The sequence below is a fragment of the Saimiri boliviensis genome, chromosome 9 (assembly GCF_048565385.1).
Source record: "Saimiri boliviensis isolate mSaiBol1 chromosome 9, mSaiBol1.pri, whole genome shotgun sequence".
Taxonomy (NCBI): Eukaryota; Metazoa; Chordata; class Mammalia; order Primates; family Cebidae; genus Saimiri; species Saimiri boliviensis.
Window position 1 is genome coordinate 109,782,755 of NC_133457.1, and position 241,961 is coordinate 110,024,715.

At 51.7% G+C, this 241,961-nt stretch overlaps 2 protein-coding genes across 5 annotated transcripts; one reads left to right on the top strand and one right to left on the bottom strand.

Moving 5' to 3' along the window:
* Positions 1-11,084: 11,084 nt before the first annotated feature.
* CD40 (CD40 molecule) lies at positions 11,085-21,859 on the top strand. Of its 2 annotated transcripts, XM_003936475.4 has the most exons (9): positions 11,085-11,222; positions 14,644-14,722; positions 15,063-15,188; positions 15,450-15,596; positions 15,941-16,031; positions 18,798-18,859; positions 20,173-20,259; positions 20,354-20,382; positions 20,901-21,859. In XM_003936475.4, exons 1-9 carry the CDS (start codon positions 11,172-11,174, stop codon positions 21,048-21,050), a joined length of 822 nt encoding a protein of 273 aa, XP_003936524.2. In that variant the 5' UTR covers positions 11,085-11,171; the 3' UTR covers positions 21,051-21,859. The 2 variants fall into 2 exon arrangements, with proteins under 2 accessions (XP_003936524.2, XP_010345228.2); XM_010346926.3 differs by lacking the exon at positions 18,798-18,859.
* A 43,337-nt stretch (positions 21,860-65,196) lies between these two features.
* Positions 65,197-200,933, bottom strand: CDH22 (cadherin 22). Of its 3 annotated transcripts, XM_074406595.1 has the most exons (13): positions 200,490-200,933; positions 167,304-167,850; positions 142,476-143,129; positions 132,453-132,747; positions 118,286-118,405; positions 107,747-107,914; positions 103,626-103,819; positions 100,944-101,197; positions 90,830-90,966; positions 78,165-78,286; positions 77,926-78,043; positions 69,467-69,718; positions 65,197-66,590 (listed from the first exon to the last, which is right to left on the bottom strand). In XM_074406595.1, the coding sequence occupies exons 3-13, from the start codon at positions 142,728-142,730 to the stop codon at positions 65,935-65,937; spliced, it is 2,571 nt and encodes an 856-aa protein (XP_074262696.1). In that variant the 5' UTR covers positions 142,731-143,129; positions 167,304-167,850; positions 200,490-200,933; the 3' UTR covers positions 65,197-65,934. The 3 variants fall into 3 exon arrangements, with proteins under 3 accessions (XP_074262696.1, XP_074262695.1, XP_074262697.1); XM_074406594.1 differs by lacking the exon at positions 167,304-167,850; XM_074406596.1 differs by lacking the exons at positions 167,304-167,850; positions 200,490-200,933 and adding an exon at positions 143,810-143,968.
* Positions 200,934-241,961: the final 41,028 nt, after the last annotated feature.

The following is a 241,961-nucleotide window of genomic DNA, read 5'->3' on the forward strand; positions in this document are numbered from 1 at the left end:
CCAGCTAACTTTTTTTTTTTGTACTTTTAGTAGAGACAGGGTTTCCCCATGTTGGTCAGGTTGGTCTCAAACTCCCAACCTCAGGTGGTCAGCCTGCCTTGGTCACCCAAAGTGCTGGGTTTATAGGTATGAGTCACTGCGCCTGGCCCTCAATTTTCTAATATTAAAGAGTATGCAATTTTTGTTAGACATTATGTAGAAAATCACATAGTTAATTCAGTCCTTATAATAACCATGTGAGCTGTAAGGCCCATTTTACAGAGAACAAACTCGAAGTGAAGAATACGCTCAAGGACACACAGTCAGTAGCAGAATTAGATTTTGGGCCAGGCCTATGACTTCAGATGTTACACTTTTACTCATCAAACGATGCTGCCTACTGCGGCTAGTTCCTCATTTGTTAATCAAAGTGTCTTTGCTGTATTCTCCCAGAAACAGAAACTGAGACAAAGATTTCGAGTGCAAGTAGCAAGTAGTCTATTTCAGAGGTGACTCCGGGAAGCACTGATGGGGTAGTGGTGAAGTGAGACTGAGAGGAGAAGGAAGCCATTACAGGGTGGGCGAAGGAGCAGGTTACACTGGGGGCAACTGTGGCTTCGCCTTGACTGGACAGATGGCGTAGAACACAAACCTTTTAGTTATCTCAGCTAGGGGGCAAGGGAGCTGGGGCATTGATCCACCAACTCCTCATCTGTCATTGGTAGAAGGCTGCATTATCTCCAGCCCGTCTGGCCTGCCCTCTGAAGGACTAACCATGCTCTTGTGGCCAAAAAAGGCTCTGGGGCAGAAGGTCACAGGTGCTTGAGATAGGGAACAGGAAGAGTGGGAACAGTGAATGCGGAAGGGCTGAGGATGGAGAGTCAAAAAGGTGCTACATGGGGATTGAACTAAACAATAGTTCTGCTCTAAACAATTAGTGGCTAGTAGTGCTGCTATTAGGTATTTTTACATCACAAAACCTGAAAGCATAATGACTACAGTCTACCAGAGCAGGCCTCCCCAAGACCCGGGCTTAGGACCAGTACCAGTCCGTGGTCTGTTAGGAATCAGGCTGTGACCTGTTAAGAACTGGGCACCCAGCAGGAGGTGAGCGGCCGGCTAGTGAGCGTTACAGCCTGAGCTCCACCTCCTGTTAGATCAGCAGTGGCATTAGATTCTCATGGGACCGTGAACTCTATTGCCAACCGCACAGGCGAGGGATCTAGGTTGCATGCTTTTTATGAGAATTTAATGCCTGATGATCTGAGGTGGAACAGTTTTATCTAAACTAGGAACTATCCTTCCTAGCCCCTCTGTCCATGGAAAAAAAATTGTCTCCTACAAAACTGGTCCCTAGTACCAAAAAGGCTGGGGACTGCCATGCTAGGGCATATCTGTAGGGGAGAGCCTAGAGATACAATTAGACATCTGAGCTAATTTTCAACACAGATGATGGAGTAAAGTATTAATATTCAGGGCTGGGATTTTATCTAATTCAATACGGTAACTCCAACATGTGACACGTAGTAAGTGCTCAAGGCATATTAGTTGAATGATCACATGAATGAAGTTGATATGAAATAGACAATAGAAAATAGACAAGGATATATACAATTAGTTCACAGAGGAGGAAATCTAAATGGTTGATAAACATTTGATAGGATCCCCAACTTCCCTAATACTTGAGGAAATGTAAATAAATGCAGCAATGAGATATCTCTCTTTACCATCAAATGGTCAAATATTAAAATGAATAACATTTAGTATTGGGGAGAATGCAAAGTAAATCTCCCCTCAAAAATATGAATTTCTCAAGTGTTGGAAATAGATGCTTGATGCTGAAAAGAAAAATGAGCACTGAGACAAAGTATCTTTTGGCAACGCAATTTTTAGCAGGAAGGGTAACCTTGCTAGCCATCGTGCCACAGGAATATAATGAACAAAGGAAAACACACAAATTTATCCCTTATGCATTTGGGGTTGTCCTCACTGCTGTGTCTGATCTCTGCTGACTGGAGCCAGACCTCACAATTTAAACTAAAACCCAACAACTTAAAACTTTTCTAAACAGGTAAAAGCAATGGAGAGCTGGGACATGCCTGCGAGCACGTCCAGCACAGATATTTTGGTTAAAGTACAAGGACATAGGATGTATTATGTGTCTGTAAGCACGGCATGTTTAACAGCTACATAGGATAGGGCTTAACAAAGTTATTAGCATACTTATTCTTTAACAAGGAAGGATCTTTAATAAGAAACTTTTCTACTTCCCACACCAAGGTTTTTGGAAAAGTATCTTTAAATTACCTGTTAGCATTTACAATATCAATACCCACAAATTCCTTCTAGAAATCTGTTGTATAGAAATAAAAGCACACATGCCCAAGCCTGTGTAAAAACGTCACTGCAGTCTGATGCAACCTGAATGTACATCAACAGGAAAATGGTTAAATTGGTTGTGACGAGTCTACACCATGGAATCTTACACAGTTATTATTTTTTTTTAAAAAAGGATTATGTTCGACCTGTATCTACTACCCTGGAATTATTTTCACGATATAGTATTAAGTGACAAAAATGATTGCAAAAGTAGATAAAGATTCCTTTTCTTATTAAATGAGCAGATATGCTCTTAAATGTGTAGACAGGTACCTAGCAGGCTGTTATGAGGAGAGAGGTGTGAAGATAGATAGAGAACAAAAATAGAGGCCAAGGTGGGAGGATTACTTGAGTCCAGGGGTTTGAGGCTGCAGTGAGCTATGATCATGCTACTGTACTGCAGCCTGGGTGACAGAATGAGACCTTGTCTCCAGTAAAAAAAAAAAAAAAAAAAAAAAAAAAGAAAGAAAAGAAAAGAAAAGAAAAAAATAGGTGTTTACAAATGTAGAAATAATATACATGGTCTAATGTTATAGGAAAATGTAAAATAGGTAATCGATTTATGATATCCCTTGGAAAGAAAAATCTGAAGGTTCCTATAGGCCAGGATTAAAAGGTGGCACATACAAATATACAAATGTAAATGCTGATTTGATTATGAGATGGGACCATGGATTTTTTTGGTCTGTAATGAAGTGTCTGTTTCATGTTTATCTTGAGTGGGAAAGGCTTGATTACTCACCGGGCTATGGCTGCATGAAAAGACGCAGAATTGTATCTCTTGATCCTGATTCCCAAGTGCTTTATTCTTCCCCCTGCTAATTACTGAGAAGAACTTGCCTTCTAATGGGTCTTTCTTCAGGGCTTGGCACTTTTGAGGCAATCAGAATTTTGAGGATATTTTCCCTGCATTGTTGGGCCAAGAGAGTATCTGCCATCTCTGGTTCTTACATCTGGTATGCGCCCAAATTTAGGAAGAGCAAGGGGAGAGGAGAAAAATGTCATCCCGCATGGAGAACAAGTTGTGCTGAGTGTTCTGAAGGAACATTGTGGGGCAAATGGATTGTTCTGGATGCTCAGGATGTGTGTACCCTTCTTACTTGAGGGAGGCAGGAACCTGGCAAGGAAGCCAAGGAGGCACAGAATGTGCGGTGTAAGCCAAGTGTGGCCACTCTGATTCCCTTCCCAAGACTTTGAACCTTGAGGGAGTGGTGCTCCAGTTCAGGGGCAGTTAGATTGTGTTCACTATCTATTGCCGGGTAAGATATTCACCTAAAACTTGGTGGCTTGAAGCAAGAAAGCATCTATTATCTCACAGTTTCTGCGGGTCAGGAATCCAGAAGCAGCTTGGCTGGGTGGTTCTGATTAGATCACCACTGTGATCAAGGTGTCAGCTGGGGCTGAATTCATATGAGGAGTGACTGCTACTGGAGGGCCCACTTCCACTTCCACTTCTTATGTGGCCGATGGCCGGAAGCTTTGAATCCTTGCCACCTGGACTTCTCCACAGGCTGCCTGGGTGCTGAGTGTCCTCATGACATGGCAGACAGCTGCTTCCCCAGAGGGTCTGGAGAGAGAGAAGGGAGAGGAGGAGGAAGAGGAGGAGGAGGAGGAAGAGAGAGAGACACACACACACATACACACACACACACACAGAGAGAGAGAGAGAGAGAGAGAGAAATGAGAGAAAGAGAGAAAGGAGAAGTAGAGAGAGAAAAAAGAGAGAAGAGAGAGAAGGGAGGAGAGAGAGAAGAGGGAGAAAGGAAAGAAAAAAGAGAGAGAGGAGAAAGGATTGAGGAGAAGGAGGGAGAGAAGAGAAAGAAGAGAGAAGAGAGAGCACAGAGAGAGAGAGAGAGAAAGAAGAGAAGAGAGAAAAAGAAGAGCAAGAGAGCAAGAGAGTACACACATAAGATGGAAGCCTCAGTCCTTTTATTTTTATTTAATGTTTTTTTTTTTGTAGAGATGAGTTCTTGCTATGTTGCCCAGCTGGTCTCTAAGTCTCTGCTTTAAGTGATCCTTCTTTCCTTGGCCTCCCAAAGTGTTGGAATTACAGGCATGAGCCACTGCACCTGACCTCAGTGGGTTTATCACCTAATCTCAATGTGACCTACACTCACTTCTGCTGGTTTCTGTCGGTCACACGGACCAACCCTGGTACAACAAGGAAGGGGACTACATAAGGGCGTGAAGACCAGGAAGTGGGGATGGTTGAGGGCTGCCTTGGAGGTGGGCTGGCACGGAGATAGTTTATAGAACTTTTCTGTGGCAGAGTCTCATCTATTTTCCTGCCTCCTGTGATTTTGCCTGGGTCTCTCTCTTGAGCCTTCCTGTCAGCTCTCTGGGCAGCCCAACACCCTTTTAATAGTGTCCTCTTTGATTAAGGTTCATCACTCTGTCTTCTCTTGTTTGCAAGGACAACTCTGATTAGAGCAGGTGCTACAAGAGAGGACAGCAGTGGCGGAGGTGGGACAGTAGTGAAGGAAACTCACTTTAGATAAGGCGGTCAGGGAAGGCCTCTGAGGAGGCACCCCTTGCCCTGAGACATGAATGGTGAGGAAGAGTCAGCAGATGCAGGGTGGAAGGAGGGGCATTTTTGGCAGAGCAGGCAGCAGAGACAAAGCTCTGGGGTGGGAACACACATTGCCAATGGCCAGGTCACACAGGGTCTTGAGGTCATGGTAGGAACTTGTATCCCTTCCCCTGTAACCAAAGCATCTCTTATTCCAGGCACCAGAGATGGGGAGGGCTGGGGACCAGACTTCCTTGTGTGGGGATCAGAATCAGCCGAATAAGTGGCTTTAACCAGATCAGGATCAAGACATTCTCTACTTTGTTCTCCCATCTGTTTTGCTGGCTCTCGGGTTTTCCAAATTTCTGATTTGGGTTATTTTCTGAGTTTCTTAGTTCCCTTTGATAAATTCCCATCCCATACTGGTGAGCTAAAGAGAAAGCTTTTTGGCTTGGGAATCCCAGCTAGAGAGGCTGGTCATCTTATGGAGATGGGCTGCTACCCAGGACAGTGTGGGAATGAGCAGGTGGGTCTGAGGGATTCTTTCAGCCTCATTACTCTATAGTTCTGTGTTCACTCAACAGATACCTGTTCAGCATCTAGCAGGTGTTCAGGCTCTGTGTGGGTGTTAGGTTACAAAGATGAAGGAGACACTGTTCTTCCTCTCCACAAACCAAGTTAGACATGAGGGACAGGCTAATCCAAAGGCGACTGAGTACAAATTCCTTGTTCCTTAGGAATCAGCAACATGGCTGGCCCACAGCCAAAGCCAACAGGCCTTCCGTACCCTGTATTCCAAGAGCCAGATATTTTCCCTCCTGGTTTGCTAAAGGATGCAGAACTGGCCCTACACCCATTGGCCAAAATTTCAATTTCCTCTCCCTTGACCATACAGTAATCTTGGGGAGTAAGGAGTTCCTCTGCCTCCCAGTGATTCAAGTGAGTCTCTTGACTAATTTTTTGTATTTTAGTAGAGATGGGGTTTCACTGTGTTAGTCAGGATGGTCTCAAGCTCCTGACCTCTTGATCCACCTGCGTTGGCCTCCGAGAGTGCTGGGATTACAGGCGTGAGGCACTGGGTCTGGCCAGTCCTTGGTTTTATTGAACAGTCTAGTGTTTATAGCAGGAGGCAGTTTCCTCCCTTCCTATTGAAGGTGGGGTGCCTCGTGGAGATTGAGAGGTGACTGCGAGCATGGGCTGCTGGGATGCTGTTCCCTGATTGAGGGAGGACTGTGGGCAGTGGACTGTGCCTATCCGAGCAGGGGAGAGGAGAGGTGAGAAGAGGGGCATTGTGGTGCAGCTGGGTGGATGCGTGAGCTTCTCTGGGTCAAGTGGACATTGCGGTAATTAGCCTGGCTGGCACACTTTTCTGGTAGCCTACTCAAGCAGGTTGAGCTGGGCAAGAGAGTCAGGAGTGTCAGGTCCCAGGTGGTGGGGACGAGGTAGCAGAGGTCAAGCCTGGGCTGGATGACCCTGTCAAAAATCTGCAGTGGAGAATCCTCTAAGGAACTCATTTGTCCATGAAAAACCGTATATGGACACGGGGTTGGGGTGGGCGTGGCGGGTGTGTCTCCCAGTCAGACCATCTCCCCACCTCCACCAAGTCCTTTTCCTCCTAGCAGGCAGGGTCCTGGCTCAAGTCAACTCTTGAATGAGTAAGAGAGAAGATAAAATGAGATTGAAATCGAGTTTGAGAATAAAGCTCTAAAGGATGGAGGTTTAACAACAGAAAGTGATCTGAAAGTAATGCGATCTGCCCAAAATGTCCTTAAGGGATGGAAAAGGGAGATTCAACACAGCATGGCTGAAGGCAGAGATTAGGGGAGAAAATCTTCATTATTATGCCCCACGGAGTTGAATTGCCTCAATACACTGGCTCTACAAGTAAACAGAATAATTGAAATACAGCGTGGTTGGGCTAGAGTCTTGCTGGGGTAAGCTGCTTCAGGTTCTGAGAGAGCATAGGGAGAGAGCTTGGTTGTTAGAGAGAGATTTTCAGAGGAGGGTCACCTGAGATGAACCTTGAAGCGTGAGAAAGAGTTGGCCAGGTGAAAGGAGAGTAGCAGTGGGAGGGGAGCTCTCCAGGCAGAGGTGACAGCATGGGATATCTGGGGAGTGGGGCTGGAGCGTGAAGGGAAAGGCAGGAAGGAGGCTTAGAGATACGGACCAGGAGGCCCATGGCCTTGTAACTCTGCAAACTTAAGAAGTAAGGGCCCTGGGGAGTTTAAATCTTGGAGCAACACGATTGGATTTGCATATTAGACGGGACACTCTGGATGCCAGATTCTGGCAGCGCTGTGGACACTGGACCTCTAGGCATGCTCCTCACCTCTTCACCTGGCACTGTGAACCCACCTCCCTACAATGGCCATTTCGTCTCTGTGTTTTCAAAATCCTGGGTCCCTACTCTTTTAAATTGTCCTTTGCTCTATTCCTATTGCAGAATCCTTCATTGTTCCCTTTTTGATTGGCCTGGAATGTTGCCACTTTCCCTTAAATCCTCTTCTCGCTTTCCTCCTCCAGCGCACTCTTCTCAGCTCGACAAGACTCTAGGCCTTCTCTGGGCCTGTGCCCGCCAGCGCATGTCTCCTCAGGATATGTATGTACTAAAATATCTTCCCTTTATCTTATCTGGTCTTCGCCCCATGGGGTAACCCGAAGGCTAACATTTATTCCTTCACACATTAATTTAAGCTGCTTTAATTGCTGCTATGATATGTTTTATATAATATAATTAATGTTTTAATTCTGTGTACTTGCTTCCCCAGGCAGTTTTGTGAAAGGCCCAATTTTGGAATCAAGCAAATAAAGAATAAGTAATGGCTGAAATTATTATAGTAACGCCCCTCTCCCAAAGGAATTAAAACCGTGCTTGTTTTTTCAAAGTGGGTTAAAAAGGGAAAAGATATTTTAATCTTCTCTTCATCCTGGGCATGTTTGGGTGGCTTTAATGAAGTTCCCTAGAACCTGATTTCAAGAGTTTCTGGCCTTTTGGTATCTGACTACCATCCTCAAGAGGCCACTGCAGCTGGAGGTCTATGTTGACATTACCAGCTTCGCACCCCCTGCCCCCAACTGTTTTTCATGGTGGAGGCTGTACTTAGGATGAACGGTTGCTGAACCCACTCATTCATTTATTTATTCATTCAGCACCCATATATTGGTGACCTATTATGTACGCGTCTTGCTGGGTAGGGGAGGAGGCATGGTCCCAGAGAGCGCCCTTCTTCTTTGTCCCCAGGACCTACAAAGGCCAAGCTGAGGCGGGCTAGGAGCTAGCCTGCTTCCAGGGAATGGAGAGAGATCCCGTGGGTCCTGGGGACTGCCACAGGGACCCTCATGGTTCTCCCCTCCCCGCCCACCAAACCCCCTACCAGTCTCTGTGTAGCCAGCCTTTGAGGCTCCCTAAACCCATCCATGCCATCTAGGTACGCTTGTGCAACCAGTGCCTTCTCTGAGCGGCCCCTTTGGACCACCCCGGACCCCAGCTCTGGAGAAGAGAGAGGCAGCCCACCCCATTCAGCCAGGAGCGTGGGCACCTTGCCCAGCTCCCACCCACCCTCCTGCCCCCACAAAAATCAGCCAAGAAGGTCTCTTCCCCGAAGATCCAGTCCTGCCCTCAGGGAGCTTACAACCAAATGGGACCAGGTAGAAGGAGTTATGGTCTGGCATGCTAAATGCTGTGGCAACACAGGGGAGGAGGCAGGGTGGGATAGAGTGCCTACCTCTGTCTCAGGGAGTTGGGGAAGGGTTAAGAGGTGGCAACATCTAAACTGTTTAAGAAAGGAGAAGTAAAGGAAGAGAACAGCAAGACACAATGAGATAAACTGTCAGGAAAGAAGATTGTGTGTCTGGGAAGTGGGAAGAGGCTGAAGCCAGTGTGCATGGGAGGACATGGCTGGAAGTGGGCATAGAGAGAGGTTGAGGCTGTGTGGGGAAGGATGTGCTCTGCCAGGATAAGGAGTTTGGATCATCCTGAGGGTGTAGGGAAACCCAAAGAGGTTTTTATGGAGGGAGGTGTCCCAATCAATCAGATCTGCAGTTTATCAAGAGAATTGCAGCAGTGTAAAGAGTTGCCTGGCACATAATAGGTGCTCGATGTGTTCTATGGAACAAAGGAGGCTGTTGGGACAGTCGAGATGAAAGATGGAAGCCTCTGAATTAGGACAGTGGCAGAGGAGAGAAAAAAATAGGGGATGGATCCTAGGGGCAGAATCCTTAAGACTTGCAAAATGTACCCTTAACAGCAGAAGCCATGAGAATGGGGTTAGAAGCATCCTCCCCTTCCATCCTTCCTGATCTGTGAGGTCTGGCCTCTTGGCTTGTTCCAGAAATTGAGAACTTGGAGGGTCATCTTCCCAACCATTGCCTTGTTCAAGCTCCTAAGTTTTCCTTGGAGAAAAATTTAGTCCTAAGGGAACACAGTCCTTCAGAGGCAGAGCCTGCACCAGAACCCAGGTGTTCCATGCTGCAACGCAGAGTGTTAACACGGGTTCAAGAACGTCTTGAGGACCAGGTATAGTGGCTCACACCTGTAATCTCAGCACTTTGGGAGGCCGAAGTGGGAGGATCACTTAGGTCAGGAGTTTGAGACCAGCCTGGCCAATGTGGTAAAACCCCGTCTCTACTAAAAATACAAAAATTAGCCAGGCGTGGTAGCACCTGCCTGTAATCTCAGCTACTCAGGAGGCTGAGGCAGGAGAATTGCTTGAAGCCAGGAGGCAGAGGTTGTAGTGAGCCAAGATCATGCCACTGCACTCCAGCCTGGGTGACAGAACAAGACTCGATCTCAAAAAAAAAAAAAAAAAAAAAAAAAAGGCTTCAGAAGTCATGAACCTGGGAAATGTAGGCACAAGTGTGTGTGTGTTTCTGCAAAACAAGAGGGCCCCACATTTCCTAACATTCTTAAAGTGTTTTATGATGCCGCAAAAGGCTGGTGCTTTTTTTTTTTTTTTTGAGATGGGGTTTTGCTTTGTTGCCCAGGCTGGAGTGTAGTGGCTCAATCATGGCTCACTGCAACCTCAACCTCCTGGGGTCAAGCCATCCTCCTGCCTCAGCCTCCTGAGTAGCTGGGACTACAGGTGTTTGCCACCCTGCCTGGCTAATTTTAAAAACTTTTTTGGGGGAGGGAGGGAAGATGGAAAAACAAAAAAACAAAAAACAACAAAAAAAACTTTTTTTTTTTTTTTTTTTTTTTTGGTAGAGATGGGGTTTCGTCATGTTGCCCAGGCTGGTCTTGAACTCCTGACCTCAAGCAATCCTCCTTTCTTGGTCTCCCAATATGCTGGATTACAGGTGTGAGCCACCGTGTCCGCTCCCTCCCCACCTTTTTTTTGAGACAGAGTCTTGCTCTGCCTCTCAGACTGAAGTGCAGTGGCACAATCTTGGCTCACTGCAACCTCCGCCTCCCCAGTTCAAGCAATTCTGCCTCAGCCTCCCGAGTAGCTGGGATTACAGGTGAGTGCTACTACATCCAGCTGATTTTTGTATTTTTAGTAGAGACGGGGTTTCACCTTTGGCCAGGCTGGTCTCGAACTCCTGACCTCAAGTGATCTGCCCGCTTCGGCCTCCTGAAGTGCTGGATTACAGGCGTGGGCCACCGCTCCCGGCTCCCACTCTTAATAAATGCCTGTATCCAGGTGCTGGGTGGGAGCTGGGATGGAAGGGAATGAGGTGAGGACGCATGGATGCATGGATGGATGGATGGGAAGTTGAGACATCGACCTCCACGAGGGAATTTCCTTTGAAGGAGAGTGAAACTCTATTGGGAAACTGTTTTCCTTGAAACGCCTCCCCACACGCCAGCTGTGGCCTTCCCGTTTTCTGCGTGGTGGTGTGGGGGGAACTTCCTCAGGCCTCTCCACAGTGGAGACTCTTTCGGTTTTGCCAGGATACCTAGAGGCAGCGGAGAGGGGGGCGGGGAGGGGAGAACCATGAGGGTCCCTGTGGCAGTCCCCAGCACCCATGGGATCTCTCTCCGTTCCCTGGAAGCAGGCTAGCTCCTAGCCCGCCTCAGCTTGGCCTTTGTCTGGGGACAAAGAAGAAGGGCGCTCTCTGGGACCATGCCTCCTCCCCTACCCAGCAAGACGCGCGTCCCTAAACTCCCGGGGGAATTAGACTCTTGGGAAGGTCCTGGGGTAAATCCCACCTCCGAGAATTGCTGGGGGCCGCCCCCTATAGGTGGACCGCGATTGGTCTTTGAAGGCCACGCCCCCTTTCTGGGCGGGGCCAAGGCTGGGGCAGGGGAGTTAGCCAAGGCCCCGCTCCGGCCCCCAGTGGTCCTGCCGCCGGGTCTCACCTCACCATGTTTCGTCTGCCGGTGCAGTGTCTCCTCTGGGGCTGCTTGCTGACCTCTGTGAGTTGTTTTTGCCCCGACCCGACGGGATCTGGGAGTGGGGAATGAGAAGAAAAGGGAAGCAAGACTTCGGAGAAGAGACCTTCTTGGCTGATTTTTGTTGGGGCAGGGGGCTGGGTGGGAGCTGGGCAAGGTGCCCGCACTCCTGGCTGAATGGGGTGGGCTGCCTCTCTCTTCTCCAGGGCCGGGGTCCGGGGTGGTCCAAAGGGGCCGCTCAGAGAAGGCACTGGTTGCACAAGCGTGCCTAGACGGCGTGGATGGGTTTAGGGAGCCTCAGAGGCTGGCCACGCGGAGACTGGTAGGGGGTTTAGAGGGCGGGAAGTGAGGCGGACCAAGGGAAGGGGCGGATCTGGCCAGTTTCCTGTCTCTTTCTTACTATGGACAGATGCCAGCCTCTGCGAGCAGTTATCATCTCCTTGCCAGCTGGGGCTGCCTTCTTCCAGGGCATCTTGTGGGAACAAGAGAGGTGGGCAGTAGCCCAGGTGCTTTTGAGAAGGCAAGGAGCTTTTAATATCGCCCCCCACCCTCCCGAACCCCTATCTTGGGTGTTCCAACTTAGGAGGAATCCCCAGGGCTGTGCCTTTTTCTCCTGAATTTAAGATGACATAGGGAACCCCTGAGGGAGATGAACAGTTTATGGGACCCAATAAAGGGTTAGGACACCAGGGCTCTGGTTAGCTCTGGCCAGGGCTGGTGGTCAGAAGGCTGGAGAAACCAAGGGTTTCTCCAGACACCAGAAGGGCTCAGAGCCAACCAAGCATATCTACGGGATTTTCAGAAGCCTACACTTGACTCACTTTTTGTTTAAATATATTTTTGTAGTTCCTCATTCTGAGGCTGGGAATCCCCTAAGTACCTGGCCCCCTCGTCCCAGCCCCTCTGGCCTCCCCCTACTTTCGAGGGCTATAGATTCCCGCTTGAAGCCTGGGCGAGAATGACCCATGGCGTGGGGGGTCGGCAGCCAGGGAAGAGAGGGAATAGGGAGGCTGCTTTGGTCCCAGAGCTTTCACTTTCACCTGAAGCAATGGCTCTCAGGGAGCAGGGAGGCAGGAGGGGGAGGGCGGAGCTGGAAAGAGGTAAAGGAGGGCCCTTGTGGGAGGAGTGGAGGAAGAGTCAGAGAAGGTGGGGTGAAGGATGTGATCCAGGTTTCTTAAGAGCAGAGTCTGCCCTCATAACTCCCAACTTCGGCTCCAGGTAGAGGCTGGGCTGTGACAACAAGGGGAGGGGCTATCTACCGAGGGCTTCTTGTGTGTCAGGCTCTGAGCCAAACACTGCATGTTTTCTTGGTCTGATGTCTCACAACTCCCCCGTTATACAAATGGGCAAATTGAGGCTCAGAAACGGGGCTTGTCTTGCCAAAGTTCTCATAGCTAGGTAATGGGAGAACCTGGGTGCGAATCTACGCCTGCCTGATTCCTGAGCCTGCCTCTCAGATAGTGAGACTCTCCAAGCTCTGGTCCTGAGCTCTTTTGTGGCAGAAGAACCAGAACTATGGGGAATGAGGACTGGGGATTGACAGATTTTTTAGAGGAGGGTTTATTTCTCATGTGTTTGAAGATGGCGTCAAGGACTTTCCTATCTTTGGGAGTGTGGTGGGGAGCTCCACATTCATAGAATGGTGTCTTGTGATGAGCTGGCGGGGGGCAGTAGCCTTTTGTACTTCCTTCCCCATTTTGGGTAAGTCACGTTTCTGTGAGTAATTTGCTGCGATACCCAGATTGAATGAGAGCCACCAATTAGGTAGGATCCTAGGCAGCCAGCCCAGTAGCCAGGGTGCTGGCCATGTAAGCAGATACAAATGAATAATGATTAAAATTGCCATTTAATGAGCACCTACTATGTTCCAGACACTGTGCCAGGCCATATACATCTATTATTTCCTATCTTCACAATCCAACCTGCAGGGCAGGCATTATTACTCCCATTTTAGAGATGGAGAAACTGAGGCTAAGAGAAGCAAAATAGCTAGTGTTACAAAATCAAGACTGAAGTCTAAAGCTGCTTGACTCTCGAACTTGTGTTCTTTTCCCTGGCTGTTCGTAAAGGGTGGGATGATTTGAAGGAACACATGGACATAGAATTAAACACAGACTCACTTTACAGTTCTTTAAAAAATCCTTCTCATTTTTTTTCAAAGAGGAAGTCTCTGGAGCTAGAATAGAGTTAATGACTCTCAAAGCCTTGCTAATCCTCCTTTTAAAACAAAAATAAAGGGCAGGCCTCGGGTGGAGGGCCTGCAGCAAGCAAAGCAACCAGCTGGGGTTTAATAACCTTGTTTTGTTTCTTCCAAATTTATTTTTAGGGTTACTTTTTATTTATGAGAAGTGATACTGGTTCTTGTCTCTTGGCAATAATGTAAGATTTACATTTAAAGTAAATGTATTGGCCAGGCATGGTGGCTCATGCGTGTAATCCTAGCACTTTGGGAGGCCAAGGCAGTTAGATCACTTGAGGTCAGGAGTTCGAGACCAGCCTGACAACATAATGAAACCCTGTTTCTACTAAAAGTACAAAAATTAGCCAGGCATTGTGGTGCACACCTGTAATCCCAGCTACTCAGGAGGCTGAGGCTGGAGAATTGCTTGAACCTGGGAGGCGGAGATTGCAGTGGGCTGAGATCATGCCACTGCACTCCAGCCTGGGTCATGGAGAGAGACCCTGTCTCAAAAAATAAAACAAAACAAAATAAAATAAAAATATTGACATTAAAAAGAAGTAATTAATAGCATGGATGGTACCTGGATGTAGTAAAATGGTGCAGATGAAACAAGTTGATGGAGAGAGGGAGCATTGAGACCTGAGTTCTCATTCAATCACTGTCCCTGTGAGACTCTGGGCAAGTGGCCCTCTTCTTTGGTGCTCAGTCTCAATTCTCTATAAAATGAAAGAGTTGGAGTTTATTCTTCCAGCTTTACAGTCTAGCATTTTATGAGGGAAGGGCTGGATGAGCAGATGAGGAGTTGGAGGAAGAAAACATGATGGGTCTTGGAAAGAAGCAGGAAGAGAAGCAGAAGAATAGGAGGAAGAGGCCAAGTGCCAAACATGGCCCACCACTGGGCCAGCTGAAGTCAGCCAGCTTCAGGACTCTAGGGGAGCTGCTGGGGTCCCCATGAACTATGGGATCTTTGAGAAGAGGACTGACTCAGGCATCAAGCCCAAAGGAAGTCTGTTCACTTCAGAGAATATTGTGAGTTTCCAGTGCCATCACTTTGTAAAACATCAGAATGATTCTCTGGGTGAGATTATAATCAGCTCAGCTGGCAATTTACTTGAAAACAAACAGCCAATCATTCAGTTTCCACTTTCTGTTTGGACTTGCGCTTCAGTTTGCAGCCTCTTTCCTGGGTGACTTTCACCTTTCTGCCGAGGAGGCTGCAGTGGAGTTTCAAGATCCCTTCAAATGCCATAATTCTGTTTTTAGGTCCATCCAGAACCACCCACTGCATGCAGAGAAAAACAGTACCTAATAAACAGTCAGTGCTGTTCTTTGTGCAAGCCAGGTGAGATGCCAACCTTCTAGCCCCATGACGGAGCCCCCCCTCCGCTTGCTTTTGTGGCAGACACAGACCCCATGTGTTAACTGTAAACTTAAATCTGAAGCGACCCACTTCCCAGCCCTGCTTCACTGTCAGAATGTTCTGGGTTCCCTCTCTACCAGGTAAACCTCTGTTTACCCTGGACTAGAGATCCCAGCTCCTCCATCTTCCTCGCCTGACTATAAAGAGTCCAAGACCTTCATCTTTGAATCCCCTACCATAAAGCCTGGCCTGATCATTGTGTGGTTAATGTCTGACTCATGGAGTTGGCCAAAGCTCTCCCTCATTTCCTGATGTTTTCCAGGAGAGAAACTGGTGAATGACTGCACAGAGACCACTGGCACGCTATGCCTTTCTTGTGGCAAAGGCGAATTCCTAGACACTTGGAACAGAGAGACACACTGCCACCAGCACAAATACTGCGACCCAAGTGCGTGGGCTTTTGGGAAAGGGACGTTTGGGAGCCGGGCTGATATTCCAGCTAATATTCCCGACAATGCAGCCATTCCAATTTATGTAGCCAGGCTCTGTTCTGATTGGTTGGAGTTGGGGTTGTACTGGTCATTAAATGATTTGATTGCCATCTCTACTTGGAAGAGGGTCTGAGGAAGAAAGGGCAGGCAACATGGGGAGTGGGGCTCAGAGCATGGCCCAGCACGGGTTTCCATCCTTCCTGTCCTTCTCTGCTCAGACCTAGGGCTTCGGGTCCAGCAGGAGGGCACTTCAGTAACAGACAACATCTGCATCTGTAAACAAGGCCGACACTGTACAAGCAATGCCTGCGAGAGCTGTGTCCCGAACAGTTCATGCCCACCTGGCTTTGGGGTCAAGCAGATTGGTAAGTGGATCAACTGGAAATGTTTTGGAGGCGGGACAGAGGAACTTAGGGCCCAAGGTGAGGGGCTGGGCACTGGGCACTTAGCTCCAGAGGCAGAGGAGGTGGAGGCTCCCACCTACGTCTGCATCCCCACTGGAGTGAGCTGGAGATGGGACCTTGTTCATTCTGCCCCTGCCATGGGCATCTGTCTTTGAAGAGCAATGGGAGGAGTCCTGGGGACTGCAGCTATTGGGGGCAGCACCACACCAGGGGAAGAGTGCTCAAGGTAGGAGCTCTGCCTGTCCTGTGAGCTGGACAGGTGGTCCACTGTGGTGGTTAATGTCCCCCTCCCCACCCACTCCCAGCTACAGGAGTTTCTGACACCATCTGCGAGCCCTGCCTGGTTGGCTTCTCCAATGTGTCATCTGCTTTCGAAAAATGTCGCCCTTGGACAAGGTATAAGCTCTCATCCCTTGTGTTTCCTGCTCTAAGGATGGCATGGAGCTGCCTCCGTTCTCTCCAGCCACCTGTCCTGTACCCACTCCCAGAGGTCCACACATACTCATGCACTTGTGAAGCATCTGCAGAGTGGCCTCATGGCCAACCAGATGGGCACATGTCTGCATTTTTCTTGCCTGCTCTCTTTTAGAGGTAATAGACACAGGTGATCTCTTGCTTCATGAGAGCCTCCCATCTTGGGGGCATTAGGACACTTCTCTTAGCTTTCCTTCTACCCCTCCTGCTTCTCCTCAGTTTTCCTCCTCTTGCTTTCAGCTTACCTGACTTTCTAGGGCTTTCTGGGTTCTGGGTGCTCACCCTGAGGGCCTCCCTGTCTTACTTCTAGCACCAAACCTGCACCAGATCCTGCCCTCTGGCTGTCTACATGTTTTGGGAACTCACCGTCTCCACTGTCACTTTAGTTTGGACCTCATCACTGTGGTCTGGGTGATGCCTTTGCTGCTTCCTGGCCTCCCTGCCTCTGGTCTCTCCCCTCAGCTGGTTCTCTCTCCATCCTCTTGCCAACGTGAGCATTCTATAGTTTCTTTCAGATCACGACACTCTCCTATTTGAGGTGGTTCCTGTGTCTCTGTTGGAATCCAGACTTCTTAGCATGGCACCTGCCCTTTCTGTTGCATTTCCTGGTCTCTTCCCTGCATGCTACTTTCAATCCTCTGATCACACTGTTAATTCTCTTCCATCAAACTCATCTGCCTGACATACTGTAAACACCTGCCCCAGGCCAGCCGCAATGGTTCACATCTGTAATACCAGCACTTTGGGAGGCTGAGGTGGACGGATCACTTGAGGTCAGGAGTTCAAGAACAGCCAGGTCAACATGGTGAAATCCCATCTCTACCAAATGCAAAAAAAATTAGCTGGGTGTGGTGGTGGGCACCTGTAATCCCAGCTACTCAGGAGGCTGAGGCAGCAGAATTGTTTGAACCTGGGAGGTGGAGATTGTAGTGAGCCAAGATTGTGCTACTGCACTTCAGCCCAGGCAACAGAGCGACACTCTGTCTCAAAAAACAAACACCTGCCCCATTGACTTTTTGCTTTTCATTTTTAAAAATGGGCAAGATAGACACATGGGACAGAAAGCATAGAAGATCCAAAGTCATGTCTCGATGTCTTTCTCCCATCCCTGCCCCTTAGCCTCCCAGTTCTCTCTGGAGGGAGCCATTGTTCCTTGCATATCCTTCCAGAGAGTCTAATATAAATAAACCAACACACACACACACACACACACACACACACACACACGCATACACACAATCTCTCTCCTTTTACTTTTGCACAAATAGGAGTACACCATCTACACTATTTGTTAACTGTCAGCCTTTCCCTAGAAGATTGCAAATTCCTTAAATGTAGAGACTTGGCCATTATTTTTTCTTTCACTGATACATTCCCTATACCTAGAACAGTACCTCATGCGTAATAGGTGCTGTATAAATTTTTACTGATAAATGTTGACCGACTACTGGAGGCACTAGTGGTACAGTATTAATAGAATCAGTGCACTGGCTTACAAATCTGATTACAGCTCAGTAAGTGTGTGAGCCTCACTGAGCCTCAGTGTCCTTATCTGGAAAATGGGAATGACCATCATTTCACAAGGCTTGAGCTAAAGACATGTAAAGTGTGTTGTAAACTGAATGCTCTACTCATGTAAGACTTGCTTTCTTCAAAGCGTCTCTCTTTTTCTCCTACCTTAGATGATTTTTCCTTTGCAATGTCCTGTGTCCATCCTGCTCCACTCCTCCTGGGGCCACCCTGGACCAGGTCTTCATCATCTCATATCTAGATGCTTGCTGTGCCTCCTAGCTGGCCACTCTTCTGTAATTTCTCCGCCTCTGAGCTCTCTGAGCAGCTGAATCCTCTCACTAGTGAAGTCCTCTGGTTGGATGCTGATGAGACTGACCAGGTGAATCCAGTTGAAAACGTCACACCTGCCAGTGATCTGGTCCTAAAGATCCAATTTTCCATAGTTCCCTAACACCATCCTGCATACCACCTGCCTGATTTCCCCAAATCACATCGTCCCACGTAGCTGGCCCGCGTAGCTGGCTTTTGTCTGCAGGGAAGTCTTTCCGGAAGACGCTTAAATGGGAGGTTCTCAACAGGGGGCTCCCTGTGGAACGTTTGCCAATGTCTGGACACATTTCATTTGTCACAAATGGAGAGGGGGATGCGACAGGGATCTGACAGATAGAGGCCAGGGACGCTGCTGAACATCTGCAATACGTAGGGCAGCCCCCGCCCCGCCAAAGAATGATCCAGCCCAAATGTCACTGGTGCTGATTGAGTAACCCTGTCTTAAACTGAACTCATCATCTCTCCATTCCAGCCATGGTGGATTCTGCCTCCTCTGAACCATTCCCATCTCACTTTAGCCTACCTGTATCACAAAGCTTGGCACTCATTATAGACTCCCCTATTTATTACTCCTTCAAGATGTGCAACAATCTTTTCTCTGCACTTTTAAGTTCTGTGAGGACAGAGTATGTGTCATTCCTGTAATAACCAGCATAGGATGTGGCACATACTGTGTGCTCAGTGAACCTGGATTTGCTGATTGTTGACTGACTTGCTCTAGAGTTGGAAATCTTATACTTGGGGAAACTTAGTATCTCTTTCTCTCTCTGTGTGTGCTTTGTGTGTGTGTGTGTGTGTGTGTGTGTGTGTGTGTGTGTGTGCATTTGTGCACATGTCTGTGTGTAGGTGTGAGACCAAAGGCCTGGCTGAGCAACAGGCAGGAACAGACAAGACTGATGCTGTCTGTGGTGAGTCCTGGAAAATGGGCCCCGGAGACAGCCTAGGAAGGTGGGAGCTGAAGGGGGAGACTGAGGCACACAGGGACACTGGATGGGAAAAGTGGGAGGGGAGGCAGTTTGGGGGTGTGGTATCACAGCTCTGCTACTTGTCTTGGGAGCCTGCGCAAGTCACTTCTCCTCTCTTAGCTTCAGTTTCTTCATCTGTAAAATGGGATGATAACAGCACTTCCCTTAGTAGATTTTGATTTTAGAGGGAGAAGGTTGGCCTACAGCACAGATCAGATAACGTTAATCAGTGAAAAAGGTCAGGGGTAAGAAAAATACATTCTCTTTGCTTTCTCTTAAAATTTACCTTCCTCTTCCTAGGGCTGGGACTAGAATGAGGTAAGCAAGGCACTTGCCCTTGGGCACAATATTTAAGAAGGTGCCTTAAAAGTGTAATAATCAAGGTAGATTCATTTTTAAAATTATTTATTGTAGATTCATTTTGATGCAATATTTTTAAAAATAAAAATTAATGCAAAGAAATCCATGATGAGCAAGATAGCAACATTTTAAATAAAGAACAGGATTCGACCCTGTGTTTGCACGACTCTGCCTCACCTGCTTCACCCTAATCCTGGCTCTGGTTCCAATAAAACAAATAGGCAGCCAGCCTGCAGGCTGTAGTTTGCTGACTTGGTGTCTGCCTGATGATTTCCAAAATAGGGCATGAAAAGAGTACTTATCTCGATGCCTGAGTTTTTTGATCATCCTTTTCAATTTTGTCCTGAAACAATTTCATCCCTCGCCTCACCCTAGTCGCTGCCCTGCCTTTTGGTCTTTCTTTTCTTTTCTTACTTAGAAAAAAAACTCGGCACGAGAAACATTTTACCTTTCCCCTCCGCTCTTCTGTACCAAAAGCAACATGCAGACATGAATCATGCTAGACTTCAGCACTGGGCAGAGAGCAGGGAGTGGTGGGGAGCTTGGTAAGCAGGCGGTGACAGCCACCGCCCCCACTTGCTTCTTGCTGATGGTTCCCAGGTGGGGAGGCTGCCCACTGAAACCTGATCTTCCCGGTTTGTAAGAGAAGTCAGATGTCTAGTTTTAATAGGTGATCTCCCAGTTTAAAAATGTTGGCAAATATTTCCAAACATTAAAAAACGTCTGGTTCCTTTAAAGACATCTGCCAGCCACATTTCCCCAAGGGCTGTGGTTTGAACCCTCTGATGCAGATGAGCTCTGACACTGGAGGATTCTGGAGTCTGACATGTCACAGCAGGTTTGGGGTGGGGAGAAACTGCAGGTCGGGGTGCATGCTGAAGTTCTGGTTTCTCCAGGTCCCCAGAATCGGTGGAGACTCCTGCTGCTGATCCCCATCATCTTGGGGATCCTGTTTGCCATCCTCCTGGTGCTGGTCTTTATCAGTGAGTCCCCAGGTCGGGAGGTGACGGGGAAGGGGGGGGCACCTGTTTCCCGATCCGGCCTCTCCAACTCCCCTTTCATTTTCTTTTTCTCTAGAAAAGGTGGACAGGAAGCCACAGGATAAGGTAGGTCTCCCTGAGAACCAGGATAGAGTTTTGGCAAACTGGAAAGATGGCCTCATGGTTACCTATAGGGCAGTAAAACTGATTCAGAGTCTGTCCCTGCAGCCAGGGGGGTGGCAGCAGAATTGGGGACTCTCACCTCCACCCACCATGCTCCTTCTGTCCAGAGCTCAATCCCTGCAGAACTGCCCCTGGCACCCCTGGCAGAGCCTAACACTGACTGTTCTCCATGCCTTTCCTGGCATTCGACACGTGGGGAGCTGTGTCTCTGGGTCTTGGGGCTAGGTCAGATGGGTGGGAGCAAATATGGCAACCCCGTAAGCTCACTGACTCCCACTCTGGAAGCTCCTCTTCACCCTTGGTGTGGCCAGCAGGGGGCAGGAGGTACCCGAGGAATTGGCACTGACCTGCCATCTGGGAAAGAGGGAAGAGCTGGGGAGGGGATCCACTTCCCAGGGAGGGGCTCCTCAGAGGCACAGCTGCCTCTGTTGCTGGGGTGACCTCACACCTTGTCTCCCCAGGTACCCTGCACCAAGCAGATTCCCCAGGAGATAGACGATCTTCCTGGCCCCAACCCTACCCCTCCAGTGCAGGAGACTTTACATGGATGTCAACCAGTTGCCCAGGAGGATGGTAAAGAGAGTCGCATCTCAGTGCAGGAGGGACAGTGAAGCTGGACGCACCCAGGAGTGTGGCCACGTGGGCAAACAGGCACCTGGCCAGAGAGCCTGGTGCTACTGCTGCTGTGGCATGAGGGTGAGGGACTGGCACTGACTGGGCACAGCTCCTCCCTCCTGCTTGCACCCCTGCGGGTTGAGACAGGAGACTTAAGAGTGGATGGAGAAACAGTCCGCCTTGAAGAACCTCTCACTTCATCCCTCGAGCCCATCCAGTCTCCCAACTGTATTAAAGACAGAGGCAGAACTTTGGTGGTGGTGGCGGGGGCTGTGATATAGTAATATCCACCAGCCCTTCCGATCCAGCAGTTTGGTGCCCCAAGAGGCATCGTGGTGGCTTCCCTGCACCCAGGAAGCCATATATATACATGGGTGCCCACTGCAGCATTGTTTGTGATAGCAAACATAACTGTCCATCATCGGGAAACTGGCCAAATAAAATTGGAATATATTTATACAACAGAATCTCAAAAACACTGTTGAGTAAGGAAAAAAGCGTGTTGCTGAATGATGGGTAGGAAACCTTTAAAAAAAAGGTACATGCTTTTATGTATGTACGTTGCCTATGGATCTATGTATAAATATAATATACATCATATATTGGTATAACAAGGGTTCTGGAAGGATACACAGAAAACCCACAGCTCGAAGAGTGGTGACGTCTGAGGTGGGGAAGAAGGGGCTGGGGGAGGGTTGGTTGAAGGGAGATTTGGCTTTCCCATAATGCTTCATTTTTTTCCCAAAAGGAGAGTGAATTCACGTAATGCTTATGTAATTTAAAAAATCATCAAACATGTAAAAAGAAAAACGGGGGCGAACATGCCGGGTGACATGAGCTGTTTAACCTGCTGTCAGGCGCACAGAATGAGGACATTTTCTGTAGATACATGAGAATGTCCCAGGTTGCCGCCTCTCCAGGGTGGTTTCCGTGTGTGCTCACATGTGGCATCAAGGTTACAAAGGGCTCTTCCCATTTGATTCATGTTCACAAAAATAGCCTTCCCAGGCCGGGCGGGCCTGCACGACTCCCTCCTTTACAGAGGGGGAAATGGAGGTCCAGAGAGGCAAAGTGACTTTCCTACAGTCACACAGCAGTGTCTGGTAGTGCCACGCTCAGAGCTCCCCACTCTGGGTCCTGAGTTTCTCCCAGATCTGCCTGCTCTCTGGAACCGACATCTGTAGCTCCTTCCCAGGGAGATCCTGGGTCTCCCACTGCCTTTTGACCTCCCTGTGGCTGCAGGAGCTGCTGCTTCTTGGTCAGATGGCATCCCCTTCCCCCCAGCAGTATCTCAGGATAAAAATAAACCATCCTGTTCTCTTTTCCTGCTGAGCCAACTGAGGGGGAGCCTAGCCAGGAGGAACGGCAGATGGAGTGGGAGCAGAGGGGAGGGGAAGGGAGGGGAGGGGAGCGGAGGGGAGGGGAGGAAGGTTGGAGGACAAGGAGGAGAAGGAAGAGCAATGCAAAGTACGGTGCAGAACTCCGGCACCAAAGTTCGAGGTGAGGTTTAACCCAGGGGTCTCAACCTTTCCCAGGGAAGAAACTGCTTTGGATTTCCCCAACACGTCCTGCTGGCTGGTGGGTGAGGGGTGATGGGGGGCAAGGGGAGATGTGGAGAGGGATCATCCCGATGGAGGCTGTGAGGGCAGCTGGGAGCCAAGAGAGGGGCACCTGGCCTGGCAGTCTTCCCAGAAGTGCTTTAAGAACCATTTGGATGCACCAGGTGGAGGCCTTTGGTTTAGAAAGTGGAGCAAAGTGGTGATGGCGGGAAGGGGAACTTTGGGACCTAATTCTCGTCTCCTACCTAGAGCCTAAGCATGAGTGTTGTTCACTTCTGTGGTGGTGTGGTGGAAAGAGACCAAAGACCCATGTGCCACCTAACAGTGGGACCTTGGATGAGTCACTTTCACCGATTCACTTCTCAGTTTCCTTATCTGACAAATGGGACAAAAGCTGCAGCAGACGCTATTGACGCTTCCTGTATTATCTCCTAGGTCAGAGCGTTTCAAATTTGAGTGTGGGTCAGGTATGGCGGCTCACGGCTGTAATCCCAGCCCTCTGGGAAGCCAAGACGGGCAGATCACCTAAGATCAGGAGTTCAAGACCGGCCTGGCCAACATGGCAAAACCCCATCTCTACTCAAAATACAAAAATTAGCTGGGCATGGTGGCAGGTGCCTGTAATCCCAGCTGCTTGGGAGGCTGAGGCAGGAGAATCATTTGAACCCAGGAGCTGGAGGTTGCAGTGAGCCGAGATCATACCACTGCACTCCAGCCTGAGTGACAGAGAGAGACCCTGTCTCAACAACAACAATAACAACAACAACAAAACTTGAATGTGTATCTGAACTACTTGCAGGGTGGTTCTTGTTAAAGATTGCGGGGCCCACTTCCTGTGTTTCTGATTCCGTAGGTCTGGGGTGGAGATCAAGCATCTACATTCTAACAAGTGTCCCAAGTGGTATTAATGTTGCCGCTCTGGGGCTCACACTTGGGGGAACCACTGCCTTCAAATTTCTTTCTTTCTCTCTTTTTTGAGGCATCGTCTCGCTCTGTTGCCCAGGCTGAAGTGCAGTAGTACCGCCCCAGCGCACTGCAACCTCCACCTTCTTGGTTCAAGCGACTCTCCTGCCTCAGCCTCCTGAGTAGCTGGGACTACATGCGTGGGCCACCACGACTGGCTAATTTTTTGAAGTTTTAGTAGAGACGGGGATTTTACCATGTTGTCCAGGTTGGTCTTGAACTCCTCAAGTGATCCTCCCGCCTTGGCCTTCCAAAGTGTTGGAATTACAGGCGTGAGCACTGCGACAGGCCTGCGTTTATATTTCTATACTGTGTAAGCAGCCAGTTTCTGACTGCAAGCTGGGAATCACTTGCCTCAGGGCTTTTCCAGGCCTTGAAAACATGCTTGGTGCCGAGGAAGGCCAGGTAAGCTGTAGATGGGCGCGTTGATTCCCCGAAGTACGCTCAGCCAGCCGGGGTTGAAAATGGGTGGATAAATACTCAATCAAGCTCCCTCGCCCTTGGGAGGGACAAACGTGAGCTGTGTTCTACAGCGTCTCCGAGGCTCCCTGGAGGGGCTGAGCCACGGATTCCCATCGTTTCCCTGTCTCTTGCCCTCTCGACCACTGGTGCTTCCCGGGTTCAACCCCAAATAAACAACCTGCATTCATCCCTAGGCTCAGGATCTGCTCCTGGGAGATGTTCCCCCTGAGAATCAGCAGAAGCATGCACAACAACGTGCAATTTTGTTTTTCTTAGCGTCCCTAACGAAGGGAAGAGGTGGTTATTCTTGGCAACGTTAGCAAGCTCTGGTTCTAAATGGAGATTGGCCAGGAGCTTTCTGTGTGGCCTCAGGAAAGTTACTCTCAGTTCTGGGCTTTTGTCCCTGGATGCTTGATGAAGGACTGGGTCCCTAGGAGTTCTAAGGATCCTGCCAGTTCTGAAAATAGTGGAGAGGACCAACCTCTTCAGGGTGTAGGGTCTTCCCCGGGACGTGAACGGAGGGGGTGACTGTGAGGCGCGCATCAGCCAGAAGGTGGCGCCAAGGTAACGCCCAAAGACCTTGGCGGAGGCTTGGGCGCCCTGTGTGAAGTTGCGTTTGCTGAGTCGCCCCACACCTGCCCACACTTGGGAGAGGAGGCCTTTCTGCCCTCGGCCCCATCAGCCTGAGCCTCCTGGAGCCTCTACTCTGCCACGTCATCCATCCCCAGGTCTTGAGTACGTCCTTCCTTAATAAACATCGGCTGCGGTCCTACTGTGTGCCCCATTCCAAGCTAGGGCTGTGCACAGTGACACGGCTAGGAGCCCACACTGATTGAGTGCCCGCTGTGTGCTAGGCACAACGCTCAGGGCTTTGCATGCATTGCCTTAATCTGTATGACAGCCCTGCATAAGACGTGGTCTCTTAACAATCCCCATTTTACAGATGAGGTGCAGGAGTCAAATGCCTTGCTAAGGTCTGGAGAGTGAGAGCTGGGATTTGGACATAACTAGGTTGATTCAAGAGCCTGTGGTTTTTGTTCATTCAGTGAGTAGGAAAATGGGCCCATGCGTGTGGGGGGTGATGCAAACTCATGTCCGCAGGGGCTGGAGAAGGGGCTGGGAGGCAGGTCAGGTGGCCGAGGCTACAGCAAAACGCAGAAGCTCTGCCCGTCTTTGGGGGCAGCCTCCATTGGCTTCTTCCAGTGGTTGCCCAGCAGGAATGAGGGTTGCGGACTGTTTGGAATCTGGATTTTTATGTGAACTCTATTTTTAAATTCCAAAAATTGGTCAAGAACCTCACAAAAGTGGCCAGGTGCGGTGGCTCACACCTGTAATTCCAGCACTTTGGGAGGCCAAGGCAGGCAGATCACCTGAGGTCAGGAATTCGAGACCAGCCTGGCCAACATGGTGAAGCCCTGTCTCTACTAAAAATACAAAAAAATTCACTGATCATGGTGGTGCGTGCTGGTAATCCCAGCTACTCGGGAGCTGAGGCATTATTGCTTGAACCCTGGAGGTGGAGGTTGTAGTGAGCTGAGATTGCACCACTGTACTCCAGCCTGGGTGACAAAAGCGAGACTCTGTCTCCAAAAAAAAGAAAAAGACCAAAAACAATAAAAAAAAAAAACAAAAACAAACACAAAAACTCGGTGAGAGCCTGGGAAAGCAGGTCACAGACAGCTGGGATTACGAGACTGGAAATTTCATTGCATCCTACCCTTTTGTTTTTATATGTGGGGAAACAGAGGCACCGAGAAACTCCAGAGCTGGCTCAGGCAATATGTCCTAGGCAACGCGTCTCTCTCTGCACCCTGCCAGGAGGTTGAAGAGCCCTTGGGGGCTTAGGCTCCACCCTGTGCACCCCAGGTGACCAGGGCCTAAGGCACTGATGCTCTGGGACTGAGGGACTTCCCTTGGGAGGGGCCTAGTTGCATGTAGATGTCCTCCTCATTCTATGAACAGCACCCCCACCCCCGCAGCCCCGGCCACAGGCAGGAACACACACCAGCTCCCCCACTTAAGCCTTCAGGCCCTGCAGTCAATTCCCTGGGCAGCAGAAGTTATTAAAGACCCTGCCCCCAAGGACTCTTCTCTTCCCTAGTGTGATTCTGGCACAGCAAATTATAAACCCACCCGCAGGGGTGGGGAAGATGCAGTTTTAATTTGTGAAAAAAAAAAAAGACAAAAAAATGAAATCCATGTAGTGGTCCTGGAGTCGGGGAGATGGGGAAGCTCCTGAGGGGCTCCTTCTGGGATAAGCAGTATTGTTAGGGTGGGCGCCCTAGAAGAAACCCAGCAAGGCTGGTCCCAGCCAACCGGAGCCAGTGGGCAGGGGATGAGGACGCTGGGCTCTTCCTATACGCGCCTTCCCTCCCTGTCCCTGGGGCTCGCTGCCGACTGGCGCGTCCTGTCCGGCCTTGGCGCCCAGCTAGTTCCCTGCCTCCCTCCCACCCTCTGTAGCATCTGCCCGCACCCCCTCCTGCTGCTTGCTCCCAGGCTTTCCAGCCACCTCCTTTCCCATCGCCAGCTCTCCGACTCACCTTGTTTTCTTTTGAACAAGTGTTATTGTTCTGCCTAATTATAAAAGTCATGCTCATGCACCATACCCCCCATCCAAGCAATAAACAGGACCAGGGAAGTAAGACCACTCGTAAGCCTCCCACCCCCTGCCAACCACAAGGCATGGGTCCTTCCAGAATTGTTTTTTCTGCCAAAACCATTTTTTTAAAACTTGGGCTATTATTATATGCACTGTTTGGTAAGCAGCCTCTTTGCTTAGCAGTGTGTACGGCAGACGTCTCTCCATGCCAATTATGTAGAAATGGACAGCCTGCTTTTTTTTTTTTTTTTTTTTTTTTTTGTCTCACTCTGTCACCCAGTCTGGAGTGGTGTGATCACGGCTCACTGCAGCCTCAACCTCGAGGGCTCAGGTGATCCTCCCAGCTCAGGCTCCTGAGTAACTGGGACTACAGGCTTGCACTGCCACACTTGACTAATTTTTGTATTTCTTTGTAGAGCTCGGGTCTTGCCATGTTGCCTAGGCTGGTCTCGAACTTCTGGGCTCAAGTGATCTGCCTGCCTTGGCCTCCCAAAGTGCTAGGGTTACAGACCTGAGCCACTAAGCCCAGCAACAGCATGCTTTTTTGTTTGTTTGTTTGTTTGTTTTTGAGACCAAGTCTCACTCTTATTGCCCAGGCTGGAGTGCAATGGCGTGATCTCGGCTCACTGCAACCTCCCCCTCCTGGCTTCAAGCGATTCTCCTGCATCAGCCTCCCGAGTAGCTGGGATTACAGGCATGTATCACCATGCCCAGCTAATTTTATGTTTTTAGTAGAGATGAGGTTTCTGTTGGTCAAGCTGGTCTCGAACTCCTGACCTCAGGTGATCCGCCTGCCTCAGCCTCCCAAAGTGCTGGGATGACAGGCATGAGCCACCGCGCCCGGCCAACAGCATGCTTTTTAATTGCTACATAGTATCCCGTTGTGGGGCTGGATGCTGGTTCATGAAGAAACTCCCATGAAGTCCCTCATGAACTTTTAGGCAGGATCTCTCTTTTCTTTTCCTCTTGAATCTTCCCCGGGCCTCCTCTGATTTTCCTTTCTCTCCAGCGTTTCTCCCACATACCATTTTCTCTCTCCTCCTTCTGCTCTCTCCTCCTCTCTGACTTCATCCCTGAGACGCCACCCTCAGTCTCTCCCATCTTCTCCCCTCCACACACCCCTCTTCCCAGCCTTCCCCAACCCTTCCCATGCCCTCTGACTCCGCTCCCTGTGGCAGGGTGGGGGTCCGCGGTGTTTAACGCCGCTTCCTCCTCAGACACGTGCCATCTCATTAGCCTGCCTGTCCCCCCAAGTGAGGCAGGCAGGAGCCACAGTCGCCGAGAGAGGCCTAATTGAATGTAACTAATTATTCACTCCCTTAAATGGGCCTGGGAGGGACAGAATTACTCACTCTGAACTGGGGAGACAGGGAACTGGCCGCTGGCAAACAAATCCTAGGGCCTGTGGAAAGGGCTCTCCTTGGAATACTAATTAGGGCGGAGTGATGGAATAAAATCAGGGACAGAGACGCCTCTCCCTGCCCTCCCACCTCATCTGGGAAGCTGGGGGTTGGGAGGAGGAAGGGACCCTTGTGTGAATCTAATTGAAGGACCCCAGGGAAGTGTGAATATGGGGTGGGGTGGGAGGAATGAAATGCTGAGCCTGGGGCTGGAAGAAGGCAGGGGGCTAATGTTTAATATGGAGAGAGGCGGGAGGGCACAGCAGTGCGGGAGGGAAGGAGCTGGCTCAGGGTGGGCTGGCAGCAACCCCAGAGCTACCCAGAGCTGAGGGAACCTCACTGGCTCCTGGGAGGAAGCCCCTCTCCTCTCAAGCACTACCAAGTGCCAGGCCCTGTGCTAAAGACTGGTGTTCCAAATCTTCCCGAAGCCCTTCGTGGGTTGGCTGGGTCCGTATCTCAGATGAGAAAAACTGAGGCTCAGAGAGGGGAAGCGGCTCCTTCATCCAGGATCAAGAAGCTAAAGCGTGCAGAGCTGGGGCTCGGTCCTGCCCGGCTGCAAAGTTTCTGTTTCTAACCTTTAGGATTACCCAGGCGACATCCCAGACCAATTAGAGGAAATTTCCATGGGGGTGGCATGTGATGGTCATCGTCCAGGCGTCAGTATTTATTATTTGTTCTTTTATTTTTATTGTTTTTAAGACGGAGCCTTGCTCTGTTGCCCAGGCTAGAGCACAGTGATGCGATCTTGGCTCACTGCAACCTCTGCCTCCTGGGTTCAAGTGATTTTGCTGCCTCAGCCTCCCAAGTAGCTGGGATTATAGGTGCCTGCCACTGCACCCAGCTAATTTTTGTATTTTTTAGTAGAGACGGGGCTTCACCATATTGGCCAGGCTGTTCTTGAAATCCTGACTTCGTGATCCACCCACCTCGGTCTCCTAAAGTTCTGGGATTACAGGTGTGAGCCACCATTCCTGGCCTTTTATTTTATTTTATTTTATTTTTATTTTTTGAGACAATCTCACTCTGTCACCCAGGCTGGAGAGCAGTGGCGCAATCTCGGTTCCCTGCAACCTCTGCCTCCAGGGTTCAAGCGATCCTCGTGCCTTGGCCTCCCGAGTAGCTGGGATTACAGATGCCTGCTACCAGGCCGGGCTAATTATTCTATTTCTAGTAGAGATGGAGTTTCACTATGTTGCCCGGTCTCAAACTCCTGACCGCAAGTGATCCATCTGCCTTGGCCTCCCAATGTGCTGGGATTGTGGGCATGAGCCACCACTCAGTATTCATGAACCCAGCCAATCATCAGTATTTTTTAAAGAGCTTCCCTGGTGATTCTGAGATTCAGCCAAAACTGAGGACCCCCCAGTCTGGACTTTATTTCCCTATTTGAGTCACTGCTTCTTTTTCACAAGTGGCATCCATCTTCTGCTGAGCCAACCTGTCCCAAAAGACCTGTCGGCTCTGTCTAGGCTTACCTCTGGGGCAGGTTTTCGGACAGCTGGGAGCATGCAAGCACGGGTGGAAGGGACTGTGTGGAATAGGATGGGGGAGGGTTCTAATGTCCAGGCAGGTGGGGGTGGACCCAGGGTAGAAGACCTGAATGCAGCCCCAGGAGACTCTGGGATGTACCATTCTGGGCAGATCCTGAAGGTCAAGGTGAGAGGTCAATTAGGAATTGTGCAGTCATGGAAAGAACACAAATCACATGATAGACGTGGAGAGTGGAGAGGTGCGTGCGTGTGTGCGTGCGTGTGTAGTCAGGGAGTGGTAGGCGTGGGTGGGAATAGTAATCATGCTTCTTGATGTCATTCATGTGCCAGGTACTTTTCCCATATTATCTCATTTGTCCTGACAACAGTCCTTTGAGGGTGTGTGGTCATCCTTGCAGCTGAGCAAGGTGCAGCTCAGAGAGGTTGAGTAAGTGTCCCAAGGCCACACAGCAGAACCAGTATTCAATTTCTGGTTCTCAATTCCAAACCCCAGGCTCCTTTCTTTTACGCTGATTTAATTCTGCTATTGCACTTGTGGTGTCTTCTCTAGCAGGTGTTGGTGTGTGTGCGCGCATGCTGGTTAGATACGCGTGATGTGCGTGTGCTTGTGTGTGTATTTCTTCCTCCTTTCAGGAGGGTCAAGACTTCCATTCTGCACAGCACAATGCCTCCTGCTGACTAGTGAGAGGGAGGAGGACAGGCACCCATCCCTGCTTCTTGCCCCTATTCCCCATTGCCACTCAGCTGATGACTGCCTCTCCTGTGGCTGGCGCTGGGAGGGGCGGGGCAAGGGGTTTATCCTGGCAACCAAGTAACAGATAGCCTTATCTGTAACAAGGGTGGAGAGAGAATATATTTCTAGGGCAGGGAATTTCTCTCTTTTTCAGGCTTTCAAGTTGCCCTTGTGCCATCCCCTTTCCTCCACCCCCACCTCCGGTGAAGGTGACAGGGAGAGATGGGCATGTCACATTCATCCCCCTTCCGCTCCCCCACCTCAAATACAGGGGACTTCATGGGAGCTTCAAAGAGGGGCAGCAAATTTATGAGCCCGACACGGATTCCCTGATCACCTTCCTGGCTGATCCATCTTTCTGGAGCCAGAGGTGAAATGAAATTATTGTGAAATCAATCCATACAGATGATTGAGGGACTGGCAGTGGGGGGACAGCAAGGGGTGTAAGACAGGAGCTGAGGGGCTCTGGGGGGAGGGCTGTTGCCATTCCCCTTGGCTAAGACCCAGAGAAGGAACTTGACTGGCCTTCCTCCCTTTGATGGGGTGTGGCAGGGTTCTGCTTGTGGCCCCAACTCTCTATGGAGACCCTTGCTTGCCCAATAGGATCCGTATCTAAGGGGCTGAATGCAGGACCCTCCAGCTTGTGATGGGGTCCTGTGTCACCCATGCTTCCAAACTCCTAGGGTCAGAGAGCGAGGCAGGGCCACTGGAGAGGGTGTGAGGGGTTGCCTCCGGGGTGAGGTGGGAGGGAAGACAGTCAGAATCAGGACCAAGGGCCCGGACCGGATGATGCTTCCTATGTTTCATTACCTGCGTGGAGGCCCCCTGCTGTGCCAGGTGTTCACACCTAAATTTTGGGAATGAAGGGAGACTCAAGGGAAGGCGCCAGTGTTGGGGTTACTCAGACAGCTTGGGGGCCGCGCCTGTTTACCAGGAGATTTGGAAGTAGTTCAATATTTTAACAACCTCTGTAGTGGGACTTCATGTTCCAGCTGAGCACGGATCTTGGAGCAGGGCGAGGGTTGGGGCCGCTTGGTGTCCCCTCTCCCTCCGCTTTGCCCAGCAGCGTCTGAGGTCTCCTTCCCAAAGACCTCGCGGGATGGCTGTGTCTCAGGCTGGTGCCTCAGGGGCTGGCCTCAGAGCTGAAGGGTCCACAGTGGACTTGCCAAGCCCAGATTGCCAGAGCTTTCCTGCCTCCCCTCCCACCTCAGCTGGCTCTCAGGGGACCCCCTGCCACCCTGAGCACTGAGCTGGAAGTGGAGGCAGCCAGCCGGCTGGGATGTGATCATTCGGCCTCCTGAGCAAGGCCAGCCTTGGCCACAGGGAATCGATGAGGTCCCTTGAGTAGTCAAGGGTCTGCTGGGGCCACTGGGCAGGACAGGCCCTCCCTAGCCTGCCCTGGGCTTGCCCCAGGACCTCTACCCTTCGCTTCTGAGAATGGGACACAGTGGCTTTGGGGGATGACGAGGGCCAGACAGTCAGACCCTCAGTACCTGATGTTGTAGACTAGGTGGGCACATGTCTGAGTATAGCCCTGGGCTCACATTAGGTGGGGTGGGGGTGGAAGCCAGACATAGACTGCTCTGGAAATGAGATTTGCCTCGTTATCTGTGCTTGCTCAGACTGAGGGCCTTGGGCATGAACCAGCCCATCCAAGGAGTTGAGAAGCAGGGGTGCGGGAGGAGGGGCAGGGAGCTGAAATCCAGACTGGAGTGGATCGAGCCCCTGCTGGAATGCGTGCGTGTGTGTGTGTGTGTGTGTGTGTGTGCGCGTCCCTTGGTGGTTTGGATTTGTGGGGCTTTGTCTGCAAAAGTGTGTGTGTTTTCCTGGTTGGTGTGGATGTCCTTTAAAAGAATGTGTGTATAGCGCCTTGTCTCCTGCTCATGGTGGCTGCTCTTTCTCTTTAGTGCGTGTGTGTGTTGCTGGAATTAACACAAGCATGTCTGTTTCTTGACTGCACCTGTGTGTACACACCCACAGGTTGCTGTTGGTTTTGTTTGTACATGCCCGGTTCACGCCCCAGCCCACTCAGAAGGCTGCAGGCCCAGGCACAGCCTAATGGACAGAGCCAGGTGGGCAGGGCAGGCCGGCTGGCCAGCACCCAGGGGGCGGTGGGTGGGTCTGGGCATCTTCCAGAGGCACCGGCCTGGCAGGGAACAAAGGGGCAATCAGTAGAGAGGCCACTAGAGCACAGCTGATTGAGGAAGAGGAATTAACGAGGAGCCCTATGGGGCTCCGCAGCGGGTGGGGGCGGTGGGGGGCTCTGGCATCCTGATTAGGAGGGGGAGCAGGTGCAGCTGGGCTTACCTGAGCCACAGGAGGGAGTCGGAGGGGGCAGAGGGGAAAGCCTAGGATGGGATGAAGAGCAGGGCCTGGGGCTGAGGACCTGGGCCAATGACTTTGAGGGAGAGGAGTGAAGGGTCCTGGCAAGGAGGTGACAGAGTGTACAGAGCAGACCTTGTCATCCTGAATGGGATCCTCGTCACTCGTCATCCTAAGTGGATGACACTCCCACTTATACAGAGCTTGCTGTGGGCCTGGCAATGGCTGAACGTCTGTCCCGTAATCCTCACAGCACAGAAGTCAGTTCCACCGTCGGTCAGGCTCACAAATGAGGAAATGGATGCCCAGAGAGGTAAAGCGACTTTGCTGGAGGACACACAGCTACGAACTCAGGTCTGCTCGGCTTTTGAGTTCTCACTTTACCCTCGATGCCACCTTGGCATTCCCCAGGCTTTTGCTGCATTGCCAACGGGGAGAAGTTACAGGAAGACGGGCTGTGGCACAGAAAAAGAGGGCTGTACAAAGCCACCTGACCAACAAAGCAGCCTGATCCTGGAGGGGGTGGGGTGGCCGACACCGGAGGTATGCAAGGAATAGCTCGCTAACAAAAGGGTTCCTTGCTGGATAGGGGGTTGAATGCCATTCTCTCTCCATCATGGTAATATGGATTGAGTCAGAGCCCCTGGGGTTGAATCCAAGCTCTACTGTTTACTCACTGTGCGATGTTAGGCAACTTGCTAGACCTCTCTGTGCTTCAGTGTTTTCATCTGAAAAATGGAGGAGGGTGAGGATGGAGGGTCAGAGAGAGCTGGTGGAAGAGGTGGAAATTGGGATGAGCAGAAAGCAAGGTGGCAAAGTAGGTGTTAGGCTCTGGGGCTTGAGGGGTTGGGTGGGGTTCAGGTGACCTCCTGAAGACATCTCGGTTCAGCTTCCTCTGCTCGAGCCCAGACCTCACATCTCTCACTGGGGCCATTGCTTCAGCCCCCATCCTGCTTTTCCTGCCCAGCCTCTCCTCCTCCAGCTCATTCTCTGTCCCCTTTAATTTGACCATGTCCCTCCCCTCGCCTGTAGCCTTCAATGACTTTCCTTTGCCTATGAAAGTGGTTTTCAAAGTGTGTCAGGAGAACCCCCTGGGGTTGGGGGACAACCCCAGGTGACACATGACCTGGGTCTCCTGGGGGACTTTGAACGGTTCTCTTTTGATGCCAAGGAGGACAGTCCAGTTTGGTGCTGGTTTGTCATTCACATCTTTTGCTGAAGGAAAGTCAGATCAGACTTAGTCACTGGCAAACATCTGAGTCTGGTTAGAACTCAATAATGTTGATTTGTTTGGAGCTTTGATTTCTCCAACTGTTTCCTTCTCAAACCCCTTCTCCTCGGGGCCCCCCAGTGCCACATCTTCTCATTTGCCATCCTGCTTCCTGGCTCGTTCCCTGCAGGTCTCCTGTTTGGCTTTTTCTGCTGCTCCGGGTCCTCTCAACGCAAGTGCACTCTCACGTCCTGCCTCACGCCCCTTCCTGTCTGGAGCTCCATCTAGTCCCAGGGCCTTCGCCACCACCAGTGACCCTCAAATGCACCGCTCTACCCAGCTCAATTTCCAGCTGCCTTCTTCATCTTTCTATTTGGATGCCCAATAGATATTTTTAATCTACGAGTCTGAAACGGGGCCTCGTGCTACTCACACCTCTGCCTCTCCCCTTGCCTGCCTTGCTTCGGTAGATGGTCACACATCTAGGAGTTATCCTCGGCTCCTCTCCTTTGCCTTCCCCATCCAATCCATTAGCCATGCCTGTCAACTTGACCTGCAAAACATACTCTGGAATAGCCACTTCCCTTCATTTCCTCATGCCCTGGTCCGAGCGGCATCACCTCTCACCTGCAGGCTGCAGCAACCTCTGGGCTGCTCATGCTCCTGTCAGCTTACATCCCTCCAGACCCACCACAGGGCAGCTGGAGGATCCGTTATAAGCATTCATCAGATTACATCACTCCACTGCTTAAAACCCTGAAAGGGCATCCCTTTGTGCTTACAACAAATCCAAGCCCTTTGCTCTGGTTTATGAGGTGCAATGTGACTGGGTTCTTTTTCCTGTCAGTTTCTCCCACTCCATCCATATCTCTCTCCCTTGCCCACTCTTCTCTCATCACGTTACCCTGCCTTTGCCCTTGAACTTACTGAGCTTGGTTCTACCTTGTTCCCTCCACCGAGAACGTCTCCTGCTTGATTTGTGCACACTCAGAACCTTCTCTTCCTTTAGCTCTCTGCTGGGAGGGTCACCTCCTCTGAGAGGCCTTCCTGAGTACTCCACAATAGTCACACCAGACACCACTGCTTCCCTCTCTTCTTGCTTTTTGCTGAGCATGACAGTTTCTTTTTGCTTTCCTCCACATCATTACAAACTCCACATAAGAAGGAATGTTACCTGTCTTGTTCATTGCTGTAGTTTCAGCGCCAAGAATGGTACCTGAATCATAGAAGAGGATTATTAAGTATTTGTTGATAGAATTAATGAGTTGTATTTTTTACAGTTACCTTTGATGTATGACAGGAGTCACTGTGTGTTTCCATTTTAGATGGTGACATAGCCTTCCTTTCAAGAATAAAGCAAAAAAATCCGATGAGACTTGAATGTATAAGGAATGCTTCTAACTCAACAATAAAAAGATAAATACAATGAAAACATCAGCAAAGGATTTGAATAGACATTTCTCCAAAGAAGACATACAAATGGCCAATAAGCACATGAAAAGATGCTCAACATCATTAGTCATTAGGGAAACACAAATCAAAACCACAATGAGACAGCATTGCACTTCAAACTACAATGTGATCTCACTTTACTAGAACGGCTAATCATGGTGAAACTGGAATGCCTGTATATTGCTGCTGGGGTTGTAAAATGGTACAGCCACTTTGGAAACAGTTTGCAGTCATCACATGACCCAGCAATTCCTTTCCTTGGTATGTACCCAAGAAAAATGAACACCTATGCCCATACAAAAACTTGGACATAAATATTGATAGTAGCATTATTTAAAAATAGTCAAAAGTAGAAACAACTCAAATGTCTGTCGGTGGAGGAATGGCTGAACTAACTGTGGCAGGCACATACAATGGAATATTATTTGCTGGTGTTAAGAAGAGATGGAGTATGGACACACGCTGGAACATGGGTGAATCTTGAAGCCAGTATGCTAATTGAGAGAAGACATTCACGAAAGGTCACCTGCTGTATGGTTCCATTTATACAAAATGTCCAGAATGGACAAACCCAGAGGGGGAAAAAAAAAAGGTCAGTGGTTGCCAGAGGCAGGGGTAGGGAAGAATGGGAAGAGACTGATGGAAGGTATAGGATTTCTTCTTGGAGGGTAACGAGAAATGTTCTGAAATTCGATAGCAGTGATGGCTGCACAATTCTGTGAATATACTAAAAACCACTAAATTGTACATTTTAAAAGGGTGAATTTGGCTGGGCTTGGTGGCTCATGCCTGTGATCCCAGCACTTTGGGAGGCTAAGGAGGGAGGATCATTTGAGGCTAGGAGTCTGAGACCAGCCTGGGCAACATAGCAACACTCCATCTCTACAGACAAACAAGAAAACAAAAAAATACAAAAATTAGCTGGGCATGCTGGTGCACACCTGTAGTTTCAGCTACTTGGGAGACACACAGGAGGATTACTTGAACCCAGGAGGTCAAGGCTGCAGTAAGCCATGACTATGCCACTGCATTCCAGCCCGGGTGACAGAGTGAGGCCCTGTCTCAATAAAAAAGGGTGAATTTTATATTCTGTGAATTATATCTCAATAAAGCTGTTATAAAAGTGAAGCAAAACGATAATTTAAAGAAAAAGGCCAACAGCAGTACAGGGACACATGGCTCTTTGGCAAAGTCATAGAAGACTCAGGTGAATGATCGAAGTTGGTTTATAGGCTTATAAGGATAAATCGCAGACATCTTAGTTTAACGTTCAAGACCTGTGCTTAGCTCTAGCTTGTTCCCTGCTCTTCTTAAAATGACTATGTTGGCCTTATCCCTATTTCTGGAACACTTAGGAATCTTTCAAGCTGCTTTTTCTTTGCAGATTTTGGACCCTGCCTGGGATGTCCCTTCTCCTGTTCTTCATCTGGCTGAACCCAACCCGGTCAATATAGGTGGGCTTGGTAGGGGATGGGGCCTGTGCCAGGCACTGAGCCTGGCGCTGGTGAGACAGCACAGAGAACTAAGACAGACATGGTCTGGGCCCTCGGCTGGCTTCAAGACAGGGTGGGCAGACAGATGAGGAGCCCGCCACCCCCACGCTGGGCTGCAGGAATGGAGTAGAAGAACCTAACACAGCCTGATAGATCAGAGGGGGCTTCCCCAGAAAGGGACGCTTCAGCTGAGTAGTCGGTCAGACAAAGAAGAGGGGAGGAGTGCCCAGATGGAGGGAAAGTTCTGGGCAAAAGCCTCGAGACAGCGCGCAAGGCAGGTTGGAGGAATCCTCAGAAGGTGGATGTGGCTGGAACACAGCCCAGAAGGTGGGGAGTGCTGAGAAACAGTCCTAGAGAGAAAGCCGGAGCCCGGGGACTGGGGCCCTCGTAGGTGAAGCCAAGGAATCTGGGTATTTGCAGAGCTCAATTAGATGCCCTACGACGCTAGCCAGCTATGGTGAGGCACGCCTGTAGTCCCAGCTACTCGGGAGGCTGAGGCAGGAGAATTGCTTGAACTCCAGAGACGGAGGTTGCAGTGAGCCGAGATTGCGTCACTGCACTTCAGCCTGGGCGACAGAGTAAGACTCCATCTCAAAAAAAAAAAAAAAAAAAAAAAAAAAAAAAGAGATTCCATACGACTCCACAGGATGGCTATTTTTTGTTCACATCACGGATCATCCCTGCCGTTACACATCCATCTGCTGATCGTCTTTCCCCCTACTAGAAAGGACAGGGACTTTGTGCTGTTCACTGCTGTGTCCCCAACAGCCAGAAGAGTGCCTGGCTCACACACTCAATGCATACGTATTGAATGCATGACTTTACTCGCCTGTGTCCTCTGCTTACCGAGCTACTGAAAGGCAGGGACCTGTTAGAGTCATCACTGCATCCCCAGGGCCTAGCACACAGCTTGGCCTGCACATGCTGCTTAATAAATATTTAAAGAATAAATGAAGGAATAAACATGTCCCCCAATGTGTCACACATTCCTGAAGGGCCGGGAATCTTCGATTTATGTCTCTAGTGCCCAACACATTGCCTGGCAGAAAGCAGACACTCGATAAAGGTTTGTTGAAATAAACAAGAGTCTCTTCTTGCGTGCAGGCCCTTGTCGGGCCTGTCATGGGAGCTCAAACAGGCAACCAGACCTGTGCTACTGGATCTTAGGCAGGTGGGAAGAGACACCTTGCTGGCAAAGGGTCTTAGGATCCTGGGGTCAAAAGCTGTGCAGACAGGATCAGCCTGCATATGTAGGGTGGCCAGAGAGACCAAAGAGGGCTTCCTGGGGGTCAGGAATCCAGCCTTTGTTTATGTCCCTTAGCACTGCCCTTCTCTGGAAACTGGCAGGCAGCCCCACCAATGAGGTGTGGGCACAGCTGGGGGTGGAATGGGATGGGACAGATGGTGGGAGACAAGGAAACCCCCATGTTTTCCTCCATCTGTTACATTTAATTGACTTCCCGCAGAAAGAAAAAAAAAATAAACCAGTTGCAAGGATGAAATTGCTAATTAAAAGGCCCTCTGATTAGATAGACAAATATTTACCAATTATGCCTGACCCTGCCTGTCCGTTTTACGTCTGCGATCTCCCCCATCGGCACCATGGCCACATCACACCCAGCCGGTGGCTCTTCCACCAATCACTCTCTTGGGGCTCAGACTGGCTGCGGGTGAAACAGGGTAGAAGAAAGGCGAGTACTGGCAAACAGTCGTTCAACAAACGCAATGCCTGCTGATGCTCAGCCTCAGCCCTGGCCCCTGGAAGCCATGGCAGAATTTCCATGGACAGTTTTTCAAGTTGTGTGCTGCACAGAGGTGCGCCTGCAGGAGTGGGGACTCCCCTTGTCAACCTGGGACCCCTGGCACCAGACGAGGGGGCTTTTTATTTTCTTTGCACAATGGGGCATTAGCTTGCCAAACCAAATCCACAGGATTGTGCCTGCCTAGAGGGGTTACCTTTTTCTAATTCAGGAAGAATGGGCTAGTGGCAACTCTACAGAGATGAAAATCGTTCAGTTCCTGATCCTCAAGGGCTCTAGGGATAGTCGGGGAGAAAAATATGACTATGAAAAAATATGATGTGTAAACATTCATGTTTGATTTTCTTTCTTTCTTTCTTTTTTTGTTTTTTTTTTTTTTGAGACAGGGTCTCACTCTGTCACACACGCTGAGTGCAGTGGCAGGATCATGACTCGCTGGGGCCCTGACACTCCCTCTCTCCCCAACACTCCCTCTCTCCCCACCAGCCTCCCAGGGAGCTGAGATTACAGGTGTGCGTCACCACGACTGGCTAATTTTTGACTTTTTGTAGAGACAGGGTCTATTTTACCCAGGATGGTCTCGAACTCCTGGATGCCAGCGATCCTCCTGCCTCCACCTCCCAAAGTCCTGGGGTTACAGGTGTGAGCTACCATGCCTGGCTTAAACATTCATTTAATAAACATTTCCTGTTTACTGGCCACTAATGTTTGCCAAGCCCTGCGCTAGACTCTGGGAGAGAAATACATGTTTCCTGCCCTCCAGAAGCCCAGGCTACTTGGGAGAGACAGAGATACCTACCTGGGTCTGCCCTTCCTTGTTTCCCTTCCCTTTTTTCATTCCAAATAGTTTTCACCTGGGAGGTATGAGTAACAGCTCTGGACTCCCACCATTCAAATCCTGGCTCTACTGTGTCTTGGCTGTGTGACCTTGGGCAAGTTATCTCACCTCTCTGTGCCTCAGGTTCCCTCTCTGTAAAGTGGAGATAATAATGGTAATAGCATCCCAGGGTTATTATAATGATTGAATAAATTAATCCATGGAATTCATGCTTGACATGGAGTGCTCAGTAAAGGTTAGCTATTGTGTGACTGTTTTTTTTTTTTTTTTTTTTTTTTTTTTGAGTGCCTATTGTGTTGCAGGCCCTGAGTCCTGGGTATACAGAACTGTTAGCAGTTCATTTTTTCTTTCTTCAGACGTCAGTGTGGAACACACAGAGAAACCCACCAACACACACACAGGTTCACACATACTCAGGCCATGCTGAGAGAAAGTTGTAGTGACAGGGTGTGGTTCTAGAATGAATGAGTCTTAGTTTGGAAGTCAGAACATTTGGGTTTGTCTTAAGTCCAGGATGGGGAAATGGAATGACTGCCTGGTAAGGTAATGATCTCTGCATCCCTGGAGGTATGTAAACCGAAGTGCGAAGTTGCCAGAGAGAGGCATCCTGGCTGTGGGAGAAAAGTAGGTCAACTCTGGTATGATAGTCCCCTCCTGGGACAATGAGACAAGTTTCCCTGAACCAGCTGGGGAGGCCTAGAGATGCCTGGCACTGGGCAATGTCCTGAGAATCCATTTCTGGAGCCAAGGGACAGCCAGGCTTCTTACCATGGACGTCCATTTCCCAGGCAAGGTACTGAATGGCAAGACCACGGCAAAGGCAGGAAAGGGCAACTTCCAGCCTCTCTCAGAAGGCTTGACTGGGGTGGTGGTCAGCTGGGATTGCTCAGCCCTGAGCAGTGACTGAGAACCCGGTCTGCCTGTGTGACCACTGTCCATGTCCACTCCCTCTCTGAGCTTCTGTTTCTCCACCTGTAAAATGGGAAGAGAATGGACCAGAAAGTATTTTTCTCCCATTCTCAAATTACAGACTTTTTTTTTTTTTTAAGAGACAGGGTCTTGCTGTGTCAGCTAGGCTGGAGTGCAGTGGTGTGATTGCAGTTCACTGTAGCTTTGACCTCCTGGACTCAGGTGATCCTCCTGTCTTAGCCTCCCTAGTAACTGGGACTGTAGGCACTGGACACCATGCCAGGCTAATTTTTTATTTTTATTTTGGTAGTAACAGAGTTTCCCTATGTTGCCCAGGCTGGTCTCAAACTCCTGGCCTCAAGTGATCCTCCTGTCTTGGCCTCCCAAAATGTTGGGATTACAGGTGTGAGCTGCCATGCCCAGTCCACAGACAACGTGTATCCAGTGCTCACTACATGCCAAGCACTAGGCTAAGCCTGTTGCTTGCAGCATCTCATTTAAATTTCACAATAACCCAGGAGGCACGCATCTGCCTGCTTTACAGATGAGGCAACTGAGGCCCTTAGCAGTGAATTTTCCAAGTTCGCTCAGCATGGGAATGATAGAGCCAGGTTTCTAACCCAGGTCGGGTTGACATTGAAACCTGGGATGCTGGTGACCCTGCCCTGCTGCCTGTCAGTCCTGCCAGGTTCTCCAGGACGGCTCCCACCCCGAGCCACATCCCCAGGAACACTCCGCCACTCCCTGTTCCCCTCCTGGGCTCATACCGTGAAAGCCCCATGCAGAGCCTGCTACTCTAGAGGGATATATATTATCTAAATTTGATAAGACAACTTAATTTCACTCCGTGTCTGTTACTGGCGATAAAACCAGGAGACTTTTATGACCCAGCGTCCTCAGCAAGATTGTCAGGAACTTATTATACAAGGTCTAACTGGATTTCTCTCTGCAGATGGCTGGGAGCCATGGGCTGGAACGCAATTCGGCAACACATTTGGGGAAATAAATGCAAAATGCTTGTTCCGGAGACTTAGATAAGGCAGCAGGCCTCCAAGCTCCCCAAGAATCGGATCGGCTTTTCCTGGGCCCTGAAGGGTGATTTGGGGAGAATTTGCCCCGTTGGAGGAGGAGGGAATGGGGGGTTCTTTCTCCCCCCATCCCTTGACTCTTCTTGCCCCAGTGAAGGAAAGTGGGGGCACCTGAGACTTGGGTTCAGCAACTGTAATTCCAAGAGAGACAGCAATTCAGAGTAGACCAGGGGGTGGGAGGGCAGGATGCTGGGGAGTGGCGAGACCAAGGTCAGGATTGCGTGCATTGAAAGAGGGGTGCGAGATGAACAAAAGGATACAGAACTGGGTGGGTGGGTGTTCACTAGCTGCTCAGAATCTGCCCTAGAGTCACTCCTTCCTGCCCTGAGAGGCCCGTGTCCTTTCCAGATACACCTCTAGGGCTGGTATGGCCCCCATAAGCTGGGCTCCCAAACAGACCCCGTTCCTCGGATGTGAGTTCACATCCAGATTCAGATGGCCCCCATACAGAGGCTCACAGATAATCCAAGATTTTGAGGTTCACTGTGCGGGTACTCTGAATTCATAGCTTACCTCAAATTCTGATCTCCCCCAGGCATGAGCTCACAGCCAGCCTGGCAGTTCACCTCGGCTTCGACAGCATCAAATGTACTAGATGGGTGCAAGAGTGGTTGAAATCTTTGCTGTTGAAAGGAATGGTGAAAACCACACTCACGTTTGCAATGAACTGAACAGAGCCGCTGCATCTCGAGGCTGGAGCTTTGCAAGAGTCAGCCTCAAAGTCAGGGTTCACTCTGTAGTACAGACATCCCCCAAACCTCTGCTCACACATAGATCTGGCACAAACCCAGATTCGGTTAGCCCCATAAGCTAGACTCCAGCCCACCAGCTACTGGCAGCATCTGAGGGTTACCCCCCTCAACAGGCTCATATGGAGACTTGAAGTTCTGGCTCCTCCAGTCCCAGGCTCCAGGCCACGTGCAGGGAAGCTGCTGCAATGCCACTGATCTGGGAAATTTGAGGTCTGCCCTCGAGCACCGGTCCTGTGACTCTGTGACTCTAAGCTCTTTCCACTGGGCCAGGAAGGCAGTGGAGACATTTTCATCCATCTCCTGTTCCCTGATGCTTCAGTGGACTCCAGTACCAGGGTTTTTTTTTTTTTTTTTTTTTTTTTTTTTTTTTTTTTTTTGAGACAGGGTCTCGCTCTGCCGCCAGGCTGGAGTGCAGTGATGCAACCTTGGCTCACTGCAACCTCTGCCTCCCAGGTTCAAGCGATTCTCTTTCCTCAGCCTCCTGAGTACCTGGGATTACAGGCATGTGCCACCATACCCAGCTAATTTTTGTATTTTTAGTAGAGATGGGATTTCACCATGTTGGCCAGGATGATCTCGATCTCTTGACCTGGTGATCCACCTGCCTTGGCCTCCCAAAGTGCTGGGATTACAGGTGTGAGCCACCGTACCTAGTCTTTTTTTTTTTTTGAGACAGAGTCTTGCTCTGTCACCCTGGTTAGAGTGCAGTGGTGTGACCTCGGCTCACTGCAACCTTCGCCTCTTGGGTTCAAGTGATGATCCTGCCTCAGCCTCCCAAGTAGCTGGGATCACAGGTGTTCACCACCATGGCCAGCTAAGTTTTGTATTTTTAGTAGAAATGGGGTTTCACCATGTTGGCCAGGCTGATCTTGAACTCCTGACCTCAGGTGATCCACCGGCCTTAGCCTCCCAAAGTGCTGGGATTACAGGTGTGAGACACCACACCTGACATGGAAGCTTTGTCTCATTCTTTCAGTCCCTCTCTTACCTCCTCCCATGTAGATTCCCATCCCAGCTGGGTCCTTTGCCTCCTGTTTTTGGAGGGAAGGGGTAACATTTACCAAGCATCCTCTGTGTACCAGGGCCTGGCAAGTCTGTGCTTTCATTGAACACTTATCACAACATTTCAGGCTAGATTTTTATGATACCCATTTTGCAGATGAGGAAATGGAGGCACAAGGAGGTTAAGTCACTTGTTTAAGAACACATAGCCCAGGAGAGTGGAAGCTTTGTCTCTGCCAGTGATCCTGCCGCAGGTCTTGGAGCAGAGTGTGGGAAAGCCCTTGGGATTTGAAGCCTGGGGGACTGCTGCCTATGTGGCAGGCTGGGAGGATATGCTGTTGCTGAATCTAAGCTTGTATTGTTTTCATACAGGAAATATGAATTATTTCCACTAGACAGGAAGATGGGGTGGGGGCATGGGGGTGGAGGACATTGCGGTGAGATCAAGGGCACTGGCTGCCAGGGCCAGTCACTTGGGGGAAAGGGCAGGAGCTGGCCTTTGCCAGAAGACAATGATGAATGGCCTGGGTCCCAGACTTAGGTTGCCTAAGGGCAAACCAAGACTCAACTCCTGCACTGGGGGGTGGGGGGTGGTGTCGGAAATCACCGCCACCCTGGAGGAGGCAGGAGGGGGGCTACCCCACCTTGGGTGAAGGCCAGGAAGTCCATGGGGCCTCGAATACTAATGGCCTCTGGCGGGTCCTGCAGGTTGCGGCAGGCAGGCTGGAATCTATCTGTCTCTTAACTCTGCAGGTTCCTGAAGCAGGATGATGGAGACCGGGGAGTGAGGACGAGGCTTGGACCAGGATCTTCAGCTGAACAAAGGCCTGGCTGCAGTGGGAAATGCATTCATGCTGGAACTGGGCTTTGCCACCTCCTAGCTGTGTGACCTCAGACGAATCACTTCATCTCTCTGGGCCTCAGGTATGTGTGAACAGGTGCAGTGATGGGTGGTGTGGAAGGCGCATAGTGAGTGCTGACTCAGGAAATGGTGCTTTCTATGATAAAGCGGTTACCATCCTGCACCATAACAGGCAGGTCCTGAAAACCACCCAAGGCGGGTGGAGCCTGAAAATCCCCCAAATCCCCTGGCTGAGGGTGATTTTATTTTATTTGTGAAAGAGAAACAAGGAATATAATCCTCAAAGGATCTTCCCTTTTGGCTCTTAAAAAATCTAATATCTTCATTTCCATTCCCCTCTTTAAGCTAATTTGTGAAAAATTAAAATGGGGAACTCACCAAGGCTGGCATTTTAATTGGACCTTGTCTGGCGTCCCGTCCTCCATTCAATCCTCCCTGCTCTGTTTAGCCCGGTTCCCAGCCTTGGCAGGACCTTGGTGGGACCCTGGTGGGGTCTGGGACTGGCAGGACCACCCAGGGCCCAAGCGACTTTCCAATAAGAAGAAGGAGCTTCAGCCTGGCCCCCCCACTTGCCCCCAGAGTCATGGAGTCAGAGGGTCCCAGGACACAATTTCTGATCTGTGCAAGGCCCCCCGCTGGCTGCACTGTATCTCTCGCCTGGAGATGGGATTCACCTGAATGACGTCACCCAGGACCCAGCACTCCTGGCACACCCAGCCAATCAATTCCCAGTGTTTCGTCCTCACCCACCTCCAAGATCTGGAGGGCTCCCAAAGCGGGGGAAGCAGGGCTGCCTCAAGCTGCTCCTAGGCCCCCATGGGAGAGCTTCTCCTGCCTCCATCCATGGGTCATTCAGCCACTGGTTAGAAAGCCAGTTAGCGGCTTCTCCCAATTTCAGGGATTTGGTTAATAATAATGATGCTTTTTTTTTTTTTTTTTTTTTTTTTTTTGAGAGTCTCACTCTGTCACCCAGGCTGGAGTGCAATTGCATGATCTAATCTCACTGAAACCTCTGCCTCCTGAGTTCAAGTGATTCTCGTGCCTCAGCCTCCCGAGTAGCTGGGATTACAGGCACCTGCCACCATGCCTGGCTAATTTCTGTATTTTTAGTAGAGATGGTGTTTCACCACGTTGGCCAGGCTGGTCTTGAGCTCCTGACCTCAAGCGATCTGCCTGCCTCAGCCTCCCGAAGTGCTGGGATTATAGGCATGAGCCACTGCACCTGGTCAAACAATGCTTCTTGAGTGCTTAAGTCCTGTCAGACAAGCTACCTGCAGAGTCTTATTTTGTGCTCATAACAACCCAGAGGGGAAGGAACTATTGTTATTATTATATTACTGAGATATGGTCTCACTGCCAACCAGGCTGGAGTGCAGTGGTGTGACTGTAGCTCACTGCAGCCTCAAACTCCTGGGCTCAAACAATCCTCCTGCTTCAGAATCCTGAGCAGCTAGGACTACAGGCCCAGGCCACCAAGCCTGCCTAATTTTTATTTTTAGAGACAGGGGTCTCACTATGTTGCCCAGGCTGGTCTCAAACTCCTGGCCTCAAGGCAGCCTCCTGCCTAGTCCTCCCAAAGCCCTAGGATTACAGGTGAGAGCCAGAGTGCTCTGTGTGGAAGAAACTGTTATTATCTTCCCATTTTACGGATGAAGAAACTGAGGCTCAGAGAGGCTAAGTAACCCCCAAGGTCACACAGCCAGACTTAATGGCAGAGCCAGGATTAGAATTCAGATCATCTGCCCCCAGAAGCCTCCTCAACTCAGCCTCGTTTTCCTGATTTTGGATTAAAGCGCGTTTGCCCTGGGTTCCTGGTGCTGCCTGGGCCCTCGCCCCACTGCCCTCCGCAGCCTGCCTTGTCCAGAAGCAGCGGCTGAGCCAGGGTCTGAGCAGAAGAGAGGGGCTCTCCTTGCCCCGTCGCCCTGTCCCCCACCCCGAGGCCCGGCCCAGAGGCGGGCTCTCTCTTCCGCCCCGCGGGGGGCTGCAATCATTGCTAATCAGACACAGCTAATTATCCAGCCCATGGAGAGGTGAGCCCTTCGGCGCCGCGAGGGAGCGCGGAGACGACTCAGGACCTGGGTTCCAACCCAGGCTCGCGCAGCGGGACGCTGGCATAACGCTCTACGTTTCCGGGCCTTGGTTTCCCTGGCTACACATAGGGGTGGGAGAAGGCAGTAAGTAGGGCTCTAACTCTGAAATGCAGGGGAAAGAGCCTCACCACCTACGCCAAAGAAAGCTAAGTTTTGATTGGAGGCTGAGCCCAGCCTGGCTGCCTGCTTTAAAACCCGGCTGCTGAGGTAAGGAGGTGGTCAACTCTCACTTTTCTCATCCATTAAAGTACTGATATCCACTTAGAATGGTTATGAGGATTCAATATGATATTTGGAATAGTTCCTGGCATATAGTAAGTGCTCAATAAATGAAGCTTATGGCTAGGGAGCATTTTGCTTACATTATCTCATTTAATTCTCAGAACAGCTTGGGGAGGGAGGCATTATGACAGTTGGGGAAAGTGAGGCTGAGAGAGCAGAAACCTCTTGTTTTGTGAACCAAGCATCTATTCATCCCTGCACCCACGCCGAGCATTTGCTGAGCACTTACCATGCTCCAAGCTTGTTGTTGAAACAGACAGACTACCTCCCACCCCCCCCCACCCCCCCCCCACCTTGGGACTCATGTTCCAGCAATTTGGATTTCCACCCTTCTGGCTCCCCTTGGGAGGGACACCTCCCCACTCCCTTGTAGTAGCTGGGAAACCAATGGAAATCTTCAGGGTTTGGGTGCCTAATGGTCCCCCTTCCCATCAACATCTTATGTAAATTTCTTTCATAATTACATTGAAAGCTATCAAACTATCTAATTTAATTTCTTTGCAAAAATACATAGCTAAAGCAGCCCTAGGTACTGGCATAAATACTTCAGGCAGAGCAGTCCTAGATTGCTGCCTGTGCAGGCCTGACTGGCCACAATATGCACTTAATACGTACATATTTATTGGGCCTGTGCCCCCCTATGGAAGAGGCAGGGATTCTGCTGAGTTAGCCCGAAGGAGAGGAAAGCGATTGGGGCCAATGTGAGGAGGAGGGGAGGGAGCAGAGGGAAAATACGCTGGGTAATTAATTATCCGTCTTTGTACATCCATAACTTTTTATTAAACAAATATGCAAATGCTGCCTAACCGGTTGCCTTCGCCTGGGTCTACCTCTGGTGTGAGTGTGAATGTGCGATTGGGCCTGTGGGGAGGAGGCCTGCCTGCAAAGTGGGCCAGGGCTGGGTCAGTGTCTCCTCTCTCCCTCACTTGCTATGGCTCCCCTGGTCCACTGGGCCCAGCCTCATTACTCCAATGTGCTTACCCAAGGCCAGTGGGCTGTGCCTTCTTAATATCACTCCTCAGCAGTCCCGTCTCTCTTCCTGGCTGCTACGGCTCGGCATCGGATGGCATCCTTTTTTTCTGGCTTCTTTCTTCTTCTCCAACCTCATTTCCTGCCCTTTTCCCTCTTGCGTGGCATGCCTGGGCTGAACTGGCCTCACTCAGGCTGGCTGCACCTCAGGCCCTTTGCACTCGCTTTGTCTCTGGCCTGCTGTGCTCCCAGGGTCAGCTCTTTCTTTGCCTTCAAGTTTAAGGTCAGTGCTGCCTTCCCCAACCACCCAGTGGAAAGTGCCCCTTTTGGGTTTTCCCTACCTTGTTTTGCTATTTTTTTGTAGCACCTATTACTCTGATAATTTTCTTTTTTATGTATTAGTTTTTCAAATTCTTTTTCTGTCCTACTAGAATGTAACTTCCGAGAGAACAGCCTTGTGTTATTTATTGCTGTATCTCCAGTGACTCGGACAGCATGCATAGTTGGTCCTTGCAAAATGTGCATTACCTGAGTGAGTGAATAAAGGGAGGAGGAGCTGTCCCCCAGTCACTCTCTTCTGTTTATGCCATTCAGGATACTCGTTTCTTTTTTTCCTTGTTTTTTTGAGACAGAGTGTCACTTTGTCACCCAGGCTGGAGTGCAGTGGCATGATCTCGGCTCACTGCAACCTCCGCCCCCCAGGTTCAAGCAATTCTCATCTCTCTCAGCCTCCCAAGTAGCTGGGATTACAGGTGCCTACCACCGTGCCCAGCTAGTTTTGTATTTTTAGTAGAGATGGGGTTTCATCATGTTGGCCAGGCTGGTCTTGAACTCCTGACCTTGTGATCCACCCGCATTGGCCTCCCAGAGTGCTGGGATTACTGGTGTGAGCCACTGCACCCAGCCCAGGATAATCTTAAAAACACAAATCCTACTGTGGACAACCTTCCATGACCCCTTAGTTCTTTGGAATAATATCCAAGTTCCTTTTCCTGCTCCTTTATGACCTGGCCTCTGTTTACCTCTCCAGCTCTTTCTCTATCGATCTCAGTTCCCTTCAACCTGCACACGCATTGGCCTTCACACAAAGCACCAGGCTTCCAGCCCTGCACAAACTGTTCCAGTTGCCAAATTTTCTTCCATACCCTTCATGACGCGGTCAACTCCACCTTCTTTTGTGCCTCAATCAGGCATCATCTCCTCCAGGAAGCCCTCCTGTGTAACCTCCTTTGCCTTTCTCTGTTGTGACACTTTCCACTTTGCCCTTTTGCCTTTCTGCTTCCCTTTTTAGATGGAAAGCTTGCTGAGGGCAGGAATGGTATCTGATTTCTCAACATTTAGGCAACAATTGTGGAATCGGGATATGAACCAGATTCTGAATTCAGAAGATGGGTTCTGGAGCCAGGCTGCCTGGATTCATATTCCAACTCTGCTATTTACTGGCCAAAGTAGCTGCCCTCTAAGACGGCCCCCAACGGGGTTGTGGCATCCGGTATTCTTGCCTTTGTGCAGACCCCCTCCCCTAGACTTTGAGCTGGACCTAGTGACCTGCCCCTAATAATGGGATGTCACTTCTGAGATTAGGTCATAAAAAGACTGTGGCTTCCATGGTGCAGACCCTCTCTAGTGCCCTGTGTTGAGGGCAGCCAGTTGCTATCTTGTGAACTGTCCATGGAGAGGCCCACATGGCAAGGAACTGACATCTCCAGCTCTACAGGCATGGGCTAAACTGCACGTGGCTCCCTGGCCTACAGAAACTGTGAGATAACAAATGTTTTACTGTTTTAAGCTGCTAAGTTTCGGGCGAATTTGTTCCACAGCGGTGGATAACTAAATACCGACTGAGTGATCATGGGGAAGTTACTAGACCTTCTGTGTGTCAGTTTGTGTCTATAAAATGGGGATAGGCTGGGCGTGGTGGCTCATGCCTGTAATCCCAGCACTTTGGGAGGCTAAGGCAGGCCAATCTCTTGTGGTCAGGAGTTTGATACCGGCCTGGCCAACATAGTGAAACCCTGTCTCTACTAAAAGTACAAAAAATTAGCCGGGTGTGGTAGCACACACCTGTAGTCCCAGTGACTCAGGAGGCTGAGGCAGGAGAATCGCTTGAACCTGGCAGGTGGAGGTGAGATCGCGTCACTACACTCCAGCCTGGGCAACGGAGTGAGACTCTGTCTCAAAAATAAAATAAAAATGGGAATAATGATTGTATCCACCTTGTGGGGTTGTTTTGAGGGTTGAATCAGTGCGTGTGAAGCCCTTAGAGCCATGCCTGGTATACAGTAAGCGCTGCGTAGGCATAGGTCTTCTAACGTTCTCAGCACCTAGGAGGTGCTTAATAAGTGTTGAGCAGAAGTCAACATGATCAGATAGTAGTTACTGTTTACTACCCCCTCGACCCCGCTTCTCAAGACGGCATTCAAGGCCCGTTATGACCCACTGACTTCTGCCAGTTTCATGGCTGTGGTGCTGGACACTGTTCAACCTGCAGTATCTCATTTCATTCTTATCTTAGAGCTTCCGTATGAGGTAGGAACTGTTTCACAAATGCAGAGACCTGGGTTCAGAGAGGTGAAGTAACTTGTTCAAGGTCACACAGTGAGAACAAGGTTAAGCTAAGATTTGAATCCAGGAATGTCGGCTTCTGATTCATCTTATTTGCATGTCCTCAGTGCCTCCCAAGGGCCTGGCATAAGTAGGAAGTGGGTACATGGCCACTGAATGACCGACTGCCTACCCTGAGTGGATAGTAGCGCCCCCACCTCCCGCATTTGTCAGGGGAAAACAACAAAAAAAGCTTCCCCTGCCGGGAGATTTTGGAGAGGAATGCTTAACCCAGAGGACTGACCGGCCAGTGGGGGCCTGGGGAATGTGTCCAGCGGCCCTGCTCAGTGGCCTGCTTTAAAATGCAGGGGGAGGAAGAGGCAGTGGGAGCCAGCAGGGAGAGCTGCCCATTAGCCCTAATTAGCAGCCCGTCTGGAAAAGAGCTTGGGCAGAAATTAAGATGCTGTCAGTGGGTCCCAGCTGGGTCGTAGCGGAGTGGCAGCTGCAACATTTCCAGAGCTTGAGCTTGAAACACCCAGCTGGGAAGACTTCTCTGCCTGCTTCCACCTGGACCCAGCGGCCCCTGGGAGGCAGCCAGACCCTCTTCCAGCCAGACAATGATCCCCAAGACACCCCCACCCCCTACCATGCATGTAGAGCACTCACAGAGCCCCCGCTCCTTGGCTGTCTCTATGGGGCCTCCCACGCTCCTGCAAGATGGTGCCTCTATACCTACTTTGCAGAAGAAGAAACAGAGGTCATGAGAGCTTTAATGGTGTGCCCAAGACACACAATTAGGAAATGGCAGAGTTGCAGCGGGGAGGGGGTGGCTTGAGCCAGTGCCCTAAGCCCAAGGCTGCGAGGGTGGAAAGAGGAGGCCCAGAGGGATCCTGACTAGGGCTGGGATAGGGGGTTAGCAAGAGGACAGGGGACAGGGTCCAGGCCTCAAGTCACCATCATTGACTCCATCCCCTTACCCCAACCAGGGGAGGGAAGAGCGTAACCAGTGCCACCTCTTATGGGGGAAGAAACAAGTTGTGCAGTAGAGGTGGGCTGGGAGGAGGGGGAAATTGAAGTGGAAGAACAGGAAAACCAAATGTCAGGAAGGACCCAGCCTGCCTCCCAAATCTTCACTTCCTGTCTTAAAGCGCTAAGAATAAACTAGGATTTAAAAATCAAACTAAAAATAAAAAAAATCACAAAACCCTAAAGCTGCCTTCCAAGAACTCAGTGGCAGTGATTCGGGCAGCAGATGTGCCGTGGGAAAGGCCCGCTGGACGGCAGGCAGGGCTGTGTGGTGGGAGGTGGGCCAAGGGGGCCGGGGTCCAAGGGGCCCGCTTCGGGCTGTCAGTGTTGTTTTTCATAATAATAACAGGTCAGGGGTCAAGGGCTTATGACACACCAGATACTTGCTGGGTGCTTTGTAGAGATTAACTCTTTAATCCGTGCAATTAACTTCCTGGGGGTGGGTCCGTATCAGTCCTTGTTTCGTAGTTGAAGAAATAGGGGCAGGGGGTGAGAGGGCTGTGCAGGTGGAGGAGATTTCCAGTACAAATCTGTCCATCTCTGGAAGGTTGTGTGTGTCTCAGATACACCAGACTGAGGTGGGGGGGATGCTGCCGGTAATGAGGGAGTCTATGATTTTCACCGCAAAGAATGACTTAGATCTTTTACTTTGAATTTGGAAAGCAGAGGAGAGAGACAACAGTCAACTAATGGCTGCCTGGGAGGCAGCGAGGAAGAATCATGTGCTGGAGGGGAGGCTGGGGTCCCACAGGAGACCAATGCCTGACTCATCACAGATTTGGATCTGGTGGAAATTTTCCCCAACCGTGAGCCATCATTCATCCTCCTAGACCTTGACCAGGGACATTGGCAAAGCCCCACCCATGGGCTGGACTGTGCCTATTTTGCCAATAAAGTTTCATTGGAACACAGCATATCCAATTTTACATCTTGTCTATGGCTGCTTTCACGCTGTGATGACACAGATGTGTAATTACCAGAGACTGTGTGGCTCTCAAAGCTGGAAAATACTTGCTCTCTGGCCCTTTGCGGAAAAAGTTTGCTGATCTAGATCCTAGATAACAATCATCTCTTTCAGAATTCTAGAATATCAGAGCCGAAGCATTCACACAGAATGTGTTGTCCAGCTGAGGCACAGGGAGGCGGAGGAACTTGCCCAAGGACATACAGCAAATAGTGAAAGAACCGAGCAGAGAGTCCTCGGCTTTTGCATTGGACGGATGCAGTGGCCAGGTGGCTACCTCTAGGAAGCACTGAGAGCATCAGTGCTAGTGCCAACACGTGTATGGTTTGCACGTCCCTGACAAACCCTACATGGCATTAAATAACACTGAACTGTCACCTAGTGAGAAATATGGTTCCTCCTCAGTCCTCTTTCAGTCTTTTGATCATTGCAAAGGGAAAGTTGAGCTTGGGGATCGAGTGTCTTTATCACTTCTCTAAAACTCGGTAATCTTCCTTTGTAATAAAGAGAGCGCAAGAGCCAGGCTGAAGCCTTCTGCAGGCAATGTTATCAGACCCGGCATCGGTGGCCTCGTTTAGTGAGCTTACTTTCACATCACCGTCTATGTCCTGTGTTGCTGTTTTTCCACTTAATGTACTGTTAGTAGTTTTGCTTTCAAAATAAAATTAAGCTTAAAAAGGAGGTTGTTGGGGGAAGAAAAACTTAGTAAATAATAGTTCGGGTGGTACTTGGATAGAGCAGAAATCATGAATATGGTATTTGAATGGCTGAGACGGGGAAAACACCGATCGATTCCATAATGTTTCTGGAGCTGCAGTGTCAAGGTTCTGTGATGTAAGAGCAGAACATGGTCTCAGAGCAAGGGCAGAGCTGCCGTCACGGTGGTGCAGGCTGGCCACTGCACAAGGCTTCCAGGCCCTAGTCTGGATGACGAGTGATTTCTAATCCACATGAAGATGTGCTGTGGGCCAGCAGGCTCCCCAGCCGGGTGTCCTCATCTCTGCCTTGACTCAAGGTACAGATCCCATGGGATGTGGACATCTTGGAGGCAGCCCGGCGATTGGCAGAGGTCAGAGAATAGAGGTCACTGAGATGGGGGTGCTCCCTGTTGTCATCAGGTCACCCCGCCTGCAGTGAGGCTGCTCCTGTCCCAAGCTGCTGCAAGACAATGCTGACCTTGGTGGCATGGGCTAACCTGGGTTCAGAGGCTGTGAACAATCTTTCATAGGAGCCAAGCCTTGGGGTGAGATGAACCTGGGTTCGAGGGCTGCCTCTGCCGCATGCTCACTGTGTGACTTTAGGCAACTGCTCTCCCAGGTCTCTGAGCCTCAGTTTCCATAGCTGTGCCATGGAGCTCCTTAGTGCTTGGACCCAACTCCCAGCGTTGTCCTGAGGATGTTCATTCAGTGGTGCGGGAATGAGTGACACACAGTGAGGGCTGAACGATCAGTAGGCAGGCTGAGCTTTCCCCATCCTGAGAGGCACCCTCTGGAAATGTCACAGGGTGGTCAGCTCTCCGAGAGGTCACAGCTGGGTCTACATGAAGCTGGTGGCTGTGGAGAGGCCAGGCTGACTCCTGTGGCCACTGCCAGGCTGAGTTGATGGCAGCTGGCTCCCCAGCTGCCAGGCAGCTACTGACGTTTTTACGGGCAGATCACAGGTAATGAGCTTTCCCTTCAGAACCTAGGGACATTCTAGGAAATTGTATTCGGATTGGAGGGTGGGAGTGGGGAGAGCAGGGCCAGGAGACGAGAGACTCTTCCTGCCATTGCTCGCCTCCATTCCAACCCTCATCCCCACTGCAAAGGAGAGAATCAACCAAAACCATCTAGCCACGTGGGGACCCAGACCCCTAGGGACAGTGCAGGAGGCAGGTTTCTCTTCCCTCTTGGCATTCCTTTGTGCTGAGCTCTGGGGTCCCAAGGCAGATTCCCTGGCATGACAGAGGCCAGTGACTGCTCCAAAGGCTTCCTTTCCGCCTTTCACGTGTGCATCCTGCATCTGTGTGCATCCACCATTCCCCCGCCCCCTTCCACGCATTAATAGATGTTTATGGAGCCCTCTCCTTGGCTATGCACTGTGCAAGGGCCGGAGGACAGGGTGGCAGACAGGACCAAGAAGAGATGTCTATCCTTCCCAAGAACATTCACTCACTCATTCATTTACTCAACAGATGTTCACTGTTATGTGCCAGCCACCATGGCTAGTGGAGATACAATGATGATCAAGAAAGATACTGTTCCCCTACTCAGGGGCATCAGGAGGGGCACTGATGGGTGCTTCTGAGAATAAAGGTGATGGAGCCCTCAGGCTACTGGTGATGAGCACTTATGGTGCCCCCAAAGTCATCATTGATGACTTTCATCAGTGATGGTGTCCTTTCATCAATGATGGTATCCTTGAGGTACTGGTGTAAGCATTGGCATGCCTCCAGCACATGCATAATGGACACTGGTGGCACACCTATGGCATCAAGGATGGGTGCTGGTGAGGTAAAAACCTTTTGCTTCTGCCGGAGATCTTGGCTCACCCTCCCTGTTTGGCCTTTCTTCTTCCACTCAATTAAAGCTCTTTCAGGCAGATGGACCTAGGGCGGACTCTGTGGCCGGAGACGGGATGCGATGGTGCCGTCCCTCAGCCTCCCCCACTGAAAGGGCTGGCTTCCCACTGGAGGCCAATTGATCCCCTTGCCTGGGCTTCTCTCTGCAGCTAGAATGTCATTTTCCACAGAACCCTCTTTCTTGTAATTACTGAGAATTACTTACGAAGAGAGAGAGAGAGTGTGGGTATTGATTGCCACCCGGAGAAGCTCAGGAATCACTTAGAGTAGATTAACCTAACTTTCTTTTGCCTTTTGGGAAGTAGGACTCTGAGTTATTTAAGGAGATTAATCAGCTCATAAGAGATCCAGACGGTCTTTTACCTCTTCTATCTCTTTTTGGATTAGATGGGGCTATGTCATTTTCACCCTGCATTTGAAATATCCTTTTCCTCACTCCCTAGCCCCCTGTCTACATTTCCACCATTATTGCTCAATCAAATTCAGTTCGGCAGGATTCTCTGCAGCTCCTCTTTTGGGGAATGGGTGGAGACACCCCTGGCTGCCATTGGTTTACTTGGATAGCCTTGTTGCCTCGATCTTGGGCTGGGCACAACCTCAGGCAAGTCTCCTGCATCCAAGCCCTGGGTCTCTGCAGCTGTCACAGAGGAAGAGTCCAACCATTCCATTCACTAAAATGCAGTGTTTTCCAGAGGCTTTTCTGCGAGGTTTGCACACTGAGTCTGCAGATGCCGATCCTATCCATCCAGTCTTCCGGGCTTCCAGGCGCGACTCATCCCCTCCGCTTCCCTTCCAGGAAGCTGTTCTAGACTGTGCCGTCATTCTGCGAGCACTAGTCCTGCTTACGGAGGCGCAGAGGATGGGAGACGAGAGGGGAGAAAGGAAACCCGAGCGAGGAACGGGAGAAGGGAAAAGGTGGTGAGCAGCCCTGGGGAAGGACTCAGCATCTGCCTGACTCTGTGACACATTTTGTGGAGTGGAAAAAGGGCAGGTTCTGGAGCCAGACAGACTTGGGGACAAATCTCAGCTCCCCTTCCTCCTAGCTTTGTGACCTTGGGCAAGTCACTTTACCTCTCTGAGACTTCATCATTCAAATGGGATGGTAACAGTTCCTAGGTCATATTACCATTGCCAAATGAGGCCATGTATGTGACATGCTTAAAGCAAGGCCTGGCACTGAGTAGGTGTGCCACTGACAGCTGGTGGGTCCCTCCAGGCCCCGAATATGGGGGACTCCCAATGGATCCTCTGTAAAGACTTGAGGTATGACATGGAGCTTCATCCTCGGGAGGCCCTACTCCTCTTCCTCATCCTCCTGTCCCTAGGTCGCTGCAGAAGGAGCAGCTAGGATACCTAGGACTCTGGCAGGTGGGGCCTGAATTCTCAGCTCCTGGGAGGCTGAGAATATTTCAAGTCCTCGCTGCTGCCTCTCTCCCCTTCTAGGAAAAAAGTTTGAAGTCAAATGGGTCCCGAGGTGGAACATTTTCCAAATGTCAGTGCAATCTGTGGTACATTACAGCTAAATGTGATCATCTCAATGCTGGGCTCTGAATGTCAGCGCACAGGCCATGATGGAGTGACAAACAGCAGGTTGACAGGTGGGGCTGTGGCCCCCCCGCTTCCCCTGGGAAATCAGCCTGGGGAACTGGGCCATCTCTGGGTTCAGCAGGCAAGGACCACGGGCCTCTGTGGAGACACGCAGCAGGCTTTGAGGGGTCCTGCGTGCGTGGTGTGTGTGAGCATGCGTGCACACGCACCATGTCTCTGTGTCTGTACACCTCCTCGGCGTGCACACATGCTCAGACCCCTGGGAGGGAGTTCAGTAAGCACAGCTGGAGATCTGGGTGTGGCTGTTGCATGTGTTCTCCATCTCCATCTCCATCTCCATCGTGTTCTCAATGAGTTTACACGTCTTAGTAGGACCGCTCCTGTGGTGTACACCCATTGGCACTAACTGACCCTGAGACTGTGTATCTTTGTAGATACAGACACCATCTAGCTCATGGAGCCTTTTCTATTTGTTGTGTACATGATCTTTCTGTGCCCATATGTGTAGTTGTGTGTGTGGACAATTGTGCATGGTTCTGTGAATAGTATTTGATGGTGTGTATGTGTGTGTGTGTGTGTGTGTGTGTGTGTGTGTGCGCGCGTGCCTGCCTGTCTAGGTTTATATAAATTCCATCTCAACTGCAAAGGTGGAAGGGGAAGCTAGAGTGGGGAGGAGGCTTTCTGCCTCGCCGCCCTCGTGGTGGGGGCATTTTGATGGTCGCCTGCTCTATGGGGCCTGTGATTGGCTAGGTGGATGGGGATTAAATTGCCTCCAATGACCAGAGAGTGAACAGTGAGCTGTGAGGCCAGGGGGACGGTGCGTGGATGCCAGGATCTGCCAACCACAACGGGATTAAAAAGCACTGTGTACGCAAGCGACCTCACGTGCCTGTGTGAGGCTGTGTGCTCCTGAATGCCTGTGACCGTGTGTTTTGCATCTTTGTGTGTGAGTGTATTTGCCTTTAAGAATGCACACAAGCATGTCTGTGTTGTGTGTGTGATTGTGAGAACACAGATGTGTCCTTGTGCATCCTTCTACGTGGCTGTCATTGTGCCTGCGTGGGTGTGCTGGCATGCGCCTGGGTGTCTGGGCATGTGTGTGAGTTCTGGTCTGTGTCCATGCAGATCTCCATGCCTGGGAGCATGTGTCTGTGCATACGATTCTGCACGTGTCTTTGTGTGCGAGGGTTCTGCATGGGTGGCTTTGAGTGTGTGTGTCTGTGTGAGACTTCACATATATGGGTGGGCCTCTGGTTTTCTCTGTGGGGTGTGTGTGTGTGTGTGTGTGTGTTTGCATGTGTGTGTGTGTGGTTAAATTCGAGGGTCTCAGTGAATCGGTGGCTAGGAGGGAGAAAACTGTTCCCACCCAATCCCCATCCCAGCTAGTGATCAGAATTCCAAGTCCTCCTCCCTCTGACCGCAACTGAGTACAAACGTCCACAAAAAGTGGGAATTCTCCATTAGGGAGCCTGATGAGGGTTTCGTGAGCTGGTGCCGAGCCTGGGATGGGGAATGCTGTGGGTCGACTTGTGTCTCCCTAAAATTCATGTGCTGAATTTCCAAATTAGTTGTCCATGAGAATGTGACCTTGTTTGGAAATAGGATGGTGGCAGATGTACTTAGCTAAGATGAGGCCATCCTGGGCTCAGTGGGCACTGATCCAATACGACCTGTGTCCTTACAAAAAGGGGCAGTTTGGATCCAGACACAGACATGTCACGGGAAGATGATGTGGAGACACACAGAGAGAGACGGCCATCTGTAAGCCTGGGAGGGAGGCCTGGGACAGGCGCTTTCTCACGGCCCTGCTGACCCCTGGATGTCGGACTTCTGGATTCAGTGCTATTGTTGAAGCCACTCCTTTGGTGGTGCTTTATTACAGCAGCCCTAGCACACCAATCCAGGGGATGTGAAGTGCCCACGGGCTTCCCCTCCCAGTGCCCTTCTGCTCCCTATGGACCCATTTCACAGATGTGTGTGTTGTGATCAGCGGCGGCCTCCTCTTTGCTCTGTCAGCTCTGAAGCACTCCACCCTGGAAGCCTTGGTTCAGCAGCCTCCTTTGGGAGACCTTCTATATAATCCCACCCCTGTTCCTCTCCCAACCCCTTCCCTGTCCCCGGATCTCATCTTCCTTCAGGCTCTCCTGGCAAGGCTGGGCTTTATCACCTTCTCAAAAGTAAGTACATTTTCTCCCCATTTTTTCCTTCTCTCTGCCTAGCTCTGTGCCCTTGCATACAGGAGGTGCCTACTAAAGGTCTCAGTGAGGATTCCCAGGTTTCCAGCTTCTTCCTGGGCTTCAGATGGGAAAGAGGATTTGTCCTCACCCCTCCTTCCCCCTACACCATGCCACCGCCTCCGTGTGCTAACGGCTGCTGTTTATTTTGTGCTTACTGTATGCCAGGGCTGAGCTAAGTGCTTTAGTGGGGGGCCACTTCCTCCTCTGAACAACCCTATGGGGTAGCTGCTATTTTAGCCTCGTTTTCCAAAGGGGAAACTGAATCACAGGGAGGACAAATAAATGGTCGAAGATCACACCTTAAAATTCACAAATGCCAGATCAGGAAGGCGCGTTCGGAATCTGTTAGGTTCGCCCTCTCAGCCACCCGTATCTCACGGCTGGAGAAACTGAGGTCCAAGTGGCTCTTCTGCCCCCGCCTGGCTCTGGTGCTCCTCTGGGATCCTCTCCGTTCTATGCTCTCCCTGTGCCTCCTACCCTTGCAGCTTCAGCTCTCCTGAAGACACTGGCAAGCAGAAAGATCTCTTTAGTGCCGCTCCTCCTCCTGAGCTCCAGCTCCGCATTTCCATATCTTGTGCGTGTGGCCTGCAGGCCCCTTAAACTCAGCATGTCTAAAATCAAACTGAACTTTCCTGGCCCCAGATCCAAAGCTCCTCCTGGGTTCCCTGGCTCATTACTAGCTTTGCCGCCCTTGTCACTCAAGCCTGAAGCCTCTGACCTTCTCTGCACGTCATCCCCACACCGGTCAATTGCCAACTCCTGCCGGGTCTTTCTTCTAAAATATTTCTCAAATCCACTGTTGCTGACCCAGTTGAAGCCTCAGCGTCTCTTTCTGAGAGTCCTGTGTCAGGCTTTCATATCAGCTAGAGTTAGGTTTGGCTGCCTGAGACAAAAGACCAAAGTGACAGTGACTTTTACATGTTGGAAGTTTATTTGTCTCTTCTGTGGCCAAGTCTGGAGATAGGAGGTTCAGGGTGGTATGGTAGCTCCATGAGGCTGATGAGAACCAAGTCTATCCATAGGGTATGACCTTTGTCCTCATGGCTCAAGGTGGCTGCTTGAGCTCCAGCCATCTCAGCTGTGTTCAGCCATCAGAAAGAAGAAAGGGACAGTAAAAAGAGGCAAAAGACATGGGTCAGCAGTCTTTTAAAGAGGTGTCCCAGAAGCTGCCACCTGACAATTCTGCTTAAGTTGTATTGGCTGGGACTCAGTTCATGCCTAGTTCATACACAGCGTGAAGGAAGCTGGGAAATGTGGTCCTTGTAATAGAAGGCCATGTGCCCAGCTAAAATTTGGGGCTTCTCTGATTAAGGAAGAAAGTGAGACTGTCACCTCCTCCCTTCCTCACTGGTCTCCCTCTCATTTCTTTTATCCTCTAATCCAACTTGGGCAAGTCGCCAGGATAATCCTTCTAAAATGCAAATCTCTATGTAGGGTTGCCAGATTCAGCAAATAAAATACAAAATTCCCAGTTCAATGTGAATTCCAAGATACGTAATATACAAGTGATTTAGCATAAGTATGTTCTGTGCAATAGTTAGAAAACTAATACTAGAAAAATGACTTTTTATTTATCCGAAATTCACATTTAACTGGGTGCCCCGCAAGTTATCTGTCCAGCCTGTCCATCTAGTTTTCGTAGTTCCTCATTGTTTTCAGAAAAAGACCCAAGCTCTCCGGAAGGCTTTGCTGGACCCCGTGCAGTCTGTCCTCCGGGTCCTTGTTCTCTGAAAAAGCCCCGTGCTGCTTCTGCTCTCTCCAACCCCACAAGCCTTTGCTTAAGCCCTTTTCTTGGGAGACTCTCCTTCTCCATCTGAGAAGGCCTATGGTCCTAGAGGGAACATGGCTTCTGTAGCTCTAGATTCCTGGGGACATGGTAGGGATGAGTGATTATTTGCTGAATGATATGATGGGCCCAGGGACACATGCCAATGCGACCCACATTATGACTCCCCAGTTGCTCTCTGCACCCAGGTTGGCTCACGTGGACCCAGCACTGAGATATCTGTCTCCGGGGCCTCCGTGTTCCACAATGCCACGTCTAGGCATGGCACCCCCCAGCACGCAGGGGGTTAAGCCAGCCTTGGAGTTGCGAGCTGGAGTCCATGGAATCCTTCCTGACAATAAAGCTAATGAATCCCTCCTTGCTGTTTTCTCTTGCACAATAACATTTAATCATCATTTGCACAGCAGATGAGAAGTTTGCGGCAGATGCAATTCTGCGTGAGTAGCGATTTCTGCGTGTGGGCACCATTCCTTCTGTCCCCAGCACACCTGATGATCTGGGGATGGGCATGCGGTGCCCCAGAGAGGGTGTGTGTGCAGCCACGTGCCAGGGATTTGACTCCGCACACGTGTGGGAGATGGGCTCTGGAGGCACGTGTGTGCGTGCTTGTCTGTGGGGTTGACTTGCACATGGGGCATGGCTGTGGGTGAACTGTGCTGGGCCTGCCTAAAGGTGCACCTGGACAGAGGTGATAAAGCGCCTGAGGACACGTTGTCTGGAAGTTGAGGTACCTGCATGGAGACAGGCAGATGCACGTATACCACTGCATGTGTGAGTGCTTGGTGCAGATCTGAGCATTTGTTGGAGGTTGGCTGTTTGTTTAGGTGCTTGTAGGTGATCATGTAGATTACGTTCATACACAGAGACCTGTGCTCACATATACAAACACACCTATGGGATCATGCACGTGAGTTTGGAGTTTGTAAGGGACGGCTCCTGAGGTTTCGTGTGCTTTCCTGTGCATGCATACAAATGTGCAGATGACTGAGAATGAGTGCATGGTGCTGTATGCTCATGCACAGAAGAACACCTGAGGGTATACACGTGTATGTGCTGCGTATTTGCGTGGGAGTTTCTGGGGACACACCTATGTTGGTGAATGTGTGTGAGTATATGCCTGAATGGGAAGATATGTTGCTTATTGAAGAGTACCAGTGGACACACATGTACATGCATGTAAGAGAGGTTATCTACGCAGGCATGCGTATGCTCTGAGGACAAACACGGGTGCACACGAGAGCTTGCCTCCCGTGCATGCATGGCATGCTGGCATGTGTCCACATCTGCAGACCTGCAGGGATACGCTCTGTGTGTATAGCTGTGAACACGTCTGTGTTATGCCCACACGTGCAAACGTATCTGTGGGTGCAACGTGGGTATCATGTGCTGGCATGCTCACGCACACACCAGAACATGAGCCATCTTGCCTCAGAGTGAGGGCTGACAGGGTTGCATTTTCCAAAGGCTCAGCGACCGGTGACAGAGCTGGCCTGGGAGCACTTGCTGGCAGGAGGTGAGTGGAGCTGCTGATTCGTGACCTGGGGGTGGGCTGTGATGACGGCTGGCTGACGGATGCAGGCGCTTAGACGCCCTCTGTGACAGCCGCCGGCTCTCTGAGCTGCTTGAATCAGGAGGTGGGAGGTTAGTTCTTGACCTGTGCTGCTCAATGCTGGCTTCCCACCTCGCTGGTCTTGTCCACAGCCACGTGTGGACACACACACACTGGTACACACCAGAGACACAGACCCAGGTTTGGACAGTGGCCAGCCAGCTAGGCCCCGCTGTCCATCTTGCTCCCGGCTCTGCCATCCCCCTGGAGTGCCTCCCTTTCTCACCAACCTGCTTCTCTGTCCTCTAGGAAACTCCACTCAGAACCCGAGCCATCTAGGTCCTACGCAGAGCCATGGTGGGTGGGGGTGTAAAGTGATTTCAAGCCTTTCAAGGCTTTGTGCCCTTGGGCAAAGCGCAGTTCCTCTGTGAGCCCTGGGTTTCTCATCTCATCCTCATGAAATAGGCCTAATGAAAGCACCTCTGTAAAATTAAACAAGGCAAATTACGTAAAAGCACTCAACACAATAAACACAGCATCCATTCTCCGTGAGATTTACCTGTCTTAGTATTAATTATGTACGGTGCTGAGAACAGGGCCTGGCATGCCACAATGCTCTGTAAGTGCGCTGTCACCGTCATCACTACCATCGTCATTGTCATTAATATCCCTGCTCCTGAAATCCTTGGCCAATTACACATCAATTCTTGCTCAAGACCCGGAATACTCTTTTATCCCTTGATAATGACGGGGATGGGGATGATGACAATAAAAGGGGAACATTTTTCTTTTCATCTTCCTAGATGCCTTGTAAGGAGGGCAGGCATAGTAAATGGAAGGCTCTTTATTTTCTAAGCTCCTCAATAGAGCTGGGTTTGCTCATTTGGAGCCTGGAGCTGGCATGGCTATATTTTCTGCCTAACACAGGGAGAGGATTTGGAACTCTTGGGGAACCTGTGGGAATCCATGAGACAGATGACCAAAGCCCGTGTGTCCCATAAGGTCCTCCTCCATGACCCCAAGTCATCAGAAAAGCTCACACATGCTTGGCAGGAGTAGACACCTTGGGCAACCCAGTGAAAGGGCAGGACTCACTGGATTTCACTCTGGGCTGGCTCAGCACCCAGTGGAGGTAGCACGTGTGGTTGCGGGAGCTAGAAGCAAAGAGGGTCGAGAGAACGTTACCTTTTCCTCCACACCCCACTCTGGAACCAGCAGAAATCAGGGGGAGGCTTTAGGACTCCTGCAGGCTGTGGAATGCGGTGGCGACTAGAGGAACGAGCTGTCCCAGAGCACAGACGGGGACTTTTGGATAAACCCAAGACATATGTTTGGGGCTTCTTGTGTGTCGGACAGTGTGTGTGCTGCTGACGGGGTAGGTCCTGGGGGCCAAAGTGGGAGGATCACTTGAGCCTAGGAGTTTGAGACCAGCCTGGGCAACATAGCAAGACTCCATCTCTACAAAAAATTAGCTAGGTGTGGGTGCATGTTCGTACTCCCAGCTACTTGGGGGACTGGGGTGGGAGGATCGGTTGGGCCTGATACATTGAGGCTGCAGTGAGCCATGATCATGCCACTGTGTGCAGCTGGGCAACAGAGTAAGACCCTGAAGAAAGAAAAGAAAAGAAAGAGAGAGAGACAGAGAAAGAAAGAAAGGAAGGAAGGAAGGAAGGAGGAAGGGAAGGAAGGAAGAAAGAAAGGAAGGAAAGAAAGAAAGAGAAAGGAAGGGAGGGAGGGAGGAAAAAGTCATACAATGGGTAAACAGCAGAGCCAGCGGCTCGGAAGGCAAATCGGGATAAATAATGTTCTTTATTTCTGGCAAGATCTTTGACTCTGGGTGACCTCAGGTAAGTCATTCTCCATGTGTGAGGTTTAGACGGATGTTCAGAGGACCTGTTACTTCATGTCCATGTGTCCCTGTGGACATGTGACCTTCCTGTAACCTCCTTCTTGTCAGGGTCGGTATCTGCTGAGGCAACCCGTGCATGTGGAAGGGACAGACCTGGAGCCGGGGGACCTGTGCCGTCCCTGCTCTGTCCATACTAGCTGGGACACCTGGAACCACTCACTGTATTCCTCTGGGTTTCAGGTTCCCCCTTCTGCAATGGAGCTGGCAACCAACCTCAGAAGTGCTGTTGGGTTCTGGATGAGAGAGCTGGGCACGCAGGGGTGAGAGGGCATCTCCCCAGTGGTCCCCAAGGTACCATGCCCATTTGTAGCATGAGCTATAGGAACCATGGGTAAGGGTCCCACACGGGATGATCTGGGGGTTCCCAAATATCCCTCCACTTGGGTTTACCATACTAATACCACATCCCTGCCACTGGCCACTATCAATGGACTTTAGAAGGGAGGTTCAAGTCGAGCAAGCTATCATGTTCCTTAACCTGGCCTTCAAGTTCTTTTCAAACTACCTCTAACCAGCCTTCCCTGCCTCACCTCCCACCAGCCTCCGCCCTGTGATCCAGCCCCCAGGCCACACATCCTTCCTGAAGCTGCCACATGCTTCTTGCCTCCTCCCCACCCCCAGCTTTTGCAGACCTGCTTGGAATACTCTTGCTCGCTTGGCCACCTCACATCCTATACTCATTCTTCAAGACCTAGTTGAAGTTACTTCCTCTGGGAAGCCCTCCAGGATTACTCCGTCTTTCTTCAGTGCTTCCAGCATCTTTTTCTGGTAACTCTGCTACAACTCTTAGCAAACACATTATTTTTGGCTGCTTCCACTCCCTGATCCACTTCCTTCCTCCAACTTAGGTCTTGAGCTATTGGAAGGGAGGAACTACCTATCATCTGTGTAACTCTGGGCGGTTTACTACTCACTCAGCCTCAGTTTCCTCATCTGTGAACTGGGGCTGACAGTACCTCAATGAGAAAAAATAATGTAGGTAAGGCACTAGAACTTACTGGCTGTCTCTAGATCTATCACAGTGGGTCTTGGCAAATGCGGAGGGAATGAATGGCCGCTCCCTGGGAGGGTAAGGAAAATAAGGCTAATAAGCCTTTGTTGGGCACTTTCCACATGTCAGGAAGGCACTGTGTTCAGAGCTTAACACCCACTATCTCCTTTAAGACTTTTAACAATCCTTTAAGGAAGAGAGTATTATTACCTCCATTTTACAGATACGGAAACTGAGGCTTCAGCAGTGGAGGACCCTGCTGAAGGATGCCCAGCTAGCAGGAGCTGGAATTCACGTTGGGTCAATGTGGAATGAATGAATCACTTGGGCGTGGGGGGAGGTGGGAGGACAAATAACCTGTATTTTATAATCATATAGTTTTAGAGCTGGAAACTCTCAGGTGACTTAGTCCAGGGGTTCTTAATTTGGGATCCGTGAGTGGGGAGACTGATGGGTTCCAAGTCAAACAGATAAGGCCCCCACCCCCGGCCCTTGCCCAGTGGTTTCTGACCCCTCTGCCTCCTGCCAGTCCTTGCATCCACGCAAGTCCTGGAGTCACCCAGCTTGTTCTTGCTTGGTACTGCTGGTATGTCAGTGTGATGGAGACTCCCAAAGGCTCCACAGTTGCTGGGGGTGTCCTTATCCCCATGCAGGGCAGGATCGGGAGCAGACGGGTGCAACCTTTTCCTCTCCCCTTGGACATGTCGGGAAAAGGGGAAGGCAAATGGAACAGGGGAGAGAGGTCAGACCGTGGAGGCAGACACACTGGGCTTCTAAGAACCACAAAGATAAGAACAGTAACAAAGGCTAGCATTTATTGAACACCTATTATGTGCCAGGCACTGTCCTAACCACTTGACGCATACGAACCCTTTTTAGCCTCACAACTCTTCGAGGTAGGTTCTGTTATTAACCCCATTTGACAGATGAGGAAACTGAGGCCCAGAGAAGTGAAGTGACTTGCCCCAGGCCAGGCAGCTGGTCAGTGCCAGAGGCTCCGCCATTCACTGGCCAGGGGCCCTGGGACCGGTCACAGCCACTTCTCTGGGGTCCTTTCCCCTTCTGTTCCGTGCAGGACCCCACCTCACGGTTTCTCTGACGACTGAGCTGGTCTCTGTACAGCGTCCCAGCACACAGTAGGTGCTTAGTAAATGAACAGCCTTCCTTCCTCTTAACTCCGATGGGGGAAACCTGAGGCGGGGGCATCTCAGCGGCGTGCTCGCTCCAGCAGTCTCCCCCAGGCCAGGATGGAGTAACCCGCCCCTTCCCGACTCGGCCGCGCCACCCCCATCTGCCCCTCTGACCCCCAGAGTCACGCCGTGCCCGGCTCGCCTCAGTTGGAATGACGTCGGTCCGAATCCCGCAGCTCCGGGCTGCACAGCTGCGCCCCCGGCGGAGGGGGAGTCGGGGGTCCGCCCCTCGCGAGCTCCCCCTCCGTCCGGCCGCCGAGGGAGGGGGACGGGAGGGCGGGGCAGGGGGCCCGCGGGGGAGACGCGCGGTCCCGGGGCCCCGGCGGGCGCAGGGCGCGGGGCTAGGAGGCCTGGGCCTCGTCGTCCCCGCGGTGGCCGGCGTAGAGCGCGGCCAGGGGCCGGAAGCGCGGCCCCCAGCCGCTGAGATAGGCGAAGTCCTGCTCGGAGCCCGACGAGCCGCTGTGCAGCGAGCTGAGCGAGGCGGCCGGCGAGTCCGCGCCCTCGAAGGCGTAGGTCTGGAAGGCGTCGTAGGGCGGCACCGACAGGTCCGCGTCCGCCAGCGCCACCTTGCGGCTGATGAAGTCCCTGAACACCGAGAAGTCCGGCTCGGGGCTCGGCGGCCCCTGCGGCAGCGAGTGGCGCTCGGAGGGCAGGTGGGCCTGCGGGGGGCTGCCCGCGCCGCCTCCCGCGCCGCCTCCCGCGCCCCCGCCCGCGCCGCCGCCCGCGCCCCCGCCCGCGCCGCCGCCCGCGCCCCCGCCCGCGCCCCCGCCCGCGCCGCCTCCCGCGCCCCCGCCCGCGCCGCCGCCCCCGTCGCCGCCCTTGAGCTCGCCGAAGTCGTAGAGGCTCCGCAGCGCCGACATGTCGTAGGCTTCCGTGTCCTGCTCGCCGCCGCCTTCGTCGTTGTATTTGATGACGTTGTCCCGCATGTCCTCATCCTCGTCCGAGCTCAGGTGGCTCTTGTGGTGGCGCCTGAGGGTGAGGATCAGCAGCACCAGCACTGCGAGGGGGACAGAGGGGGCGACTGAGGGCCGAGCCCCTCCCAGGGCGTTAGGAGGAGCCTCTACCCCGTCTCCTCCCGCCTTCTGCCAGCAGAGTGGGCCCAGCCTCAGCACTCCTACAGATTTCTTAGAATTCTGTTTTTTTTTTTTTTTTAAAAAAAGCCGTTCTTACAGTCAGAACTGAGCTCAGTGTCTGGAGAGGTAGTGAGCTACCCATCTCGGGAGGTATGCAAATCAAGGCTAGATTACCTCTGGGGTGGAGGTAGCCAACGGGAGAGCAGTGTTAAAGGTTTTCCTGGGTGTGGAGGCCCGAGGTCTCCCTTCTCAGCTCTATGAAGAGATACATTCTCTGAGGACTCTAGATGTTGGGGGTGTGAAGCAGGCAGCTGAGAAACAGATGGAGCTGGGGAGGGGATGTGAAAGATGTCCTTCACTCTGACCTCCCTTTCACCGTCACCCTCCTCTGTCCACACCAGAGGTCCTGAGCTCCTCCTACTCAGCCCTTTGGTTCTCAGGTCAAGGTCTGCAGGAACCCTGAGAGCCGCCGGCCAGGTACCCTCCAAGATCCCCCAGGAAGGGGCTCCTTCCTCTTATCATACTGGTTTTCAAAGTGCGGCCCCTGGGCAAAAGCAGCATCCCCTGGGAGCTTGTTAGAAATGCAGATCCTTGGATCCTGCCACTAATCTTGTGGCAGTGGACGGGGATGTGTGTTTTAACAAGACCCCCAGACAGGAAGAGGCAGCTCAAGTTTGAAAGTCACAGCTCTGCCACAGACCAGACCTTGCTGTTTTACCACGTCTGTCTCCACCCCAAAACGCAAACCCTAAGCTACCCTTGAGGACCTGGGAAATGTTCCCCTGGCTTGGTGCCTGGCATGCAGTGAGCACTTGAAGCATGCTTGTTGAATGAATGAATGACTGAAGGAAGAGTTGGACGGAGACATGGATAAGTGAATGAATGATTGTCCCCTCCTGGCTTTCCTCACTTGATTTCTAGGACTCCACACTCTCCTCCTCCTCCTCCTCCCACTTCACTGAACACCCATTCTCCATCTTCTAAGCATCTTCTCCTTGCCTTTCTTAATTCAGATGTCCTAGGACTCAGACCCTGGTTCTGTATCCATGCTCCCTCTCTTGGAGCTCTCCTTCAGTCTTATTACAGCTTTAAAAGTTCCGTTTAGAAACTGACAATTCCCATATCTCAGCCTCCAGCCTGGACCTCTTCCCTGAAATCTAGATCGTACATTCCATTTCCTACTCAACGTGTCCTCTTGTTGACCAAGAAAGTCTCAAATTTAACATGTTCAAAGTGAAATACTAATTTTTTCCCCTTTCCCACCCTTAGTCTCCCCTTTCTCAGTGTTAGCATCCCCAACTTTTCAATTACTTGGAGCTTTTAGGTCTCTTCTGTTGACTGCTAAATCTCAGGGTCTAGCACATAGGAGGGACTCGATGGATGTATAGGTAAATGATGATGGATGGCTAGACAGACAGATGGACAGACATGTACCAGGTACTGTGCGGGGCACTGGATTCTTTTTGCTCCTTCAAACAGCTCCAGTGGCCAGAGCTGGCTGCAAGGGCCATGGGGCAGGGCATCTGCTCACCACCTAACAAGGTAGCTTGTGATAGGGAAGAGCACAGGAGCTGGGGACAGGCCCGGAGGGAGGCCACAGGGAAGGAAGGTGTCAGGAGAGAATGGAAAGATGGATGGATGGCTTTCGGAGCAGAGGCTGGGAGCTATGGAGGGGGATGCCCACGGGAGCAGATGGTGAGGTTTGTGGGCGGCGGGCGACAGATGTGCCAGGCCTGATCAGCGATTCCGCCTGTCACCTTTAGAGCACTGATGTGCACTTTCTTCGTTTGTGGGCAATTAGGCAGAAATTTGTTTGCATTGCCTCGGAAAATGAAACCGCTGTAAAGTGCACCCTCTGGAAAAAGGGTTTCTGAGCCATGAGCTGGGATGGGGAGAGAAAGCAGGGGCTCCCAACTAGGAGGAGCCTGCCCAGGGCCCTTCAGGGGCCTGAGGAGGTACAGCCTGGCCATGGGCAGGTCCTCAGAGGGTGGACAGAGGCCATGCGCGTTCTAGGCAGCGAGGGCGGGGGAGGCAGCTGACATCTCCCAGGGAGCACAGCAAAGCTGGAATCTACACTTGGACCTCCCTTGAGCTCCTCGAGCTTTGGCCTCAGCGCCCTTCTGTACTTGGGTGGCCATAGCTGTGACAGGTGGCATATGGCCACTCAAATCCAGGTTAGCTTTTGAAACTTGACCTCTTCACTGGGGACACTTTGGGGTTCAGATGGCTGCTAGTGGGGTGGTACCAGTGTGGATTTTGCCCCCCATCCCCCCACCACCAATGACTTGAGATTTTGCTTTCAGTTTAGATTCATAGCAGGTGGTAGTTAGAGGAGCAGAGCACACAGACTGAGAAGACCTAATATCAAATCCGAAGGCTATCTAGTACCCTTATACCAGCCACCTAACCTCTCAGAGCCTCAGTGTTTTCATCTGAAAAATGGGATAATATGCCTGGCCATACAGTTGTGAGGTTCACAATAGCCCTTTTACTAAAAGTCCTACGTAGAGAATAAAAAAGAATTTTTAAAAATATGATTGGTTTTTAAAAATAAGGGCGGGGTTTGGGCTGTGCAGGGGGTGGCCCACGGTGAACTCGGTCCTGGAATTTGTGGCGGGGCCGCTCTGCTCTTAGAAGACTCCTCATGGGGACTGCGTGTTAGAGCTTGGAGATGGTTCCACCAGCCCATCCTCACGTGGAGAGGGAAGCTGAGGCCCCATGCGGGCTGGTTAGGAAGGAAACCCAGGAGCCCAGGATGGGGGTCAATCAGGCAGGGGTGGGTGGCTCTCGAGGGACTCACCGACCAGGATGAGAACGCAGACCAAGAGGGCGATGAGGGCGCCGGGGCTGAGGGAGGCAGCCATAACAAAGGCCGTGGTGTTGCACGACTGGATGGCACCAGAGCTGTCGCAGCCACAGATGCGGATGGTGAGCGTGCCCGTGCTGCTCAGCGTGGGCGGCCCGCTGTCCACTACCAGGATGGGCAGGAAGAACACATCCTGCTCCTGCCGGTTGAAACCCACGTGCTGCGTGTGCACTGCAGCGGTGTTGTCTGTTCCAGAAGAAGGGGGTGCAGTGTGACTTGGGGCCCGGGGTCAGCATCCTTGTCCTAGCCACCTCCTGATTGCACCCCAAGATTTGCCTCCCTATGCTCCAAACTACAGCCTCCCAGTGGACTCATGGGTCTCTTGTCTGATCTCCCAAAATTCTGCACCAGCTGCCTCCAAATTGTGCCCTCAGCTGTCCGAAGATCCTGTCTCCACGTAGCCCACAACTCTGTCCTCAGCCATCCCAAGATTCTGTTCTCAGCTATTCTAAGACTGTCCTCAGCTGTGCCAAGCTCCCCAGCTATTCCAAGATTCTGTCCCCAGCTAGGCCAGGGTCCTGTCCCTGGCTATGTCAGGTTTTTTTTTTTTTTTTTTTTCTTTTTTTTGCCATTTGTCTCAACAGCCTGTTTTTGTTCGAGATTCCACCCCAGCTTCCCAGCGTATTCTGACCTTACAAGTCCTAGGGTCCTTGGGTTATGGTTTGTTGGGCCCTGACAAGTCCTGGATTATCAGAAGGGACTGGAAATGCTGGCTGGCATCTGCCTTTGGCTGTGGAATCTTTCTGTCCTTCATATCCCAAGGCCAGTTGAGAGTCCTGGAGCCTGACAAGGAGTCTCTGCCTAAGAGGCTGAGCCTAGAGGGCTAGGGGTGTGGTGAGGGGCCTGATGAGGGGCTCTGGAGCATCGAGGTCTCCTTACCCACATCTTTCTTTTTCACACAGGCGGCCAGAGAGGACAGTGAACAAACACAATGGAACTCATGGCACTGATTCAGCCTGTCACTGGGGAAGCCAGGCAGGACGCAGGGGGATGGTGGCTGCGTTGGAGCACAGGCTGAGGTGACAGGTGGCACCCCCTTCTCCGCCCTTCCTACCTCCTTCACACCTGTTCTGTAGGAGTCAGGCCACCTGACCCTCTGTCATTCTGATGGCCCCTCTCAGTTCTGCACACAGGGGTACGAAGTGCCCAGAGCTCCGAAGGCTGCCGTCCGCCCTTCACAGCCAACTCTGCCAAGGGGGGCCCTGCCTTCCTGCTGGGGACCTCCAGTCCTCCTCCTCCCCTCGGTCTTCAGTCTGGTCTCTCTAATCTGAGAGCCAGACCTGAGCGATCTGTTGGCAGCCTGGATTCCTTGCCCTGCTTCATGGCCCCAGTTAACCCAGCCCCTTCCCTAGCTGCCCCCAATTCAGTGCCCCAGATCTGGCCTTTCTCATCATGGACGCCATGTAAGAGAAGGGGCCCTGGGAGCGTCTGACTCGTGGGCTTTGGCAATCTTGGAAGTGGACTGCAGGTCCAGAGGCAGCATGACTGGCCACGAGCTGGAGACTGCCCATGAGGTGTTGGGCACATGAGGATTCATTCCATCAGCCTGTCTCCTTTTATACACATTTGAGAATTGCCACTAAAATGTTGAAAAATAATGCAAGTCTGTCATTTACTAGCGTGGGAAACCCACTGACCTGCTGCTTCTTCTTCTCCTTCTTTTTTTTTTTTTTTTTTTTTGAGGCAGAGTCTCACTGTGTCACCCAGGCTGGAGTGCAGTGGCATGATCTCGGACAACCTCTGCCTCCTAAGTTCAAGGGATTCTCCTGCCTCAGCCTCCTGAGTAGCTGGGACTAAAGGTGCCTGCCACCACACCCAGCTAATTTTTGTATTTTTAGTAGAGACAGGGTTTCACCATGTCGGCCAAGCTGGTCTCAAACTCCTGACCTTGTGATCTGCCCACCTTGGCCTCCCAAAATGCGGGGATTACAGGCATGAGCCACCGTGCCCGGCCCCACTGAGCTTCGCTAAGCTTCAGTTTACCCATCTGTAAACTCAGAAAGGGTATCACGCAGGTGTGAGAATTAAATGGTATAATTCACACATAACCCTTAGAAAAGTTCCCAGCCCAAAGAAATGCTTAATAAATGCTGGTTAAAATTTTTTCGGACTCCGCCCCCATCTTCCCCATCCTGCACCCGCTGCTGGCTCCCTGTCTAGGCCGCCCTGCCTTTGCTCGTAAAGTTCCCGATATCTGGAACACCCTCTTCACCTTCCTGCCTGGGCAAATTCCTCATCCGTCATGCTCTAGCTAAATGTCACCTCCTTTCTTGTGGCCTCCTTTCTCCGCTTCCCTGGGAAGGAAGGATTTATGGCTCCCCCCTCCCTGCTCTGACTACGCAGGTGCCTGCACAGCTCTGTTCCAGCACTTGTCACGTTGTGTTAAGTTAGTGTGCGCCTGTTTCTCCAGTGCATGGCTGGCCAGGGCTGGCACGGAGCCAGTCTTCAAGAGCAATCCTTGAATGAACCACAGCTTTTGGGAGAACTGATGGTCTTGGGTCACCTCCTCAGGTCACTGCTGCCACCCTGTCCCCAGAGCTTACACGGGGTGGTCACACTGAATGACAGCTCTGGTGGCCATCCCAGTGAAACAGAAGCAATTGAGGCAGAATCTTGGGCTCGCTGGGTTGGAAAGCTTTGTGAACTTGGCAAGGTTGAGCCAAGTTCGACAGTTCAAACTAGCGACATTCAGGCTTGAACTCTAGCTCTCCTGCTAAGGGCGCATCAACCCCGCTGGATTGAAAAATCTGCCTTCCACTGGGGAAGAAAGAAGGCTGGAGGGCAAGATGGGGAAAGAGGGAATGGCATGGGACCCATTTGCATGTATATTTTTTATGCATCAAGGACTCTCTGCATATTTTAAATGCATAGTAATGCTTAATCCTCACAACCCATTAGGAGTTGTGGCATCATTCCCATTTTGTATATATGGAAATTGTGGCTCAGAGACGAGTGACTTGTCTGAATTTTTCCAGTGAAAGCACTCTTCCTTTCTTCCATCCATCCATCCAACAAATCTTTTTTTTTTTTTTCTTGAGACACGGTCTTGCTCTGTCACCCAGGCTGGAGTGCAGTGGTGTGGCCTCAGCTCACTGTGACCTCCACCTCCCAGGCTCAATCAATCCTCCCACCTTAGGTTCCTGAGCAGCCAGGACTACAGGTGCATACCACCATGTGCACCTAATTAAAAAAAAAAAATCTAAAAGTTTTTTCTGATGTACTGACGAGGTCTCATTATATTGTCTAGGCTGGTCTCAAACTCCTGGGCTCCTCTTGCCTTGGCCTCCCAAAGTGCTGGGATTACAGGTGTGAGCCACCATGCCTGGCCTCCATCCAACAAATCTTTATTAACTACTATGTGCTAGGTACCATGCTATTCACTGTGAGAAAACAATAGAGAGCTAAGCCAGCTCACAGCTGGTCCTGGATCAGAGCTCATATTTCAATGTGAGAAACAATGCTAATCAGATAAGCCCCCAATTTAGTCTACAATTACAAACCATGGTGAGTGCTGTGAAGGAAGAATATAGGAAGAGCACATAGCAGAGGACCTGAGCCAGCTGAGGAGGTTGGGGAGAGCTTCTTGGAAGAAGTGATATGATTCCTGAGCCTGAACGATGATTGTAGGGAGAGGGAACAGTACATGCAAAGGCCCTGGGGCTGGAAGAAGCATAACACATTCAGGGACACTCAGGCCTTTGTGGCTGGAGGGATGAGGGTAATAGCTATGATGAGTCAAGATGAGGCTGGGGGAGGAGGCCGGTGCTCACTGTGGGAAGCCTGGGAGGCTGTGGTAAGGAATTTGGGTCATTTTCTTTTTCTTTCTTTCTTTCCTTTCTTCTTTCCTTTCTTTCCTTTCTTTCCTTTCCTTCCTTTCCTTCCTTTCCTTCCTTTCCTTCCTTTCCTTCCTTTCCTTCCTTTCCTTCTTTCCTTCTTTCCTTCTTTCCTTCTTTCTTTCTTTCTTTCTTTCTTTCTTTCTTTCTTTCTTTCTTTCTTTCTTTCTTTCTTTCTTTCTTTCTTTCTTTCTTGAGACAGAATCTAGCTCTGTTGCCCAGGGTGGAGTGCAGTGGCGCAATCTCGGCTCACTGCAACCTCTACCGTGGGTTCAAGCAATTCTCCTGCCTCAGTCTCTGGAATTGCTGGGATTATAGGCGTCTGACACCACGCCCAGCTAATTTTTGTACTTTTTAGCAGAGACTAGGTTTTAGCATGTTGCCCAGGCTGGTCTCAAACTCCTGGCCCCAAGTGATCTGCCCGCCTTGGCCTCCTAAAGTGCTGGGATTATAGGTGTGAGCCACCACTCCTGGCCAGAATTTGGGTAATTTTCTTAAAAGCAACAGGAGGTCATTGATTGATGGGTTTTAAGCAAAGAAGTGATCTAGTGACAAACCCGTTCATTCAAGAGCAAGTAGGAATTGAGCACCATCTCTCTATCAGGACTATTCGAGCCGCTGGGAATACTGCAATGGATGAGACGGATGTAGTCCCTGTCCTTGCTGGGCGTGTGTTCTAGTTGAGGGAGCTTATCATCTAAAATGCAGGAGCTGATGTGGAAGAACAGCCAGGAAGCTCTCGTGTGTTTTAGGTGTGCGATAACAGTAGTAGTGGAGGCACAGAGAAGTAGGAAGATTTGAGAAATGAGCGGCTGGCTCCGGCTCAGCCTCGGATTGCCAAGCAAGAACAGGGATGTTTGTCTCTCAGGGTTGCTGTCTCGGGCCGTGGGACCATATGTTCTGGGAACTCTGGTCCCCACCACTCCTCCACCCCATGAAGGGGAATCCCCAGGCATCATCACTGAATGTATCAAGCTGCCCTCCTAGGCAGCAGCTGGCTTCTGCTGGGGAAGCCGCTGGCCACCCCAGCCCCCTACCCCACCCTTCTAGGTGGGATCTGTGCCCAGTGCTGCATCCATCCATCTGGCCTGACATACATCAGTGTCAATCCCTGGCTGCAAAGGCAATATTTATAAATCACGTTTCCAAACTGGCTACACATTTGTACAAAGAAACAGATGGGTTGGGGTAGCCGTTTGTCACCTAGGATATTTATACAGTGAGGAGGAGGGGGCTTGGCAAGTGGTGGGAAGGGGCTGAGGGACTGGAGGAGGAGGAATTCCACGGCTGCTGTGACCTCAGCCTGCTGCTGCCACCTTGTCCCCGGAGCTTACACCAGGTGGCACTCTGGATGGCAGGTCTGGTGGCCCCCCCCCCAGCTAAACAAAAGCAATTGAGGCAGAATCTTGGGCCCCTTGGGTTGGAAAGCCTTGTGAACTCGGCAGAGTTGAGCCAAGGCTAGCTGTGTTTCCTGTGACCAGCTCAGGATACTACTGGAATAACGAGTAGGCAGGAATGTACCGGTTGTTAAAATATTGAAATACTTCCAAAAAAGGTTTAAATCGCTGTTGACTCTGAGCCTCCCAAGTCCCTCCCTGCTGCCTCAGCCTTTCCCCCTGGCATCCTCCCAACTTTGACACAATCAAGCCACGAAGGAGTTAGTGCCTGGCAAGGCAGGGTTTCCGGGGTCCTGTTCCGGGTTTTGGCCAGCGTCCTTTCTGATTGGCTAGCTGAACTGTACTGGTTGTTAAATATGTTATTATTTTTCATTATTTATTTTTATTGATTGATTGACTGAGACAAGGTCACACTCTGTCTCCCAGGCTGGAGTGCAGTGGTGCAATCGTGCTCAATGGAGCCTCAAACTCCTAGCCTCAAGCGATCCTCCTGCCTCAGCCTCCTGAGTAGCTGGGACTACAGGTGTGCACCACCACACCCAGCTAATTAATTTTTTTTTTTAAGAGATGGGTTTTCACTGTGTTGCTCAGGCTATTCTCAAACTCCTGGTCTCAAGGGATCCTCCTGCCTTGGCCTCCCAGAGTGCTGGGGTTATAAGCATGAGCCTTAGATATTTTTAACAGGACTCCCAGGGATACAGATAGGTCTGGCTTCAGAGGCCACTAAGGCCTCTTGTATTGGGGTGTGGGTGTGTAAAGGCCCTGAGAAGGATCCCAGACCTGTTCCAAGGCCAGAAGGACACCACGTGATCTGGCCTCCTCGCTGATCACATCTCTCAGTCCTGTCTCTTACTCACGCTAACCCTGCATGTGTCCTCCATTCCTAGACTGTCCCAGTCCTGCCCATCGCAGGGCCTTTGCACTTTCTGTTTCTTCACTGGGATGGTCATTTTCTCTCATATCCTTTAGATCCCTCGGAGAGGCTTTCCCAGCCTACCGTATTTAAGAAGCCACCATGCCCAGCCCCTGCTTTACTTTTCACTGTTTCATCAAACACATTTTATCAAACACCTACTATGCGCCAAGCCCTGCTCTAGGTACCCAGGGTTGAACAAAGTCAAGTCCAGACCCTTGTGTAGATTGCTCACCTTAGCCACCTATCATCCCAACATACTTTTTCATTTGCGTAATTTCTGTGTCACCTCACTAGAATATGGACCAGGTTTTGTTGTATTTGCTGTTGGATTGCCAGGACCCAGAGCAGACCCTGACACAGAGGCTTTGTATCTCAATAATTGCTCAGTAAATAATTGCTGAATGTAGAAATTGACATTTCTAGGTATTAACACTATATCTTGGTGGCCCTTATCTTGTTGGGGCTACCTAGCTGCTCAAGGCAGAAGGTGTTATCATCCCATTCTAGATGATGAAACTGAGGCTTAGAGAGGAACAGGTGCCCCAGCACTTTGGGAGGCCAAGGCGGGTGGATCACCTGAAGTCAGGAGTTCGAGACCAGCCTGGCCAACATGGTGAAGCCCTGTCTCTACTAAAAATACAAAAATTAGCCGGGGATGGTGGTGTGTGCCTGTAACCCCAGCTACTCCGGAGAATGAGGCAGGAGAATCTTTTGACCAAGGGAGGTGGAGGTTGCAGTGAGCTGAGATCGAGCCACTGCACTCCAGCCTGGGCGACAGAATGAGAGGCTGTCTCAAAAAAAAAAAAACCTCCAAAAAAACAAAAACAACAACAACATAAAAAAACCCCGAGAGGACCAGGTGCTTGCTAGGGTTGTATAGAGCACCCTTCGCTGAGCCTGGTCTCTTATTTCCAGTCTGGTGACTGCCCCTTCCCTCAGTCTGTTCCTTAAAGGTTCAAATGTGAACATCATGAGGAACTCATGAGAGCCAGAAGAGGGGAATCTCACAGTGGACTCAGGCGGGGTGGGGCAGTTTGCTTTCCAGGTAGTGTGCTTAGGCAGGAGGCACGCTGGACCTGAGATGGGAGTGCATTGAATCCTACCCACACCACCGAGGCCCTCTGTGACCCTGGGCAGGGCCCTTTCCCTCTTAGAGTTTCAGTTTCATCACCTGCAAAATGGGGACAGGGGTCAGAAAACTACCTCACTGGCTGTGAGGATGCAGAGAGAAATGTGAGTGGGTCTGGTGTGGTGTCTCATGCCTGTAATCCCAGCTCTTTGGGAGGCCAAGGTAGGAGGATTGTTTGAGCCCAGGAGCTCGAAACCAGCCTGGACAACACAGCAAGACCCCATTTCTACAAAAAATAAAAAAATCAGCCAGGTATGATGGTGTGCACCTGTAGTGCCAGCTACTCTGGAGGCTGACGCAGGAGGACTGTTTGACCCTAGGAGTTCAAGGCTGCAGTGAGCTACGATTGCAGCGCTGCACTGCTGCCTGGTGACAAAGCGAGACCTTGTTTTAAGAACAATTCCACAAACCAGAAAAGGAATGTGAGTGGAATAAAGCAGTTTTTAAACTGCATCGTGGGCTGGGCACAGTGGCTCACATCTGTAATCTCAGCACTTTGGGAGGCGAAGGCAGGCCAATAGCTTGAGCCTGGGAGTTCAAGACTAGTCTGGGCAATACAGCAAAAATCCAGTCTCTACAAAAAATACAAAAATTAGCTGGGCATGGTGGCACATGCTTGTAGTCCCAGCTACTTGGAAGGCTGAGGTAGGAGGATTGCTTGTGCCCGGGAGGTGGATGTGGCAGCGGGCCGCTGCACTCCAGCCTGGGTGACAGAGGGAGACCCTGTCTCAAAAAAAAAAAAAAAAAAAAAAAAAAAATCAAATAAAAAATCATAACCCTTCAGGGTGGGGGTGCACGTGGCTTAGCTCAGTCTTCACTCAGAACGGGGGCTCTTTCCACCCTGGACTCTGGCAAAATCACTCCTCATTTATTCCTGTCTATGTCTTCCCATCTGCCATTTCTCATCTTTGGGACGCCCTCCTCCACTCCACCAGCCCACACCCTGCTTGTGTTTGGCCAGTGGGCTGGGTAGCAGCTCCAGCTTGGCCCAGACTTTCCATGTGATCTTAGATCCAACACAGGCCCTGTGGATGCGTCCATCCCTCTGTCTATAATACAGGAACAGGGCAGGGAGACTGTGCCCCTCCCTCCTTGCATCCTAGGATTTGGAGGCTCACCTTGGATGTCAAGCAGAGAGAAATGAGGGTTGCTGGGAGCTTCAGGCACCAGGCGGAAATAGAAGCGGTGCCCGCCTTGGGGCTCATCTCTGTCCACCACGCTGATGGTCTGGATGAGCTGAGGGGTGAGAAGGGGGATAGGGGGCTAGTGGTGAGGCTGACACCAGTCTGGGCCCAGGTAAGAGGGTGCTGCTGGCCAGTCCTGGAGGCAATCCCCAGCCCCAGCCACATAGGGGTACCTGGCCTGGCTTGGCATCCTCGCATACAGCTGCCTCGTAGGGTGTGGCCAGTTCTGGGGGATTGTCGTTCACATCCAGGATTCGGATCCTCAGGGATGCCCGGGATAGCTGGGCATGATTGTCTGCAATGAGAGCACAGGAGCAGGGGAGAGGCATCAAGAGTGAGAACTAGATAACCTCCTGTCTACTGCGAGGACAGCAGTGGGCAGTGGGCTCACACTGAGAGATTTGTGGGTTAACCAAGTTGGTACAAGCACCGGAACTGGGAACATTCGGGGATAAGTTGGTAATCATCCTTGTGACCATCACCACCATTACCATCAGCCTTGGCACCATGGGTATTACCACTACAAGCCTCACCAGCACAGTCGCCAGTAGCACCCATTGCTGTCACCAACAGCATCACCACTGTCAGCATCAACACCACCATCACTGTCTCCACGATGGCTGCCTTTGCCGTCACCACCACTGTTACTATTACCATTGCCATCATTAAGCCATTACCAATACCACCGTTAGCATTATCATCAGTGCGTCTACCAGCATAACTATCAGTACCACCATCACCATCCTGACAGTGCTGCCATCACCATTGCCATCGCTACCACCACCATCAGGTCATCAGGTCATCACCATCACTGGCATCACCATTAGAATTAGCACCACCACCACCAGAACCACATCCTCTAGTACTACACTCATCATCTGTACCGCAAAGAATACTAACGCCATCACCATCACCACCCTCACCACTGCCACCAACCCCATCACCATCACCAATATCACCATCACCATCATCATCACCAATACCACCACCATCTCTTCCATAGTCACCACAACCATTACCAGCTCACCTGTTACCACTATCATCCCGTCGTAATCACCAATATCACCATCACATCCCTGGCCCCCAACAACACTGTCATTACCACTGCCACCCCCCTCCGCCCCACCACCACAGAGCACACAGCATGCACGTGGAGCAGATACAACCATTATTTGGAGTATCCAGGCAGAAATCCTGTGGTTTGGTACAATTTCTATCACCATATTGCAAAGGAGAAACTAAAACATGGGATGCTTTCGAGACATGGGTCAGCTGGCAACTAAACTCCAAAACCTCTCTTTTCTCAAGACCTGATCCTAAAAGCGCCAGACAAGTCCAAGGAGGTAGATCTTGGCCAGCAAAACTATGATGTTCTCACCCCTCCAAGTTGGGATGTCTTCAAGGTCATGGTCCCTGTCATATTTATCTCTGGGTTACCAGCAGTATGGGATATGCTACAGGTCAATTCGAAGACATTAATATTTGCTGAATGAATAAATGAATGAATGAATGAATGAAGCCTGGAAGGACTGAGACTGCAGGAGGCTTGAATTCCAGGCATGGCTGTGTCCCTGACCCAGTGTTTGGTTTTGGGTAAGACCCTGCCTTCTCTGACATCAGTTTCCACACCTGGAAAATGAACAGAGGGCATAGTGATTATGAGCAATGCTGGGTAGTTCTGATTCCAGCTCTGCCGCTTTATGTCTGTATAATCTGAGCCATGTAATTTGACCTCTATGTGCCTCAATTTTCTCACTTGCAAAGTGGGTCTAATATTGACCCATTTATGCCTAGTGTTCCATTATTGGAACACTGAGCATGTGGAAGTTATTTATATCCTACTGCTCAAAGTCATCGCTCAAGGTCTGATTGCAAAAATTCAAAAAATTGCAACCTCAGGCATAAATGGGTTAATAGCTGGGTGAAGAGACAGATTGAGTTAATATCTGCAGGGCATTTAAAACTGTGTGTACAACACACAGCAAGTGCTGCATGAGCGTTTGTAAATAAACAGACATCCTCAAAGGGTCTTATCAGCCATGACATTAAATAACTCTAGGATGTAGAATACTTTATCCCAGCCTGTCCTGTCTGAACAGTGCCCTGAATGTTGGTACTTTCTAACCCCCGACCAGCCCAGACCTCTCAGTGCTCTCTGATGCCCCATCCTCTGCTATCTTGGCCCAAAGTACATTACTGACACGTTCCACCTGCCAGCGACCTCAGTGACATCTCCTGGGGGAGGAAACGACACCTCACTTCCAAGCAGGGACTTGGAAGATGGGTATCTCTGGCTGGGCTGGCAGGGAGCTCTCTTAGGGACAGCCTGAAAGCTTCCAAGCATCCAGGCTCCCCATGAGTTTCCTGGGGAGTGGGACTAGTCGATTGCCTCCTGCTGTGAACCTGGGGTCCGCTGTGTGCTGACGGCAGCTGCTCACATGTTGATAAAGAGAGAAACAGAGATAGGAGGGCGGGTGCAGCCGCCTCCTGGGGGGCAGGTCAGGAAAAGGAAGGGGCTGAGTTCTTAATTAACTGAGACCCCAGCTTCTCTCTGGAGTTCCTCTTAGCCAGGGGCACATTATCTTCTCAGCTCACCCAGATCTGCCACTCCAGTGATTAGAGGGGGCTTTTCCAGGGCGAGAGATGGGAGTCGTGACTGGGAATGCCGGGTGAACCGTTATTTTTAAGAGTGCGTTGCCGGAGAATTTCAACAGACAGACGGCGGGTGGTTTTGGGAGGAGGGAGGTGAGGCCCACAGCCAGGAACAGGCGCCTCTCTCCTGGAAGAGGCAGAAGGAGAGTAGAGGGGGCGGCCAGGGCCTAGTGTCCCTGCAGGGCACTTTCCCCTGCAGTGGAGGGTGGTGGGGCTGTAGCGGCTGGAGGGAGAGACAGGGTCCTACGGGCCATGTCGAAGGTAGAGCAGGAGGGACTGCTGAGTGGGTGATCCCTCCCGGAGTGCTGGTCTCACTGCGGATGAGATCCCTATTATAGCACCCTTTGCTTTGGGCTATGCTGGGCCTCTCCTACCTCTTCTTGTAAAATGTCACAGGTCACCTTGTGGGAAAGCCCTAATGTGCTTGGCATGAGTGAAAGTCTCAGACCTAAGAGGTGGGGCAGTTGAGTGACCTCTAAATTGCCGAAGTTGCTGTCTGCAGATCTTATTCTAGGAACTCCTGAATTTGGGGCTAGCCTGGAAGCTCAGAGCTCATGGGCTGGCCCCAGAGCAGCACCCATTGCCACTGCCATTGCCATTGTGGCAGTGTGTCTCCAGCATGACTACATTACAATCACCTGGGAAGCCTTTAAACAACACCGACACCCACAGCTTGCTCATGGATTTTTTTTTTTTTAACAGTTCCAGGGGATCCACCTGTAGCAAGGTTTGTAAACCACCACCCTAGGGTGACTGGGAGGTGGGGGACCCAGCCTGGCTGGCTTCCTCCAAACCCCTCCTATCGCAGTTAGTATCACTTATAAGAATAAAAATAATCCTATTTTTGCCACCTTAAATGTTTCTAAGATGAAACAAGGAATCCATCAGTTGATTAAGCTTGACCTCCTGTGCAGGATTTTCCATTTCACAACACCCTCTCTTTTTATGACCTCATGTCATCTTTGAAATAACCCTTGAAGAAGGCCTTCTTAATCCCACTTTCTGGATGAGGAAACTGAGGCCCACGGAGGGGCAAGGGTTTTCCTCACAGCCCTAGGTGAGTCAGCAGCAGAGCTGGGGCTGGGTCCGAAGCCTCCCGACTCCACATTCACCGCTTGGTCCTGATACGACATCAGGGGCCCTCCTGCTGCCTGAGCATCTGTCCATTCAGTGACAGCTGTGGCTTAGACCTGGGCCCAAGCGGCTCTTACACAATGGCCAGTGGCAGGTGCCCCCTCCAAGGACTGGGTCCCCCACAGCCCTCCCCTCTTGGCTTTTCAGTTCAGCTGACTGACATGCAAATTAGTTTAATTATTTCTTCTTCTAAAATAAATTATATTTTGCAGTAGCTGCAATATGTTGTGTCAGGCAAAATTACATTCAATATTTTTAAACTAATTGATGCAGCCTTGAGGAAGGCTGATTGACAGCCCGGGGCTGAGCAGGCCTGCAGCCTTAACCGATTCCTAAATTAAAATTACACGTGCTTTGGCCCGGTGCTTCCTCCTTGAGCTGCCTCACCATTAATCCGGGGAGGTGGCAGGTGAAGCCCCGGGGGGGGTCTGAGAGGCCTGAGGAGGCTGGGCGGCTCAGGGTGCCTCAGGGAGAGCCCACGCTCGGGACAGGAGAACTGCTGTGGAGTGGGGCAGGTCTCTGGCCTCCGCTGGGCCTCAGAGTTTCTTCTGTGTAATGGACGGGGGATTGGACCAGACAATCTGGACCTGAGACCTGTGCTTTTTGCTGACAGTTGTGGATCAAGCATCTCCTTTGTACCAAGGACACAGCAGTCAATGACAGCATGGTCTCGGTCTGGTGGCAGGGACGGAGATTACTCCAGACTGTGAAGAGCTGAGGGAAAAAAAAGTTCAGGAGCTGTGAGAGCTTGGAGCAGGGGGTCTTGGCTGGTGGGAGGCAGGATGTTTTTCCTGGACTAAGTGACATTTCTGCTGAGTCCTGCCGAGTCCTGACTGGGAAGTAATTGTGCAAGGGGGGCGGGAAAGGAAAGATTGTCTCAGGTAGTGGGATTGGCACATGTGAAGGCCCTGGGGCGGGAGGGGAGGCTGTGGATAACGACACTCTGAATCTCTTCCAAGGAGGATCCCAGCCGCTAGTACAGTGACTCATCTGACATCCGACCCATCTGAGTGAGCGAGGGGACAGGGCTAGGGGCCGGTGGGAAGGGAAGAGGAGACGGGGCCTGGCCTGGTGCCCCTGCTAGGGCACTCCTAGGAATGTGCTCCTCCCTGGAAGAACGGCAACAAACGCATATTAAGCACCTGCCAAAGACCAGGGTCTGGGCGGCACTGTTTCATCCTGCCAACCATGCTGGGAGGCAGAGACTGGTATTGTTGCTGTTTCACTGATGAGGAAACAAAGTCAGAGCGGCGGCCCAAGGTCTCATAGGAGCTGGGACTCAAACCTGGCCTGGTTTAAAGGGGGATTTTTAAACCACCTTTCATGTCTTTAGGTGTCAGAATCCATTTTGCCTTCAAGGCCCCAAACAAATGTCCCTGCTTCCTCCAGGAAGCTTTCCTTGATTGCTCTTGGTTCTGGGTGATCCAAGGATAAGCCCAAGTCCCCCATGCCCACAAGGCCCCCTGTGATCATCCTGCTGCAGCCTCCCTGGCCTTGTCACTACCCCTCTCTCCCTCTTTTGCTCTGCTCCAAGTTCGCTCCTTTACCTCCTTCAGGTCTTTGCCCAGATTTCTTCTCGGAGAGGCCTCCCCTTAAGACCTTATTTCCATTCGCCCTTTGCCATCCTACCAGACCCTGCTTCTCTGCCTTGCTCCTCTTTGTAGCGTTTACCCCGCACTCTCTGTTTTTATTTAACTTGCTCATCCTCTGTCCATCTCCTCCTCTAGAAGGTAAGCAGAAGTTTTGTATACTTTCTTTACTGCTGCATCCACAGTAGCTACTTGCATGGTACATAGTAGGTGCTTAATAAAGACGTCCAGTGAACGGCTTCCAGGGTCTGTGGCATCCCTGACCATGCGCACGCTCCACGAGGGATGCTGGGGAGGTGCAGGGGAGAGACAGAGACCTCACTGGATGAGCTGACTCTGTTGTGTCAGGGATTGGGTCGCCTCCATTTCAGAAGCAGTCTAGTGCTGGGACCCTCTTCCTGCCTCTCTCTCTCTCTCTCGACCAAGGTTTTCTCATCAGTAAAACAAATGGAGTGGGATTCTGTGGTTTTCCTTGGCTGTCACAGAGAAAGAGAAGTGAAGCTGCAGAGTGGGAGTGGGAAGGAGAGTGGGGGGATTGGGAGGGGGAGAGAGGAGAGAGATCAGCTCGAAGAAAGCGCCTTCCCTCTCACTTGCAGTGGTGGGGACCCGGCAGAGCTTGGACCCTTTTCTCACTGTCGCCCCAGCCCCTCCTTCCTCCCCAAGGGAATTAAATTGCATCCAAACACCGGGCTCTGATTAGAGCTGGCCAGCTGGGCAGGAAGATTTATCATCCCAATTACAAGCCCGCCAAGACAAGCAGGCAGGACAGTGAGGCGTATGGGGCGAGCAGATGGGGGTGCTCCAGGGAAGGGGGTGTCAGGGCAGCCAGCAGTGAACTCCTTGCGCTCCCTGCCCTGTCCCCACACCTCTCTAGTGGGAACAGGAGGCTCAGGTGCCCTTCTCTGTCCCTCGAAGGAACTTCAATGATCTATTTGGCTTCCACATGGAGACTGGAAGCTTTGACCTTATTGGGGGGAAGTTTATTTCTCCCAGGGGTTAGGGAGGACTCTCGGTGAAGTAGGGACCCTGAAATTATAACATACCTGAAATTCAAGGGGGAGATGGGGGAAAGTTTCCTTTCCCAGGGGATCAGCTGGTTCCTAACGTTCTGGGCTGTCCTGCTGAGACCCCACAGATAGCACAAAATCTTTGTTCCTGTTGGGCTCCATTAGGTACTCAAGGTGGCGTAGGATCCCAGGAGTCATCCTGTCCAAGAGGAGCCCAGGCCTGATTCACACACCTCTGGTGACAGGGAGCGCACTGCCTCTCAAAGCGGCTGCGTCCATGCCGAGCCGTGACATGTCTGTCTCCTGGACAGCCTCCCTGGAGCTCCCAACCACCTGCCCTGGCCCCCGAGCCCAAAGCTGAGCCTGACATCGTCCCATCTGTTCCCCCGACGCCACGTCTGCCCCTTCCAAGCCACTCTTTCCACAAACCCAAGGAAACATTGGGGACCAAACATCTGATCATGTCACTCTTCTACTCAAAGACCTGTCACCTCCAGGAGATGTCTGGTTCCTCATGGGACATCAAGGCTCTTTCTGTACAGGCCCAGTGAGCTTCTTCACCCTCCCCTTGCCTCACATGCTCCCAACGCCCTCCCGCCCCAGAGCCTGGCCAAACCCAGCCTCTCTGTTCTCAGAATGGGCCTCGGACTTCCAAGTTCCCAGGTCTTTGCACACAGGGGGCTTTCTGCCTGGAGAACCCGAATCCCCTTTCTGCCCAGGGAGAAACTTCCTTGGCCTTTGAAATCCAGCTCAGATGTCCTCTTGGCCAGGTGCTGGTGCTCCCACTTGTAATCCCAGTGCTTTGGTTTGGCAGGCCAAGGTGGGAGGATTGCTTGAGCCCAGGAGTTGGACACCAGCCTGGGTAACATAGTGAGAGCCCCCTTTCTACCAAAACCAAACAAAACACACACACATACAAAACCAAAAATGGATGTCCCCTCCTCTGGGAAGAGTCTTCTGGCCCTTGCTGGTTGGGCTGTCCTACTGAGACCCCACGGATATCACAACATCTTTGTTCTTGTCCGGGTCCGTTAGGTACTTAGGTGGCACAGGCTCCCAGGAGTCATCCAGTCCAAGAGGAGCCCAGGCCTGATTCACACGCCTCTGGTGTACACGGCTGTACAGGCTCACTGGGCCTGTACAGAAAGGGCAAGTCTCTCCCTGGTCCTTAGGAATCACCATGAACTCATGACTTTCACTCTGTGTTGCTTTGGTTTGGGAGGCCAAGGTTGGGGGACCGCTTGAGCCCAGAAGTCTCTCCCACCCCCCTGTGAACTCTCAGGTCAGTGGTCAAGCCTCGTTCATCACCAAGTCCCAGAGCCTGGCCCATGCTGGGGTGGGTGACAAGAGGCCCCAGAAAACACTGGCTGGGGGTACATGGCTGGTGGGTGTGTGCAGGAGAAACTGAGCACTCTCCGCTGCTCAGACTCCCCTGCCACCTTCACTTTCCATCCCTGCACCTCCTCCAGCCTCCTCGGGCCCCCTCTATGGGCCTTCTGAGAGACACAGACTGGGAGTCAGAAAGCCTCACGGGGGACTCCCTTCCTTGGCCTCTGTCTCCCCAGGTACAGTACAGGATGGGTATGCGGCTGAAGTCCATGATCTCTGACATTCCCTCTCCTCTCAGATTCTTTTTCTGACCATTAAGAGCACCTACTGTGTGTCAGGCACACAATAGGCACCTGTGCTAGGCACTTGAGGCACATTATTTCTAATCTTTGGGGGATTTATGTTTTATAGAAAGCATTCAGCACAATGCCTGGCATACTGTAACCTTTAAGTCAACAGAAGCTGCCATTATTATTATTATTTGTTTTTTGAGATGGAGTCTTGGTCTGTCGTCCAGACTAGAGTGCAGTGGCACAATCTGAGCTCCCTGCAACCTCCACCTCCTGGGTTCGAGCCATTCTCTTGCCTCAGCCTCCCAAGTAGCTGGGATTACAGACGCCCACCACCACGCCCGGCTAATTTTTGTATTTTTAATAGAGATGGGATTTTGCCATGTTGGCCAGGCTGGTCTCAAACTTCTGACCTCAGGTGATCCACCCACCTCAGCCTCCCAAAGTGCTGGGATTACAAGTGTGAGTCACCGTGCCCGGCTGGAAGCTGCTATTATTAATAGTTATCATTGTCACAGCCATCCAGTAAAGTAGGTATGATTGTTACCATTTTATAGATGAGAAAACCAAGGTGACAAGATGGAGAGTGACCTGTCCAGGCCCACCCAACTGGGAATCACGTGACTAGAAGCAGTTCTTCCCCATCATGCATTCCTGTTTTTCCATCTGGGCAGGCAAGCCTGTTCATTTGTCCATTCAGTAGATGCACGTGCCTGCTGTGTGCCTAGCCTGTGTGAGTGCTGCAGGAATAGACTAGACCCTGCCCTCATGGAAGACACATTTTCCCAGGGAAGAGCGATCTTCGCTGAATACTCACACCGATGCATCTATAAATCATAACATGTGCTCTGTGGCATGCAGGGAAAAGCAGGGTGCTGTGAGACGTGACTTGGCCTGGGGTGACCCAGATGGGGAAGCTTCTGGCGAGTCTGGTTAACCCTTTGCTGTCCCGGACATCTAGCTATGACCCCTCCGGATCAGCTTAGGGCTGGGTGACTCCTGAGAGTATGGCTGGATGACCCCCTGGCACTCCCCCCTCCCAGTGTTGGCTTTCCAAGTCTCCCCTAGACCCCCCCCCCAGTCTCTTTGAAGACTGTCCCTTTACAACTGCCCTTTCCACCGAAGGATTCAGACACAAATTGTACTTTAAATTCAATATCAGTCATTAATATTTCATGATTACAAAACGTTAAAGATAATGTCAGTGGAAGGAGCGTCTGCATGGGCAGAATGGATGACTCAGAAGTTCGGGGAGAGGGGAGCCGGCATACTAAGTGGCTCGGGAGTCTTTGAGGTAATCCAGTGTGACAGGCGGCGGCTCCCGGCTGAGTGCAACATTCTCCGAGGTGCTCACCAAGCACCGCCGCTGTGTATAAATATTTCCCCTCTGATTCATGTCATCTCATGTTTGTTACGCCCGGGAGCAGGTGGGGCCGCTGTGACCCTCTGAGCTTCCCTTCTGTTTTTGAGGAAGCCACATGGACGCCCTGGCGGGAGGGCACGGGGCTGGACGGGCAGAGCCGGTGGCCATGCACCCGGGGCTCCTGCTGGCTCCTGGGAGGCGGGAGGTCTGGGGTCGAGCCTGCCCCTGCCTGTACTTGCTCTGTGATCTTGGTGCCATCCCTGTTCTTCCCTGAGCCTCTGTTTCCTCATCTGTAAATGGGGATAATAAGTTTGTCCTCATCTCATGGAGATGGTGAAAAGGAAGAGTGGGTCCATTATTTGTGACAGCTCTTTTTATTTTTTATTTTTGTGACAGAGTCTTGCTCTGTTGCCCAGGCTGGAGCTCGGGGGCATGATCTTGACTCACTGCAACCTCTGCCTTTAGGTTCAAGCGCTTCTCATGCCTCAGCCTCCCCAGTAACTGGGACTGCAGGCGTGTGCCACCATGCCCAGCTAATTTTTGTATTTTTTAGTAGACATGGGGTTTTGCCATGTTGGCCAGGCTGGTCTCAAACTCCTGAACTCAAGTGATCGGACCATCTTGGCCTCCCAAAGTACTGAGATTCCAGGTGTGAGCCACCATGCCTGGCCTGTGAGAGCTCTTGATCTTGTGCCAGCACCAGGGAAACTGGACTGGAGGGGCAGCTGAGGAGAGCCGGCCTCTGGAGTCAGGCAGGCTGGGGATGGGACTCGACAAATGACTTCGCCGTGCTGAGTCAGTTTCCTCACCCACACAGTGAAGATGACAGTAGAATGGACACCCCTTAGGGATGAAGATTTCATGAGCTCATCACAAGAAAGGGCCCGGAACAGAGTTAAGACCGACAGATACCATCAACTGCGCACTTACTGAGCACCAACCACTAGGCTAAGTTCTTCCCATGAGCTATGCTGTTTAATCCTCCCACCACCTCTGTGAAGCCAAACCATTCCTTTTCCCATTAATTAATATCCTGGGTGAGGAGTGGGCAGGGGTTGGGGATCGCAGCGCAGAGAAGGGGGGTCTCAAGCTCAGTGGCTAGTCTTTTCCTTTCAGGGATACATCTCCTTCCCCATGGTCAGTTACTGGAGTTGATGGATGGGACAGGGGTGGGGCTCAGAGAGCAGAGAGAACCCGGAAAAGGGAGGCCACAGCATGTCACGAGGACCAAGCATGCCTGGTCGGAATCCCAGCTTTGCCAGTGCATATCTTTGGCAAGGAAGTTTCCTAACTCTCCGAGCCTCGATTTTCCCATCAGGAAAATGGGTGCTGATCATGCTACTGATCATAATTCAATAAAGTATGTGCTAGAAAGCATCTATCCCAGAATATATATTAAGTAAAAATTGTAAAATGTTTGTGGAGTACCCCTCCCCCGATTCTCTCTCCTGTGAAATGGCAGTCTTACAGGCTTCATATGCTATTCTAGCTGCTTTCTGAAAGAGACCCACTGGGTAGAAGCACAATGCTTAACCCGAGAGGATATTGCCGCTGGCAGTGGGACATTGGTCCAGTGACAGGTTGGTGGTGTGCGTCGGGGTGGGGGGGTCGTGTATTTGTGGGTAGGGAGAGGAGGCATTCCTGCCCAGCAGCCAGGCCAGTCCTCCCTGGCTTCCTCTGCAGACCAAAGCCTCAGTTGCTACCTAGGGAGCAGGTTTGAGGAGGCAAGAAGCGGGGGCTCTCTTCCCCCAAGTCCAGCCGCCACTTCCTCTCCAGCCACCTTTGTTATCTTCCTTTCATGCAGTGGAGGAGTGGATTCAAAGCCTCCAGAGCAGCAGGCACTGAGGTTTGAGCCAGCTTTAGATTTCCTTTTAAACTGCAGTTGAAAGAGACGAAGGGAACTTCAGCCTAGGGACTTCCTCGGCCCCAGAATGGGCCAGTGGGGCCTGGGAAATGGGGGTCGGCAGCTAGGGGAGGAGGAAGAGGGCTGGCAGGAGGAGCTTGGGGCAGGAGGGGCCCGGGGGAGAGAGGCCTGGGTTCCCGATGGGCAGAGGCGTGTTTCAATGTTGCCTGCCCGCATGCAGCTCAGAGAATCAACCATATTCCTGTTGTCATGATTGCTTACTGATGGCTCTGTTGATGCCTGAGACCTTGAGGGCTGACGGGGGCAGAGAAGCTGGGAGAGCAGGTGGAGGCCATGGCAGTGGCAGTGTTGCTCTGGGCATGCAGGAAGCTCGAGGGCACTCCCCTTGCCCCTCTCCCCGTGCTCTCACCCGTGCTCTCAGTTCCTCACCTCCACAGCCTTACTGAGCTGGATGCCATGTCTCAGGGCTCTCCCTCTTTCTCTCTTATCTCACATTTCTCCCTACCTGCAGCAAAGTGACAGTGACACACACACACACACACATTCTTCCAGAAATTCAAGCCGAGCACCTTGGAGTCATCCTTGACCCCACTCCATCCCTCCCCAGCACATCAGCCCATGAGCGGGTCCTACTGGCTCTTTCTTCAGCCTGTGTTCCAAAGCCAGCCACTTCTCACCTCTTCCTTCCCTTCTCTGAAGCTACTGCCCTGGGCCAGGCCATGGTCCTGTCTCTCCAGAACTACTGCTTTCAGCTTCTAGCTAAGCCCCGGCTTCCCCCTCAGGCTCCAGGCTCCTCTCAATGCAGCTGCCAGAGGTACCCTGTCTGAGAACATCCCTCCTGTCCCCAAACCCCTCCAATGACTCCAACTTCATTTGGAGTAAAGTCCAGAAACCCTCCAGTGGCTCTGGCTGACCACGCGGCCCCTCATCGTCCACGCTGGCCTGTTCGCTATTCCTCCAACATGCTTGGCAAATTACACTGCAGGGCCTTTGCACTGGCTGCTCCCCCTGCTTGGGATGCTCTTCGTTTAGATATCAGCATGACTCCCTCCCCTTCTGAGGTCTTTGTTGAAATGTCTTTTCCTCATCTCTTAGATATTCCCCTAAGAGAAGCAATGCCCCCCTCCTCCCGGTTCCTTTTCCCAGCTTCCTTCTCTCCTTGTTTCTTCTTAGCACTGAACATCACCTGACATGCTACGTCCCTGCTTTCTCTGTTGATCGTTTTGTTCTCCCTACGAGGACAGGAGTTTTTTTTTTTTTGTCTTGTTCAAGGCTGGATCTCCAGCCCCTACAACAGGGCTTGGCATATAGCAGGTGCTCAACAAATGATAAGAAAGCCTAGCTTGAGAACAGCCCTACCCCTTGACTTGAAACCCCGCGGGATCTTTGCTCACACCCGCACCCGTCAGCTTTTGCCCCCACCTTCACCCCTGTGGGATCTTTCTCTAGTTTCTTTCTCTTTGCCCAGCCCCCAACCTTTGGCCCCTCCCTCATGGGCTTTGACTGACAGTGAAGCCTAGGCTCTGCCCCCCCAGCCCTTGGCCTCTCCGCTCAGCTTTTGCTCCTTCGCCCCATATTTGCCTTTGGAGGAGGCGCGGCCCCCAGCTCACCCGCTTCCATGGCCAGCACCGTGATGTTGTGCCAGCCGGCCGTCTCGCGGTCCAGCCCCTTGCCAGTCACGATGGCGCCAGTGTCCGCATCGATATCGAAGATCTGGTCCAAATCTGATGCGCGGTCGATGGCGTACCTGCAGGGGACAGGGCGGGGCTGATTGAAGGTGCCCCCGTGTCAAATGGAGCCCTTGTCCCTGTCCCCCCACCTCACTCCAAGAGAGGGACCGCCTGCCTGGGACACACACAAGGGGCAGAGAAACCCCTTGCGACCGAGGAGGAGCGGGAAGCGATTGGGTTTGCATCCCAGTTGCACGGGTAGCTGCTGTGACCATGGGCAGCCCTCAACCTTGCTGAAACTCAGTTTCCTCAGTTGGAAGGGAGCGAATAATTTGTACCCACAGTTGTTGTGAGGGCTGGAAGCTGGCAAAGTGCCTGGCACAGTGTTAGACTCACTGATCTTTTCTTTTCCCTCCCTCCCTCCCTTCCTTTCCTCTCTCTCTTCCTGTCTTCCTTTCTCCCTCCCTTTCTCTTTTCTTTCTTTCTTCCTTTTCTCTCTCTCTCTCTCTCTCTCTCTCTCTCTCTCTCTCTCTCTCTCTCTCCTTCTCTCTCTCCTTTCTTTAGCCAGGGTCTCACTCTGTTCCTCAGGCTGGAGTGCAATGGTGCCATCCTGGCTCAAGCGATCCTCCTGACTCGCTGAGCTTCCCGAGTAGCTGGGACTGCAGGTGCGTGCCACCGTGCCTGGTGTGTGTGTGTGTGTGTGTGTGTGTGTGTGTGTGTGTGTGTTTGCAGAAATAGGGTTTCGCTATATTGCCCAGATTGGTCTCGAACTCCTGAGCTCAAGTGATCCACACGTCTCGGCTTCCCAAAGTATTGGGGTTGCAGGCGTGAATCACTGTGCTAGGCCGATTCTCATCCTTCCCTAAGAGCTGCCCCTGGAATTGAGCTTGAAGGCAGAGGCCGGGAGTGGGGGTGGCATTGTGGGCACGGGAAACGGAAGGGGCAAAGGCGCACCGGCTCAGAATTATCCCAGGAATGGCAAACACTGCAAAATGGCTCGAACCGGGAAGTGGGGAAGAATTCGCCACTAGAGCGCACGGGCACAGCACACAGTTGGTGTGTCCTGGGGAGCCAATGGGGAATCTTGAGCAGGGGAGAGGGGATCAGTTGTGGCGTTAGGTGGCTTCTCTGGAGGCCGCGGCGTGGAGGCCCCAGCCCAGGGACAGGCGCTGGGTGAGTGCGGTGGGAGGGGGCCTGAGGGCACAGCCGCCCGCTCCTCTCAACATGCAGCGAGCTAATCTGCAGCTTTTCAGTTGCCGCGTGAAAAAGCCCTTTGTTCCGCCTTCTTCCCGGGCCTTTGTGTGGCGGCTCCAGGCCTTAAAGGCCCGTGTCCAACACATGTCTCCGACGGCGGGGGCCCAGAGAGGCCCCGCCAGCTTCGGCCGCCCGCTTCCCCAAGCTGATAAGGCTGGTGGGGGCGCCGCGGGGCTGCGCACGGACAAAGGCCTCGAATGCCAAGAAGCGCTCATTGTGCGCCTCGACAAAGCAGCCTGGTAAGGAGGGGCCCCTGCGTGACCACCCGGCCCCTCCCACAGGCAGGAGGAAAGGGGCCCTTTTGCAGTCTCCCCGAGCGGGGAGGTGAGGACCCCAGAAGCATTGCCTACTGGGGACCCAGAGCCCTGAGATGACCCTCCGTGAGGCCTTGGCTGCATTGCCAAACCTCTCTGGGCCTCAACTCCCCATCTCTGAAATGGGGATACTGACACCCAGTGGGACTGTGTGGGTCTGAAAGCAGTCAGAGCTGGGTTTGAGTCCTCTGCCGCTGATTCTTCCTGTGTGACCTTGGCCAAGTCTCCTTCTGTTTGCTCACCTGAAAAGGTGACTGCTACTCACTCCACATTGCGGTGTTAGAGGAGGGGCGGGGCATACAGGACAGCTCTTAGGCTTTTCGTGTTTAGTGGCCCGGAGGTGAATGCCTATGGCAGACTGTAAAGCCGATGGCTGTAGTGGGAATTATAAGCCAATCCCCAAACCCCCAGTTTAATGCTCCATCCTGTTCCTCAGCTGCTAAACCCATATTCTTGCCCCTGACCACCTTGAGTCCCGCTGACCTGTGTGGAAGTATGTGGAGAGGTTCAGAGCCATGATTATAACTCCTCCCTAGCACGCACTTAGCCGTTGGGAGACTGCTTTTCCCCCAGCCAGCCCTCCATTTGTTCCGTTATGCCCTAAACACTGCTGGACTGCCTTCTCTGTGCTGGTCTGTGCTAGACCCTGGGGACGAAGTTGTGAGATAGCAGAGGTCTCTGCCAGGCATCTTATGAGGCTGATGTGATCTCCCCCATTTTGCAGATGGAAATACTGAGGCTCAGAGAGGAAACTTGCCAAGCTTAGAGCGGCCAGGTGTGGTTGTGCAGGTTGTGTCATGCACAATGATACCAGGCTGAAGTAAGGAAGTGGGGGTGAATTCCAGCCAGCCTTCTGCTTGCCCAGCTACGGTCGACCAGGAAGTATCAAAGGGGGGCCTGTTTCTTATTTATAGAAGGTGACATGGGTTAGTGAAGCCAGTGCCCTGCTCAAGGGTGCATGGCGACTCCGTCACAGAACGGAAATTTGAAACCAGATTGGGGATTCTCTACCAGCGTTCTTTTTAGCCTGACCCACGGCCCATCCAGAGTTGAACCAGCTAAAGCCTCGATGCATGGAGCTTCAGGCCCCCTTTGCCCCAGCCTAGCCCCCTCAGATACCTGAGTCCAAAGGAGGTTGAAGGAGGCTCCCGAGCATCAGTTCAGCTGGAAGGAATCTTGGAGACCTCCCATTCTACATGCGGGAGGACAGAGGCCAGGAGAGGATCAGAGACATGACTCAGCCTGGGCTCCTGGTCCCTGGTCTGGACTGGGCGAGAGGCCGGGCTTATGGGAGGACACCAGCTGCCTCTTGTTTCTCCTCCCTTGTTGGCTCAGGGCTCTCGCCTCCCTCCACGCTGCTGCTGCTCCTCCTCCTCCTCCTCTTCCTCCTTCTCCTCCTCCTTTTCCCTGTTTTTCTCTTTTGTTCCTTCCTTGAGAGGAAAGGAGGGGCTGGAATCTAAGTGGAGGCAGCTGTTCCCAAGGCCATAGGGCGGGGGCAGCGGGGGCCCGCCATTAACCAGCTAAAGACTTGGGGCTGGGGGTCAGTGCGGCTGGCTGAACCCAGGTGTTTTTGTTCCAGTTCAGGGAGCCAGAGAGTGAGTGGGAGGGAGGGGTGGGAGGAAGCAGTGTACGGCGGGGACTGTGGCCAGGCACATGTGGGGGTGGAGGGGTGGGGTGGGGGCGAAGCTTGCGCAGCTCACGTGGAGTACTCACGTGGGTTGTGTGTTTGGTCTGTGTTGTGGGTGAACAGGTGAGTGGCGTGCCTGTGTGTGAGAGTTTGCATGGTAGTTGAGCAGAGGCTCAAGAGACAAGCTCAGCCCCGGGTCTGAAGCCAGGTCTGTATTACCCCCGGCAAGTCACTTCCATCTTTAATTTCCAGTACAATAGAGATGATAATCCTACCTTGTAAATTGTCGGGAGAATGAGAGAATGAAACGCATGTAAGGTGCTTAGCTGAGTTCCAGGAAAATTACCCCATGAATGGGAACTATTGTCACTCTAATTATTATTCAGAGATGTCTGGCGGGGGGTGGGGTGGGGGGGGTGGGGGGGGTGGGGGGGGAGGTACACAGGAGTCCTCCCAGCCCAGTGTGTGGCTTGCATGTCTGGGGGCAGGGAGGGCACCATGCAGGGACACAGTAGCCTGAGAAGGACAGAAGGCAGCTGTGAGTCTAGAAGGTTCTGCTGAAATTTTGCAGTCCTACTTCTCTTTTGGTGACAACGACCTGAAGGGCAGCAAGGGGAACTAGAGCAACTGAGGCTGGGGGAACAGGGAGAGAAGATGAGTTTGTGGCAGCTCGTGTGTGTGTGCACCCACACGTGCAAGGGAGGCCTGGGAAGGGTGCTTAGGGGTGGAATCTGGGGCCCATCTGCCTAGGTTTGAAACCTAACTGTGTGACCTTGAGCCAGTCACCTAATCTCTCTATTCTTCAGTTTCCTCCTCTTAAAAATGGAGATAGTCACACCTACCTCACAGGCTGGTTGTGAGGTGTGGACAAGTGACTACCCATAAAGACGGTGCTTGGTATATAGATCAGCTCTTGCTTTTATTTGTTGAGCAAGACCTTGTGTCGGGAGCTCGTCCAATCCTCCCAGATGCCGTCGCCACTCATTTTATACAGGAGGAAACTGAGGCTTGGAGAAGCCAGGTGCCTTGCCCTGGGCCACACAGGGATAGTTAGTGGCAGAGCCAAGCTCCCACGTCTGTTCAGAGCCAGAGGTTAAGAGCATTCACTTAAGGAGCCAACCAGGTACCCCTGCTGGCATTTCCATGTGTTAGCAACAGCATAACATGCTGCTGTTGTCAAGGTTAGGGTGGAGAAAATGGGGCGGGTGCTGCTTCCTGGTTGGGGGGCACATGTGGTTTTCGTCTACATAAATATGTGCATCTATAATGCACCCAGGCATAATAAATTGGGAAGGCTTAAGGCTTATGCACATACAGGCTTTCTGGTGTGCCTGCGTATGGGCATATGAACATACATGCAGCCTGCTAAATGGTGCGGCTGCCACCCAAGCTGCTCGTGTGTGTGTGTGTGTGTGTGTGTGTGTGTGTGTGTGTGTGTTGGGGTGTAGTGGGAAAATCCTCTTCAAAAACAAAGCAGCCTGCTTCCTGCTCCACTGTCCCAACCAAGGGATTCCTTTCTGCTCACTCCACCCTATCTGTGACTCTTGCCTCCCGACTCCCTTTAGGCATATACTCAAAAGAACGCACACGGTGCCTGGAAAATTGTATGTGGTTAATACTGGCTGCAGAATGAAAGGGAAAAAAATCAGGTGTGCAGACCACCAAGAAAAATGGTAATGACTATTTCCTGAGGGCCTGCTATGTGCTAAGCCCTTAATCCTTCTTCCAACCCTGAGCGCACCAGGCACAGAACTCGGTACGTGGTAGACCTTTAATGCCTATGAATGAGGCATATACTATTATGATGCCTATTTTAGAGATGGGGAAACCAAGGCTCAGAGTGGGTGCATTGGCTTGCTCGAAACTCTCCAGCTGAGCTGGGATTTGAATCCAGGTCTTCTCTGACTCCAAAGCCCTTGCACTTCCTGCTGCACCGCACTGCGGGGTGCTGGGTGGAGAAATGAAGTGCTCCCTTCCTCTGCTGTAGCGTGGACTAGCTGTTTTTGATGTTCAAAGGAGCCTCACGAAGGAGCTAGGTAGGAACATGGCTGGGCTGATAAACGGCCAGTCTATGTGCAAACCTGCCTAATTGAGAGGTGGACCCATCTGAGCACGTTCCTCCCTCCTAAAGCCTTCAGGATAAAGTCCCACTGCCTACAGCAGGCGTCCCCAAACTACAGCCCGCGGGGCGGCATGTGGCCCCCTGAGGCCATTTATCCGCCCCCCCCGCCCCCCGCCCCTGCCGCACTTCAGGTACGGGCACCTCTTTCATCGGTGGTCAGTGAGAGGAGCACAGTATGTGGCGGCCCTCCAACAGTCTGAGGGACAGTGAACTGGCCCCCTGTGTAAAAAGTCTGGGGACGCCTGGCCTACAGGATGGAGTCCCGCTTCTCCAGGTGGCATTCAAGGTCTTTCGCTGCCTGTCTCCAGGTGCCCCTTGTTCCTATCGTGAGCTCATCCAGCTAATCTCTTCGCTCCCAAACTTAACCTCCCGGCTTCACCATCCTGTCCCTGCCACCTCCCCTCCCCATCACACCAACCTGGAGCACACTCTCCCCATTCCGAGCCTTGTCCTCTTTGTCCCCCTGCAGAGGCCCCTTTGGGCAAACCGCTGTCCCTCCTCTCCCTGGTGCGGAAACTACTCACCCTCCTTGGAGCTCCTCAAGCCCCTGCCTCAGCTCAGGCCTACTTGGACCTGGATCTGTCACTGTATTTGTTCACACAGCAGCCCAGGCTTCGCACCGGCCCCTGTCCGACTTGTCTCCGTGGCCGGTGCACAGGGGAGGGCACTGCACAAGTTTGAGTACTGCACCAACCACAAGGAGAGCAGGAAGCAGGGGTGAAATGGCAAAAGGCTAGGTTCAGGAAGTGGTCAGCTGTGGGTCAGACCCCCGTGCTTCCCCTTGTGAGCTGGGTGGCCTTGGGAAGTCATTTTCCCTCTCTGACCCTCAGTTTCTTCATCTGTCAAATGAGTATGATGCGCTCTGAAGGGTAAATGTAGTAACATGAGGCACCGTCTACTCTCTCCAGTGCAGAGGCTCAGAAAAAAATCTCTGTACTGTCTGCATTTCTGTAATTTCCAGGCACTCACTGTTCCCTGCCAACCATACTAGGCAAAGTCTCCCAGGATGCCACTTCCTTTCTTCATTTCCAGGGACGTGCCAAGCTTAGTCCTGCCTCAGGGCCATTCTACTTGCTGTTCCCTCTACCTGACATGCTTTTCCCCACATTTTTGCATGCATGGCTCCCCATCATTCTGATCTCAGTTCACGTGTCACATTCCTGACCACTCAATTCAAAGCAGCCCTCTGTGGCCCTGATCCTTCCTTATCCTGTCACTCTGTCTATTTTCTTCATAGTGCTTTCAGCAATTATTCCACGTAACCATTTTGCTGTCCATCTCCCTGCAGAAGGCAAACTCCACGTGGCCAGGGACCCAGTTTTATCATCTCTGCTTCCTCACTGCACAGAACAGTGCTGGGTGCTACTCAACGCTGACTGGCTGCCTAGGCCTGTGGTCCTGAGAGCACAGGCGCTACCAGAATGGAACCCTTAGAGCAAGCTGTGCTCTGGCAGCACACACGGCCGGAGAGAACCGCTTCTCTGTCTCCTGCAGCCCCTCACTTCCATGTGTGTACCCCACAGTCTGGGAGCTCCACCCCAGCTCTGTCCTTGGCTGAGTCATCTTGGTGTCCCCAGGCCTGGCTCAGAACCTGGCACGGAGGAGGAGCTGGGTAAATGTCTGTGGCGTTAAATTGGACCAGCCTCAAGCTCCTCACTGCCTGCACATCTGAGGAGCCCCAGGGAAGGGGCCGGCAGAGAGAGATGAAAGAAGGTGAGAAGCAGGTTTCAAAGTTGGCCCTTTCAGTGCAGATAAAAGCAGGAGGGAAGGGAGCCAAAGCGGGGAGGAGGGGAAGGACTGAGGGGGGCGTGGAGAGTGGAATTGGAGAGGAGGGGAGCTGGCAGACGGGAGCACTGACCTGGGGCCAAGGACTTGCCTCCCGCTCCGTGTTCTTATCTCCCTGGGAGAGGCCGAAGGATCCTTCCCCCATGCCTGGCCTCAGCTCCCTGACAAACAGGGGTGACAATGCCTTCTCTGGAGAGGTCTGGACCCAGGCCAGAGGCCAAGGGTGATGTTCAGAGACTGTGCCACCAGCCCGGGTGGAAGGGCATGAAGGAGTTCAGAGGCAGTGGCAGTGAGTGTGGTGAAAGCAGCGTGGGCACTCTGGGCTTCAGGACAGAGTCCGGGGTCCTCGGCCTGCCTGTGAGACCCTGTGAGACTTCACTTTTGTGTCTCATCTCCCCAGCCCCCTACAGCGATCACGGTCTGCTCTTCTCCAGGCACACCTACCACTCCTTTGCCTCTATACCGCTGCACAAGCTGTTCCTCGGTCTGGAATGTGCCTCTCCTCATATTTATACCATAGCCAGATACCCAACTGAGGTCAATTCCTGTCTCCTCTACAAGTCTTCCCAGACCCCTGGGGCTATCTCCCAATCTGAAAGCCCATTAACGGTTAAGCAGCATAGCATCTGTGTGTCTCGCCTAGGGCTGCCATGTAAGGTTGCATAGGCTGTGCACTGCACAATCCTAAGAGAGCCATTCAGACACACAATGATGTGAATGTTGCCCTCTGGAGTTGCACAAGGCAGAGGTCCTCAAATAAACTTCCCTCCCACCCCTCCTTAATGCCCAGCATAGAGCTAGGCTCATAGTCAGCTCAGGGGTTACTCATTGATGAGCTATAGGGATTTGGGGAATGAATCAGGGAGCCCCAGTGCCTCCTTCCCACCCATCTAACACTGGCCACTCGCCCCACCACTAACTGTCTCCTCTGGATCAGTTTCTTCTACAGCTTTCCTCCCTCCTCTTCTGTCTGAGCTTCTTCCAACTTAGGCTACCATCAGGAAGTCCCCAACAGGTGCAGCTCCCCCAGCTGGGATCCCTGCTCTGCCTTTGTCTCGCCTGTGTGTGTCTATGTCTTCCCTCATCTGGCTTCCTCCCCGACACTCCCTTCTCTGTTCCACATTGCCACGTCGGTCCCTCCTGCCCTCTTTCCATGGGATTTTCTCTCTCTTCAATCTCCTCCTCTCATTGTTGGTCTCTCTACATCTCGGTGAGTCTGTTTTTCTGCCTCTTTTCTCAGTCTTTATTTTTATTTTATTTTAATTAATCAATTTATTTTCAGGCGGAGTTTTGCTCTTATTGCCCAGGCTAGAGTGCAATGGTGCGATCTCAACTCACTGCAACTTCTGCCTTCTGGGTTTAAGCGATTCTCCTGCCTCAGCCTCCAGAGTAGCTGGGAGTACAGGTGGGCGCTACCATGCCCAGCTCATTTTGTATTTTTAGTAGAGATGGGGTTTCACCATGTTGGTCAGGCTGTTTGCAAACGCCTGACCTCAGGTGATCCACCATCTCAGCCTCCTAAAGTGCTAGGATTACAGGTGTGAGCCACCGTTCCTGGCATCTATTTTTACATATCATTAATTCACCATATATTCGGCATGTGTCCACTGAGTGCTGAGGCCTGTGCTAGGCCCTGTCGGTATCGCAGTGAACAAATAGATGTAAATCCCTACCCTCAGACAGCTTACCTTTCAGTGGGAAAGACAAACAAGGCCATCAGAAAAGCAGGTAGGGTGTCAGATGGTGATGAAGGCTAATGAGGAAGCAGCAGAGGAGGATGGGATAGGAAGCGTCAGGGCTAGGGGTTGGGGTGGAGTTGAAATTTTAGGAAGAGCGATCAGAGGAGGTCTCACTGAAAAGGTGACTTTTGAGCAAACACCTGGAGGAAGTGAGAGAGCAAACGATTCGTGTTGGGGGGGGCTATTAGGGTGAGAACATTCTAGGCCGAGGGATCGAGGGATCGGCTGTAGCACGGGCTCAGCGTGCAGGTGAGCTTGTTGTGTCTGCAAGGCTGTCAGGGGCCAGTGTGGCTGTGGCCGAGTGCACCGGAAAGGAGCGAGAGGTGAGGTCTGAGAGGCTACAGGGCGGCCAGAGCATGTCATGGTCAGGGCTTGGGCTTTTATTTTGAGCCCAATAGCTGTCTTTGGAGGGCTCTGTGCAGAGCAGGGCCAGGCTTTGGCTTGCATTTGAGCAGGATCAGGCTGGCTCCTGCAATTCTACGTTAAAGAAGGATGAGGACAGAATCAGAGAGACCAGCGAGGCGGCAACTGCAATACTCCAGGCAAGAGAAAATCGTGACCTGGACTGAGGTGTCGCAGCAGAGGGCAAACTCTGGATCCATGTTTAAGGTAGAGACAGCAGGATGTGCTGAGGACTGAAGCGGGGCATGAGATAATGAGGGGGCAAGGCTGTCTCCAGCATTTTTGACCTGAACAACTGGAAGGATAGAGCTGCCACTTCCAAGATGGAGACGATGCCAGGCAAACTGGTGTTTTTTTTTTTTTTTTTTGGTGAAGAGACCAGGAACTCAGTTCTGAATTTCAGTTTGAGGTGCCTAACAGAGCACCAAGGGAGATGATGAGAGGGAAGGGGGGCAGGGAGAAGACTGGGGGAGTCCTGCGCACAGGGATGGCCCAGCCAAGAGACCAGGGAGCTAGTGTGGTGGCTGCAGCCAGCAGTGCCCCGCTCTGTCTGTCCCTCCTGGTTCTCTCCCTCCGTGCCCTGGCTCCCCTGCCTCGCTCGCTGACTGTTCTCACATCTGCTTCCTTGGCCCTTTGGCTCCGTGCCTGTTTCTCTCCACCCCTATGCGCCTCTCTCTGTGCCTCCCTCCCCCACGCAGCCCCCTCCTCCGGCCCTCCCCGCCCCAGCCCTCCTCCCATCTGCCCGCAGTCTGTCCGCGGGGCGATGGCGGGATAGCAGGCAGCAGGCGTCGGCCCCGGGCGGGGGTCTCACCGGACGGGCCGGTTGGCGGCGTCGGGGTCCCGCGCCGTCACCACGCCGACCAGGGAGCCCACCTGCGCGTCCTCCTGCACCTCCAGGAGGCCGGAGGGCGGCCGGAACTCGGGGGGCTCGTCCACGTCGGTCACAGCCACGCGCACGATCGCCTGGTCGCGGAACGTGCCCAGGTCGGCGAAGCGGGGGTCCACGAACTTGTTGAGGGCCTCCAGGACCACGGTGTGGACAGGCTGGGACTCGAAGTCCAGGCGCTGGGGGAGGGAGCAGAGGGCCGGTTAGTGGGTGGGGTCTGGTGGACACTGAGGCCTTCACGAGGGGGGCCAAGGCAGGCGGGGCTGGCCCAAGGTCACAGGCTGTCTCAGCAGGGGCAGCAGGGATGATTGGGCTGCATTGCAGAACTGGCCCAGACCTCAGTTTCTCCAGCCCTTTGGATTATGCTGGAGAAACTGAGGCTCCTCGAGGACAGTCTTGCCTAGGGACACAGCCACGCCAGGCTACCGCACTGGGCTCCCAAACTTTCTGCCTCACAGCACCGCCTGTGGGCATATTTCATTAGTTTATTTCACGAACGCAAAGCACCTACTGTGTGCCAGTGCTTTAAATATATTAACTTGACTTTATAGCAACCCTAAGAGGCTTGTGTTCTTATGATCTGATTTTACACATGGTGAAATTGAGGCCCAGAAAGGCTCAGTAACTTGCCCAAGTCACCAAGCAGTGAGTCACTAGCAGAGCCAGGATTCCCTGGTATGCAGGAGTTAGCAACTAATGTGAGTTGAGCCCGATAAGCCGAGCTGCCTTAGAGCTTTCCTCTGAGATCCGGCTAAATCCACGCTGAGCCTGTGCTTCTTATCGGGGGGGTGCTAATGGGTGACCCTCTGCTGAATGAGCTCCAAGGCTGTGTGTTAGCTCTGGCCTTCTAAAGACACGGCCTATAGCAAAGAGAAAAGGCCATGGCGGAGCTGCAGGGACCTCAGCTGCATGGTGGGAGAGCAATTTGATTGGCAAGAGTGACCTTCCAGGAGATCCACAGGCAGGTGCCTGCCCGGTGTATGGGGTCTTTCCATTGCTCTCAGAATCCCCCACCCCTGACTTCTCCAGCAGCAAAAACAGCCGTGTCCTGCCTCCAGCCTGTTTTCCTGGGAAATCAGGATGCAGGGATGCAGGCGGTGGCCTGTCCTGGGAGTAAGTGATGGACTCTGGAGCCAGGTCATCAATCTGCTCCCCGAGCCATCACGGATCCCGCAGACACCCTAGGCGCCACTGCTGGAGCAGGCAGCGGGAGGGGGCCTGAGAGCTGGGGGTGGGGGAGATTAAACAGCCCAGGGGATGAGTGCAAATGCTGTGTTGGAGTCCCCAGGATACGTTTGAAGCCTGCTTCTGCTGCTGGGTGAAGCTGGGTTTCTCTGGGCCTCCAATTCTCCATCTGTAAAATGGGCTCATCGATGGAGATCAAAAGACTGAAAACCACCGGTGCTTACAGAAGGGAGATCCTAGAGCTGGCCCCCCCGGGCCTGTGTCCCTACTGAACGAGGCTTGATGCATGACCTTGCGAAAGTTACTGAATTTCTCGAGGTATCAGTTTCTCATCTGTAAAATGAACAATAACGGCATCTCAGAGGGTTGATGAAGGGATCAAATGAGTTAATACACAGAAAGTATTTGAAGGGCACGTGGCACATGGCAAGCACTTTATCACGAGTAGTAGCTATTATATTATTATCCTCTGGGAAGGAGCTGAAGGAGCTGGGTGTTTTCTCTATCCTCAAGCCTTCGATGCCAGGTAAAGTGCAGGTCATTATGTGCTTGCTGAGTGAAAGAAGGGCTGTTGGGGCAGATGTTTCCAGAGGTTCTGAAAGGCAGTACTCAGGCTGATAAGCACAGATTTAAGGAGACAGATGCAGGCTGAATGGGAGGAAGAAGAGCTGGACAGTGGCGGAGAGTGAGTGTCCTGTCACTGGAGGTATACAAACAAAAGCCTATGACCACCTGTGGGCCAGTACAGGGGACTTGGACCTCCCATGGGAGAGTGGGGTTGGAGTGGATGGTCTCCATGGCCTTTGCAGCCCCGAGTTGCCAAGCCCCTGACCAAATCCTGGAAGATGGAGTTTTGCTTTTTGATTTGACCTCCCTAGGGATCGCTGAGTTTGCAGTTTTCGTTTCTGGTTCCAGGGTCAGCCGGTGGGCGAGGAAGGCTGTGAGAAAGGAAAGAGCTTTGCAGTCACCAGACCTGGGCTCAGATCTCTACTATGTGCCTTACAGGGGTGACCTTGGGCAAGCCCTTTTACCTCTCTGAGCCTCTGTTTTCTTACTTGTAAAAATGAGGATAGTGACCTCAGCTTCAGAGGGAAATATGAGGATGGAAGGAAATGAGGAGTGTGAAGAGCCTGGCAAGGATGCGAAGCACATATCAGAGTGTTTGAGAGTGTGGATTCCCATCTGGACCGAATCCCGGCTCTGACAACCAGCTATGCAACCTCTGACAGGTTACTTCACCTCTCCATGCCTGGTGTGCAAAACGGGAATGAGACCATCGGTGTTTTTCCAGGTTGGTCTTGGGCCTCTAGAGAGAACTAATCTATTGAATGGAGTGAGGTGGGGGTATTGACTGCTCAGAGGCCTCCCTGATCCTCCCATCCCTGAGGCCTGCCTCCCCCACCCCTCTGGAGGCAGCCGCACCTTCTGCACTACGATGATGGCCTCCTGAGTGTCGCTGTCTGTGGTGACCTTGAACACGTCGCCGCCGCTGCCGCTCTCCTCCTTAAGGTGGTAAGTCATGTCCGTGTTCTCTCCCACGTCTGAGTCCTCAGCCTTCACACGTCCCACGGCCGTTCCGATGGGGGCCGACTCCTGGATGCTGAACTGGTACATCTCTGTGGGGGACACAGCCATGAGCAGGGATGGAGGCGGACCCTACCCCAGCCTCTGCCAGCAGTGGCGGAGGGGACAAGAGGGCCCGGGTGAGCCTCTGTGGAGGACAGTGCCTGAAAGGGCTCTCGGCTTGGCCGAAATGGGGCTGGGAGAGGCATGTCCCCTGCAGAAGTTTGAGTGGCAGTGGAAAGAGAAGGGTTTTAAATTCTGACCCTTGATTCACTGGTTGATTTGGGAAAATGCCTGTAGTTCTTTGGGCCGCAGTTTCCCTGCCTGGCCAGTGACAGGGACAGAGGAGCACAGTGATAAAGGCCAAGGCTCTGGAATCAGTCCTAGCTGTGTAACCCTGAGCCTCTGCTTCTTCATCTGTAAAATGGAAATGAATAACAATGATGCCTTTCCAACAGCTGTGTGGTTATGACAACTAACTTAGATGATGACACCTGTAACTTGCTTAGTACAGTGCCTGGCACTTGGTAGCTGCTCAATAAATAGAATAAATTGTGTTAAAATGGTGGGGCTTCATACAGGTTTTGCTGTTGATGGTAATGGTAGTTCTTCCTTCATTTCAATATGTACACTGAGCACCTGCGATAGCCCCAAACATCATGCAGGTCTAGGCGCTGTGTTTACAGCGACCGATAGAATGGACCAGAACCTCAGCTCTCGTGTTGCTTTCCTCTTAATAGAGAGGGAAAGACACTGAACAATTACATCAGTGAAACATACGGTATGTCCAATGGTGATAAGTACTTAGGAGAGGAATAAAGCAGGGAAGGCGTGGGAGTGCTGAGGAGGGTGTCGTGCCATCTTAAATAGGCTGATGGAGAAAGGTCTCACCGAGTAGATGACATTTCTGCAAAAGTCAGAAGGAGGGGAGGGAGCAAGCCAAGCAGCTCTTTGGGAAAGAGCATTCTAGAGAGAGGGAGAAGCAGGTGCAAAGGCCCTGAGGTGGGTGCAGTGCCTGGCATGTTGGAAGAATGGCAAGATGGCTGTGTGGCTGGTGGGGAGGAGCAGAGGGGAAACCAGAAGGAAAGAGATCAGGTGGGATAGAGGCTGCGGCTTTCCAACTAGAACTGAGGTCGAGGTGAGGATGACTTGCTAAGTGACGGGCCAGCCTAGCTGAAGCAGGGACTGTGGGGATGTGTCTCTTGGAGGCTCCACAGGTCTTGGTAACACTTGTGTGGAGTGGCTGCCTCTGAGTCACCCTCATACAGCAGCCAGGGTGGGGCATTCTCTGAAACACAAGCTGGACATGCCACTCCCCTGCTTTAATCCCTTCCATGGCTCCCCATTGACTTTGGGATGGAGTTGTGCAAGCCCCTTGGCCTGGCCTACAAAATGCTGCCTGGCCCCTGCTGGCATCTCCAGCCTCATCCTCAAATACCCGCTCCATCTCTAGCCTCAGCCTCGCTGAAGTTCTTGTGATTCTGCAGCTCTAACTCGCGCTCACCTCCAGGCATCCCCTCTCCCTGCTCTCCTCTCTGCCTTTGCCTTCCCAATTCCCTCTCTGCCTTCTAGTCTCACTGAATGTTACCTCCTCCAGGGAACCTTCTCAGACCTCCAGGCTCTGCTCCTGTGCTCCCTTGTTCCCCAAGCTTATCCTTTTGTTAGAATTACTGCGTTTTACTCTCATTTTCTGTTTATTCTCTCTCTTGGGTATGAGCTCCTGGAAGAAAGGGACCACATCTCTTATTCATCAGGCATTCCCAGTGCCTGGCAGAACGCCAGGCTGTCGCATAAATGAAATGTGTGAGGGACTAGTGAGTGTATGAATGAAAACCAGCATGAGTTACCAGTAGACACTCACCAGATTAACACAAATCAAAGAATCTGACAGTACCAAGAGTCAGTGAAGATGCGGTACAGTGGACATGCGCATTTCCTCATGGGAGAAAACAGTTTGGCTTTATATGGTGAAGTTGAAGATGGCACATCCCATGACCCAGCAGTTTCACTTCTCCGTATCCACAGAGAACAAGTGCAAATGGGGACCTGGAGACCAGGGGCAACAAGGTTCAAAACAATCTCCTTCCCAGTAGCCCCGAACTGGAAATAATGCCGGTGTCCACCATCACCAGAATAAATAATTATGGAACACTACACAGCAAAAAAAAAAAAAAAAATGAATAAACTATAGCTATTAGCAACATAAGTTTATAAACATAATTTTGAGAAGTAAAAAGCAGGACAAAAACAATTTGTATTGTATGATTCATCCCATTTATATAAGGTTCAAAAATGGATGAAATTAGACTTATGTCTGGTGATGCCTGTGTAGATGAACAGACTGAAAGATGATCGTCACAAAAGCAGGTGGTGGGTGACTGGGTGGAGGAGTTGGGGAAGATGTGATCAGGAAGGGGCATCTTAGGCCTTCTGGGGTCCTGGCTGGTGGTCACAGGAGTGTTTGCTTTATAATTATTTGTTGAACTGGACATTTATATTTTATGTTCTTTTCATGTGTTATAGTTTATGATAAGAAAGACAGAAAGAGGCTGGGCGCGGTGGCTCAAGCCTGTAATCTCAGCACTTTGGGAGGCCAAGGCGGGTGGATCACGAGATCAAGAGATCGAGACCATCCTGGTCAACATGGTGAAACCCCGTCTCTACTAAAAATACAAAAAAATTAGCTGGGCATGGTGGCACGTGCCTGTAATCCTAGCTACTCAGGAGGCTGAGGCAGGAGAATTGCCTGAACCCAGGAGGCGGAGGTTGCGGTGAGCCGAGATTGCGCCATTGCACTCCAGCCTGGGTAACAAGAGCAAAGCTCCGTCTCAAAAAAAAAAAAAAAAGAAAGAAAGAAAGACAGAAAAAGAAAGGAAGGAGGAAGGAAGAATGAGCAGGAAAGCCAACCTTCCCGGGGCCCTGGCGTCCTCCTCCCTGCTCTGCCCCACCCCTTCCAGCTCAGAGCTCATTCAGAGCCTGGCACAAGTGGGCAGAAGACTGGGTGGGGGTGCATCCCACCCATCCCACCCATCTGCATGGGGCTTTGAAGCATCTGCCTTCAGTGGGTGAAGCTGGACTGGGAGATTGGGCAATGGGCTGGCTCCTGTGCCAGGCTCCCTGGCGCCGGGAAGCCGGTTAGTGAGCTCGGCCCACTCCGCTCTGTGTCTGAGCTGAGGCTCTAGGCCCAGATGATGCTGCACTCTCAGCTAAGGGATTGGATTCCCTTATCTCTCGGGGGTCAGTCCCCTGTGGCGGGGCCTAATGCGAGAGCAGCAGACCTCAAGTAATGACTCACCCGATAGGAATCAGCCCAGCTCCCTGCCGGCATTTAGTTTCTGCCAGTTTTGGTGGCTTCCCTGTCGTGGCTCTCAGCCTGAGCCGGGGACAGAGGGGCTGGCTGGGCTGATAGGGAGCTGAGGGGCTGGACCGGAGACATTCCCCAACCCTCGCTGTGCCCGTAGAGGCAGAGGGTGGAAAGGCCTCCTAATTCAAAAGCACAGAGTCCTGCCCCGCAGGCTCAGAGCAGGAGGGATATGCCTGTCACTCAAACTCAGTTTTTCCCTGCACAGCTAAGGGCTTCCCTCTGCCTGGGGGCTGCAGCTGCCTCTGCCTAGATCCCTGTGCGCCCCCTTTCTCCCCAGTGCCTTCCCTTTGCAAGCCTAGTTTAGCAGCATGGGATTGTCCAATAAGTGGATGGAAGGCTGGATGGATGGGGCTCCCCCTCTGCAGGAAGCAAGAGGAGGTCTGGGAAGGTAATGCATGTTACTTGGCTCTGTGGAGCACTGGACAGCTCTGGGTTCTTCCTTGGTAGGCAGGATGGTTGGAAGGGGGCTGGGGGATAGCTGGGTGGCTTGGGTAGACAGACGGGGAATCCCTTTTTTTGGTGGGAAGTCTAAAGGGAAGCTGGGGTTGGCAGGTGACTTGGATGGACTAACAGACAGACACACAGACGCGCCTTCCTCTGGGAAAGCCTCACTTACTCTGCGGGAAACGGGGTGGGTTGTCGTTGACATCGGTGACCACGATGGTGACGGTAGTGGAGCCCGAGAGGCCACCCAGCTGACCCGCCATGTCTGTGGCCTGGATCACCACCTCGTAGCGCTCCTGGCTCTCGCGGTCAAGGTCAGGCACAGCTGTCCGGATTATGCCTGTAGATGAGGGAGGGTGAGGCCAGGACAACCCCCACCAGCTGATGTGGATCTGCCCACAGACCCTGTGACTCCTGGGGAAATTCAAGTTCAGGAGGAGAGTAGGCCATGCAAGGACACCAGTGTGGCCACCCTGTGGGACAGGGCTCAGTGGCTGCCACACACACTCACACACGCTCATACAGATAGAGATACACATGCCCACACGGATATATTCCTCATGCTCACACACACACGCTCACACAGATATAGTCATACACATGCTCATACAGATGCAGATACACATACACACACGCTCACACAGATACACACACGCACAGATATACTCACACTCCTACAGATACATTCACACAGGCTCACACAGAATCACACACACAGACTTATACAAATACATTCATACCCACTCACACAGATACATCCACAAACTCATACACACCCCTATAGATACACTCACAAATGCACACTCATACACTCGCAGACTCACACAGAATTACACACAGCCCTATATAGATCGCCTACACACTTACCTGCTCATGCAGAAATGCACACGGGCTCAGACACTCTCACACATCCATACAGAAACACACACACTCACACTCAGTCACACAGACACACTCACACATCCATACAGAAACACACACACTCACACTCGGTCACACAGATACACTCACACATCCATACAGAAACACACACACTCACACTCGGTCACACAGATACACTCACACATCCATACAGAAACACACACACTCACACTCGGTCACACAGATACACTCACACATCCAAACAGAAACACACACACTCACACTCGGTCATACAGATGCACTCTCACAAATAACTCATACTCACATACACACAAACACACAAACACATAGATACACTCTCAAATATACACTCCATGATACACACATACACACACACTCTCTCTCTCAAATACACATTATCCTACACAAACATACACACACACACACAGACACACTAACATATACACATACTCTCTCATACACACTCTAACACATACGCACACTCAAATACATGCACTTTCTTTTTTTTTGAGACAGAGTCTCACTTTGTTGTTCAGGCTGGAGTGCAGTGGCGCAATCTCAGCTCACTGCAACCTCCTCCCAGGTTCAAGCAACTCTCCTGCCTCAGCCTCCTGAGTAGCTGGACTACAGGCGTGCGCCACCACGCTCAGCTAAGTTTTGCATTTTCAGTAGAGACGGGTTTTGCTGTGTTGGCCAAGCAGGTCTTGAACTCCTGGCCTCAAGTCATCTGCCTGTCGGCCTCCCAAAGTGTTGAGATTACGGGCGTGAGCCACTGCGCCCGGCCTCAGGTCCATACACTTTCACACACACTTGCTCACAGACATTGCACGTGCATTCTCTCACACGCAGACACAACGCAAAAGCAACAGAGCGGACTATTGGCTTACTAAAGAGAGGACTGCAAGCTAGAACCTGCCACTGTGTGACTCCCCTGGGCAATCAGTCCCACTTTTGGGGCCTCAGTTTCCCCACTTGACATTCTCTGCATGAACCAGGCCTGTGTCAGTAACATACAGCTCAGAGCCAGGCATGGAGCAGCAACTTGGTGAGTGTGAACTGGACTCACGTCCACACTCATGTACACTCGCTATGCTGTCACATTCACATGTATACACACACACACAATGTGGTTCACACATTTGTGGACTCTACACATAAGAACACGTACAAAGTCACGTACACACAGGCACACTCATAGCCACCGTCACACATTCTTATTCACATCCTCCTCCCACAACCAAATTATCCCCCAGCCCTAGGGGCCTGCCCCGACCCTCTCCTGTTCCTGGGTCCTCTGTCCAGGCACCAGCTAATCGCTGAGCAGACAGTCCTCCAAGCTGTTATTGGCAGCGGGAAGGGGAGCGGGCATGGAGGTGACCACAGGATTAATTCTGCTGTGGGGAAGACTGGGCTTCTTGTCTCCCTGCCAGTAGAATAGACAAGTGTCGGGTGGGAGAGTCGATGAGGCGTTCAGAGCCTCTCCCACCACCCACTCCAACCTGCCGAGCACCAGGTGGTGACAGGTGGTGCCCCGGGCTTGTGCGCCAGGTGGAGTCACGCACCAGCAGCCCCATGCTGTGCCCCATAAAACCCAAGCTCCGACACCTGATGGTCCCCAGCAGTCCCCAGACTCCCATACAGGCAATAGAACGGAAGGAGAGGCTGTAATGTGTGTGTATATGTGGTGTGTGTGTACATGTGGGGTGTGTGTGTGTGTGTGTGTGTGTATTTATTTCTGTGTGTACCTGTGGGAGCCAGAGGTGGGGTGCCTAAGGGGTGGTCCTGCTTTCATGGGATCACATGCAGATACAAAATGGGCATTCTGTCTAATCAAGGGTCACACAAACCCTCTATCAGTGGCCTTCGCAATTCCTCTGTAGGCCCCCTCCCGACCCGGTCTCTGCCACCACTGGTCTTCCCAGCAACAGGGGTCTTGGATTGCCTTGGGATAAATTCCAGATCTGCCATTTCATTGGTCATGTGATTTTGGGCAAATCTCTTTGCCTCTTTGAACCTCAGTTTCCTTATCTGTAAAATGGGATGACCACCATACTGACCTGAACAAGAGGATTTCTCAGACTTGGCACTACAGGCATTTTGGGCAGGATAATTCTCTGTAGAGAGTTTATGTGTGTGTGTGTGTGTGTGTGTGTGTGTGTGTGTCCTGTAGGCTGTAGGGTATTTAGTAGCATCCTTGGCCTCCCACCACTAAATGCCTGTAGCACTAACCCTTGCCTTAGTTCCAAAAATGTCTCCAGTCATTGTCAAATGGACCCTGGGGCAAGATTGGTTGAGAACCATCGTGTACGATTTCATCTCATGAGAATTACATGTAATAAAAACAACTAATGTTTATGTGCATTTGCGCTGTGTCACACACTATTCTAAGCGCCTTAGGTGAATTGTGTCATTTAATCCTCTCAATATCTATATGAGGAAGGTGCTGTGCTGTGATTATACCTATTTTATAGATGAGGAGACAGAGGCATGGAGAGGCTAAGTAGCTTGTTGAAGGTCACACATGTAGAAAGTGCATGGCCAGGATGCTGAGGCTTTGCAGCCCTGGAGAGCAGGGGCTATACAGGGAAGGTGGGATCTGTCATATTCTCCACCCTGGGGGATTGGAAAGAGAGAACAGAAGGCAGACAGAGGGGAGGAAGAGGGAGAAGGTGATGGATAGGGAAGAGGAGAGAGAAGAAAACGAGTCCCAGGGAAAGAGAGACAGAGAGAAAACTGGTGAGAGACAGGAGGAAAGAGACAGAGAGGAAGGGAAGAAAGGAAGGTTGGGGAGGGGAAAGGAGGGGAACAGAAAGAGGGAAATTGAAAGAGACAGAAAAAGGGAGAAGGGAAGATGGGGGGGGGTAGATAAACCAGAGAGAAAGCCGGAGGTACTCAGAAAGAGATAGTAACGGAGAAAGAGAGACCTGGAGAGAAAGAGGAAGAGAAAGAAAGGAGGGAATAAAAATGGGTAAAGAAAAACCGAGAGAGTGGGAACAGACATACAGAAAACAGAGAGGGAGACGCAGGAAAGGTGAAGAAAGATGGTGGGGGGGGGGTGGGGAGGGGAGGCAGACAGGCTTACAGTGCAGCAGCTGCCAGGCCAGGGAGCAGGGGATCCCAGGCAGAAAGGTGGGGAGGGAGTGACTTTAGCTGAGCACTTGCTGTGTGCTAAGCTTTGTGCTGGTCACTTGCCATCCAAGACCTCAGTGAATGTAGAGGATTCATGGTAGGATCTGGGGCCACTGGGCGTCTCTGGGCTTGGGCACCAAAGACTCAGTGTCCCAGTTCTGAGTGGAGGTTGGAGCAGGGTTCTGGCTCCACCTCTGTGAGTGAGAGAGGCCCTCTTTGCTGCCCTCTTTGCTGCCCCCTTTGCTGTCTCTGTCCCTTCCAGCTCCTGAGGAACTGGGGACATAACACTCTTCTCACTTGGAAACTGGTTCTGAAGCCTTGTAGAGTGTAAGATGCAGGTGCCATCTCTGGGTGTGGGTGAGGTGGGTCCCCAGAGGCCATGATGCCCCTGGGCCCCATTCTTGGGATCCAGGGAATAGGGTAGGTTGCTCTGGTGACAATGCCCAGTGAACCACACCTCCCAGTATCCACATCCTTGGGTTTTTCGCTCCCACAGTGACTGGCCAATCGGACATCAGCAGGTGTGACAAAAGTAGAGGTTTAATAAGCCTTGTGTGCTGCCACCTGTCCTCTTGGAATCCTGAGACCATCGTACTGTGAAGAAGCCCAGGATAAAAGGCCACATGGAGAGGGAGGCCTAGGCATGCCAGCTGTCCCAGCGAGGTCACTCCCAGTGACCCGACAGCTGACTGTTGCTGCATGAGTGACCCCTGCCAAAGAACTGCCCAGCTGACAGACCAAATTGTGACAAATAATAAACTATTGTTGCTTTAAGCCACCATGTTTTGGGCTCTGTGTGTGTGTGTGTGTGTGTGTGTGTGTGTGTGTGTGTGTGTTTCACATAGCTCTAGATGACTGATAGAGAAACCCAGTTGGCTGGGCCATTCCTCTGCTGATTTTGTCTGGGCTCACTCACGCAGCTGAGCCTAAAACGGAGGAGCAGCTGACTGGAAGGTCCAAGATGGCTCATTTACATGTCTGGCAGTTGGTCTTGGCTGTCGGCAGGGACACGTTGGTTCTTTCATACTCCAGTAGGCTGGCTTTCTTACGTGGCAGTCTCAGGACTATGTTCCAGGACAGTGAAAGTGAAAGCTGCAAGGTCTCTTAAGGTCTAATGTCAGAATTTGCATAACATCACTTCTGCCACATTCTATTGGCCACAGTAGCCCCAGGTGAGCCCAGGTTCAAGGGGTGGGGAAACAGGCTTCACCTCTTCCAGGGAACAGTGGCAAAGTCACATGACTAAGAGGCCATGTACAGGGTGGGGAGGAATTGATGACGTATTTTCCTATCCGCTGTGTTCCACTCTGCTCTCTTTCTCTTGACGCTGGGAGAAGCATGGTGGAGACTATTGCCCTCTGGGAGATCTAGGGGTAGAAAAATCAGTCCATGAAGTTGTTCTTGAAACCTTCCAGCTCTTCGAGTTCATCCGTTCAGTCATTCATTCATTAGACTCTTACTGAGGGCCCAATACAGATGCCAGGGCTGCACAGAATCCGATAGGCTGCAGTGTGAAAAGGAGGACTCTGGGGCCAGACCCATAGGGGCTCAAGTCTTCTTTCCACCATTTACATGCTAGCTGACCATGAGTAAGTTCCTGGGCCTCTCTGAGCCTCTGTTTCCTCTTCTGTAAAATGGGGACACCCACCTGGTAGGGCTATTGAGAGGAAGCTTCCAGCAGCAGGGCTCACATTTTGGAGATGTACTTTCTCAAGTTCTGGATTGGGTACCTCCATAAATAAGCTTCACAGAGGCAAAGATCCATGCTGGTCTTGTTCATCCCATGTCTATAGGGCCTGGCACACAGCAAGTGCCCAAACAACATTTTGATGGCTGACTCCCCGTGCCCTTCCACTGCCCCTCTCACAGGCTGGGTGTAGCTATCCATTTGCTTCTCTGCTGGAGCAGAAGCTCCGTGAGGGCAGAAACCAGGTCTAGTTCATTATCCTGACCCCAGGATCTGGCACTTAGAAGGTGCTCAACAAATGTTAGTTTCATTTCCTCCCCGTAAAATGGACATCTCTGGCCCAGTTGAGAATTTTCAACAGAGATCTTGAAGTCTCAGAGAATGTTTCTATTCCTGCTGGGGTGGTGGTGGGCGGGGCTGGTAATTATAACCTGGCCTTGGCTCCCACAGCCTTGTCTTCACCCATCGTCCCCAGTTGCAGCTGTTGTCCCCGCCGCCACTGCTGTCCCCTCCAAATGCTGCAAAAGGGGCCCTGAAGCCCGTGTGATGCCTCATTAGCCCGCAAACGCCATCCCTGTTGCCCCTGTGGGGGGCCTGCTGGCAGGCCTGGCCTTTAAAACACACAAGTTAATTCCTCCTCTGGCACTGGGGCCTCGCGGCGCCCCGCCTCCTCCCTTCCCTCACACCTTCCTCCCAGGCCCCGTTCCGGCTCTGCTCCCTGCTATCTGCACAGCGAGAACAGACTGTACCTCGCAGCAGCTGCTAAATATAGATCCGCATCAGTGGAATATTCCTGGCTGGGGAAATGGAGCTGGGGCTGGGAATGGCACCAGGGTGGCTCTTGCCGTGGGGCTGTGGGCAAGGGGAGGCAAAACCTGGTTCTTCCTGGGACGTGCCAGAAAGGACCCTTTCAGACTGAAGAGTTGAGGGGCCCTGGAGCAGGGACCCCCCTTTGAACTCCTTCACCTGCCTTGCCTGGTCCTCACTTTCTGGCCTCTTGGGAACTGTTCCTGCTCCCCCAGGCCCTGTGGCCTCCCACGCGTCACCGTCTTCCGGGCCCTCTGCAGCGGGGGACGCTGTTTCTTAGAAACTGCCTTCCCTCCCCACTGTCTTGGTGTCTGATCCTTCACCTGCCCAGCTCTGTCACCACCCAAGACTCAGTCCTGGCCCTTTTCTTATTTTCATGTTCTTTCTTCCCCCCATCTCCCTAGTCTTATCAACCCGAAGGTACCCACCGCCTCAGGCGGAATGCATGAAGCCTTCTTCATCACCACCATCATTCTTCTGTGCCAGGGCTCGGGCTGAGCACTTCACACACTTGCTGTCCCCTTGGCCGGCAGCGTTGGTCCCCAGAAATCTGCATGGCTCATGCCTTTACTGTACTCGGTCTCTGTCCCAAGGTCACTTCCCCAGAAAAGCCTGTCATGATTTCTTTTCTTTTCTCGTCTCGTCTTGTCTCTTCTCTCTTCTTTTCTTCCTTCTTTCTTTTTTTTATTGAGACAGAGTCTTGCTCTGTCTCTCAGGCTGGAGTGCAGTGGCACGACCTTGGCTCACTGCAACCTCCACCTCCTGGGTTCAAGCAATTCTTCGGCATCAACCTCCTGAGTAGCTGGGACTACAGGCGTGTGCCACCATGCCCTGCTAATTTTTGTATTTTAGTAGAGACGGAGTTTCACCATGTTGGCCAGGCTGGTCTCAAACTCCTGACCTCAAGTGATCTGCCTGCCTCGGCCTCCCAAAGTGTCGAGATTACAGGCAGGAGCCACTGCACCCGGCCATGATGTCTTAATCTAAGTCCTTCCTCTGCATCAGGTTTTGTTCTTACACTTGTCACTGCTTGACATGATGTGTGTACATGCTCATCTTCTATATTCTCTACTTCAGTAAAAGTGCCATGAACGCAGACCCTTAGATTTATCTATTGCTGCATTCCTGGTGCCTAGAACAGAGCCAGGCATGTAATAGGCACTCAATAAATAGTTGTTGAATGAGTAAGTGAACTGTCCCACTGAATCATCACAACCATCACATGAGGTGGGTGTGATTCTCTCTCCTGTGCACATGGGGAAACCGAGGCTTTAAGAGCCTCAACCATTCTTGGAGCTCCACACCTGTATTAGATGGCCCGCTAGAAGTTCTAGATGTTTCTTTCCCTGGTGTTTTCCTAGGTGTTTTCTCTCATCTTAAAGCCAATATGGTTAAAGCTGAATTATTTAGCTCTGCATCAGATTCCAGGGCACATTCACGAATTCCTCTGCTCTAGTAGCTTTCTTAATTTACACTCCTGTTTCTGTTGGTGGTACCCTTTGCCTATATGAAGAAACCCTTTCTACACTGAATGGAAAGAGACTCTGACTCCTCCCTCAACCTAGTCCTGCAGATTTGTGCTGGCCTCCAAGGTTGACCCTTTGCAGGATCTCACTGCCTTCCCCTCTTCTCTCCTCTTGGCATCTCAGTCAACCCTCACCACGAATTCTTCATCATCCCTGGCCTCCCAGCTAGACCGGCAGGTTCAGGAGTCTGAATATCAAGAAAGGGCCCAGGCTTTTGGTTTTTGCCCTTTGGGACTCTAGGCTGGGGACCCTGGGCTCTAGGGCCTCCCTGCCTCCAATTCCTTCCTTGGAGCCAAGCTCTGTAGCAGCAGCCCGAGGGATCTTGTTAAAATGAAAACCAGAGCATGTCACTTCCTTGTTTCGAAGTCATCAATGAACCCGCAGTGTCAGTGAGGAGGAGGGGAAATGGGCGCTCTCACACGTGGCTCACGGGAGCGTCATCTGCTATGTTTTGACATTATCTATCGAGATTCCGAACGCATGTGCTCTTTGACCCCACTTCTCCACTTCCTGAAAATTAGCCTGCAGATACACTCATACAAGCACAAAATGATGTATGTATGAGGTTATTCACTGTAGCACTGTTCGTTGCAGCAAAAGATTGGAAACAGCGTAAGTGTCCATCGGTAGGGGACTGGTGAAATAAATTTTAGGTATCCATAACACCCGTTAAATAAAAGAATCAGGAAGCTCTTTATGTACTGATATGGAATAATCTTCAAGATGTATTGTCAAGTGAAAAAGGCAAGCCGTGTGTATAGTGTGTTTATAGCTACCGTTCATGTAAAAAAACAAATACATATACCTTATTTTCTTGTACATGTACAGAATAGATCTGGAAGATGCATGAGGAAATTACATTGGTTGCCTTGGGAATACAGACGGGGTGGCTGGGAGACTGGATGGGGTGAAGAATTGCCACTAAATTCCGGTTTGGACTTTTTAAATTTTGAACCTTGAGATGTCTTATCTATTAAAGATGACTTAATGTTTTCAAGTGAATGAGTCTAAGATCTCATAGGATATATATACCAAGTGGCTACCTTTGGGGCGGCAATTACTGAGGATAGAGAGTGGGAAGCACTTTCTTTTTTTTTTCTTTTTAGCATTTCCTTAACGTTTGAACATTTTCTAAAATGTATTACTTTTGTGAGGAGAAAGAAATAATGAAGATACTTTGTGTAAGAGAATACAATTATAACTGTGCTCATGGATTGGAATCCTCTCCCTTCTCCCCGAGACAACAGGAACACGAAAAAACCCAAAACCCAAATTCATCAACTCTCCCCAACCCCACTTTCCAGCTTTGCCCTTAGAATGAAATCCAAGCTCCTTAGCTTGGCTCACCCAGCACCCCCTGCCACCCTCTCGACATGACTGCTCAAGCCTGAGCTGCTTATAATTCCCCTCATGCCCCAGGCTGTTCCACTTTTCCCAAATTTTGCTTGAGCCATGCCCTCTACCTGAAATGCCCTTCTCTGAAATCTTGGTCTGGCAACACCTTCTTTTTTTATTTTTTATTTTTTGAGACAGGATCTTGCTCTGTTGCTCAGGCTGTCATAACTTGCTGCAGCCTCAACTTCCTGGGCTCAGGCAATCCTCTCACCTCAGCCTCCTGAGTAGCTGGGACTACAGGCACCTGTCATTGTGCCTAGCTAATTTTTTCTTTTTGTAGAGATGGGGTCTGTCTGTGTTACTCTGGCTAGTCTCAAACTCCTGGACTCAAGTGATCCTCCCTCCTTGACCTCCCAAAGTCCTGAGATCACAGGGGTGAGCCACTGCACCCCACAGACACTTTCTTATTGTTTGTAGATTGCAGCTACTGCCTCCAAGAAGCCTTGCATCTAATCCCCACATATCTGCCTGTCTCCCTGCGCCATAGGGCGTGAGCCCCACAATGGCATTTGATAAACATTCTGGGTTTCTGACATCTCATTCCTGCCTTCACCCAAGCCAGGCGCCTCCTATCCCAGAAGCAGTGAGAGCACCTGCTGGAATCACCAGCCACTCTCAGCTGTGTGACCTCCAGTGAGTCATTTTACCTCTCTGAGCTTCAGTCTTCTCATTCTGTTCTCCCAGCACTCCCCGAGGCTTCTCAGAGATGAGGCAGGTGCTAATGTCACAGTGAGTGAAGGAGGGGACAGCGGGTGGGTGTGCTGCACCATCGCTTGGTGGTGGTGTGGGGATAAGCAAGAAAGAAGCCAGCCTTCCTTAAAGGTCTCTATGTCTTCGACACCCTTCCTTAAAGATGCCTGTGGTTTTCCATCAGATCCTTAACAACTGCCAAGCGGGCAGAGCTCTCAAAACTGCTGAAACCAGCCGTCCTCCCTTCCCCAAACTACACTTGCGACCCTGGAACAGCTTAACTTCAAGGGCAAGCCCCTTAGTTCGGACCTTTGAGGTCCTTTTAGGGCACCCACAGTGGCTGCCTCCTGCTTTTCTGTTTCTCTGCTAGTTTTGGAAGAAGCCCCTCCCCACCCCATTCCTTTTCGGCTCCCCAGTCCTCCCTCTTCCTGCCTGGCTGCCCCGCCTCTCCGCCTCTCCGCGGCCCGGGACTCTCCTGATGTGCGCAGTGTCCCCCTGTGCTACCCTCAGAGCTGCTGGGTCAAAAGGCTGACAGCAGGCGTCTGGGTTGGGCCCTGCCCCACGGCTCCGCCTGTGGTCCCGCCTCGCCCCTCACCGGTCTTGGGGTCCACGGTGAAGTGGTGCTCGCCGTCCAGCACGCTGTACACCAGCCGAGCGCTGCTGCCGTAGGTGGGGTCATCCGCATCCGAGGCCATCACCTGCATCACCGACGTGCCTGGGCCCGGGGGACCAAGCGAGACAGGGGTCATCTGGGGCTGCCAAGCTTGTTTCCCCACTTCGCCTCACCCCAGGAAAGCTGGGAGAAGAGACTCTCAGGAGACCCACAGGAGGTCATCAAAGATAGCCTCTCATGGTCCCCATCCCCACTCTGAGTCCCAACCCTCTCCCTGTTTTGAGGCCTTTCTAGTGGTGCAAGTTAAGACCATGGAGTCCGTTCTGGATTCAAGTATCCTTGGGGTGGTTCCCAGCTACAGGACTCTGGCCACAAAAGGCAGCCTCTCTTGAGTCTCAGTTTCCTCTTCAGCAAAGTGGGGCGAATCCTAGCGCTTGGTTCACCAGGTTGAGGGGATGAATTCTAAACTCCCGGCACAGAGCAGCTCAGAGCAGTTTCTCAATGACGGCAACAACCATTATTGCCAGTTACAGTCATCACAGTCAGCGGAGCCAGGACTGGAAACCAGGGCCTGACACCCGACCCAGGCACTGTTCTACCCACTCCAGCTCCTACTGATTCTTCAAGGGACTCTGCCTCCTCTCCCCCGACCATGGTGGCAGGGGATAGCCCAGACGGACAGCCCGCTTCATTGGGGGTCAGAGGCCAGTGTCTCTTGGCCCCTGGCAGAAGGCAGCACCCAGCCTTCCCTTTGGAAAGTCATTGGCTGCGGGCCCTGGTGCCCTCCTCGCCCCTCCCCCTGGGTGCCCAGACTGCCCCCACCCCCGCAATACTCCTCATGCTCAGCACGTAGGCTGCTGGGGAGAGTATAAATTGGATAAAAGTCCATCAAACAGCGGCAATTAAGTTATTGATTTTTGACGCTGCCTCATTAAACTGGGAGCTTCTTTTGGTCTGTCCCAGAGATGGCTCTAATTTGACATCATGTTCAATTTGACGAAAGCAGGGCTTGGGACGTGAGGCTAGACTGGGTGGGGGTGGGGGCAAGGGTGGGGGCGGGTCAGATGGAGGGGCCAGCAAAGCCAGCAAGTCCCTCCAAACCTTTCCAGAAAGAAGAGGGTGAGGTAGAAGACTCAAGAGTGAGTCCTGGGGGTTCAGGATATGATCCAAATGGGAGGAGACAGAGACCTCATCTCAGGGAGATGCCTTCTGCTGGGTGGCTACTGGTGGGGCCAGGCAGGTCCCTCCTGGGCGTGGGCTGGGCTCCCTGAGCCAGCAGGGCTGCATGCTGGGAAGTGAGGCCAGTTCACTGCCTGGCTAATGAGTGAGAGTCTGGAAGTGCTACTGCAGCAATTCTGCTAAGCCCAGCCCGCTGCCTGCCTCTCCCGCCTCCAGCCTGGGGCCCTCGATCATTCCAGACAGACACATGTATTTATTTTTCACTCTTTTGCATTTCTCATTTCCCTCTCCAGGTTCCCCCTCCCAGCCACGGTCTCCTAAACCGTCCCTGCAATGCGCCTCTCTCTTTGGCCACTCCAGCTCCATGTCAACCATCAGAGTTGTCCAGAAAAGCTGGGGAAGAAGGGTGAGCAAGCCTGTTCCCTCCTGATGCTGGCATCCAGGGGTCTCCTACTTAGGGGGGACACAGCCCCAGGTGCCTCCTGCTGGTACAGAGAGAAGGAAAAGGAATGATGTCCTACTAAGCACTCACGACACACTGGCTTCACCAGCCACTTAAATCCATCACCACTAATCCTCATAGCATCTCAGAAATGCAAAGTGGACCTCCCCACCCCCCACCTAATATTACAGGCGAGGACTCAGGTCAGACAGAGGAAAAGATTTGACTGAGGGCAGAGAGTGAAGAAGTGGTGGGATTTGAACTCAGGATGCTGGGATGCCAAGTCCCTTCTGGGAAGCAGTGTCAGCACAAACACAGTGACTTTGGGGACAGTGGTCTGGTGAACTGAGTCACAATCAGTGAAGACACTGCCACTTATTAGAAGTTTGACCTTGGATCTGTCATGAACCCCTTTGTGCTTCAATCTCCTCATTTTGCGAAATGAGGGTGGTAGTATTACAAATCTCCTGAGATCATTTTGAGAATTCAATTTCCACATCCAGCACCGAGGACAGTGCCTGGCCCATGCCAAAAGCCCAATAAGTGCAGGTGGTTGTTGTCGTCTCAGGAGGCACGGCACGCCGGTCTACAATGGCACAATTATGCTTCCCTCACAGAGGTACTGAAATGGGAGAGGATACATAAAGCATCAGGCTCATGGTGGGGGCACAGTAACTGGTGGCTGTTATAATTGTTATGAGAGAGGGTCTCCCAGTCACTCCCCATGCATGTCCCCTCCACTCCCTGGGCAAAGCACAATGCAGGGCTGAGTGACTCCCCAGAGACATGGCTGAGCTCTCTCTCCCCCTGGCTGCATCCCAGGGACTCCCGAGGGGATGATGGAATCATTTCCCCAATCCAGGATTCTTTATTGCAGCCATTACAGTTAATGTCGACACGTGGGAATGGTAAAGGGTCAGTGATTCACCACTGGTTTCCCAGGCTCCAGGGGAAGGGCTTCCTTGGACCACACACCCCCTCCCACCTTCTTTACAAGTCAGCAGCTCACCAGAATTGGCCGAAAAAAAGGATACCAGGCTTGTAGCTACTATGGGACCACCTCGGGGTTGTCCCACAGGTTCAGCAGTTTATTTATATTTTACAATGCACCATCATGTCCATTCTCTTCTGCAGACATCACACCAGCTCTGTGATATAGATGCAGTGGTTTGTTGGTGAGTCAGCTCTGAGGAGTGGAGGGGTGGGAAGGAGTGCCCCGCTTTGTAATGTTTGCTGATTTCCATGGTGTAAATATTCCCACTGTGGCCCAATTTCAAGCTACCAGTGTGATATCAACTGGCCCACAAAACTTCTGAAAAATCAACGTGTAGCTCTTGTGAGCTGGTACAAGCTGACTCCAGCACACCCCTGCACCATTCCCATTTTACAGCCGAGGGGGCTGTTACGCACAGTGAAGAGTGCAAACATGAATTAATCATGAAATCCATTGTGAATTATATATCATTATTCAATAACTGATAAAGATAGCTTCCATTTATTAAATAACAACTTTGTGCTAGAGACTATGATATAAGCCCTTTTTGTATATGATAGAATTTCCCAAATAAGGCCTTCAGATAGGCTCTATTAATATTTTCACTTTAAAGAGGAGGAAACGGAGGCTGAGTGAAGTTAAGTAATGAACCTCTTTGTGCTTCCATTTCCTCATTAGCGGAACAGGGGTAAGAATACTACCAAACTCGTGGATCATTGTGAGAATTCAGATTTCTCTGCTCAGCACCAAGGACAGTACCTTGACAAGTTCACCTGGTGCAGAGGCAGGTTTGAAACCCACGTGGATCTGATGTCAAAGCCCACATGTATCAGGCCTTAGAGGTAGGAGGAGGGGCTGCTTGGAGTAGAAGTAGATAGGTGTGTGTGAAAGAGAGAGGGAGGACTCAGACACAGGAGAAGGGGCGCAGAGGAGGGGAAGGACAGGAGCTGGGTTTAGATTCTCCTTCCCCTACAGCTGGTTCAAGCCCAGACTTCCAGAAGTAGAGCTGGGACTGGTTGACAGCAGCAGACCACTGTCCGTGGTGCTGCCTCCCAGCCCTTCTGCTAAGTGGTGGTTGGGGCGTAGGTCCAGGCTGGAATACGAAGGGTTGCCCAACTGATTCTTGGCTAAACACGATCTCAGGGCCCATGGATCCATGCGGAATGTTAGATATGGAAAGGCTTGTCCTTGGAGAGCACAGAACCAGCTCTTCTCAACTTGGCAGCACATTAGAATCTCTTGGGAGCTTTAAATAACATTGATGCTGAGCCCCATCCCTGACCAATTAAATAGGACTCTTGGGGAGAAGCCCAGGCAAAGGTATTTTTACAATCTCCAGAGTGAATCTAAAGTGCCTCTAGGTCTAAAAACTGATGCCCTAGACCCAACCGCTCACTGAACTGATGAGGAAATTGAGTCACAGAGGGGTTCAATGACTTCCCCAGGGACCATAATTAGAAAGCAGTAGGGAAAGATTCAAACTCAGGTCTGTCTAGCCAGCTTGCTGCCCTCCTGGACTAACTGAGCCTGTTCTGAGACTGACACCCAGAAGGAAGCAGGTAGGATGATGCAGCCACCAAGTCATTAGAGCCCTTCCCAGCTGAGGTCAGCATGAGAAGTCAGATACTCTTGAGAGGAGATGCCCCTCACACATCCATGGAGACTGGGTGGGCTTTGGCGTCAGAGAGTCCTGGTTTCAAGTCCCACCACTTCCTTATTCTATGCCCTCAGTCAGATTTTCTACCCTGTCTGATCTGTTTCCTAACCTGTAACATTAAGGGGTGCCCATTCTGAGCCTCTGAGATGCTATGAGGATTAGAGATGATGGATCTAGGTGGCTGGTGAAGCCAGTGTGTTGTGGGTGCCTAATATAAGTTCACTCCTTTCCCTTCTCTCTATATCATCAGGAGCCACCTGAGGCTGTGCCTCCCTGGATAGGAGACCCCTGGACACCAGCATCAAGAGGGAGGGGGCTTGCCTACTTCTCATCTCTGAGTTGTTCTGACTTGGTTTGTCATGGAACCAGAACTGGAATCTATGTCCTGGAACCCAGGCTAGAATTCTTTCTTTTCTTATCCCTTAATCCTTGCTATCTGTGAGGTACAACTGAGGCTCCAGACTCAAGTTCCGGAGCCCCCAGGAGGAGCCCCAGCTGGCTCTTGGAGTGGGTGGTGCTGTGTGGGGTGGAGTTCAGGGATTATACACATAAATTCTCATTCCAGCCCTGTCCTTGGCTTTGTGTGGCTGTGGAAAAACTTCCCAATCTGATCGTGCCTCAGTTCCCCTTCTATAAAATGGAGATGACACTTTATCATTCCTGCCTCCCTGGGTGCGGGAGACCCCTTAATGAGAGAAAGAGGTGAAGCACTCTGGAAAAGAAGAGGTCTCAGCTAAGGTGACCGAGTGTCATTATTATGAAGACGTTTGTAATTATTATCATCCTGCCTCTTCTCCACCTCCTTTTGCCACCCCACTGAGCCTGGGGAAACCCTAGGCTCACATTTAGCTTCTCAAACATTTATAAAAAATGAGTTCCACCCCTGCTGCTGCCAGCACTGTGCAGAATGTTTTCTATTAAAAATTAAAAACCACTTGTCGAGTCCCTGAGAACGCTCAGATTACACAGGAAACAAGCCCCCTCTCAACATCCACCCCCACTGCCCTCCTCCCAACTCCCTCTTCGATCATCACTTAGAATGCCGGCTGGCTGGGCTGGCCTTGACCCTGCTTCCAGCCTCCCAGCCAGGGCAGCCTAATACAGATGAATGGCACACAGGAGATGCAGGAAAGTGGCTGCATGGGAGGAGGCAGGTCCAGAGACAAGTGACAGAGAAGGCGGAACAGAGAGAGGGGCAAGAAAGTGAGTAAGAGACAGAGAAAGGAGAGTCAGAGGGACAGAAAGTGGGACAGACACAGACAGAATGCAATAGAAACACAGAGGTTAAGTAGGAAGCCAGAGGAATCTAGAAACAGAGACAGAACAAACAGAACAGAGACAGAAGTACATATGGAGCAGGAAGATGGGAGCAGAGCAGGAGGAGGGACTAGGAGAGGAAGGTGAGATTTGGCCTGGTGTGGTGAGGGGCCTCCTGCGTTGCAAGCACCTTCCTCTGTCTCCAGAGAACCCAGAACACCCTCCCCTCACCTTTTCTTTCCTTAAGGATCCTGGCTATGGACTCGTCCATCCAGGCAACCCCTGAGTGTGTGTGTGTGTGTGTGTGTGTGTGTGTGTGTGTATCCATTATGTCCCCCTGAGGGAAAGCACTCTCCTACATCCCCAACTGAGACCCACAAGCCCTTCTGTTCTCTCATTTACTAGGCCCTCTGTTACGCAGTCTAGTGACTTTGTTTCAGACAGCAAGATTTAAAGTATCTGTGAGAGCATCCTTCTGCCAGTGGCAGAAAGCAAACATTTTTGCTTATGATTCAGTTCCATTCATTCTCCAAACATCTACAGAGCACCCACTATGTGCTAGACCCTCGAGGGCAGGATGGTAGCTTTATCACCTTTGCACCCCAGTGCCATATGGCCACAGGGCCTGGCATACAGAGGGTGTCATGTTTGTTGAATGATTTATTGATGGAAAAGACAAAGAGTGACAGGGATATATTCCTCCCTGTCTAGATTACCTGGGCCATGGGGCCAACTTCTGAGGGCCAGGGCCTCTGCTCCTGTCTGTTGCTTCTCTCCACCAGAAGCTTCCTGTCCCGTTCCCCCCAGCCTGGGTGGTGAGAGCCAGTGCCGTTGCTAAGCAAGGAGATATTGCACGTATAGATCTTCCTGGACTTTAATTAAAAACATCTTTAGAAGTTGTCTCTGCAGAGACCAGCGATTGATTCCTGGCTTGGGCCTGCGGGCTGCTGAGCTACACTCTCTCCAGCTGCAGACGGGACAATCGGAGGTTCCCAGCTTGCTGCTGCCCTCTCCAAATGAGATCCTTGGGGAACGCACTCCTTCCTGCCTTCCTTCTTTCCTCTCTGTCCCCACAAGCACTGGATTTAAGAATCAGATAGGGTGCTCTCCCAGTTTTACTTTCCTTCCCCTCTTGAGCCTCAGTTTCCTTAGCTGTAAAATGGGGATGTCAATACTTGACCCAAGAGAGTCCCTAAGAGGCTGAAATGAGATTAGGGATGTGAAAATGATTTTCAAGCTATGAAGTGTTGTGCAAGAAATGGTCGTGACTCTTTCCTCAAAGAAAGCCGTGGACGCCGAGACAAGGAACTCGGGTTCTGGTTTCTGCTTCTGGGTCTAGTTCTGGCGTTAGCTCTTACTGCGGAATCTCAGAAAAATCACTTTGCATTTATTTCTGTATCAGTGACATGAAGACACTAATGCCTATCCTGCTTATTCCCCAGGATTGTGAGAACCAATGGAAATAGCTCCGTGAAAGCAGTGCTGGCTGATAGCTATTATTTAGTGAATATCCCAAGAAGTGCAGGCTGTATTACCAAACAGTCTTTTCCCATCTATTAAAGATGCTGCTCACAGAGGAATTGAAATACATGGAAAAGCGGCTGCAGCCGGGTCCCTGCTCATTTGCACATTCTGCTGAGCCCCAATCCCATGGTCTGGCAATGTCAATCCTATGGCATATGTGCTGTGACATTCTCCTTCCTTTGTCCATGGCAGACATCACTAATCCATCATGACATTCTTTTCTGCCTAGGCTGAATGAGACCTTAGACTCCTCAATACAGCCCAACAGTCACTACCAGTCGATCTGAGTTAGCACAAGATATGAAAGTGATCTGCTACCACTTTGAGGTCAGGGGTGGTGTCTTGCTCATCTGTGATCTCCACGTACCTAGCAAAGTGCTATGTACATAGCAGGCACTGACACGTGTTTACCGAGCTAAAAGCAACTACTTCTGTATCTTCTGTGGGGCCATATATAAAGTAGGTGCTAATAAATGTTTGCTAAGTTGGGTGACTCTTCTTTGCAAGGCCTACACAGCCAAGTACGTTGGAGGCCTTGCGTATCATGGGTGCTAATAAACATTTGTGGATTTAATTCAATTACTTATCTTTACATCCTCCGCAGTACCCAGAATAAAGGAGTGGTTAATAAATGCACACTGAATTGAATTTCTCATTTTTGTCTTCAGTATCTTCAATTGTGCCAGGCATAGTGCCTTACACAAGGTTGGCATGAATAAGTAGGGGGAGTTGAACTGGGTGTGGGAGATCTGTGAAGTCCTCTTGCCATCCCATGATCAGGTTGTGACAGCCTAAGAAAGGGGTCTGGCTCCCTGACACTGAGAGAGTGTCTAGTCCAATTCTTCTCTATCAAAACTTACTCCCTGTTGATGTATTCAGCCTCAAGCTGTAAATTCCCTCTGCTGCTGATTTCCAGAGTTGTATCTTTAGCCTCATCTCTCTCCTGATGTCCAGACTCACAGATCCAACCGTCCCTTTGACATCTGAACTTGGATGTTCAGTAGACACCTCAATCTGAACTTGCCCAAGAATGAGTTCTTAATTTATTCTGCAAACTTGCTCTTCCTGGAGCAGTTCCCATCTCAGCTGCAGCAGCTCCATCCGTTCAGCTGCTCAGACCCAAAAACTCAGCATCATCCTTGTCCTCTGCCTCTTATTCCCCACATCATAAACCTCGTTGGCTCTACCTTCAGTGTACATCTAGAATTGCATCTCTTCTCGCCATCCACACTGGTCCAGGTCGCCTGCACTATTGCAATTGCTTCCTCATTGGTCTCCCCACTTCCAACCTTGCCCGCGACAGTCTGTTTTCAACATGGCAGCCAGCAAGTCATTCTTTTTAAAATATAAGCCGGATTAGCTCACTCCTCTGCTCCTCATCTCACTCAGAGTACAACCAAAACCCTTTCAATGGCTGCCAAGTCCCACGTAATCCATCATCCGAGGCACCTAGACTCCAGATATTCTCCCACTCACTCGCTCCTCTGTAGCCACAGCCCTCCCTGCTGTTCCTCAAACACGACAAACACGCTATGCCCCAGGACCCTTGCACTCGCTGTCCTCTCTGCCTGGAACATTCTTCTTGTAGCTTAGCGGTGGTCCACGTATGATCTCTAAGCCAGCAGCATTAGGGAGTTTGTTAGAAATGCAAACATTTCTACCATCCCAGACCTCTTGAGCCAAAAACGCTGGGGGACAAGGGCAGCAATTTGTGTTTTAACAAGCCCTCCAGGTAATGTGGATGCACGGAAAAGTTTGTAAACCAATGTTTCGCAGAGCTCCCTGGTTCCCTTCCTTCAGATCTTTATTCAGATGTCCTCTTCCAGAAAGAGAGGCCTTCCCTGACCCCTCTATCTAAAATAGCAAAATAGCCCTCACCCCAAATTCCTTTATTCTGCATGGTACTCACACCACCAGGCATATTAATGTTTATATATACATACATACATATACATATACTGTTTTTTTTTTTTTTTTTTTTTTGGACCGAGTCTCACACTGTCACTCAGGCTGGAGTGCAGTGGCACAATCTTGGATCACTCCAACCTCTGCCTCCACAGTTCAAGCAATTCTTGTGCCCCAGCCTCCCAAGTGGCTGGGACTACAGGTGTATGCCACCATGCCTGGCTCATTTTTTTGTATTTTAGTAGAGATGGGGTTTCACCATATTGCCCAGCTGGTCTTGAACTCCTGAGCTCAGGCAATTCACCTGCCTTGGCCTTCCAAAGTGCTCAGATTACAGGCGTGGGACACCGTGCCTGGCTTATTTTATATTTTTAATTATTTATTTGCATATTATGCATTTGTTTATCTCTGTCCTGACTTTCTCCCTGCTATAGTATGTAGGTTTCCTAAGAATCTCCAATGTCTGGAACAGTGCCTGGCACATAGCAGGCACTCAATAAACACCTGATGCTTGAATGAACTGTCTCAATGCTCAGAAGGGAACTTGGAGTCCAGAGGGGCAGAAGTCAACCAAGGTCATGCAGGGAGCCAGGCCTCCTGACTGTCAGCTCAGGACCCACTTGGCTGCATGAGGCTTAACATGACTGGTGTGCCCCTGCTCAGAAGCGTGGCTCATCGGTGGCCCCCGGCACACTTCCCTTCTCTTTTAAGCTGTGAGTGGTTTAATTTGCAAGCGCTGCTGCCTTTCATGTCCCAAGCTGCGTCCCTGCTCCCTCTGATCTCGGAAACTGCCCAGACCCTGGTGCTGCTTGTCGGCCCCGCCCTCCGCAGCCGGATCAGGAGGCTCAGTAATTGTGACTGATTTTCAAAGCTGCCTGGAGTCTCTGCAAGCACCCTGGTGTCAGATTTGCTTCCCCTTCAAAAAGTTGTTCAAATGAAATAAACTAATTTAATTTCTGCTTTTCCCTCCCCCGCCCCCGGGTTCCCCAGCTAGTCCAAATTGAGTCCCCCTCCCTCCCAACTTTTTTCCTGAGTGGAATGTGAGAGTCAGTGGGCTGGAAGAGGGGGTCAAGGCAGGGCTGGGTCTCCGTAAGCTAGTGCTCATAAACTGGGGGCTGCCTCTGCCTCCTACTCTCTGCGTGACCTTGGATGAGTCCTTGCCCTTCTCTTGGTCTCAGTTTCCCCACCTGTGAAACAAGAACTCTTGCTATTCCAACAGCCTGGGAGCTATGTCCAGCAACTTGCTCTGTCACTGACTTGCTATGTGACTGTAAGTACTTTCTTCTCTGTGAGCCTCAGTGTTCCCATCTGTTCAATGGGGATGCTACCATCAGTCCTGCCACCTCTCAGAGTTGCAGTAAGAGTGAAGGGGTCATGGAGGAGCCCCCGTGGTGGAGATGAGGCTGCTCTTCTTCCCCCGCACCTCCCCGTCCTCAGCCATTCTCCACAATGCAGCAGATGGCATTTTCTAAAACGCAGCTCTTCCCAAGTCACTCTCTCCCTTAGGCCTTTCCCAGCTACCTGCTTTCCTCTAGTCCTTCAGATGGGGCTTCTGCTTCCTTCTCACTAGAGAGCATCAGCTCTCCTCACCTTTCTGGCCTTTTCTATGCAGAAATGTGCAGGTCAGTTTTAGATGCAGAGAGATAAGGCCGTGAGTGTAAGTCAATAGGTGGGGGCTGCCGGGCCTAGAAAGTCAGGACTTGCTGTGTGACTATGGCTATGCCACATGCACACACAGGCTTTAAAAGGCTTCTTGGCTAGGCTGTGTCTGATGTCTTCAAGGAGACGTCCATTTCTGTGTGTGAGCACTTCCCTTTCTATGGGCGCAATCATGGGCGGTGCTCCTGGGTGTGTGCAGTCATACCCTGGTAAATGCAACTGAATCTGTGTCTGGGGGCTCCGCCATCTCTGTGTGAGACTCTATCCCTAGCTGGCTGGGTCTTGGCGAGCTGTGGCTTTCTCTGGGCTGTAGACAGAGCTGCCTGTCTCATCTGCCTGTCACTTGGGCATATCACTGTCTCTCTGAGGCCCAGTTTCCCTATTTGCAAAATTAATTGCTAAGTTCTTGCCAGGCTCTGAAATTCCACAGGTCTTTGCCATTGACAATATCCAAATTTATCTCTCCAGCGCAGACCTCCTGTGAACCCAGATATTCAACTGCCTTGTTCAAGATCTCCCCTCGGCAGCCTAATACGTTTTTCTAGCAACATAACTTCACACCGAACTCCTAATTTCCTCTCACCCCCCAAATCTGTTCCCCCATCTCAGTAAATGCAGAGCCACCTATTTAATTGCTCAGGTTACAATCCTAACAGTCACCCTTGAGTTTTCTTTCTCTCACACGCTACCTCCAATCCATTAGCAAGGGCTTTCAGCTCTGCTTTCAGAATCTATCCAAAAGGCGAACTCTTTTCAACACCTCCACTGGTATCATCTTGTTCCAAGCCACCATCACTTCCTATTTGCAGGCCACCCGCTTCTGCTCTTGCCTTCTTTTCTGCTCATCTATTCCTCATGAAAGAGCCATGGGTCCTGATCATGTCATTCTTCTGAGCAAGACCTTCCATTGACTTCTCAGCTTGCTGAGTGTAAAAGGCAAAGCCCTGGCTATGGTCTACATGGCTGCATGAGCTGGTCGCCTTGTTTCTTCTTGGCAGACTTCAACCCCAGGGCCTTTGCATGTGCCATTCCCTCAGCCTGGAATGCTCTTCCCCCAGGGCCCATGCTCTTACTTCCTCAGGTCTTTGCTTCAATGTTACCTCTTCAGAGAAGCCTTACTGGACCAATGATCTAGTTGTTAACTTGCTTATTGTCTGTCTTCCTTAGGAAGAAGGGACCTTCCTTGAGAGTAGGGGATCTTCTGTCTTTTCACTGCCGTGTTCCCAGGGCCTAGCACATAGCAGGTACTCAATAAATGTTTGTTGAATGAATGAATATGCCCCTATAGACACAGCACGTCATATGCACACACAGGCCTTAAAGCGCTTGTTGGCTAGGTGTGTGTGCACAACGTTATACATATTTGAACACACATGTATATCAGGCATGCGTGTGTGCCTACGTGTGTGTACGCCAGTCCGCACCCACATCCACAGCCCCACTGCTCCCTATTTCCCCCTCATCCCTTGACCACCATTCTCTCCAGTTCCCCTTCTCCCCTTCCCAGCTGGCGGCTTGCTCCTTATCCCAGCATTCTGCCCGATTTGGCCCAACCTGGGGAAGCTGGGCTGACAGTTTCCTTTCCCAAGAGTCCAAGTCCTCCTGGCCTCTGACATGCAGCCATAGAGCTGGGAGGTCCAGAGAGGCATAGCGTCCAGCCTTCGGCCACAGTGAGTCAGCGATGGAGCGTGGCCTAGGAGCCAGGGCAGCTGCTTCTTGTCTAGCCTGGCTTGCAGATGACTTAAAGTAACATGGTGAAAAGCTGTCCTTTCACTCTGCCTAATCACAATACCACACACTCGTTGAGTACATGAGTTCTAATTAAGCTATGACACTCACCATGGCCCCCTTCCCCATTCATTGGGGTTGGAGAGGCCAAGAACCTGAGTTCCAGAAAATCTGGTTGCAGCTAATCCGGTTACACTCTGAGTTCAGGAGTTCAAGACCAACCTGACCAACACGGTGTAACCCCACCTCTATTAAAAAGATAAAAAATTAGCTGGGTATAGTGGTGGCCCATGCCTGTAATCCCAGCTTCTCAGGAGGCTGAGACAGGAGAATTGATTGAACCCAGGAGGCAGAGGTTCTGGTGAGCCAAGATTGAGCCATTGCACTCCATCCGGGGCAACAGGAGTGTAACTCCAGAAGTAATTAAACTTTCCCACTACCTGAAGTCAGCACCTGGTTCCTGGCCTATTTCAACTTTTATAAGTTACTAGAATTTCTATACATCTTTGGAATGCCATGCCAAAACTCATTTTGCAATACTTGGTGATATGTCTACAAATGTAATAATTAAATATGCAAATTACCCCTCAGCTCCCGTTTTTAAGGTCCATAAATACCGTAGGAAGGAGATGCCCCTTACCCATGACTCCAGTTTCAACCAGAGCTCCCGGAGCCCTGAGCTAAGTGGGGCCTGGGTGGTCAGCAACGGTCTGGAGGTTTCACAGTGGGAGAAGGCAGAGCTGTGCAGCCTTAGTCCCAGTGACCTGCTGCTGTGTGCATGACCCTTTCTAAGTATGGCTGTGTCTGATGTCTTCGTTGAGATGTACGTTTCTGTGTATGTGCACTGCCTTTTCTAAAGGCGCAATCACATGTGCGGTGCTCCTGGGTGTGTGCAGTCATACCCAGGTAAGTGCACCTCGGTCTGTGTCTGGGGGCTCAGCCGCCTCTCTGTGAGACTCTGTCCCTAGCTGGCTGGGTCTTGGCGAGCTGTGGCTTCCTCTGCGCTGTGGACAGAGCTGCCTGTCTCATTCATCTGCCTGTGCCTGTGCCTGTCTGCGGCTGCATGCCAGGGGAGCTGGCTCCCAGGATGCTCATGTCTGCTTGTGGCTTTGCCTCTGTCTCCGTACATGGCTGAGTCTGTGCAGAAGTGCTATCTGCGTAAGGGCCCATTTCCTGCCTGGGGGTGTGAGTGGCTATGTCAGGGTGTGCAGTCGTGGGTCTGAGTGTGTGGTTGGGCCCTGTTCCAGCTGTGTCCCAATCTAGCTGTTCCCAGTGGTGGGTGTGCCTAAAGATGGGACTATGTCCGCGTGGAGGTTGTGGCCAAGGGCTGCGCTGTGTCCGTGTGCAGTTGAACTTCTGTGAAGGGCTCTGTCAAGGCGTCCAGCTGTGCCTGTGTGGGGCACTGGATCTATGAATGGGGTTGTGTACTGGTGTAGTGGTGAGTGGTATCCAGGGCTGGCTTGTGCATGTGGCGTGTCCGGATCTGCGGCTGTGTCTATGTTCGTGACTCTATGTGGCTGTATAAGCATGTCCGAGGGCATCACTGTGTCCACATGCAGGTCCAAATCTTTGTGAGGGCTGTGTCCATGGATATGGCTGAGGTCACATGTGTGGCTTTCTCCAGGACTGTGCTTGACCACAGGGGGCACCTGGCCTCGCTCACATCTGTACCCTGTACCTCGGGGCAGGAGGCCCTGTCTTTCCAGTCCCTTCCCAGAGGATCAGCGACTCCCCTTTCCAGCAGGCTCCACTCCCCTTGGGGATCACCTAGATCCAACCCCCACCCCCAGGGCCCACAGCCCACCTGTGGGTGAGAGTTCGGCCACGCTGCCAATGTAGGGGCCATGCAGGAAGCGGGGCTCGCTGTCATTGATGTCCTGCACCTTGATGATGAACTCCGACTCGGGCTCCAGCAGGCGGTTGGTGGCGCGATCCCGAGCCTGGGCCCGCAGCGTGTAGAAGGTTTTCTGCTCACGGTCCAGGCGCTCCATGGCATGAATGTCACCTGTCAGCTCATCGATCAGGAAGATGGTCCCAGCGCCCTCGCCTGAGATGGTGTACTTGATGGCCCCATCACCCTCGTCTGAGTCTGAGTGGATCTGGGGAGGCAGAGAGGAAGGAAGGGTGGAGGCTGAGGAGGAAGCTCCTCTGGGCCTCACTATCCATCCCATTCCCAAGCCCATCTCTTCTCCAACACATACACGTCTTTAGTGAGGACATTGAGGCCAGCAGCCACGCTCACTTCCATCCCTGGTCTGGAGTGTTTCCCGAGCCCTCTGGGGCTCTCCCTGCCCCTGGAATCTACTTTCCCCTCTGCATTCAGAGTTATCAGCCTCAGAGGCAGATCTGAACGTGGCCTCTCTGCTTGCAACCCTCCAATGGCTTCCCATTGCCTTTACAAAGAAGTCCAGCACCACCGCCAAACCCCTCTCCCCTTTAGCACGCACAGCCCTGAGGCTCCTGCTTTGAGCCTTTTCTTTGTCTCTCTGCCCCTGGAAAGTCTACTCATCCTGCAAAGTGCAACAAAAATGCCACCTCTTTCAGAAAGCTTTTCTGGATCCTCAGTCTCCCCCTGCCCCCAGGATCTCTCAGTACATCAAGCCATCATTATCGTGTTCAGCCTTGTAGGATGGCTGCAGCTGGCACTTCTCAAACTCTAGCTCTAGTGTGCATGCAGTTCACCTGGGGATCTTGTTAAAACGCAGATTCTCACTCAGGAGGTCTGGAGCCAGGCCTCAGACTTTGCATCGCTAACAAACTTCCAGGCTGCTGGTCTATACCTCACTGTGAATTACAGGTCCACCACTCCCTAGACTCTGCACCCCAGGAGGTTGGGGTCACATCTTGTTCATCTCGTTATATGCAGAGCCAGGCTCAAGACATAGCACGCGACAGAGAGCGAAGAGACAGAGGAGGAAAGGAAGGGATGTCAATTGAAAGAGCACCGTCTATGGCTAAGCAATTTATGTACTTGTCTAGTTCAAGACACTTAAAAAAAAACCTGCTAGAGTAGGATTTGCTGTCTTTATTTTACTTATTTCTCGCCCCGTCCCATTTCCTAATGAAGATCGGAGGAGTGGGATGGGTTCTTCAAGGTCAGGCCATGGGAAGAGCTAGTCTGGCTCTACACTGGGCTTTCCCATTCCATCTAAAGCCTCCCGAGAGGAGCCCAGGGCAAGGGAGAGACAGTGCAGCCTGGCCCAGCCTTGGCTCTGGCATCGTCTCCCTGTGCGTTCTCAGCTGTCACTTCGCCTCTGCGGCCCTCAGTTGCTTCATTCTGTAACATGGGAATCATATTAGCATCTTCCTCCCAGAGCTATCGAGGGGTTTGCTGAGTTGAGAATCCACGTAAGACCCTTAGCAGATGTCACCCAGTGACATTTGCAGTATTTAACAGCCAGCATGACGGGGGCACTGCCCAGCCAGTGGTACTGCAGCAGGACCCCTGCTGAGCCAGGCAGGAACCCTTTGGTTGCTGGATCACAGAGAGGTCCAGGGGGCTGAGAGAGTTGGGGCGAGGGAGAGGAGGGACTATTTACTGCAAGTATGGAGGTTTTTCATGAATTTAACAACCAGTACAACCATACCAGTTTGTACTAGCTGAAAATCAGCCCTGTCTGGGACATAATAAGTGCCCAATAAATGGTAGCTATCGTTATTATTATATTATTACTAAATGTTAGCTATATATAACCGGGATTTAATCTAGGCACCATTAGGCTCCAGAGTCCAGGCTGTTTTCACTGCCCTGAGATCTCTTGGGTGAGGAACCAGCAAGAAGTCTGCTTTCTTGCAATCAGCAACACCTAAGTCCTTATCCTCCAATGCCCAAATCTCCCAGGCAGCTTCGAGCAGAGGAAAATCCATTCTGATGAAGCTAATGGTTTTGGGCAGGTCCCTGCTCCTCTCTAAGCTTCTATGGAGATGGGGTGTGAACGAGAAAATATCTAAAGTTCCTTTTAGGCTGGGGTGCCATGAACCCCAGCCCACTCAGCAGGAGAAGAGGTGCCCATGAAGTCATCATGAAGGGGGACGAAAGCCCATCCCCTGCCACGCAGGAGGAGCCAGGGTATAAATTCTGCTGGTAGAACTTTGTGTCTGAAAGGTGGATTATAGAAGTGCCATTTGGAAGATTGAATGGCCCATAAACATTTTCATATTTCATTAGCCGATTAATGGGCATCTCTCTCTTTTTGGCGAGTCTGCTGATTCTCAGCAGAAATTGCAGGGACTAAATGGAGGCGTCTGGTGGAACCTTTCTGGGTCCCCGTCCTGTTATAGATTGCCCCAATTAATGCCCGTCCTGGGCTCCACTGAGAAGCCTTCTTCCTGTCCAGTTACTGTTAATAGATTTCTCATAAGTGGCTGGATTGTAAAAACCTCATAACTCAGTTTAATGCCCCCAATAAAATTATTTCAGGACATCGGCCCTGAATCATTGGTAGTGCCGGGGATGAGGAGACCTGTCTCTCCTGTTTGCTGTTTATACATTTTTTTCCCACCTTTGATCGGGGGGAAATGGGATGAGAGGGGGTGAGTCTGTTCCCTTTTGGGGTACCTCTGCCTGCTTGCCAGTCAGATCTGCTGTCTGCTTGTTTTGCCAGCAAACATTTTGAGCAGTATGGTAGAATAGATGCCATTTGGAGAGATGTTTAACAGCTATAATCTTACTAGTCTTCATCGTTGCCCTGTGAAACATTATTATTCCCACTTCTCAGGTGAGAAAACTGAGGCACAGAGGGGAAATCATGTGTTCTATCGGACAGCCAAGTGCAGGAAGCATGCTCCTGACTCTATCATTCACTCATGTTGGGAACATGGGTTTGCTTCTCTGAGCCTCTGTGTTTCCACCTGAGAAATCAGACCAAGCCCTACTTGGCACAGGTGTGGGGAGGATTAGATGAGAGCATATTTACCTTGACCTAAGTACTCTATTAATGGTTGTCTCCTTCCCTTTCCATCTCCTGGGTCTCCATCAGGTCCCTGCAGCCCTTGACATAACTCAGACCCCAGACAGGGCTCATTTATGAGTGAGGAATGGAGAGGAGGGCATAGAACCTAGCGGGACGTCATCTTCTGTGGAATATGAGCTCACCCTGGGGCCTACTGGCGACTCTCTGGGGACGGCAGAGTCAGACAGGGGCAATCCACCTGGGCAGGAGCTAAGATCTAGGAGTTACGAATTCAAGCCCAGCTGGTGCTGCCTGCCCTGCCCACCTGGGTCTTGGCTCCAGAGTAAAGAGCCTCTGGCTCTGCCCTAGGAAGGTATTTCTCAGGACTCTCAATTGTGAATGGGGGCTGGAAGATGGTGCCCTCATTTATTGAGTACCTAGTATGCGTCAGACATGTGTTGCTGACGATCTGCAGAAATCAAACTTGACTTTGTGGGTGTGTAAATGTATCCCTATTTTCCAGGTGAAGAGACTGAGATGACCTCAGGTCTGTTTGACGCCGAAGCCCAGTTTGGTCTCTTCAGTCTCCAGGAATCTAGCTAGTCTTCTTACAATGCCTATAGCAGAGGGTGAGGGAGAAAAGGGGCAGGATGGGTTGCCGGGCTGCCGCTGGGCTCCACGGCTTGGGGAGCGGGCTTCACAGCAGTCTTTTGCCCTGCACCCTGCAGGCCACTGTCATCGGTGGTCTCTTTTCTATCAGCCTCCATTTTACCATTTGGAAAAGAACCCCAAATCATGAATCAGGAAAAATTATGTGCTTTGGAGTCAGGAGCAGCCCGGTGCCAGCTTCAGCTTTGCCAGTGACTTGTTGTAGGACCCTGGGCAAGTGGCTACCCTTCTCTGAGCCTCAGCTTTCTCATCTGTAAATGGGACTGGTATTGCTTCCCCATGTAGATTCTGAAGATTCATAAGATAATTTATGGACGCTCCTTGTACTTAGTAGGTGCTCATCGTAGATTAGTCCCCTTTTCTTTTCCTGTTCTGGTCTCAGGAGGGGTTGAGGGTTCACCTAGTTCATCCCCCTATCTCCTGATACAAGAACTACACAGACTCAAATCCGGACCCACTGGAGATCCGGGGACTATCATCCAATGCCTTCGTGTCTTTCAAACTTAGCCTGTGTCCTCCTCCAGGCAGCCCTCTCAGATGCCCTCTCATTTGGTTGAAGAGACCTCACCTGTCCTCGTCCTGCGCCATACACGTGCCCCTTACTCCACCCCCTCCTGTAACTTCTAGTGCTGCACATCTGTGTCCCCAGCTGTCATGGGCCTCTGGGCATGCACTGTTAGGTGTGTCTCTATCAGAACTCTTTGTACCTGGCACATACTAGGTACTCTGACAATGCCTGCAGAGAAAATACAGGGGGTAGGAGGATTGAATGTGTGTGTGCACGCACATGAGTGTGAGTTTGCAAGCTCCTTGAGAGCCAAACATCTGACTGTTAATTCCATTTCCCCATCACCCAGCACAGGGCATAGCACCAAACATATTGAATAAATGAATAATAAAATATCCAACTGTCATTAGACTCCCCCAGTTGTCTTCTGGGATTTCCAGAGGATTCAGCCACTCTTAAATCCCAGGTACACATGAGCCAGACTAAGGAGGATAGTCACTGAGAACCTAAAAACTCCAGGCACAGTTCTAGACTCTTTACTGCCATCTTACTGATGTCTCATCTTGTGCATCAGAGATTACCCTCTCCCCATTGTACAGATGGGCAAACTGAGGCCTAGAGAGGGTCTAAACCCCACCTAAAGTCGCACAGGTAACGAGAGACAGCCCTAAAGCCTGACATCACATTCAGGGTTCTTTCTACCACATCACGTGTGGCCAGCCCTGGAGGAGAAATCCCCCTCAAATCCCATCCCTAGATCATAAACAACATGAGAAACACAAGAGTGATGGTTTCTCATCCTAGGGGGCTGAAAAATGGGATTTATGAAGCCATTAATTACTTCCTCCTAATTAAATCAAAATTAAATGCGAGCAGAGGTACGTTTTCCTTATTAAAGACAATTAAACGGACAGTGCAGCTACGCAAATAAAATGAGTCCCGGATTTAAACGGAAAGCAAATCAAATAAAAAGCCTCCCCGGAATGAGGGGTGTGTTCACGCCTGTGCTACTCGTAAACCAGGAGTCCATCAATTTTCTTTAAATATTAGCAACTTAATTAAATCTGCTCTCCTCCCCACTTTAATCCTGCCATATATCTAAAATAGATCTCACCGCCCACAGGAGTTGGTCATAAGTGCTGACCCCATAATTCTATCTTCTTAAAAAAAAAATCAAAAATCCTACAAAATCCACATCCAGCTGACAGAAGCCTCGGGGGAAATTACAGTTCGGAAAACGGATTAGTCAGAGTACCCAGATTTTATGGAAATGCTGGGAGGTTGCTTTGAGGGTGGGTGTCGTGAGAAGGTTTGGGGAGAGGCGGGTCAAGGTTGCCGACAGGGGCAGGGCTGAGGAAGGAGCTGTTTTGTGTGGGGCCTCGGCGGTCACCTCGGGGCCCAGTGGTTCCTGTGGGTGCTGACAGGAGCCTGGCGGTGACTGATGGAAGAGGCGGTTGGAAAATAGGTTACCGTTGGGCGCCCGGGGTTCACTCTGCCGATGGTGCTGTTGCTAAGCTACCTTTAGAATTCGACAAGGACGGATGCTCCGAGCAGCTCCCTGGGGTGGGGGGAACCAGGAGGCAGTGAATTAACTGAAACCTTGGTGAAGTCCTTTCTTCCTGAAGAGTGAGAGAGTGTGGTAGGAGAGTGTGTGTTTGCATTCGTGTGTGTGCCCACACCAGCACTTGTACGTACTAGGGGCTCAGCTGGAAAGGGGACAGGTGGCTTTTAAAAGCCCAAGCTCATATTCCTAGGGATGGGGATGGGCTAATGACAACCTTCCCCCCACTTAGTGAGAAACTAGAATGTCAGGTTGCCAAGAAGACTTTGGGGATTTGGGGTGGGAGTTCGTAGTTAGATGGTACACTCAAGGTGGTAGAACTATCAATAATAGTGAAACTTACAAGATGAGACTTAACAATAATAAAAATGAATACTTACTGAGCATGTGCCAGAAGCCAGCAGGTGTTCTAGGTTCTTGACAAATGCTAACTCATTGACTCCCCCCCCACCAGCCTTTGCGCTAGGTCCTAGTAATAGCCTCACTTACCAGATAAGGAAACTGAGGCACAGAGAGGGTATATACAGTCAGCCCTCTGCATCCATAGTTTCTGCATCAGCGAATGCAACCAACCAAGGATCAAACACATTCCAAAAAAAAAAAAAAAAAAAATTGCGTGTGTACTGAATACGTACAGACTTTTTTTCTTGTCATTCTCTAAAGAATATAGTATAACAACTATTTGAATAGCATTTACACTGTATTAGGTATTATCAATACTCTAGAGATGATTTGAAGTATATGGGAGGATGTGCATAGGTTGTATGCAAATACTATGCTATTTTCTATGGGGTTTTGGTCTCCACAGGAGGTCCTGGAACCAATTCCCCATCGGGAGATACCGAGGGATGACTGTAACGTGCCCAAAGTCAGAGAGGTCATCAGCAGCCGGGCTGGGGTTTGAGCCGAGGCAGTGCAGCTCCAGGTGGCCCTCCAACCACACACAGTGCCACCTCCCATAAGAAAGTGCACACTGGGCAAATATTTGCAAAGAGATGGAACATTCTTCTCCCTCCCTGCAGGGAGTGCTTTTCGAAGGTAGCCTATCGAGTAAGAGAGCAGAGCAGGGGCTCTGGGTGAAGGTGATGGAGGAGGATGGGAACGAGTCACAACAGCAGTGGCAATGAGGACAGAGGTTGCTGGGGTGAACAGAAAGGACCCTGGGCCCAGCACAATGCTTGGCTCCTGGTGGCTGCTTATTATGGGGCTCTCGAAGTGAGCACGGAGACGGTGTTAGGAGACCTTGTTTCTTGGGTTGGTTCTGCAACTATGTGTGGCCTTGGTATGACCGTCTCTGCTTCTGGGCCTCAGTTTCCCCCCCTTCTAATGAAGGGAGCTACAGGGCCCTCCCCCTGCTTATAGACTGTGGTTCTAGGAGATGGGGGCAGGGTCGGCTCACGTGGCTGAGATGATAAAGGCTAGGTAGAGGCAGATGAAAGCGTGACTCAGCAGCCGGTTTTCTGATCTTTTCAGGATGTGGGTGGCTGGGGAGGCTTTTGCAGAGCCCCGACTGCTGGGCGGACAGCAGGGCTGACGTGCCTGAGATGACCACCTCCTCTGACATTTAGGCAGATGAATCAGTCCTTCCCTGTGTCTCCAGGGTTTTCCTGGACCAAAGGCTTTTTCCCAGGTCTGGGAGTCTCAGAGGGGTCTGGAGAATCGGGCTGGGATTGGCCTCTTCTCTTTCTCTTTTGGAGGCTTAAAAACATCAACTCAAGGGGCCAGGTGCGGTGGCTGATGCCTGTAATCCCGGCACTTCGGGAGGCCAAGGCAGGCGGATCACTTGAGGTCAGGAGTTCGAGACTAATCTAGCCAACATGGTAAAATCCCATCTCTACTAAAAATACAAAAATTAGCTGGGCGTGTTGGTGAGCGCCTGTAATCCCAGCTACTCGGGAAGTGGAGACAGGAGAATCGCTTGAACCCAGGCGATGGAGGTTGCAGTGGGCCGAGATTGTGCCACTGCATTCCAGCCTAGGCAACAGAACAAGACTGTCTCAAACAAACAAACAAAAACAGAAACAAAAACTTCAACTCACACAGGTTCAACTCTTGGCTACGCCACTCGCTCATTGTATGACTTTGCCTTCTGTTTGGTTTCTTTACTTACAAAAGGGAATGATGGTTTCTACCTTGTAGTTTAAGGGTTAAGTACTTTATATAGGAATAATAAAAAACAGCAACAACAAACAATCTGGAGGCTGAACACTTTGCGAGCTCCGTTTTCTTTTTTAATCTCCAACAACTTCAGGAAGCCAGCTCTCTGAGCCCCTATTTTTACAGACGAAGAGACTGTCAGGGAGGTCCAGTAACTTGTTCAAGGCCACACAGTGAAGGGGTTGGCAAAACCAGGCCTCGAACTCAGGTGTGTCTGCCTCCAAAGGCTGTGTTCTTAGCTACTTCACTGGCTACCACCTATCACGTAGTGGGCTTGGTCATTCCATCCTTACCCCTTACCCCTTTCTTCCAGCACCACCATCTCCCACCCCTGGCTGGGAGTGAGGAGTCCTAGGCTCTGCTACTAGGTTGCTGGGTGATCTTGAGCAAGGCCCTGAACCTTTCTGAGCTCTGCCTGTCAAATCCTTGCTCAGCTTCATTGTAGGAATCATCCATTCATTCATTCATTTGGCTGTATGTATATAGGGGAAAGTAGCTAAGGGCCAGGGATTACTGTGTCTGGACCAGAGAAAACCTGAGCTTCCTGCAAGGCAAACCCACAGGTTTAAATCTAGACTTTCCTTCTCTCCTGGTCAAGGATCCTGATCTCTGAGCCTCAGAACAGCCTCCCAATTCCCAGACTCCTTTAAGCACACAGGAAGCTCTGGAGTGGCCTTTCCCACCCACATTCCTGACCAAGACTGCCTGGAAAGCTAGTTGGCTTTAAGAAAAGCCAGATACTGTCCTGGGTACCACCCTACTCTCATGCCCTACAATAACCCTCCGCTTCAACACCTCAATTGCTGACAAGGCTCTGAACTAATCAGGTACCTCAGGTCTCCAAGTCTTTGGCTACGTTATGTCCTCTTTCCCATTAGCCTGAGGAACTCCTACATCTACATCAAAACCCAGTTCAGGTGTTTTCTCCTCCATGAAGCCTGACAAAGTATACCATTTAATGAGTGCCTATTCAGTGCCAGGTGCTGACTTGTGAAGCTTTTTATCACCAGGTGTCTCTGCAACTCTGGGCATCCCTAACGTGGCAGAGGCTGGATCTCATTCACCTTTGTCTCCCCAGCATCACACCTGGGCTCTACAAGGGGCTCAGGAATTGAAGAATGAATAAAATTCCTTCTCAGCTCCTTGTACTCCTATGGCACAGATCTTCAGCCAGATTTACCAGCATTTACTCAGAGAGTTTGAGAAAGTAGATTTCATTCATTCGTTCATTCATTCATTCAATTAATAAACAGTTTGCAAGCTATGTCTGTGCTAGGCACTGGGGATTTCATGGTGAGCAAAACAAACACGGTCTAAAAGGAAAGACACACATTAATTGCATAATCAAACAAACACATGCATAATTAAAGTGTTATGAAGGAAAGATACTGGGACTTCAAGGGGGATGTGAGAGCAGGTCTGTCCTAGCCTGGTGCGTACGGGAAGGGTTTCTCTGAGAAAGTGGCATTGGTGCTGAGACCCATAGTGTGAGTGTCAGGTCATCAGTGGAAGGAGCAGGAAAGAGTGGTTCAGCTGGAGAAACAACCTAGGCAAAGGGGCAGTGGCAGGAGTGTGCGTGGGCATTGGACCGACCTTCAGAAGAGCAACAGAGGGCAGTGAGGCTGAAACTCAGAGCGTGGCAGGAGATGAGGCTGGAGGAGGAGCCAGATCTTTGTAGTCAATGGATGGAATTTGGGCTAGACCCCAAGTGCATAGGAAGCTGCTGAAGAATTTTAAGCAGAGTGGCCAGATTATGTGTGAGAGGATCGGATTTACAAACGTGTTCTTAAATCCCATAGGTACCTAGCTACACGATGGGCTGGGATTGCCCGCTGGCACTTTCTCTAAGATGCAAAAGGGAGGGGGAGGGGAGGGGGCGTGGGGCGGAGTGGGAGTGGGCCCAGGACCCACTTATCAGTCCTTGGCAAGGGGGCGCATGAAAGCGGATTTAAAAGGGCAGGTGAACTAGGGCTTCTTGCATCTACCAGTGGCTGTCCCCAGGGTCCTGGGATCTGGAATTGGAGTGGGGCCCCACTTTACCTTGCCCACGTACAGGGGCTCCGTGCCCGTGTACTCCTCCACCACGAAGAACTGGTTCCACACCCAGCCGCGTTTGACGCGGCCGGCTCCCAGCGCGCCGTCCTGCCGAGCCCCGGGCGCCGACGGCGCGGGGGTGCCCGCGGCCCACAGACGCCCCAGCAGTGGCGGCGGCGGCGGCAGCAGCAGCAGCAGCAGCAGCGCGGGGGACAGCGCGGCTCCCGCCCGGAGTCCCCTACCGTCGGGCCTCGGCCTCATGCTTGGCCTGCGCGGGACCGGGGCCCAGGAGCATGGACAAGAGGCACCAGAGCGCCGCCGCTCGGTCGCGCAACGAAGCGGCGCCGTGTCACATGGTGGCCTCAGCACGGCCGCCGGGTCGTCGCCCCCGACGGGGCACCCGGACAGGCTTGCGGCCCTGAACGCCGCCCAGCCGCGGGGGTGCCCGGCTGGAGGGGGAGGGGGCGCGGCCGCACCCGGGGCATGGACAGCCCCCGGGGTCCCCGCCCGCGCCCCCCTCGCCGCGTCGCGTGCGGATCACTAGGCAGCGCCTGGGCAGCTCCAGAGTCCGGGAAGCGCCATGGTCCCCGCGCAGAGAGGGTGCGGGTTGGGGCCAGCAGATCCTGCCAGGACTAGGGGCCTTCCGGTTCCATCAGGAGCCTGCAAGAAAAACAAGAAAACATGAGAGGGGCTTCTGCGTGCAGGGAGGGCAAGTTGAGTCTATCTTTCCTCTTGTAGGTACTAAATAAGCACCTACTGTGTGCCTGGTACTGTGCAGAGTGGGACAGACCACGGAGACTCACAGTGGTCTCCCCTTCTTGGAACCCATCGCGTAGTACGCGCCCTCTCGGGCACGCCGCAGCCTCTCCCGCGCACCGCGCCCTCTCCCGCGCACCGCGCCCTCTCCCGCGCACCGCGCCCTCTCCCGCGCACCGCGCCCTCTCCCGCGCACCGCGCCCTCTCCCGCGCACCGCGCCCTCTCCCGCGCACCGCAGCCTCTTCCACCTGGTGTCACATGCCCCTGCTCTTTCACCCTCCTGCGCCTTTCTCCAGCCCCTCCTCAGCTCAGCCCCCATGCCCACACAAGCAGAGACCCCAGCAGCCCGAGCCCCTGCCCTGGCTGACAATCTCTCCAGCCCTGCCCAGTCCCCAGGAACACCCCACCCCAGGTGCTTCTAGAAGGCATCTTCAAGAGCCCCCAAGACCCAGGCCTCCTGGGTGCACAGAAACCCATCACCCAGACTACCACCCAGTATGCCTGCCCTCCTATCCCTCGCAGCACAGACAGGTCATTCCATCTGAAACAGACACCAAAGAAAGGCCCTCTGAAGTGCTCCTACCCCGACAGCGGCTTAGGGGTAGAGCACCTGAGCCCCAGAGGGCCTGGCTTGGAGACACCATGAGTGACTCTGGGCAGGGTCACAACCCCTCTGAGCTTGCCTCTGGTGCCTCCACATTTCCCCAGAAAACAGTTCTTTTCCAGAGTCTGAGAGACACCTTTCCTCCCCACGCCTGGACCAGCCTGCAGTCCCCAGATCCATCCATCTCTCCTCCCCTCTCTCCATCAGATCCTGCTTTCAGCAGGAAAGGATCTGAGGGACTAACGCCTACTCAAGCCATAATGATGAATAATGGCTTAATGTGGGTGTTTACAGGGGACAGCGATGCTGCTTAATGGAGGAATTTCAGGCACAGAGAGGAGTGCGTGGAGGTGAGGGGCTCAATCCCCACTCCTCCTTCCCCTGAGCCCAGTTCAGCTCAGTTCAACAGCTCAAGTCCACCAAGTTCCAACTTTGTGCCAGGTTTGGCCTGCTTGCCAAGGGCACAGTAAATAAGCTCACAGTTCTGTGGGGTGGGAGGTGAAACCCCTCTTATAGCAACTTAAATGCCAGGTGGCATGTGATCAGGCTATAAAAGTATCCTGTGTGGACACCCTGAGACCTGTGGGGCTCAGGGAATGGACTGAGCTCTGGTGTTTGGAAAGGGAAGCTAAGTGGGAGACAATCAGGGCTAATTCTTGGAGGAGGTGGCATCTGAGCTGATGGGAAGAAAAGGGTGGGCATTTCAGGCAGAGGAGTGTGCATGGGGGCTGAGTGATCTGGCCAGTTTGAGGAGTTAGATCATGAACAGGGGTGTGTGGCTGGACAGACGGTGTGTAGCCGGTGGGTGGGGAGGGGTTGTCTGACCCGGCTCTAGCCAGATCTTCCTGAGAACAAAGGAAGTGGCCTCTCTAGGGAGGAAGAAATGCAGATCACCTTGGTTTTTGAGACACCGTCTTGCTCTGTTGCCCAGGCTGGAGTGCATGCAGTGGCGGGATCTTGGCTCACTGTAACCTCTGCCTCCCAGGTTTGAGGGACTCTCCTGCCTCAGCCTCCGGAGTAGCTGGGACTATAGGGGCCTGCCTGGCTAATTGTATTTTTAGTAGAGACAGGGTTTCACCATGTTAGCCAGGATGGTCTCGATCTCCTGACCTCATGATCTGCCCACCTCGGCCTCCCAACATGCTGGGATTACAGGAGTGACAGACCACCTTCTTTAACCCAGCATCACAGTGGGCAATTCCCATCTCTTTAACTCATGGGAATCATGACTCTGAAAGTTTTTTTATTCCCATTTGGTAGATGCCTAATTCCTCAGTGTGTTTTTTTCTAGTATCTGCTCCAGAAAATCTTTATGGAAGGAGTTTCAGGGTGGGGAGTCATTGCTGGAAGGTGAGGGTGATGGTGAGGGCGTTAAGCTGCAGTTCTGGGCAATGAGAGTGGGAAAACGTCCACACTCCACAGGGAAGAATGGAGGGGAGGGGTCTGGACCATGCTGTTCCCTCTTTCCCTATAGGCCCAAGCCTGAACTAATGGGGTCAGGAGGACCCGTGAGCCTGCTGTGAACACAGCCTTCCTGGGTACAGAACAACTTCTATGGGCCTGGGCATGACAGTGCCTGACGCTGCCAGCTCTGCTCCGCAACCCCTGCTCTGTGCTGCCGCCTCCAGGGATCTGGCTTTGATTCCCTGAATTATGACCTGGGCTGGTCGTAATGAGGCTGGAGTTATGGGTGAGGAGGAGGTGCCTCTCCGAAGCCTTCATTTCCCGGAGCGTATGGCTTCCCTGTATGCACCACGGGAACTGTTCCCCCGACTCCAACAAGCAGCTCCAGGGCCCATCACAGCCCTGCAGGGATGCAGAGCAGGGCAGGGGCTGGAGAGAGACAGAATTTGGAGGCAGGCTGCGGCCACTTCTGGAGTGGGCTGCCGAGGTCGAGGGAGGGGCGCGTCAAAGGGGGATCTGCCGACGTTTGCAGACACCCAGCTGTTGCTTTCCTTCTCTCCTTTCCTTTATTTCTTTGTTTCTAACACCTTTTACAAGGATGGGAGGTGCTGAGATTCAATCGTTCATTGAGTCACCAAACACGAGGGTCTGCCACAAGCAGGGAGACTGAACAGCGTTTTATTCTTCCGATCATTCATTTATTCAACATACTTTAACAATCGTTTCTCCTTTTAAGACAGCAGGATGTAATCAGTTATTCAGCGATCTATCAGCAAAGAGAAGCATTTCTTCTGGTTATTCCTTTATTCTTTCCACAGTACCTCTCTGATGCCAGTCCATGTGCTAGGCACTGGAGACATAGTAATAAAAAAATGAAGTCCTGGCCGGGCATGGTGGCTCCCACCTGTAATCCCAGGACTTTGGGAGGCCGAGGTGGGGAGATCACTTGAGGTCAGGAGTTTGAGACCAGCCTGGTCGCCAACAAGGTGAAACCCCGCCTCTACTAAAAATACAAAAATTAGTTGGGCATGGTGGGGTGTGCCTGTAACCTGAGTTACTCAGGAGGCTGAGGCAGGAGAATTGCTTGAACCCAGGAGGCGGAGGTTGTAGTGAGCTGAGATTGCACCACTGCCTTCCAGCCTGGTGACAGGGCAAGACTCTGTCTCAAAAAAAAAAAAAAAAAAAAAAAAAAAAAAAAAAAAAATGAAGTCCTGACCCTCATGGAACTGATCTTTGGGTGGGGGACACAGATAATACAGGAATGAATTTACAATATAATTTAATATAAAACACCGAGAAGAAAAGTAAAGTAAAGAAGCAGGAAGTGGAGAGAATGATGGAGGGAATGGAGCAAGTGCGTTGCTAAGGATATAGTGTCAGGGAGGGAGGTCCTCTCAGAGGAGGTGGCATTGGGCCGAGTCTGGGAGGATGAGAAGGAGCTGTGCACAAAATAGTTCCACACAGAGGGAACAGCATGTGCAAAGGTCCAGCGGTTGGAACGAGCTGAGATGGCAGTTGCAGCTTAAGTGCAGGACGAATCTGGACATGTGGAATTTGGGGTGTTGGGGAGGAGAAAGTGCTCTTGGTAGAAGGGCTGTCCAAGGCAAAGACCTGGAGTCGGATCCCACTTCAGGTATTTTTAAAATTTTATTCTTTTTTTTTTTTTTTTTTTTTTTTTTTGCTACAGAGTTTCCTTCTGTGGCCCAGGCTGGAGTGCAGTGGTGTGATTTCGGCTCACTGCAACCTCCGCCTCCCAGGCTCAAGCAATTCTCTTGCCTCAGCCTCCTGAGTAGCTAGGATTACAGGTGCACACCACCACGCCTGGCTAATTTTTTTTTATTTTTTATTTTTTATTTTTATTTTTTTTAGTAGAGATGGGGTTTCACCATGTTGGTCAGGCTGTTCTTGAACTCCTGACCTCAGGCGATCCACCCACCTTGGCCTCCCAAAGTGCTGGGATTACTGGTGTGAGCCACTGTGCTCAGCCAAGATCTCCACTTTAGACAGAGGAAAGGTAAAGTCCAAGAGGACCCTACCAAGCATACTTCATGACAAAGCAGTGCCTCAAACCTGGGACTTGGACTCCCCAGGCATAAGGCATCTCTGGGGAATGGGGAAAAATGCACCTCTGGGTGCAACCCAGTGTCAGAGTCACATCTGGCAGGGCCAGCCTGCCCCCCTTGTGAGGGCACAATCTGCCCTATTGTTTGAGGATGGGGCTCTGGCCCTCCCATCCTCACCTCTCTCACCCCTTCCTGGCCCTTCATACCTCAGCCTCCAGGTCCTCCCAGGGGCATCTTGGCCCGGTGCCCTGGCAGCCTGCCACCTCTTCACCGCTCTGCACAGCCCTGCTAGGGCTGCCACAGACACATTGGCCTCCTCCCTCACTTCCTTCATCCTTTTCCTGCTCCAGCTGCTTTTCCGGAATGGATAGTGACTACAGGACCCTGTCCTGGCATTCAGAATCGGTCCAGGGAGGCAGCTGTGGAGTCCTGCAGCTGCACGCAGTTCTCCCGGGACCTGGGGCCTGTTGGTGGCCTTCCCTGGGCTGCACAGAGCCGTTTAATCCCAAATGAGATGAAAAACTGAGCCCTGGCCTGGCTCAATGAATGTTGGCTTTGCCCTGTCCACACTTCAGCCTCACCTCTTATAATCCGTCCATCTGCCCATGGGTCTACATATACACTTATGGCTTCTGTGTGTATGCGAACATGTGTCTGCAGTCACACATGTGACTGAGTAGGCATGACGATCTGATAAACATTCCTTCATTTCACAAATATTTGTCAGTTTCCACTCAGTGTTCTAGGCCCAGCAAAAAGAAACAGGTAGAGTCCTTGCCAGGTGGGGACACAGACAATAAACAAATAATGTGTCGCATCATGGCAAGTGCCGAGGAGAAAGCAAAGCAGAGTAAGGCGCAGGAAAGTCTGGGGGTGGTGGGATTTGCTGTTTATCTGTCCATCCCTCGTCATTATAAATGACCATTTATACAGGTTAGTCAGGGAAGACTTTGTCCTTAAGATGACATTTAAACAGACATCTGAAGTGAGGGACAGAGTTGTGCACAAAGCTGGGAGAAGAGGGTTCCAGGCTAGGGCAACAGCAGGTGCAAAGGTCCTGAGGTCAGCAGCATGTGTCTAGTGGGAAGGAGGAACATCGGGGGTCCGGGGTTGCTGAAGTGGAGGAAGTGCAGGGGAAGCAGCAGCAGATGAGGTCAGAGAGATGTGGAGGTGCAGTCAGGGCCTACAGGCTCTCTTGGGTTTTTATTCTGAGTGAGAAGAGACCCCTAAGAGGGTTTGAGCAGAGGACATGCTCTGACTTATGTTTTAAAAGATCATCTGGGCTGGGATGGTGGTGGTTCACACCTGTAATCTCAGCACTTTGGGAGGCTGAGGCAGGAGGATTCCTTGAGTCCAGGAGCCCAAGACCAGCCTAGACAACATATCAAGATTCTGTTTCTACAAAAAACAATTTAAAAAAATTATCCAGGAGTGGTGGCATGTGCCTGTAGTCCCAGCTACTTGGGAGACTGAGGCAGAAGGATTGCTTGAGCCTGGGAGTTCAAGGCTGCAGTGAGCTACGATCACACCACTAACACTCCATCCTGGGTGACAGAATGAGACCCTGTCTCTAAAGAAAAAAAAAAAAAAAAAAAAAGGCCAGGCATGGTGGCTTATACCTGTAATCCTAGCACTTTGGGAAGCTGAGGCAGCCAGATCACTTGAGCCCAGGAGTTCGAGACCAGCCTGGGCAACATGGCAAAACCCTGTCTCTACAAAAAATAGAAAAATAATCTAGGTGTGCTGGCATGTGCCTGTAGTTCCAGCTATTCTGGAGGCTGAGTTGGGGGGGGATCACCTGAGCCTGGGGAAGTTGAGGCTGCAGTGAGCCATGATCACGCCAGCCTGGGTGAGGGCTTGTCTCAAAAAAAAAAAAAAATCATGCTGGCTGGCTATTATGTTAAGATAGGCAGAAGCTGGGGTTGGAAGGGGCCTGTGGGAATATTTCAATAATCCGGTAGAGGACTAGTGAGGGGCTTGGATCAAGGGGAGCAATGGAGATGCTGAAAAGCGAGGCGATGGGTCAGAAATGGGGTTCAAGGGAAGATAGCAACTGAGCATGACCATAACCTTGCCCTCAGCCTAGGCAGTGAGAATGAGCTGAAGACCGTAGAAGAGCAGATTTGGGGGGTGATCAGGAACGGACTTTGACGTGTTACAGTCATGTTTTGGACAGGTTGCTTCCCAAATGCTTATTAGACATCAGGCACAGGTGCAGAGCCGTCTTCCATGACCAGGAGTTCAGGGGTGAGGCCCTCTTGCAGGCAGCACTTCGGGAATTTGAGTGGCATTTCAAGTTGAGACTGGGTGAGAGCACCAAGGAGTGGCTGTCGGTGGAGAAGGGATCTGGGGACTAAACGCGGGGCCCACAGCTACGGTGATCTAGGAGCTGAGGAGGAAATAGCAAGAGACTGAAAGAGAAAAGAGGAGGAAAAGGGAGATGTCCTCGGAGCCGACAGAAGAAAGTGCTGGAAGGAGGGAGTGGTGAACTGTGCCCTGAGGCTGCCGTTGGCGGGTGAGTGTCTGTCCAACTTTGCCGGGGACAGTTCCGCGGCATAACTGTTCATAATGTCCCCCAGTTTGGATGATAAATCATGTGGTGATCCTACTGATAGGGCCGATGTGGACGTGGACTTGCCCAGTGGAGCTGGCGGGGCGGAGGTCATGCGTGACCTTGTTGGCAGCGATTTGGTGGAATGGTGGGTGCACACGCTGGACTGGAATGGGTTCCAGAGAACCGGGAAGAGGAAAGGTGGGGACGTGTGTGGGTGGGTGACGGCCCCACTCGGGATTTGTGAAGGTTCGTTTGCCTGCCCCCGCCTGCCAACCTCATTCCAGTAGAGATGGCTCAAGACAGAGGCTCAGGACACTAATCAGTATCCACACGATGCCGCTTTGGCTGTGCAGGGAGGGCCAGCAGAGCCCCCTTCTCCCTGCACCCCTCCTCTACTCGTGCCATCTCTCCTGCTGCAGGGCCCGGCCAGACTCATCCCTATGTGCCTGGACCGAAGCCACCACCATTTGCCTGGGACCCCTGTGGGCCCTAAGCCCCCTAGCAGGACAGGTGAGTCTCTGTCCTTGCTCAGGCTCCTGTGACCCGGCAGATCCTTGATGCTCCCACCTAGGTCTGGGTTTCTCTAGTGGGTATGGGTGTGCCCTGGGTGTGCCCCCTGCCTTCCAGCTGCCCGACAGCCCCGGGAAGAATCCCACAGCTCCAGTCTCTGGCAGTCACTGAGCACCTGCTGTGTTCTGGGTCCTGCAGAGGCTCTGTCATTCTGTGGGGCACACAGAGGGGGCAGGCACGATGCGGGAAATATTAACAACTTGAGGCAGCGTAGACACCAGCCACACCGACTACAGGGTCCCAGAGGCCAAGGAGAGGGGAGGTCCAAGAGATAGTCCCTGTGGTGTGGTAGGGGCTAGGGTGACAGGGCTGGGTCGTCTTCAGGGGGGTTGGGACAGCGGCTGTTTACCAATAGTGATGACGCATTTTCATACACGGTATAGCCACGCCACGTGTACCTGACTCTTCTCAGCCCGGGAAGTAGGCCAGATGTGGTCCCTGCTCTCAAGGCATTCACAGCCTAGGGTAGAGACATCCATTCCTTAATTCATTCATTCCACAAACTCTTACAGAGCATTCCCTAATGAGCCAGACAGACCGTTAGGTACTCTTGGGATGACGGAAACCTAAAGACATAATTCTCCCAAAGAGCTCACCATCTAGAGGGTGGCAACATTCATTCAGCAATTACAGTGCACCTCGTGTGTACCACTGCCTCATTTATCTACTCAGTGAACACTTACTGAACTACTATGTGCCAAGTTCTGGGCTGGGTCCTTTGCAACTTTCACAAATGAGCCTTAACAGGTTTGTGGCCAAGTTACCAGATGCTAATCAGAGAAATCCCTGGCAGTTGCTTATTTATCAGTGAACCAAAATCTAGTGAAGACCTACTATGTGCCACACCACATGTAAGTGTTCTGCAAATTCAATGTTCATGTTCACAGATGAGTAGGAGAGACCAATATTTTTTTTTAAACCCAACCAAAAAATAAAACCTGGAAAATGGAAAGCATAGGAAACTCATGCATAGATGTGAAGGCTCAGAGGGGGAGCTCCGATCTCCGTGAGTAACCATGGAGGGCTGCCTGGAGGAGGGGGCATTGGAGCTGACTCTTGAAAGGTGAGGGGGATTTGGACTTAGGGAGATGAAGTAGGAAATTACTGGAAGAAAGAGCATGAGCAGAGGAAACCTAGAATATGAATGGGATACAGTGAATAGCATAGTATAGCTGGGTTTTATGCTGTATAAAAAGAGTGACAGTTGGTACCAAAGTTATCAAAAGAAAAAGAACAAGTGAAATGAGAAAAAAACAAGAGTTATAGGAAATACAAAAGACATGGCTGGCTGCAAACAGTCAATTCATCTCCCATCCTTCTTTCTTGTTTCAGTCCCATTTCAATATTCACTCTTACTCAGCCATGTGCTGCCCCTCCTCTGTTAATAGTGATTAGTCTAAACCAATAGGATGAAGACCCCGCTCCCCACCAGTAGCTGATTTAGAAAACATTATGTGATGCAGTTCTGGACAGTGAAATATAAAAGTATATCTTCTGCGAGCTTATGGAATTTTTTTTATTGTTAAAAAAGAGATGCCTTAAGGAGGAACTTTTTGTTTTCTGCATATGTGAATAGGTGGCGTCTGGTGCAATCGCAGCCACTTTGGGATGATGAAGGAACCACACCAAGAGGCCAAAGAGGCCTACTTAGAAGAAACAGAACACTCTATGTGCTTGAAGATGTTGTTGAACTACTGAAGTAAGCCACTCTGGGTCTTGAATCCACTTCCAGCCTCTACTTCCTCCAGACTCTTTCTCTTTTCTCTGAATTTCCTCAGACCTGTCTGGCTGGGTCTCCCTTTGGGGTTTGCTGTCAGCTGCAATGGCAAGCTTTCAAAGGACAAAGACCACACCTACTCCTTCTTCCATCCCTTTCCCCATTCCCACGCACATACCTGGCAGAGCTAAGCAGAGAACTGGGGCCTGGGAGGGACTCAGGAGAGGCTTGCTCCAGACAGACTTCAGAGGCTGCTTAGGTAATATGACCTTCCCTCTCACTGGGGAGTTGCCAGCTCTGGGCATCACTGCTGCCGCCTGCACTATGTCCTTCCAGAGTCTGGCTGGATGGCCAGCATGTCCTTTCTTGATTTCTCAATGCCCTGGCACCATCACTGCCAAGGCTGTGTGGCTGCCAGCATGGTGGCTCCAGGCTGTCCCCTTGGGAACAAGGGAAGGGATTCTGATCCTACCTGTCCCACGTTCGTTTTTCATCCTCTCACTCTGCCAAGACCAAGAAGAGGGACTGCACAGAGCAACCACCAGGCAGAACAAAGCAGAACAGATTTCGCGGCGCCGCCTGCGGCTTCTGCACCTGTGCGTCCTCCCCCGAGTTCCCGATAATCCTCTTAACATTAGGAGACCTAAGACCATGAGATCCAAAGTCAGACCAGAGTTTGAGTCCAGTTTCACTATTTTACTGTATGTGTGACCCTGGTAATTTGCTTCATTTCTCTGAGCCTCAGTTTTCTCATCTGAAAAATGGGGATAATAGTCCTTACCTCCCAGGGCCAAGGTAAGGAGTAAACGAAATGAGGCATGTGAAGGAATTTGTGGCGCTTGGCAATAAATGCTAGTGAATGTCATCAGAATGACTAGTGTTGGCATTATTTCTGGTCCCTGGACAAATACTACTGGACCCTACTATGCACAAAGTATCCTGGCCAGGAAAGGAGAGGTTTAGAGATCTTCATCCACTCAGCCATTTATTTATTCACTCATGCATTTAATTAACAACTGTGCTCATCAGGCCCAGAGTGCAGCCTGTGTCAAGAAGAGCGAAGACTTGCTCAGGGTATGGGAGTTGCCTCCCGTTCCAGCGGCAGACTCAGGCTGGAGAACAGGGTAGTTCAGGAAGAGGCAGCTCACTCATCTCTTCTTTCCTTCGCTCACTCACTCACTCCTCTTGGCACACCTGGCTTGTACGTGTCCCCTCTCCACGCCTGCCCGGCTTCCAGAACTGCCAGTGGGAGCCGAGCCTGGCAGTCTGGCTCCTGTCTGCCCCCACTGAGTCCCAAGGGCACTGTGCCTGCTGGATCCTGAGCCCAGAGCTCTCTGTGCTTGGCTGCTGTCTTCTCCCTGGGGGAAAATTATTTCTACCAGCTCAGTGCTCTTCTTTTGGGCCAGAATAGCTCATAGCTCTCGGTGTAATGCAGGAGCTATTGAGGCATGGAGGGGTGCTGGGAAGAGCCGCTTTGTCTCTGCTCACCTCTCAGGGGCTCCCCTGCACACATCAGCGATGCACATGCAGGCGTGTCATCAGCCACACACACCCTCATGTGAGTTGCAGGCACACCAAGGCAGCAAAGGGTTGCCTCCTTCATCTGTGGTTCCTTTGTGCCTTCCACCCCGTGGTTCAGAACCAGGCTCTTCTTTGTCCTGGCCTCAGCACTCTCCCTACTGGCCATGGATGCTCCATTATTTGTCTCTGTCCTTCAACTCACACTTCAGTGCTGTGCTCAGAGTGGGCACTACTGAATGTGTAAGTGAATCCATGAAGGGATGTGTGGATGGATGGATGGATGGATGAATGGAAGGACACGTGGTGGGGTTGCCTGGTTACTGCCACGCCTCCTCCCTCAGACTGCTCTTCTATGCTTATTCCACTTACTGATTCATCAAATATTTTTTGAGCACCTACTATGTGCCAGGCTAAGGATGCAGCAGTTAGAAAGTCAGACAAAGTCCTTGTCCCCGACCTTCCATTCTGTGTGTGTGTAGTGGGGGAGATAACAACCATTCACCCAATAACCTCACAAATAAATGCACAATTGCCAACTGTGTCAAGGTCTGCAAAGAGAAAGTACAAGGAACCCCAAATTTATAGCGGACACTACCTCATTAAGGACGGGTGGGGCAAGTTAGGGAACAGTTCCCTGAGAAGGGAGTTTTCAGCTGAAACCCAAAGGATGCGTGGGATGTACTGCGGCACGGGTGGCACAATGTGCAGAGCCATATTCAGGGGACCGAAAGGCCAGGGGCAGAGCAGATCGTGAGAGGGGAGGCTAGGGAAGCAGCTGAGGATGGACCTGGAGGAATTTGGATTTCGACTCAACCAGAAGGCAATGAAGAGTTTTGAGCAGAGGCGATGCGTTCAAGGTTGTGTTTGAAAAGAGATCACTGTGCTTGTGGCTGGAAGCACAATTGTGGATGTGCAAGGCTGGACTTGGGGGGGACCCGCGAGAAAGCCGTGGCAGCGCCTGAGGAAGAGGGTGGTGGTGGCGTGGGCCAGGGAGGCTGGTGTGGGATGGAGAAAAGGTGCCGGCTTTGGAATATTTAGGAAGCAAAATGGACCAGACTTGGCGACGAATCGGACGTAGTGGATGAGGGAAGGAGAGATATCGAGAGTGACTCTCCGGATTTTATTTTTGTTTTAGCTGACATTTATTGATCACCTACTAAGAGCCACTGTTCCAGCACTTTCTGTGCATCACCTGACTTATTCCTCAAGATCACCTCATAGAGTCTGTGGCCGTTATCCCCTTCCCACTCTCATTTCACTCCAATGAGAAGGCCGGGCAATGGGGCACAGTGGGATGTGTCCCAATCTTTGTTCTTTTGGGGAACAACCTTGGCAGATCAAAGGCACAGGAAGGAAGGAAGAGAGGCCAGCTGCATACACTGAGCTGACTCTGAGTCAGTGAGAATAATGATAGATAACATTTATAACGCTTTTACTGTGTGCCAGGCACGGTGCCATCCAATTAGCTAATAATAAGAGGTAACACTTAGCTCCAAGCAGGGCACTTTATATCAATGATCTGATTGAATCCTCACAATACCTCTCTTTAAAATTTCTGTTACAGAAGCAGGAACAGTGGCTCAGAGAGGTTGAGGGACCTGCCAAAGGTCACACAGCTTGTTAGTGGTGGATCTGGAATTCAAACAGGCTCTGGCAGTGGGAGGGAAATGAGGATGGGCCAGGAGTTGCTCAGTGGCTGCTGGAAAGGACAGGCCTGCATTTGGCTCTCAGCATGAACCATGTCCTTCCCCACGCTGCTTGACATGACTTAACCCAGTCCTGAGTCCCTCGTTAAGGCCTGACCTCCGTGCAGATTATGAACATGCATGAGCATGCACAGACACACACACTGTGCACACACACCATGTACACACACACACACACACACACACACACACACACACACACACACCCCATGTACACCTGCACACTCCTTGGCTAGCACTGCTCACCTGCCCAGGGGCAACCTGTCAGGACCTGCCACCCCAGGTGCCCCTGGCCTGCACCTGTCTCTCTGCCCCGCCCCCGCCCTGCTGGAGTGCTCGTGCCGCAGGCAAAGCCGCGCTGTACATCATGTTGACAGTAGAAATTACATCCCGAGCTGCTGTTTTACACCGCGCCCTGTCAGAACTCACCGCAGCCCAGTGATCAGGACAAATTGAATACCATCCTGGCCGTGTCAATATTTATTCCATTTTACAAACTCGTCCAGCTGGGGGCAGGGCCCTACCGTGGTGCCAGCCAAGCCGAGGCCCAGGGGGCCCTTCTCCCTCCGAACCACCTCCTCCTTGCTCTTTTCTCCTCTTCCTCCTCCTGCTTCTCTACTTTTCATAATCAGTTAAAATGATAAAATTCAGCCTTGATAACAAAGGCTGCACTAATCACAAAGGCGGAGTTTAACTAAAAATTATAAAATGAACCCATGAATCCACACTTTGTGCAGAATACTAAAGATAGCCCCCTCCTCAGAAGCGCCCATTTTGTGTCCCTTCTTGACGGTAACCCACTGGTTCCTTCTGTCCTGGCTTTTATAATGACCAGTCCTTGCGTTTCTTTATTGTCTGCCTCCCAACTATGCACTCTCGACTGTCTTAGTCTTGCTTGTTTTTGAGCTTGTATCTCACACGGAATGGTCTTTTGCATCTGGCTTCTTTTTTCTCAGCATTATGCTTGTGAGATTCGTCTCTGTTCTCGCATGTGTTCCTTTTCACTGCTGCATAGTATTCCATTGCATGAATACACTGCAACTTAGAAATCCATTCATCCATTCTCCCTTTTCCCCTTCGTTCCCCTTTTCTCCTGCTCTTCCGTCCCTTCCATCTTCTTCCCTTCTCCTTCCTACTTCTTTTCCAGTTCCACCTCCTGGTGGCCTGCCCACTGTTGTTCTGTCTGCTACATCTGGGAGCCATGCACACATTCTCTCTCTCTCTCTCTCTCTCTCTCTCTCTCTCTCTCACACACACACACACACACACACACACACACACACACACACAGAGAGAGACACACACTCTTGATCCCAGCTCCTCCATCCTACTGGACCACTGGGGGCGCAGATGCCCCGTCTGGGCCTCTCTCTCTTTCCCTGCCCAGATTTTGGGTATGTGGCTCAAGCCAGAGGAAGGCTTTCCCTGGACCTGAGTCTATTAAAGTTTATCTGCTGCAGAGGATTCCTGGGGCAGAGACTGGGGACATGGTATAGCAGGGCTCTTTGTCCGCACACCTCCCGCCTCTACCCTGGTAGCCTTGGGGAGAAGGTCTCTCCTCCCACTGTTACCTGCTCTGGACTGGGGTGGGAACTGAGGTGGCCGCCAGTGGCCCTGTGGCTGTCTGTAGGATGCACAACTGCATGAGGAGAGAGGGCTGGAGCCTGGGCCATTCAGGGGCCAAGCCTCAACTTCAGCTCTGCTCATGGAAGGTGTCGCGGGGCACCTACCCTGTACCTAGCATTGTGTCTCACCAAGGCAGAGAAGACCCGCAGGCTGGCGGGGGTGGGGGACCTCATAGGAGTCTTTACAGGCTTGAAGACCCCAGGAGCATGTGTGACACATTTCATCGCAGTCTCCCTCAGCGTCTTCTCTGCCTTGGAGCTGCTTTGACGATGCACATATTCGGGATAGTTAATTTTTATTGCAACCTGAGCAGATGACATTAAAGAATCTGTCCCTTTGTGGTACAGGAGAAAGCTCTTTAGGCTGGAAGGCAAGTGGAGTAGGTTGGAGCTTGGCTTTGATCCCATAACACTGGGTGACCTTGGGCAAGTCTCTGCCCTCTCTGGACTTCTATACAATGACAGGAAGGTCAGGCTGCAGTTCCCAGGGTTCAGAGGACCAGGGTCATGCTGGTGTAAAACAAGGTGGGGCTTGTTTAAAATCACATTCCCAGGCCTCAGTAAGGATGATAACAGTACTAACGGGAATGTCTATAGGCTGCTTTGGGTTTTTTTTTGTTTTTTGTTTTTTTCCTTTTCGCACGTTCTGACAGGGTGCTGTCTGTGTGCCAGGGACTGTGCCTTTGATGAGCTGAAAAGAAGAGGCTGTACTTTTTTGACCACTCTGCTAAGCACCCTTCAGAGGTTACCTTGCTCCATCTGTGCCGCATCTGTTTTATTATAACTGTTACATTACAGATGAAGAAACCGGGTCACAGAGAGGTGAAGTCACTTGTCCAAGATTACAGCCAGAAAGTGGGGGAGGCCAGGACTTGAACTAGGAAAGTCTGGCGCCGGAGCCTGTCCCAGGTCTGGGATAGCTCCTAGGAGATTCCGATGTTGGCCTGAGAGCCTCTGGAGCAGGTGCCCGGCAAGTTGTGGAACAGAGCTCAAACACTGTACACTAACTGTGTGCCCAGCCCCGAGCCAACTGCTACATGTTTTCAGAGTGATTCAACGAGATACGTGTGAAGGGCTCATTCCCACACACAAGCAGTGCGAGCTCTTATTGTTATTATTTTAGGCAATTGTCACACCATCCTCCTGAGATGGGCTTTAGTCTCTCCAGTTACTGATGAACAAAGAGAAGTGTCAAGAAGAGAGGTGGCTTGCTGAGAACCACGTGGCTACGGGCCAAGCCCAAAGCAGTGAGCTTCCACCCCAGCCTACTCGGCCTGCATTCCCTGACTCAGCTCCGCAGCTGAATGGCGTCCCCCGACTCTCCAAACCTCAGTCTTGCCACCTGTGAGATGAAGGTGGACTAGTGGGCTGGGAGTCCAGAATCCCAGCTGCCGCCCTTGACACCATGTGTGACCTTGAATGAGTTTCTTCCCTTCCTGAACCTCTCAGTCTTTCCATCTGTAAAAGAAGTTACCAGTATCCTACTCCAATGCTGTGTATAAACGCTGCTTTAAAACAAACCTGCTGAGAGAAGGCTCTGGGTCCAGCTCCCTGGAAACAGACCTTGAGCCAGAGCTTTGCCTGTGAAAGATTCACTGGGGGAGAGCTCTCGGGAACACCGTGGAAGGGGTGAGGGAAGCTGGACCACGTGGAGGGAGAAGTTGAACTGCGAGGCTGTCTCAGCACGGGCCTCAGCTGGTCCCTCAGGGAACTCCGGAGCTGCGAAGCTCCGAATTGAGCAAGGCACCGGGCCTTTGCATCCATGTATTTAGCTGATACTGGACATGAGTTTCTGTCCCCCACCCGCCTAGAGGTGACCTGGGATGAGGCAGCTCACTTTGGCTGAGGGCGGTCAGCGGCTGTCAGCAGCCACAGGGTCACAACTGTCCTGCGTGGTGCAATCCACTATATACGATCTGCTAAAAACTTGGGGCCGACCTCAGCCCCGGAGGCGACAGCAGGCAAGATGGCAAGACGCGGCCTGAGCCTGGGCTTATCCAGCCGGGCCTGGCCTCGCTCCGGGGGTCTGCGGCCCCGGTCTGTCGCCTGCTGTGATCACAGCAGGATCAGCGCCCCAGATCTTGCTTAAAGCCTGGCGGCCACCGCCTGCCTTGCGGCTCATCTCTCGCAGCTCCCTGAGGTCCCAGCGATTATGCCACTGAAAATTCCGCTTTCATCTTGTCAACCTCGCAGTAAATTACAGGCCCGGGGAGGCGTGGGCCTCCTCCTTAAACAAGATTCAATTCCACTTAGCTGCCCCCATTCCCGCCCCACACACGGGTTCCCTCCCTCCCACCACCCCAGGCTCGGGATTTATGGCCTCTCTTTGCAGGCAGCTGGTAACCATGGCAAGCTCCTCAGGGAGGCTTCAGGCTGGAGCCTCCTCAGCCCCAGACTCCTGCGTGGCCGGCCGCTTTCTTCTAGGATGGAAGAAGGGAGAGGCTGGATATGGCAGGAATGGGCTTCAGAGGCCGAGGCCAAGAGGTCATAGTAACCCCAGCAATCATGAGCGCTTCAACACGATCACATCTGACCCTCACAGTAACCATCATCAGCCCCATTTTACAGATGGGCAGACTGGGGCCGGGGAGCATGAGGTCACCGCCAAGGTCACACACCAAGGAAGCAGTTGACTCCGGGGCTGAGGTGCTTAAGTACTCTGGCACAGTCCTTCCTTCCCCAGCCACTGCTTTTGGATGTCTGAATGTCTCTTAGCTCTCAGTCCCTGCTTACATTCCCCTAGTGATGGGGAAATCACTCCTCTCCGGACAGCCTGTTCTCTCTCTAACGATTAGACACAGTTGCCAAATGATTGATCAGGCCCTGTGACTCCTCAGAGGGTTATTTTGGCACTGAGTGGCCTCTGTGATCTGGCTGCTAACTCTCTTCTGCAAACTGATTGCTCACGGCTTGCCACCGCAGCCGGCTGCCTGGGGTCTCCTTGCTGCTCAGTGTCCTGCTCTGCCCCGGGTCTTTCTTATTCATTCCCATCCTGCTCCAATTACCAGCCCTGTCTCCGTTCCTATCGTGGAATATCAAAGCTGGAAATCCATGATTCCTCATTTTCCTGATGGAGAGAGGCCCAGAGAGGGGGTGCATTTCTCCAGTGCACAGGGTGAGTTGACAGTGTGGGTCCCAAATCTTCTGCCAATAAAATAATAAATAGTACTGAGCCTAGCCAATTTTCGTCAAGTGCTTGATAACCACCATGCTAAGTGTCTCACGAATGTAATCGATTTGCTTCTCACATAGCCCTGTGAGGCCGACTATTTCTATTGCCATGTTGCCATGGAGACGAAGCACAGAGAGGTGACTTGCCCAAGATCACACAGGCATCTGACGTCAGAGCCAGGCTCCCCAAACTGTGCACCCGCTGTCCATTCCACGTGGCCCGCTGTGGGTGATTGAGCAGACCGAGGATGACAAGAGGAGCCAGCCTGTGAGGGACAGGTAAGGGCGCCTGCTCCACCAGGGAAACTGGCCTGTTGCTTTCATTCTTGGACCAGCGGCCTGAGGTCACCATTCTCCCTGCCCCAAGCCTACCCCCTGGGGATTGTCACTTCCCATTTCCCCATCTACCTCCTCAGCGACTTCCAGCCTTGTGACTTCTTCCTACTGGACTGCAACCCTGGACCTCTGGAGGCAGGGGCCAAGGTCTGATTCACCTCCATACCCCAGAGCCCCAACCAGGCACCCGTAGGTAGTAGGTGCTCAAAAGAGACTTGCTTTTATCCAAGGGAATCAGGTTCCTGTAGAGCGAGACGTTTAAACTGATCCTTGAAGGATATATAGGGTTCGCCATATAGAGCTAAGGGGAAAGGAATTCCAGGCAGAGGGAAGAATCTGAGCAAGGTCTTGGAGGAAGGGCTATTCAGAGAGTCTGGGGGAAGCGAGTGGAAAAGGCAGGGGCAGCCAGGCTGAGCACCTTGCTACGGGGCTGGGTCTTATCTTGGAGATGGGAACACTCATTCTGACCTGGCAGTGCCAGGAGCAGATGGGAAAGAAGAGAGGGAGAGAATATTTTTCACAGGTCCTATATCTCCAGGTTGGGCCTGCTGGGGCTGGAGGGTGCAGTGCAGTTTGGCCAAATCATTCCCCCGCAGACTGTGAGCAGGGCCCCATCTGGGGTGACAGATAGGGAGCACGGAGCCAGGCCTGAGGGGCTTTTACTTTGTTGCCTTTCCTGACAAGTGATAGAGCTGGCAGATAAGGCATCTTCTTCCCTCATCTCCGGTCTCGGGCTGGAACAAGAAAGCGAGTTGAGACTGGCATCTTGTTCAAACCTTAATCCTCTTTTTCTTGAGTTTAGAGCTATGGATTCTAGTCATGGATTCTTCATGGGAATCTTTTCTCCAGGAGACAGTGCAGGTGTTGAAGGAAATGGAGTTCACATACAGGGCTATAGAGCAGGGGCTACGTGCGGGCGCAGTGAGAACCGAAATCTGTGTTCACCTTTACCCCCTGGATGGAACGGTCTGCAACTCCAAGAAGTCGAGGTTGGAGATATGAATCTGCAATTCCACATGTAGACGATATCTAATACTGATGATTAATTTGGCCGTGGAACCTGGGCTGGACTTCCAGCTTCGTTATTACCAACTGTGTGACCTGGGCAGGCCACCTCATCTCTCTGAGCCTCAGTATCCTGTTCCATAAAACAGGGAGCAGGAATCCCAGGTTTGTTGTGAAGCTCGAATAGATGATGAATATAAAAGTAATCCTCTGGAAAGAGTCAAGTGCTGTAACCAAGTGAGGTTTGATTATTATTCCCCACAGGCGAGAGTGGAGCAGTCATGAGAGAGGAAGATAATGAATAACAGCTGCTGTTTGTGGAGCCTGTACCACCTGCTGGGACCACCCTGGGATGAGACCATTGTAAACATCCGTTCCTCAAAGCCCCATCACAGCCCTCCAAGGTGGGTGCTGTTATTGTCCCATTTTGCAGATGAGGAAACACATCCCTGCCCGTCCTCTCTTATTCCTCTCTGCAACAGAGGAAATGGCCCTCCTTTTGTTTGAGACCATGCGCACCTTCCTGGAATCTGAGAAACCTTCCACGATGGATTCTCCCTTCTTACCTTCAGCCCTCTCTAACAGGTTTGTAGGCATCAGCATTTAAACGTGCTCAAGTAGATTCCATCTTTAAAAAAACGAAACCAAGCACATACCGCCCTATACTCCCCAACCCCTTCCCTTAATAGCAGAACCTTTCAGAAAACTGCCTGATCATACTCACTCTCTCCTTTATTCACCTCCTACTCTTCTCAACCCACTGCCATCTGGCTTGTACTCCCAACATGCACCGAGACGGCTTACTAAGGTCACCTTGACTGCCATGTTGCTAAATCCAATGGATGTTCTCCAGTCTTTATTTTACGTGACTCTCAGCGGCATTTAGAATAGAAAACTAAACAACTGGGTTCCCTACTACCTCTCTGCTAATGCCTTCTGCATCTCCTTTGCAGGTGTCTTTCTCTATCCCACCTGCAAACTCTTCACTCTTTCCCTGGGCAATTTCATTCATGCTGATGGCTTCCACTACCGTCAATACTATGATGGCTCCCAAGCTTAGTATCCTCAGTCCTAACCTTTCCTCTGAAGTTCAAGGAGAAACATACAGCTGCCCTCTCATGCCTCCACTTAGATGCCTCCAAAAAACCTCAAACTCAACATGCCCAAAGCTAAGTGTATGTTCCTCTTCCCTAAAACTGACTCTTCTCTGGGGTTTTCCATCTTGGTGAATGACACCCCTATCTGTCAAGTGTTTCAGGCCAGCAGTCTGGAAGTCAGGCTTGGCATCTGTCACTGCTGCACCCCCAAAAGGCAATTGTGAAGTCTGGGCCACTCCACTTTCTAAATAGCTCTCTAAATTGACCATTTCACATCATTTCCCTCTCCATTCTAATTCCAACCAGAAATTTAAGAAGATGCTTAGGTTTTTACAAGCTTGGGGAGACAGCAACCCTTTTTTGGATATGTTATGTTTGAGATGTTCCTGTGAGACATGCATGTTGAGATGTGTCATAGACAGTGGATGAAACAGTCTGGAGCTCCAAGGAGAAATCCAGGCTGGAGACATAACTCTGCAATTCATCAGCATGTGGATGATATTTAATGCTGAGGAAATGAATGAGATCACCTGGGGAGAGATACAGAACAGGTCCTGAAGTGAACCTCTTCAGGTGGTGGGGCACACCACCATCAGAGATGAAACAGAGGAGGAGAAGGAAGCATGGTGACTGAGAAGAAGCTGCCAGTGAGGTTGGAGGCCATCCAAGAGTCTGTCATGAAAACCAAGAGCGGAACTAGAGTTCAGCATGATGAAACCTGTTGAGAAGCAAAGTAAACTGAGGACACGGAAATGCCTCCACGAGCAGAGATTGCTGGTATCCTTGCTAAGAGTGCTGATGTCTGTCTTCCCTGCTGGGCTGTAAGTCCCATGAAGCAAGGGATGTCATTTGTTTGCTCACATTGTACTGCCAGTGCTTAGTTCATCACGCATTATTTTCTGGTGTGCCTGGTTATCTTTGACTGCATCTTAGCCATTGTACTTGAAATTTTATTTTAAGGAATAATTTGAAGCCCAGGATAAAGGTATTTTCTTCTACTGAGCATTTACATATGGCTGTGGGTGTTATCATTCTAGGATTAAATACAATTCAAGGCTTGAGGTTCCCTGGCGTACCAAAGTTGTGTGGATGAGGCTTCCAATCCATGATTCAAGGCTGGGTCATCTCTGGTTCACCTTTACCCCAAGGGTGAATCCTTTGGCATTGCAGTTTATTTTGGTGAGAATCTCTCAACTGATTTCCCACCTTGTTGAGGCCATGAACTTGGATTTCAATTCCCCTTATGCCGTGAGATCATCAAAAAACAAATTCAGATTTTCTAGGATCAGCAAATGCCCTCGGGACAAAAGCAGTTTCTATGCTCTCTAACTTCTCTGGGGTTTCTGTTTTTCCTTCAGTTTTGACCTAATAATTTCTGGTAATTCCTTACAAAGAGCTTACTTGTCAGCTCTTGAATGCTTTAATAAGATGCTTTTTATATTTTATTCAGCATTCTTAGCCCTTTTTAGCTGAAGGGTTGACCCCAAAAACCTAACCTCCTGTTTCTAAACACAGAAATGGCTAATCCCTAGGACTTCATCACGGTGCATGGCATGTCATTATGGCTTAATAAATATTTGTTAATTAAATGAATGAAGGAAACTCAGGTGTCCAATGTCCCTACTCTTTCCGAGGCATTGATCATCATACTCACAGGCCAAGATGCTAAGAGAGAGCTGTGCCCAGAGCTCGGTGAGCTGTGCAGAGAGGCAGGACTGTGAGCTTAGAGGAGGGAAAGACCCCCATGGAATGGGGAGAGACAGTGGCGAGGGGTATCAGATAGGTGAGTAGGAGGATGGAACTGCATCTTGGCAGATGAGCCACTGGCCTGGGAAAGAACTCAAAGGAAACGGACATTGTAAGTAAAGGCCTGAAATGAAGACTGGAATGAATGAGGAATCCAAAGCTAGGAGTGGGCAGAGAAGCAGGAACCAGCCAGGGAAAGGGGCCGACAGAGGCCCCAGGGCCCAGTGTGAATGCAGAAGCCAAGCTGGGCCGGGAGGGGGGGAGTTCCCTGCAGCCACTGGGAGGAGGGAAGAGGGGAGAGAGGAGGCAACAGCTTTTGTTGAAATGCACACATGGTAATTGCTACAGAAGAGCGTTTCCCTTAGTTTAAAACGCTTTCTCCTCTGCATTTTCCTTGGTCCCAGTTTCAAAGGAATTTTAATTGCAAAGAAAATTTTGTCATCTCCCTGCGGGGAGAGGGCTCCGCAACTTCGAACAGTCATGCCTGATGCTGATTCTTCTTTAAACTGGGAATTTTCACGCTTTGGCTGCGTGGAAGCTTTCTGGGGATTGGGCAGCGGGGGGGTGGGGGGGTACGACAGGGCTCTGCTCCTTTCTGGGGTGGAAAGGCTGGGTTTGTAGCCAGGGGTTCCCTGGCCTAGGTCCTCAACAAGGGTCTTTGGTGCCTACCTGGACACCAGGTGCCCAGGTTACAGATGATAGTTTTTTTTTTTTTTTTTTTTCAGACGGAGTTTCGCTCTTGTTACCCAGGCTGGAGTGCAATGGCGCGATCTCGGCTCACCGCAACCTCTGCCTCCTGGGTTCAGGCAATTCTCCTGCCTCAGCCTCCTGAGTAGCTGGGATTACAGGCACATGCCACCATGCCCAGCTAATTTTTGTATTTTTAGTAGAGATGGGGTTTCACTATGTTGACCAGAATGGTCTCGATCTCTTGACCTCGTGATCCACCAGCCTCGGCCTCCCAAAGTGCTGGGATTACAGGCTTGAGCCACCGCGCCCGGCCTACAGATGATAGTTCTAATGCCTTTCTCCTTAAACCCAGTGGATTTATTTAATTAATGATGTTAATGAAACAATTGGACCCTTAGCTTCCATCCTTGTTCCACTCTAGATTATTCTCCACATGGCAGCCATTTGGAAAACAGTTTGGTCGTTTCTTTAAAAGTTAAGTATAAATTTACTATCCGATCCAGCGATTTCATTCCTAGGTATCTACATAAGAGAAATGAAAACATATGTCCACATAAAAGCTCGTATGAAAATGTTCACAGCACCATGATTCAACATAGCCCAAAGCAGAAAAAACCCCAAAGCCTCTCCCTCAGTGAATGGACAAGCAAATGTGGTATATCCACACAGAGGAGTACTATTAAGCAATAAAAAAGAATGAGCTGCTGATATCTGTGATAACTCGGCTGTACCTCCAAAACATTATACTCAGTGAAAGGAGCCAGATGCGAAAAACAAAACAAAAAGCATAAATGGTACGCCTTTGTTTATAGCAAATGTCCCGAAAAGGCAACTCTACAGAGACAGAAAGCGGAAGAAGTGGTTGCCTGTGGCTGGCAGTGGGGATGGAGATTGACTGCAGATGGGCATGAAGGCTCTCTCTGGGGTGAAAGGAATGTTCTGTAACTGAATGGTGGTTGCACAACTCTGTAATTTATGAAAACTCATTGAATTGTATGCTTACAATGGGTGAAGTTTACAGCATGTAAATTATACCTCAATAAAGCTTTTGGGAAAAGTGGCCCGCGTTTCTCTCAGTACAAAAGCCAGTGTTTCTATAAGGCTCTATGTGATCTTCCCCTGAGGTCCCTCTGACCCCGTCCGCCCCCCACTCCCCCGTCCTCTGCTCCAGTCCCCCTGGCCTGCTGGGTTTTCCTTTCTTGGCAGGCATTCTCCTACCTGATTGCCTTTGCAATAGCTGTTCCCCGAGTCTGGATGCTCCTTTCCCCATATCTGTGGGCCTTCCTCCCTTGCCATCTGACTATCTTTGTCCAAATGTCATATTGTCTGTGAAAAGCAACCTGACCACTCCACCTAAAATCACAGCCCCCTTCCAAGGCTCTGCCAATTCCCCATAGCTCTTATCACCTTCTAACATAGTATGTGATTTACTTATTTATGATGCTTCTTTTTTGCCTCCCTCTCTCCTCCCTAGCACGCACGCTTCAAGGGGATCAGAATCTTTGTTGGTTCGATTCACTGATGTATCTTTAGGGCATAGAATCATACCTGGCACAGAAAGGTGCTCAACAAATATTTGTTGAGTGGTTGAATTAATAAGCGATTCAACAAACGTCTGAATGCCTTCTCTGTTCCAGGAGCTGGGCATTCAGAAGCACATTGTATGAGCAAGTCCGTCACCCCTAGATGCCTTGCATTTTAGTGGCAGAGGCCATAGGCCAAAAAAAAAAAAAAAAAAAAAAATTTAACCGGTCAAAGAGGGAAATCCTCTTAGCTCCATCGGTAAGAAATCACAAGTGAAAGAAACTTTCCAAAAGGCTGCTGTGGGAGCAGGATGAGGGATGGTGTTCCTGGAGAGCGACCTACTAGGTAAGGAGGAATTGGCCAGGTGAGGGTGGGAGGGAAAGGGGTTCAGGCCCAGGGAACAGCATATATGATAGCCTAGAGGTCAGGGAGTAAGTGTGTCATCCTGTTTGGGGAAACAGAAGATGTTTGTTCCAGTTGAAATATGAACTTGAGGGGGATGGAGGAGAGATGCTGGTGAGGTGACTGCTAGTGCCAGGCTGCAGAGGACCTTGGGCACATCCAAACATATAGCAGTGAGCTCAGTGGGGCACTCTCCAATCAGGGAAGACGCTGGCCGCACATGGCTGGAACTCTCTGGCTGAATCTCTGCAATGCCCGAAGCCACAGGAGAGACCCTGGACTTTAGACATGTCGGTGATCCCCGAAGCGTTTAAACAAGGGAGTGACAGTGATTAGATTTACCTTTTAAAGGATCACTTCGGCTGTCAAGAGCAGAACAGACTGCAGGGCCTGGAGTTGCTTCAGGGAGGCTGGGTGGAAGCCTGTTTAGCCAGTCCGGCTGGGAGAATTGACAGTCGTGGACGATTGATTGGATGTAGGTGGTCAGCAAAGGGAGGAATAAGGAGGGATTATGGACAGCATTTAGTGAGCAGATACTTGTGCCAGGCAGGGCTGCCCTGAGCACCGTCCAGGTCCTATCTCCTTTAATCCGCACATCAGCAACTATACCGGGAGGAAGGAACTGCTGTCATCTCCGTCTTACAGACGAGGCTCCACAAACCTAAGTGGTGTATCCAGCGTGCAGACACAGTCTAATGATGATGTGGACTTTCAGGGGTGACTCCCAGGCTGCTGGCTGTGGTGAGCAGTGGAGCTATTTGGGGAGATGGAGGTGGGCAGGGCCAGAGAAAGTGACAGTTTTCGGTTTTCCAGGGAAGACGCCAGATCTACGGAGTGTGAGCTTCTCCACTCAAGTGTAGATGTCAAATAGATGGTCGATTTTGTGGGTCTGGAATCCAGAGAAGAAATTCAAGGTGGCAGGAAGTGAATCAGGTCGTATCACCACAAAGACCCCATGAGGTGGCCGAGATGGCTGGCTTGAGGCTGCGTGAGGAGTAAGAAAAGGCCCAGGGCCTGTGGGGTGGCCCACACGGGTAATCCCAGCACTTTGGGAAGCTGAGGGGGGAGGATTTCTTGAGCCCAGGAGTTTGAGACCAGGCTAGGCGACAAAGCAAGACCCTGTCTTTAGTGAGACTCCACCTCTAAAAAAAAGAGAAAAGGCCTAGGACAGCCCCAAGATTTAAAGGGTGGCAGAAGCACAAAACAGGCTGTTAGAATCGTCCCTTTGGGGCAAACAAACGTAATATCAAGACATACATGGTGGTGTATGAACAAAGCGTTTTTCTAGAAGGCTTTAGAAGATAGTGTTGGCAGGGTTCACCTCGGCTGAGCAGCAGGTCAGGCGGGGAGTCACTGTCACCGCCTCCCTTGTCCTCTCTGTGGGCACAGCCATGGGCTTACTACGTCTATTTTTGCAAAAAATGAATAAGGGAGTAACTGGTGGGTAAGATTTCAGGTCATTTTTGTTTGTCTTTTTCTCTATAATTCTTTGTATTTGTCATAACTAATAATAAGTATTGTTAACCAATGAAAGGGCAGGTGGGGGAGATGGTGAAGGTGAGTGACAGGGTGGTCAGAGAGGTGGGAGGAACAGCAGAAGACAGTGGGGTGGAGGACATCAGAGGGGGGCAAGTTTGGAGGAGGGTCTGCCCCCCAACAGTCCGGCGCTTATAAGAGATCAAGGGGCAAGAGTTTCCTGAGGTGAGGATCAGGGCGTCCTCAGCGACAGCACCGGGATGGCCGCCGGTGACCTGTGATGGTTGTAATGAGGAGGGGGCGGGCACCAGATTGGAGTGGGTTGAGCAGTGAGTGGGAGAGTGATGCGAAGACAACTTGATAAGTTGGGCTTTGAAGGGAAGGAGGGAGGGGGCGGTAGCTGGAGAGGAAGGTAGGGCCGAGGGAGGGTTTTCTTAAAGGAGAGAGTTGAGTGTGCTCAGTGCTAATGAGTGGGGGCGAAAGTGTAGATCCAGGCAGAAGGTAGGGGGCAGGAGGCGTTGGCCGAGACAAGAGGAAGGAAGGCTCCTCTGTGATGACAGGTGACAAGGAGGAGGAGGAGGAGAAGAAGGAGGAGGAGCGAAAGGGGGGTCAGAGGGTGGAGGCCCCAGGGAGCCGGGAACAGAAGCAGGCCTCAGGCCCTGGGCTCCTCTGGGGGACCACTCTCCAGTGCTACACTTCTGGGGACAGACCCTGACTTTGCTTCTCATGTGGGCCACCAGCCTTGGCCTGGGCTTGCAGGCCCTTCAGCGGCTCAGACCTTGGGCCCAGGCAGCCTTCTGGTCCTTCACATCTCTGGCGTACCGTGTGGCCTTCAGCAAGTCTGCCCCGCCTCTGCCCCAGGCCTCAGTTTCTCCTTAAAGGTTGTTTCAGCTCCAGGAGACTAGCACTCCATGGTTCAATGCCCCTTCCAGTCCTGCCTCTGCCGCCCCAGCCGCTGACATCTGGATTATGGAAAACTCTGGACCTCCTGGCTCAGAGATGACCTAGATAGTCACCTTTTATGTCATCAGAAGGGACCCGTCACTTGGAATTTTGTGGACTTTTTGTATTGTTTTAATTGTTACTATTATTATCTATTTATATATTTTTTGAGACAGGATCTCACCCTGGCACCCAGGCTGGAGTTCAGCAGCATAATCACAGCTCACTGCAGCCCTGACCTCCCAGGGTCAAGCAATCCTCTGACCTCAGCCTCCCAAGTGACTGGGACTAGAGACGTGTGCCACCACACCTGGCTAATTTAAACAAATTTTGGTGGGAATGGAGACAGGGTCTCACTTATGCTGCCCAGGCTGGTCTTGAACTCCTAGCCTCAAGCAATCCTCCCACCTTGGCCTCCCAAAGTGTAGGGATTATAGGTGTGAACCATTGCACCCAGCCATTTAGTGAATTCCTGGCTCTGGGTCCAGAATGGCCCAGTTAATTTTTCCAGAGATTCTTGCCCTGTCTTCAAGAGCAGAGGGAGAGACTGCTGCTGGGGAAGGGGGTGGGCGGTGATCTGGGCTCAGGAAGGTCAAGTTCTGGTCCAGACACTGTCCCAACCCAACTATGTGGCTCTAAGTAAATCCTGCATCTTTCTGGGTGGGCCTCAGCGGTCTCTTCTGACAACTGGAGAGAATCTTGGCTCCCACGTGGTTTTACTGTGAGGGCCAAATGAGATCGTGTGCACACGCTCTCCTAGAACATCGAAAAAGCTAAGTACATGACAACTATTATCATTATTAATAAGCCCCACCCTGGTCTATTAACACCGAAAATGCAAAAAACTCATGACTCAGGAGTCCGTGCGAGAGAAATATCGGCGTGTGTAGCGGGAGATGTGTACACAGATGGTCACGTGGCATTGCTGATGATAAGGGAAATAGGGAAAACATCGTACAGGTCTGTCACTAAGGGAGTGGACAAATAAAATGGAGTGCATTCATCCCGTGGAACACAGCCGCTTAAATGGAGTGAACCCGAGCTATATATGACAACATTGATAGCTTTCAAAAACGTTGTTGGAGAGAAAAAAGCAAATTGCAGAGTGATACATCAGTATGAATCCATTTACATTAAAAATACCACAAAACAATGCTAGTTATTTTCTGTGGGTACATAAAATGTATGCTGAAGTCTAAAAATGGTCTGCAGTGATACATACTAAGCTCATCCTAGGAGCTGGTACTGAGGAAGTGGGAGGGACCAGATTGGAGGTGGTGGGGAAGGGACTTCAGCTTCATCGACAGTGCCCTGATTTCTAAGAGAATGGATTCATGTATATCTTATAAAATGAAAATTATTTTCAGAAGAAATTAACAACTTTATTTAAATAATTTCTGCCCTGCTTATTTCACTAAATTGTTTGGAGGATCAAATTATACATGCAGAGAGAATGTGTAATTCATTTTCTAGTTGACAGAGCATTTTTTTTTTTACCCATATGACCTTACTCCATCCTCTCAACAAGACTTTGAGGGATGGATTATAATTTCTGTGTGACTGAGGAGGAAACCAGGGCACAGAGGGCTGTGGCAATTTGTCCCAGGTCACATATGTGTCATGGGGACAAGTTGGGAGTCACACCTCATGCTGTCTGGTTCCATAGGCTGGGTCTCTCTTTCTGCTGCTTCAAGCTCTGGGGTAAAAACAACGGGCTGGGTGTGGTGGCCCACGCCTGTAATCCCAGCACTTTGGGAGGCCAAGATGGGCAGATCACTTGAGCTCAGGTGTTCGAGACCAGTCTGACCAGCATGGCGAAACCCTGTCTCTACTAAAAATACAAAAATTAGATGGGGCCGGGCATGGTGGCTCATGCCTATAATCCCAGCACTTTGGGAGGCTGAGGCGGGTGGATCACGATGTCAAGAGATCGAGACCATCCTGGTCAACAAGGTGAAACTTCGTCTCTACTAAAAATACAAAAATTAGCTGGGCATGGTGGCACGTACCTGTAGTCCCAGCTACTCAGGAGGCTGAGGCAGGAGAATTGTTTGAACCCAGGAGGGAGAGGTTGTGGTGGGCCGAGATTGCACTATTGCACTCCAGCCTTGGTAACAAGCGAAACTCCATCTCAAAAAAAAAAAAAAAAAAAAATTAGCTGGGCATGGTGACACATGCCTGTAGTCCCAGCTACTCTGGAGGCTGAGGCAGGAGAATTGTTTGAACCCAGGAGGCAGAGGTTTCGGTAAGTCGAGATCACGCCACTGCACTCCAGTCTGTGTGACAGAGTGAGGCTCCGATGACAACAACACTTTTTTTCTTCTTCTTCTTTTTTTTTTTTTTTTCCTCTGTCGCCCAGGCTGGAGTGCCGCGATCTTGGCTCACTGCAATTTCCACATCCCAGGTTCAAGCAATTCTCCTGCCTTAGCCTCCTGAGTAGCTAAGATTATAGGTGCACACCACCACACCCAGCTAATTTTTGTATTTTTAGTAGAGACAGGGTTTCACCACGTTGGTCAGGCTGGTCTTGAACTCCTGACCTCATGATCTGCCCACCTCAGCCTCCCAAAGTGCTGGGATTACAAACAACACCTTTTAAACTGCCTGCTGGCCACTGTAGTCATTAGGATAATGATGGTGGGGGCAGGGTCCTCTGAGCACCTTCTCAGCGGGGCTGGCAGTCTCCAGGCAGAAGTACTACAGTCCCATCTGAACTGGCCCCAAAGACCTCAGCCTGGGGGCTGACTTCTCTTTTGAGACCCTCACTCACTATTCCCTGGGAGGCAGTGTGGTGCCAAGGATAGACCTTGGCTATTGGACTCAGAGAAACCTGGATTTGAATGTCAGTTCTGTCACTTAAGGTGACCTTGAGCAAGCTACTTCATCACTCTGTAAGATAAGACCTACTTCTCAGGTTGCTGTGGGCAAATTGTGTATGTTGGGCACTCGATGAATGTTACGTCCTGCTCTCTTTTCCTCTTCCAACAGCTTCTCCAACTCTGAGCAGGGGCCTGGATAGCCCTGGGCAGTGTGTGGCTTCACCCTGAATGCTGTGTGAGCCACAATGCCCAACACAAAGTAGGTTCTCAGGGAAGTTTGTGATTTGGCTTCAGAAAGTTTGTGGGCTTGAAAGACGGAGGACAACAGGAAAAGTCGCCACAATCTAACTGGGGTGGCAGACCTACTCACAAGCAAGGGTCTTCCCAATCTCAACTGATTTCTGGGGTCAGTTCATTGGGGCCATCTGGAACTTTACCTTAAGAGCGGTAGGGGGCCATTGAAGGTTTTATCAAGGGAGTGACATGGCTAAATGGACTTCTCACAGGACATGCTGTGCGTGAGAAATGTGGCTTTGGTAGGGAAGCCCAGAGGTAGAGAGACCGCCTGGAGGCAGAGAGACCGCCTGGAGGCAGAGAGGCCTTTAAGCAGGCTGTGGTGAACCCTTCAGGTGACAGATGGGGCCTGAGATCTCTTCTAATCCTGTGAGATGCTTGGGCGACTGGAGGAAGCCAGGGAAGAGTTGGGTGGCTGGACTGGATTTTGAAAGATGCTAGGATTTTCTTGGAGATTGAAAGGAAACCTGTGATGTAGATGAGGACGTGTTTTGTAAATGGAAAAAAATTGCATACACCTACCCTGATACTCCCTTGTCCTTGTCAACAGCTTTTCTTGGGCATATAACATCCTGCCTTTGCATTCAGGGAGCATTGACACAGGTCTCAAGGAAATTCCCAGCTCACCTGAATCACTTGGCAGAAACAAGTTTTTATGTCAACTCACAAACCGACCCATGTAAGCCCTCCAACAAACACAGAGAGCGTTATTGCAAAGGCAGGTAGCCCACAAAGGGAAACGGTCAGTTTTTCTTTTTCCTTATTTGTCACAGACACATCTGTCGACCCACACCTGGCATTCAGGATAATATCACAGATGCCCAGACCTTCGGATTCAAGGGAAAGGCAGGGAGGACAGGTGGAACACAGACAGGATATGAGAGAGGGAGTTTACAGTTTATCATAAAAATCGCAGCTCCTGGCTTTTGAATGCTTACTGTGTGCGGGGCACACGCACTAATTCTTATGTCAATGTCTGATGCGGGTGCTGTTTTTATAGATGCCTTTTACAGATGATAGAATGCAGACCTTAGGCAGTGGAGGTATCTGACCGAAATTCACACAGCTGGTAAGTGGCAGAGCAGGAGATGGCTCTGAGGTCCACTACGACAGCTTTCTCCTGTCACTAGGCTTGAATACCAATACCTTCCTTTTTGTCCCCAAAGATACCAATACTGATGAGTCTGATGATGATGCTTCATTTATTCATTAAAAAAATAATTATTGAGTGCCTACACCATGCTTGGCAAAGACAGAGGAGAACAGCCATGGAACAGGATAGACAAAGATCCAGGGACAGAAATGAATACAACGTGCCCAGGAGACCCTGGATTTGTCGGGTTAGATTCCAGCATAGACTTGCCCGGGGTGGGGAGGGGGGGGGAGCAGCGCTGGGGAGAAAGGGGTCTCTACACAGGGGGCGGAGATGGGTGGGGCCGAGTGCCCTGGGAGAGCAGGAAGGAGTCTCGCTTCCTTATTTATTACCTCTGGGCTTTCAAATGTATGACTACTAGGCAGAAGTGACAAAATAAAAAGGAAAGGAAAAAATGCCAGCTACAGCCAGAATAAAATCAGGGCAAATAGAATAAAACCTGACAGCCAAGTATAAATAAATATTCGTAAAAGAGTTAAAGGACAGATTAAAATAAAAACACCAAATGCAATTCTTACCCCTTGACAAATGCAGTGCGAATTGGGTTCTTTTAATCAAATGTTTGGCAGGTGTATGAATTATTTATAATTCAATATCGGGTGGTTAAATGGAAATTGGAAGATGTTCCCGTGGTCTCCTCAGAGCTTATCCGCCTCCCCCAGTGAGTTCTCCCCGGGGGAGGAAAGGGTGGGTGGGTGATTGCCCCTCCCCGCTGCCAGGTGCAGGGCTGGACGCTGGAACCCGTAATCCCTGCCTAGTTCTGGGCGTCACCATTTGTCAGCTTGCTCCCTCATCACAAGCCTTCTTACTGCTCAGCTTTGTTTAGGAAGGCGGCCTCTTCAAAGCTGGGGACAGGAGTGGGAGCAGCTGGCCAGGTCTAGGGGAGCCTGGAGTCCAGAGACCCGAGCTCATGCCTCGGGGCTTCCACAGACTGTGCAGCTCTTGCCTGTTCCTGGCCTGTCTCCACTGCCATCCTTTGCCCTCCACATCGTTTCATTTCCGTTTACAGCATGCAGTACGGCACGGGGTGCCCCCCACGTCCAGTACGGCAAGAAGCAGAACTGTCTCCATTTTACAGAGGAGAAAACTGAGGCTCGGGGAGATGCCTGGATGTACCTCTGGTCACACGAGTGGTAGGAGCTTGGGTTGGGGTTGGAAACTGTCTTCAACCTCCAAGTGCACTGGAAATGCATTCTGGGAGAAGGGGGAGGTCTGGAGACTGAGTAGAGTGGACAGGACATGAGGTCCAGAATGACACAGACTCAGATTCCGACTCCAGCTGCGTGACCTGGGGCACATTCCCCAACATCTCCGGTCCTCCACTTTCCCATCTGTACGCTGTGCTAATGATAGGAGCTGCTCCCGGGACTATGGTGAGGATGAAGAGGGCGTGGAATCACCGTGTGGTGCCTGCCTTCCAGGAAGATGGACATTGCCGTTATTACTGTAGTTACAAGAAATGACCCGCATTTTACAGATGAGAAAACTGAGGCCTGCAGTCAGAGACTTCCGCTAGTCATTCAGTGAGTCGGTGGCAGGGAATCCAGGCCTCTAGGACAGGCATCCCCAGACTTTTTACACAGGGGGCCAGTTCACTGTCCCTCAGACCGTTGGAGGGCTGCCACATACTGTGCTCCTCTCACTGACCACCAATGAAAGAGGTGCCCCTTCCTGAAGTGCGGCGGGGGGCCGGATAAATGGCCTCAGGGGACCGCATGCGGCCCGCGGGCCGTAGTTTGGGGACGCTTGCTCTAGGAGCTTGGCAGACTGTGTGTGGCTGGCCCATGCCAACACCTCCCCAGGTACCCACCCACCCCTGATTCTGAGTTGGATGTCTACCCTCCCACCTCACCCCCATCACCAAAGAGTCTCAGAGAGCAGCTTCACACGGAGTCCTGGACCTTTCTGCTCTTGTCTGCTCCCCAATCCATTTCTCCATGTTTCTGTCTCACACACACATATGCACACAGACACGCATGCACACACCCTGTGAGCCAAAGCAGGAGCAGAGGATCCCACCACAGCCAAATGTTGCCTGACTTCCCTGAGCAGCAGATGAATGAGTCCTCGCAGCTAACAAACGGCTGTCGGAAAGGTGGGAGAATGAAGGTAATTAGTCCCCTTAATGCCGATTTCAGACTAATCTTTCACACTTAAGGAAATTGTTCCAATGATTTTCTTATTTTCAGGGGAGCTCGTTAAGTAAGAATTAGAAAAATAGATATGGCAGGAGATAAGAAAATGGATTTCGTAGTGACAAGCTGCCTGTACACACTGAGAGGGGGCTGGCTGGCCCAGGTCCGATGCACAGACCCAGATCTTCCTGGAGTGCATGACAGGGAGGTGTTCCAGGGTCCCTGGGCAGGACAAAGACCCCCAGGGGAGCAAAGGTGAACCCTGATTGCAGCTGATGTCTTTTGCACCCGTCATCCTTCTCAGACTCTCTGCTCCTAAGCCCTGGCTAGAAGAAGCGGTTCACATGTCTGGAAAGAATGACATCTTTGCAGGCACCCACGGCAGGGAATTCAGACCTCAACACCTTCTGGGATCCTTGGGGGAAGCCAAGGAACACTTATTGAATGCCTGCTGTATGCAAGGTGCTGTGCTGGGTGCTTTATCTCCATTTCACCCGACAGCCCCACAAGGTAGATGTACAGAGGTGGAGGTGCAGACTCAGAGGCTGGGCCAATGTCCAGCTAGCCCTGTAGGTTGTTTTCAAGGGTCACCTGTTCCGACGGATCAGTGACTATGCTGGTCCAGTGGCTCAGTACTTTGAATATTGCCCTTGTTCATGTGAGCCAAGGCCACAGGGCTGTAGCTTGCAATCTGAAACTGGAACCCATGATGTCTGACAACCAAAGCTCACACCATTTCTGTCCCTCCAGACCACCTCTGTGTAAGGGGTCCCAGTGGGACGGAGGCATGGAAGGGATGAGGTGGAGCCAGGAGAAACTGTGTCCCCTGCCGAGATGGGGCAGTTTTACTAGGTGGGAAAATGGGAGGGGAAGTCTAAAAGGTATTTGTCCTTCTGGGATGGGCACAGATCATTTTTTCCCTCACTTCTCATCAGCACTCATTCCTGCCTCTCCATCTTTGCTCGGGCTGTCGTCTGAAGCGCAACCTGACCACGGTGCCCAATGCTGATCACTCCTGGTTTTCACTTATCCCCAACAGCTCCAGACCTGTCTTTCACCCCTGTACCTGGTAGGGACTCATTGGTTCCCAGGCTTAGTTGCAGTGCATTCTGGGAAGCTTGTCTTTGCATGCCCCGTCACCATCGGTCTGTGGACCAAGTCAGCGTTGTTAGCGGAACTGCCCGGTGATTGGCTCTGCCAAAGAATTGTTCTCCAACAGGCCAAATGGGAAAGCGGGACTTTGTGAAAATGTCAACATGACATTTTTCCTGGGTCACAGGCCAAGTCTCCCCCACTCCCTCAACAACAAGGTAAAGCTCTGTTGTGCAGAATTTGTGCATTTGGAGAAAGTCCCTAGTGCAGTGGTTCTCAACCAGGGGGGACTTTGCCACCCTTGGGACATTTGAAATGTCTAGAGACATCTTTGCTTGTCACAACTGAGAGGCCGCTACTGGCACCTAGTGGGTGGAGGCCAGGGATGTTGCTAAACACCCCAAAGTGCCCAGGACACCCCCAGCCCCAAACACCCATACACAAAATAACTATCAAACCTAAGATATCAGGAGTGCTGATCCAATGTCCCCTTTAAGTAACTTACCTCAGAACTGGGGGCAGGATCCAGGTCTCCTGACTCTTTCTACCACAGAGACGAAACGATGAAAAGGGAATTGGACCACTGAGGCAAGAGCCACGGTTCAGACAGTTTTTGTTTTCAATGTGACACACATACATTGTGCTCCTGTGATATACCAGGCATTGGGCAAGGTGCTGGGTACTTGGGGGTCAATAAAATATATACAATCTCTGCCCATTTGGGACGCCTTTGTATCAGACTTCGAGCTGGGCGTGTCTCTTAGGCGTGTCCTTAGGCATGTCTCTTCCTCCCCTGAGCCTTAGTTTCCTAATCTCTAAATTGGGCACGACACAGGATCTCACCTCTCCCAGCATGTTTGTGAGGCCTTCAGTAATTTAAATGTCAAATACAATTGTAAATTCTCGATAAACATACAAGTGGAGTGAATGCTTCTCCTTCCTGGAGAGGGCTGGCAGGTGGTGGGGAGAGATTTTCCACAAGGAAAAGAGAAGGGAGAGAAAAGTAAGACACGAGCACTTCTTACTGTATGCTTTTCATGGGATCTTCCTGTCAACCCTGCAAGGCAGATGTTCTCTTACTCAAAGAAAAGATAAGGAAACTGGGACTCAGGGAAAGAGACATGCTCAAGTTGGATTTGAACCCAGCTCTCTGGCTCTTTCAGTTCTCCCCCTCTGATGCAGGGTAGGGAGTTGAGGTCCAAATCTGACGACCCCTGGCCCTCAAGCCTTATTCCCCAGCATCCCCTGGGGTCTCAGTCTCACCCCATTAGCGCTGCTTTAAAAAGTGCGGACCGACCAGGGCGCATTATTGCCCACATAAATCAGGCGGCTCCAAGTATGGAACACCTTTAAACAAACAGCTGATGGGAGTGAAGTTCCAGCATCATTATTAATAGCTTTTCATTTCGGTGGCCGCTGTGCTGTGACATGCCTTCCCAGCAGAAGCCCTGCGCAGCCAGCCCCCATCCGCTGATCCCCGGAGTCTACCAGTCAGAATGAATGACTGTACCTTTGTGTTAATTGAGGAGCCCAGCCACATGCAGAATGCTAATAGGGCCGAGTGGGAGGGGGTGGGTGCCAGCCTTGCCTGGTTGCTGGGCAGGGAAGGACCCCACCTCTGGTCTTCCTCCATGGCAGCCAGCTGCTAGATCTTTCTAACATCCTTATCTGAGCTCAGCCCTCCCCTGCTCAAGAAAGCCCCATGGCTCCCATAGGCCAGACCCAAGTCCAGACTCATCTGTCTGGCATTCGGGGCCCTTCACGTCTCATCCTTTCTGTGGCTCCAGCCTCATTGCTTGCATTCCAATACCATGGAGCCCTGTGCTGCTCAAACTGGTATTCATTTATTCATCCATTCAATCAATCATCCATTCATTCAATAAACATTTACTAAGCCCTCTGAGGGATGGAGGGGATGAAGCTGTGAACAAGACAGGCATGGTCTGTCATTCCATGGAGTTTAATATCAAACAGAAAAGACAGACTTTTGTGGGCTTTGGAGCCAGGCTGCCTAGGTCTGTGTCACAGTTTAGCTCTTTATCATCTGTGTGATCTTGCATGAACAACCTTTTCTGGGCCTCAGTTTCCTCCTCTGTAGAATGGGAATAATAACGGTAGAATAATAATATAATAACGGTAAATGATAATAATAATAACTACCTCACAGAGTGGTGTCAGGATGTGAATAGCTAAGAAGATATGTGAATCACTCAATATTCTTCCGATCATTTACTGTGGAGCGAGTACTCCGTAAGTGTTAGCTGTTATTATCATTATTAACTCACGACTTCATTAAAACGTACGACGATGAGTATAAAAGAAAGGTACAAGGAGAACATCTGACAGGGAGCTCGAGCCAGCCTGGGGCTCTTGGGAAGGGCTCCCTGAGAAAGTGATTTGTTCGCAGACTGGAGGGTGGGGGTGGCGAGGGCGAGGGCAGTCAGATGGAGGGGACAGCCTGGGTAGAGGCCCTGAGGCTGGATGGATTTTGTCAGGCTGAGAAACCTGAGAGGCAGCGGGGAGGTTGGCACATCAGGAATGATGGGGAGGAAGTCCGAGATGAGATAGGAGAAGCAGGCAGGAGGCCACACAGCGCAGGATCCCGTGGGCCTTGTTAAATTTTAGATTTCATCCTAAGAGCAATGGGAAGCTGTTGAAAGCTTCTGAAGCAGAGGATTGCATGAACCTTATTCTGTTTGGAACTCACCCAGGCCGCTGTGGCTGTGGAGCAGACTGGCCCCTGCCCCTTCACCTGCTGGGGTCCCCCATGGGGTGGCTGAGAAGGAAACAGGGACATGGGAGAGGAGGAGGTTGTCCAGATGAACAATAATGGTGGCCTGAAGGAGGTGGGGGTAGTGAGGTTGGAGAGGAGTGGGCTATTTCTAAAGACATACAGAAGGCAGAATCCTCGGGACGTAGTAGGAATGCTCTGGGGAGGTGCAGGACGGGCACCTGTTCTGTAAGACTCTGAGGTGGCCCCATTCACTGATTTGGGGAAGACAGGGAAGTAGAAAGTTTGGAGGATGAGGAACCACGAATGTAGCTTGCCATGCCCCAATGTCTGGAGACCTCGAGCCTTTGCATGTACTGTTCCAGGGAGAATGTCCTTCCTCGATCTTGTCTGGTGGATTTTGTATGAATCACTCACAGCCAGACTCCAATGTACCCTTCAGTATATGAAGCCCTCCCTGCCTACCCCAGGTTGGTCTCTCTCCCCTGTGTCCACATCTTTCCCAGAACCCTGTACCTCAGAAAGCTCTTGGCTCCTTCAGTTTCCTCTGCTATTTCCATCTCATCTCCCTCCAAATTTTGGAAGGCTCCAGAGCATAGTCCTTAGGCCACTCCTCTTTTCTGTCCATACCCACTCCCAAGATGACCACATACAACCCCACAGATTGAAACCCCATGGATTTGCCGATGATTCTTAAATGTGTGTGTCCAACTCAGATGTCTCCCCAAAACCCAACACATAGAGCCTCTTGCCTGTTCAGTATGGGTGCCTAAAAAGCACCTCAAAACCCTCATGTCTAAACCCAAACTCCTGAGTTCTACCCCCCATCACACACAAATAATGAGAAAATAAATTCAAAAACTGCTCCTTTCCAGCTTTCCCCAGTTCGGTAACTGGCAACTCCATTCTTCCAGCTGCTTCCGCCAAAAGCCTTGAAGTCAGTCTTGACTTCACACCCCACATCCAATCCATCAGCAAATCCTGCCAGCTCTACCTTAAAATAGATCCAGAATCTGGCCAATCTTGCCACCTTCATTCATTGTTAGCAGCCTGGTCCTGGCCACCATCATCTCTCACCTGGATGATTGCAACAACCTCCTAACCGTCTCCCTGCTTCTGTCCTGGCCCCCTGCAGACCGTTCTCAGTTACGGTGTTAAAACATATATCTGGTCATAACACTCCTTCTCTCAAAGTTCTCTTGGCTTCATGTCTTATTCAGAGTAAAATGGCTCATAAAACCCGACACGAGTTGGTTTCTTGTTACTTCTCTGACCGTTTCATACCTCCCCTCTCCCTCCATTCCAGCCACACTGGCCCTCTGGCTCTTCTCCGAATAGACCAGGTATGATCCCACCTTTGCTGGTCCTCTTGCCGGGAACTCCCTTGCCCCTGATGTCTGCCTGGCTCACTCTCTCCCTCCCTTCCTTCCTTTGAGGGTCTGCTTATATGGCTCACCCCATGTACCCTTCCCTGACAACTGAGATAAAACAGCTCCCCAGTTCCCCAGGCCATTCCCATCTCCTCACCCTGCTTTCTTCACCCTCTCTATAGAACTTATCACTATCTGATACGTTACAATGGCTGCCTCCTTTCTTTCCAATGTGAGCGCCATGATTTTAGGAGTGTTGTCTTTTTTCTCTCGATGCTGTGTCCCCAGCATTTAGAACAGTGTGTGGCACATAATAGGTGCTCAGCGGATATTCCTCGAATGACTTGCATAGTTTTTATCTGTCTGTCTTCCTGTTTGTCTGCTTGTCTGTCTCCCACAGCAGACAGTGGGAAGCCACTGGATCCAATTCTCCAGACTTTCCTGGTGTCCAACACAGAGTCTGCAGAGTGGGTGCTCATCAAATGTTTGAATAAACAAATGAATAATAATAGAATTTCCAGATGGATTGTCTGGGGTGATGTGAGGGAGGGGCTATGGCTAGACGGAGCTGCCTACTGGAACTTCTCCTGCCATTCCTGAAGGCCTTGGGGTCACCTGTGAGGGGAGGAAGCTAGAAACTCGAGCCAAGAAATCTCTAGAGGCCAGAAGGGATAGGGATTAAAATTCAGGAGCTGATGATGGAAGGATCTAGAAGTATAGGTTTCCCACTGGGCTTCATGTTTGGAGCTAACCTGTGGCTTTAGAATTATGTTGGAAGTTCAGGAAACTAAAGTTTTAGAAAGGGCCAAGAGTTTAGGGTTACGGTCTGAATGAAGGTTTGGAAAACAGGCTGAAGTTCTGGATTGAAGGTTATTATTCAGAATTCTAGTTAGGGCTGAGTGTCTGGGAGCTGGGCCTAATGCTTGTGGTCAACTGGTTTTGAGGATGGGTCGAGGCACTAAAACTTTGGTGAGAAAACTGGATAAAGTTGAAGGTGGTATCATCTTGAGAGGCTCAACTTCAGGACATTTATTAGGTTTTTAAAGCTTCTTTGCCAGGACAGTATGTGACAGTAGCTCACATTATATAGCGAAGCTCTTGAACAGTTTTTCTCTACCAGGGGCAATTTTGCCACCCAGGGGGCATTTAGCAATGACTAGAGACATTTTTGGTTGTTGCCAAAACTGGGTAGGAGGGTGCTGCTGGCATCTAGTGGGTAGAGGGCAGGAATGCTGCTAAGCATTCTACAATGCCCTGAACAGGCCTCCATGACAAAGAATTATCCAGCCCCAATGTCAATAGTGCTGAGGTTGAGAAACCCCACGCTGGAGGATTTATTCATTCTCCAAAGGGTTAGCCAAGGCTAATCCAAGTGGGCCAGGAGTCAGGATATGAGTGTTTAAAGGGGAGGGCTGGCGTGATGTGGGCCTGAGCTATAGAGTCAGCTGCAGGCAGCCTTGTGTCCCCGTCCCCTGGATGGAGCTGCTCACAGCTATCTCTGGCTCTAGCAGACTCTAGGGGAGAGGAAGGGGGTTAGGGTGGAGATGGGGAGGAAGAAGTCCAGCCCAATGTGCCAGGGAATTCATGAAGCTACAGACAAGCAGGGTGGGAGCTGGTGAGAGAGAGAGAGAGAGAGAGAGAGAGAGAGAGAGACTGCCAGGCTTGCAGAGTTGCAGAGAGCCTGAGCAGGGTCTATGCGGGGTGTGTTAGGGAGGAAGGCTGAGGGTGTGGCACGGATAGTCAGAGAGCTGCAGAGAGTCGGCGTCTGGAGGGCCTGGTGTCTGATGCACCCTCTGCAACATATGTAATTGCCTTGTTCAAGACAGAATTCAAATAATGATAGCTGGCTGGGCAGTGGCTCACTCCTGTAACCCAGGCACTGTGGGAGGAGAGGCAGGTGGATCACCTGAGGTCAGGAGTTCAAGACCAGTCTGGCCGACATGGTGAAGCTATATCTCTAATAAAAATATGAAAATTAGCTCTGTGTGGTGGCGTGCACCTGTAATCCCAGCTACTTGGGAAGCTGAGGTAGGAGAATCACTTGAACCTGGTAGGTGGAGGTTGCAGTGAGCCGAGATCATGCCACTGCACTCCAACCTGGGACACAGAGCAAGATTTCATCTAAAAATAAGTAAATCCCTAAATAAAACAAAAAACAAATAATAGCTAACGCTTGCATCACACTTACTCTCTGCCATTCTCTAAACACTTTACATCTGTTATTTTTAATAACAGATGTTTTAATCCTCATTTTTGATCCTCCGTTGAGCCTGTGTGGTAGATACTACTATCATCTTCATTTTACAGATTGGAAATGGAGGCAGAAGGGTTAGGTCAGTTGCCTAAGATCCCATAGCCCCGAGCAGCCCTGCTGGCTCCAGAGCTGGCTCCAGGCTTCCGCTTTCCATTTACTTCCTCTACCATCACCACTCATGATCTCATCACACCCTCTTGATGGTCTCCCGAGAAAGGTGCTCTTGTACTGCCCCTGCTGTACTGATGAAGTAACCAAGGCACAGAGATGTGAAGCACCTCTCAACACAGCCAGGTCTGCCCGACAGCGAGGCCGCTTCTGCTTCTCTGCATTGCAGCCTGGGGTGCACCTCTGCACAGCCCCAGGTGACCACTCTTGTGGCCACATCTGATCTTCACAAATGGCCGCAGACTTCAGAGTTTCTCAACCTCAGCACCAGTGACATTTTAGCTGGATAACCCTTTGATGGTGGGGGCTCTCATGTGCAGGGTAGGATGTCTAGCCATATCCCTGGCCTCTACCCATTGAATACCAGTAGCACTCTTTACACCCAGTTCTGACAACCAGAATTGTTGTCTAGACAATGTCAAATGTTCCCTGGAGGTCAAAATCAACTGCCCTCCCATCCCAATAGAGAAGGAGAGTAGGCAAAGGAGGATCCTCCTATGACATATCGAATCATGGAAGAAAGGACCAGAGAGAGTCACACCTTACCCAAGGTCACTCAGAGAGTCAGTGGTAGGACTCAGGTCACTCTAGCCAAGGGGAAAGGCTGGCTGTTGAGCTTTCTCACTGGAGTCTTTCTCCCCCAGGGTGAGTGCTGAGTGCCAAGAATGTGGCAGGAGCTGGCTGCCTGTCCCAGCAAATGCACAGGTTCCACGAGCAGCCTGTCCTTGCCAGAGCCCTCTGCTCTCCAGCTGAGCTAAGGTGGGGTTCTCTCTGCTCCCAGCTGTGGCGCCAGGAAAACAGCTGTGGCTTTGATGTCAAACAGGCCCAGCTCTGCTGCATCCATACCCCCAAAGCACAACACTGAACATCTTTCACCCTCTGTTTCCCCATCTGAAAAATGGGCAATTTGGATTAGAAAACTGCAAACATCGAACTAGTTCTGATATTCGGATTTTCTGACAAAGTCGGGTATCTGGCATCTTAGTCCTGGCTGTGCCTGCAACTCAAAGTGGCACCTTGGACAAGTCACGGCCCCTCTCCCGAACCCACTCTCCTCAATCCGCCATTCACCTTCAAGCAGCCAACACTTCAGCCGCACAGAACTTCTCATTATGATCTAAACTGTGAATTCCTCCCTGCCTTGGTTCACGTTGCCCCTCTGAAATGCTCTCCTGTCCATTACCCACCTGGAGAACTATTCATCTTCTAAAGACTGAGCCCAAGTCATTTGCTCCAGGGAGTCTTTCTGATTCCTGCAGGCAGAGTTAATCACTCCTTCTTTTGTTCTGTTCTGGTGCTTCTAGAAGAGCACCAGCCACTGTCGTGTGTGTGTGTGTGTGTGTGTGTGTGTGTGTGTGTGTGTGTGTCTTCCCCACTAGACCAAAGGAGTCCTTGAAGACAGATCCTGGGTCTTCCTAATCCTAATATTTTTGTGGCCAACACAGTCCCTGGCACAGAGTAGGTGCTCAATACATGCTGAGTAAGTAAGAATGAATAAAGCGGGGGAGGAGACTGCCGATACCCCTTAGTGGTTACAACCCTCTGGAATCCAGGGAAGGAGGCCAACCTCTTGCTGTCATCTGAAGACTGCCCCCCATCCCCAGTCCCGGCAATGGCCTGTTGCCTCAGCCACCCACACAATCAGCGGACTCAGAGAGTACCTTGGACAGCGGCAACCAGACACTTCATAAAAAATGCTTTATCCTCTGTGAAGCTGCCGCTACAGGGAGCTGTCTGTGCAGACCTGCATCTCCGTGTGTGCATGGAGACGTGTGCTTGTAGAAGAGGCCTTGCTTCTTCCATTTTTCAATCCATCCCAGGCCTTTCTGAGGATCAGGCAGGGAGCCTACGTTTTTCGTTTATGTTTCTGAATGTGCAGTCTGACTCAAGCTAGGGGTGGCTGGGGGTAGGGGGAGCAATCTGGACTTCCCTCCCGCTCATGGTCCCTTGAGGAATCCATCCTTCTCTTCCTCTGAGCCACATGTCCCCAAATTGTCTTTGACCCTCTCTTCCATGAAGTCCTCTGACTAAAGAAACCAGATCTCAGTTCCTGGTTTTGGGGGTGGGGAGGAGAGAGGTGGTCTGTATTCTTTCAGATCCATCCATTCAACAGGTATTTTCTGAGAAGTTGTAAAAACACAGGGGCCCGGTGTGGTGGCTCATGCCTGTAATCCCAGCACTTTGGGAGACCAAAGTGGGTGGATCACAGGGTCAGGAATTCAAGACCAACCTGACCAACATGCTGAAACCCCATTTCTACTAAAAATACAAAAATTAGCTGGGCATGGTGGTGCATGCCTATAAGTCTGGCTACTCAGGAGGCTGAGGCATGAGGCTTGCTTTCGAAGGCAGAGGTTGCAGTGAGCCGAGATCACCCCACTGCACTCCCAGCCTGGGTGACAGAGTGAGACTCTGTCTCAAATAAACCCCACTTAGGTTGAAGTTATTGGAGTCTTAGTTTGTTCACTTGTAAAATGGGGGTGAGGTAGGTAGATATGCATACAAAAGCAATCCTTAAAAGGGGGCAGCTTTATGGTTAGTGTATTGACCCTCAGTGCAGCACATCACCTTCAGCTTTCACCAAAAGGCAGGACTGGATGTCCTTGTTCAGCTGTGTCCAGCCGGTGGGTCCCTAGTTAAGCCCCTTCCCTTTCTTGAGTCTTTGGTTGCAAAAGAAGTGGGTTCTGTTCTCTAAGTTCTGGTTCAGCGGTGGAGTCCTGAGTTTCCAGGATTCTGTAATGATGCTGGGAAGTCATACAACCTCTTCTTTCTTCCTCCCGCCTCAAGGAAGGGGCTGGAGCCTCAGACAGGAGATGGGGACAGACCAGAGCTTCCCAGGGAGGGTAGGAGGGTGTGGAAAGAGGAAAATCTGTCCTAGCTGGGGTGTGAGAGACAAGTTAACAGCTCAATTGTTATTTCAATTACACGGATTATTTGAAAACAATGTTATGAGTTTCATCACTGACAACCCCGGGAAATGGCTGCTATGGCAACCACGGAGAAGAATGGCCCTGACCAGCCAATCAGAAGTTCCAGCTGTGCCCCAGTTTGTACAAACTCTCCCTCCTCCACAGGGCTCCTCCCATCCTCTGCTTGGGTGGGTGGGTGGGGGCTTGGGAGAAAGAAGGAAGGAAAGGGGAAAGGAAAAGGCCACTGTGTAGAAGGGAAGAGGACAAATGAGGAAACTGAGGCACAAGGAAACGTGGGATTCTTGGCCTTGGATGTTCTTCCCAAATTCTTCAAAGGCAAGAACATATCTGACCCACTGCACCTTCCTGGTGCCCAGCACAGGCCTGGCACCCAGGAGGAGACAGTAAAAGGGCTTGGTCCAGAGCTGCCTGTAGCTGGGGAGGGGTTTCCCCTTCACATCCTTCACTCCATGCTCACCATCTGGTGGGAGATAATTCTCGAAGACCTTGTCCACGAAGGGCATACACTGGCCTTGTCTTTCACTGCCAGGAAGAGAACAGGCATGCTAGGAGGAGCCTCTCACTGGCAGTTGAGACCTGGGAGGTTCTGGGATGTCTCTGAAAGCCCTGGATGTCTTTCCCTGCTGCCCTCTGCAGAGGCCACCTCTATGCCACATCCTTTGGCCCAGCCTTCTACAAACAAGGCACCCCAGTGGTCTCCAGAAAAAAGTGTTTTTGCTTTGAGAATATCCTTTGATTTCCCTATTCAAAAAGAAGCCAATTTGACAGGAGGCTGGGTGGACTCTAGCTCTGCAAAGCTCCCTTCTGAAAGCCCATTTCCTACCCGGCCTGAGCTCCCTGCTGTCCACCCCTGTGTCCCCAAATCCTTCATCACATTTACTTTTAAAGAAACCCTTACGTAGGGCTTACGAGTGCTGGGCACTGTTCTAAGAATTTACAAACATTAGCTTGCTTCATTCTCACCACAACCCCTGTGACGCAGGTACTGTGATTATCATCTCCACTTGACAGATGGGGAAACTGAGGTGGTTAAGTAAACTTGGGTAAAGACAGGCAGCTAGGAAGGGGCAGCTCAGGGAGCAGAACCCAAGCAGTCCCGCTTCCAGAATCCAAGCTCTGGGCTGCCATCCTCCTTCCTCCTGATGGATGCTGACCCACCTTGAGTCTTGCCTGATAATCAAAAGACTCATAAAATTCAACTTTTGTTGCCTCATCTGTTTATTTTTAGAAGCAAGGTCTCGCTCTGTCACCCAGGCTGGAGTGCAGTGGCATGATCATAGTTCACTGCAGCCTCAAACTCCTGGATTGAAGCAATCTTCCCATCTCGGCCTCTGGTATAGCTGGGAATACAGGCGTGTGCCACCACACATGGCTAATTTTCTAATTTTTGTAGAGATGGGGTCTTGTTATGTTGCCCAGGTTGGTCTCAAACTCCTGGTCTCAAGTGATCCTCCTACCTCGGCCTCTCAAAGTGCTGGGATCACAGGTGTGAGCCACTGTGCCCAGCCTGTTGCCTCATCTTTTTATATCAGGAGCCTCCCAAGTGCTTGTCCTGAAACTTCCGTGCTCTCTTTTTGCATCTTCACAGTAGGGGAGTGGCAGACAGATACAAAGAAGGGAGGCATCTGGGGACATCATTGATAAGTGGACGTCTGTAGATCAATGCTGGTTCTCACAGCCCAAAGTCCTGATCTGGCTGTAAGGCAGGGAGGGGTATCTTCATTAATGTGGTACCTACTATGAGGACTCTATGTGCCCATTATCTCATTCATTCCAGCAAGGGGAGGCCTTATACTCCTCATTTTACAGATGAGTGAACAGAGGCTCAGAAAGTCAAACAGACTTGCCCAAGGCCATCCAACCAGAATGTATCCAAGAAAGACTGGTGTCCAGATCTGTCTGTCTCTGACTGCCATTATAGCAAAAGACATGAATCCTGTCCTCAAAGGACCAGTTAGAGAGGCAAGACGGGTAACAATGGTTCTCAAAGGGCTGAAAGGGGTACTGAGATGGATCAGAGGGAAGGGCTCAGCCCACGTGAGCAGAGGTGGGAGTGGGTCCTGGAGCAATGGCCTAGCAGGTGTGTGTCTTGTGTCTGGGCTCATCAGGTGACCATGTCAGATAATGAGATGAGGCTTTGAACGCCAAGCAGATGGTTTGGTGCTGACAGGCGAGGCCACAGGGAGCCATTGCTGTCTTAGGAGCCCCTTTCTCTCCCTCCTGAGGCGAACTCCCTCTCGCGCAGCAGAGCAATTTCCCAAAGAATTTTCTCTAATTTGTGATTGTTTTTCTAACCAGAAGCAGCCAAGAGTCTCCAGCTTCTCCCAGCCCATGAGCCAAGCCTAACGGAGCTGCCAAAGCTGCGGGTCTTCACCCCCAGCTCAATCCACTTGGGAACTTACAAGTCCCTCTGTCCCAAAATCCCCCCACGGTACTGGGCAGGCTAATAGTCCCAAATTCGGGGGCTTCTTTCCCAGCCAGAAGCTGGCTGAGTTGTTGCAGAGACCTGGGAATGACTTTAAGCTGGGGCCACCCACTGCTGGCTGACGGTGCTTCACAGACCTCGAGGGCTGGTACCCCTGGGACAGAGGGTGGCATGAGGGCTCTGGGAGGAGGCCAGGGGCTGCCTGAGGCTCCAGGAGGGGCAGGGGCTGAGTGAGGAGGCCAGGGCTCTGTGAGTAGGGATGAGGGCTTCTTGAGGGAATGTGGACTCAGAGAGGAGATGAATGTTCAGATTTGGGGGGGGGCAGAAATTCTGTGAGAGAACAGGGGCTCTGGAAGGGACAGGCATGCCAGAAGGTGACCAGGAGCTAAGTGAGAGGAGGAGCTCAGGGAGGGCCTGGGGCTCCAGGAAGGGTGGGGGCTCCGTGGAAGGTTAGGGCTTTCACTGAGGGTATAGGAAATCTGTGGAGATTCTGGGGAATGGGGTCTCTATCCTGTAAGAGGACCAGGCCTCTGATGGGAGGTGGGGATCTGGCCAGGAGGTTAGCTGCCGGGCTGGGATTTGTGAGCACAAAGGCTCAGAAAAGAGAGCATGGGCTCAATGAGGGGATGGGGACTAACCCTCGGGGGACAGAGGCTCTGGGAGGGGTTCAGAGCTGTGCAAGAGGATGGGGGCTTGGAGAGAAATAGTGGCTTATGAAGGGACAGGGGCAGTGAGAATGTGGGGAAGCCCTTCCTCTAAGGTTGGTAATTAAATGTAGCCATCTCCTCCCCAACCCACTACCCAGGTGCCCTACCTCGGCTGGCCCATCCTAGCCACAGGCTCACACAGCCCTGTTCCCCTGAGGGTCCCCCACCTTAGTCCTCTGCTCTACCACTCCCCTACCCACCTCTCCTCAAGGCCAGATGGAGACACCCTCTCTACTAACTCCTCCACAAACGCCCCACTCTGCACCCATTTCCTCAAAGTCACCCCTATAGATTTTGATATCCTCCTATAGCTCAAATGCATTATCAGGTTGGTACTTCAGACACCTGTAATGATCAATAAGGCAGTCCTCCCTCACAGCCAACCTCAATCCATCTAGCTGCAAGTGCAGCCAATTTCCTCTCTTCTGTCCTGGAAATAGAAGAAGGCTGATCTACAGGCCACTGTTCTTCCATTCTTCTTCGCTTTGGATACATAAAATCTCTCCAATTTCTCTCTTACAGGTAAAATCACTCTGCTCCTTTTCGTTGGCTTTTCTAATCATGATCTTTAGTATCAGGTATCTTTAAATGCTTCTGCATTTTTACCAGAGCCTGGCACATAGTAGGCCCACGAGAAATGTATTTTGGATGGATGGAGAAGTTGGTAGATTTTGGGGGTGGATGAGGGTGGGGAGATGGGCAGTAAGAAGACAGAAAGAAAGGTGGTGATACATGCACGGGTGGATGATGGGTGGGTGGATGGGTGGGTGGAGGTGGGTGAGGGGTGAACTGCAGGCAGATGGATGTTTAAATGGAGGTGGGTGGGCCGGAGGATGATAGATTGAATAAATGGATGGATTGATGGATGGGTGGATGGATGGATGGATGGATGGATGGGTGGGTGGATGGATGACTAAATGGATGGCTGGCTTAGATGGGATGCTGGCTAGATGAATAATCTCAGCTGGCATCTCAATTTTCCCCTATATCTCCCAAGTATAGGCTCCCCTAATTTGGTTAATGGACCCCAGTTATCCCAGACACCAGGCTTGAGACTTTATCATATTTCATTCCTTCCTCACCCTTATCTCCCACAACCAAGCAGCTCTGAGTCCTGCTGATCCTTTTCTTTGGGGCCTTTCCCCACTGGCCCCTGTTCTCTACAACTTCATTAAGCCCCTACCCCGACTCACCTACGGACAATTTCATCTGCTCCTGTCTGCCACCTCCTTTCTCTTTCCTTCAAGTCCAGTCTAAAACACTGCCAGCAGCAAGATCTTTCTACAGCTTGATTCCAGCCAGCAACCTTCAATAGCTCCCTATCGCCCACATTCCTCAGCCTGGAGCGCCACGCATCTGAATTCAGCTGCATTTTCCCTTTCTGGTCCTCTCTGTCTTTCCTCCCCTCCATGTCCTCTGTGCCCTGGTCAATGGGGCAACCAGCTGGGACCCAAGCCTTCACCAAGCTCCTCCTCTTTGCTCATGCTCTTCCCACCTGCTGGAAAGCTCCCGCCCAACCCGTCACCTCCACCTGCAGCAATGCCATCCTAGCTTCAACACACAGCTCAAATGCTGCCTCCCCCAGGAAGCCTCCCCCAGTGCCCTCAACCAGATAGAGTCAGACTTGCCACTTCTTCAAGAGCATTTATGGAGCACCGACTATGTGCCCAACTGGCTAATAGGGTCCTCTGGTGGGTGGGCTGGGACACAGGAGAGCCACAGTCCTTGCCTTCCAAGGTACACAGCCTGCTCATGTCGTCATGTGTGTGTGAGCATGCAGGTGCATACAAACATATATAGAATTCAAGGGAAAAAAAATCAGGGCAAAATAGCACAGTGTTAGTAGCTAGGGCTTACAGAGCACTGAATCTGGGCCTAAGTGCCCTGTTCTAAGTGCCTTCTACGAAGTCATTTCACCTTCTCAATCCTATGAGGTAAGTACAGATGGGGAAACTGAGGCAGGAGGCAACTCAGTAAGTGGCAGAGGAAAGACGGGAACCCTAGCAGTCTGGCTCCCGGGCAATTCTCTCAACAGCACACACAGTAGTGTGGCATAAATAGCACTGTGGGAGTGGAGTGGACAGAAAATTCATGACAAGGTTCATTCGGACCTCCCAGCCCCCCTCCCACTTTGTTAATCCATCTCCCTTCCCTTTAAGCCATTTGAATAAATGGACATTGAAATAGACTCAATTAGGGGCAAAGGACTCAGTCTGCTCTGAGACACCATAGGGCCCTGGGCAAGTTCCAGCCTCTTCCTAGGCCTCAGTTTCCCTTCTGTATCATGGGCTTGGACTTGTCCATCCCTAAAGGTTCTTTCAACTCAAAAATGCATAACCCTAAACAGCCACTTGGATGGTAGAAGATACACACCTTGGCAGCCTCCTGGCTTGGGGGCTGGGCTGCCTCTCCTGGGAACTCTCTGTTGTCCCTGAATACACAATTTCAGCCTCTGGTCCCTGTGAGCCCCACTGTGAGACCACAGTCCTACGTCTGGTCACCTGAGTCTGTCCCGCTCATCACCTGCCCATCATCTTGTCTGCCTGCTGACCTGGATCCACCTGCTTCTGCTACCCATCCATCAGCCTGCCTGGGTCCATCCACCTTGTGTCCCCCACCTGCCTGGTGCCTGTCATTCTGCCCATCACACACACACACACACACACACACACACACACACACACACACTCCACCTCCCCTCCCCTACTCTGCGAGCACCATAATGACAACAAAGAAGACGGGTGGCAACTTCTGCTTTGTTCACTTGCAGAGGGGTCTGTGGTGTTAACATCTGGACCTACTTTCCAGAAGCCAAAACAGTTCTCTGCCATCCAGCATCCTTCCCTTCCCCAGGGACCCCCCCGCCCAGCCCCCTCTTCGCTGGGTCCAAGGGCTTCTACTTGAGGAATCTGGTCAGGGCCACATGCCTCCTGCCAAAAACGTCCAAGTGGTCCCTGAAGAAATCATCGGACAAGAGCGTGAAGATGTGTGTACAAGGATGTTCATGGTAGAATTGTTTGTAATAGCGAAGGATTGGAAGCAACCCAAATGTCCAACAGTGGGGGCTGGTTAAATGAATTATGGGCCAGCCACACAATGGAGAACCATGCAGCTCTTAAAAAATGATGATGTAGATGTAGATTTATCGAAATGGCAAGACATTCACAATATATTATAGGGTGAAAAAAAGCAGGTTACGGAGGCATATGTATAAAGCAAGATGCCGTTTTTATTTTTTAAAAATCTATATATGTCAAGAAGGATATGCACTGAAATGGTAGCCAAGTGGTGGTAAAATTATGGCTAATTAAAAATGCTTTCATATATAAAAAGATACATACATATATACATATATATATATATATATATATATATATATATATAAATTTACACACGCACACACACATAGAGAGTCACTCTGTATTAAATACTTCCTACAAGCCCAGCTTGGTGCTAGCGCTTTGTCTGTATCACTTCATTTCTCCAGAGTCCTTGCAGGTAGGTTTTATTAAAACCATTTTCTAGATGAGGAAACAGAGGCTCACTCAACTACTAACTGGCAGAGCTGGGACTTCAACTCGGCTCTGTCAGGCTCCAGAGCCTGTGCACATAATCAGTAGGTTGTCATGTTTCTCCTTTTGCTTATCTGTGTGTGTGTGTGTGTGTGTGTGTATGTGTGTGTGTATATATATATATATATATATATATATATATATATATATATATATACATGAAATCAGGCTGGGCACAGCGACTCACGCCTGTAATCCCAGCATGTTGGGAGGCCAAGGCAGGTGGATCACCAGAGGTCAGGAATTTAAGAGCAGCCTGGGTAACATGGTGAAACCCCATTTCTACTAAAAATATAAAAATTGGCTGGGCGTGGTAGCGGGTGACTGTAGTCCTAGCTACTTCGGAGGCTGAGGCAGGAGAATTGCCTGAACCTGGGAGGCAGAAGTTGCAGTGAGCTGAGATTGTACCACTGCACTCCAGCCTGGGCGACAAGAGTGAAACTTCATCTCAAAAAAAAGTATATATATGTATATATATCGACTTGAGTGATAAAGAAACAACGTAAGTTAACAAGACAATGAAAGAACAAGGCTGGTGAACTATACATGGCAATGTACCCATGTACCCTCAACCTCTGGGGTCCTGGGCAGGAGCTCCCCACCAGCCCGTCCGTCCTTCTCTCCTCTCTACGAGCTTGTGTGCTAGGACGGCCCAGCACTCTGCAGGGAGGGCCTAGGCAACCCTGGTTAGAGTTGGGCCTTCGCCTTGCAGACTTCAAGGCTGTGTGGCCTCAGGGCTCCTCTCCTCACACCCAAATTGAATTCCGTGAATGGAGTGCAGTTTTGCACCATATGCCACGCTAGACCCTAGGGAGGAAAAAATGGAAACGCCCGGCGCCTGCCTTCGAGATCTTCTCATCCAGGGCTTGGTTTCTCAGCCTCCGCACTATCAACAGTTTGAGCTACATGAGTCTTTGCGGTGGGGTGGGGGGCGGGGGGACTGTCTTGTGCCTTGTAGGCGGTTTAGCAGCATCCCTGGCCTCTACCCATCAGATGACAGCAGCAGCCTTCTACGCAGTTGTGACAGCCAAAAATGTCTCGAGACATTGCCAAGAGTCCTCTGGGGGGCAAAATTGCCCCCAGTTGAAAAACACTGATCTAATGTGCTGCAGATGATACAAGGCAGGCAGTGAGGAAAAAAGAAAAAAAAAAAAACTAAACTAATTGCTACAGAGGTTCAAAATATAGACAGGAGTCACGTGTGCCTGGCTGGGTCCAAGAAGGTTTCCGGGGATGAACCTGTCCCTGAAACGAGCTCCTCAAGGTTCTTTCTATTCTACAGACTCATCCTGGATGGTGAGCTCCTCCTTATGGCCTCAAAACTCTATTTCCAACCCAGAACTCTCCGAGTGGGCCTAGATGTCTTTGCATGACTGTCCATCAGGCATCCTCACTTGTGTATCTCACTAGGATCTCACCCTGGACCTGTCCACAGCTGGTCCCCACCTCTTCTCGAAAGCCCTTCTCCTCTTCATTTAGCATCTTCACGACCCACACAGCCTCCTGAGCCAGGAATGGGAGCTCATTCTCTCCCCCATGCCCACGCAGTTACTCAGCTCTGTCCATTCCATCCTCACAACCCTCACGAGCCCCCCTCCATGCCCCAGACCCAGACACCATCAGCCCAGGCCCTGGTCTTCCCCACACAGCAGCAGGATGAGGCTTCTAACGGCGAATCTCCCCACACCACTCCTCTGCTGAAAACCTGTGTGGCTCTCCACTGCTCTCGGGATGATGGCCAAGTTCCTTCTGCGGCTTTCAAGACCCACGGGACCTGGCTGCTACCCACCTTGCTGGCCTGGTTTCCTGTGACTCCCACTCCCTGAACCCCAGCCTCTGTGTGTTCTACTTCAGCCAGCTGAACTCGCAGTTCCTCTGCTATTCCCCCACTATTTGGGCCTTGAAGGCCACTCTCCCTGCTCTTGTTCCGCCCCATCCGCCTTTATCCCATAGACAACCTCGAGTCAGCCTGCAGGTGTGCTCATCACTTCCTCCTAGAAGCCTCTGCTGCCCCACCCATCGTCTGTCACAGTTAGGAGAATTGTTCGTCTTCCTCCCTGGACCACCAGACTCCTGTCAACTGGGATTCAGGCTGCTTGCTCACTACTGTGTCTCTACCATGCGGCACAATGCTTAACACATAGTAAATGCTTTGTGTATATATGGAAATATACATATTTTAAACTGGATAATGAATGGATGGTCAGACAGGCAGATGGGTGATGCAAGGAAGAGGTGCTGTTTGGGTTGGGTCCTTAATGCTTTGGAATATCTTCAGGGAAGGGCATTCAGGTGGAAAGGCAGGTGGGGCTGGATGCGGGAGTGTCAGATTGGAGGCACAGTGGGAGATAAAGGAGGATGCAGACGGATTACAAGGACCTTGAATGTCATGGTGCCGAGTCTGGACTTAATTCAGTAGGCAACGGGGAGCCATGGAAGGGTTTTAATCAAGCCAGTGACACGATCCCACCTGCGCTAGAGAAAGATCACTCCGGTTGCCGAAGGGGTTGCAGCGGGAGGGTATCAGAGGCTGGGAGGCCAGGGAGGAGGCTGCCACAACAAGTTAGGCAAGAGCCAGTGAGGTCTGAGCTGGAACAGGAATCTCGAGATGGCTGAGAGGGGAGAGAAGGTAGAGTTTAGGATGAAATGTGTCTGTGGGGATCTAGAACATGTTCCTACACTGCCAGCTGCATGCAGGAACTCCACCTTCCACAAGGCAAAGGTGGAAGGATCCTGAAGTCAGAGACAGATCCTGATAGTCCTAACTCAATTCCCCTCCTGCGGGGGTGCGGGCAGCCAAGATCATGTGCAAAACCAGACAGGGAGGAATGGCTGCCTTTACCCCCTGGGAACCAAGGAATACAAACGGAGAGATATGAACAATAACAATACTGCTGGCTGGGCGCAGTGGCTCACACCTGTAATCCCAGCACTTTGGGAGGCTGAGGCAGGCAGATCATGACGTCAGGAGATCGAGACCATCCTGGCTAATGGGGTGAAACCCCATCTCTATTAAAAATACAAAAAATTAGCCGGGCGCGGTGGCTCAAGCCTGTAAATCCCGGCACTTTGGGAGGCCAAGGCGGGTGGATCACGAGGTCAAGAGATCGAGACCATCCTGGTCAACATGGTGAAACCTCGTCTCTACTAAAAATACAAAAAATTAGCTGGGCATGGTGGCACGTGCCTGTAATCCCAGCTACTCAGGAGGCTGAGGCAGGAGAATTGCCTGAACCCAGGAGGCGGAGGTTGCGGTGAACCGAGATTGCATCATTGCACTCCAGCTTGGGTAAGAAGAGCGAAACTCCGTCTCAAAAAAAAAAAAAAAAAAAAAAAAATGGGTGTGGTGGCATGTGCCTGTAGTCCCAGCTACTGGGGAGGCTGAGGCAGAATTACTTGAACCTGGGAGGTGGATGTTGCAGTGAGCCAAGTTCACACCACTGCACTCCAACCTGGGAGACAGAGCAAGACTCCATCTAAAGAAAACAAAAAAATCAATCAAACAAACAAACAAACAAAGAAAACAATACTGCTTTCTGTATGGGGTGTCCTATGTGCCAGGCATCGTCCTCAGCACCATGCATGCTCATGCACATTTCATCTTCACAACAACCCAATGAGATAGGTATTACATATTCCTCCACTTCACAGAGGAAGAAACCGAGGCTCAGAGAGGTAACTTGCCAGCAAGTCACAAACTCAGGCTGGTTGGACTCCAATGCCTACGCGCTTAATCAGCTATTTATATTATGCAAAGGAAAGAGCTGGTAACAAGTGGCTTGCTGAAGGCTTGTGGGTCTGACGACAAAGCAAGAAGTTCCCAGCCTAATCCCAATGTGACAGCAGGAAGGAGCCTGCTGGTGGGGCATGGAGGGAAGCGTGGGGGAAGAAGGGAACCAGGTCTCTGCACCTCACGTGTTTGGAATCAGAGCCACGTATTCAGAAAGGTGTGTGCCCATTGTAGGAGAACTGAGCTAAGGAGTGAGCCGTGAGTATATCCTTAACCCTCAGATGGGTCACCTTGGAATAATTAAAGAAAGGTATCCCCCTCTGGGGGCAACCAGTCCCATAGGCCCATGGCTGGTAAGTATATGAAGCCTTTTTACATATTAGAGAAAGATGTCCCCTCCTCCAGGCAGGCACAGTCTGTCTTTGGGACACCTGACTTGGAGAGTGGAGCTTAAAATGGACTTCGGCCCCTGCTCGCCTTCTGCATGAAATGCCCTTGGACAATCAACAGCCTGCCCAAATGCATATAACAGCCATGCCTCTGGCCTCCCTGCCCTGCAACTCTGTTTCCAAGCAGCCACTCGGCATCACAGCAATGAGGAAATGTCCCTCCTGCCAGATCCACAGAGCTCACATCACTCCACAGACAACTTTCTTGTTAGGCCTTGCTCCATGGGAGGAAAGACAATCCTATCATGCCCACTGCCCTGATGAAAAGTTGAGGTCAGAGCCTGTCCTGGTGGTGAAATATCTAGGTTTTCTCTAGAGAGGCCAGAATCAGACACAGCGTTCTAGGAAGGAGAGGCCTTGAGTCAAAAGCTCCGTCTTAATAAGGAACCCGGGGTGGAGGGTGTGCTCACCCTTTCGGGGACCATGAGGATTTTCTCTCTGAGCCTCGGTGTCCTCTCAGCCTGATAGTAGTGGATTCCCTGCTGGTCCCCAGCCCCTAGCACCCTTCCTGGCTCAGCTATGGGGAGGAGTGAGGAAGTCCTCGGCCCTGAGGCCTCAGCCCAGACACCACCTCAGGGTCTTCTATTCCCCCACTCCCTCCCAGGCCGAGCAGCACCAGCTGCTGCCCAAGTTATATAAACAGAAATCATTCTCTCTCTCTCTCTCTACCTGAGGCTGTATTTCCGAATGGAGCTTCCTGATGGAAGAAAAAGGGGAGGGGGAAGAACAGAGAGAGAGGAGAGGAAGTTTAATTGGCTGACACTTATCGCCCATGTGGTAAATAAACTGGCTGCTCCAAACTTTGCCAACTCAGGAGGAGACAGGCCTGCCTGGGCTCCCTGCCCCAGCTATGGCCCAGTCCCCTGTCCAAGGGCTTCAGAATGCAGGGCTCCTGCAAAGCCCTCAGAAAGACCAGTGCCTGGGGAAGCAGCAGGGGCACTGGGTGGGGTTGGGGGGGGGTCCAACCTCTAGGTATGATTGTTCCAGAACACCACCAGAAACATCCTGAGATCACAGCCACTCTTTTTACAGAAATGCTGGGACTTGCCCAGAGGTCACAACACACTTTTAGGGGCCAGGCTTTGTCCTCTGCTTCTGCTACTCGGCTTCTCTGCTAAAGGCATTCAACAGCCTTCTTCCCCAACTAGGCTGGGAGCACTGGGGGTCTAACTTGAACACCTCACGTTGAATTTAAGCAAGTGTCTTCTTGTCCTGCCTGCAGTGTGAAGCCAAGAAACAGCTCAGTTTTGTCCCAGACCTGCCCAATGCGTAAGGAACGTTGGTGAGGCCTGGAAGTCAAGGTGCCTGGGTTTCTATTCTGGCTCTGGATCCAGCTTACCATGTGACCTCAGGCCGCTGTTGCCAATCCTTGGAAATGGGAAAGAGGGCAGCCCAGGTGGTCTCCAGTGTGCTACTCACAGTTACGAATAGGGAAATAGGTTTTTGTCTCCAGGGCCCCCCTGATGGGGCCACCCAAGAGGTACGGGTGCCCCTTAGCTGAGAGAGACCTGGCTGGCTTTATAAAGTACCTGCCCCCAAGGCATTGGCAGTGGTGGTTTCAGAAGGGCATGCAAACAGGAAGCAGTGTTCAAATGTTGGCAATGCCCTTCCTTTCCAGGAGGAATGGAAGAGGAGCATCCCAGACATTGGGACAAGGAAGGAAATAAGGGTGAAGTGGAGAAATGGCTGAGGCGAGGAACAGGTGAGTGCTACAGAGAAACTGAGGCAGACAAAATAGAAGATGGGTTGGTGGGGGGGGGCAGGGAAGTGGTGACAGATGGGCAAAGACCAAAGCATGTCACAATGGGTGTAGAGGCCAAGTTCCAACAAGCACTGTAGACTAGGGACAACTGAGGGGGACAGAGTGGGCACTGATGGGCACATACACGGGATACTAGTGAAGGACAGAGAGTCATGGTGGTTCGGCAGGAGCCTTTGGGCCCCAGGGCAGCGGTGATGCTGATATAGGGTAGTGGTGCTGACCAGTGGGAGAAGTGGATGCGATCCTGAACCTGGGTGGAGGGACCACAGAGAGCTGGCACCCCCAAAGCCCTCAAATGGGCCGCTGCCTGTGCTGGGGGCACCTTGGCCAGCCCCAGAAACCAAGGAGTGCTGGAATCAGACCCAGGGAAAACGATGCTGGCATCCGCAACCCTGGCGACGCCCGAAGGGGTGGGAGAGAAGAGGTTCCCAGGAGCGAGCGCCTTGGAAGCCCTGAGCAGCTTCAAGCAGCAGCTTCTCTGCCCGCCACAAGGGGGTGCCCTGCACCTCGGGGAGACCTCGGGGGACCCTGGATCAGCTCCACCAGCTGCAGCCCCGCCTCGTGGTCTCCGGCGGCGCCACAGCTGGGACAGGGCCCGACGGTGCCAGAGAAGAAGCAGCGGGAGGCGCGAGCGAGACGGGTCCACACTGTGCCTACCGAGCGCCCACGCAGTCCACTCTTCCCGCAAACGCCGCGGCCCCCGAGGGTTAGCCCTAAGTGGCGCTCTCTTAGGACGTTAGGCTGTCGGGGCCCCCGTCCTTCTTCCGCGGCAGGGACCGTGTCTCAGGAGTCGGGTCCTAAGGAAGAGGGCAGCGCTAGCCCCTCGCTCACCGCCAGTCCGCCCGACGGCCAGAGGGCAGCGGGGTCGCGCTGGTGCGGCCGGCAGGGGTCCCTGTGGGCCGGCGCCCCCGCCCAGAGGGGGCCAGAGCCGTGAGTGTCGCCGCGGCTGGAGTCAGCCTCCGGGTGCCCTCGGACGCGGCACGACCTCGCACACACACACCGCGCGCACACGCTGGCGCCGTGCGGTATTTCCCGGCCCCGGACCCCGCCTCTGGGAGGGGCCGGGGAGCCGAGCCTCGCTAGCAGGGTGGAGGAACCCGGAACGCCTGGGTCCCGGCCCCCGCGTCAGGGCTGTGCGCCACCTTCCCAGCCCCTTTAGGCGCGCCGGTTCGGCCCCTGGGGCTGCCACTCCTCGGCCTGCGGGGGTCCCGGAGGCTCCCGGGAGCGCGGCGAACGAGGTTGGGGAGACGGGTGGGGGCTGCGGGCTTCGGGCCGAGAGGCGGCTCGGCTCCGCGCCGGGGAAAGTTTGGACGTGGGAAACTCCCTCCCCGCCCGCCCCGCCAAGAGGAGGGGGCGCGCAGGGCCGGGCGCAGGCACCCCGGCTCCTCCTGCGGCGGGAGGCTCGCCCCCCGCGCCGGCTGCCCGGCCGCTCCCGCCGGCCAGGGGGCTCCCTCCTGGCCGGGCAGCCTCCCTTCGGCAGCGATCCGGCCGCCCCTCCCGCAGCACCCCGCGCTCTTACCTCGGGGAGCGGCCCGGGGCTCCCCCCAGTCCTGCCGCCTCGGGACGCTGCGTGGGGCGGGAGCCCCGGCGCGGGCTGCGGGCGAGTCCGGAGCCCCGCGGCTGCCCGGAGGAGCCGGAGGGAGAGCGGGAGCGAGAGGGGGAGCCGCGGCGGCGTGTGCGCGCGTGTGTGTGAGCGAGAGAGCGAGAGAGCGAGGGAGTGAGCGAGCGGGAGCGAGGGAGTGTGCGTGTCTGACTAGGGGGGAAGTGTGCAAGGGACGGATCCCTTCCTTCCTCCCGCAGCCTCTGGTGGAGACTCGGAGAATGCAGCGCCCGCCGGGCAGGAGCGCCGCGCAGCGCGAGCCGCAGGCGGCCGCGGGGCCCGGACCTCCGCAGCAGGGGAGCCCCGGCCCCCACCCCCCCGTATCGCGCCCCTCCTACGCCACCAGGAGGGGCCGGCCTCTCCCTCTTGGGCAGCTCAGTCCCAGGAAACCCCCCAGGGGACAGTGCTCCTCCCTCCTCCAACCCGAGATCCGCGCGAAGGGAGCGCCCCCAGGAGGGGGACCATCTACCTCCCCGCCTGGCAGCTCCCCCGGTGGTCGCAGTTGGAGACCCGAGCCTATTCCCCCACCTGATCTTACTGCGTCTAGGGCTTCCCGTCTCCCCGCAACTACGGGGAAGGAGCCCCTTCAGAGGAGCGGGGACGCAGGCGAGGGTGGGAGCAGCCTTCTCCAGTGGCCGCCCCTGGCTTGCTGCCCAGAAAGGCCCCTTGCACAGACCAGATCAGTCAGTTCAGAAACAGTCACTGCGCATTGAAGTGGACAGAGACCAGGTGCCCAGTGCTGAGAGTCTCCAGGCAGGTGAGAGGTCGGGGGTCCCCGCGAGAGAACCCTGTGGGCTTTTCCTCTGGAGGGTCCCGCTGGATATCCCTGTAACCAACAAAGTGAGCAGGCAAAACAAGACAGCTCCATCCTTAACTTGGTGCCACCTTGACCTGGACAAGTCTCCCAATAAAATCTTCCCACCGCCCAGAAACTCCTTGCTGGCCGGGTTTTCTGTTCTTTTAAAAATCCGGCTAGCCTGCTCCCCGATGTTTTTTCCACCTGGCCCTGCTTCTTTCTCCGGGCTGCCTGGTTCTCCTTACTGCCTTGTCTCTCTGGGATGAGGCCTAATGGAGGCGACCCTCCCATCCCCACTCCTGAGTTCTCAATATGAGGTTGTCGATGTTAGGATAGGAACAGTGATTCCCATAGACCCACCCTTTGTCCTGGGTGTGGGTCCCCTTAGGAGCTACCCCCCTCCCCCACTCCCCACGGCTACCAGATAGTTGGGTGAAGGATAGCAGGAGACTGGACCTCTGTCCCGCCATTCTGCCACTGACCAGCCATTTAATCACCCACACTCAGCGGCTGAAGTTCATGGCAAAGAGGCGGTGGGGCCTTCCAGGACCCCGGGTCTGCCTCACCCCTATCCTCTCATCCTCACCTCCTTCCCCGATTTCCATCTCCTTCTCCACACCCCAGTCCTTCTCCCTGATGACTGGAATCACCTCCCCTGCTGGCTGCCCCTCCGGCCCCTCCTGCTAAGCTCCATCAGTCCTTTATTTTGAGATGTATTCTTTATCGTGCCAGGCTGTTCCCGCCCCCAAGTCCTTCTCTTGGTTTATTTCCCTCATTGATCTCTTCCAGCCTTGCCTTTCTATCGTCTTCCTTTTCTCCATCTCTCTCCTCCCCTCTCCTCTCTATTCTTAGCCTGCACTCTTTCGTGCTTTCGTGAGGCCGGCCTTCCAGATGCATCTCTTCACTTTTGGTTCTTTCCACCCGCTCAGACTCACTTTTGCTGTTTGCTCCAGTCCTGCTCCCTCTTTGCCTCTTCCTACTGGCCCTGGTGTGTGCTGTTCATCTCAGGAGTCAGACCTACTTAGCTGATCACAGGTTGTTTTGGCCTGGGACACTGTTGCTCTCACATCTGCATGCACACAGTAGGTGCTCAGTAAATGTTATTGAATGAACTGTTACCACATCTCTTTCTTTTTCCCTGGTCTCTCTCTTCTCTTCTCTCTCTCGCGTGCGCTCTCTCTCTCTCTCTTTGAGATAGGGTCTCACTATGTTGTCCAGGCTGGATTCCTGGACTCAGTGATCATCCTGCCCCAGCCTTTCAAGTGACTGGGACTCCAGGCATGTGCCACTGCACCCAGCTCCCCATGACTCTTTATCAGGCCCCCAAGATTTCCTCTCCCAATGTTTCCCATTTTCAGGCTCATTCTACCATAATTTCCAATCCTTTCTTCCTTCAACAAACTTTCTCTGAGCATCCACTCTGTGGTGGGCACTATGGCTAAGCTCTAAGAACACACTGAGTGTTTATTGAGCACTTGCTGTGTGCCATAGCTTTGCTTTTAAGTCCTCACAATAAGCAGATACTAGTATTAGCCCATTTTACAAATGAGGAAACTGAGACACCGTGCTGAAATAGCAAAATCATCCAGATGGCAAGTAGAGAGACTGGGGTGATGCATCGGGCCTGGGTCAGACCTCTCACTCCGGCCTGGGAGAAGGTAAGCTGGGACTTCTGCAGTGTGGCACGTGCAGCAAGAGGCAGTGTAGTGTGACAAAGGAAGAACTGGGCAGACCTGGGCTCTGAGAGTGGCTCAGCGCCATGCAGCCTGTGTCACACGGGGCAAGCCACTTCCCCCAGTGCGGATGTGAAGAGAAAATGAGATGATAGTAACAATAGTTAGCATTTAGTGAACCTGCGCCGTGTGTCAAGCCCTCTCCTGAATGTTTTACACAGATTATTTCCTTTTACTCTAAACAAATATATAGGTTTATTATGGGGAAACCAAGGCACAGATAAACTATAAAACGTGCCCAAGGTCACACAATTTGGTTGTGGCATAGCTGGGATTCAAACCAAGGCAGGCTGGGACCAAGGTCCGCACACTGAACTGGAGTGCAATACTGCCTCTGGGCAAATAAAATTCCAAGTGCTTTGTAGTTAAGTTTGAACCTGTGTTTTATATATAAAACACAGTAGATGCTCAGTAAATGTTATTGAATGAACAATTATCATGTCTCTTTCTTTTTCCCTGTTCTCTCTCTTCTCTCTCTCTCTCTCTCTCTTTTTTTTGAGATAGGGTCTCAAAAAACCTATATATATATGCATGTCATGTGTTGAGTCTACAAATAAGGGAGACACCACCCCCAGGGACTGGGTAGGGTGAGAAAGGACTTGGGAAGATAGGTATGGCTAGGGAAGGATTCCAGGAGGAGGCGCTTGTGACAATTCTCCTTCCTCCTCCATCAGAGGGGCACCCAGCCCTATCTCGGCACATGGGGCATGTTTTCCCTCTGGAGTAGTCATCTGGGTCCGTGGGCATTTCTCTCTCTAGCCCAGGGTCACTCCATCTTGACCCTGTTGACATTTGGGCCAGATAATTATTTGTCGCTGGGTCCATCCTGTGTAGGATGCTTAGCAGCACCCCAGGCTTCTACCTACTAAAGGCCAGCAGCACACCCCTCCCCAGTTGTGACAACTAAGAATGTGTCCAGACATTGCAAATGTCTCCTGAAGGGCAAAGTCACCCCCAGTTGAGAGCCACTGCTCGAGTCTGAGTGCCTTAACAGCAGGGTCTGCTCCAGGGAGCCTGCGAGTTTGAGCAGGTGTCAGTGAAAGGTGTGTGTGTGTGTGAGTGTGTGTGTGTGTGCACGCGTGTGTGTTGGGGTGGGGAGGCTGCTCTTAGCTCCAGGTTCTACTCTTCCCCCTGGCTCTTTTCCTCTCCTCTACACTTTGCTGTCATCTCTTATCTGTCTGCCACCTTCTCACGCACTGTCCATCTGTCCTCCATTCTCTGACTCCCTCCGCTCCGGTCTCTGTCTCCTCCCCCTCAGTGCCTCTGGTCTCTCTGACTCTGATTGGGTTTCAGTCTTTTGCTACCTGCTACATCCGCTCTAGGGCCCTTCTCTCCTTATCTCCTAGCTGTGACCCTGAGTCTGTCTTTCTCTTTCAGTCCCCCCTCCCCCACCACCGTCCCGTTCTCCGAGTCTCTGTGTCTGTCTCCCTCTCTCTGTTTCTCTGTCTCTTCCCGTCTCTGTTTCTTCCGGGCACCCCAGTGTCCCTCTGTCTCCCTCTTGCCTGTTCTACTCTGGTTCTCTCTGTCCTCATCCCCCACCGTTTCCCTTTCTCCCTTTTCCTTCTCCTCTTCCTCCTTCCCTCATTCCTTCCCTCTCCCCCCCTTTCCTCCCCTTCCTCTACTCCCCGCTCTGTGTTTCCCCTCCCCTCCTCCCTTCCTCCCCCTCCTCCCGCTTTGTCTGTGGGAGCTGGAAGTTAAAAGCTTTTCCGAACTTGCTCTCCAGTCGCTGTTCTCGGCGCCTTTCATCTCGCCAGCACATTTGTAAAACTGCGCAGACTGAAGGGCCGTGACATGAACAACCAAAGAAATGTCAGCGCGGGGACGGGGCCGCCAGCCCGCCGGGGGGTGTAGGGAGCCGCCGGGGCACACCGCAGCCCCTCCCCAGAGGGACCCGGGACCGAACGAGGTCGCCCCAACGGAGGCTCCGGGCGCTCTGCGCCTCTGCGGAGCCCGCTTCCTCCTCCGGGGCCGACGGGAGCGCAGGGCGGGGAAGGGGACTCCGGGGGGAGGGGACTCCGAAGGGAGGGGGAAGCTGCCCCTGGCTGGGGGCTCCTGGAGGGGGAGCGGCGAACCTGCGGGAGCCCCAGGCGCAGAGGCCGCTGCGCCCAACACATCCACCTTGAGTGCCTGGGTTCAAATCCCATCACCACCCCTTGGCAACTTTGTCACCCTGGGCAAGTGACTTCACCTCTCTGCGTCTCAGTTTCCTTATAGGTAAAATAGAGATGGTGAAGATTGGGTGCGCAAATCCTTGTAAGGCATTTAGGATTTCTAAATGTTTGCTGCAATGAATAAGAAGAATAGCAGCAAAAGCTCACAAAACAGGGTGATCAGCCCTATGCTACCGCCAGGGAAACCAAGGTTCAAGAGGAGAAAGTGACTTGCTGGACGAGTCAGACCAGGAGATGAACCGGAATTTCAGGCCAGCTCCCTCCTCTCCCTTCCCGCCTTTCTCCTCAGGGAACTGGGCGCAGGGGTGGAACAAAAGTTCTAGGAGCTTAAGAATTGAGTCTGTTTTTCAGGGAGAGGAGCATCACACACTGGGGGTAGTTGAGGGGGGTAGGGAGAGACAGCAGGGGATGGGAAGGGAGGGGAGGATGGGGAGGGATAACATGGGGAGAAATGCCAGATATAGTATGCACCTGACGTAAATAAATTAATTTTAAAAAAATTAAAAAATTAAAAAAAAAAAAGAGTTGAGTCTCTTTTGTTCACTGCCATATCCTCCGAATGCAGTACATAGTAGATGCTCAATCAATACTTGTTGAATGTATGCATGAATAAATGAATGCGAATGCTGTAAAGGTGCCGAAGTTAGAAAAGAGAAAGGCTACTTTGTCTGCAGTGGGGTGGGGGCGAGGTGAGAAAAGTAGGAGCCCGGCGCCCGTCAGGTGCCAACCCCGGGGAACTTGGCACTCCATCCAGGGCCTAAGCACCGCGGCAGCACCATGGACAGTGGCTGTGGCCCAGGCCAGAATCCACCTTCACAACGGGAGCTCTCCGGAAGCCTGGGAGGCCTGCCCTGCCTCTGGGCGTGCACATCTCCGCCCACATCCCAGCTCTCTAACCTCGCTCCTGTAACCTCTGCCTGGGGCTAGGTCCCAACCTTCCGCCTCCTACACACACTTAGTCTCTTCTCTTTCTCTCTCTTTGGACCCAGATCCAAAGCCACTGGGAAAGACGTGTCTCCCCTCTTTCCTTCTCCCTTCCTGTCAGCCCTAGACAGCGTCTGCAGCCCTGAGGCCCGACACACTGTAGGTGGCTGGGAGTAACACTCCCCTGAGCGTTCCTGAAAGGCCCTAAAGACACAGCAGAGTAGAGCAGAAACTAAGCATTTGGACCTTGCCTCCTGAGCCCCCTTCCCTGGGGTAGTGGGGTGAGACACACTCCCCCCACACACTTCAAACACCAAATCTCCCTGAATTATTCACCTGCCTCTCCCCGGGGCTGCTGCAGAGCGCCCAGCCCAGGTGCTGAGGAGGAAAAAAGCAGAAAGGCCCATTAAATTTAAACACCGCTGAGGATTGTCAGATGTGAGATTCTATTCCTGGCCTGGAGAAGAGCCGCCAGTGGGAAGGGAAAGGGGATATGCCAGGGGATGAGGACAAGGGACCCACCCTGGGCTGAGTGACCTGCTGAGGACCAGATGCCTGGGGCCAGCATGCCAGGGGACCCGGGCCTTCCCTCACCTGCAGGTTCTCACCCATGAGGAAGTGGACTTGTCATGCCACCTCATTTGCCTTGTTCTGGCATGTCAGGAGCACCCATCTAAAAATAGCTTCCCTGTAGCTACCTGAAAGCCCACCATTACGGCTTCAGCACGCGGAGCAGGGCACTGCCTCTCCAGCCTCCTCTCCTGCTGTTTCCTTCTTGCACCTTATAGCCTGGTAATGCCAAACTCGCTTAGCTTTTATCTCACTCTGAGCTTTTTTTTTTTTTTTTTTTTTTTTTTTTTTTTTTTTTTTTTTTTTTTGAGACGGAGTTTCACTCTTGTTACCCAGGCTGGAGTGCAATGGCGCGATCTCGGCTCACCGCAACCTCCGCCTCCTGGGTTCAGGCAATTCTCCTGCCTCAGCCTCCTGAGTAGCTTGGATTACAGGCATATGCCACCATGCCCAGCTAGTTTTTTGTATTTTTAGTAGAGACGGGGTTTCCCCATGTTGACCAGGATGGTCTCGATCTCTTGACCTTGTGATCCACCCGCCTCGGCCTCCCAAAGCACTCTGAACTTTTACAATGTGGTCCCTGCCACTTGGAGCTCCCTCTCCTCCTTTGCTTTGCTGGAAAACTCCTATTTCTCTTTCGAAATCCAGCTTAAGTATTAATCCAGCAGGTGGCAGGAAGTCCTTCACATCTGCACTCCATCGGACTGGAACACATGCCCCTGGTTGCTTCCCTCCTCCCGCCCACATGGGGTGGGGGGTGAGATAGCCCTGCCGCACTCCCCCACACACGGTTACCTGTTGACAGAGAACACCCCTGAACACCCCAAGGCAAATGGCACCTCATCCCTCTTCCATCTTTCCGTGATGTCACTCGATCTTTTCACCCTGCAAGGACTCTCATGGGTAGCAGAGTCCTTGACTATCAGGCCTGATGGGACCATCACATATCATGACTTCTTGGATGCAGCAGAGAAAGTGCTAGATAACCTGAGAAGCCTAAGATCTTCCAGCTGTGGCTCTGGCCTCAACTCCCTCTGTGTTGCAGGTAAGTCTCTAGTTCTTTCTTGGTCTTGGTTTTCTATTGCATAAAATAAAGGAGGAGTGGCAGGGAAATTTTCACGATGACCAAGAGCCCTTCCGGGGTCCAGGATCCTCGGCCCCCCGCATACTTTTACAAACCATGTCTTGCTTCTTCCTGGTGTGGATGCCGCCTGGCCACACTCTCAATGACCCCTGAGGCAGTGATGTGCTGGAACTGGTTTGTGCTAGCTTATCAAAGCCAATTGTTAGAGTCTTCTTCCAGGAATTGTGCAAGCCAGGTTGGCAAGCCCTTGAAATTGGCCAGGTTGAAAATATTTATACTACACAAAAGAAATGATAAACAATACAAATCAGGGCTTGCTCCCTGCTTCCCCCTGAGCCAGCTCGCCTCTGCCTGAAGGTCTCATTCCCACCTCCCAGCCCTTGCCCCTGTGGTCTCTGGTTGAGCCGCCTGTGCTCCGCTCCTTGCTATCTCTTCTCTCTCACCAAGGTTTCAGACTTCAGCTCGTGCCTCGCCCACTCAGAGTTGAGTGCTTCATGCTTCACCATGTAGTGCTCCTTACTGCCAGGAATGCTCATTTTTAGTAGAGAAAAATACATGCTTTGAAGCAGACAGATCTAGGTGGAAATCCCGGTCCTGGCCTGCGCTGGAAAGGTTGTCTCCTTGTCAGTGGCGCTCCTGCTCAGCGGTTACCTGTTTGCAGAGAATATCCCTGACCATCCCACAGCAAATGGCCCCTATTCCATCTTGCCACGGTATCACTTGATCTTCTCACCCTGCTTTAACTTCTGAGCTGTTATCACTTTTTTATTTATTTATTTATTTATTTTTTTGAGACGGAGTTTCGCTGTTGTTACCCAGGCTGGAGTGCAATGGTGCGATCTCGGCTCACTGCAACCTCCGCCTCCTGTTCTCCTGCCTCAGCCTCCTGAGTAGCTGGGATTACAGGCACACGCCACCATGCCCAGCTGATTTTTTGTATTTTTAGTAGAGACGGGGTTTCACCATGTCGACCAGGATGATCTCGAACTCTCGACCTCGTGATCCACCCGCCTCGGCCTCCCAAAGTGCTGGGATTACAGGCTTGAGCCACCGAACATTTACATTTATTTGCTAACTCACACAATGCCCGTTTCTCCCTCTAGGATGTAAGTTCTGTGAGGGCAGAGATCTTTCAGTCCTGGTTGCTGCTACGTCTTCGTCTCCTAGAACCTTGCCTGGCACATGGTAGGTACTCAGTCATTTCAGTGATTAGATGAATGTGACCTTGGGCAAGTCATGTCACCTCCCCGAGTTTCAGTTGCCTCCACACCCCACCTGGAAGGATGTTTGGGAGGTGTATTCCTGGCCTGAGCTGCCTCAGAGAAGGGCCAAGACTGGGATCCTAGTACCAGCCCTGCCCCAACTTGCTGTGTCACCTTGGGCAAGTCACACCTCCCTTGGCCTCAGTTCTGCCATCTTTCAGGGGTCAGGTGAGATGACGAGCAGAAGTGAGGTATCATTTCAATCTGTAGGTCCCATCTGCTTCTCCCTCCTCATGCCTCCCCACCTCATTCATTCATTCAACAAATATTAATGAGCATCTACTATGTGCCAAGCACCGAGAATACAGCACCAAACATGGGGATGACCTCATGGACTCTTACATCCCAGTTGAGGAGGAAAATAAACAAGATAAATTCACAAAATAAATAGAATGCCAGAGGGTGATTGTACCAAGGAAAGATTAAAAGCTGGAAAGGAGCATGGGGACAGTTGAAGAGGGGGTATCAGTTTTAGGCAGTGGCAGTGAGGGGTCAGGGAAGTATCTTACTGGGAAGGTGAAACATGAAGAAAGATGCAAAGAAGGCCAGGCTTAGTGGCTCATGCCTGTAATCCCAGCTACTCAGGAGGCTGTGGCAGGAGAATCTCTTGAACCCAGGAGGCGGAGATTGCTGTGAGCCAAGATTGCACCGTTGTACCCTAGCCTGGGTGGCAGAGTGAGACTCTCATCTCAGGAAAAAAAAAAAAAAAAAAAGAGAGAGAAAGAAAAGAAAGATGCAAAGGGGTGGCTTCCTAGGGTGGAGGGAATAGGGTAGCGGGAATGGCAAGGGCAAAGCCGGAGCAGGGCGGGCCTGGTGTGCCTAGAACCCAGTGGTCGAGGCCACGGATGGGACGAAGCACCCTATGCCTTCCTCCGTCCCTCATTAGGAAGACGGCCCCAAAGAGTGTGATATGGGAGTCTCAAAAGGAGGGTGAAGGGACTCCCCTGTGCCTCCCTCCCTCTCTCGATGCCTGGGCGTCTCCTGAGTGGGGAGCCTGGGATTGCTGCGCGTGTTGGCAGCTTTTGGATCTGCAATTTATCTCCTGGTGCCTCGAGTTTCCTGGAGCTGGGCACTTCCTCCCCACTCAGCCCTGCTCCCCTGAGCGGCAAAGACAGGTGTGAGGAATTAGCTGTGGGGACTAATGCCGTGACAGGAACCGGCACAAAAGAAGGGGACAGAGTGTAATGTTTATTACGTTTGAAGCAAAGCAAACATGCGGCCTATTTATGTATCTATAGAGAATTAATTGGCGAGTGGCAGCAAGAAGCAGATTATAAATTAGAATCATTTTCGCCAACTGAAACCCATTCATCTTGCTTCAGAATGGGCCTGTCACCTCCTCCTGACTAATTCCTTTTAAATTCCCTGCTTTTTCTCACCGGCCCCCTGCAGCTCTCACCTTGAGACCTGAACCCCAGGCGGTTGCCAGCACCTCAGAAAAGGGCCATGGCCAAGGCCTGTGCTTTTCAGGGCCCACTCTCTTCCCCAGCAGCTTCCTGGAACTCCCCCCACCCCCACAACTGGTCCTGGGCCTGAGCACCCGCCTTACACTGCTGTCCCTCCTTCCCCTCTGCCCCAGAGCCTCCCTCAGCCCCTCTCTGGCTCTGGCCTGTCCCCTGAGAATCTGGGAATCCTGCCCCCAAGAATTCCCCACACTGCCCCACCTTGCAGAGGTTCAGGCTCTGGTTGAAAGGGCAGCATGGGGCTGCCATCCGGGGGACCCTGGGGCACTGGCTGCTGCCGCTCTGCTTTTGATTCTGGGATCCACGGGAATCAAAGGGAACTACGCTGCTGGGTCCCTGGCAGGTCTGGCTCTGGCTTCTCCCACCTGGAGCCTGTGGAGATGAAAGGCCAGGGCAGGTGCCAGAGGCTGCCAGGCCTGAGAGTGGTGCTGTGCCTGCCCTGGCCTGTGGCCCAATTAACCCTTCCCTTCCTCCTACCTGAGCTGCCATTGGCCCTTTGAATCTGGATGCTGCAGGGAGGCCTTTGGGGAGAAGAGAAAGCAGCCAGAACGTGGGTGCCTGGGACTGGGACGAGGTAGCTAAACATTAGAAGCCTAATGGTTCAAGGTGCAGGCCCTGGAGTGAGCCCACCTTAGGTCTGAATTTAGGTAGCACCTCCCCACTGGAGGTGGCCCCTCTCTGAGCCTCAGTTTCTTTGACTGTAAAATGGAGCCGATGGTAGTAGTGTCTATGACCCGAACCGATATTCAGCCGGGCTTGTTAAAATATGGTCATATGGGGCCAAGTATGACGGCTTATGACTATAAACCCAGCACTTTGGGAGGCGGAGGCAGGGGGATCATTTGAGGTCAGGAGTTCAAAACCAGCCTGGCCAAGACGGCGAAACCCCATCTCTACCAAAATTTTTTTTAAAAAATTAGCCGGGCATTGTGGCGGTCACTTGTAATTCCAGCTACTCGGGAGGCTGAGGCAGGAGAATCTCCTGAGCCCTGGAGATGGAAGCTGCAGTGAGCTGAGCTTGCACCTCTGCTGGACAACAGAGTGAGATTCTGTCACCAAAACCAAACCAAAAACACACAAGCAAGAAAATTGCAATACATTTGTCCTGGTCACTGAACAGCCCATGGACCAAATGTCCTCTCCTGCTACCATCCCCATCTCACCTGGGGTCACCTCCTCTCGCCAAGATCCAGAAACTAAAGGTTGACTCCTCTGAGGGCCGTGAGGACCTGCTGCAGTCTCAGTGGTGAATGTTCTGATTGATCCTGCGTGCCTTAGTGAGTGTTAAATATTTTGTTTATATGTCCTGCTTGCGTCCCATAGATGTCACGAAGATTAAACAAGATGGTAAGAGTAGCTGCATGCCACCCAGCAGGTGCTTAGCAGATGTAGGTATTGTTGGTGCTATCATTAATTTGAATCAAGGCTGTAAACCTGGAGTCCTGGCATTCCAGGTCCCAACTCTTCCCTACCTCCCCACCTTTTAATAAGATTCACCAGGCTGGGGGTGCAGTGGCTCACACCTGTAATGCCAGCACTTTGGGAGACTGAGGCAGGAGGATCACAAGGTCAGGAGATCAAGACCATCCTGACTAACATGGTGAAACTCCGTCTCTACTAAAAATCCAAAAAAAAAAAAAAAAAAAAAAATTAGCCAGCATGGTGGCATGCTCCTGTAGTCCCAGCTACTTGGGAGGCTGAGGCAGGAGAATTGCTTCAACCTGGAAGGTGGAAGTTGTAGTGAGCTGAGATCGCACCACTGCACTCCAGCCTGGGTGACAGAGTGAGACTCTTCACTAATAACTTCCAGCCTCCCCCGCTAAGCACTGTTCCCATCCCAATTGCTGGGCATGAGAACCTCTCTGCTGAGCTCTTGAAAACTGCCAGAGCACAGACCTCCTGCATTGGGGAACCTTCTTCTTTGGGGATGGGGGATGTTGAGTCTCAGAGGCAGACCTGGAGTCCTTGAGGGGAGCACCTCAGCTCACTGACCTCTGTGCGCCCTTCTCCCCAGATTGGCCACAGCCTAGGGGTCTCCAAAAGTCCCAAACAGACAGAGAGACAGACGTGGGCCCAGTACCACAGGCAGCGTTCAGGCAGTTGTCAAGGGCCTATGGAAAACTTCGAGATGTGAAACGGAATAAAGAAAAGATTAGCTCCAAAATACAAACGGAAAACTGCAAAATCAAAATTAATGAGTGTTTAATTAAATGTCTACAAAATCCAGCGTTGTGCCAACTAGTCAGCGCCAAATCTGTTCACCTCTCCTCTACTCACGCCTAAGAGAGGTCTGAAGTAGGGGTTGGTGCATTTCACTTTGAGTGGTGTGGGGTGGCGTGGGGACCTTCAGAGCACGAGTGTGCTCGGGTCACCTTGGTCTTCAAACTTTTGGGTCACAGCTCTGTTCCGTGCTCACTGTGTGACCTTGGGTGAGTCACCTGTGCTCTCTGGGCCTCAGTTTCTTCTTTCTTCATCTGTCAAATGAGGAGAACCACTCCCCAGCTCCCAGAGTGGCTAAGAGGCTATGGAAGCGTGGCAAGTGCTGATCTCGGGTTGTGGGAATCCGGCAAGGGGAGGCGGCTTGCCAAGACCCGGCTGAAGAGGAGCTGAGCCTCAACCTCTGAGCCCCTCTCTGCCTCATTCCCCCAACACAGGATTATGAACAAGGATGATATTTAAAACATATAACAGTTAATGATAATGGCCATTGGACCAAGACCCTGGAGGTCCTGCTGGGCCACATGTAACCCTTTAGTTGCTAGATCCTGGGAGGAGTCAGATGTTCCGGGGCAGAGCTGGGTGTCAAGAAGCTGGGCTGAGCCCTTGGGAGACTCAACACAGTCGAGCACCTATTTGCCCTCCAGAATGGAGAGATGTCAACATTTGAACACCTGACATAGCCCTAGGAGCACCTGCTGCCTCCACCTACCCTGTTAGGGGTCATCCTCCAAGATGGGCCAGGACGCTCTTGTGAGTGACGTGGCATTTAGAGATCATTATTTATATGCTGATGTTATGGCCTAGGGAGTCTTCTCCTGGGTGTAAATCTCAGTGAAATTCTCAGCATGACTCGGGGGAACAAGTCTGAGGATACTCATGCTTACATTGTGGCGCGGGGGATTTGGAGGCAACCCCCCTCCTGTCTCTGGGGGAGTGGGCAAGAAGACACGGGAGACCCACCCCGAAGAGATCCTGGCAGCTGTTAGGCAAGTGCAGAGACGGCCATGGACAGATCTTTAACACACGAGATGAAAGGAGAGAGGCGCCAACTGGGATCTCTAGCATAATACCATCTATTTGAATTAAAAGTGCATTCAGATGGTGGTTATATGAATTTAAATATGTGTTGAAATTTATAGAGCTGTATACCCTAAGTAAATGTTACTTTATGATAATTGAAATAAAATAAAATAATATGAAATAAGACAAGTGACCACTTTCAGAGGGCTTATAGTCTAGGGGGGAAGATACGTATGAAAAACTGCATTTATACAAAATCGTCCTCATTTGCAAGAACACACAAAGGATCTCTTGTGACCTTGCTCCAGGAGCTACCAGGTTAATGCAGAAGACAGAAAAAACAACCTCACTCCAGTATCATCAGGCCTGTACATGAGGCACTCTGGGACCACAGAGGAAGGAACAAGTTATTTTGTCTGGGGAACCCCAGAAAGCGGCCCCTGAAAACAATGATATGTAATTTGAGTCTCCAATGCTGTCTATGAAGAGTTCATGGCACAATATGAACTCCCCACCGGAGACCAGGCAATGCTTAATCCAAGGGAATGAAATTGACATGGTGGGTCTTAGGTGCCACCGGAGAAGATACAGTTGGTCAGGGGGCCTTTCAGGCTGAGGGCACTTCTTGCCTTATCAGGTCCTGGTGTCTAGGCCCCCTGCAGCTCAAGCTGGGATTGAATAGGCAGGCTGTGTCCCCATCTCGAGAGGCTAGCATGGTTCCCTGAGTCGGAGAAGAAAGGTGGCCTTCCTCGCATCTGCCTGGGAGCCTCTGGGTCCTTCCTGGACTCTTCCTTCTCCTTCATCCTGCTTCCACTTTCAATCCATCACCTATTGCTTGCTCCTCTTCCATCGCAGTAGCACATGGCTCAAGCGCAATCCCTGGCCAGCCCTTCCCTACTCTGTCATCAGTCACCCCATCTCTCTCACAGTTCCCCTCATCCTGTAGCACAGAGGGAGCATTCTGAAGTCAAATCTCCGCTGCTCTCCTTGTACAGCTCTTCATGGCCCTCAGTGAGGTTCCAGCCCCACTCCTGGGCTCCCCAGCGTGGTCTCTCCCTGTTCTCACTGCACTCCTTACCCTCAGACATCGCTAGACCATCTGAGCGCTGCCCTGCTTTGCTCACTATCTCCTATCTTTCAGAATTCCTTTCTACTTTCCCTCCTACTTCCCCCAGCTAACTCCTACGCACCCCTCAAGACCCAGACCTCACCCTCTCCTGGAAGCCTCATTCATCACCCAGGACTAAAACCCCTAAACCTCCCCTATTCCAGCCTGGTGCACACTGAATTAAAACTGCCTTCTTACTTCTGTGTTAAAGGTCTTGGGTTCAAACAGCTGGCTTTAGATCCAGGGGCCTGAGTTCACTTCCAGATCCTGCTGTATTGTGCCCTTGGACCAGTGATTTGATCTTTCTGCGCCTTCTGTTTCTCATCTGTAAAATGGAAATAAAAACAGTACCTATCAGAAAAATAAAAGCAAACAAAAAAGCTCCAGACCCCAGAAGTACCCACCTCATGGGGTTTTAGGGAGGAATGAATGAAGCAGTGTGCATAAGTTCTTGCCTCAGTGCCCAGCACATAGTAAGTGCTCAATAAACGTTGGCCATTTGCCTGTCTTCCTCCACCAAGCCAGGAGTTCCTGGAGATTAAGGCAGAGTCTGAACTGCGTTTGGAGGCCCAGCACCTCCCTAGGATCTGCTTGCTAAGCAGCCATCTGCCAGACACTCCACTACTGTGTACTAAGAGACTCCACATAGGTTCCCACCATTAGCATATTTGAGCCCTGGGTCTTTGAATTGGCACTCACATTGGAGTTGTTCCATGCTTTTGATCTGGGGCCTGGCAGTGTCTATAATGGGGGTGAAGGGGCCACCACTAGCCAGATCTCTTTCCCTGGCTTCCATTCACCTGCCTTCTGGCCTGCTTCCAGCCTCCCACTCAAGCCATCCTCTCTGGGTGATGTGGCACACGAGGCAGAGGACAGGGTCCAGGGTGGGAGCCATTCCTGGCCAGACTGCCCTCGGTCCTGCCAGGGGCATCTTTGGTGCCTGTCTGCCTGGCTCCCGCCTGGCTCCCTGCTGACTTGCAACCTTTCCCAACTAGGCTTTCCTGCCTGGGTGGCCCTTTACCTCATTAACAAAGAAGTTTTCCTTGGCAGCATTACTAATTAGCAGCAAAAGACGATTAGTGTCTTTAACAGACTCAAAACATTTGTATCATGAGCTCCTTGGTGGTTTGGGGGTTGCCTGGACAGAGGTAGGGGTGGGAGCCTCCGGGGTGGAGAGCGGACTTGAGAGGGAGATGGCAGGAGAGGCAGTGAGACAGAGGTGGCGGGGAGGGAGCTGGTGAGAAAAAAACCCCGAAATTTAAAGTGGATGAATTATTTACTGCAGGAAACAATCCTGGACTCACTCACTCTCACTCAGAACATCCCAAACTGTAATCTGCCGCATTTTTCACATCTCCCTAGTGTGCTGAGTGATTTTCTTTATGATTGGATGCCAGAGGCCAGGGGGAATCTTGTAAGAGATTGGCTTAGTATTGATCATGTGCGTCTTCCTGGTTCCTCAGCTCCCACCCACCGTCGAGGCTGGCATCCCCAACTTGGATGACACCCCAAGGCTTGCCGGGGCCAGAGACAGCCCCAGGTGGGAGCTGACATGGGGGCCATGACCCTGGTGAGCATTTAGAGCCACGAGGATGGGCCCCTTGCCTGAAAATGAGCTGAATGTCCCTGACTCAGAGTCACCTCACTCCAGCGTGGTCACTAAAGGAGCCCCTGCCATGTTGCCATATGTTTTAGATGCATTATGTCATTATCTCTTCCAAGAATTCTAGGCTAGCTATTATTAATCCCATTTTTCAGATAACAATAAGAGCTACTCTTTATCGACCTCTGCCTAGGTCCCAGGCACTGTGCTCATACCTTTCATTTATTATCTAATTGTTTCCTTACAACAGCCCTGGTTATGGAGAGACTCAGAGAGGGGACATGGTTTGCCTGGAGTCACACAGTAAGTGGCAGAATTGGCCCCAAATCCTGATCTTCCCACTGCCATCACAAGGCATACACTGACCCCCCTCCCCCCACCTCGGGAGCAATGAAAGGAGGGTCAAAAGATAAGGGACATAAAACATATGGAAAGGAAAGATAGCAGGTGTTCCCTGCTATTCAAGTGCCTCTCCTGGTGACTTCCTGACAGGACCATGCTTCACTTGGAAGGACAGCGAACGTCAGCGGGGCGTGGAGCACAGTGTTGCTCAATCAGGGCCAGAGGCTGCCTTCAGAGCAGAGATGAGGAGTCTGGCTGGCTGGGCGGACCTGGAGGACCCTGCTGGGCTGACAAGGTCTTCCTGCTGCAAGGTGCTTCTGGCCCTGAGGGCCGGAGATCTCCATAGAGTCAAGGAGGAGGAGGAGGAGGCAGCGCTGGGTGCAAGCAGGCAGAGAAAGCTTCCCAGCAACCGCAAAATCCAGGCTCCGGATCTGCCTCTGGCCTCTCTGCTTCCCTTCCAAGGAGGAAGGGAAGGAACCCGAGTCCCAGACTCTGGTCCTGATGTGACTGTGCAACTTTAAATAGGTGTTCGCTCTTCTCTGTGCATCTGACTTTTCATCTGTAAGGTGGAATCTTTGTCACTTAAATGGGCTCCTTAATTGAGCTCCAGTCAATGAGGTCAACAGTTGCCCTTTGGTGTAGGGGTGGGGGCAGGGGAGATAGTAGGCGCCAAATCTCCCACCACTGCCCCGACCCGGGAATGCTAGCCTGTCAGTGTGGGAGTGACCTCTCGGCTCTGCCCCTGTGTGCCCTCCACTCCCATCTCTGTACCTCAGTTTCCCCATCTATAAAATGCCCACCCATTTTATAGATGGGGAAATTGAGGTACAGAGATGGGAGTGGAGGTCACACAGGGGCAGAGCCAGGATCCCAGCCATGCATTCTGAGCCCCGGCCCACTGCTCTTTAGTTGGCTTTACCCAGGCTGCAGGGGCAATCTGGCTCTAAGGCCACTTTGTTTGGGACTGAGGGACCACAGGCCTGGGACTGACAGAGGGAGCAAGAAGTAGATCCCACAACAGGGTTGTGGCTCTGGCATTCGGCCACTTTTCTCTCTCATCATAACTGTAAATAAGGAATCTGGGAGGACTCCCAGCCCTTTAACAAATTTAACAAGCAGTAGTGGGCGACCCACAGTCCAAATGGATTTTTAAATAATGAATAAGCATTTATTTAACAAGTAATAATGTTTTACCACCCTCAGCATCCTCAGAAGTCCAGAGCTCTAGAATTAACTCTTTACACTGGCATCTTCTGCTGGTATCGTTTGTCCATTTTTGTTGTTGTTCTTTTTCTCTTATTGATTGGCAAAAGCTCTTTGTATATTAAGGCTATTAACCCTTTACCTGTGATACGCAAATATTTTCTCTTTAGTCTGTATAATTCTTAATTTTTCCTTAGGTTATATAGAAGTTTAAGTATTTTATGTTGCAAAATTGTTTTTTATTTTTATTTTTGTTCTAATTTAGAGACTTCTGAGTTTTCAGAATTGCTTGTGAGCCTGAGGAACCCTGTGGCTCTGTTGGAGAAATGCTCAGCTGCGTTCAGATACAAGAACCCTGGCCATTGAGTACAACTGTGGATGAGTGCCTCTCTTGAGGCCTTGGTGGCCCCCCATATAATAATGTGTTGAAATAGACAACCTCTGAGTGCCCCACTGCATGAATGTCCCATGATTGTAAGATGGAAATTTTGCAGGGAAGAGGCTGCAGTGCACTCTGGGAGAAGTCCCAGCCATACAGTCTTTCACTGATCTATCCCCCCCACCACCACTTCCAGCCCCTTTGAGAAGAGGAACTGCTGTGTCTCTTCATTGCGCTGTCCTTAGCACCTTGCAGAAGGCTGCCTGCCTCATAGTCAGCCCTCAGGAGAAATTTCCCCATCTGCACTGCTGATTGCATCTGGAAGCGAGCCCTGGCTCCATTCCACGCCCCTATCTAGAGGCGGTAGAATGGAGTGGATAAGATAGTGTGCTCTCTGAGTTTGGATATTGACTGTTTTGTCTGCTGGCTGTGTGGACTTGGGTAAGTTGCTTTACCTCTCTGAGCAAGTTTCTTCATCTGTAAAACTGGGACAAGTCTTCCCAGGGCTTTCTGGCAGCATGAATGAAAAACTGATCTAGGAGCCAAAACACATGATTCTCACCGTAGCAGGCAATCAATAAATGTCAGGCCTCTGCTATCTCCATTGCTGAGCAGAGTGCATTCCATCTTAAGATGCTAAAAAATCTTCGGTGTTCCCACAGTTTGGTTTCCCACAGTAGACCCAGAGAAATGGATTCAAGGGCAAGTAATTTATTTGGAAAATGATTCCAGGAAACACCATCAGGGCAGTGGGAAAGTGAGACAGGAAGCACAGGCAGCCAATACTGGATGCTTGATCAAGCCTGTTACTACTGTGGGCAACTGCAGTTCAACTCTGCTGGGGAATTCTGGGAGGGAGAATAGAACTCACATCACAGAGGAATTCACTCCCACTCCCCAGCAAAGGGTGAGGGAGCTGGGGTACTTACACTCCGGCTTCAAAGAGTCATCAGTTAGGAGCTGGACAGTAATTTCCTGACTCTTTCAGTCTGCACACTGGGCAGCAAAATGGCTCTGGAGGCCTGAGAAAGTAACTCAGCCAGGCATGACCTGAAAGGCTAAAGACGAGGTCCTGACATGTTTTTGGAAGGGCAGGTGAAGCAGACATCTCAAGTAGGCTGACCCCAAAAGGTTTAAAGGAAGGATTCGGTGGCACAAGGGGAGTTAACGGGGCCTGATTCTTCATCGCGCTCCACTTTGATTGCCGCCTGAAATTGATAGCTGGTACCAAAGGGCAGAAGTGTCACCTTTCAATAAGACGAAATCTATCTCAAGCGGATGGAGACGACAGGAAGATTTATCAAGGCCCTGGCAACATTAACATTTGGACAGGGGACACAGCAAGAGCAGCCTCCAGAGGGGGTCTCTTTGCATTTCTTCCGGCTGGTTCCTGCCAGCGGCTGGACTAGAAAGGGCTGCAGAGGTCAGCCATCCAGCTGGCCTCTCAGGGAGGGACGCCTGGACAGACAGATGCGGACACCCAGGGCAAAAGGAGACTGGAAGGAGAACTGTCACCCTTGCTGAGCGGGATGGCCACCAGGGGACTTGGGCTGAGTTCTGGCCCTGCCACTCACTTGTTGCAACCCGAGGCCTCAGTTTCTCCATTTGAAAGGCAAGGGCATTGTGCTGGATGCTTCTAGCTCTGGTGATCTCTGAGACCACGACACAGAGCAAAGCTCGGTCCGGTGCTACCCCAGCAGTCTTAGGAGGTAGGCATGAATACATCCACAGAATGATGGCTAGCCTGGGGTGAGGACCTACTAGGTGTCAGGCACTGTGATAAGGGCTTTACTTGTACTTCCTGTAATACTTACAATCGCTCCACAAGGTAGACACTGTGGTTTCTACATGTTGCCCTTGAGACTCAGAGAAGTCAAGTAACTCACCCAGGACTACACAGTGAGTTTGGGACCAAGTAGGACTCAAAACCCAGGTCTACCAGTCCAGGGCTCCTTCCACTGTAGGCACCCTGGGCTCCGGTTCCAGGCTCTCTGACGCCAAACCTCGAGAAGAGTCTCAACTTCTCTCTTGCACGGGAGGGTGAATCTAGAGCTCAGGTTCTGGGTCAAGACAAACCTGGGTTTGAATCTCAGCTCAATCAGGCCCTTGCCGTGTGGCCTTGCTTGACACCCTCCACGGGAGCCTCTGCTTGTTTGTCTGTAAAATGGGCATTGGAGCCGCACTGGCTTGTGGGTCTATCGTGAAGATGACATGAGGCAATATGCATATAGGGCTTGGCTCTGGGGTCACTGGGGAGCAGGCTCGCATGGACCGCCTCCTCGCCTCTCCGTTATTCCACTGTGAGCCTGCAGAGGTGTGTGGTTTGCATCTGGGGTACATCTGGGAATTAATTTGTGCTAAGGAGGTGAGGTCCTCCCTCCAGAGGAGCAGTGTGGGACAAGGGACCTCAACAGGCCTACAGGATGCTGGGACAGCAGCCTCCGCTCAGGGAAGGAGGGAGGCAGGGCTGAGGGAGGAAAGGCAGGTATTGGGAGCAAGTTCCCCTGCCCCACCTCAGACACTTGCAGTGAACACACCCTCTGAAACCCTAGACTTCTACCCTGGAAATACCCTGGGCCCTGGGGTGGGAGAGAGGGAAGGGGGCCCTTAGTGGGAGCCACAGAAAATTAAAGCTAATAGGTCTGGATCAGACCTCAGTTTCTCCATCTGTGAAATGGGCGAAGGCCATAACCGCCAACTCCGGGCTATTTGAGTGTAACTGGGTTTTTAAAGTTGGGATTCTAGGCCCCCCACAAACCTGAGAGATATCACCATGGGGGTTGTCTGGACTCTGAGCTACTTACTTAACCCCTCTGTGCCTCAGTTTACTCATCTGCAGAATGGGACGTAATCATACTTAATGCACCGGGCTGTTGTGGGGATGAGAGGGGTGAGGAGTGCTGTCCTTCAGAGCACTAAGAACCGTGTCTACGTCTAGGAAATGCTATGCAAGTTATGGCCATTTTTATTATTAATATTATTATTGTCATTATCATTGTCTCAGATGAGAGACTGTGGGGCCCGGAGAGGGGCAGAGGCTTGGGAAGGCCACGTGGCGGTCAGGACCACAGCCTCAGCCCAGGTGCTCAAACATCCCCTCCTCCGTCAAGGCTGCCACATCCTCCTCCCTCACCAGGCAGTGAGAGGAGGCCCAAATCCAATTAGCCTGGGAGCCAACTGCAGAGCGTTGCCCCTTTAATATCGCAGGAGAAGCTGCAGAGATAAATGAGAAATTAGAATTCTGCTGGGGTCCCTGAGACCCGCCTGCTGGCCCGCCCTGAGCTGGGGCTGCGGCAATTCTCCTAGGGACCCATGGAGCTGTCTGAGCCCCAGTGGAGGAGCTGCTCCCGAGGGGCCCGGGGCCAGTGCCTGGGTTTCTCCTTAGGCCTGCCAGCTGCTCCTACTCCCAACCTCCCATCGCCCACCCACCTTCCCCGATGCTGCCCTCCCCCTCCCCTCCCCTCCCCCTCATCCGTAGACAGAATTTACCTCTCCTCTCAAAGGACCCCTTCCTCTCCTCCCTCCACAGCACCCTCCCTCCTGTATCCGAGGGCATCAGGCCAGGGTCTGACCCTCATTCTTGGCCTCCCCCATTTTCCCTTCCCACCCCCCTCTTCTCAGCCCTAACCTAATCCAGGATCCTTCCCTCCTTGGGGTAGGACTGACTCTGCAGCTGAGGCCTCTCTTGGGTCTGGGGGACCCCAGGGAGGATGTCACTAGTCTCCCTCAAGAAAGAGGAGGCTCAGGGTCTGCAGCAGGAGCTCCTCTTGAGGGTCCCAGAGCAGGTGTGCAAAGAAGGCATCTGCAGCTCCCTCCTCTAGAGGGTAATGAGCTGTCATATGAAGCCCCCAGGTCACCACCACAGCCCTGCTGTGGCCTTGCACAGGCCTCAGTTTCCCCTTCTGTACAATGGGGAGGGGCTGACACAGGTGCAGGCCTAAGATCTTGGCTTGGACACTTGGTGCGACCCTGGGAAGCAGGCAGGCCCTTCTGTCATCAACCCAGCCCGCCCGCCTGCCTCCCTCCCTCCCTCCCTCGGGGGACACATTTGCTGCTGGGAAAGTTAATCCATTACAGTTTAAAGGCTCCGTTCCTCGCTGGCAGTAAATTACCTGCTTTGCATTTTGCAGCAACAACTTAACGGTATTAATTTATTGTGCTCTGTCTTTAACAAACATCATTATCATATTGCCAGCCAGGATTATGCAAATGGGAGGGACAAGGGAGAAGAGGCCGATTCTTGTCCCCAAAGTCACCTTGATTTATTAACTTTGGGGCCCTGCAATTGGCTAGCTCTGGGAGGCGCAGGTGAGTGCAGAGGCCAGGAGAACTCAAAGTCTGGGCAGAGAGAGTCCTGGGGCCAGAGGGGGACTCCCAGCAGAGGGCACCCTTGGAGAGAAGGGCTGGCAGAGATTGAGAGGGATTCCCTTGTCACGTGACTTCGGACAAGTCCATTCTGTCTTTGGCTTGTTTCCCCACCTGTAAATGGGAGTTGAATTAAGAAGTCCCTAGAGCTGATAACAAGTGAGCTTGAGATTCAGCAATACACTGTGAATGAGAGAGAGAGAGAGAGTTAGTTTATGCGTATGGGCAAGGTGGGGCGAGTAGAGAAGAAGCCACGTGGTCCTGAGGCTGCGGTCCCCATGCTGGGCTCCCCGTGTCTCGGCTCCTCTTGCCCAGCTGTCTGCACCAGACTAGTCATGGGTGAGCTGAGGCTGAAAAGAGAGGTGTCTGAGGGAAGAGGCCACTTCTGGGCTGAGGGTCTAATGGCCGAAGGCCGGGGCCAGTTCATGAGAGGGTGTTTTCAGGCCATACCCCAGATGCTGGGTTGGGAGGGGGAAGCAGGACCATTCCAGGCTGGGAGGCAGCAGCCTTTAGCTCCTGATTTTGCATCTGACCTGGGGGCTGGGTTGGCTGGAGGTCTACTCCTGGGGTCTTAGCCCACTGCACAGCCTCCGGCAAGTCCTCCTGAGCCTCCTGGGCTCTGAGTCCCCCAAGATACTCCAAGCTGGGCTGCCAGGGGAGCTGGAGGTGGCTGGGCCAGGCCCTTCTTTGCCCCTCCCCGTGTGCCTCCTCCCTCAGGCTGGCAGTGGTAAGAACCTGCCTGATTACACAGCTGGCTGCCCCCGACCACCAGGCCTGCCCCCCACCACCTGCAGACGGGCTCTGCCAGGAACTCACTGGGACTGCATCCAAGCACCCGTGGGCGCCAGCCCAGGGTTCTGCCCCGGCCATCAGGGCCCTCCCCCAGCCCTGCAGAGGCGCCAACACGGGAGCTGGAGAGGGGCCAGCAGGGAGGAGATGACACCAACCTGGCTGGCCAAAGCTCCAGCCTGGTGGGCATGGGGGTGGCGGGGAGTCCACGGGGAGGGTGGCGCCCTCTGTGGCCCTATTCCTGCCCTGCCCCTGGCTCATTGCCAGCCCTGCTCTTGCCTCCTGGTGCCCGTCTCTGAGCACCCCTGCTGCCCCTCCTCACCCCCCACCTTGCTCTGTCCTGCATCTCTGTCTCTGGGTCTTTCCCTGACATGGGGACGGGGTTAGGGAGGGAGCAGGAAGCAGAGAGAAGAGGGATTCGGGGGACATGGAGTGGGAAGCAATTCAATTTCCAGAGTTGGCCCCGGCAATCCTGGTTGTGTCGTGATAAGAAAGCCATTTCCCGCGGTGGCTCCTAATCCACACCTTCCTGCCTTTGCAGGCAGCAGCTCCCTTCGTTGCCTGCGGCCAGACGCTGTAAGGGATCCCTGTCCACCACGGAAGGAGCCATGAATGCTCCAAATGAACCATGCTGAGCAGCAGCTGTGTGTCTGGGACAAAGACCTATGCGGAAATGGACAAGCCCAGGAGAAACCGTCACTCCCGATGAATAATCCCTCGGATTGTTCTAAATTCACACAGGCATGCACAGCTGTGATCTAATTTGAGCCCTGCATCAGACCTTGAGAGACGTAGGGATCACTCCCATTTTGCAGATGGGGAAAGTGAGGCTCAAAGCGGTTCAGTGATTTGCCTGAAGCTGCATAGCAAGCGCGGGCAGAGAGAAGCGCAGGTTGCCGCATGCAGGGCTGAAGGGTGAGGCGAGGGTGCAGTGTGGGAGCCGCTGTCCGGGGCTGCGAGGGCAGGGGGAGTTGGGGAAGGAGGGGAGGAGGACAGGCTGGGAGGACGAGGAGAGGTGAGGAGAGGTGCGTGCTGGGCAGCAGCTTGGTGGGAGCCCAGCTAGGAAAATAGCCTCGGGGTGGAGAGGATTTAAGTGCTGACTGGGCAGGGGGTCTGTGGGATAGAGACCTGGGAGGGGTGGGGGCATGGCAGTCCGGGAGAAGCTGCGGGGAACACAGCCCAGCCTGCAGCACAGTTGGGGAGGCAGCTGTGGCTGTCAGCAGGAACACGGGAACCCTCCCGGAGACAGGAGCCTGAGTTCTGACGTCAAAGGGGTCTCTCGCCTCTCTGGTCGGTCGGTCGCCTGGTTGGGAGCTCAGCTTTCCTCAACACTTTCCTCCTTCCAGTCTCCTCGACAGGCTTTGGACACTTCCTGGGGCTCAAGTGGGCCCCTCTTCCTGCCACATCCTTCACTGGCTGGGGGGTTGCAGGGAGGCCTGGGGTTGAGCCACACCCTTCTGCCACCTCCCTTCTGGCTGGGGGCGCAGAGGAGAGAGGGCGGCTGGGTTGGGGATTCAACAGGAGGCGAGGGGCAGTGTAGACGAGGCTGGTGGGCCCTTCTGATTTGCTCCCCACCGGGAGGTTTTCTTCATTTGGTTTTTGTTTTATTGAGATAAGGTCTTGCTCTGTCGCCCTGGCTGGAGTGCAGCAGCATAATCATAGCTCACTGTAGCTTTGACCTCGCAGGCTCTAGCGATCCTCCTCAGCCTCCCGAGCAGCTGGAACTTCAGGCATGTGCCACCACGGCTGGCTAATTTTTAAATGTTTTGTAGAGACAACGTCCCACTATGTTGCCCAGGCTGATCTTAAACTCCTGGCCTCAAGTGATCAAAGTCTTGGCTTCAGGTGATCCTCCCAGCTGAGCCTCCCAAAGTGCTGGGATTACAGGTGTGAGGAGAAGCACTGACCCGGGATACAAGCAGGGATGCATCCCGAATCCTGTCCCTCTCTCTCTGCATCCTCACCCCCAACTGCAGACTCTAGAAGGCCTGGTGGGTCCGGGGGCTACAAAGCCGGGCAGGATTGCTTACCCTCTCCCAACCTGCCCCTCACTGGCCCAATTGTGATGGGGGTGAGGTGTGGGCCGGGGCTATGGGAGGCTCCCAGAACAGCTGGCGGCTGCGCAGGGCCGTGGGTGGTGGCGAGTGGGGGCCTGCTGGAGCAGGCAAGCTAATCTCATTTGGTTGCTGCAGTCTCACAACCAGGGCTGCATGCTAAGTGGCCAGAGGCAGCAGCAGGGCTCAGGGCCAACCCAGAGAGGGGACAGGCCCCACGCACGCCTGGGAGCACCCAGGGGCCAGCCCTGGCTTGGATGAGGAGCCACTCTGGGCAGGGGCAGGGGGATAGGGAGGGGGAGGGTGTGTCCTGTGGCGTCAGAGGTTACTCCCCGAGAACTCCTGCTGGGAGACTGGGCGCCAGGGTCAGCCAGCTCCTCCCATCCTCTGGCCTCTCCACCTCTAGCCTTCCTCCTGTGGGGTCCTGGATCAGATGCCACTGGGCAGGAGGCATCTGGAGAGCAAGCTTCATCTCCTTTGCTGGCAGAGCTGTGTTTGGAGAGAGGGACCTGCCTGGTCACAGCAGAGCATGATGAAGGAGCCATCGGCGAAGGGGCTGGAAGAGGGGAGGGGAGGGGGCTGACGGAACCTTGAGCCCTGAGGCCCTGCCCAGTCACCCCACTCCCCTGAGCCTCTAGGTGCTTGTTTATAGGCAGAGTCAGGGAGACCCAAGAAAGTGCCTTGGCTGCAAAGAGGTGACTGGGATTGGGACTCTTGTGAAATGATCTGAAACTATCTTTAGCTTAGATGGGAGTGCCAGGCTTGCAGGGCCCAGGCTTGGCAGATGAGCCAGGCCAGAAGCCAGTGCCCTGAGGGCTTCCTGACTGCCACCCATCCTCCCCACCCGGCCACCACCTCTCAGAGCAGCTGGTACTGTCAGCTCCCAGGGAGAATCCTGAAATCACACAGGTAGCTCTGGCCTTTGGGCAAAGGTCTGTGGCTCTAGACAGGGGTGGCCTGAACTTGGGGCTGCATCATGGTGACAGATGGAGTTGAAGCCAGAGCCTGCCTGCAAGTGAGTCCAGATGGCCACGGCCACCATCCAGGGCTCTTTTTGGTACTTGCTGGGCTCCTGTGGGCAGCTCAATGTGCAACCCCTTTGAGAACTCCTTAATTCAGGTCTCGCTGATGAAAACAAGCCCTGCCAATCACAGGGGGCTTGAACCACTATGTGACTCAGTTTCCCCCTCTAGCCCTGAGGGGCTGCTAAAGATATGAGGCATCCCAAGTGTCCCACCCAGGAGCCAGCGCAAAGGAAGTTCTGCTGTCATTTTGCAGCACCTCAGCCCAGCGTACCACAGCTTTCCGTCATTACAGTCGGATGGGTCTTTAGAAAAACGGCTCTGCCTCACTTGCTGTGTGACTGTAGGCAAATATCTCTACCTCTCTGAACCTCAGATTCTCCATCTGTAAAGTGGGAGCAATAATATGTATTTTATAGGAATGTTGTGAGGAGCTGAAGAAGAATATAAGCAAACATGAATAAGACAATAAAGAGAAACACAGAACAGTATCCAGTTGGCAATAGGAGCTGGATAAATATCTGTTGCCCGTGCAGTCTTGACTTTCAAGGGGATACACTGAGGTCCAGGAAGGGGAAAGGTTCCTTCAGAATCCCAGCTGGATCAAAGAGCTCCCAACATCCGCAGGAGGAACAAGACAGAGGAATCCTTCAATCCTTAAATCCTGTGAAATGAGAGGGCTCCACTGATCTGTGGTTTCTGGCTGGGATCTGGGCTCTCAGGGGCCACGCGAAGCCCGTGGAGCTCTGGGACCACCTCTTCTGGTTCCTTCAGTCCACGTCTCTTTCACTCGTGGAGGGCCGGAGAAGGCTCCTTGTGAACAAAGCTTCCTGCCGCTCAGCCTTGAGTGTGTGAAAGCCCCCTACTTGTTTATTTTCAGGGGTCCTGGCAGCACAGACTCTCTGGGACAAGGATTCCTCCCCAGACCCCTGCCCACATAGAACCCCTGTGCCCCTGCCTGGGTCAGGGTTGGCTCAGCCGCCTGGAGCGGGTGAGCAGACCAGCAGTGTGACCCTGCCCCACCCCCAGCCAGCTGCAGCCGGGGCCTGGGACGCTGGTTCTGCCAGCAGTTAAAGTTCCCCTGGTTGTCTAATTTAATCACAGCTGTGTGCACGGTGACTCTATAAATAATTTTTAGTGCGACATAACCATTATTTCACTAATTGCTTCACGCGCACCCCTGGCCTGTGAGATAAATTAAGGTTTGCTGAGTCAGCACCTTTGACTGACACCGCTTTGGGGCTTGGAAGTGCAGCCCCAACAACCGGACTGTTCCCACGCCAGCCTCAGTCCAGCACCGAGGGAGGACGCTCCTCACATGGAGTGGCCAAGGGTGGAATGAGTGAGGAGGAATGAGGAGAAAGGGGTTAATAAGGGTGGCCACGTGCAGTGGCACAGGCTGTGTCCGGCACCAAGGTGCTTGGCCAGGGGGGCAAGTGGGGGCTGAAATCCAGGCCATACCACACGTCTTCAATCCATGTGCCCTGACATGGGATTTTGTTGGCCCAGAAGAAGGTGGTAGCTTCCTGTAATTTGCACAAAGCCTAGGAACAAATCAGCAACTCCGGAATGAACTCCCACATAGCAGATTGTCAGGGCCGTCCCCCTCAGAGATCAGGCCAGGCAGAACATGCTTTACGGACCCTTCCCATGCTAGCAACAGCATGGAGACCCAGGCTCTAGATCTGATGCTGCATGACCTTGGGCAAGTGACCTTCCCTCTTCTGGGTTTTAATATCTCCACAGCTTGATCCCATCTAAGGCTGGGCCTTGCACCCAAGTCACTCTGACTCAGAGCCTGTAGCCTTTCGTCTGCCCATCATATTCCAAATTCAGTAGGTGTGGCTTGAAAAAAAGGTTCACATGGTCAAGCACGTTTGGGAAACATAGAATTAAGTGGTTTCTTTCTGCAGAACTTTCCAGAGAGCCCACAGTGTGTTCAGGAGCAGCAGACTCGCAGGGAGGGGTGATGGTGTGGCTTTTCGCAATGCTTTTGGCCATGGAATCCTTCATTTTAGGAGTCTTATTCATCCTGGGATCCTAGTATCTATCTCTGGGCTTGTTAGTGGATGTCATCCCCAAGGACAGAGAACGCTCCTATTCCTGGCCGCAACTCTAGACTCAAGGTACTTCCTGATCTGTCATCTAGATTTGATGTCGTGTGACCTTGGGCAAGTGATGCAAGATTGCAAGTGAGCAAGATTGCTAGATCTTCCTTCAAATCGGTGAAGTGGGGACAGCATCCTGAGTCCACTCAAAGGGACTCAAAGTTCCTTCGGGGTAGGAGCTATGTCTGCCTTATTTGTTGCCAGTTCCCTAGGGCTTGGTTTGGGGACCATCTCTTGAATGAATGAATGAATGAATGAATGAGTCTCTATTTTGAAAAGAGACAGGAAAGGAGATAACTGGCTTCACATCCGGCCACAAACCTTACTGGCTGAGTGACCTTTGAGCAGATTGCTTCTGAGAGTCCATTGCCACCACAGCTCTGCGTCTCTTTTGTCAAATGTAGATCAAGGGCTGAGCATGGTGGCGCATGCCTATAATCTCAGCACTCTGGGAGGCAGAGGCAGGTGGATCACCTGAGGTCAGGAATTCAAGACCAGCCTGGCCAACATGGTGAAACTCCGTCTCTACTAAAAATACAAAAATTAGTTGGTCATGGTGGCACACACCTATAATCCCAGATACTCAGGAGGCTGAGGCAGGAATTGCTTAAACCTGGGAGGCAGAGGTTGCAGTGAGCCACGATTGCGCCACTGCACTCCAGCCTGGGCAACAGAGTGAGACTCCAACTCAAAAAAAAAAAAAAAAAAAAAAAATACAATAGATCAAACTCTTGGTCCTTCAGCCATAAAAAAGGAAGGAGATCATGTCCTTTTCAGGGATATGGATGTAACTGACGGCCATCATCCTTAGCAAACGAATGCAGGACCAGAAAACCAAATACGCCATGTTCTCATTTATAAGTGGGAGCTAAATGATGAGACCACCTGGACACAGGGAGGGGAACAACACACACTGTGGCCTGTTGAAGGGTGGAGCGTGGGACGAAGGATAGGACCAGGGGAAAAGAACTAATGGATACTAGCTTAGAATCTGGGTGATGAACTAATCTGGACAACAACCCTCAGGACGTGGGTTTACCTATATAACAAATCTGCACTTGCAAGCCCTGAACTGAGAAACTCTCCATCCTCTCATTCTTACAGTGCTGAAGTGAGGCTCACATGCAATGAGGGATGTGAAAGAGTGTTCCTTCTAAAGCATGAAGCCCTTGACAAATCAAGGGATCAGTCCTCTGATCTGTATCCTCCCGGGCTCCCTCTCTGGGTGGGGCTGCGACCACGTATTCTGAGCTGCTGTTGCCTGAGTGCCGACCTCAGGTCAGGGCCTGTCCTGGGGTCTTTCACACATCCTGTGCACACTTGTCCAGTCACCTTCACAGCACTATGAGAAGAAGGTATTATCTTTGTTTTATGAAAGAGACAAGTGGCTGTAAACTGCAGGGCTTGGGATTTGAGTCCAGACATGGTTCCAAAACATGTCTTTTCACTCCCAACGTATTGGCTCCCAGGTTACCACCGTATTCTCCCCCTACTCCTTCTTGGGCAGCGTGGTGAAGCAGGTTATGAAGGGATGCGGGCTTCGAGGGGCTACTAGCCTCTTGTCAAGTCATTTTGCTATTTTCACAAGGACAAGAGCAACCATTTGTTGCGCATCTACCGTGCTTCTGGCGTTGAGCTGGCTGCTTTAGATCTGTTATTTTCCCACATTAAATCCTCACCCAAAATCTATGATGTAGAAAAAAACCACTCTCATTTTAGAAAGGGAGGCTGAGGCTGGGTGCAGTAGCTCACACCTGTAATCCCAATGCTACAGGAAGCCCAGGTGGGAGGATTGCTTGAGCCCAGGAGTTAGAGACCAGCCTGGGCAACCTAGGGAGACCCTGGCTCTACAAAAAAACCAAAAAAATTAGGCAGGGCTGGTGGTGCATGCCTGGAGTCCCAGCTACTTGGGAGGCTGAGTGGAAGGATTGCTTGAGCCCCGGAAGCTGATGCTGCAATGGGCTAAGATCGCACTGCTGCACTCCAGCCTGGGACACAGAGTAAGACCCTGGCTCAAGGAATAAATAATGGAGACTGAGGTTTGGAGCGGTTATGTGACCTACTCAACTGCATGCAATTAGGAAACAAGCAGCCGAGCTGAAATTCCACCCAAGTGGGTCTGATCCCAGAAGCTGGTTATTTAGCTGGCTTCTCATCCATGGCCCTGAATATCCAGCCCGAGTCTGGGAGGGGTGACCTGTGGCTCCTGGGTCCAACACCGGGTGTCTCTGCAGTCGTTGCTGTGGCGACATCCCCATGGTGCATCATGACCTTTGGGGCTCTCCTTCCCCAAAGCCCTGTGGGCCCTGTCCTTGGTGCCTGGCACACACCATTGCTGCCTGGGAATGATGACAGGGCTTTGAGCTCGGCTTCTCCAAGGTTCCTGCTTAACCTTCAGGGGACCAGAGGAGGAGCCAGGAGAGGAGGGCGTGGAGTGGCTGCCAACATCCACAACTGATACAGGGACTTATGTATGCCTGGGCCTCCCTCTGAAAGCTGCCTCTGGAAGGTGGTCACCCCACCTGTCAGCCTGGCTGCCCTGGGTACAGCGACCTCTCCCAGGCTGGTGTCCCTTCCCAGGGTGAGTCCATCACTGTCCGTCACAGCCAAGCTCCCGTGCGTGGCTTTCAAGATCCCTTGCACCTGCCTCCAGCCTCCCCTACTGCTCATTCATTTATTTAAAAAATATTTGTTGATCAACTATGTGCCTGGCAGGTATTCTAGGTCCTGAAAATACAGCAGAGAACAGAACAGATGAAATCTCTGCTCTTCTGGGGAAAACTGACAGAAAGCAAGGTGACGAGTAAATGTATGATGTCGGGCAGTGAAAGGGACTTAAAGGAAAAAAAAAAAAAACAAGCAGACCCTCCCCCTGCCTCAAGGGATCTAGAGACAGAATTCAGGAGGGCAGTGAAGTTAGATGAGGAAAAAAATTACATTTGTGTTTCACTAACCTGTAACTGAAATATCGCATTTTTCTTCAATTATAAATGTTGACAAGACACCACAGTAGTATTAGCAGTGCCTGTGACTTTGTCACCAACAGAAATCAGATATTTCCTATCACATTACAGTTGTTGCATACATTTTGAAATATCATTGACACTCATCACCGCTTCAAAATTGTGGTGGTGAATAGAACGGCCACTAGATCTTGTTATTTAATGCATTAATAAAGAAGTACGTCTAGTACTATATCACTCATTTGTTTTGTAAATATTTTGAAAATAATTTCTATATAATTGGCCTTTGTAAATCTATGTATTTTCTTCCATGCCTTTAAAATCATTATTCTGAGAAAGGCTCTGTAGGCTTCACCAGGGCCAAGGAGTCCATGGCCCCAGATGCATTAACTCCTAGAGTAGAGATGGATGGGGAAGAGGGGTGGGTTTTTATCTGGAGTGATCAAGGAGGCCTCTCTGAGGAGGAGGTATTTGATCAGCAACCTAAAGCTGGCAAAGGAGCTGCCATGCAGATTTGGAGTCAAATTCACTGCAGGCAGAGGGAACAGCAAGTCTAGGGGCTCTGGGGTGGGAAGGAACCATGAAGCTAGGGTGGCTGGAGCCAAGTGACCAGCAACAGGAGAGGACAGAGAGGAGCAGGGACCGCAAGACGTAAGGACTGGCTTTGGTGAGGACTTGGGATTGTATTCCCAGCAAGGTGGGACGCTATGGAAGGATTCTGAGCCGGCAGTGATGCATTCAGATCTATTGATGAGAAGGATCCCTTTGGCAGTGGGGCAGAAAATGGGGCATTGGACAGTGGGTAGGAGGGGAAGCAGGGAGAGCGGGAGAGAGGGGGCTGCAGCCATCTTGAGAGTGGAGCCTGCGGGGCGTATGTGGGACTCAACACCATGAGCTTTCACCCTCCTGCTTTGGCTCTGCCACTCCTAGAACTCGCTTTCCTGCCATCTCCATCCTCCAGCCAGCTGTCTCCCCGGATTCTTCACCCACATCGCCAAGGCTGCTAGTAGCCTCCTCTTTATCCATTTCCTTACCAGTAGCCTCCCAATATTAATTGGGGGAGCAATGTGCCCAGCTCAGAGGCCAGTTCTCCCGGCCTCCTTTGCGGGGAGGGGCTGCTTTGGAGATACTGGAGATGACATCCGGCAGGGCTTCCGGGAACAGGCTTTTTACAGGAAGCTGACTCCGCCTTTTGTCCCTCTTTTTCTCCCTGGAACATGAACAGGATGGTTGAAGGCCACTTCCCCAAAAGTGTTTTGGGACCATGAGGGAATCACAGTGACCTTGACCCTGACATTCTTGATATCAAGGAGAGGCTTTATGAATTCGAGCAATTTCAATTAGGCTTTGCTATTAGCAGTAGAATAAAAGTCCCACTGGCTACAATTACACATTCAAATGCTCATTGAACATCTCCCTCCAAATAACATAGTCCCCCAGACTCACCGTGTCTAATTCTAGGTCTGCCATCTTTCTCTCAAGCAATTTCTTATTGGGGAACCCAGATATTCATAAGAAAAGAGAATCGACAGTGTAAGAGCTGCATCTCTCTACCCTTCCACCACCCATCCACTCATCCATCCTTCATCCACCTCTGTTCATCTGGACATCCATCCATTCAACATGCTTTTAATGAGCACCTATTATATATTGGACCCTGTGCTAGACAGGGGGACTGGAAGTATGAATAACATCTCTCTCTCTCTCTCTCTCTCTCTCTTTTTTTTTTTTTTTTGGAGACAGAATCTCATTCTGTCACCAAGGCTGGAGTACAGTGGTTCGATCTTGGCTCACTGCAGCCTCTGCCTCCCGGATTCAAGCAATTCTCATGCCTCAGCCTCTTCAGTAGCTGGGGTTACAGGCGTGTGCCACCACACTTGGCTAATTTTTAGTAGAGGTGGGATTTCATCATATTGGCCAGGCTGGTCTTGAACTCCTGACCTCAAGTGATCCATCCGCCTCAGCCTCCCAAAGTGCTAGGATTACAGGCATGAGCCACCATGCCCCACCAACATATCTTATTTGATGTCCATTTGTGTCTATATGAACAGAATGTCTCACGAGTGAGTGCCCCATGGAGGGAAACTGGGCACCAGAAAACATCGGTATTTATTCCTTTTGAACCTTCTGAATTCTGTATCATGTGTATATATTCACCCTCTAAACGTTTTTAATTAAAAATGTATGTACATCTCATTCAGATCTTCAATCTTCCGAATGTGCCTTGCTCCTGGAAGGATTTGAGGCAGCTTGTGAGAATACACAGAGATGAATAGATGCAGCCCTGCTGTCAGGGAGCTGACAGTCTCGTGGGGAAAAGAGATGAATAAACAATTCCAATACAGCGTCGCAGGAGGGGCAGAGGGGCACAGACGTCAGGCCACTTGGCATGCTCTTGAGTGATCTTGGGGCTGCACTCAGCCACTGCCCCTGGTAATGACCTGACACAGCCACCTTCTTCTTGTCCCTGTCTGGGCTTGAAAACCAAAATGCCCACATCTGAAACATACATGATGGAGACACCCCGTCCCTCCCTGAACACAAGTTCAGGCACTTGTGCTGAGCTGACCCCCAAGTCACCAGGCACCACAGTGCCCCTGTGCCCACATGCCCAAGTTGGGGGTGGCTGCAGTCGCACGGCTTGCTGTCTCTGTCTCTGCTTGCTCCAGCGATGAAGGCACACAGCGCACGAGGGAGGCTGTCTCCTGCGCCCTGAGGTCCAACGCAGCCACAACCCCTTCCGCAGCCTCAGGCTAGGAAGTGGGGATGGGGGCTGAGGGAGGGCAGGAGCTGGAATGGCACGGTGGGGACGGTGGAGAGGACTAGCCAGGCTGCTTAGAGAATGTGGTCTTTTCAGAGCAGCCTTTTGAAATCGAGCAAGAATAACTTTAAACAATAAGATGCTTCTCTCTCCCCCTCAGCTGTTGCCCAGGCAACGCCAGAGTGCTCAACAACTGTTTAGTTTTTTAAGAAACCAAATCTCCCTCCCTTTGGTCAGCTACCGCCAGGAAGATGAAGAGGCGGCGGCGCTGCCCCTTGCGGCCCATTGTGTGGGACCAGGGTCAGCCGCCTGCAGCAGTGACATTTAAATCTGACGCTACATATTATATATGAACCCTGAGCTGCACTCCATCACGACTCCTGCCCCCTAACCGGGGAGGCTTCAATCTCCCGCCCCAGACTCCTTGCCTGGATGTGGCTCTTGCAGTCTTGGGGGGTGGGGTCGTAGCTGAGAAGCCTCCTCTGCCTGGCAAAGCAGCTGAAAGCTGATGAGGACATCGGGTGGCGAACTGTCCCCAACCCTCTGCATCTCCGACCGCTGAGAACCCTCATCAGGCCAGCAGTCGCCTCGTCCACCCGAGCAGTGTTTAACCCCTGGAAGCCCTCCTAAAATCTGGTTTTGAGGGGCCTTGACCGCTGCGCCAGCAGCTCACCTGTTTTACATGTACCTGCTCACAAGATAGAGTGGTGCCCTTTATCTCTGTGGGGTCTTCCACAACCCAGCGAGGGAGGATTTTTGTTATCCCCAGTTAGAGATAAAGCAGCCCAGGTGCAGAGAGCTCTGAAAGCTGATGATGAGATGTCAGGCACTACCAGATGGAAACTCTGACGGCTGCCCAAGGAGGCAGGTGCTACCTCGAGCCCATTTTTTCCTAAGTGTAAACTGAGGCTCCAGGGATTAAAGGGATGGCTAGCGGGTATGGCAGGATTTGGACCTGGGCCAGCCCAACTTGCAGAGCCTTGCGTCTCATCCCACACTGCCTTGGTGAGACCCTGTGACTCAAGGACAGATGGGCAGCTCTCTCCTGGCTCCTAGCCTCCTCTCTTAGAGTGAGGATCGGTGCCCCACTTTGCCTCCAAGGAAGGAACATGATGAACTTTGACAACAGGAAGTTCCGGGTTGTGTGTCCTTTAGGCAGGTTCAAAGAAGGTATTTAAATCCTCACTTTGCTTATCTGTAGAATGGGGACGGTCTCCAGCTGGCAGGATGGTTGTGAAGAAGCCAGTAATGACAGCTGCCCCGTAGAGAGAGCTGACATGTTTTGAGCAGTGTCGAAGCACTCCATTTAATCATCGCAGGACTCCAGACTCAGGTCCTGTGATCATCTCCATTTTCAGATGAAGAAACGGACACCCCGGGAGGTGGAGTCACACGGCTAGAAATTAAAGCCAGTGAACAAGGACCACAGGGACAGGTCCTGGCACATAGTAGGTTCAAAGCGGACATCGGCGCTCTTCTCTCAGGAAGATAAATAGAGGGGATTCTGTCTCCTGGGAAACAAAACCCGGGAGAAAGTTAAATTTAGAAAAACCAAACCAGGTTAGCACAAGCCCCTTATCCAGCTCGGCAGCAGAGTTGGGATGGGAAATTGGCTTCAGACACAACAAAAACTAGAAGGGGAAGTCTCGACACTTGTGAAATGAGAGAGAGCAGGGGTGGGGGAGGAGGGCCCTGGGCTCTGAGGCGGGTGCTGGGATCTGCTCTTCGCCACCCAGGGCTTGATGGGCGGTGCGACGGGGATGCCACCAGCAGAGGGTGGGCAGGGCCTGTTCCAGGCCCAGATGGGGTGAGGAAGTCCCGTATCTGAGACAGACAGCCTTGCCCTGTCTGGGAATCCCTGGAGGCTGTGCCAAGTCCCTAGCAGTGACAGGGAACACAGGCAGATGACAAGCTGCCAAGGTGAAGGAATCACATTTCCTAGCTGACACTTCCGCCCCGTCTCCTCAGGTCCTTTCTCTCCCAGGAAACTGGTGGACACTCATCCTCCAGTTCCCGCCTCCCCCTGCAGAAGGTCCCCGCATGTCCCCCCCTTCCCGCCCCCGCCAGCGCATCTCGTTTAGCACCGCTAAATGGCAAGCCCAGAGGTACAACGTCGGAAGGGGCTGGGGTAATGAACTCCCATTGGCTTCCTTCACGAGATCACTGCCTTAATTTACGAGGCCTGAGTGAGTCTCATTTCCCCAGTGCGCGTTGAGTAATTAACTATTAATAAAAGCATTACTGAGTTAACCACGGGGGCATGTTTAATTCATGGGGCAGCCCAGGAACAGGATGGGAGGCTTGGGCTCAGTGGGGGATTCCTCGAAGAGCAAAATATTGCCAGCAGGATGCCACCAGGCCGTGGGCCTCCTGCAACGGGCCGTCCTCTCTGTCCATATCCAGAGGGACCTAATCCCAGGAGGGTAGTGATGCTGCCTGCCATCCCAACTGCAGGGCTGCTGAGCTCTGGGAGGTGTGAGCCCCTGCTGGGCTGGAGGGCTCCCTGCTTGGTGGCTAATGAGCTGAGTGACCTTGGGCAAGTCATTTAGCCTCTCTGAGCCTGTTTCTTATCTGGAAAGCAGGGCTGCTCATAACCAATGGCTTCCCCGGGTGGACTGCAGGACTAAGGAACTCAAGCACGGACAAGAATGTGGTAAATGACCCAGTGCTCTTCTTCACTTGCATGAAATTATTTTACGACCTCCCTCCTCCCCCTACTCTTGGTAGAGACACCCTTGTTGAGTGTTGGAGGGGCAGGATAGACTTACTTGCTCAAAAGAACACGATGAAACAATCCTTATCAGGCAGGTGGGTCAGGAGCCCCCTCCCCCTTCGCTTTCCCCATGTGCACCTCTGGCCAGCTATGGTGAACAAATTCTTACAGCACCCAAACACACCATTCTCAAGTTCGCCCACAACTTTGTGCCTTCCCATCTGCTTTCCCCCTGCAGGGTAGGCTTTTCTTCTTTTGTCTGCTAGCAAACTTCTATTTAGTCTTCAAGACTCAATTCAATTCAAAAGGGTCAGCTCTTCCTGGAAGTCTGCTCTCCTCCTGACCCAGACAGAATTGGTTGCTCCCCTTCCTGCATCTCCCATACATTCATCTATTATGGCGTCCACCCATCCACCCATCCACCTGCCCATTCATCCATCCATCCACCTGTCCACCTATGATCCATTCATCCATCATCCATCCACCCACCCAACCACTCATCCGTCCATCATATATCTACCCATCCATTCATCAACCTATCCATCATCCATCCATCCATCCATCCATCCATCCATCCATCCTTCATCCATCATCCATCTACCTCCCCATCCATCCATCTACCCATCCATCCATCCATTCATCCATCTGTCCATCTACCCATTCACCTATCCATCCATCATCCATCTACCCCTCCATCCATCCACCTCCCCATCCAGCCATCCACCCACTCATCTATCGATTATCCAGCCATCCATCCGTCCTTCTATATTTATCAAACAACTACTGTGTGCCTCTCTGATCACATGGTTTTGAAGTTTTGAATGAGTCTGGCTTTCCATAGACCAATGATTCTTAATCTTTTGTGGGTCAAGGACACTGTCTTCCAGAAAAGCATGCATACACACACACATACTGGATGCTGCTTTCCTCTTCAAAGACCCCTGGTCATACCTGAAGTCAGACTGTGAACCCTGTTTGTGCTGGACACTGATGTGGTGTTCAGATCTCCCGTTGGGAGTGAAGGACTTATTTCCTTAGTTGCTGGGAGTCTGGCTAGTAGCCCTTAGCAGTCAGCCTTCTTTGAAGAACCTGCCTTACCCAAAATTACACCTCCTTCTAGGGGCAGGCTCCCTTCCAGTGACACGTCAATGCTATTGTAGAAAGCCATGAACTTCTCACCCCAACTCAGGACAACTCTGAGAGGCATCTCAGCTTTAAGGCTTCCTTTGGGGTTGGCTGAGGCTTTTGGTGGGACTGTCTAGAAGCTCAGCTTCCCCTCTGTCCAAACCTGCAGCCTTCTCCTTTCCACAGGTGTTTTTTTCCAAGACTACTTTCTAATAAACGTCCTGCAATGTAATCTCCGTCTCTGAATCTACTTCCCAGGGAACCTACTGGATTAAAAAGCCCCGCAGAAGCCAGGCATGGTGCAAGCCTGCAGTCCCAGCTACTTGGGAGGTTAAGGTGGGAGGATCAATTGAGCCCAGAAGGTCAAGGTCACAGTGAGCTGTGATTGTGCCACTGCAAACCAGCCTGGAAGACACAGCAAGACCCCATCTCTAATAAATAAAATAAAACAAAAATAAAAAGCCCTACAGAAGTTCCTTGAGGACAGAGACCATGTTTTAATGACTTCTGTATCTCCAGCAGTGAACACTGAGCAGCACGTTGCAGGTGCTCCAGAAACACTGACGGAATGCATTTGAATGCATTTCCCTTTGGTTCCATGCTCTGTCCTTCTGTTGTTCTCAGCAGGAGAGTTCTCATCCGACATCCAGAAGAGGACGGGCCCACCAGCAGGATGCTGGTGGGACTGGGGGCTGCTGGCCTGTTTCCGAGAAATATGTTAGTTGCCAACGAAACTGTAAATAACCATGGGAACAGACGTCAAGCTAATTGGTTAAGACAAAGCAGGGGTGAAGGGGCCTGACTGATGTCAGCACTGTGCAGTTATGGTGAAGGTCCCGTGGGCTGGCTGGGAGACTGGAGGTTGGCAGGAATGGGTGGCGGTGGGAGGGAACAGCGCCTTCTTACAGGCAAGTCATTTGGAAGTTAGAACCTGTTAAATCCCCATGTTAGTTTCCACTAGTGGAAATTCCTTCAAAAAACAAGCATCTGGGCTGGGCGTGGTGGCTCACACCTGTAATCCCAGCACTTTGGGAGGCCCAGGTGGTGGATCACCTGAGGTCAGGAGTTCGAGACCAGCCTGGCCAACGCGGTGAAACCCCGTCTCTACGAAGAGTACAAAAATTAGCTGGGAGTGGTGGTGGGCATCTGTAATCCCAGCTACTTTGGAGGCTGAGGCAGGATAATCCCTTGAACCTGGGAGGTGGTGGTTGCGGTGAGCTGAGATCGCGCCATTGCACTCCAGCCTGGGCAACAAGCAAAACTCCATCTCGGAAAAAAAAAAAAAAAAAAAAAAAAGCATCTGTTAAATGCAGGCCTGGTATCAGGCATTACTGCAGCAGTGATGGGGACCTCAGAAGGCCAAAGGTCCAAGACTGGCTCCTCCTCTCATCTGGGCGAGTTAAGTAACGTCCTCGCCACTGCCATTTCCCGAGTGGTGATGACTGTGAGCCAGCACTGTGTGCTCTACCTTCACAGCAGCTTCCTTCAGACGGATAGATTATTATTCCTTCTTTAGAGACAGGTTCAGAGAAGATGAGCAACGTGTCCTGAAGCACACAGCTAATCACAGTATAGAGAGACGTGTCTCAGTCTCCGGCGTCTGGAGACTGTATCCTTAGTCATCGTTATGGGGCTTAGTTTCCACAGCTAGGAAATAAATACAATCAGAACCTACTGCACTGGGTTGATACAGATTAAATAACCTATGGCAAAGGCCTCGGTGGCGCCCAGTGAACAGTCCTTCTGTTCTTTCTTCCCCATTCCCCAGCCCACTGCCTCCCCACTTCCCTGGGCTGGGAGGAAGGCTGACTCCAAAAACGAATGTCTCTGTCCCCAGGTCCAGCAGTGCCTGCCATGTAGCCAGCACTGACGGAGTGCTGTCGACCTAAATGGATGACCTGGGAGTCCCCACCCTCAGTCCATCACCGGTCCGTGATGCAGGAAGCTACAGCAAGTACCATGAAGAGAATTCTCTTGGTGCCATGTAACTCTACTCTCAAGCCACTAGGATGTTCAGGTTTTTCACAGCAGAATGGAGCAGAAACAGATGGAGACAATCCCTTGAGCCCTCAAAGCAGAAAAGGGTACCAGAGTGAAGATGAAGGTATGCCGGGCTCTGCCTGATGGCTCAGGCCCCTCCCACAGGCGAACTGCTGCCTGTTCTCATCACCACCACAGCACCAACTGCAGACGTCCTCACATATTGGGGGCTTTCACCTTCCTTCCACCGTGGGCTCCTGGGAGAGGTGGTGGGCATGTAAGCACTTAAAACGCAAACCTGCAGGTCAGCCCGCCTACCTCCTCCCCCTCCTGCAGAAGCCTCGGAGCTGGGGGCTGTGTGGGGACAGACACCACAGCCTTGGAGAGACAAGTCACATCCTCAGCTTCCCTCAACCTGTGCAAGCACTGAGTTGCCATGGTGATGCTGCAGCCGAGATGCAATGGCTGCAGACAGCATGGGTGGTTCTAGGGCTCAACGCCGAGGTGGACGCTGTCTGGCCTGGGAGGCCAGGCGATTGGGTGGGCCGGGTGGGGGAGGAGAGGGAGCCCTCCGCTAGCCTCGGCTGGTAATTGCTGCTAAATGAAGGGCTGTCATTGAACCCAACATGTGTGAGGTAAGGGCCTCCGCTCTGCACCTTGTAATTACTGCACCAGACAGCAGCGCTTGCTCCCAGTGCCGAGAGGCAGGCAGTGGCAGAGCAGACAGGAAGCTCTCATCCACCTGAGCCAGCAGGCTCCCCCCGCACCCAAGCGGCCCGCATCCCGGGCCCCGGCCCCTCCTTGGCCAACTCTCCGCTCGTCATCCAGCTGGGGCCTCCTTTAATCCTGGCCTCTGAGCTTGCAGAATCCAAGGGGGGGCAGAGGTGCAGGAGCTAGATAAGGCGCCGCTTCCGAGGGCCCTTGGTGCTCCACTCCTGCCGGCCGAGTCTGTGCTGGGAATCTGAATCAGAGGCAGATCTCCGTCTGACTCCTCCAGAGCACGGAGGCTCTGAGGGCGCTCGGGCTAGTCACTGCCCCCTCCTGGCTTCAGTCTCCCTGGCTGTGGAAGCGGAAGTTGGACTTGGTAATTCTTGAGGGTTCCTCCCCAGCTGGCCAACTTCAGCCAGCAAGCGGGATCCTACTCTTGCAAATGAGGTTTCACTGGGACAGCCACACCCTGTGTTTGTGTCATCTATGGCTGCTTTAGTGCTACAATGGCAGAGTAGTTGTGACAGATGCCATATGGTCCCCAAAACCCAAATATTTACTATCTGGCCCTTTACAAGAAGTTTGCAGACCCATTTCTAAAGTATTCAAGTTCTCCTGAGCTGAATAGAGTGAGCTTTAGTGACTCCAACCTGATGGAAACGATTTTAGAACAAGCCCCATACTGGTCCCCACCCATGGACACCCACTGCCCTCTTCCAAGCAACCCCTTTCTGCCTTCGTCTGGATAGTGGTGGCAGGGCGGCTGGGCTCTGGGAGCCAGTGTGGTGCAATGGCGCCACCTGCTGTGAGTGCCTAAGAGCACTTCACCTGGAAGGATTTGTCGCCAAGGGCTGGTGGGGTCTCCCAAGGCAGGGGAACCAGCTTACAGGAGTAGACCTGGACCATGGCAGATCAGAGCTGGGGT

Excerpts from the sequence above, each read along its gene's own strand:
- CD40 (XM_003936475.4), top strand. The coding sequence starts at position 11,172 with ATGTTTCGTCTGCCGGTGCAGTGTCTCCTCTGGGGCTGCTTGCTGACC. Across the intron at positions 14,723-15,062 it reads CTGTTCTTTGTGCAAGCCAG|GAGAGAAACTGGTGAATGAC; the intron begins GTGAGATGCCAA and ends GATGTTTTCCAG. Across the intron at positions 20,383-20,900 it reads ACAGGAAGCCACAGGATAAG|GTACCCTGCACCAAGCAGAT; the intron begins GTAGGTCTCCCT and ends TTGTCTCCCCAG.
- CDH22 (XM_074406594.1), bottom strand. The coding sequence starts at position 142,730 with ATGAGGCCGAGGCCCGACGGTAGGGGACTCCGGGCGGGAGCCGCGCTG. Across the intron at positions 90,967-100,943 it reads GCCGCCAACCGGCCCGTCCG|GTACGCCATCGACCGCGCAT; the intron begins GTGAGACCCCCG and ends TGTCCCCTGCAG. Across the intron at positions 66,591-69,466 it reads CTGCGTTCTCATCCTGGTCG|TGCTGGTGCTGCTGATCCTC; the intron begins GTGAGTCCCTCG and ends TCCCCCTCGCAG.